Source organism: Erinaceus europaeus, chromosome 14 (genome assembly GCF_950295315.1).
Source record: "Erinaceus europaeus chromosome 14, mEriEur2.1, whole genome shotgun sequence".
In the NCBI taxonomy this organism is placed as follows: domain Eukaryota; kingdom Metazoa; phylum Chordata; class Mammalia; order Eulipotyphla; family Erinaceidae; genus Erinaceus; species Erinaceus europaeus.
This window is the reverse complement of record NC_080175.1, coordinates 34,851,236-35,139,593: the sequence shown is the minus strand read 5'-3', so window position 1 is coordinate 35,139,593 and position 288,358 is coordinate 34,851,236. Positions and strand designations below refer to the sequence as shown.

The 288,358-nt window shown below is 37.3% G+C and overlaps 1 protein-coding gene across 1 annotated transcript; it reads left to right on the top strand.

Moving 5' to 3' along the window:
* The first annotated feature begins 226,203 nt into the window (after positions 1 to 226,203).
* LOC103125239 (profilin-1-like) lies at positions 226,204 to 231,556 on the top strand. The gene is made up of 2 exons (XM_060172238.1): positions 226,204 to 226,327; positions 231,119 to 231,556. The coding sequence occupies exons 1-2, from the start codon at positions 226,204 to 226,206 to the stop codon at positions 231,550 to 231,552; spliced, it is 558 nt and encodes a 185-aa protein (XP_060028221.1). The 3' UTR covers positions 231,553 to 231,556.
* Positions 231,557 to 288,358: the final 56,802 nt, after the last annotated feature.

Genomic DNA, 288,358 nt, shown 5'->3' with positions numbered 1-288,358 from the left:
AATGTTCTTTAAGATTTATTTATATTTATTTTTTAAGTTATTAATTACTGGATAGACACAGAGAGAAATTCAGAGGGGATGGGGCCATAGAGAGGGAGAGAAACAGACAGATACCCACAGATACAGCTTTCCCATGATAGGACCAGGGACTTGAATCCGGGTCCTTACAGAATGTAATGTGAGCACTTAACCAGGTGCACCACCACCTGACCCCTTGAACAAATTCTATACCCAATTTTATTTTAGTACTCATCCCCCCACTCAAATACTTTATCACATTTATTCAACCACTTCACCTATATAACCATCTATTTTTTTCACTCCTATCTGTTGAGAGATTTATCAAAGCTAGTAATAAAGAGCCTATAGTCTTAAAGCTCTATAAAAAGTTCCCATACAAAGGATGAGAAAAATGTAGTCTTGAAGAAACTTGAAGTTTTAAAATAAAAAAGAAATCTTTTTAACTGAAGGAATGCAGTGCATGTGATAGTCTTCTCAAATCAATTATACATGTTGAAGAAATCCATTAATGTTGGCATTACCAAGAAAATATTCCTCAGAAAGTAGATTATTTTCAAAATGATAATAATAAGTTTAGGAGAAGCAAAAGTCGATTTATAAAGCCCTAATAGAATCCATTGTATTATAACAATGGAATTTCCTGAAGAATAATCAACATAAATTAACCAACAAAGCTGGAGGAGGGAGAGTGGCCAGACTGTCTTTTCTTCACACAGACTCCCACTTTTAGTCAGGATCCAGGCACTGGGACAATGATCAACTCCCATCTCCAAACAGAATTGGGGGTGGAGATATACTGTGAGTCTGAAGTGGAGATTCCCTCCATTTCACTAGCAAATGGAAATACAGGCCCCATTCAAAGTTCCTCAGTATATCCAGTGAGACACTATAAATGTACAAGTGATTTAGACTCATGTTACTGAACTAATAATGATATTTTGGTCATTTTCTGCAGAAAATTAAAATAGAAGGTATCATGACCTCCATTTCCAACGATCTGAAGGATTTCCTCAAAATACAGGGCTTTTCACCTTTTCTTATAATTCCATCCTGCTCAACTGTCTTGCTCAGTGGTCATTAAATTGATATTCTTTGTCCAAATTGAATTCTTTGACATGTCTTAAATAATCTTTACCCAATCAATCACTGAGAACCTGGACTGTTGAACCAATTTAAGATGGATGAAGATACCATTCAACTACTGTGCAACTACTGTTGTCTGCAGCAACAGCATCAGACTAAGTAAGCAACAGGGAGACAGGTAAATGGAGCAGTGAATAGTCTGTCTAGCATGCCAGGCTGTGGCACACCTGGTTAAATGCTCACATTATAGTGTATAAGAACCAGGGTTCAAGCCCTTATTCTCCACCTGCAGGAGAAAAGCTTCAAGAGCGGCGAAGCAGGACTGCATGTGTTTCTCTGTCTCTGCCTATCTCTTCCCCTCTCAATTTCTTGGTTCAAAAATAAATAAATAAAAAGTCTTTAAAAACAGAAAAAATAAAAAAAACTTTATTAATCATTAATGGAAATATTTAGGGGAGAAAAAGGGCTTCATGTTTTGTAAGTAGGAGCTAGATTCATAGCAAACATTTACAAGGTCATTTTGGCAGTATGCTCAGAATTGCTGAAGATATTTATATCTTTTTACTTCAGTGATTCAACATCTGTGATTTTCAAAGAGAGGCACAAATTTTTAAGATAACTGTATGCACAATGCTATATTATTTTATTGCAGGAAAAATTTTTGAATTGCCCAAATACTGCCAAATAAGTAATGGTGTTTGTATATGCCCAAATTAATTGTGCACATTATAGCAGATACTGTGTGCATGCCCTGAATATAAATTGAGCCTAAATCAATGGGGTTTGCAGTCAACAATATTTATACACTTTTCCCATATTTGGGAGCTACTCTCTTCCCTGATCTAGCTTTCTAGCCCTTTTTCCCAATCATGACATCATCTCCCCAGACAATAACCTGGGTACACCTGCATAGCATATGTCAGGCTCGGGCAAAAACTAATAAAGTCATGGGCCCTTTGGAAAATACCTGAAATAGACCTACTAGCTATTTCCAAAGCAGAGACCTCAAACCTTCATCTGCAATATTCCAGCCTTTAAGTTCATGATTAATTAACAATTTGTAGGGCTTTACTCTTTTTCAGCCATCAGATTCCAGATGCTACCATAATGCCTCTCATTTGGGAGTCTCCACTCCTGATTCACTGTTATTTCTTATCTTTAGAGACAATATGAGAACTGAAAGATAAACCATTTCCCACTGATGTCAAGCCATTATTTTTTATTTTCAATAAGACTGATCAAGAAGTTTCAAAATGATAATAAATTTGAGACAGATATTTATATGAGAGTGTTTCTTTTCTGTTTATATATGCATTACTATATAACTACAGTAGAGTATACAGAACAAAAATAGGTTGAAGACTATATCTCAATAACTATGAGAGCTATGTAAAAACAGAATATTGACAAAGCCAAGGTCTTTTTTATAACGACTTAGTCTAACTCAACAAGAAACCGCTTCCTGCCATTCTGTCTTAATTATTTTCTCTCTAAAGGATTGAGTATGTGTTCATTCTTTCCCTATGGCACTAGAGAACCAAACTCTGTTCCCAAACAAGATTACCTCTGTAATTTTTAGCTATTCTAGAGGCCAGTCAATGTGTTTGATTTAGCATTTCCCTGATTACAGCTGAGACTGAACACTTTGTCAAATAGTTATTGATCCTTGAACTGTAGTTTTCTGTGTGTGAATTTTCTATTTTAAGTCATATGCCTTTTCCCCCCTCTGCTGAGTACTTTTTCTTTAGTTATTGATTTGTAGGACTTTTCTATTAGCCCTGTATTTATTTCATGAGCTCCTGTTATTTTCTTATACTCTGTGCTTGATCTTAATGAACAGACACTAAGTTTGACATAGATTTATTAGTGTTTTCTATTCTGGTCAAAGATATTTGTATTCTATTTTCTCTTCTCTTTATCGAGACACTAATGTATTACACTATGGTTGACACAAAGGTACAATCTCTCATCTCCCTGTGAAAGTTCTCTAAGGGTTCCAGGTGATGGTATACCTAGTTAAGCACAGATGCTACAGTGTGCAATGACCCAAGTTCAAGCCCCTAGTTCCCATCTACAGGGGGAAAGTTTCACAAATTCTTCAGGTGTCCCACTGTCTTTCCCTCTCTATACCCCCATTCAATTTCTCTCTATGTTCATTAATAAATTATATATATATCAAAAATCAAAATATTCTTACTCCTAACTCCCAACTTAAGTCATTTTCCAACATCTTTAGGGTGTGTGTGTGTGTGTGTGTGTGTGTGTGTGTGTATGTGTGAGAGAGAGAGAGAGAAGAGGAAGAAGAAGAAGAAGAAGAAGAAGAAGAAGAAGAAGAAGAGAAGAAGGAGAAGGAGAAGGAGGAGAAGGAGAAGGAGAAGAAGAAGAAGAAGAAGAGGGAGAAAATAGCACTTCTCTACCACTTATGAAGTTTCCCCTGAGAAAGTGCACCCTTGCATTAGCCAGGGCCTTATTACAGAATCATCAAGCATGGTAAAGTATATGCTCTATAGGGGTGAACTATATTGAACTTTTTCCAAATTATAAATTTATCTTCATACTAATTTTTGATGCTTTATAATTTTGCCCATATATAAAGTGGTTATATCCTTCAAATTGTACATAAATGTGTGTATACACACATATATCATGTGATTATTGATATACTAGCAAATTATCACAACCTCTGTGACTTAAAACAACAATCATTTATTATCTTATTGTTTTGTATATTAGAAGTTTAGTTGCAATGGGATTCAGTTGTGTTCTCTTCACAGAGTCTTCCATTATTGAACTGACTTACTATTAAGAAGTTCCCTTCCAAGTCAGTTGGTTACCTATTGCCTTAAGCCACATAGTAGGAAGAGAAAGGACTTAGGGATCCCAGTTTGAGTCCCTGGTTCCACACCTGTGGGGTTGGGGAGTTCCCTGCATAAGCAGTGAAACATGTCTACAGGTGTTTTCCTGTATCTCTCCATTTCTATCTCCCCCTCCCACTCTCAATTTCTTTCTTTCCTATATAAAAAAAAAAGTCTCCAGGAGCAAAGGATTCAAAGTACTGGCACTGATCCCCAGCGATAATCTTGGAAACATAAAAATTGTTGGTTGGGGGGAGGGTGGACGATAGCGCAGCAGGTTAAGCACACATGGCGCAAAGCACACGGACTGGAATCATGATCCCTGTTCGAGCTCCTGTATTTCCACCTGCAGGGGGTTCGCTTTACAGGCAGTGAAACTGGTCTGCCAGTGTCTGTCTTTCTCTCCTTCTCTCTGTCTTCCCCTCCTGTCTTGATTTCTTTCTGTCCTATCCAATAACAACCCCTATGACAACAATAACAACTGTAACAAAAGCAACAACAAGGACAACAAAACAGGAAAAATGGCCTCCAGGAGCAGTGGATTCATAGTGCAGGCACTGAGCCACAGTGATAACCCTATAGGCATCATCATCATCATCATGATCATCATCATGAAATTTCCTTCCAGGCGTCTCTAAGAATGCATTCACTTTCATAATCACACAGTTAATTGGCCAAAATCAGTTTTATATAGTTGCTAGAGAGAGGTGCATGTAAAACTGTTCATTATCCAATGCCATTTTGTCCAGAGAATCTGCTCATATTTCCTTATATGCTTTCAATGTGATCTGCACTTAGGAGAGATGGTCATTTGCTTACTTTACAACTTTTATGGAGGCAAGGAAAGGTTTCTGTTTTTAAGAATGCATGTGCTGGCACATCTAGTTGAGCACACAGACATTACCGTGCACAAGAACTGGGTTCAAGCCCCCAGTCCCCATCTGCAGGAGAGAAGCTTCATAAGTGGTGAAGCACTTTTATGTTTCTTAATTTTTCTTCCTCTCTGTCTCCCCCTTTCCTATTTTTTTCTGTCTCTATACAAATATATAAGCATGTTTTTAAAAAGGAATGCATGCGGTAGGGTCTAGAAAACTGAAGAAAATCTGAATTAGTGTCCTTTTATTCTCTGTTGGTATGTCTCTGAAATTTTCTATTGTATATAATCTGAAAAGATAAGTAATTCATACATGCATTTTGATACCCTACAAAATTAGACTAATAGTTGCTTGTGTTTGCCAGTCCATATTCAGATCACAATATTAATAATATTCTGATAAAAATGGTTATAATTATTCTAATTATCACACCTCGAAAAATTAATCTCTATTTTTATTTACTATTTGTTTTAAGGATTTACCCATTAACCTTTCATTCTCAAAATTTTACTTTAAGCAGTATGACTGTTTAAAAATCCACATTGTTTGAATTTCTCAGTCTCTCTCATCCAAATTGTGCTCTATAACATATTTATAAAACCGAAAGTACTAGGCCTGGAGTAACTAATGGGACCACAGAGGAAGGGCATAGCAAGAGATTGATAAATTAATAAAACTCTACACCAATAATTGTTTAGGAAACAAAAGACAATATCAGCAACAACCAAGAGGGGGTGGGGTGGGAATCAGGGTCCTGTGGTTAGAAGTTGAAGGAGTTGGGTTGAAGTAGAGGCAAGGACTCTAGGTTACAGTAACTTCTAATTGCATACTGTACAATTTAGAAGGCTTTTTTCCTTTTTGCCAAAGGCTGCTGTATAGAAATTGGTTTCTGTGGTACCAGGTGGCAAACCTTCATGTCCTATATCACTATCCATTAAGTTTTAATTTAATATCTTTATGTCTTTTTAATTTCATGACTTCTAGATTTCTATTAAAATTCTCTATTTTCCTTCATTTTTTTGTCCATAGAAATCATGCTTATTTCAGACACTTATCTGATGATTCCATTACTTACAATTTCCAGTTTCTTGTTTCTTTTATCTTGTTTTCTTTCTCTCTCCCTCCCTATTTTACTTCCCCTCTCAATTTCTCTCTGGCTCTATCCAATAACAAACAAACAAACATATTTAAATAAATAGCAGGAAGTCAATTGATGTGAGGTGTAGACTAAGAGGGCACAGAACATCTGTGATGAGTGTGGTGTGGAAATATACACCTGTCATCTTACAGTCTTGAAAACCACTACTATATATATATATATATATATATATATATATATATTATCACAAATACACATACACACATACTTTTTCTATCTTTCATTAAGTATCTAAATTTTATTCTAATACTGGTGAGAATCATTCACTTTTGAAAGAGAAAAAAATTTATATAACTGTATTGATGTCTTTCAAAATGTAAGTCTGCCTGGATTGGAATTAGTATTTAAGGCTTTGAGCAGAGAACAAAGAACTGTTAGAAGATGCCTGGAAGCTATATAGCATTTCATAGAAAACTGCTGCTGTCTTTACCTTCAGAAAAAAAAAAATAGCTTATTTTCTTCTAAACTTCTATAAATACACTTTGTAATATTCACACATTATTCAAATAAGGCATGAAAGTGCTCTTATACTCCACCAAGACATGTTCCTATGAATGTATTTTAGGATTTCATTCATTGATTATAATATAAAATACTATATTTTCTTAAATAACATTTGCTCAATTTATTCATTGCCATATTATATGATAATGCCCCTTATTTTTATTCAAGTTTCACTTATACCCTCTTTTCTTAAACTTCTAATATAAAAAGCCTCAAAAGATACAATATTAATTATACAATATTACTTTTAAGTCTTTAGAAATATAACAAAGGAGCTATTGAAAACCAATTTTTTCAGTTATCTTTTAAAATGTTTATTTATAAAAAGAAAACACTGACAAAACCATAGGATAAGAGGGGTACAACTCTACACAATTCCTACTATCAGAACTCCATATCCCATCACCTCCCCTGATAGCTTTCCGATTTTTAACCCTCTGGGAGTATGGACCCAGGGTCATTATGGGATACAGAAGGTGGAAGGTCTGGCTTCTGTAATTGCTTCCCCACTGAACATGAATGTCGATATGTTGATCCATACTCTCAACCTCTCTCTCTCCTCTCTCTCTATTTCCCTAATGAGGTGAATCTCTGGGGAAGCTGAGCTCCAGGACACATTCATTGGTGGGGTCATCTGCTCAGGGAATTCTGGTTGGCATCAGGGTAGCATCTGGAAACTGGTGGCCAAAATAAGAGTTACCATATAAAGACAAACAAATTGTTGACTAATCATGAACTTAAAGGCTGGAGTAATGCAGATGAAAAGTTGGGGGTCTCTGTTTTGTAGATAGTTAGGAGGCCTATTTTAGTTAAATTACAAAGGGCCCATGACTATACTATTTTTTCTTAAATGAGCCTGACATCTGATATGCAGGTGGACCCAAGTTATTCTCTGAGGAGATGATGCCATGGCTGGAAAGAGGACCAGAAAGCTGGATCAGGGAAGAGAGTAGCTCCTAAATATGAGAAAGTTGTATAAATATTGTTGATTGTGAACCCCATCAATTTGATGTGACTGCGGCCCATATTCAGCTTAGGAGCCTATATGACCTATACATCCTTGTATATCTGAACTTACATTCTGTAGTCATGAGTAGGAACATTCCAAACTGCCCCAATTTTAGAACCTATCTTCCTCAGGTGGAACATAAAGTATGTTGTCCAGCCTCCCTTCAGAAATGGAACATTCTCTACTGCGGTTGATCCATGTTGAGGGCAAAGTTCTATGGGGGTCCACAAAGGGGTCTATTGCATTGTTCCTGATAGAGATGACTGGTAACAATGGTGATAGGGTTTTATATTAGATCTAGGCCCATCATGTGAAGACTAACTTTATCTCACTTTCCCCAATGCAAAATGAACTATAGTCATTCATCAACTATATAACATTGTCAGATATGCTGCCTGTATACATAATGGAGTATATTATTACAAAATAAAATATATGACTTCAGTAATACTTATGCCATTTTGAATTAAAAAGGAAGATAGCAAGACTGTAAAAGAAAAAAAAACCTAGAATTAGTGGTAATGCTACTTTCTCTGTCCAAGCCCTGAAAAATTAAGTACTGCCAGAGAAAAATAATTCAGTTGTAGAAAAAAAAGCAATACAGCTCTGAAGAGGGAGGAAAACTCAAGAACCAAAGACCAATCATTAGTACTATACTGAACATTTTAGATTATAGTTCCCAAAGATTATTTGGCCTACCAAATATTTTATGGAGAATAGTGAAAAATAAATGCATCAAAAGAAGTAAATATGTAGGCTTGATATGTTACTTTTCCTTGTATGAATGATGAAAGAGATAACATTTTAAAAATTTTTTATTAATAAAAAGGAAACACTGACAAAACCATAGGATAAGAGGGGTACAACTCCACACAATTCCCACCACCAGAACTCTGTATCCCATCCCTTCCCTTGATGACTTTCCTATTCTTTATCCCTCTGGGAGTATGGACCGAGGGTCATTAAGGTGTGCAAAAGGTGGAAGGTCTGGCTACTGTAATTGCTTCCCCACTCAACATGGACATTGGCAGCCTGAAGAGACATTTCTTAACTCAATTGTTGTGTCTCTCTTTTCCAGTTTGCAACTGCCAGTCAAAAAAGTGCATTCCTGGAAAAAACTCCTAATTGATATTTTAGGGAAATAAACAGATAAATTGATTACACACACTATATATTTATCATAAAATAAATTCATATGTTAGAAGATGATAACCTGAATGTGTTGAAATTTATGAGGGAATTGAAAGACTTCAGATTTACCAGGGATTGAGAAGGAGAAGATCATATAACACCCCCTGAGTAATCTTACACGTAAGCATAGGCATGACATACTTCCACATTATTATTATCAACAGCATGTTGGGTAGTTGGGTACCTTCTTTGAAATCTTATTCATTACGTGCATAAGTATTTTTTCAGACTCTATCATTTGCTTCATTGTACTATTCAAGGGAACAAAGTTGTGCCTTGATCAGCATTATATCCTAGATATAATACATATTTTTTCAAGGACTTGACACACATTTTAATAAATGAAATTATGATGCATAAATTCATAAAGTATACTTTCAATAACCATTACAATAAATAACCTGTTTTAAATGTTTAGGGGACAACTTGAGTCTTTAACCATTATATCTGCACAGAATGTCTAAAACAACTTGTTCAATAGTAGCCAAGTGTATTACAAATGATGTATCTACTATGTAAATTATAATGTTCTATCCTCATGACCTCACTTCAAAACAAATATGAAAAACCACAGTCTTGAGAAAATACATTTCAGATTGAACTTTCAAACTGATTACAACATACATTTAACCAAGGCCTGCTTTGCCTTGATCATTCATTTTGACAACATAGATTTTGTTTTATATGTCAACATCAATAACTTAACCACAGTTGGAACAAGGATTGATTAAACAATTACTAATATGTCAGTATATATTTAAAATACACATTATTCCCTCACTATATTATGAAAGAAACCTGATGAGATCAGAAAAATGAGATGACAAGAGACAAATATGAATAATACTGGGGAGAAAAAAACTTCATAACCCTTGGAGCTCCACTTCCCCAGAGATCCACCCTACTATGTAAAGAGAGAGGCAGACTGGGAGTATGGGTCGACCAGTCAACGCCCATGTTCAGCGAGGAAGCAATTACAGAAGCCTGACCTCCCACCTTCTGCAACCCACAATGACCCTGGGTCCATGCTCCCAGAGGGATAGAGAATGGGAAAGCTATTGGGGAGGGGATGGGATATGAAGATTGGGTGGCAGGAATTGTGTGGGGTTGTACCCTCCCATCCTATGATTCTGTTAATGTCTCCTTTCTTAAATAAATAATAATGATAGTAATTTTAAAAAAGAGAAAAATTGGCGGTTGCCGGAAGATGGTGGACTGAGAAGCTGCTAGTGGCTTGAGCTCTGACCACATCTCCTGGAAACGGTAGAATTTTCTGCCTTTAGTAGGCCAGTCAATAAGGGGTCCTAGCGGTGACACCAAAGAGGTGACTATAACTTAATTTGGAAACAGAGTAGAAAAAACAGGGCATAAACAGAGTAGAAAAAAAGGGCACAAAGAAACAGAGTAGAAAAACAGAGTAGAAAAAACAGAAACAGAGTGGAAAAAAAGGGCACAATTTTTTTTTCCTTTTAATTATTAAGCACACCGCCTCCCCCCTCCCCCCCATAACTAGTCCCTGGGAACCTGCTCCTAGCAGGCTCCCCTGCTGAGCTTCTGTCTTTACCAAATTCCTGTCCCATCAGGGAGTATCATTCATTCTAAGTCTATACCCTTCTGAAACCTCTGGCCTTTTTTCTTTCTAAGTAGCCAACCCTCCCACCTCACCCCGCATAGCTAATAAAATAATTAAAAATAAATAAATAAATAAATAAATAAAAACTATTTCACCGCTCTTTTATGAATGTTCTTTTTCTTATCTTTTTCTTTTTCTTCTCTCTATTTTTTTATTCTTTTTCTCATTCTTGTCATCCTTTCTTCCTTAATCCTACAGCTTCCAAAGCCACAGGCCCCAGCTCCCACACCACCAAACAGTGTGCTTTTTTGAATTCACTGATACACATTTGGGAATTATTTTGGGGAAGAATTCTGACTCAGTGTGGACTCCCACTGCAAGTGTCTCTGCTCAACTTCCCCTCCTTTAGCCACCCCTAGAATATACAGTGGATAGTAGATTTGCAAAACTGTCTATTTCAGCTATCCTTGTCTAATCCTGAGGGTTTTTTTTTTTGTTTTTTTCTCATTCTTAACAATCAGCTTCCTCTGATCACAAGGTTTCAGGTAATTTGGGACAGGGTTTTTTTTTTTCCCTGCTCTATTTTATTATTACTATTGTATAAAGGCATATATCTTCCCCCCCAGGTTGATCAGAATTAACTCTTAGGGTATCTTTCATTGCTAGGGTAGTGGGCATCTTATCTACCATGGGAGGAACTTATCTCCTTACTCCTACCTCCTCTACAGACTCTCCCCTCCCTCCTCCTCCTAGCTAATTAAAAAATTTAAATTAAATTAAAAATAAAGTAATAAAAAAAAAACCTTTCCTTTCACTTCTCTTTAATTACAGCTCTTTTTCTTATCTTTTCCCTTTTCTCTCACTTGTCTCTTTTTTCTTTTTTTTTTTTTTTATATCTTGTATACACTTCTTCCTTCCTTCTTCTTTGCCTTTCTGAATTTGTGAATTATTTTGGGGAAGAAATCTGACTCAGAGTGGACTCTCTAGGTGTGTATCTCTGCTCTAGTTCCCTTTCCCCTCTTGTTACCCCGAGAATATACAGTGGATAGTAGATTTGCATAACTGTCTACTCTTGCTATCCCTTCTTTCTTTTCTCTTTCTTCTTCACTGGGATTTGGTTACTATTCTTTCACAGAATGGAGAAATTGTTTGGCTAACTGGTAACGATTAAACTGCTTCAATACTTTCTTCAGTTGCTACTGTAATTCCTGAGGTTGGTGAGTGCAATTGTCATAAAGGTATTTACTACAGTGTTGCTGGTACTCAAGACACAACAGCTGAGGAAAAACAGACCATCAAAAAGAAACAAATAAATAAAAAAATGGGTAGATCAAAAACAAATAAAACTACGAATGAACACAAGAGCCCAGAAGAAACTACAAATGAGCCAGAAGTAACCATAGATAAGAAAAGTATGCAAGCAATAATAAACTTATTAATCACAGAAATGAAAACAACATTGGAGGAAAGGAATGGCAGTATTAGGGAAGCAACAGTTGAGCCCCCCAAGGAAAATACTGATTATCTTGAGGCAATTAGAGAATTGAAAGCTGAAACAGCTGTAATGAAGAAAGAATCTGAGGCAAGGGAAAGCAGACTAACAGAAGCAGAAAACAGAGTTAGTCAGACATAGGATGAGTTATAGAAAACTAATAAAGAGGTAAGGAGCTTAAAAAGGGATTGAGAGACACTGAAAACAACAACAGAGACATATGGGATGACCTCAAAAGACGTAACATTCGTATAATTGGCCTGCCAGAGGAAGAAAGAGAGGAAGGGGAAGCAAACACTCTAGAGGAAATTATAGAAGAAAACTTCCCACACCTGAATAACAGAAACAACATCAAGATTCAAGAGGCTCAGACAGTTCCAAACAGAATCAAACCAGACCTGAAGACACATCATAGTCACAATGATAAGAAGTAAAGATAAAGAAAGGATCCTAAAGGCTGCAAAAGAGAAACAAAATGTCACATACAGGGGAAAACCCATAAGATTATCTTCCGACTTCTCCACTCAAACTCTAAAATCCAGAAGAGAATGGCAAGATATCTATGGAGCCCTGAATGAAAAAGGGTTTCAACCAAGGATAATATATCCTGCTAGACTTTCATTCAAATTAGATGGAGGGATCAAAACCTTCTTAGATAAACAACAGTTAAAGGAGGAGGCAACCATCACCAAACCTGACCTGAAAGAGGTTCTAAAAGACTTCTTATAAACAAGAACGTCACTATAATACTGGCAAAATAGCTGAGCAAACAAAAAAAATTTTTTTGAATAATGGCACTACAAAACATTAAATCCATAATATCAATAAATGTCAATGGCTTAACCTCACCCATCAAAAGGCACAGGGTGGGGGGATGGATCAGAAAACATAATCCAACCATATGCTGCTTGCAAGAATCCCATTTGTCACAAGATAAACACAGACTTAAAGTGAAAGAATGGAAAACTATCATACAGGCTAACGGACCACAAAAAAGGGCAGGAACAGCCATTCTCATCTCAGACACAATAGATTTTAAATTAAATAAAGTAATAAAAGATGGCAAGGACATTACATAATGATTAGAGGATCAACCATCCAAGAAGACTTAACAATCATTAACATCTATGCACCCAATGAGGGACCATCTAAATACGTCAAGTACTTACTGAAAGAATTTCAAAAATACATCAATAGTAATACAATAATAGAGGAGACTTCAATACCCCACTCTCACAGATCAACAAAGCAGAAACCAACAAAGATACAAGAGATTTGAATGAAGAGATTGACAGACTAGACCTCTTGGACTTTTCAGAGTCCTTCACCCCCAAAAACTGGAATACACCTTCATCCACATAACACATACTCAAGGAGAGACCACATGTTAGGCCAGAAAGACAGCATCAATAAATTCAAGAACATTGAAATCATCCCAGGTATCTTCTCAGAACAGTGTGGAGTAAAACTAACATTTAACAACAAAAAGAAGATTATTAAAGTCACAGAATTTGGAAACTAAACAACATATGCCTTAAGAACCACTGGATCAGAGAGTCAGTCAAGCGGGAAATTCAATTGTTCCTGGAAACAAATTAAAATGCAGACACAACCTATCAAAATAGTTGGGACATAGGTAAAGCAGTACTGAGAGGGAAACTTATAGCCATACAATCACATATTAAACACCAAGAAGAAGCTCAATGAACGACCTTACTGCACACCTCAAGGACTTAGAGGAAGAGGAACAAAGGAACTCTAAAGCAACGAGAAGGACAAAGTCACTAAAATTAGAGCAGAAATAAACAACATCGAAAATAAGAGAAACATACAAAAGATCAATGAAACCAAATGTTGGTTCTTTGAAAGGTTAAACAAAATTGACAAACCCCTAGCCAGACCCACAAAACAAAAAAGAGAGAAGACTCAAATTAACAGAATTGTAAACGATGGAGGAAATATCATAACTGACACCACAGAAATCCAGAGAATCATGCGAAATTTCTATGAAGAACTATACACCAACAAGCTAGAGAATCTGGAAGAAATGGAATAATTCCTAGAAGCATATGCCCTTCCAAAACTGGACCAAGAATAACTACAAAACCTAAATGCACCAATCAATCACAGACAAAGAAATTGAAACCATTATTAAGAACCCCCCCAACAACAAAAGACCTGGACCAGATGGCTTCACAAATGAATTCTATAAAACTTTCAGGAAACAGTTAGTACCCATACTTCTTAAGCTATTCCATAAGATTGAAGAAACAGGAATACTTCCTTCCATCTTTTATGAAGCCAACATCACCCTGACACCAAAAGCTGATAGGGACAGAACAAAAAAGGAAAACTACAGACCAATATCTCTGATGAACATAGATGCCAAAATATTAAACAAGATCTTGGCCAACCGGATACAGCAACATATCAAAAAGATTGTTCATCACGACCAATTGGGATTCATCCCAGGAATGCAAAGCTGATTCAACATCCATAAGTCAATCAATGTCATTCACCACATCAATAAACGCAAACCCAAAAACCACATGATTATCTCAATAGATACAGAGAAAGCCTTTGACAAATCCAACAACCATTCATGCTCAAAACTCTACCAAAATGGGAATAGATGCGAAATTCCTCAAGATAGTGGAGTCTATATATACAGCAAACCTACAGCCAACATCATACTCAATGGACAGAAGCTGAAAGCAGCCCCCTCAGATCGGGGATTAGACAGGGCTGTCCACTGTCACCGTTACTCTTCAACATAGTATTGGAAGTTCTTGAAATAGCAATCAGGCAAGAGAAAGGAATCAAAGGAATGCAGATTGGAAGGGAAGAAGTCAAGCTCTCACTATTTGCAGATGATATGATAGTATACATAGAAAAACCTAAAGAATCCAGCAGAAAACTACTGGAAGTTATTAGGCAATATAGCAAGGTATCAGGCTACAAAATCAATGTACAAAAATCAGTGCCATTTTTTTATGCAAACACTAAATCTGAAGAGGATATCCAGAAATCACTCCCATTTACTGTTTCAGCAAAATCAATCAAATACCTAGGAATAAAGTTGACCAAATAAGTGAAATACTTATATACTGAAAACTATGAGTTGCTACTCAATGAAATAGAAACTAATAGCAAGAAATGGAAAGATATCCCATGCTCATGGATTGGAAGAATAAATATCATCAAAATGAATATTCTCCCCAGAGCCATATACAAATTTAATGCAATGCTCATCAAAGTTCCACCAACATTCTATAAGAGAATAGAACAAACACTACAATCATATATCTGGAACATGAAAACACCTAGAATTGCCAAATCATCTTAAGGAAAAGAAACAAATGGAGGCATCACACTCCAAGACCTTAAACTATATTATAAAGCCATCATCATCAAAACAGCATGGTACTGGAACAAAAATAGGCACACAGACCAGTGGAACAGAATTGAAAGCCCAGAAATAAATCCCCACAGCAATGGACATCTAATCTTTGATAAGGGGGCCCAATGGATTAAATGGAAAAAGGAGGCACTCTTCAATAAATGGTGCTGGGAAAACTGGGTTATAACATGCAGAATAATGAAATTAAACCACTTTATCTCACCAGAAACAAAAACCAACTCCAAATGGATCAAAGACCTAGATTTCAGACAAAAACAATCAAATACTTAGAGGAAAACATTGGTAAAACAGTTTACCACCTACACCTCAAGGACATCTTTGATGAATCAAACCCAATTGCAAGGAAAATTAAAACAGAAACAAACCAATCGGACTACATCAAATAGAAAAGCTTCTGCACATTAAAAGAAACTATTAAACAAACAAAGAGACTCCTCACAGAATGGGAGAAGATCTTCACATGCCATACATCAGACAAGAAACTAATCACCATAATATATAAAGAACTCAGCAAACTTAGCACCAAAAAAAGCAAATGACCCCATCCAAAAATGGGCAGAGGATATGAACAAAACATTCACTACAGAGGAGACCCAAAAGGTTAACAAACATATGAAAAACTGCTCTAGGTCATTGATTGTCAGATAAATGCAAATTAAGACAACATTAAGATACCACCTCACTCATGTAAGAATGGCATACATCAAAAAGGACAGCAGCAACAAATGCTGGAAAGGTTGTGGGGGCAGAGGAACCCTTTTCCATTGCTGGTTTGAATGTAAATTGGTACAGCCTCTGGGGAGAGCAGTCAGGAAAACTCTCAGAAGGCTAGACATGGACCTTCCTTATGATCCAGTAATTCCTCTCCTGGGGTTATACCCCAAGGACTCCATAACACCCAACCAAAAAGAGGTGTGTACTCCTATGTTCATAGCAGCACAATTCATAATAGCTAAATCCTGGAAGCAACCCAGGTGCCCAATAACAGATGAGTGGTTGAGAAAGCTGTGGTATATATACACAACGGAATACTATGCAGCTATCAAGAACAATGAACCCACCTTCTCTGACCCATCTTGGACAGAGCTAGACGGAATTATGTTAAGTGAGCTAAGCCAAAGGATAAAGATGAGTATGGGTTGATCCCACTCATCAACAGAAGTTGAGTAAGAAGATCTGAAAGGGAAAAAAAGCAGGACCTGACCAAATTCTAAGTAGGGCACCAAAGTAAAAACCCTGTGGTGAGGGGTAGACATGTAGCTTCCTGGACCAGTGGGGCGATGAGTGGGTGGGAGGGATGGGTCACAGTCTTTTGGTGGTGGGAATGGTGTATATGTACACTCCTTGTAAAATGTAGTCATATAAATCACTAGTTAATTAATATGAGAGGGGGAAAATTAATAGTATGTCTCGAGGTTTTTCAAAAGACAAACTGAAACTTTTCAATATATAGGCTGTGTAATTGATATGCAGACTCTCTCAAAAGCCTAGACCAAGTAGATCAGAAGCAACCAATAGCACAGCTATATACAAGATACTGGGTACTATACAGCAAACCCTAACAAGAGGAATTTTCAAAGTTAACCCAATTACCAAATAATGTGATGATAACATTAACTATCGATTGTCGTTTTGAACCCTAAGACAGCAGGAACCTCACATCTCCAGTATAGAGCCTCTACATCCCCCATTCATGGAACCCTTGGATAGAGCCCACTTCCTGTATGCCACTCCCAATCCATATCTAATAATATTGCATCTGTCGATCACAACCTAAACAACGCAACGATTGGCACCTCAACATGCTTCACTTCAGACTGTGTCCAGAGACTTCACGTGTCGAATGACAACCCTTCAGCTTCATTACTCGGGTGAGACCTTTCCTTTCATAGTATATTCTAATTCAATCTCAGGTCGTTCACTTTCTAATGAAGTCCCAAAACCTAGATATACACCAGTTTCTGTGAGAGAGAGCATATGTTCACACGTATCCGTAAACTACTGCAAAATATATACCTGAAAGCAGAAGTACACTACAGTTTGCAGTGGGTACCCCCCCTAACACTAACCCTAACCCTAACCCTAACCCTAACCCTAACCCTAACCCTAACCCTAACCCTAACCCTAACCCTAACCCTAACCCTAACCCTAACCCTAACCCTAACCCACTATTCCAAGCTTTGGGTCCATGATTGCTCAACAATTTGTTTGGCTTTGTATGTTAATTTTCTTTTCAGTCACCAGGTTCCAGATGTCATCAGGATGCCGGCCAGGCTTCCCTAGACTGAAACCCCACCAATGTGTCCTGGAGCTCCGCTTCCCCATATACTCACCCTACTAGGGAAAGAGAGAGGCAGACTGGTAGTATGGACTGACCAGTTAATGCCCATGTTCAACGGGGAAGCAATTACAGGTTCCAGACCTTCTACCTTCTGCAACCCGCAATGACCCTGGATCCATGCTCCCAGAGGGATAGAGAATGGGAAAGCTATCAGGGGAGGGGGTGGGATATGGAGATTGGGTGGTCGGAATTGTGTGGATTTGTACCCCTCCTATCCTATGGTTTTGTTAATTAATCCTTTCTTTAATAAAAAAAAATTAAAAATTAAAAAAAAGAACTCCTGACTTCATAAATGCAAAAAAAAAAAAAAAGAAAAAATTTGCACATTGATTTCTTTGTATATGGATTGTGCTCTTGTGGTGGCTACAGATAGCCAGTCTGAGCTACATAGAAAAATTTGTGTGTTTGGTCATTAATGGAATATTATATATCCTATATTTTCTACAGGAAAAGAGGACTCATCTTTGTTATGTATTTGAGTAAATCAGCAAGAAAGACAAATCCAAATAATATGGCAATGGAAAGAACAGAAATAGTGAGTATTGGCAATGTAAGATAAATGGGGTATTTAATTAGGACCAAATTAAGTAAGTTGCTCTTCCACAACTATGATTTATGCCATAGGTTAAAATGTGCTTCACAAAACTCCTTCTCCCTCACAAGGACAAAATTGTGTGGATCAATGGTCCTTGAACACACTATATGGCAATGGACATTGACCATAAGTGTAGCATTGACAGTCAGCCTCAAACAAAGATCTTGTCTAAAATAGATAGGAGTTAATGAACCCAAAGTTATATCTTTTGATTTTCTAAGCTATGTTGTTCTTACCAAACAATGATTAGAATGAAAATATTTTAACAGAAGTTATAAAGTAAAATCAGTGGTGTTTCTATATCAGATCCTTATTTTCATTTGAAATATAAATTGAAGAGAGGAGGCAAAGGTCATTGAAGATTTTGACTTCCTCATCCACAAAAAGTGCTGGATTTTTATTCACCTCTTATATGAGCTTGCTTCTGAATGTCTTTCTCTAACTCCTTGTTTCTCTAAATTCGAAGTAAATTCCCTAAATTCCAATTACCAATTGCAATATAATGTTAGTCTATGGCCATACCATCCTGAATGTGCCTGATGTCATCTTATTTTGCTATCTAAGCAGGGTTGAGCCTGGTTTGTACTTATACGGGAATATAAAGTGAGCTATAAATGTAGTTAAACTGTTCTAATGTTCACATCAAAAACAAAAGGTAAACAAGAGAAATGCTCAATGGATTGAGTTCAAGATTTGTATTTGTGAAGCCCTTGGTTTGAAATGTGTAACTGCACATAGAAGAATGGTGCTCTGATCTCTATCATGGACTTGGGTGGGTGGTAGGAAATGGATGCAGACACCTGCCATGACCAAATAAGAGGTTGTGCCTATATGTCAACTACTATGCTAGAAACCATTATTTTTTTCCCAATAAAACTGTTCAAAAAGTGAGTCAGTAAATTAAAAAATAGTGCAGATATTTGGTAGTACATTACTGTATTTAACCCAATACACTAATATGTTCAAATTGTTAATATTATAAAATGTCTTTTTCTTGTATTTATATACTGTTGTCCATTGTGCACTTATTAAATAAATAAATTTAGAGATGTGACTATGAACAACAGTGAAGAACAAAGAATCAGTGAACAACAAAGAATATCCCCCAAAATAACACATATTGATAACCATTGGATCCACAAATCTCACTAAATTGCAGCTGGGAAATCTGTAGACACCAAGGCCTCATACATAAATGTGGTGAGAGAGAGCACAGGACTGAAGCCAAGCACCCAGAGGTTGGGAGCTCCAGAAACAAATAGTGCCATTTTGCCTCTGAGCAACAGTCAAGGCTGTGCAGGGTGTTGACTGTGAGAGGGTGTAACCTCTGAGCTTTGGCCCATAGCTTTGGGAATAAGAGTCTGCTGGACTAGTGTCCTGGCCACACCACAGTAGCAGGGGAATTTCCAAACAAGACTAGTCTGCCTCCTGAACCTAAGGCAATTAGGAAGGCAATATGTGGAAGTTGGTGACGAAAAGACAACAGGTAGCAGCTGATGGCCAATAGTAAACTGAACCCTGCGTCTTCAGACACAACTGCTACCTAGTAGAAAATCCCTTTAGCTTGAATTCAGACTGAAATTCTACATAGAAGCTATATATACACACTAAATAGTCTATAAAACAGCTTAAGGGAATAACAAGAAACATAACCCCACCCCCACTACCTAATATAAACAAAGTGCAATCTAGTAATTATAATAATAAGGGTGTCAGGCAGTGGTGCACTAGGTTAAGCATTCATAGGACTCACAGTACACAGGACCTACACAAGGATCCTAGCTTGAGGCCCTGGCTCCACACCTACAGGGGCTTTGGTTCACAAGTGTTGAAACAGTCTACAGGTGTCTATCTCTCTTTCCTCCTCTCAATCTTCCCTTCTTTTCTTAATTTCTCTCTGTCCTATCCAATAAAACAGAAAAAAATGGCCTCCAGGAGCAGTGGATTATAGTGCAGGCACTGAGCCCCAGTGAGAAAACAGGAAGTAGCAGTAGCAATAATAATAATAGTAGTAATAATAAAATATTACCATATCATTACTATTATTATAGCAGCACCTTTTGGTTCAATATTAACCAGCACAAGAAACAAAGAAACTGACACAAAAAGCCAACATTATAACATGACAACTTAAACAGACAGAAAGAAAACAGAAGGCCTCCAAGAAATTTTAGATATAGAAGGGCTATCAGAGAAAGACTATAGAAAATGCATTATAAAGTTTCTTTAAGAGTCTCAGCGCAGTATCGAGAAGCATATTTCCGAGTTGAAAGAATATTTCATTAAGGAGTTAGAAAACACAAAGAACTCCAGAGTTCTCCAAGCAATTAGAAATCACAAGAGAAGTCCTTGAAACAGAATTCACCAAGCAGTTAGGAAGCATGAAGGAAAAACTTGAGGTAGAATTGCAGGGTGTGAAAGACACTTTAAGTGCACTACAAGTTAAGTATCAGGTCTCTCAAGTAGACTTATTCAGGCAGAGGAAAGACTACCTAAGCTGGAAGGTGCAATTAGCTCACTATATTCCCAGCAGAAAGAAATGAGGCTGATATATATATATATTTGTATAATTAGAGATGACTGTCTTCATTTCTAGGGTAAACAGCTTTCCAACTTTTCCTGGATTGAGTGAATTCTAAGTACAAGAATATTTTGGTGCTAAAATAGATAAAATGTTGGTCAAAGAGGGATGGGTTGATATTTTAGCTCTTAAAAACTATATAGCATTTATATTTATTTTTTTCTTACTGTTTATTTGCTTGCATCTTTATCATAGTTTTCTTGTACCCCAATGTCAGGCATGTTATCTTGAGGAAAAAGGATATATTTTATGAACAAGTCACATAGCTAATCTATGATAGACTTTTCCCATCTCTGAGCAATTCATTTTCTATTTGTGTCAGTCAGTTCTTTTCCTTGTTACAAGCAGCAGTGCTCCTAAGAAAATGTGCTATGAGCCAAAGGGATAATTAATAATCAAGAAATCCTCCTGTAAGCAGATCCAATATTGTTTTGGTGGAAAAGCAATATCATGAGAGTATCCTCTCCTCTCAGCAATGTTTGCTTTAGTTCTTCCTCTGGGTAACCAAATAAACACTCAGCTTTTATTTCACCTAGAATTATTCTGAGTAGGAACAAAACAATGGATAACAATGGTGTTCTTGTAGAACACCGATTTAAGGAAGCAAAAACATTCCCATGATACTCCACAGATTTCCTACTAGATTTTTTTGTCAATTCATTTTTCCCCAGTGATGTACCAATGGAAAGAAGACCAAGAAACACAGTGGTTTGGACTAGAGCTTCTCACCAGATGTTTTACTATTACTGCCAAACAGCTTTTCCTATAGTTGTTTCTTTTTTCTATTTCCCCACCATGAAATGTTACAGCATTGTCCACAATTATGTGTATTTATGCAGTATGTATGTATTTGTGGTCTGCAAGTAAGAATAGTAAGCTTCCCCCTCAAGCATCAGCTACTGTTCCTTTGGGATGAGTACTGCCCTCCTATAAATACACGGCTTAAGGTTAGTAGCGGTTTTCTTTCTGTGCAATGTGCTTGATGATAACAGTTAGCAATTCATTAAAATAATTAGCAAGAAGACGTCCTATATTCTCCACTGGAATGGTGTATCTGTTTCAGTCTACATTTTGAGACACCCTTTTTTCAATTCATTATTCATTTCATATTAAACACTGTTGATTACCTAATGTGTATCAAGTCCTTAATAGATATAGTGGAAGTAAGCCAGAAAAAGAGTAAAGTAAGTCATTGTCTTCTACTGAACAGATTGACAATTCAAAACCCTACATTTTTTGTTACTTTATTGGGGGTTAATGTTTCATGGTACAATTATTAATACATGGGCACAATTTCTCATCTCCCCTTGATAGGTATCTGCAAAATACTCTTATTTAAATCTTTTCCCACCATGATGCAAGAGATTGGCCATACCCCTCCTACATTTTCCTTCCTCTCCTTCCCCAGAGTCCTTTGCCTTGGTTCAGTACACTACAAGTATTAAATTGTGTTTTCACTTTCTGTCCTTGTTTTCTTAATTTCCACTAGAACCATAATGCTGCCCTGGATTTGCATGAGAATTTGATCAATTTAGTGCAGTATTTCTCTCCTTTTTCTGCCTATACACATAAAGTATGCCATGGAGTTAGACAGAAGGTGAGTTTTCAAAACTTTCCTGGGTTAGAACAGGAATACAAATGTGTAACCTATAATGTTACCAGAGCATTAACTTAGACAGCCAACATTAGCCTCTCCCTTTTCTTTTATATTGCTAAAATTGGTACAGACATAATGAATCTTCATTTGAGTTTTGAGAGTTGGTAGTTTTCTTCCTGTATATCCTAATTAGTCATCTGGTGATATCAGAAAACCAGCAAATCAAGAAACGTTAGATTCACCACTAGAAGAAAAACACTGTGAATACTGGACATTTGAGTAACCAATAAGACGATACTTAATTTACATTTTAGCCTGAAAATATGTAAAACTTTAGTAATTATGTTTTCTCATACAACTTTCTTAGAATTATGTGAGACATTTCAAAAGGACCATTAAAAATACCTCGCTGAAGGGTTTCATTAGATAACTATATATATATATATATATATATATATATATATATATATATATATGTGTGTGTGTGTGTGTGTACATATATATATATATATATATATTGCCTAATCAAAAGAAAAGTGTTCCACTTTTATCGTTTCCTTTATAATACTTTATATTCTCTGTTTTGCTTACAGAGCTTTTGAATGAAGGTAGAGTTTGTGATGATCAATACATTCATTAGCAGTTTTTACCTAGTTTTCCATTTTCCGGCCTTCACATTGGGGTAGAACATAACTTGAAATCATTTGTTAATTTTGTGATAGTGACAGTGTGTGAAATAGGAAGGAAAAGAGAGAGGTCAGGGTCATAGAGAGGGAAAGTCAAAACCTAATACATGCATTTATTAAATAAATCCTCTGAAAATAAAAGAAATACGCTTGAAAACATGAGAGAAAAGACACAGGACTGGGTTCCTGTGAGCTTTTGATTTGGGGAAAATTGAGATTGGCGGATCCGCATATCAGCCAGTCTGGTTGAATCCCATGGGTCTATTCTGCTTTGCAGTGTTGACACAGCCAGACTTGCACAAATGTCAGAACCAGTGCTTCCCTTGGTTTTCACAGGGGCCAAGAACAGGTTGGAGGTGGCTGACAATATGGCTCTGACTCTTTGGCGAAGCTCCTTCTCTGTCCTGCGTTTTGTTCTGTTTTCAGAAAGCTGAACATCTACACAGGCAAGGGTCCTCACAACTAGATCAGTAATATTTTATCCACAACTGCCATGCTTCATAATGCTCTTGCTTCCCTGAACAAGTTTCAAGTAGTTCTGAAAGTCCTTTGCACATTTTAGTGTTTGTAGCTGTAAAGAAAAAAAATAGATTCATGAAAATCTAAGGCTTCTTGGTGCTTTCCTAATAGAAAAGACTGATGTGGGGGTCATTGTGGTTTACCCAGAATATCCTATTTTCTCCTGTGTGCCTAGAAGACTAGAATGTTCCATTATGTATTTTAAGAGATTTTTTTTATCTCAAATCTGCAGACACTCATCACCATATTCAGGAACTTCAAAAGTAATCATATTCAAAGGAGTAATAATATTCAAAATATTGAATTTCTCTATTCAGAAGCTAAATATAAAATATGTCTAAAATATCTTGACTGGCTTAGCAGTAAGTTTGAATTAACTTAAGTTTTACTTAGTTTTAAGTATGAAGTCCCCATATTGTAATATCTTATTGCTGAGTAATCATATAATAAAAATAAAGAAATAAATGAAATGAAATGTGAGTTAAAATAGATAGAGTATTCATTAGGAATCATACCTTTATTTTAAAGGGAAAAATTCAATGTAGAGTTCTTTCATATATAATCAATATGGTTACAATAATAAATTTTTAGATTACAATGCCCCTCTTTCAGTGAATAAAAACTTTCCAGTATAGTAAAAGGCATTCATTGTGCTATATTTAACTACAGATAGAAATGAATGAGAGAAACAGAAAATTGTATGTTGAGAGATAGAGTCTGGTTTGCTTTTATATTTCTTGTAGTAGCTCCTTAGAAGAGAAAGTCAGAAAAGAAAAGCTTCTTTAAGTATAATGACATATTTGATTTGACAATAAACCATAGTGAGGCAGTAGGATAGGTTTGAGAGTTGTTGAGTGCTGAAAAGATGTATTGAGAAACATGTCTAAGTCTCTATGTTGGTGTCATTAAATACATACTGTTCAGTGACTTGTATAGTTGGAAACATATGGGAAGTTCAACTATACTATATTTTATTTGTTTGTATTTTATTATCATTGCAGAATTGTCTACTACAAATTCTCTTTGGACCCAAAGTTCATATTCTTCCCATCATGCTATACTGCCTCCAAAAAAATGTCAAACCTTTGATGGATTCTCCACTGTTCTTACTAATTTTGTTATTTAGAATTTAGTTCCACCCTGGGTTAGTGCTTCTGTCAATTTTCAAATGCAGGTGGTGAACTCTTAGGAGGCAAAACCTTTAAGAGGTGCTTAGGTCATGAGGAGAGAACGGTTATGTTGGAGTTATAGCCCTCATGACATAGACCTCAAAAAAGCTTGCTCATGTGTATACCACATAGCACAGTGAGAAAGTGCTGGTCATGACCAGGGAAAGGGTCTTCTCCTGAACTGGACAGACTGACACCTTGCCTTTGCACTTACTGATCTTCTGAACTGCTTATATGATGTTCTTTATAAGCTACCCTATCAGAGACTTTTTTTTCCCTAGCAGTACAAGTGAACTGATACACTTATGATCCTACTAAACAATGGGATTAAATCAGAGCAGGTTGCATAATTCTTCTGTGAAATTGCACTGATACAAAGCCTCTCACATTAGTTGTACACACAGTTCTGTTGTATTTAGTTATAGGAAAGTAATTTTTTTAAATAATGTATTTCTTTATTGGGGAATTAATGTTTTACATTCAACAGTAAATACAAGTTTGTACATGCATAACATTCCCCAGATTCCCATTTAACAATACAACCCCCACTATGTCATTCATCATCTTTCATGGACCTGTATTCTACCCACCCCAGAGTCTTTTACTTTGGTGTAATACTCCAATTCCATTTCAGGTTCGACTTGTGTTTTCTTTTCTAATCTTGTTTTTCAACTTCGGCCTGAGAGTGAGATCATCCCATATTCATCCTTCTGTTTCTGAAAGTAATTTTATAGAATTTGGAAAATAATATCCTTGTCTTTTGAATGCTAACCTGAATGCTTCAAAGCAGTTTCCAGAAATTCTTGTTGCAACATGTGTTTGTTTCTTCAATGATTAATCATCATGAAATTCACAATTACTTCCTATGGTGAAATGCCAATAAAGAAAAAATATATATATAAAGAAAAAGAAGAGAGACAGTGAAGAAAAAATGGGTATGCCATTGTGCCATTTTGGGGTGTTATATTTCCAAGCAGACAATTTTGAAGCAACACCAGAGAAATTTCTTGTGTTTTCATATTTGTTAACATTTACTCTCTTCCCCCCTCCACTCTCCCTCTCTCTCCCTCTCTGTCTTTATCTTAAAAATTTATCTTAGAGAAGACCAGACAGTGGTGTACTCATTTTAGTGCACATTACAATGTATAAGAATCCAGGCACAAGCCCTTGCTCCCCACTTGCTGGAGGGAGTTTAGTGAATGGTGAAACAGTATTATAAGTGTTTCTCTTTCTCTATCTCCTCCCATCTCAATTTTTCTTTATCTCTATATAATTAAAAAAAAAGTCAGCCTAGAGCACTGAAGCCCTTGAGATGACAAAAAACAAAGTAAGGTATTTAAGTATATAAAGGAAAGAAGAAAGTGCTAGGAAAAAAAAAAACTTAGGAAGAGTTTTACTGTTCTTTCTAAAGCACAAAATCAATGGATTTGATTTTACTATCAAATACTTTTACTATAAAAATAGAATTCCTTATAGGTCTGAGTCAAATGAAGTTTAACAGATGGTTTTAGAAACTTTTTATTTTTGGGGGTATGCATGATTTTTAAATACCCAGCTCTTTCTTTTTATTTTTATTAGTAATTTAATACTTATTCACAAAATTATAAGATAATAGGGGTATAATTCCATGCCATCCCTACTACCAAAGTTCTGTGTCCTTATTGTAGTTCTTCCAAGATCACAGATATGAGCTGACTTTATGTCTATATCTCTATCAAACTCAATCATATATATATTACCCATTTTTCTATGTTCTCACTTTCATTTCTACGTCATACCTACATCTATACTACTTCCAAGTAAACATTGTTTTTTCTCTTCTTTAGTAAGGATAACAGTGCCTTGTTTCTTCTGGTGTTTTCCAGGTTTGCTACCTTTACAATGATAGCACAAAACCAAGATTCCTGGTGACAAATTCTCTGAGTTCCAGTAAAATTAAGGCTCAGAACTATTTGTTCTTATTTTTTTTTTACTTCTCTGAGAATATGGATCAAAGATTCTTCTTTGAGTGCAGAAGGTAGAATTCTGGTTCGGCTTCTGTAATAGTTTCTCTGATGGACATGGACACTGGAAAGTCAATCCATATCCCCAGATTTTTTCTTTATTTCCCTAGTGGGGTAGGGCTTTAGAGAGGTGAGGCTCTGGAACACATTGGTGAGGTCCTCTGCCCATGGAGTATCATAGTAGTATCTGCAATTTGGTGGATGAAAGGCAGTAAGATATAAAGCAGGAAAAACAATTAATAAACATAAGTCAAAACTTAGGAGTAGAGGAGATAAGAACAGGGATCTTAAGGTGGAAAGAAGCTATAAAGTCTAGCTTAGGTATGCTTGTATTAAACCATGTCTTTAGCAATCATTGTTTGAGCTTGATAGTTAAGATGGAGGCAGACTAGAAAAACTTGATGATCCACATAGCAGAACAACACACTGCTCAAATTAGCTATTTTACCAATTTATTTACTACATGTTTTTAACAAAGGATATATTCTTGATTCTGTTAATGGATTTGAATTTATTTTCTTGAAAAACTGTAAATGTTTTAGTAGATGTTGATTATACTTTGTTAAAATAATGTTGACATTTAAATAAATATTTTCTAATTATAATCAAATAGCTAGATTTTAAAAATATTTTTTTCTGGGACAGTGTATAAGAGTTGAGAACAGAACTTGTAAGCTGGATCAGGGAACAAAGTAGCTCCCAAACTTGAAGAAAATATATAAATACAATTAACTATTTACCACATGGATCTGACACAGGCCTTGCATCTGTAGTACAGGAGCCATTATAATCTCCAAATCCCTGTAAGACTGAGCTCACAGTCCCTGGTCACAGATGGGAACATTGTAGCTTGCATTAATCTCAGAATAAGTCTTCAGAGAGTGAGGCAGTCTTGAGGCAAGATCCTACAGAGACCCACAAAAGATCTCATAATAACATTTCTGGTGGAAGTGACCAATGGTGGTGGAGAGAAAGCTCTATTAGATGTCTAGGCCTAGAATATCTATGAGAGAAACCAGAGCCCCAAGTGATGAAATAGAGTGGCAGTGACCAAAAAGACCATCATCCAATAAGCTAGTCTTTTGCCCTTTTCCTGCTTTTGTAGGTTCTTATCTGAGGAGCTTATACTTTCTCCTAATTTTCAAAACACTGAGTATCATTTGTTGTATTCAAACCAGTATTAGGTGGATGGGTTCTGGCTTCAAATTAGGGATGAAATACACCTAGTATTTTAGTAGGGTCTTAGTTAACCTCAAGTTTCTCTGGAATTACTTGTTTTATTATTCTCATAAATTTTGTCATAGGGACAATATACTTCCTTTACTTGATATATAGTTGTTGCCAGTACATCTCTTGTACAATTGCATACAATTCTTCTAATGATAATCAACTGGTTACTATTATGCTGATGCTCTATCAGGAGAATTTAAAAGATGGAAGAGTTTATCATGCTTCCTTCCTTTTGTACAGCTGAGTAGATAGAGTGATTGAGGTAAGTGAAGTAGGTGGCAGAAGAGGGTGTCTAGGTCTAAGTAATAAATATTTGATTATAGATTTATGTTGCCTTCTTTAGACCACTCTACTAGATTGCCAAGATTATTAGGTCTAAATCTAATCATGGAGGGCTATTAAGCACCTCTACTCTTAGGCATATAATTATTCTTTACTTATGGACACATGTACACATTTACTCAGTACTCAAAGCTCTGGCCTGTGTCAAGAAACTGTACCATAAAATTAGAAGTCCTTATAGGTTTGAATAAATGTAAGATTATCAGATAATTTTAGAAACATTTTTGAGGGGTAGATAATTTTTACCACATTGGGTATTAATGGTTTGTAGTACAGTTGTTGGCATATGGGGAATTTTCTCATTTCACCACAATAGGTGTGTCTACAAAATACTGTCACCCCAACTCAGGTCCTTTTCCACCATCATGCAGCAGGATCCCAATCCTTCCATAAACCCTCTCTATCCTCCTTCCTCTGATTTATTTTGCTATGTTACAATACACCAAAGCCAGTCCATCTTTTAATTTGTCTTCTCCTTTCTGTCCTTGTTTCATAAGTTATGTCTATGAGTGAAATCATTCCATATCCATCCTTCTCTTTCTGGCTTATCTCAACATGATTCCTTCAATCTCTGTCCAAGATCAGGTGAAGAAGATGACTTCATCATTCTTAAAAGCTGAGTAGTATTCCACTGAGTATATATACAACACAATTTTCCTAACCAGTCACCTCTTGTTGGATAAATAGATTACTTCTAAGTTTGGGCTATTATAGATTGTGCTGCTATAAGCATAGACACACACAGATTTCCTTGGATGTGTGTGTGTGTGTGTGTGTATGTGTGTGTGTGTGTGTGTGTGTGTGTGTGTGTGTGTCTGTTTCCCCTTTTGGATATGTTTCAAAAAAAGGAAATGCTGAGTCATAGGGTATGTCTATTTCTAGCCTTCTGAGAGTTTTCCAGACTGCTCTATACAGGGTTGAAATTAATTTACATTTCCAGCAGCACAGGGCAGTTCCTTATTGTTCTATCTAATGTATGATGTACTCACAGGAATGAAGTGTTAACTAATTTTTTGTTGTTGTTCTTGTTGTTTGCATTTCTCTCATAATCAGTGACCTAGCATTTTTTTTCATGTCTATTGGCACTATAGATATCTTCTTTGGTGAATTTTCTGTCTATACAATGACAGAAAATTCCATGATTTTGAATATGATAATTTTGTTTGTTGCAGTTATTAGCAACAAACATATTGGGTGGTGGTTTCTTTTGCTGAATAGAAGCTTTTAAATTTGAAATGGTCTCCTTGATTTATTTTTGTTTTTGTTCCCTTAGTATTGAACTTGAGTTATTGAAAATGCTTTTAATCCTTATATCAAAGTAATTCTGCTAATATTCTCCTCTAAATATTTTATAGTTTCTGATATAACATTCAAATTCTTAGTCCATCTGGAATTTACTTTGGTGTGTAGGGAAGTGTAGTAGTTGAACTTTTTTGTCTGTTCCCCCTTGTAAAATAATTTTTGTTCAAAAATTGACCAAATTATAATCTTAGTAAAAAGTTACTACTAAAAACCATGTATCAGAAAGCTATAATGATGAAGTATGTTATGTTACCATTGAAAGTTTAGGTAAATTTGTCTATGGTATTATTGCTTTTATAAACATTTTATACACCAAAGCAGAGTGAAGGAAACTTTAAATTGGACACTATCCCCTTATGAAAATGCCTGTCCTAAAGTCACAAGCAAAGTCAGTTTATTAATCTTATTGTTGATTTACAATTAAATGCAGATGGATTCTAAAAATCCTGTCAACCATGAATGAAAATTTGCATGAATCATTTTGTATGTATTAGAGAAACTGTCATATAGGCTTCTAAAAGTTTCTGGAGTTTTCTTTCTAAAAAGTATCTCTCTCTCTCTCTCTCTATATATATATATATATATATATATGATATCAATATAGATGACAAAGGCAGAGAGAGAGAGAGAGAGAGCTACCTTCCTCAACATTTGTGTATTAAAATTTTATTCCAGCATAGCTATTAAGAATGCTGACATGGCATGACTTCATCAATTTAGTCAAAACCTGTATTGAATACTAAAATGATGAATATTATGGAGGTTAAGTATATCATAATAAAATATAAAACAAGTGTAAAAAAAGGAACTAAGTAGAGATTCCTTGGGAATTTATTGTTCATATATAGCAGCTTCTCTGAAAGTCTGCTGAAGCCAGCATGTGTACAGATTAGTGATCTTGGGATAGTCAGTTTGGGATAACCGTGTTACTCCAAGAATCCACTATGTAGCTAGATACTACATTTCTAAATCTTAAGTGAGAAACCAAATTATTCACAAAGGATTTGGGCAGCAAATAGTACAAATGGTAGGACTCAAAGTACTTATAGTTAACAAACTAAAATTTGTTTTTGCTTCTGAAAATATTGTCATTTGGCATTGAGTATGGTATACAGACTTCTATCACAGGAAGATAACAATGGACACAGGAGACATTCCTATAAACATTATTTCCCCGAGCAATATGATTTAATGAATAAAATTACAATCAAAACAGATCCTGTGTCAAACAGTAATTATTGTCAAATAAAAATGAGATCTAGTCATAATGTCATTGTAGTATTCATTATATAATTAAATGATTTATAAGCATCAAGAAAATCAAACAATTAATAAAGAAAAGCAACCAATTTCATAACAATTGCCCTTCACTAACAAGTTTTCATGAAACTTCAAAACACAAATAAGTTTTCCCCTTATCCTCCTAATTCTCAAAAATGTGATCAGAAAGCAGTGTATTGACATAAAAACCATTTTTGTTGAGCAGTTCTAGACACTGTGCAATCTGTCTTTTTGCTACTGAGTAAATCAGTGTGAATTCACTTTTCTACATTGCATATATTGGATACTATCAGCATAAGAAATTTCAGCAAGTAATAAAACCAGATATTCATATAACATGATTATGATCAGGAAATTAAATGAACTATCTTCTCACCAGACCATATGAAAATTAAGAAAATATTCATCAAAATCTTTCTGGGAGGACAGGTCAGTTTATGTTATACATGTCATGAAAAATTATGAGTTTTGTCTACCAAGCTCTCAACTCTCGGAAAAGTCAAAGTAGTAGTAAATTCTTACATTGTGAAGTTACAGAAAGGGCGGGCAGGGGGGCAGGAGGAGTGGTACATATGGTTGAACACCCATGTTGCAATACACAAAGATCTAGTTTCAAACCCCCCATACTCCAACTTGCCAGGGGAAGCTTCAGGAGTGGTGAATCAGTGCTGTGGGTGTTTCTTTCTCTCTCCCACTCTCTCTCCCTTTCCCTCCTGATTTCTCTCTATTTCTATCCAATGAATGAATGAATGAATGAGTGAGTGAGTGAGTGAGTGAGTGAGTGAGTGAGTGAGTGAGTGAGTGAATGAATGAATGACATTGAAAATATTGAGTGGGCAAGAAGACAGTACCTTGATAGCAACTGATCACATTCAAGTACTGACAAGACCCACCTTTGTAGAGCTTTCAAAATTAGAAGAGACCAGTGGATTCTGGGCAATATGTACATAGAATCTGGCGACAACTTTGCTAGTAATTACTGTTGCCACATACTAGCTGAATTGGCCAAAGCATGTGATTCTCTTACAAGAACTGCATCAGAAAGTGACAGTGTATATCATCATAGAAACAAACTATTGTCAAGACTTGAATCTATGAGGTAAGTATGTGAGATTACAACAATTCAGTAATGTTATTTAATAATATTAATAACTAGAATAATTTATGTGATTTTTCTAAATCATTTCTTTGTACTAGAACTTCATTTTTGATTGTGCTCTATCTTCTAAGCTTTGGCTCCAAGCAACCTGGGATTATAATTTATTGCAATTCAACAGTTTGGGAAAATATGCACTGAATACATCGCTATCCTCAAATATAAGCTTCTCAAGTATGTCCTCTTTTTTGATTTATGCAGAGATGTATTTTTCTAAACTTTAATGTAATTTTTGTGAAAAGGATTTTATTAATATATGGTATATCTCCTCTGTTTTTTGTCTGATTACTGTGAACAAAAAGTTAAGAAAACGACCACTTCTAGGCCCAATATTTTACAGAAAAGTTGCCAAGATGATGCTTTACTTTAGAGTGGCTGTACAATCAATGACAAACACACTTGCATCTGCTTGCAAAGTTGGCACATTACATAGTAGGAGATAATAGAAAACCAACTTGGATTTAGCATATAACCTCATAGTAAATCTATTTTCAGTACGATTCTCCATATTTATTCAACTTTTCATTATTCACATTCAGTATCATACCCACACCCTGCTCTGGCTTCAGATTCACTTCTTCAAATGGAACAACAATCACTATTACTTCCACCATTTTCCCCCCATTAAAATGCAAGCCTTTTCACACACCTGCTTAGATGAATAAAGACAAACACACATCTGCACTAAGATGCTGTTGAGGCTTTATATTTTATCTTGCTTCTACTCAGTCTGTTTCACATTTGACAATTGCTTTAGTAAAATAGCAGCAGCTCACTTTTGAACTATAATATATAATATGTTTCTAACCATCTGATTAAATACTTTCTTTAATTAATTCATGGTTCAGATTGCCCAATCCATCAAGCATACAGCCTCTGAGGTGGAAATTTTCAATATATAATGAAATTCCTGTAGATGAATATATAAGAAACAAAACTTTCACAGCATGCCCATTTCAACGATGGCTTTACTATGTGTATTTTTATCTGATGAATGATATAAAGAGTAAATGTAATTTATATAGTTTTGTTTATTTAACTTTATTTCTGAATGTTGAATGATTAAGACATATGGTCTTAAATCTTCATATTCAGTGCAGCATCAGATACAAGAAGTAATGCCATATATATTTTCAGGCTAGAAATTGAATTGTCGCTAAAAAAAAAAAGAAATTTTCATGATTTCCCTCTATTAAATAAAAATTACAAAATGAGATTATATCACTTCCAAAGGCTTAAGAAGTATTGCGTTTTGGTATTTGTCTTCCCAGAGGTCACCTCCAGTGGAAAAAAATAAGTACTGTATCATGAGTACAAGACCTGTGCTTAGCCAAAAATCCATATAATGAGAAACAGAAACCTCTGGCCAAAAACTGTGTGTGTGAAGCATTTACAAAAAGGATGTGCATCACAAATCCAGCCAAGTATTCAGGTAACTGTGTCCCTAGATACCACTTTACTGCATTCTAATTAGTGATTCTGAGCCAGAAACACTAGGGACATTCCAATTCTGCTGCCATTCAGAAGCTCTGTGTATCTCAAATGTTTGTATCTTCAAGCTGTTTCTCTTGGGGACAATTTTTACATGCCAATAGAAAACTAGCACACATAATCACTTGATATGGGTGAATTATTCTCTTAATATATTCTTGGATTCAGTTTGCTAAGATCTTTGTGAGGTATTGCATCAGTATTTATCAGATATATGAGGCAAATTACAACAACAAGATGGCTTCATTCACGTAAGGAATCTAGAGAATTAAAACTCTTGAACTCAAAAAAATAAAGCCAAAGAGACTGTAAGAACTGTAGTGGTTATAGTTGGGAGGGTAGTGGGCATAGCACTTTGGTGTTTGGGGTGATATGGAACTATATCTTATAATTTTACAATCATTTAAGCCTTATTAAATCACTAGCACAATATGAAAAAAACATTAGAACATGATCAGCTCTGATTTATAGTAGTGTGGGGGACTGAATCTGGGACTTTGGAGTCTCAGTCATGGCAGTCTGTTTGCATAACCATTATGCTTTCTACCCCTGCTATCTATATATATTCATCACTATTCATCACTCTCTCTCATTTTATTATTGGGGTTATCTCTGGGACTTGGTTCTGATGCTACAAATCCAAGACTCCTGGTGGCTATTTTTTCTTTTTTTTCCCTTCCACTTTATTTTATAGGACAGATAATTTGGGGGAGAGGCAAGAGAGAGAGAGAAAAAGAGACACTTGCAGATCTGCTTCGTCACTCATAAAGAGTACCTCCTATGGATGGGGAACAGGGTTCAAACATAGGTCCGTGGCATGGCAACGTGCATGTCCAGTGGGGGTACACCACTGTTTGTACCCTCTCACTGACTTCTAAACTGTTTTCAATTAGATAAATAAGTGATAGTTATCTTCAACTGGTTTTCAGAGAAAAAATTCAAATGTTACATTCAATTGGACGCCCAAAAGACATATATTTACCCTTCATCTCTTAGATCTTGGAAGTCATGTATTGAAATGACAAATAAGAAGATGGAGTTATCCAAATGTTTGAGTCATTGTTTAAGAAGAGTTATTTTTATGTAGTGGACTATAATTATGGGACATATAGTTTTTTTTCTTTTTTCCTTGCTTTCTACTTTTTCTTAATTAAACTGCTTCTACCTATTCCTTTTCTTATTGCATTGTGTAATTTAACATGACAACAGAAAACAGTTCAAGTGGAAATGGGGCCTGTGTCACACAAACCCAAAGATGAGCTCCACAGTAAGGTAGGGATATGGCTGTCAAAGTGGGAATGTAAAAGCCAGGTACTAGCACTGTCATTCTGGCACAGTTTGGGATTTTGTCAGAGAGCTATTATTGGTTTTTTTTTTTTAACCATCTTTATTTATTGGATAGAGAAAACCAGAAATAGAGAAGGAAGAGGGTGATAGAAAGGGAGAGAGACAGATATACCTACAGCACTGCTTCACTACTTGCAAAGTTGTCCCTCTACAGGTGGGGACCTGGGATTGAACTTGAGTCCTTGTACACTGTAACATGTGCACTTAACCAGGTGTGCCACCCGACCCCCAAGGAGCTGTTTTTTTTTTTTTTTTTATGAGTTTTTTTGTTAAACCTTAAGTGAAAACACTAGTGAAAATTGCATTATCTGAGGAAGCAGACACTTTCCCAATGGGATTGTCTCCTAATTAGATTTAGTGATGACTAGCATTTTCCATTAAATGGCCCAAAGAGATAGAAATTATATGTGAGCCACCAACCAAGTAAATGATATTTTATTGCATTTTTCCCTCAATTCTCTTTCTACACTGAGTTTCCATATTAGTCCATATCTAGCACAGAACATAAAAGTCCTGAGAAAGGACCATGACAACTCATCTAAGGAACCACTGGAGTACACCCAAAATTTCCACATACATTTCTTGTGAGATGGCTTTGTTTATGATCTGTGTTTCTTCTAAGTTGTAGCATCAAAGCCTGTAGTTGCTGCTGAAATGAACTATACACCCACAAATGAAATCCTTCTTCCTCAAAGTAGCAAAATCCTGAGTCACAGACTAGGGAGACAGCATAATGAGTATGCAAAAGATTTTCATACCCCAGCCTATAGGTCTCAGCTTCGACCTCCAGTACAATAACACAGAGCTAAGTGTCCTATTCCCCAATTTTTTCTGGGTCTTGCTGGTGGAATATCATCTTTTCCTTCTCCCTCTCCCTCTCCCTCTCCCTCTCCCTCTCCCTCTCCCTCTCCCTCTCCCTCTCCCTCTCCCTCTCCCTCTCCCTCTCCCTCTCCCTCTCCCTCTCCCTTCCCCCTCCCCTTCTCTTTCTCCTTCTCCTTCTCTTCCCCCCTTCCCCTTCCTTCTTCTTCTTCTTCTTCTTCTTCTTCTTCTTCTTCTTCTTCTTCTTCTTCTTCTTCTTCTTCTTCTTCTTCTTCTTCTTCTTCTTCTTCTTCTTCTTCTTCTTCTTCTTCTTCTTCTTCTTTCTGATTCTTCTTCCTCCTCCTCCTCCTCCTCCTCCTCCTCCTCCTCCTTCTTCTTCTTCTTCTTCTTCTTCTTCTACTTCCTTCCTTCCTTCTCCTTCTCCTTCTCCTTCTCCTTCTCCTTCTCCTTCTCCTTCCCCTTCCCCTTCCCCTTCCCCTTCCCCTTCCCCTTCCCCTTCCCCTTCCCCTTCCCCTTCCTCTTCCTCTTCTTCTTCTTCTTCTTCTTCTTCTTCTTCTTCTTCTGCTTCTGCTTCTGCTTCTGCTTCTTCTTCTTCTCCTCCTACTTCTTTCTCTCTCTTCTCTCTATCTCTCTTCCCTCTTCTTCTGTAGAATAAATAGATTTTTACAATTAATACTGTTTCAAAATGCTACCCCATTTGTATGGAATAACTTCATATTTATATTACTAAAAAGCAAATGTTAGTTTCTAGAGTTCAACTTTATATGATGGTAATAATTTAAATCCAAGTCTTATATTATTGAGGTTAAATACAAGTTTCCAGACACTAGATGTTGGAAAACTTCAGGTTTGAGAATTATCTTGAGTCAGTGGAACACGGGTATGATGGAATTCTCTCAGGTTCCTTCCAAATGGATGTGGTTGTCTCTTTTGTGACTTTAGGATTATTTTCAGAGAAAAAAAATGGGAAAATTCGTGTGACTAGATCCATTTTATTTAGGAAATGCTAAAAGGAGTCCCTTCCTCCTTTCCGGCTCTTATTCCTTTATAATCATGGAGGCAGAAAAGGTAGTGGTCAGTTTCTTCATTTAGATCACCTGATCTTTCTGTCACAGTACTAGGAGAGCTGTATAGGAAGTTCCCACAAGGAAAATGTCCCTCTGTCCTCTACACTTGGTAACTTTTCAAACAAACAGCAGAATGGAATCTGAACACAATACATGTTAGATGTATGTGTCTTCCATTGTCCTTCCTTGCTTTCAGCAAGAAGAATGAAGAAGCTAAGGTGAGGGAATACCAGGAAAATCCTATACATCCTTATTACTCTTGTCCATGATAAAGAAGGGACTGAATATCTCTAGTTTTTTAATTATTATTATTACACTTGCAGTTTTGTTTTTATTATTTTAAAATTAGTGTTACTTATTTTTTCTTTTTTAAAATAGTTATTAATGATGTACAAGACCATAAGCTTAGAGTAGTACAATTCCATACAATTGCCATCACCAGAGTCCCATATCCCACCTCCTCCATTGGAAGTTTTCTTATTCTTTATCTTTTTGGGAGTATAGACCCCAGTTCATTATGGGGTGAAGAAGGTAGAAGGTCTGGCTTCTTTAATTGCTTCTCCACTGCATATGGGTGTTGGGAAGTTGATCCATATCCCCTGTTTCTGTCTTTCCTTAGACAGGTAAAGCTCTGGGGAAGTGGGGTTCCAGGACACATTGGCGAAGTCATCTGCCCAGAGAAGTCAGATTGGCATCATGGTAACATCTGCAACTTAGTGGTGAAAGCATTAAGGTATAAAGCAGAACAAATTGTTTAATAATCAGGAATCTAAAGGTAAGTTTCTAACAGATAAGATTTGGGGTCTCCATTTTGGAAAAGGTCTATTTTAGGTATATTCCAAGGGGCTCATGACTTTATTAATTTTGCCTGAGTCCACAGCTAACATGTAGGTGTGCTAAAGGTATTGTCTGGGGAGATGGTGTCAGAACTGGAAATAGGACTAGAAAACTGTATCAGGGATGAAAGTAGCTCCCAAATATGGAAAAAGTATATAAATGTTAACTGTAAACCCCATCGATCTGAGCTAGGGCCTATATTCAGCACAGGAGCATGTATAACCTCTGCATCCCTGTAGGCTTGAGCTCGCATTCTGTAGTCATAGCTAGGAGCATTCTAGGCTGCATCCATTGCAGGACTCATCTTTCTTGAGTGGCAGAGTATGTTGACCCAACCTCCCTATGAACAATGGGGCAGTCTTTACCAATGTTGAACCACACTGACGACAAGGACCTGTAGAGGTACACAAGAGGGTATGCTATAGTCAGTATTTTTTAATGGACATAGTGCTTTCATCTTATTAGGCATAACTGTTCTATCATAGCTGAGTCTTAAGGGAAATTAAGGTTAGGAGAACTTAGAATGTTCCCTAGATATCACTGAGAGCTAACTGGATCTTCTATTGGACTCAACAGTCACTATTAATTTGGATTGTATTAGAAACTTATTTTTTTAGATAAGCCAAATTGGAAAGGATGAATATCGATTATCTCACTCACGTGTGGAACTTAATAAGCAAGGGCTTGGTGTGTTGGACCACTGCTAAGTAATCCATGAAAGTAGAGAAAAGGCAGGAGCTTAGAGGATTATGGGGTCAAGGTGTGTGATTATGGAGAAGGACTAAAGTTAAGGGGGGTTGGGTAACAGTGTTTTGAAGACAACTATCAAAGACAAGTGAGAGATTTCAAAACTGTGTCAACAATTGTACTATAATCAGTTAAAAATCTAGTAAACAAACAACAACAAAAAGACTTCAATATTTACCAGATGCCTTATACCTCAAATAAATATTGCAAAAAAAAAGATGTTAAAAAGCAATATTTTGCTTTCTAACAGTGCTTTTATTTTCTTTGTGTTTTTCCAGTGTTTATATATATATATATATGTATATATATATATATATATATATACATATATATTTTTTTTTTACCACTGTTGAAGCTTGATGCCCACTGCATGACAACTCCATTGATCCTGGAAATCATTATTTTAAATTTTATTTATTGATTATAATACAGACAGAGAGAGATATAGAGGGAGAGAAGAGATAGACTGATATCTACCGCACTACTCCATCACTCATGTAGCTTCTCCCCTTTAGGTGTGGAATGAAGACTTGAACCAGGTCTTTGTACATGGTACTATGTATGTTCTAACAGGCATATAACTAACCATAATTCTTGTTTAATTTTTTATTTCTATAGATATGAAGTCTCAGCTTTAGGTTTTTATAAAAAATGACAAAAACCTATGACCAAAGAAGACAATCAAGACATAAAAACAAGTATAGTCAATAAAATCAGATTACCAAAGATCAATGAACAGAGTTGTCATGGGGATTGCCATACATATATTGTAATCAAACATTTTTCCCAGAGTATGTGGAAGAGATAGCTGAGGTGTGGATAGTTGCTGAGAGTTTCCCAACACAGCCATCCAGGCATGACTAAGTGTTCAAGCCTTGGAATCCTTCACAAGTGCATGCAGTCACCAATGTGAATGTGCAAACACCAGATACATTTTGTACAATAAAATTTTTTGTGTGTAGCCTCTAAGAAAATAAACTTAGAAAAATAATTTGTGAAATGCTTTTCTTTAAAAAAAATTCTGAAAATCCAATATAATCTAATAATTGACTAATTCAATCTCTTGTAGCTTTGTAGAGAAAGTTATGATAATTGAAAAGGCACTGAACAAAATTGTAAGCAGAGAGAGTGATGAATAAAGCCCAACTTCTTTGTCTGATGACAGTTTCCAAACATAAATAAAACCAAAGGCAATAGTGGAAATATAACGCATGATGCTGAAAAAAATAAAACGAATTGTCTCTCAAGGATAATCATATACTGTGCATTGAAAAGGGGGGATAATAAAAAATAATAACTATCTAGGATAAAAGAAAATGATATTTATACACTTTTCCTTGAATACATCTCTTTCTTTCTGCTTTAGTGGTCTGTTACAGAAATAATTACCCCATAATGTCTCAAAGCAGTGGAGGAAAAAACTAGTGACTATGGAGCCACTAATAGATTTGAGTAATGTGGTTCAATCTTTTCTAAAACTCCATACTAAGAATTATTTATGTAGTCTGTCAAAAAAAAAAAAAAAACAGAAAACTGGTCATGAAGAAAGTGTATGCTGTGTTGCAAATGATCTCAATCATAGGTGAGCAAGTTGAACATCTTGTCTTCAGGTCCATATTGCCATGCAGGTGATTGAGAAATCCATTCAGGTGTTGTTTCATATAACAAACCCAATCAATCAGTCACCACATTGTCTGAGAGGAGGGTTTGCAATTAGCCTTTGCTATGAGAGTGTTTATATTATGAACAGCCATCAACAAATATAGCAAAAGGGCAAGCACCTTCTCCATTTTTCTCTTCCTGTCTCTGTAAATCTTTTTGTGTGTAAGAACACTTGCTGAGATCTCTTTCCAAAAGCACTTCATTGTTCTTTAAAGAAAGAATAAATTTTCTGTATGTTCGTTTCTGTAATAAGCTCAGGATGAATTGTTGCCATTAGTCATAGGGCTCTATGTAAAACTCTCAATCTTGCTAAAGATATTTTTGAGTTAAATTCCAAGAAATGGTCTTTCTTTGACTTGGATGTTTATGGAAAAGGGAAAGCAACTGACTTTTTGTCCTTGGAAGAGGTAACTGAACTGGGGACATTTGAATCCACTGAATGATTTATTAATCATGGGAGTGATTCAGATGCAGAAGGAGAATGCATTCTGTGTCAGTGCAGGAAGTTGTTCAAAATAGGAAAAAAAATCTTGAGTAAACTATGTCTAAAATACTGTTCTTTCTCCACAGGCCACTGAACTCCTTCAAGCCCCTCTTATTCATAAGTGTTCCGCCCCATTAGCTTGTCTTGCTTCTAGCATGACAGATCTTTGTATAACCACATGCTATCACCCTTGTCTTGCTTCTAGTAGATTGCAGCCCATCAGGGTTCAGCAGTGTTCAGTAGTAATGATGAACCCTCATCCTCAAATAATATAAAATTAAGTTAAAAGTCACTAGTGTATTGAGCAACAGTCACTTATTATATATTCATATTTTTTTGTACTGTAAGTACCATCTTCTATTATTACAATGATCCTGCAGCTGGATTCTCTTACTGGCCTTGCGATGACTGAGGGTTGGTGTGGGTACCAGCTGGCCCTAGGATGCAAGCTTCGGCTCAGCAGTCTCTGAAAAGTAGGCCATTTTTCTTCTTGTTGTCAACAGTCTGGTGTTGGTTGAGCTCTGTTTGCTAACCATTTGTTCTGATCTGCTAAGGATTCTGCCTATTTCCCTTGTTATACATTTGAGCACTGGTGGTACTCAGCTACTATTATCAGTGCCTTTACCTATTTACTTTTATTTTATTATTTTATTTACTTTTCACTTTGTAGTTATTCAGAAACTGACAACTAAAAATATCATATGACCTAAAAAAAAAGAATGCTTTCTCACTAATTTGATTTTACTTTCCAATCTTTAGATATCCTTGGCAGAAGAGATTTGTTGACTTATGACTTCTGAAGAAAGATTTGAGAGGTTTCCTATAATTATGTTATTAGAGAAAGTCTGGTGGCTGAATGGTGGCACACCTGGTTGAGTGCACGTGGTACAATGCACAAGGAACCAGATTATAGCCCCTGGACCCTACCCATAAGGGCAAAGATTTGCAAGTGGTGAAGCAGTACTGCAGGTGTTTCTCTGTCTCTCTTCCTCTTTATCTCTCACTTCCCTCTTGATTTCTGACTGTCTCTATCCAATAAATAAATAAAGCTAATAATAATAAAAAGAGAAAGTCTGCCTGCTTTGAGTCTATGATTCATAGTAACACACACTTCTTAATCTCTGCTTGTTTCTGTGTCCCCATTTATCAAAAGAGAATGATCAATTAATTTCATGAGCTTGTCATTTATAATATGATGTGTCACTTGGATGGATACTTGATACATAATAAATACTCAACAAATGGGGACATGTTTCATACCATGTATTCTCTCATAATGAACACATATCACCCAGGACTCTGGGAAGTATGAAGCTACTGCATCTCCACAATGTTAATTGTGAATATTTTCTTTTTTTCCAGTGCAGATGAGCGTAACTGGAAATATTTAGGAGCATTCACAAATGAGTTCTTCTTTTCATTGTCTTTGATGAGCTTTTTTTCATTTAAAAGCTATTCACTTATCTTCACTTTTTATCTGTATATGATATTTTTATATTTCTATTAAAAATTCAATCTGGAAATAGTTTATTTTAAGCAATTAACAGTCATCTTAACACTGCAAATAATTCAGCCACTTCATTCTAGCCTCTATTGTAACACGGGTGGTTGTATGGTTTTTGAATCAAAGCCTATTATTTATGATATATTATTTTCAGTCATTTTAATGTTTTTATCAATTTTTAGTTTTTATAAGTATAAAGAAGTTATTGTCTTTGTAAAGAGTTCTTTTATCTTACTCATTATGTTTATACTCAGATGTTATAACACTTCATCAAATTTTAGGCATTCTTTTTTTTCTTTTTTTATTTATTCTCTTTCGTTGCCCTTGTTGTTTTATTGTTGTAGTTATGATTGATGTCATTGTTGTTGGATAGGACAGAGAGAAATTGAGAGAGGAGGGGAAGATGGAGAGGGGGAGAGAAAGATAGACACCTGCAGACCTGCTTCACTGCTTTTGAAGAGACTCCCTTGCAGATAGGGGGACAGGGCTCAGACCAGGATCCATATGCCTGTCCTTGCTCTTTGCGCCACTTGCTCTTAACTAGCCGCACTACCGCCCGACTCTCTTTAGGCATTATTTATCATTATTTTTTCAAATATTATTATAGCTTTTTTATCTTTTCGGGTAATTTCAGAGAATTGAATGAAACAAACATCGCAGGGGGCAGGTGGTGGTTCACCTGGTTGAGCACACATTTTACAGTGTTCAGGGACTCGGGTTCTAGCCCCTGATCCCCACCTGCAGGGGAAAAGCTTCACAAGTGGTAAAGAAGTGTTGCAGGTGTCTTTCTGTATCTCTTCTTCTCTATTTTCCCCATAACTCTCTGTTTATGGCTGTCTGTCCATTAAATAAATATAGTACAAAAATTGAAAAATTACATTTACTAGAAAATAAACATCACATATTATCCTTATCTTTGAGGTTTGTACATTTTTAAATTTTTTATTTTTATTTAAGAAAGGATTAATTAACAAAACCATAGTGTAGGAGGGGTACAATTCCATACAATTCCCACCACCCAATCTCCATTTCCCACCCCCTCCCCTGATAGTTTTCCCATTCTCTATCCCTCTGGGAGCATGGACCCAGGGTCATTGTGGGTTGCAGAAGGTAGAGGGTCTGGCTTCTGTAATTGTATGTCTCGAAGTTTTTCAAAACACAAACTTAATCTTTTCAATATATAGGCTGTGTAATTGATATGCGGACTCTCTCAAAAGCCTAGACCAAGTAGATCAGAAGCAATCAATAGCACAGCTATATACAAGATACTGGGAACTGTACAGCAAACCCTAACAAAAGGACTTTTCAGAGTTAACCCAATTACCAAACAATGTGATGATAACATTAACTATAGATTGTCTCTTTGAACCCTAAGACAGCAGGAACCTCACATCTCTACTATAGAGCCTATACTTCCCCCAGTCCTGGAACCCTTGGATAGGGCCCACTTTCCCATATGCCTCTCCCAATCCATATCAAATAATATTGCATCTGCCAATCACAACCTAACCAACACAACAATTGCCACCTCAACATGCTTCACTTCAGACTGTGTCCAGAGACTTCACGTGTGGAATGACAACCCTTCAACTTCATTACTCGGGTGAGACCTTTCCTTTCACAGTATACTCTAATTTCATCTCAGGTGTTTTACTTTCTAACAAAGTCCCAAAACCTAGATATACACCAGTTTCTGTGAGAGAGAGCATATGTTCACACGTATCCGTAAACTACTGCAAAATATATTCCTGAAAGCAGAAGTGCACTAGAGTTTGCAGTGAGTACCCCCCTAACATTTCCTCTCCACTATTCCAAGCTTTGGGTCCATGATTGCTCAACAATTTGTTTGGCTTAGTATGTTACCTCTCTTTTCAATCACCAGGTTCCAGATGTCATCAGGATGCGGGTCAGGCTTCCCTAGACTGAAGACCCTACCAATGTGTCCTGGAGCTCTGTATCCCCATATACCCACCCTACTAGGGAAAGAGAGAGGCAGACTGGGAGTATGGACCGACCAGTCAACGCCCATGTTCAGCTTTTTATACATTTTTGTTAATTTTCTTTCTGTAATCCAGAATGGATAAATTACTATTTTAAACTCACTGATTTAATAGTTACTGGGTAGCCTATTGAATAGAGTGAGCATTTTATTGCTGGGGTTCAATGCTTGCATGGCAAATCTACCTCTCTGGGTGACCATTTTTCACTTTTTCTTTATTTGATAGGACAGAAATAAACTGAGGAGGGGGAGGAGATAGAAATGGAGAGAGAGAGAGAGAGAGAGAGGAGAGAGAGAGAATGAGACTTGCACCTGCAGTACTTGCTTCAGAGCTTATGAAACTTTCCTCCAGTTGGTGGGGACTGGGGACTTGAACCCGGGTCTTGCACATTGTAATCTGTGCACTTAACCAGGTGTGCTACTGCCTGGCCCTCTATTATATATTTTATTTGCTTTCAAGAAATAGAGTTGGAGTGAAGGCAGGGCAAAGGAGTTTGAGTTGGCCTTAGGGACCCCATACACTATGCTGAAGGAGCATGTAGGTTGGGATGGGAATTGGGTGTAGTCACCTATCACAGAAAGATGAAAAATTCCCATGAGACTAGAACTGCCTTGGGAGTCTGGTGGTATCTCAATGGGTTAAGCGCAGGTAGTGCAAAGCACAAGGATCCTGGTTCGAGCCCTTGGCTCCCCACCTGCAGGGGAGTCCCTTCACAGGAGATGAAGTAGGTCTGAGGGTGTCTTTCTCTCCTCCTCTTTGTCTTCCCCTCCTCCCTCCAGTTCTCTCTGTCCTATCCAACAATAATGACATCAATAAGAACAACAATAATAAAAACAATAAACAATAGTAACAAAAGGAAAAAATAATCTCCCGGAATAGTAGATTCATAGTTTAGGCACTGAGCCCCAGCAATAACCATGGAGGCAAAATAAATAAATAAATAACAAAAGTTAAAAATAAATAGCAATAATTTTAAATAGTAATACTTGATTTCCCAAAGTCATTAAATATTTTAATTTCCTAATAATATTTTGAGGTTTAACAATTATGAAATACCACTATCCATTCCAGTATTTTTGTTTTGCTACTTTAAAATTAATGGTATAAAATTAAATACAATAAAAAGTCTTATAATACCACAGCTAGTCAACACATGCTTCTCATACTTGGATGATTTCTCACATTGTCCAAGTTGCTGACAATTATAGTGAAATAATGGTGAATTATTTGAAGTATCTTCAATGTAGCATTCACATACTGGACGAAAAGGTTCGTTGAATTGTTTTAGGTTTACTAAACATATTGTCAATATATTATAATGGCTTTCCTAATGTATCATTTGTTGCTCTGTTTCACCTGAAATCTGATTATTTATATGCCAAGTATATATTCTGCTTTGTATAGAGTTCATATAAACATATGTGAGCCCCTATAAGCCTGGCATATAACATTAGCCTCCATCTAGTGTTAGAACATTAAGCGTTCCTTCTCTGTGTACAAATATGTGTTGTGGACAAGACAGTTTTATGGCGAGAGACTAGAACATGATATAGACAGGCATGAAAACTAGAATGCAACTATAGAATTAAAAAAGACACATAGTTTTGCGTATTGTTCTTTCATGTTCTTTTCTGACTGCAACTCATCAGGATCACTCAAAATATGTTAATTTTTCTTAGATATTGGCATTCTTACACAACTGAAAGTTTAATTATTTGTGACAGATGGAACTGTCAGTGAACATCAATATAGACTCATATGTACATCATACACATGTAGTAGTGATAAATGATCCATAATATTTTAATGAATTTTAGGGAGAAAAATAATATCGATTTTATTTACTCAGTAGGGTGATTTCTGTCCAAGCACTGCCAATCATTATATCACACTACTTATAGACTAAGGTTGTACAAAATAAACTAATTAATCCAAAAAACTGATGAATATATTTGACTTAGAAGATGGTTTAATCTCACAACATCCTCCAGTGAACTAAGACACTTTAAAGTTAATGAAAACATAAGAAAGTAATGACAAAATGGAGAACTATGCCTTTGGCTATATATTGAATTAGGAATACATTTGATTCCTTAAATAATTTTCTTTCTGTTTTGGATTCTTGATTCTTTGACCTACTCTTATTCTGAAGCACATATGTCTCTATTGTCTTGACACACATTTTGATCTCAGATGAACACAGGTTGAAAAGACAGAGAAAAAAATTCTTCCTTTAAACTTACTCATGGAAATATATAGCCCATTTTACTTATGGTGGCTTTAAATAACATGGAAGTAAAACTCTTACTCTAGCAGATAGCTGTTGGAGGATGGATAAAGGCATATGTAAAGAAGTGAATATCTAAAATAATAGATTAGAAATAAATAGATTTCCTTAAAGTTTTCTCCTAAGTGTTATGGACCTGTTTTATGTGAAAGTTATCCTACTGGAAATGTTGCCATCTATTTCTTTTTATCAATGAAGTTAAAAAATGGCAAGAAACAATGCAACAAACAGAATAATTATGGACCTAAAGACTAATAACCAAGAGTTATCACTTAACAACTGGCTGTCACAGCCCTGCGCATATTGTATGGAGGGGACAGACATGAGCGAATTTAGCAGAATGTGATGGACAAATGATGTCTGTATTATACAGTGAATGTTGAAAAACTGCTAACCATGCTTTGATGACTCAAAGCAGGAAATGAAAAAAAAATGTGCTTCAATTACTGTTAAAGTAATTTTTCAGTCACAACATACCATTGGTGATTTAGTGGTGCTGTTTTTCAGAATAATCAGTTAAAACATATTTCTTTTTCAGAGGCTGTGTGACAGTGCAACTGGTTGAGTACACACATGTTACAATCCAGGAGGACTTGAGTTCAAGCCCCCAGTATCCACCTGCAGGGGAAGTGTTTCTTTTTCTCTCTCCCTCTGTATCCCCAGCCCCCTTACCTCTCAATCTGTATACAATCAATAAAATAAGTAAATTAAAAAAGTAAAATGATAGAAATTACATTTATTTTTGAGATAGGTCCTGGTAAAGAGTGGATGAGCAGTACTTAAGGTTGAGCATAGAGTAGAAAGAATAAGCAAATATTGAGAATGGGGAATTGAATAAGTTTTAACCTATGGTCTTGGGATCTCTAGATGAAAGGAATGAAGAAAAGACATAAAATGAGAGATTAGAAAACAGCATGATATCTAATTAAAATAATCCTCATATCTAAGGAATATCTTACGTTCAATTCCTGGCATGACTATAAGCCACAACTTAATAATAGTCTTCCACCATCTATCTATCTATCTATCTATCTATCTATCTATCTATCTATCTATCTATCTATCTGTCATCTGTCTGTCATCTATCTATCTATCTATCTCACTCTAATTAAAATATAAAAACAATATTTACTTAAAAGGAAAACACAATAAGGTACACAGATTTTAAATAGAAAATCTGTTATTCCTAAAGAAAGATACCATTTTTGATCGTGTTTTTCTTTACTGTGTTTCACAAATACAGCAGTTTTCTTATGAATTGAAGATTTATGGCTGGATTAAGCAGGTTAAGTAGTGGCATATTATCGCTTCCTATCCCTGAATCAGATTTTGATAATTCTGAAACTCTTTTAAGCTATTTATTTATTTGTCATTGGTGTTATTTTATTGCCATTGGTGCTTGTATGATGAGTCAGCTACTTCTGGTGGACATATTATTTCTTCTTTTTGGATACAGAGAGAAATTTTGGATGGACAGAGAGAAAAAGAGAGATACCTACACTAATATGTCACAGCTTTTGAAATTTCCCTTAACCCCAGAGGTGAGGGCTGGGTATTTGAACCCAGATCCTTGTGCATGGCAAACACACTAACAAGTATGCCACTGTTTGGTTCCTAAAGTTTTTATATATATCATAGTTGTGGTTGTCTATAATCACTGAGCTTCAATATTCTAATTGTAAATGTTTGGAGGTACCATAAACCAGACAAAATACTTAGTTGATAAATGTAACATATGTTCTGACTGCCTTTCCTGTTGCCTATTCCCTCATCCTCTTTCTTTTGCCCTCCCTACTTCCTGAGATACAATAATAAAATTGTGTGAATGAATTAGTCTCAATGTACTTTGGGTGTTCCAGTGAAAGAGAGAGGTTTATGTCCCTTACATTCAATCATAAACTAGAAATGATTAAGTGTAATGAGGAAAGTATGTTGAAAATAAAAATAAGTTGAAAGTTTGACTCCTGTCATAAAAGTCAATTTGTGAATGCAGTAAAAGTTATTTAGTATAGTTAAAAGTTCAATTTTGATAAATATATGAATTATGAAAAAGTAAAATAATCTATTGCTTTAACTTTACATATCTGGATGAAGACCAAGCATGTTACAATCTAAACTAAAACTTAGTTCAGAGCCAGGTTGTAATTCTCACCAGTTTGATGAAGGCCAAGACAGGTTAAGAAGCTACAGAGATTCTGGAGTTGGATCATGGGGTCAAGGTGAAAAAAATGTGTCTATAATATAAAGGTGTGAGATGAAATAGGAAGCATTACTATAGAAAGTGCAGCAAGTTCATGAGAAGATATGGATAAGATTATTGATGATGAGTATACTAAACAACAGATTTTCAATATATATATGAAACATTCTTCACTTGGAAAAAAGATGCCATCAAAAACTTGGGCTATTTGCAGTGAGTACCCCCCTACACTTCATCTCCACTATTCCAACCTTTGGGTCCATGATTCTTCAACAAATTGTTTGGCTTTGTATGTTAACTCTCTTTTCAGGTTCCAGATGCCATCAGGATGCCAGCCAGGCTTCCCTGGACTGAAGACCCCAACAATGCGTCCTGGAATTGTGTGGAGTTGTACCCCCTATCCTATGATTTTGTTAATGTCTCCTTTCTTAAATAAATAAATAAATAAATTAAACCAAATAAAATAAAATAAACTTGGGCTAAGAAAATAAATCAAATCTGCCTTCACTGAGTCTAAGGACAAACGGAGTTTCTTGTTTCAGCCTCTGAAAATTCCAGTGTCCTTGGAGGTAAGTATATATTCTGTTTGCACTCTAGAAAAGGAATAACAAAGGATTCTTGATACAACATTTACTTAAAACATGCTTAACTATATATTTTAAACCCACCCTTAGGTTTAATCAGAAAAAAACTCAAATATATATATATATATATATATATATATATATATATATATATGAAATTTATGTTTAGGTATGTGAATTATATAGAGAGAATAATTCCTATTATAATATTTCTTTACAGTAAGTTAAGATATAGTCATAGCTAATAATTCAATTAAAAATTCCCCATCATCTCTGTGACAAGTTCAGGGTGAGTAGATTTCCCAGAAACACAAAATTTTCTTTCACTCTTCTACAGGTACATTCCCTGGGGTGTATAACATAATGGTCTATTTAAATACTTGAACTGGGTTTGAAGCACATTTGCATTCCAGTAGCAGTGAGGAAAAAATTTTAAAAAATAGGAAAATGGTCTTATGAAAACATGAACCAGTAGGTTAATGTACTAGTGGAAGTGTTCACAAGCAAACCATCAGAACATAGATACTGGGCAACAAAGCAGCACAGAACACTGGAGAGTTTGCAAATGTGGTTCCATCTTTGGATAAGGAAAGGAGAAATAGAATCAATCCATAGATGAAACTAATATAATGCACATGTTGAGTTCTATTACTATGTCTATAAACTGGAGCTATCTCATCTTGTTTTCTCTCTGAGAAGCGTTCATATTTTCTGACTAGTATAGCATTGTGACTTTTGCTGCATAATGGTAGCTTCATGCTGCCCTTGACCATTTCATTCACATATGGGAAGATGACATCATCTCCCCAGAAAATAACTTGAGTCCAACTGCATATCAGATGTCAGGCTCAGGCAAAAACTAATAAAGTCATGGGACCTTTGGAATATACCTGAAATACTTACTAGCTATTTCCAAAACAGAGACTTTGCATCTTCATCTGCAATAAAACAGCCTTTAGGTTCATGGTTAGTCAACAATTTGTTTGGCTTTATATGTTAACCCTTTGTCAACCATAAACTTCCGGATGCTACTATGATGCCAACCAGACTTCCCTAGACAGATGACCCCACCAATGTGTCCTGGAACTGCACTTCCCCAGAGCTTTTCCCCACTAAGGAAAGAGAGAGACAGGCTTGGAGTATGGATCTACCTGTCAATGCCCATATTCAGGGGGGAAGCAATTACAGAATCCAGACCTTCCACCTTCTGCACCCCATAATGACCCTGGGTCCATACTCCCAGAGGGCTGAAGAATAGGAAAGCTATCAGGGGAGGTGATGGGATATGCAGTTCTGGTGGTGGGAATTGTAACCTTCTTATCCTATAGTCTTGCCAGTGTTTCCATTTTATAAATAAAAATTTAAAGAGAGAGAAAGAGAGAGAGAGAGAGAGAGAGAGAGAGAGAGAGAGAGAGAAGAGGAGAGAGAGAGAGAGAGAGAGAGAGAGAGAGAGAGAGAGAGAGAGAGAGAGAAACACTTCTGTGGTCCAGGAAGTGGCACAGTGAATAAAGCATTGGACTCTGAAGCATGAGGTCCCAGGTTCAATCCCCGGCAGCACATGTACCAGAGGGATGTCTGATTCTTTCTCTCTTTCCTCTTATCTTTCTCACAAATGAATACAATCTTTTGAAAAGGTGACTTAAAAAATTTAAAAAGTATGGGAAAATGAAACAGATAGAAGAGTACCCAAGACAGGATAGCAATTCTGGAAAAAGAAATGTTTATGTAAAAAATATATAAAATGGAAATATTGACAAGACTATAGGCTAAGAGGGTTCATTTCCAAACAGTTCCCAACCCCTGAACTCCATATCCAATCCTCTCCCCTGATAGCTTTCCTATTTTTTATCCTTCTGGGAATATGGACTCAGGATCATTATGGGGTGTAGAAGGTGGAAGGTCTGGCTTCTGTAACTACTTCCCTACTGAATATGGGCTTCCACAGGTCGAACCATACTCCCAGTCTGTCTCTCTTTTTCTCTAGTGGGGCAGGGATCTGGGAAGGTGGGGCTCCAGGACACATGGTGGGATCATCTGGAACCTGGTGTCTGAAAAAAGGTTAAGATATAAAGCAAAACAAATTGTTGACTAATCATGAACCTAAAGGCAAGAATATTGCAGGTGAAGATATGAGGTCTCTGTTTTAAAGATAGGTAGTTAGCCTATTTTAGGCATACTCCAAAGGGCCTGTGACTATACTAGTTTTTGCCTACGCCAGACATATAATATGCAGGTGGACCCAGGTTATTGTCTGGGGAGATGGTGTCATAGTTGGAGAAAGGATCAGAAAGCTGCATCAGGAAAGAGAGTAGCTACCAAATATGAGGAAAACTATTTAAATATTATTAACTTTCAAGCCCCCGGCTCCCCACCTGCAGAGGAGTCGCTTCACAAGTGGTGAAGCAGGTCTGCGGATGTCTATCTTTCTCTCCCCCTCCCTGTCTTCCCCTCCTCTCTCCATTTCTCTCTGTCCTATCCAACAGTGACAACAACAACAACAACAGCAGCAATAATAACTACAACAACAATGAAAAATATATTGTTAACTGTAAACTCCATTGATTTATTTGATCTGGTGCCCATAGTCAGCACAGGAGCCTATGTAACGTCTGCATTGAACCACCTTGGTATGGTTGAACCTGGGACCTTATGCATTATAATAGGTGCACTCAACCAGGTGTGTCACCACACGACCCCTAGAAGATATAATATTTCAAAGAATATGCCATTATTAGAAATGTATTAACAATTTGATCCCACTGTTAAAATTTATTCTGATTACAGTTTTAAGTGTTTAGATTGAAGGAACATATACTCAGAGCTATGGTTTATACATCAAAAAGTTTGAGACATTCAATCCATTTTTCCCCTCTTGTATTAATTATAGGAGTGTATATTAACACCATTACCACCACCAAAAGTCTGTGTCCCTCCCTCTCCTCCCAGAGATTTTTACTTTGGTGCCCTATTCCAAACTTAGATTTTCCTTGGAGTTCCCCCTTTCTGTTCTTATTCCTCAACTTCTCTTTATGAGTGGAATCATTCCATACTCATCTTTGTCTTTCTGACTTGGCTCACTTAACATAATTCCTTCTAGCTCCTTCCAAGGTGGCTCATAGAAGGTGGGTTCATTGTTCTTAATAGCTGTGTAATATTCCATTGTATAAATATACCACAGCATTCTCAGCCATTCATCTATCATTGGGCACCTGGTTTGCTTATGGGTTTTAGCTATTATGAATTGTACTGCTATGAACTTTGGTGTACACATATCTTTTTGGTTGGGTGTTTATGAAGTCCATAGGACATATTCCTAGGGTAGAAATTACTGGGTCATATGGGAGGACTATTTATAACTTTGTTAGAGTTCTCCAGACTGTTCTCCACAGAGGCTGGGCCCACTAACATTCCCACCAGCATTTCAGGAGGGTTCTTTTGTCCCCACCATCTCTCCAGCATTTGTTGTTTCTGTCCTTTTTGATGTATGCCATCAAAAAAGGGGTGAGATGATATTCAGCATTGTCTTTATTGGAATTTCTATGACAATCTGTAACCTGAGGTTATTTTTCATATGTTTGTTAGCCTTTTGGATCTCTTCTGCAGTGAATATTCTGTTCAAATCCTCTGCCGTTTTTTGGATGGTATCAATAAATGTTCATTTGTATAGCTAGAAAAGAGTAAAGTAGTAGATTCAGCTACAATGGAGTAGACACGTTAATTTTGATAGTTCACTAGGTTAATTTCAAACAATTCTATTCAGAAAAATTGCATAAAATTCACAGAACAAATGGTTCATTTTAAAAGGAAAATATCACATAAGAAATAAAAAGAAACTTTGTTCCCTTTTAAATACTTTTACTTATTTATTTTTACTTCATTTTATAGTAACCATATAGGCATACTGGATGCAGGACAGGAGACTTTCTACTGTCAATATTTAAACTTTTTATCATCTTACAGTTTGCTGGCAATGGAATTACTTAATGAATATAACCATTTAACATATGCTTTCAAGTCAGTAGGCAATTGACTGTTGCAGTTCTCACTTTCCATTTACTTTTAAAAGCATTTAGAACTCTATTTTCCTATAAATTCTTATTACCTTCTAAAACACAGAGCCAGCATTTATTACTCCTTTGGTAGCATAAGTTGAAAATAAAATATTGAATTTAGAGCTATTTAAAAATTTAGGAGTGATGGAAGATGCTTCATGTCCATAAACTGATATTTCTTTTAAACTAAGAACATGTCTATAAATTTCTTTTATTTCATACCTCCTTATCTTCTACTCCTCCTCAAGTTTGTTAGTTTGTTACAGGATTCTTAACTCTCCTTAAACCCCAAATGTTTGAGAAGGCATCACTTTACTCTGGGAAAAATTGAGTATATCCATCATTTTCCATGGTTAATCTATTAGGCTGTACTAGTGTATAAAAACAGAAAATAAAAACTCATATTTTGTTATTTTGTAAATATTTTATTTGATCATTAATAAGATAGATAAAACAAAAATAGAAGAGAGATAGATGATGATGGGTAGATATTTGACAAGTAAATAGATAAGTAAATGATAGATATAGATAGACATAATAGCTAGCTAGCTACATACATACATACATACATACATACATACATACATACATACCAGAACACTACTTACCTCTGGCTTATAGTGTTTCTGCAAATTGAACCTTGGATCTCAGAGTCTCAAGTCTGAAAATATCAACCTGGAAGAAAAAAAAAGAAAAACTCAGAGAAGTAGGAAATTATAGGCATAGCCCTAGTCTCAGTCATTACAGAGTTGTGCTTGATACACTAAATAAATGTATTAAAATACAAAGAAGCAACAGTGAAATAGATGTTTCATACAAACGAAAGCAATCTCAGAGAAAATAGGTCAGAAAACACTATCAAAATTTGTTCAGTTCTTTCATTAGGAAGTGTCAGATAAATATTCCTTACAATATTTCTGTTTGCTTCGGCTGCTATGATAGAGTAAGTTTCATCTCTTTGTGCATTGGTTTTCTCCTTGGATTTAAAGTTGAATCTAACCAGTGATCTACATTTTGCACTAAGCTCCAGAACTGAGAAATTACAGACACAGTACTAAGATATGTCCAGATGGAGGTTTAAATAATTCACAAGTTTGTGTTTTGCATAGTCTCACAGGGAAGAATCAACTGGGAAGGCATCACGGTGAGCTACATGATTAATTATTGTTGAAATGCAGCATTCAAAGGCCTTTTCTTTACAACGTGGTATTTGTGCCCAGACTAAGTAGGTGGTATATCCTAGAGTCTACATACATATAATGACCAAAATGGCCTCATTCTTTGTAGGTCTTGATTCTTTCACTCACACACACACACAAAAAAACATAAACAAATAAAAGAAGAAAAGTCAACAGTGAGAGACCTCTGCAGTGAGTGGACCTTCGGCATAGAAATATGTCCCAAATCAATGTCTATATTTGCAGATATAGAATATTCAACAGGTAAGCTATAGAAAAATAGATAAATATAGATAAATCATTTTGCTCTATGATATTTTCTACTTAAACTCTGCATGATTAATAAACATTAAGAGTTTTTCTCCTGGACTTAATCACTTAAAACTGTATTGCTAAAAGGTCAAATTTTCATATTTTAAATGTTTTTCATAATTTTACTCTTCCCAACAGCTGTGTGTCATAGTATATTTAAACATTTTTTTTTGTATAGACTCCTTAACTTAAAAAAAAAAAGAACTTGAAGAAGGATATATCACATAAATTAGTTCCTTTGTTACTAGCTTTCTGCTGTAATATATAGTGGGGTTTATATTTTAAGGAACACTTTTTAAACCTTTAAAATAGTTTTCACCTGGTAAAGCAAACATTAAGATCTGCATGCCCCCAGGTTCAAGCTCCAGGTCCTCATCTGCAGAGAATGGAAGCTTCACTAATGGTGAAGCAGTATTGTAGATCTCTTGATCTCTCTCTCTCTCTTTCTCTCTCTCTGTCTCTCTCTCTCTCTCTCTCTCTCCTGCTGTTTCCCCTTCTTTTATTTATTTAAGAAAGTATTAATTAACAAAACCATAGGGTAAGAGGGGTACAATTCCACACAATTCCCACCACCCATTCTCCATATCCCATCCCCTCCCCTTATAGCTTTCCCATTCTCTATCCCTCTGGGAGCATGGACCCAGGGTCATTGTGGGTAGCAGAAGGTAGAAGATCTGGATTCTGTAATTGCTTCCCTGCTGAACATGGGCGTTGACTGGTCGGTCCATACTCCCAGTCTGCCTCTCTCTTTCCCTAGTAGGGTGGGTCTCTGGGGAAGCAGAGTTCCAGGACATATTGGTGGGATCTTCAGTCCAGGGAAGCCTGGCCAGCATCCTGATGACATCTGGAACCTGGTGACTGAAAAGAGAGTTAACATACGAAGCCAAACAAGTTGTTGAGCAATCATGGATTCCAATTACCAAATAACGTGATGATAACATTAACTATCAATTGTCTTTTTGAACCCTAAGACAGCAGGAACCTCACATCTCCACTATAGAGTCTCTACTTCCCCCAGTCCTGGAACCCTTGGATAGGGCCCACTTTCCCATATGCCTCTCCCAATCCATATCAAATAATATTGCATCTGCCGATCACAACCTAACCAACACAACAATTGCCACCTCAACATGCTTCACTTCAGACTGTGTCCAGAAACTACACATGTGGAATGACAACCCTTCAGCTTCATTACTGCCGACTGGGCTTCAGCAAATGACCTCTCTCTATTATACGATCCCAAACAGCCAGGCTCTTTTCACAGTGCTAGATGGAATAAAGACTCGTCACCCGACCTGTGCTGGATTAGCCATTCCCGCTATGAGACAAGTTCTCAAGATCTTCCTGCACAGTCATCACCGCCCAGCTATGATCCACATTGGTCTCCAGCTCCCACTGATTCTCTGCTCGGAGAAACTAAGATGGAACTTTCAGAAAGCAAACTAGAGTCTGTTCAGTGATCTTACCAACAAATTTATTCCTGCAATTCCAATTAACTCTATCCCCTCTGAAGATTCCTACAGGCGCTTCCGCCAAGCCATCTTCAAATCAGCTTCCCAAGCTATTCCTCAGGGGAGACGTGTTAACTATACACCTTGTCTTGATGCTGAATGCGAGCAACTATTAAAGCAGTATGATGAGTCGGGCGACCCAGATGTGGCTGACCATCTCACTGCCTCCCTGGATGCAGCCTGCCAAGCCCGCTGGCAACAACTCACGGAAAGTCTGAACTTCACCCACTCAAGTAGGAAGGCCTGGAAACTTCTTCACAGACTGGGTGCCTGTAGCCAACCCTCTCCCGTCTCCCATCCTCCTGTATCTCCAAACTCAGTGGCCAGTCACCTAACTCAAGTTGGACGTGCTAAGATCGACCCAGTCTGGAAAAGAGAAATTTCCCATGAGTGGTCATCCCACTTCCCTTTATCTTGTCCATCTCCCTTTACACTGTCTGAACTGGAAGACGCTTTGAAGAGGGTTAAACCGGGAACAGCTGCTGGCTATGATAACATCACACCAGAACTCATTCTTAACCTGGGTCACGCGGCAAAGAAGTGGCTAGCTTCATTCCTGTCCCACATCTTGGAATCTGAGTCTATGCCCAAAGTTTGGCATCGTGCGAAGATTATAGCAGTTTTGAAACCAAAGAAAGACCCAACACTGGCCGCCATCTATAGACCAATTTCTCTCCTCTCCGTGTGTTACAAACTCCTTGAGAGGCTGCTTCTGTCACGAATTCTCCTCTTACAGAGAAATTCCTATCACCCGCCCAAGCTGGTTTCCGCCCAGGAAGATCTACCTGCGAACAAGTCCTGGCCCTCTCAACTTACATTGAAAATGGATTCCAGAAGAATTTAAAGATGGGTGCTTTCTTTGTTGATCTCACAGCAGCCTATGACACGGTCTGGCACCATGGTCTCCTAGTCAAGATCTCAAGATGCCTGCCTTCATGGGTGCCCAACACTATATCGTTTCTTCTCCAAAACAGAAGATTCCGGGTGCATCTGGGTGACAAGTCTAGCAGATGGAGACTTGTCTCAAGTGGCCTCCCCCAGGGCTCTGTTCTGGCTCCTACGCTATTTAATATTTACATCAATGACCTCCCGGAAACTTCTTCAAGGAAGTTCATCTACGCCGATGACATCTGCTGTGCTACTCAGGTATCCAAGTTCGACATCCTCGAGGAAACACTCACGAAAGACATGTCTCTGATATCTGATTACTGTAAAAACTGGCGACTAATCCCTAGCACTGCAAAAACGGTATCATCTGTTTTCCATCTACATCATGCCTCGGCCTTGCGTGAGCTTAATGTGCAGCTTGGCGATAGGAAAATCCGGCATGAAGCCCAGCCAGTCTATCTTGGCATTACTCTCGATTGCACTCTGTCATTTCACAAACATCTCATAAAAACTGCAGCAAAGGTGGGCACGAGGAATAACATCATTGCAAGACTGGCCAGCTCCTCAGGGGGCACAAGCGCTTCCACACTAAGATCATCATCTCTGGCATTATGCTATTCCACTGCAGAATACTGTGCCCCAGTATGGTTCCGTAGCCCCCATGTCCACTTGGTCGATTCCAAATTATATTCCTCCATGAGGATAATTTCTGGAACCATCTGTTCCCCCCCGGTTCCATGGCTGCCAGTTCTTAGTAACATTGCCCCGCCAGATATTTGTCAGGATACGGCATCATCTAAGTTCATTTCCCACGTCTACGCTCGACCGGACCTGCCAATATACACGGATATCTTCACCCACCCTGTCCAATGCTTGACGTCTTGTCACCCAATCTGGTCCCTATGCCTACACTGAACTTCTCTGTTCCAGTCTCTTGGAAACAGAGTTGGCAGTCAGCTGAGGTAAAGAACAATCACCTCATCACAGACCCCTGCAAGCGTCAACCCGGCTTTGACCTAGCACGTTATGATTGGGCCCTCCTCAATCGCTATCGAACAGGCCATGGCCGGTGCGCCGCTGTGTTTCATCTCTGGGGAGCCAGAGACGACCCGAACTGCCCCTGCGGCTACAGACAGACTATGACCCACATAGTCAAAGACTGCCACCTCTCCAGATTCAAAGGAGGTCTCAAAACTTTACATCAGGCTCAACCTGACGCTGTTGACTGGCTACGGAAGAAGGGCAAACGCTAGAAGAAGAAGAAGAAGCTTCATTACTCAGGTGAGACCTTTCCTTTTATAGTATACTCTAATTCCATCTCAGGTGGTTCACTTTCTAACAAAGTCCCAAAACCTAGATATACACCAGTTTCCGTGAGAGAGAGCATATGTTCACACGTATCCATAAACTACTGCAAAATATATACCTGAAAGCAGAAGTACACTAGAGTTTGCAGTGAGTATCCCTCTAACACTTCCTCTCCACTATTCTAAGCTTTGGGTCCATGATTGCTCAACAACTTGTTTGGCTTCGTATGTTAACTGATTCCCCTTCTATATCCCCTCTTGTCTCTTAATTTTTCTATGGCTCAATCCAATAAATTAAAAAATAATAATAATACAACATTTAAAACATATAATAAAAATAAAACAAAAACAGTTATCAGAATTGAGAGCTTTTAAGAAAGTGAAATCATGTTGTATGATACAATGACGGAAGCATTTTTTCTATATTTATCAAAACTTGCAGAAGTTTAGAGCCAGGAAAGGAAAAAAATTTAAAATAAGCTATGGGTATTGATGAGAATGAATTACTATGGGTTTATAAATTCTAACAAATGTTACAAAATGGCTACAACTTTTTTCATAAAGAGTTTCCCCTGACAACTTGCATTTCTAGTTAGTTGTTATTTTTTGTTATATATGTGTGTGTGTATATGTACATATATATATTTATATTTATGTTGATTTATTGATTTAATAGTGATTGACCTGACCATAGGATAAAAGGGGTACAATTCCACACAGTTCTTACTACCAGAGTTTTGCATCCCATCCCCTCCATTGGAGACTTTCCTATTCTTTATCCCTGTAGGACTATGGACCCAGGATCATTATGGGGTGTAGATAGTGGAAGGTCTGGCTTCTGTAATTGTTTCTCCATTGGATATGGACATTGGTAATTTGACCTATTCTCCTACCTGTCTCCCTAGTGGGGCAGGGCTCTGGAGAGGTAGGGTTCCAGGGTACATTGGTGAAGTCCTCTGCCAGGGAAGTCAGGTTGGCATCATGGTAGCATCTGCAACTTGGTGGCAGAAAGAGCATCAAGATATAAGGCAGAACAGATTGTTTAATAATCAGAAACCTCTTTAGGTTCTGTTTAAGAATATAGTATATTAGATTTGGGGTCTCCATTATGGAAAAAGCTAGGAAGTCTATTTTAGGAATATTCTAAGGTGCCCATGATTTTACTAATTGTAGCCTAAGTCCACAGCTAACATGTAGGTGGGCTAAAGGTATTGTCTGTGAAGATGGTGTCAAAGTTGGAAATGGGACTAGAAAGCTGGATCAGGGCAAAAAGTTAGCTCACAAATATGGGAAAAGTATATAAATTTTGTTAACTGGGAAGCCTATGAATCTGATTTGGGGTCCATATTCAGCACAGCAGTCTGTAACTTCTGCATCCCTGTCAGTCTGAGCTTGCATTTCATAGTCAGAGCTAGGACCATTCTAGGCTGCACTCATTGCAAGACCTATCTTCCTGGAGTGGTAGAGTATGTTGACTCAACCTCCCTTCAGAAGAGTGGGGCAGTCCCTACCATTGCTGTTCCACAAGATGATCCATGATGCTGTTCCTGATGGAGATGACCAGAAACAGTGGAGAGAATAATCTATTTGAGGTCTAAGAACATCATGTCTATGAGGGAATCCCATGATTCACTGATGAGGGCCCTGAATGCTGAGGTGGCATGGTAGTGATCAAAAGAGCCATCATTAAAACATGCAGTTTCTCGCTCTTATTAAGCTTTTGCATTCCTTACTTGGTCTTACAAGCTTAGACTTAGAATGATTGAGGGAAGGGAAATTGAAAGTAGTGAGGAAGGTATCTAGGTCTAAGTAGAAAATATTTAAGTACTTTATGGTGTCTTTTTTAAGTCTTCCTTATGCAGTTAGGGATATCAGAATGTTTTACTATTTTCTTTTTTTTAAGTATTTTTTTGTAATTTTATCTATTTATCTTCCCTTTTGTTGCCCTTGTTGTCTTTTTTTTTTATTGTTGTTGTAGTTATTGTTGTTGTAGTTGATGTCGTCGTTGTTGGATAGGACAGAGAGAAATGGAGAGAGGAGGGGAAGACAGAGAGGAGGAGAGAGAGACAGACACCTGCAAGATCTGCTTCACCACCTGTGAAGTGACTCCCCTGCAGGTGGGGAGCCGGGGGCTCAAACTGGGATCCTCATGCTGGTCCTTGCGTTTAGAGCCACCTGCGCTTAACCTGCTGCGCTACCGCCCAGCTCCCTATTTTCTTTTTTTTAAGTTAGGGAAGTGTAATAGGAAGTAGGTGAGGAGGGTATCTAAGTCTAAGCAGACATCATTTCATTAGGAACTTTATACTGACTCACTGTAGACTATTATGTACTTTTGCATTCATATATATATATATATATATATTGCCCTAATTTATGGATACATGTGAATATATGCTATATCTCATGGGACCTGGTCTATAACTAGGTTTTGGGACTTTGTTGGGAAGTGAACCACCTGAAATGTAATTAGAGAATCCTATGAAAGGAAAGGTCTCACCAGAGTAATGAGGCTGAAGGGTTGTCATTCAAAGACTGACATCTCTGGACATAGTCTGAAGTGAAGCATGCTGAGGTGGTACTGATTATGTTGATTATGTTGGGATCAGCAGGTGCAATATCATTTGATATGAATTGAGAGAAGCATGCAGGAAAGTGCCCCCCCCCAGAGGTTCCAGGATGGGGAAAATATAGACTCTATAGAGGAAGCGGGAGGTTCCTGCTATTTTAGGGCTTAAGAAGGCCATAGATAGTAATTGTTATTGCTGGGCTAGCATGGGGATGCCTCTTCCTGGGCATGTACTCTTTGGGTTAAAGAGAATGTGACTGGAGTCAACCTGGGCTGCTACTCACTCAGCCATGTGAAGGAGATGACTCAGGAACCAAGCTCTGATCTTTAGTGATCAGAGAGCCAAGGCTTTAAAAGGGCAGACCTGGAAGTGGAAAAAGAAATGGTTAGGAAAGGGGTGGAGAAAGGTAAAAAGGGACTGGAAAGGTAGGAACTTCCTTAGCAACTGTTGCAAGGGTTTTAACTGGTAGGATTAATAATACCCTGCAGGCAGGGAGGGTCTTGAGGGTAGAAAGGAGGTAGATAAAAAGAATGGAATTGGTGGAGATCTTTCAGGCAAAACAATGATTATGTAGACAGGCCATAGTATCAGGAATGCAGGATGTAGCAGGGGGAGCTGGCTTAATGTTTTAAAGAATTCCTGGCTCCTGGAGGCAGAAAAATTCAGGGTGCTTTGTGAGGCTTCTCACAATTTCACGACAGTTATAATCACATTATTTGGCACTCGGGTTAACTCAGAAATATCCTTTTGTTAGAATTTGCTATATCATACATATTACCATAGTTTATCTCTTTTGACGTTATTTGTATATGGTTGTACCACCGATTGCTTCTGTTCTCCCTGGTCTAAGCTTTTAAGAGAGTCAACATATCAAGGAGTCAGCCTATGGTCTGTGCATTAAAATTTTTGAGACATTCAATGCATTTTCCCTCTCATATTAAATAGTGATTTATATGACCACAAATTAATAGGAGTGTACATAAACACCATTCCCACCACCAAAAGACTGTATTCCATCTGATTCCTCTCCCAATGAAGCCAAACTTCCAACCTCGTCCTTGCCCTCAACACAGAGATTTTTACTTTAGTGCTCTACTCCAAATTCAGTCAAATCCTGGTTTGAGTTTACCTTTCTGTTCTTTTGTTTCATTCTTTATTTAGCTTTTGGAATTATGGAACTCAACTTAGCCTACTTTTAGTTTCATTTATTTTCCAGAACTAACATCTGAACATTTTGTCTTCTTGCTTATGAAAATTAAACACTTGCTTCTTCCCTCATTTTGATGCAATGGTCACCATTTTCACATTGTAAATGATACATATACATTTTATGAAGGTGAAAATATCACCAGCTCTAAACTTAAGGAATCACAAATTTAATTTCAGTCTACAGTTTGTCACTTAAACATGCTGGAAATATATTTTAAATCATTTGTTGTATCCCCACCCTTCAGGCAGGCCTTCATGCTATTATGAATGTTTCTGCTAATAAATTTACATGTACCTTACACATAGTTGTCAGTAAATCATAGTTATAAAGATTTTATAACAGTGTTCAAGCAGGCATGGCAGTGGCCACCTCCAAAAATTCTGTCTAACTTCATCATAAGAATTGATGTACTCACCCTGTGAGGATTGCACCATTTGATAATGCTCTGTCATGTAGGCTACTCTTGTCAGTTTGTCAACATCTCACAAAAGTTCCTAAATGAATGATGAATGAACTTCTTCTGCTGATTCAAAGAGAAAAAAACTACAATTCAAGGAATTAGATAGTTTTGTGCCATCCTGAAGACACAGCTTTGTCAGCAGAGAGGAATCTCAATGAACACAGCAATCAAAAATTGACAAAGCTATATTCTCAAATGACATTTTCCTGTTCATGTATCTGCAAGCATTAATTTAAGGTAAAATATATTAATTTAAGGGAAAAGTGAAATTTAACCAAACCCATTCCAGGGACTTTCACATAGGAATCTTGAAGAGCAACAAAGCCATGGAAAACATGGGGACTACAAACAGTTGTAAGAGGTGTGTGAGAATTTAAGCTATATTAGTCAAACTATAATGAAGTTCAATAAATAAACCAAAAATAATAGCATATAATAGCAGTAGTAGGATGAAATTAATAGTGGTAGGATTTTAGTTCCACACCATACCCACCATCAAAGTTCTGTATCCCCATCCTTTCATCTCCTTAAAATAACCACCATAGCTATAAGTCTTACAGTTTGCTTATTTTTGGCAAGTTAATGTGAATCATATCTCTATATTCAACATACTTTCACTTCAGACTTTTTTTTTTGCATTAGACTTGTAGGAGTTGGTTTCTTTATGATAAACCCATTGTTTCCATTATCCACTTTTCTTTCATTTGTGCATTCATTCATCCTTTCTTTATATTATATGATGCTAGTGACAAAGAATTAAGAGAATGGGAGAGAGAAGGAAACAGGAAAAGAGACACCTGCAGGCTTCTTCACCACTTCCAAATCTTATCCCTCCAGATGAGGACCAGGGGCTTGAACCTGGGTTGCCGGCACCTTCAGAAATAATTTAAGATAAAAATATAGTAAATAAATATGTTAACGTTGCCATTAGAATTACTAATACAGCTTGCAATTGTTCAAAGGAGCAGAATATGTCTTAAAAATGAAAGGAAAAATAGTTATCTGAATGTATACTATGAAGAAAACTGGTGTGAGGGGAATCTGGGAAGATTTTTTAAGGTATATTCCATATTGCCTATGAGTTCAGTAATTTTTGCCTGAGCCTGACAATTAGGATGTGAGTGGACTAAAAGTATTGTCTGGGGAAATGGTGTCAGAGTTGAGAATAGAACTAGAACACTGGGGTATGGCAGAGAGTAGCTTCCAAATATGAAAAGAGTATATACATATTGTTAACTGTTAACCCTATTAATCTGATCTAGGGCCCATGCGCCTGTCAGTCAAGGCTCATAGTCCATGGGCACAGCTAGGAACATCTAGGCTGCACTCATTTCAGTACCAATCTTCCTCTAGTGGCATAGTAGATTAACCCATTCTCCCTATGGAGAGTGGGACAGTCCCTACCATTGTTGTTCTGCAGTGAGGACAAGGTCCTAGAGAGGCCCATTAGAAGGCTTAGGATGACATTCTTGATTGAAATAATCAGTGATGGTGAAGAGAGAGATCTACTAGAGGTCTAGGCCCATCATTTCAATGTGGGAATCCCAGGATTCCCTGACTGGTGCCCCAAATGATGATGTGGCTAGGATTTGACCAAAAAGAGCATTGCTAAACTATGCCAGTCTCTTGCCCTTCTCAAACACTGAAATATTTTGAAACTTAATTGTAACTATGGTGAGGAAGTGAGTTATTCATTTCTCATACACCATACAGTGAAAACTGGTTTAAAATTTAATCACAAAGTTATTATGTGTTGTCACATTACATAGTCGTAGAACAAGATATATAAGTGGGGACAGGGACAGATAGCATAATAGTTATGCAGATAGAGTATCATGCCTGACGCTCTGAAGTTTCAGGTTCAATCCCATGCACCACTCAGAGCTGATCAGTGCCCTAGTTTAAAAAAAGTATGAGTAAATTAAAATAGAAATATCTATAAGATAAACATTATCTGAGTAGTAACAGAGAATCCAATATTAAGAGAAAAAAATATCAGAGAATTTTGAGGCACCTCATATTAAATATTAAAATATTTTTATATTAGAAAATATTTAGCAGAGGGTAGATAGCATAATGGTTATGCAAACAGACTCTCATGCCTGAGGCTCCAAAGTCCCAGGTTCAATCCCCGCACCACCATAAGCCAGAACTGAACAGTGCTCTGGTTAAAAGAAAAGAAAATATTTAAAACCATTTTAACTCTAACCAGATTTCTAAAAACACAAATAACATTTGCAGAAAACACCATTATCAATGTTTTATAACCTGATTTCAGAAATTTATTACATGGCACACTAACTGATTTTTTTGAGTTTGAGAACAAAGGCAGACATAAGAACAAAAATCAAACATGAAACATATGTTGGAATTTGCAGGCTGAGAAATTAAAGCAGCTGTGATTATTTATGCTGAGTTTTTAGGGAAAAGTTAAAAATGAAAAAAAAAATCTAAGTAAGTTGATGAAAACTCTCATAGTTTAAAACAAATTCCAGAAATGAAAATGTAACAAATAAATAGTAACATTAGTAGTCTAGACAATGTTCAACAGTTAATCAGTGAGCTTAAAGAAATGTCAATGGAAACTTCCAAAATTGAAAAGCAAAAATAATAAATAACTATATAATTAATAGCTAATAGCTTTGGGAATACAAATAACTTCACACATACAAAATGTGAAAGCAGAAGACAGAAAAGGGAAGTACTTGGATGAGTAAGGTCTGAAAATTTCTCCAAATGAATGATAAACATTTAATTAGAGTTTCATTATAAGTGAAATAAGATCAAATGACAACTGAAATACACAAACTCAAAACCAGAGGTTTCCCTAAGAAATTTTATCAAACATTCAGAGAAAAAATAATACCTATCCTTCTCAGACCCCTCTGTAAAATTGAAGAAAATAAATTAAAATTCTAAGCATATTCTACGAAGTCAAAATTACCCTAGTAATTTATAAACTAGAAAAAGACAACACAAAAAAGAAGACAATAGGCAAATATTTTGTTGGATCATAAGTGCTAAATCCCTGGGCAAATTGTGAGGGAACATAATTTAACAATACATCAGAGGGACTCAGGAGACCTTGCTTTTTTTCCTGTGTCCTGTCAAATAAACATCCGTCATCTACTATCTGGTTCATCTCTGCAATTGACTTTTTATAATGAGTAAGAAATCAATTACGCAATAAACCAGTTGAAGAAAAACAACACCATATGATTTCACCTATATGTTACATAGAAAGAAAACAAATGAATCATGAAATAAAAATTTGCACTGGAAGACAAATCCTAAAAGAGTGAAAATATGGATTATATAAATTCTGACAAAATTATGATTAAGGTTAAAATTTAGACTTTCAGTGGAGACCTTAATACAGTATATACCACATGTTGATTTCCAGTGGTGCAATTCTGGAACTTTTATAAATGTATAACACAATGATATTTTAATATTAAAAGAGAAATAAAAGGTATGTCTACCTGAAACCAATAAATGTAGCATTTTGGTTTTTCACACATACCACAGAATGAATGCAAAATTGCCAAGCTATATGTTAACTATTATTTTTACTCTCTAGTATTACTCACTTTTTTCGAGTTAATGAGGCTTTTAAAAAAATATTAGTAATTTAATATTGATTTAAAAAATTAAGAAATAACAAGAGTATACCTAACAATATTTTTCCTCCCAGAACATTGCTCAGCTCTGGTGGGGTGGGGGTTAGGGAGAATCTGGAACCTGGGGGCCTCAGGTATGAAAGCCGATTTGCATAACCATTATAGTATCTCTCCCACCCAACAGGGGTATACTTCCATACCATTCCCACCACCAGAGTTCTGTGTCCCCATTCCCTCCAGTGGAAAATGTAGTAGTTCTCCCAAGGTCACAGATATGGGTTGACTACTGCTTCTAAAATTATTTTTATATATGACATTTTTCTCCTATGGTCCCATTTTCCCTTTCTCTTTTTTAATTTATATATTTTTAATTTATAAAATGGAAATATTGACAAGGCCATAGGATAAGAGGCGTGCATACTCCCAGAGGGATAAAGAATAGGAAAGCGATCACGGAAGGGGATGGCATACAGAGTTCTAGTAGTGGGAATTGTGTGGAAATGTGCCCCTCTTATCCTATGGTCTTGTCAATATTATTTACCTTTTAATAATATTTTTTACATTTTGTGGCCCTGAGTAATCTAGGAAGCACTGACTCTCTTTGCACTTATTCATTAATTTCTAGATAAATGAGCAGATTTCCTGGAAACATGCATTGCATGTACAGACTAAATAACAAGGGCCCCTTATTCTAAGTCACTTCTGCGTAGCCCAAAGAGCCAGAGTGTCCTTCCTATTATTGATGTCTAAGCATGACACATTCTTACTTCAGTAGATTTGACTTCTGCTATGTTTTCTGTAATTTTAACATAAATTATTAAAAACACAGGTATAGTGGGCAGGGGAGATAGCATGATAATAATGCAAAAAGACTTCCACTGGGCTACATGGTGGCACACCTGGTTAAGTGCACATGTTACAATGCATTAGGACCCTGGTTTGAGCCCTTGGTCCCTACCTGCAGGGGGAAAGCTTTGTGAATAGCGAAGCAGTGTTGCAGGTGTCTGTTTGTATCTCTCTTTCTCTCCCTTCCCTCTCGATTTCTGTCTGTTTATCCAATTAATAAAGATAGTAAAAAAATTAAAAGGACCAAAAAAGGTCCTTCATACCTGAGACTCCCAGGTCTCAAGTTTATTAGCCAGATCTGAACAGGATTTTAATCGCTCTCTCTCTTCATGTATATATTATACAATGTATATATATATATATATATATTCTATTTTTAATATTCTTTTAAAAATATTTATTTATTATGTATTCCCTTTTGTTGTCCTTGTTGTTTTTATTGTTATAGTTATGACTGATGTTTTTGTTGCTGGATAGGATAGAGAGAAATGGAGAGAGAAGGGGAAGACAGAGAGGTGAGAGAAAGATAGATACCTGCAGACCTGCTTCACCACTTGTGAAGCGACTCCCCTGCACGTGGGGAGCCAGGGGCTTGAACCTGGATCCTTATACTGGTTCTTGTGGCTTTGCACCACCTGCGCTTAACCCAATGCGCTACTGCCTGACTCCCTTTATAGAGACAGAGAGAAACTGAGAGGGGAGGGGCAGATGGTGGCTCACCTGGTTGAGCGTGCATGTTACAACGATATCAAGTAAATAAAAAATATAATTTAAAAAGAGAGAGATACCTGAAGCCCTGCTTCCCTGTCCTTGAAGCTTTCTCCCTGAATGTGGAGACCAGAGGCTTGAACTTGGCTACTTATGAACTTTAATGTGAGCACTTAACCAAGTGTGCAACCACCTGGTCACTATATCGTTATTTCTGCATCTCTCTTTATCATCAAAATACAATATATAAAAATGACATGTGTATTAAATATCATACATCATGGTTGATATGAGAAATCAAGAATTTTTAAAAATCTGATTTTTTCCATTTGAATTGCAAACAAAAAGTACTATGTAAAGAGACCATAATTTAATAAAGTGTAACTTTTGGGATGGATGTTTATGAAAGTTTTTTTTATTTTAAGTTGTAGTCACTGTAGACTTTTTTTTGTATTTTATTTACTTATTGAACAAAAATAGAAAAATAGAGAAGGAAAGGGGAAGCAGAGAGAGAGGGAGAGAGACCCCTGCAGCCTTACTTCACTGCTTGAAAAGCTTCCTTCCTGCAGGCAGGGTCTGTAAGCTTTTAGCAACTATTTTATCAAACAACTTCAAACATTGTATAATTATTTAATACAAGATAACAATTATTTGTTATTATCCACCTAAAAGACAATATAATATAGATAATTTAATTATTAAGCATTTATGTATTTATAATACTAAGGGTGAGGTGTTCAATCATTCATCAGTGAAAAGGCAGGTAAAACATACCCATTCTTATTTATTTATTTATTCCCTTTTGTTGCCCTTGTATTTTATTATTGTAGTTATTATTGTTATTGATGCTGTCATTGTTGGGTAGAACAGAGAGAAATAGAGAGAGGAAGAGAAGACAGAGAGGGGGAGAGAAAGACAGACATCTGCAGACCTGCTTCACCGCCTGTGAAGCGACTCCGCTGCAGATCGCGGCGAGCCTGGGGCTCAAACTGGGATCCTGAGGCTGGTCTTTAAGCTTTGCGCAGCATGTGATTAACCCGTTGCGTTACCTCCTGACTCCCAAAACATAACAATTCTAATGAGAGAATTGATAACTTAAAAGTCATGTAACTGCTAAGTATAACAAAGATAGCTATAGTAAGATCTACAGTGCAAAATATATTAACTTAAAATTAATTAAATTTATTTTTATCTGATAATATATTCAGTAATCCACAGGGCACTAGTTCCAGAATGGGATGACTTCCCATCCATTAATTTTTCTTTTTTTAAAAAATTTTTATTTAAGAAAGGATTAATGAACAAAAACATAAGGTAGGAGGGGTACAACTCCACGCAATTCCCACCACCCAATCCCCGTAACCCACCCCCTTCCATGGTAGCTTTCCTATTCTCTAGCCCTCTGGGAGCATGGACCCAGGGTCGTTGAGGGTTGCAGAAGGTAGAAGGTCTGGCTTCTGTAATTGCTTCCCCGCTGAACATGGGCGTTGACTGGTCGGTCCATACTCCCAGTCTGCCTCTCTCTTTCCCTAGTAAGGTGTGTCTCTGGGGAAGCTGAGCTCCAGGACACATTGGTGGGGTCTTCAATCCAGGGAAGCCTAGCAAGCATCCTGGTGGCATCTGGAACCTGGTGATTGAAAAGAGAGTTAACATATGAAGCCAAACAATTTGTTGAGCAATCATGGATCCCAAGCTTGGAATAGTGGAGAGGAAGTGTTAGGGAGGTACCCACTGCAAACTCTAGTATACTTCTGCTTTCAGATATATATTTTGCAGTAGTTTATGGATACGTGTGCACATAAGCTCTCTCTCACAGAAACTGGTGTATATCTAGATTATGGGACTTTGGTAGAAAGTGAACTACCTGAGATGAAATTAGAGTGTACTATAAAAGGAAAGGTCTCACCCGAGTAAAGAAGTTGAAGGGTTGTCATTCCACATGTGAAGTCTCTGGATACAGTCTGAGGTGAAGCATGTTGAGGTGGCAATCGTTGCTTTGGTTAGGTTGTGATCGGCGGATGCAATATTATTTGGTTTGGATTGGGAGATGCATACGGGAAAGTGGGCCCTATCCAAAGGTTCCAGGACTGGGGGAAGTCGGGGCTCTATAGTGAAGATGTGAGATTCCTGCTGTCTTAGGGTTCAAAAAGACAATCGATAGTTAATATTATCATCACATTATTTGTTAATTGGGTTAACTTTGAAAAGTCCCTTTGTTATGGTTTGCTGTACAGTACCCAGTATCTTGTATAGCTGTGCTATTGGATGCTTCTAATCTACTTGGTCTAGGCTTTTGAGAGAGTCCGCATATCAAATACATAGCCTATATATTAAAAAGATTCAGTTTGTCTTTTGAGAAACTTTGAGACATACAATTGATTTCCCCCTCTCATATTAATTAACCAGTGATTTATATGTCTACATTTTGCTAGGAGTGTACATAAACACCATTCCCACCACCAAAGGACTGTGACCCATCCCTCCCACCCACTCCCACCCCCGACTGGCCCAGGAAGCTACATGTCTACCCCTCACCACTGGGTTTTTACTTTGGTGCCCTACTTACAATTTGATCAGGTCCTGCTTTTAGTTTCCCTTTCAGATCATCTTGGTCAGCTTCTGTTGATGAGTGGGATCATCCCATACTCATCTTTATCTTTCTGACTTAGTTCACTTAACATAATTCCTTCTAGCTCTGTCCAAGATGGGTCAGAGAAGGTGGGTTCATTGTTCTTGATAGCTGCATAGTATTCCATTGTGTATATATACCACAGCTTTCTCAGCCACTCATCTGGTGTTGGGCACCTGGGTTGCTTCCAGGTTTTAGCTATTATGAATTGTGCTGCTATGAACATAGGACTACACACCTCTTTTTAGTTGGGTGTTATGGAGTCCTTGGGGTATAACCCCAGGAGAGGAATTACTGGGTCATATGGAAGGTCCATGTCTAGCCTTCTGAGAGTTATCCAGACTGCTCTCCACAGAGGCTGTACCAATTTTCATTCCCACCAGCAATGTAAAAGGGTTCCTCTGTTCCCACATCCACTCCAGCATTTGTTGCTGCTGTCCTTTTTGATGTATGCCATTCTTACAGGAGTGAGGTGGTATCTTAGTGTTGTCTTAATTTGCATTTCTCTGACAATCAGTGACCTAGAGCAGTTTTTCATATGGTTGTTAGCCTTTTGGATCTCCTCTGTGGTGAATGTTTTGTTCATTTCCTCTGCCCATTTTTGGATGGGGTCATTTGCTTTTTTGGTGCTAAGTTTGCTGACCTCTTTATATATTTTGGTGATTAGTTTCTTGTCTGATGTCTGGCATGTGAAGATCTTCTCCCATTCTGTGAGGGGTCTCTCTGTTTGTTTAATAGTTTCTTTGGATGTGCAGAAGCTTTTCAATTTGATGTAGTCCCATTGGTTTGTTTCTGCTTTAGTCTTCCTTGCAATTGGGTTTTATTCATCAAAGATGTCCTTGAGGTGTAAGTGGGAAAGTGTTTTACCAATGTTTTCCTCTAAGTATTTGATTGTTTCTGGTCTGACATGTAGGTCTTTGATCCATTTGGAATTGTTTTTTTTTTTCTGGTGAGATAAAGTGGTTCAATTTCATTCTTCTGCATGTTTCAACCCAGTTTTCCCAGCACCATTTATTGAAGAGAGCCTCCTTTTTCCATTTAATCCTTTGGGCCCCCTTATCAAAGATTAGATGCCCATAGGTGTTGGGATTTACTTCTGGGCTTTCAATTCTGTTCCACTGCTCTGTGTGCCTATTTTTGTTCCAGTACCATGCTGTTTTGATGATGATGGCTTTATAATATTGTTTAAGGTCTGGGAGTGTGATGCCTCCATTTCTGTTTCTTTTCCTTAAGATGGTTTTGGCAATTCTAGGTGTTTTCAGGTTCCAGATAAATGATTGTAGTGTTAGTTCTAGTCTCTTAAAGAAGCTTGGTGGAACTTTGATGGGTATTGCATTAAATTTGTATATGGCTCTGGGGAGAATATTCATTTTGATGATATTTATTTTTCCAATCCATGATCATGGGATATCTTTCCATTTCTTGGTATCAGTTTCTATCTCCTTGAGTAGCGACTCATAGTTTTCAGTATACAAGTCTTTCACTTCTTTGTTCAACTTTATTCCCAGGTATTTGATTGATTTTGCTGAAACAGTAAATGGGAGTGTTTTCTGGATGTCTTCTTCTTCAGATTTAGTGTTTGCATAAAGAAATGCCACTGATTTTTGTACATTGATTTTGTAGCCTTATACCTTGCTATATTGCCTAATAACTTCCAGTAATTTTCTACTGGATTCTTTAGGTCTTTCTATGTATACTATCATATCATCTGCAAATAGTGAGAGCTTGACTTCTTCCCTTCCAATCTGTATTCCTTTGATTTCTTTCTCTTGCCTGATTGCTATGGCAAGAACTTCCAATACTATGTTGAAGAGTAATGGTGACAGTGGACAGCCCTGTCTAGTCCCTGATCTGAGGGGGAATGCTTTTAGCTTCTGTCCATTGAGTATGATGTTGGCTGTAGGTTTGCTATATATAGACTCCACTATCTTGAGGAATTTCCCATCTATTCCCATTTTTTGTAGAGTTTTGAACATGAATGGGTGTTGGATTTTGTCAAAGGCTTTCTCTGCATCTATTGAGATAATCATGTGGTTTTTGGGTTTGCTTTTATTGATGTGGTGAATGACATTGATTGACTTACGGATGTTGAACCAGCCTTGCATTCCTGGGATGAATCCCACTTGGTCATGATGAACAATCTTTTTGATGTGTTGCTGTATCTGGTTGGCCAAGATCTTGTTTAATATTTTGGCATCTATGTTCATCAGAGATATTGGTCTGTAGTTTTCCTTTTTTGTTCTGTCCCTATCAGCTTTTGGTATCAGGGTGATGTTGGCTACATAAAAGGTGGAAAGGAGTATTCCTGTTTCTTCAATCTTATGGAATAGCTTAAGAAGCATAGGTATTAACTGTTTCCTGAAAGTTTTGTAGAATTCGTTTGTGAAGCCATCTGGTCCAGGACTTTTGTTGTTGGGGAGACTCTTAATAACGGTTTCAATTTCTTTGTCTGTGATTGGTGCATTTAGATTTTGTAGTTCTTCTTGGTTCAGTTTTGGAAGTGCATAGGTTTCTAGGAATTGTTCCATTTCTTCCAGATTCTCTAGCTTGGTGGCATATAGTTATTTATAGAAGTTTTGCAGGATTCTCTGGATTTCTGTGGTGTCAGATGTGATATCTCCTGCATCGTTTACAATTCTATTAATTTGAATCTTCTCTCTTTTTTGTTTGGTGAGTCTGGCTAGGGGTTTGTCAATTTTGTTTAATCTTTCAAAGAACCAACATTTGGCTTCATTGATCTTTTGTATGGTTCTTTTATTTTCGATGTTGTTTATTTCTGCTCTAACTTTAGTGATTTCTGTCCTTCTGGTTGCTTTAGGGTTCCTTTGTTCCTCTTCCTCTAAGTCCTTGAGGTGTGCAGTAAGGTCGTTCATTTGGGCTTCTTCTTGGTGTTTAATATGTTATTGTATGGCTATAAGTTTCCCTCTCAGTACTGCTTTAGCTGTGTCCCAAATATTTTGATAGGTTGTGTCTTCATTTTCATTAGTTTCCAGGAACATTTGAATTTCCTGTTTGAGTGAGTCTCTGACCCAGTGGTTCTTAAGGAGCATGTTGTTTAGTTTCCAAATTCTATGTCTTTTTTTTATAATTTTCCATTTGTTGTTAAATGTTAGTTTTACTCCACTGTGGTCTGAGAAGATACTTGGGATGATTTTAATGCTATTGAATTTATGATGCTGTCTTTGTGGCCTAACATGTGGTCTATCCTTGAGTATGTGTTATGTGGATTTGAAAAGAAGGGTGGAGGAGTCTGAAAATGTCCAAGAGGTCTAGTTTGTCAATCTCTTCATTCAATTCTCTTGTATCTTTATTGGTTCTCTGCTTTGTTGATATGTCTAAGTGTGAGAGTGGGGTATTGAAGTCTCCCACTATTATTGTATTACTATTGATGTATTTTTGAAATTCTTTCAGTAAGTGCTTAATGTATTTAGATGGTCCCTCGTTGGGTACATAGATGTTAGTAATTGTTAAGTCTTCTTGGGTGATTGATCCTCTAATCATTATGTAATGTCCTTGCCTATCTTTTATTACTTTATTTAATTTAAAATCTATCGTGTCTGAGATGAGAATGGCTGTTCCTTCCCTTTTTTGTGGACCATTAGCCTGTATGATAGTTTTCCCTCCTTTCACTTTAAGTCTGTGTTTATCTTGTTGTGACAGATGGGATTCTTGCAAGCAGCATATGGTTGGGTTATGTTTTCTGATCCATCCCCCCACCCTGTGCCTTTTGATCGGTGAGTTTAAGCCATTGACATTTATTGATATTATGGATTTAATGTATTGTAGTGCCATTGTTCTAAAAAACAATTTGTTTACTCTGATATATTGCAAGTATTATAGTGATGTTCTTGTTTATAAGAGGTCTTTTAGTACCTCTTTCAGGGCTGGCTTGGTGATGGTTGCCCCCCCCCCCCAACTGTTGTTTGTCTCAGAAGGTTTTGATCCCTCCATCTAGCTTGAATGAAAGTCTAGCAGGATATATTATCCTTGATTGAAACCCTTTTTCATTCAGGGCCCGATAGATATCTTGCCACTCCCTTCTGGCTTTTAGAGTTTGAGTGGAGAAATATGCAGATAATCTTATGGGTTTTCCCCTGTATGTGACTTTTTGTTTCTCTCTTGCAGCCTTTAGGATCCTTTCTTTATCCTTACTTCTTCTCATTGTGACTCTGATGTGTCTTGGTGTCTTCAGGTCTGGGTTGATTCTGTTTGGTACTCTCTGAACCTCTTGAACCTTGATATCCTTTCTGTTATTCAGGTCTGTGAAGTTTTCTTGTATTATTTCCTCTAGAATGTTTGCTTCCCCTTCCTCTCTTTCTTCCTCTGGTAGGCCAATTATACGAATGTTACTTCTTTTGATGTCATCCCATATGTCTCTGTTGTTGTTTTCAGTGTCTCTCAATCTCTTTTTAAGCTCTTTCACCTCTTTCTTAGTTTTCTCTAACTCATCCTCTGTCTGACTAATTCTGTTTTCTGCTTCTGCTAGTCTGCTTTCCCTTGCCTCAGCTTCTTTCTTCATTACAGCTATTTCAGCTTTCAGTTCTCTAATTGTCTCAAGATAATCAGTATTTTCCTTGGGGGTCTCAACTGTTGTTTCCCTAATACTGCCATTCCTTTCCTCCAATGTTGTTTTCATTTCTGTGATTAATAAGTTTATTATTGCTTGCATACTTTTCTTATCTATGGTTACTTCTGACTGATTTGTAGTTTCTTCTGGGCTCTTGTCTTCATTGGGGTAGCAGTTTTATTTGTTTTTAATCTACCCATTTTTTTATTTATGTGTTTCTCTCTTTTTTTATGCTCTGTTGTTCCTCAGTTGTTGTGTCTTGAGTACAAGTAACACTGTGTTAAATACCTTTATGACAATTGCACTCACCAACCTCCAGAATTACAGTAGCAACTGAAGTAAGTATTGAAGTAATTTAATCGTTACCAGTTAGCCAAACAATTTCTCCAGTCCGTGAAAAAATAGTAACCAAATCCCAGTGAAGAAAGAGAAAAGAAAGAGAGGATAGCAAGAATAGACAGTTATGCAAATCTACTATCCAATGTATATTCTAGGGGTAACAAGAGGGGAAAGGGAACTAGAGCAGAGATACACCCATAGAGAGTCCACTCTGAGTCAGGTTTCTTCCCCAAAGCAATTCACAAATTCAGAAAGGCAAAGAAGAAAGAAGTGTATGAAAAAATTAAAAAAAAAAAAAGAGAGAGAGAGATAAGAGAGAGAAAAGGGAGAAGATAAGAAGAAGAGTTGTAATTAAAGAGCAGTGCAAGGAACTTCCCAAATGTGTATCAGTGAATTAAAAAAAAAAAAAAAAAAACACCCTGTTTGGTTGTATGGGGTATCCTGCTAGGAGCTGGTCCCAGGGACTGCTTATGGGGGTGGGGCGGCAGGAAGGATGTATGCTTGAAAATTAAAAGGAAGAAAAAAGAATTTTTTTCCCTACTCTAATTCTTAACCCAAATTAAGTTATAGTCACCTCCTTGGTGTCTAAGGACACCTTATTGGCTGGCCTGCTAAAGGCAGAAAATCCTATTGTCTCCAGGGGAGTGTGTTCGGAGCTCAGAGGCTAGCAGCTTCACCATCTGCCATCTTCCGGGAAACCCCCCCCTCCAGACTTTTTTAAAGGATTTCTCGAAAATGAAAACTAGCTCCAAGTCCTTTGATCCAATGAGAGCTATACTCAAGAAGTCTTTGGATGTGATCAGAGCACTCGCTGTTAGCAGCTTCTCAGTCCGCCATCTTCCTTAATTTTTCTTTCATTGCAAATTACAGACATGTATCCCAAGACCTGAGGTTTCAATCTTCTACACTTCTTTTTAAAAATATTTTTAAATTTATTTTCCCTTTTGTTGCCCTTGTTGTTTAACATTATTGTGGTTATTATTGTTGTTGGCTGGGACAGAGAGAAATGGAGAGAGGAGGGGAAGACAGAGAAGGGGAGAGAAAGACACCTGCAGACCTGCTTCATTGCTTGGAAAGGACTCCCCTGCAGGTGGAGTTCAAACCGGATTCCTTAAACTGGTCCTTGATCTTTGCGCCACGTGCACTTAATCGGCTGTGCCACCACCAGACTCCCTCTTCTCCACTTCTTTCACTTAACATTTACTGTCTTATGGCTTTCACACCCTGCCACTTGGAAAGTAAAAATAAAATTTAGATAACAACGTAGAGATCTTTTTTAAGATAATATTTTGCCACATTCGAAATGTAGCATTTCTTCAATTTGACCCTGGCCCATATTGATCTTAACATAATATTTGGCTAATTATAATAAAGGCCTCAGAGGATTTAGAATACTTAATTTCTTCCTATTGTTTATAGACAAATATATGAAACAACCTGATAGCTCAATTTTATGATTTTTAATTATCTCACAACTTCACAGACTTAAACATGCAGAAAAGGAGCATTTAAGAAAAGTGCTATTTAAGAAAATTTTCATTTTCAACAAAGTATGATAAATGCGCAGAGACTTAAGTATATTTTAGTAAGTTAGCTGATTAAATTATTTAATATATCTAAATTAAATACTGACTTAAATTAGAGAGACTGGGTTGCTCAGAAGTTTGAGTCACCTCTGTGATCACAGAGAAGCAGAACTATCCGAATAGAACATATAAAAAGATAAAGATGTTATAATTCACTAAGCAGTACATATATATGTGTTATTTTACTGCGTTGTCAGATGCATGTTCACATAGAAAGATATATCACAACTTTTCTGAAAAGCTAATACTTTTATGTCTAGATAGTTTGCCAGAAGTCATAGAATTAAGATGAATAAGGATCAGCTAAATACTAGTTTTGTGAACAAGGCACAGAATACCCAGTAAAGTTCTTCACTTTGAAATTGCATAACAGTGAGACAAAAGCCTTAGAGTATCAGAGGATTCATTATTTTAAATTATTTTATAAAATATTTATTTATTTATTGGATAGAGTCAGCCAGAAATCAAGAGGGAAGGGTGTTAGAGTGGAGGAGAGACAGAGAGACACCTGTAGCCCTGCTTCACCACTTGCGAAGCATTCTCCCAGCAGGTGGGGACCGGGGGCTCGAATCTGGATCCTTGAGCATTGTAGCATGTGAACTCAACCAGGTGCACTGCCACCTGGCCCCGAGAATTCATAATTCATTCTTAAAGCATAACAAACCTGGGCCTCCATTACAAGTGTGTGTGTGTGTGTGTGTGTGTGTGTGTGTTGTGTGTTTACCCTTGTCTTATTATTGCTGTCCTTGACTTTATTTTCAACAAAAAATACAAGTTTTCAATATATTTTGGGTAATGACAAAATCACAAAATCACAAAATCACAAAATGACAAAATCACTTCTTTCATGTAGCTACTGCTTGTCTATTGTTAGAATGTACAGTTGGGAAATAAAAGTGTGCTGGTAGTTTTGCCAATAAGAATTTATGATGGACTGATTTAAAAGGCTTTCTTTGATGCTACATTCTAAATATAGTCCATATATCTCTAGATCCATTAGTAGGTTGAGCTATGTGTCTTTGTTGGGTATTTTGGAGCAGATAGTCCCTATGGATCCATGATAATATGACATCTGCTGTTTTTCTGCAGTTCTGCAGAGGTACTATCTATGCATCTGAAAGAATGCTTTTTATTTTGTCATCCTGAGATATCAAATTATTATCAATTTCACTCAAACATAACTGAAGACATATAAGCCTTGAGTCTTTTACCATCTATTTTTTATTCAAATATTCTGCATGCAAACTAAAACTTGCTTTCAGTAGGTAAGGCTTGAATATGCTAGATTATTTAATCATTATCACAATTATCATCAACATCATAAAAAAAAAAACAGGTGTATGCCATTTAGTAGGTTCCAGGCACTGGAATGAAGAATTTATGTGTTTTAATTCATGATTTTTAAAATGGTTCTATGAAGTGAATACTAGGTGGATATTTTCACTTTCCCCATTTTACCTGTCAAAAACTGAAGACACAGGTGTTTTAGTAACTGGCTCAAGATCCCGTGTGCAAGTTCCAACATACAGAAGCCAAACATTAGAGGTCATGGGGCTTCTCAGGTGTGAAACACGAACCACTATGGAAAGCAAGGGCTAAGCTCTGCTGTGAATGTTTGACTTGAATGTTATGAAAAAAAAGTCAGCGATAACTAATAAATGTTAATTGATGGCTTGAAGAACCTTTCACTACTTGGTTTTACTTTGATTTCTACCAAGTAAAATCATACTCACAGGTGGCTAAGACTGAAGTGAGCAGTTCTCTTGACTTAGCAGAAGTGAAAGAAAAAGATAATGTTTCTGTAATAGTGCTGAGACTAGGAAAAATAACTTGAAAAGGAATCATCAATCTGCATATTATAAAAAATGGATGATTTATTTTCATTAGTGATTTAATATTAATTTATAAAATTCTGAGATAATAGTGGTATAATTTCATATGGTTCCTACCATCAGAGTTCTGTGTCCCCATTCCTTCCATTGGAAACTGCAATATTTCCCCTACAGTTATAGATAGGGACTACCTATCCAAACCTATATCTAATCTATTGTATAAAATAGGTATTATATATTACATATACAATATGTGCATAATACACACGTGCAGGCGCGCGCGCGCGCACACACACACACACACACACACACACACACACTTTTTTTTTCTTGTTTTCATGGTCTGAGTGAGAATTAGCCATCAAGATGCAACACAGCACAGAATAGGAATTCTATTTTGGGGACCTCATGGTGGAGCATGTTGTTGAGTGCCCACATTACCATGTAAAAGGACCTCAATTCTAGCCCTCCAGCAGCAGGATAGAGAACCTCATGAGCAGTGAAACAATATTGCGGGTGTTTCTCTTACCCCTCTTCATCTTTTTCCCTATCAATGTCTCTCTGACCTATTAAATAAAGAAAAGAAAAGGAAAAAGGGTCACCAGGAGCAGTGAAATACCGAATAAGCAACAAGCCTCAGTCATAAGCCTGAATTCAACAAAGAGTATTTGTGGGCTGTAGGTAGATTTCAAGACCATTAACCAATAACTTAATTACTATGCCCACACAAATATATGGGCCTATAGATTTATTCATATATATATATATATATATATATATATATATATATGTGTGTGTGTGTGTGTGTGTGTGTGTGTGTGTGTGTATGTGTGTGTGTGTGTGTATTACATATAGATCACATATACTTATAATAAATGGACCAATACATTACCCCCAGGATAAACCATGTCATTGTTTTTGAGAGACATATTTTTCTGACTCTGAGAAGGAGTAGTTGAGGAAGTTTCAGAAGGGGATAATAAACAGGAGGAGAAATTCAAATGAGGAAAATAATACTTAGTTCTTTTTTTTCTCCAAGTGCAAAATAAATGCAATTCTTTAAGTTTTAGAACCATAATCTCGTTTGGAAATTAACGTTGATTTTGACTCTGTTTTTGCTTTTCTGCTCTTTTTTTTTCTTGGTAAAGGGAGTTGGGCAGTAGTGCAGCAGGCTAAGCGCATGTGGTGCAAAGCACAAGGACCAGCGTGAAGATCCTGGTTCAAGCCCCTGGCTCTCCACCTGCAGGGGAGTTGCTTCGCAGGCAGTGAAGCAGTTCTGCAGGTGTCTGGTTCTCTCCCCCTCTCTGTCTTCTCTTCCTCTCTTCATTTCTCTCTGTCCTATGTAACAATGACAACATCAATAACAACAACAATAATAACTACAACAATGAAAACCAGCAGGGGCAACAAAAGGGAAAATAAATAAATAAATAAATTTTTTAAAGTCTTTATAAAATGGAAACATTGACAAGACCATAGGATAAGAGGAATACATTTCCACACAATTCCTGTCACCTCTTCCCTGATACTTTTCTTATTCTTTCACCCTCTGGGAGCATGGACCCAGGGTCATTATGGGGTGCAGAAGATAGAAGGAATGGCTTCTGTAATGCTTCCACACTGACCATCATGGGCATTGACAGATTGATCCATACTCCCAGTCTCTCTCTTTCCCTGGTGGGCGGGTATCTGGGAGGTGAGGCTCCAGCACACATGGTGGGATTGTCTCCCCAGGGAAGTCCAGTTGATACTATGGTAGCATCTGGAACCTGGTACAAGACACCCCACACCAGCCACAGGAGTGCAAGCGCTGTTATATCAACATCCCCTTTCTTTCTGAAAAAGGTAAAAAAAAAATGTACATTTTAAACTTTCCTTTTTTAACATTTATTTATTTCCTTTTGTTGCCTGTGTTGTTTTATTGTTGTAGTTCTTATTGTTGTTGTTACTGATGTCTTTGCTGTATAGGACAGAGAGAAATGGATAGAGGAGGGGAAGACAGATAGGGGGAAAGAAAGATAGACACCTGAACACCTGCTTCACAACCTGTGATGCGACTCCCCTGCAGGTGGGGAGCTGGGGGGCTTCATCCCTTGTTGGTCCTTGCGCTTTACACCAAGTGCGCTTAACCCACTGTGCTTCCGCCTGACTCCCACATTTCATAACTTTTCATTGTGTTTTAGAGGTATTTGAATGCTGGTGCATGGATGATGACACTACTGGAAACATTACTGGGGTTGTAACTTAACTGAAGACCACTGCGTAAATGCTTATATGATATTTACTCAGTGACAATTATCTTTGTGGGGTATTACAAAAATAATTTAATCTCTACGAAAATTCTAATCTGTGGATACTATGTACTTTATGGTTAACAGAATCAAGTCCTTGGGAGGTTAAACAATTTCGCCTAAGTCAGAGGTTAGCTAGTCAAATTGAAAAAGACTGATCTTCTTATTTTGGTTTTACATAATTAGATATATCACCCTGTTTAAAATTCAAATTGCCTGAGATAGATATATTAGATTTTAACCACTGTCTGTTTTATATTTTCCTCAGCTTTTTTATGTGCATAGACAAATGCATCTTGACTGTTATCTCAAGAATCTAACTACATTTTTTGGTCTGTACTACAACATATTAACATTCCTTTAAAATTTTATTTTATTAATTTTTATTTATAAAACAGAAACACTGTTATATTCAGCCACAGATATCCTTGCCCTCATTTATACAATGATCTCTATTTAGTCCTTTTAGGAACAAAAAAATGAGAAAAAATTCAATTATGATTTCCACACGCTCTGTTTTCTTTTCTCATTTCTTACTAATAACAGAGCAGTTAGTTCAAAGATTAATCATTCATTCACCAGAATAATAAAACCATTTGAAAACTACACACACACACACACAACACTCACTCAAGATTTTTAATTTCTTTATGTCCAATTACATTACACAAGCCAATGATCTAAGAATTTGACAGGTATTAGCACTGCTGTTAATTTGTATACATCCTTTAATTTTATGATTTGAGATCATGATTTGTTTATCTAAGTTTTTTTTTTTTTTGCTGAATATATCTGCTAAACTGAAGTTGTTTCACTGTGTAGTCTGCTTTTGGTTTTCAATCTTCATTTAGTGCCTTTGCTCAGGTGGACTAACTTGGTAAGAAAAATGCTTTTAGCATTTCTATCAAGATTTAGTAAATCTGGATTCCTGCTAGCCCACCACTCACAACTAAACATTTAGGCAGACTGTGACTGCACTCTCATTGTGGCAGATAAGTATACACTGATGAGAAAAGAAATAGTCCTAGGGCAAGTTAGAGCACCAAATGCATCATGATTCTGAGGCAGATATTTGTACTGGAAGAAAAGATATAGTTTAATAAGTAAAAAACCCAGGGGAAAAAAATGAGAAAAAGCTTTAAATAGTGATGATCCTGCAGGATCTCAAATCAATATAGGTAAAGGTAAATAATGTTTTTAATATGTTGGTAGTTCACTAAAAAAAAAATAATAATAACTTGATTCTGAAACAAAGGTAAGAAATCACATTAAGACTCTGATTGAAAGTCAGGAGACATTTATCTCAGTAAAGTATACAAGTTACCACATGTGAAGGGCTGGGTTTGAGCCCCAAACTGCCACAAGGCAACGCCATGCACAGGGGAAGCTTCATAAATGTTGAACTGGGCTGTGATGTCTTGTCTCCGTGTGTTCATCTCTTTCTCTCTGTCTCTCACTCTGTCTAGAAAAAAAAATAGTCTGCCACAAGCATGGAGCCCCAGTCACAACCATGGTGATAAAAAAAAACACAAACAACATGATAATCTCAATTCTGAATCATTACTTTCTTTTCCATATTTAACATTGTTGTGCCTGTATTAACAGCAAATTAAATATTGGTCAATCACAAAATATGACCATTGGAAATTAAGTGCCATATGACTTTGTAGTACTAGTGAACTGAAATAACTGGGTGATGATTCTCTTCTGGCAAATAAAAGTAAGGCAACGGTTCTTCTTCTTCTTCTAGCGTTTGCCCTTCTTCCGTAGCCAGTCAACAGCGTCAGATTGAGCCTGATGTAAAGTTTCGAGACCTCCTTTGAATCTGGAGAGGTGGCAGTCATTGACTATGTGGGTCATAGTCTGTCTGTAGCCGCATGGGGCAGTTCGGGTCGTCTCTGGCTCCCCAGCGATGGAACATAGCGGCACACCGGCCATGGTCTGTTTGATAGCGATTGAGGAGGGCCCAATCATAACGTGCTAGGTCAAAGCCAGGTTGACGCTTGCAGGGGTCTGTGATGAGGTGTTTGTTCTTTACCTCAGCTGACTGCCAACTCTGTTTCCAAGAGTCTGGAACAGAGAAGTTCAGTGTAAGCGTAGGAGACCAGATTGGATGACGAGACGTCAAGTGTTGAATAGGGTGGGAGAAGATATCCACATATATTGGCATGTACGGTCGAGCGTAGACGTGGGAAATGAACTTAGATGATGCCTCATCCCGACGAATATCTGGCGGGGCAATGTTGCTAAGAACTGGCAGCCATGGAACTGGGGGCGAACAGATCGTTCCAGAAATTATCCTCATGGAGGAATATAATTTGGAATCAACCAAGTGGACATGGGGCTACGGAACCATAATGGGGCACAGTATTCTGCAGTGGAATAGCATAATGCCAGAGATGACAATTGTAGTGTGGAAGCACTCGCGTCCCATGAGGAGCTGGCCAGTCTTGCAATGATGTTATTCCTCGCGCCCACCTTTGCTGCAGTTTTTATGAGATGTTTGTGAAATGACAGGGTGTGATCGAGAGTAATGCCAAGATAGACTGGCTGGGCTTCATGCCGGATTCTCGTATCCTCAAGCTGCACATTAAGCTCACACGAGGCCGAGGCATGGTGTAGATGGAAAACAGATGATATCGTTTTTGCAGTGCTAGGGATTAGTCGCCATTTTTTACAGTAATCAGATATCAGAGACATGTCTTTCGTGAGTGTTTCCTCGAGGATGTAAAACTTGGATGCCTGAGTAGCACAGCAGATGTCATCGGCGTAGATGAACTTCCTTGAAGAAGTTTCTGGGAGGTCATTGATGTAAATATTAAATAGCGTAGGAGCCAGAACAGAGCCCTGGGGGAGGCCACTTGAGACAAGTTTCCATCTGCTAGACTTGTCACCCAGATGCACCCGGAATCTTCTGTTTTGGAGAAGAAACGATATAGTGTTGGCCACCCATGGAGGCAGGCATCTTGAGATCTTGATAGGAGACCACGGTGCCAGACTGTGTCATAGGCTGCTGTGAGATCAACAAAGAAAGCACCCATCTTTAAATTCTTCTGGAATCCATTTTCAATGTAAGTTGAGAGGGCCAGGACTTGTTCGCAGGTAGATCTTCCTGGGCGGAAACCAGCTTGGGCAGGTGATAGGAATTTCTCTGTAAGAGGAGAAATTCGTGACAGAAGCAGCCTCTCAAGGAGTTTGTAACACACGGAGAGGAGAGAAATTGGTCTATAGATGGCGGCCAGTGTTGGGTCTTTCTTTGGTTTCAGAACTGCTATTATCTTCACACAATGCCATATTTTGAGCATAGATTCGGATTCCAAGATGTGGGACAGGAATGTAGTGAGCCACTTCTTTGCCGCGGGGCCCAAGTTAAGAATGAGTTCTGGGGTGATGTTATCATAGCCAGCAGCTGTTCCCGGTTTAACCCTCTTCAAAGCGTCTTCCAGTTCAGACAGTGAAGCTGCTCAATTCACCATCAGTGGATTCGATTTAATATGCTATAATCTCCATCCTAAACACGGCCGAGCCATCTACACCAAATCGTATCTTGCGGACGTTTACCATATGGCCTCTTCGACCTTCTACAACTCCGTTACTATTGGAACTATTCAGCTTGTCAACGTATATAAGCCTCCCAGTGCCTCATGGGATAATGAGGTCCTGCCTAGCCTGAAACACCCAGCCATTTACGTTGGAGACTTTAATAGTCATCACCAAGACTGGGGATATTCCTCCACTCGTGCAGACGGCTCTATCTTAGCCGAATGGGCTTCAGCGAATGACCTCTCCCTATTATAGGATCCCAAACAGCCAGGCTCTTTTCACAGTGCTAGATGGAATAAAGACTCGTCACCCGACCTGTGCTGGATTAGCACAGTCAACAGCCAAGCCTTTCCCGCTACAAGACACGTTCTCAAGATCTTCCCGCACAGTCATCACCGCCCAGCTATCATCCACATTGGTCTCCAGCTCCCACTGATTCTGTGCTCGGAGAAACTAAGATGGAACTTTCGGAAAGCAAACTGGCGTCTGTTCAGTGATCTTACCAACAAATCTATTCCTGCAATTCCAATTAACTCTATCCCCTCTGAAGATTCCTACAGGCGTTTCTGCCGGGCCATCTTCAAAGCAGCTTCCCAAGCCATTCCTCGTGGGAGACATGCTAACTATACGCCTTGTCTTGATGCTGAATGCGAGCAACTACTAAAGCAGTATGATAAGTCGGGCGACCCAGATGTGGCTGACCATCTCACTGCCTCCCTGGATGCAGCACGCCAAGCCCGCTGGCAACAACTTACGGAAAGTCTGAACTTCACCCACTCAATTAGGAAGGCCTGGAAGCTTCTTCACAGACTGGGTGCCAGTAGCCAACCCTCTCCCGTCTCCCATCCTCCTGTATCTCCAAACTCAGTGGCCAGTCACCTAACTCAAGTTGGATGTGCTCAGATCGACCCAGTCTGGAAAAGAGAAATTTCCCATGAGTGGTCATCCCACTTCCGTTTATCTTGTCCATCTCCAAAACTCTCTCCCTTTACACTGTCTGAACTGGAAGGCAACAGTTATTACATTACATCTGGATCTTACTAATTAAAAGGCAATCTTGGAAAGGAGAGATGAGAGACTGAATCATTTTCTTCAGAAATCTCATAAGCAAGAAAGAGATAATTAAATTGAATCCAAGTCACAGGGAGTTTCTAGGAATCTGGTGTTTTGTTTGTTCGTTTGTTTTGGGGGGAGCAATTTTTTCTACTAATCCACTGTTCGCGGTGGCCATTTCCCCTTTATTGTTATTTTTTTTTCCTTTTCTTTTTATTTTGCTTGATAGGACAGAGAGAAATTGGGAGGAGAGGAGATAGAGATGGAGAGAGACAGACACATGCAAACCACACCTGAAGTTTCCCCATATAGGTGAGGAGTGGGGTGCCTGAACCAGATTCCTTGCACATGGTAATATGTCTGCTTAGACAAGTGTACCACCATCCAAATCCCTGAGCCTGTTATTTAGGATTGTTTTACGTAAAGTATTAAAAAATGTTTTCAAAATAAAATATGTTTGGAAAACTGTAACAAGCAAATATAAGGTTTGAATAGCACTTTTATATGCTAAGATATGTATTTTAAAATGTCTTAGAATATCAGTGTGCATGAAGAAATTCTGATAGAGGGTGGCAGAATTCCAAGCTGCTTCTTATTTGTGCATTAAACTATATTCTTGTAATTTATCCTTTTTTTAAATCATATCTGCTACTATAAAAGTCAAATAGAAACATTTACCACTTTTGAAAACTAACTGCAACCAATATATGAGAAAGGCCTTGATATTACAGTTTTAAAGAACAAACGTCCCATGAAATCTGGAACATAAGGGTTATTTTATCTCCTATCTAAACAGAAGAGCAGGTAAAAAGCATTATTCAATTTTGTACAATAGCTTTGTGTAGAAACACATTACTTTTCCTTTATTTTTTTTCCAAAATCAATGTTACTAAGCTTTATATCACAAAATAAAATACAAAATTCAAAAATCCACCAAGCATATTTATACATTACCACAAAGATATATGTATCTTTAATTTCATAAGTTCTTGTTTGCTTTTTCATTTAACAATTCTAATTTTTTTTCCTAAACCAAAAATCAAAGTATTATTCCTGCTTAAAACTCATTTTCTCTAATATTGTTGTTCCTCTATAATCAATATCCATCCTATTGTTTTATGTGTCCTAGCTAAATCTTACCAATCATTCAAGGTTCTACCAAGAATTCAGACTGATAAATTTGCTGACAAAAATAAACACCACACACTCACGTTTCTGGATCTCTCTTAAAATCCAGGATGTCTAACTTTATCTGGGCCCTGAGGGCTGTCCCACCACCCTGTGTAATTTTTTACAGCTTTCTGAGTTATGTGAGGTTGATTTTGCACATATGATTCTAAATCAGATCCGGAGACCTTTGCTTCAATTTTGTTTCTGTGAATATCTTTATTATATTGGTAAGAGATATATGGTACAACCAGCACTTTCTGTTATGTTTATTATCCTCTTAACTTGCAAAGATTTTAAGGAAACATCCTTTTATATATCTTATAGCATTCCTAGCACATAAGGAAACTAGACGTTCATTTTGAAAGGATTTCAAAGGTTTTAACTGACATGAGCATGTTACATGATAGTCAGTGTTTTATATTACTCTTCTTTCTTCAAACCACTTCTTACCTTATCTTTCACTTTTATAAAATTGATTAGAGGGGCCAGGTGGTGGCACACCTGGTTTAGCTCACATGTTAAAATTTTCAAGGACCCAGATTGCAGCCACTAGTCCCCACCTGCAGGCCGAAAACTTCACTAGTATATGAAGCAGTGCTGCAAATGCCTCTCTGTCTTTCTCACTCCCTATTACACGCATCCCTCTAGATTTCTTGCTGTCTCTATCCAATACATAAGTAAATATGATAAAAATAACAATGTCTCTAGGTCTTGACAGTTTTTTCTTAATTTTTAAAGGACATGATTTTATGTATTTATTTTTATATTTATTTATTTATTTTCCCTTGTTTTTTGCCCTTGTTTTTTATTGTTATTGTAGTTATTGTTGTTGTTATTGATGTCATCATTGTTGGATAGGACAGAGAGAAATGGAGAGAGGAGGGGAAGAGAGACAGGGAGAAAGAAAGATAGACACCTCCTGACCTGCTTCACCACCTGTGAAGTGACTCCCCTGCAGGTGGGGAGCCAGGGGTTCCATCCAGGATCCTTATGTGGGTCCTCGAGCTTTGCTGCCGCGTGCGCTTAACCTGCTGTGCTGCCGCGGGGCTCCCAGTTTCTTCTTATTTTTATGGATTCTGTCAGTTTGCCAACCCAAAAGCATGGCTGTTGCCAAATACTTTTCTAATGTTCAAGTTGTTTTTTTGTTTGTTTGTTAGGTTTTTTTTTTGCTTATTTTTAGTTACTCTCAGTAATTGAGGGTGTGTTGGACCTGCCCAAGAAAGACTAGGAGCCATTGTATTAGGAACTGGACCCTCAAGCATCCTTAACTGAGGCAAAAAACAATTATGTCCCATTCCTTGGAGAAACTAGCAGATGATTGTCTTTGCTGCTCCTCCTTCTTCTGCTACTTCTTCCTTCTCTTTCTTTTTCTTCTATTTCCCATTCTTTCTCCTTCTGCTCCTCCTCCTTCTCCTTCTTCTTCTCCCTCTTTTACTCCACCTTCTCATCCTTGTCCTTCTTCTTCTCTTTCTCCTTCCTCCCCTTCCTTATCCTTCCTCCACCTTGTCTTCCTCACTCCTCCTTTTCTTCCTCCTCCTCTTCCTCCTCTCCTTTCTTCTTCCCTCTTATCCCAGCGGTCTCAGAAGTGCAGCCCTTGGTAGAAGACTGGTATATTTTGGTTGTACTTACTGAGAATAACTTTTTTGATGACTATAATCCTATGGGAATAATAAATTCAAGGCCCATTCATATGAGATTCAATCCAAGTGTTTATCTCTCAGGTGGGAGTTGAAGAGCTAGAGTGGCTTGTGTATATATACACTTTCTTTAATGAGATACTGGTTTTATTATAATAAAGCAGACTATATGGAAGAAGTGAAAGTGACATGGAGCTTCCCAAATCTCTGGGGAAGATGGGAGTCAGTCATAAGGTCTGTGCTAGTGATAGAACCTTATTTTCAGGTAGTGAGTCATAAAGAATGGAGATAATTAACTTTTAGAAAAAATAGAAATAACTGTTTCTTTAAGTTCCCTTAATTCCAAGACTTGGAGAGGACATGCAGTAATAAAGAATTACTTCAGTATTTGCTTTGCTTTTCTGTAAGATCTCTGAACAGAATCTTCAGAACAAGTGTTTATGGTTTATCTCTTAGCAATATTCTCAAAGCTAAGGCACAGAAAGATATATAATTCCCGTGTAGGAAGACCCTGACAACTTGAAATGACCATGATGGAGGTGTCCTGGGTGCCTACTGATTTATCTGTTGTATGGTGCAGAGCAGAGTCAGGCCCTAATATTTGTTAAATTAGTAATCTGGTTCTCCAGAAACTTATCTTAATTTAGCATGGTAAATAACTTTCAGTGGAAGATTGAAAGGTATTTTTTTAAGCTCCCTCAGTGCTAAGCCTTGGAGAAAAGTCAATGAATGTTCACAAAACAATACAGAGCTGCTTCCTCCTATGTTAGTGTTGTTATTGCCTATGACGATTTCCCTTGGGAGACTTAAGTCATGGCCTATCAGTCACATGATCCAAGAAAATTACTCCTCAAGGAAAATATAAGATTTGGGGACTTTTTTTTTCTGATAATATCACTGTATATAGAATGAAAAAAATTTTCTGAAAGTGTATCTTACTCCTTCATATGCTTTTATTTGTAATGTTTTTGTCCATCACGTTATTGTTGGAGCTCCATACTTGAAAGATATTTCAGGTCCCAGTGAACTCTATTTTTTTTAATAAAGAGTTACTGAGAGGGAGAGAGAAGAGGAGGAAGAAGAAGAAGAAGAGAAGAAGTAGAAGAAGAAGGAGGAGGAGGAGGAAGAGGAGGAGGAAAATAAGGAGGAGGAGGAGAAAGAAAATAAGGAGGAGGAGGAGGAGGAGGAGGAAGAGGAGGAGGAGGAGGAAGAGGAGGAGGAGGAGGAGGAGGAGAAGGAGAACCTCAGCACCACACCTAAATCTTCTCTCATGTAGATCCTTTCATGTGCATTTTGATGTGGGTGTTTTTTTGTTTGCTCAATTTGTAGGAGTTGTGCAGCTCATTTCTAGAGCTTGTGCAAATGGAATTTCTTCCTATGTAGCTGCAGCTTTTTCAGAAGTCTTCTAATTACCATTAAGGGCCAGGAATTGGCTCACTCAGTTAAGTGCACACATTAAAGTGAGCAAGGACCTAAATTCAAGCCCTGGGTTCCCACCTGCAATGGGGAAGCTTCACAAGTGATGAAGCAGGGCTGCAGGTGACTCTCTGTCTTATTCCCTCTCTATCTTTCCCTCCCCTCTCAATTTGTCTCTATCTAATAATAAATAAATAAAATAATAATAATAATTACCATTTTGATCAATTATGGCTATTTTTAATTTTTATATATTTATTTATTTTCTCTTTTGTTGCCCTTGTTGGTTTTTATTGTTGTCATAGTTATTGTTGTCATTGTTATTATTATTGTTGGTGTCATAGTTATTGTTGTTATTGATGATGTCATTGTTGGATAGGACAGAGAGAAATAGAAAGAGGAGGGTAAGACAATGAAGGGGAGAGAGAGATAAGCACCTGCAGACCTGCTTCATCGCTTGTGAATCGACTTCCCTGCAGGTGGGGCCCAGGGGCTTGAACCAGGATCCTTATTTTGTTCCTTGTGCTTTGTGCTACGTGCACTTAACCTGCTGCTCTACCATACGACTCCCCTATAGCTGTTTTTTTTTTATAAAGTATGTGTTATAACACCTTGAGATTTTATTCATGTAAATCATGAGGATTAATAACAGAGGGGATGAACAAGGTTTTAATTTACAAAATGAAAAAACACACTTATCCTTTCTACCCAAAGTGGTGGTGCTTAAAGACTATTTTTAATACATTCACACATCATTTAGGAATATTTACTCTGATTCTCTTATGTTTAAAAAGCGACTTTGTGTTAAATCATACATTTTATAGATGTGTCTGGGCTTGTTACTACTGGAAGGAGTCTAATAAATAGGCAGAATTACAATACAACAGGCAGACTAGGTTCCTTCCTTATGTGTTATCTCCTGGAGAGTGAGTGCAGACTGATGAATGCCCTCTATTCTCACTTATCCCTTGCACACTTTCACACTGCTCATGCCAGAAACCTAATCTCACCTATTTTTATCCTGGTGTGGTTCTTGTCACTTCATTTTAAACTTGTTTTTATATTTTTACTTACTTAAAGTTCAAGAAAACAAATAAAACTGAAGTATGTTAAGAATTCTGTTTATGTAATACATGTATAGTTTGAAGAACATATAAAAATATACTCAGGAGACTTCCAGAGGCAGGGCCAGAGAGTAGCAGTAGCTTTATTTCTCTCTTCTCTTCTCTTGGTCAACTAGGAATATCAAAGATCACCTGAAACCACAACAAGATGAGAATAGGACTATTTTGGGGACCCACTGAGTCACTGGTGAGTGTAAACATGTGTGCCCCGTGCACTGAAAGGAGCCTAAGGAGAGATTCCTAGGAGCTAAAGCCAGTATCTACTCCCAAGCAACTGGAAACAGCCCTGCAGTTGGCCCACTGAGGTGCCATTTCCAGTCTATTTTACTAGCAAACAAAAACTGCAGTATATTAAAAAGACTGAACATCAAAATTCCAGGTGGAGTTGTGTTATATGGTATGTGGTATATATAATACTGCTTACTACTCTTGTATTAAAAATGGTGCTTTTATGGTTTTCAGTCCATCTTGGATTGAATAAATCAAGTTAAGTGAAATAAGTTTGAAATAGCGGGATGAATATGGGATGACCTCAGTCACAGGCAGAAGTTGAAAAACAAGACTTGTTCCACCTGAGGAAGATGGGTCCTGAAATTTGGGTAGCTTGGAGCTTTCCTACTCATGACCACAGAATTTGAGCTCCGATCTACAGGAATGTAGAGATCACAAAGGCTCCTAAGCCGAATATGGGCTCCAGATCAGATCAAATAAATGTGGGTTACAGTCAACAATGTTTGTATACCTTTCCCATATTTGGGAGCTATTTTATTCCTTGATCCAGCTTTCTGGTCCTTTTCCCAGCCATGAAATCATCTCCCTAGACAATAAATTGAATCCTCCTGCATATCAGATGTCAGGCTCATAAAAATAAATAAATAAATAAACCTAGTATAGTCATGGGCCCTTTGGAATATAATTAGATAACTAGAATAGGCCTACCAACTATTTACAAAATGGAGGACCCCCCAAAAAAAAATCTTTCTCTGCAATGTTATAACCTTTTAAGTTCATGATTAGTCAACAATTTGTTTGGCTTTATATGTTAACTCTTTTTTCAGCCACCAGGTTCCAGATGCTAACATGATGCCAACCAGACTTCCCAGGACAGAGGACCCCACCAATGTGTCCTGGAACCCTGCTTACCCAGAGGCCCATCCCAATCCTGCAATAAATAAATTCAAATTAAAATTTACTTAGAATTAATTGTATTAGATATTTCCTTTATATGTGAGAATATTTTTTTTTCTGGGACCGGGTGGTGGCATACCTGGTTGAGTGTACAAGTTACATATATTAATAGATAGAAATATAGATAGATGATAGATAGACAGCTAATTAGGAGCTGACAGAGAGGTAGATTACACATGGTAGGATACGTTCTGTCACAAAATACCATGTGACAAAATCTTTATGGTTGAGTAACTGGATAAGTTGGTCATTCATTTATTTTAGTTTCAGAAAACTATCTTTTTTATTTATAAAAAGGAAACATTGACAAAACCATAGGGTAAGAGGGGTACAATTACACACAATTCCCACCACCAGAACTCCTTATCCTATCCCCTCCCCTGATAGCTTTCCTTTTCTTTAACCCTCTGGGAGTATGGACCCAAGGTCATTGTGGGATGCAGAAGGTGGAATGTCTGGCTACTGCAATTGCTTCCCTGCTGAACATGCACATTGACAGGTCGATCCATACTCCCAGCTTGCCTCTCTCTTTACCTAGGAGGGTTGCGCTCTGGGGAATCAGAGCTCCATGACATATTGGTGGGGCTGTCTGTCCAGGGAAGTCTGGTCGGCATCATGCTAGCATCTGGAACCTGGTGGCTGAAAAGAGAGGTAGCATATAAAGCCAAACAAATTGTTAAACAATCATGAACCTAAAGGCTAGAATAGTGCAGATGAATAGCTGTAGGGGGGGGTCCTCCATTTTTTAGATAGCTTGTAGGCATATTTTAGTTATATTCCAAAGGGCCTGTGGCTATACTAGTTTTGTTTGTTTGTTTGTTTTCCCCGAGCCTGAAATCTGATATACAGGTAGATCCAAGTTATTGTCTGGGGAGATGATGTCATGGCTGGAAATGGAACAGAAAGCTGGATCAGGGAAGAGAGTAGCTCCATAATATGGGAAAGGGATATAAATATTGTTGACTGTAAACTCCATCGATTTGATTTGAATATATCTCTTTTCAATATTGAACTTGAGAATTTCATCTAGGATATTTTCATTTGATGACATGTAGACAGAAAATTCACTTATCTGACTAAATTTACCATCACCATTATTATTTTAGATCCTGCTTTCCTTTGAGTTTTTATATTGATTCAATAATGAACTAGCAATTTATCAGCTTAAGGGAAATGTTTTAAAAACACACACGTTCTCAAATATATTCCATTTGTGCACTTAAAAAATGAGTGTACAACAATTTTTTGGCTCTATAAGTTAACTCTTTTTTCAACCACCAGGTTCTAGATGCTAACTGGACTTCCCTGGGAAGATGACTCCACCAATGTGTCCTGGAGCCCACTTCCCCAGAGTCCCACCTCACTATGGAAAGAGACAGGCAGGATGGGAGTATGGATCAACCTGTCAATGCCTATGTTCATAGGGGAAGCAATTACAGAAGCCAGACCTTCCACCTTCTCCACCCCATAATGGCCCTGGGTCCATACTCCCAGAGGGATAAAGAATAGGAAAGCTATCAAGGGAGAGGATGGGATACAGAGTTCTGGTGGTGGGAACTGTGTGGAGTTGTACTCCTTTTATCCTGTGGTTTTTGTCAGTGTTTCCTTTTTACAAATAAAAATGAAAAAATAATAAAATCCCACTACACAGGAAAAAAAAAATGACTGTATAGAGCAATAGGTTACACTTCGCTTGCCATGTGTGCAGAATAATTTTGAGTGCCACAAAGCTAGGGACAGTTCCAGTACTGTGTGTGTGTGTGTGTGTGTGTGTGTGTGTGTGTGTGTGTGTTCTCTTTCTCTCTGTCTCTCTTTATCTGGATAGAAAAAAACATGAGCCTGGGATTGATGAAATCATGAATTCTTGTGTCCTTAACTAGGAAAAAGATATAAAGATTATGCTTCCAGACTTATTTTATAACCTTGTAAGATAATAAAATACTTTGAATAATCCAATTAAAATATGTAAGATGATGTAATACCAGTGATATATTTTATCATTGCATCATTCTAGGTGATTCAATTATACTTTGAGTCTCTTTTATACTATTTTGGGAATAGTTCATGAATCATGATAACGTAATCTATAGAATGATGAAATATTAAATGTGTCAAGTTACATGGGACAAAATCATCACAATCCTACATTAGACTTATAAAAGTATCTAATGAACTCATAGTAAAATACTTTTCTTAAAGTAAAAAAAATTGAACGCTAAATACATATACAAATCTCTTCATGCTATTTTTAACCTGTTACATTTTATGTTAAATATATGATAATATTTGTTTGCTTATTTTAGGAAGTTCATTAAAACTAAGTTGCAGCATGTGAATCAACATAAAAAAACTATGCTATATAATAAACTCAAAATCTAGTTTGTATTGAAAGGGATAATTCACTCTGAGATAATAACCATGATAACAATTGTGGCTATCTTTGATTTAAGTCTAACACAAAGATTTCCTTTGTATTTTTCAGTATGGTAATAAATTCACTTGTACACCTAGCTCATTATAGGTTAAACACTTCTGTGTACTCATATAAATTGAACTTTACCAACATCCTAAAACTCCCTTTGTGTCCTTTTCAGTCACCATGCCATACTTAGAAGCCCTTCCTGGGATTTCTATCATTATACTCTATAAATGGTTTTGTTTATTTATAGTAAAGTCAAGGTCCTCTTGTAATATACCTAAAATAGACTTTCTAGCTTCTTCCAACATGAAGACTCCAAATCTTATCTGCTATATTCTCATCTTTAGGTTCCTGCTTTTAAACAATTTGTTCTGGTTTATATCTTGAAGTTCTTCAGCCACCAAGATGTGGATGCTAACATGATGCCAATCTGACTTCATGGGCAGACAATCTCACCAATGTGTCCTAGAATCCCACCTCACCAGAGACCTACCCCACTAGGGAAAGATAGAAACAGACAGAGAATATGGATTGAGTAGTTAAAGCGTGTGTCCAGTGGAGAAACAATTACAGAAGCCAGACCTACTACCTCTGAACCCCCAAAAATCTTTACTCCATACTCCCAGAGAGATAAAGGATAGGGTAGCTTCCAATGGAGGGGAGAGGATGTGGAACTCTGAGGTGGGAATTGTGTGGAATTGTACACCTCTTATCAACAATCTTGTCAATCACTATCAAATCACTAATCAATTTTAAAAGCAAATTTACATAAATCAATTAATTCAATATGAATGCTCTTTAATCAATATTACTTTCTTGAGAGCATTGTTATAAATTTAGTTTGTTTTTAGTATTTCTCAGTAGTTATATATTTTGACTGTAATACAATACACTTATAGATTCCTATGATATTATAGTTTTCAGTTTCCATTGCTGCAAAAATACTATGAAATCATTTTTACTTGTCTTTTGATGAACATATGCAGGTATCTTCATTGATTTTATAATCATAATTCAATTTTATTTGGTATTCCCAGTCTTCAAAGCATGTGTATCAACTTGCCTATCAATAGCAAATGAGACCTTCATATAAATTCTTTCCAATATTTCATATTGAAAAATTTTAACCTTGATGGTATGCTCAGATTTTGACATGTGTTGAGACACATTTTTCTTTACTTTTTCCTCAAATTATTTTATAGGATAAATAATGATTTACAGGACAGCTGTTGAAACATGCAGCTTCTCATCTCTTCTTGGTGAGTATCTGCACACCATTCCCACCACCCACACAAGTCTTTCTCTATCCTTGATCCAATGCCCTCTTGCCTTCACCTCAGAGTCCTTCACTTTGCTATAAAACATGACACTGCTGCCATCTTTTGCCTTATGTTTTCCCTTTCATTACTTAGTTTCCCCACATGAGTGATATCAATTAGCATTGGTCCTTCTTCTGCTTTAACAAGTCAGAACAAAGTGCATTCAAGTCATTGGGTTCTTTGCTAATCTGGTAGAGGGGACCAGAGGCAGGTAGGAAGACTAAGTGTCAGTCCCCTGAGCCAATTAGGTAGCTATGTCTCAGGCAGATTTGTGGCTTCATCTACTCACATCTGAAGCAGAGATTTGCATGTAAGTACTTTAGGAACTTGGAGAAGTTTCATTAATTTAGAATTAATTCTAATTGGTTTGCAAGAGAATCTGCCTGGTGCTTATCTCTCTCAAGGCTGTTACACAGTGTCACAGTTGTGTGTGTGTCCAAAGTAGCACTAGGGAAACCTTGTCAGTTGTCTTTGGAACATAAATATTGAATATCTTATTTTTTTCTTGTTATTTAGTATAATTTTTAGTACTAATGATGAACAAGATTGTGAGATAAAAGGGATCCAATTCTATACAATTTTCACCACCTCCACTGGAAGTGTCCATAGTCTTTATCCCCCTGTGAGTATGGGCCAAAATTCTTTATGGGATGCAGAAGGTGGGAAGTCTGACTTCTGTGATTGCTTATCCACTGTACATGGGCTTTGACAGTTTGATCCATATTCCAAGTCTGTTTCTCTTTCCCAAGTGGGGTAAGGCTCTGGGAAGGTTAGGTTCCAGGACTGATTGGTGAGTCATATGCCCAGGGAAGTCAGGTTGGCTTCATTGTATCATCTCCAACTTGGTGGCTGAAAATCATTCAGATATAAAGAAAAAAATTATATAAACATATAAAATTGTTTAATAATCAGGAATCAAAACATGAGAATATAGCAGATGAGAGTTGGGGTCTTAATATTAAAAGAAGCTAAGAAGTCTATTTTAAGTATATTTCAAAGGGCCCATGACTTTTACTAATTTTTACATGAGCCTTTTTCTTTCTCCTTACATCCACCTTCCCTCTGTTTCTATCAAATATATAAATAAATAAAATATTTAAAAATAGTCTAAGAGACACTGAGATATTTTTGACTATTATTTAGTTTGCAAGTTCTTTTCCATCAAATTTATTTTTATGAACATATGCATTTATTACTATGTTTATTATTATTTTAACTGAAATATTTCATTTTATTTATAAAAAGGAAACATTGACAAAACCATAGGATAAGATTAGTACAATTCCATACAATTCTCACAACCAGGAATCCATATCCCATCCCCTCCCTGGATAGCTCTATTCTTTAACCCCCTGGGAGTTTGGACCCAAGGTCATTGTGGGGTGTAGAAGGTGGAAGGTCTGGCTTCTGTAATTGCTTGTAATCATAAATTATGTTGTTCCTTATAGAGATGACTGGCAAAATTGGAGAGAGGGATTTATTCAAGATCTAGGCCCATCATGTCTGTTTAGCACTGTCTCAGGACTCCCTGATTAGGGTGCCAGCTGATGGGGTAGCCTAATAGTAACTAAAGAGTTATCATTAAAGTAAGTCATTTTCTTGCCCTTATTCATTTTTTAGTCCTTGCTTTGCTAAGGTTAGCTTTGGAGTGAGTGAGGGAAGTGTAATAGGAAGTAGGTGAAGAGAGTATCTAAGTCTAAGTAGACACTATTTCATTAGAACTTTATATTGACTCACTGCAGACTATTGTGTACTTTTGCTTTCTGGTATATATTTTGCCCTAATTTATAGGTACATGTGAATATATGCTCTATCTCATGGGACCTGTTCTATATCTAGGTTTTGGGACTTTGTTAGGAAGTGAACCACTTGGAATGGAGTTAGAGAATCCTATCTTCTTCTAGCTTTGCCCTTCTTCCATAGCCAGTCAACAGCGTCAGGTTAAGCCTGATGTAAAGTTTCGAGACCTCTTTTGAATCTGGAGAGGTGGCAGTCACTGACTATGTGGGTCATAGTCTGTCTGTAGCCACAGGGGCAGTTCGGGTCATCTCTGGCTCCCAGCGATGGAACATAGCGGCGCACTGGCCATGGCCTGTTTGATAGCGATTGAGGAGGGCCCAATCATAACGTGCTAGGTCAAAGCCAGGTTGACGCTTGCAGGGGTCTGTGATGAGGTGTTTGTTCTTTACCTCAGCTGACTGCCAACTCTGTTTCCAAGAGTCTGGAACAGAGAAGTTCAGTGTAGGCGTAGGGGACCAGATTGGGTGATGAGATGTCAAGCGTTGGACAGGGTGGGCGAAGATATCCGCATATATTGGCAGGTCCGGTCGAGCGTAGACGTGGGAAATGAACTTAGATGATGCCGCATCCCGATGAATATCTGGCGGGGAGAATATCTGGAGACGAATATCTGGTGATGAATATCTGGCGGGGAGAATCCTATGAAAGGAAGAGTCTCACCCATGTAATGAGGCTGAAGGGTTGACATTCCATGTCTGATGTCTCTGGACACAGTCTGAAGTGAAGCATGCTGAGGTGGTACTGATTGCACTGATTATGTTGTGATTGGCAGATGCAATGTCATTTGGTATGAATTAAGAGAAGCATGCAGGAAAGTGGGCCCCACCCTAGAAGTTCCAGCACTGGGGAAAATAAAGGCTCCTCTTCAGAGAATCCCAGGTTGAGTGCTGCTTTTTTTTTTTTTTTTTTGAGCTCACACCAGGTTTTTTTTCAAGTTGCCAGCTTGACTCTGCACCACTATGTTTATTATTTAAATACTATAAGACAGAGTTTTATATAAGAATAACAGAGAGCACCACTCTGGTATGTGAGGTAAGGGACAGTGAATTAGGAGTCCTGAGCTTTACCTGCTTAGCTATTTCCTGGGTTCCAGAATCAGATGTTTTAAAATGATAATTTTCTTAATAAATGTTGAATCTCAGATACATGTATTTCTTAAAACATTTTGCCTAAAGTTATTTAGGAAAAATTATTTTAATAAAGTAATTATTTTTAACTTAAAACTAGTTTAAAGTCGGCAATGTTTATGCAAATACATAACACTTTCAAGCACACTTTTATAAAAATATCTAGATTTAATTCATATTATTGTAAATATATAATGTGCCATTCTGTATAACAAGAGATAATAAATTATTGCCAGATTATAACAAACCTCAGTAACGTATTCCAAATATGCTATCTACATTATTCTAACAGTAAAAACCAATGTGACTTCAAATCTATTATCCACCAAACTAAACTATGTCTCCCATCATTTAGTCCACTTTATCAGTTTGGGTTCACATAGAACAAGGAGCCAGCAGACTCTAGAGAATACAGGAACTCTATTGGGAGAGACATATGTGATGGATAAGGCTAAGAGTGTCAATGATAGAACACCTTCCTGCCCTGCTGTCTGCCTGGTATCAGTGAAGGAGGTGAGAAAGAGGAGACTGAGGGATGCATACAGACTATAGAACATCTATAAGAATGATTCAGCCAGGCTCATAGAAAACTTCAACTCAATATTACTCATTAAGAGCTAGGGAGGCCAGCCTTCCTATGTCATGTTTATATCTTAGCTAAGAACAGTCTGGGGGGAGTGTATTCATGAGTATTCATCCAATAGCAGATAGAGACAGATGCAGCTCTTACTTTCACTTTGCAACCATTATTCACAGAAGCATTTCCTCTTCTATATTTATTGACTCTGGGATACTATATCTCAGAGAAGATGGGGTTATTGTTCACTCTAGAGTCCCAGTTTATGAACTTTGGAATTTTATCTAGAGCTACTCACCTTTCACACTGGACCTTGAATCCATTCTTCTATTTATCCTGCTGACTTAGATTCAAGTATAAAGTTATTTGGTTGGTTGCACTATTTAAATGTCTCTGAATTGATTGTAAATTTATGTCTTAATATGCAATTTTTACTTCCTCTCAAACAAAAAGAATTATCCTCTGCTCTTTTGAAGACTTTAATTTGTATTCAACATATACATTTGTGTGATTTACTTTAACTAATCTATCTCTAGATTTTCCATCCATCCATACCACCAATTTTAGATTTCACATCTGAAATGGTTAGTGACACCTCTACTATTCTCACTGTCCACAAAGTTACTTATTTGAAATCAGATCAAGCCACCCTCATATACTTCCTCAGATACTCCAATTTATTCCCAAAAATGAATAAGACATCATATCCCATCAATCACACAATTTTCTCCACATTTTTTAATTTGGTGAGTTTTCTTTTAGTTTTACCTCTCTACATTCTTTATATCCACTCTACACTCATCTGTGAGCAGACATCCATCCTTTGAAAAAAGAGAGACACCATACACAAGTGAACAAGGATTATTAAGTGGTTGTATTAAATGTAAATCTGCATTTGTAGGATTAATTTTCAATTTATAAAAATTATTTGACAAACTGTACACTTCTATGTGCCAATGTGACAGGGAGCTCAGCTTTCTACCAAGATACCAAACACTGTTGTGAGTCCTAGAATCAACAGTTAAGAAATCAAAGAAACTGATAGGGAAAGCGAATTTGGGGAACCCATGAAAATTTTGTAAACTTAACAAGTGAAGGGATCTCAGGAAGGAATGAAGTAGCCTAACACTGAGCTGAGAGATCAGATACAGAAGAAACTGAATTAAGTCTGATGTTTTCTTTCCCCAGTATTACAATGATAAAAATCTTTGTTTATTCTCCTTTTTTGGAATCTGTTGCAGGAGTTAAACTCTGAGGTGCTTGTATCCTCTGGGAAACATCAGAGCTCCAACCAAGATTCATAAATTTGGACTATGTTGATAAAAGAGGCCTGGGGGTTGGAGACAAGATGACGACTTGGAAGCAGCTGCTGGCATGATCTCCAACAACAATTGTTGGAAAGGGCAGGATACCTGGCCTTCAGCAGGATGGGGAATAAGGGGTTCTAAGTGTGACAGCAAGGAGGTGACTATAGCTCAATTTGGGTTAGAAAATAGAGAAAAAAGAAAGGATATATTTTTTAATATTTCTGAAGTGCACCCCCCCATAACCAGACCTAAGGGGCTAGAGAGCTGCTACTAGCAGGATTCCTGCTGAGTTTTTTCTTTACCAAGTTTCCTGGCTCATCAGAGGTCAGAGGTGTCATTCCAATCCTGTTTTTTTCTGAATCCCTTTTCTCTCTCTCTCTCTCTGTCTCTCTCGCTTTTTCTGTATACTTCACTTTGGCCCAATTGGAGCTACAAATATCTGACCAAGCAGAGCCTCACACCACCTGGGAAAGACTGCCTGGAGGTTTTCTTGTTTTTTTTTTTTTTTTTTTTTTTTTTTAACAATTGGCTGCCTCTGGTCAGGGTGACTGAGCCAATTGGGAGCCATCCAAGCTGCAGACCGACCTTTATAGAGTTTTTTACTCTGTTCTATTTCATTATTACTACTATATATAGTGTGTCCCCTTGCCCCCCCTCCTTCAGGTAAACCAAATTAACTCTTAGTGTATTTACCATTGGTAGGTGACTGGGTGTCTTTTCCACTGTCAGACTAACTTTTTTCACACTTCCTAAATCCTCTATCCACCCTCCCCCTTCTTCCTCCTCCTAGCTAATTAAAATAAAAAAATAAATAAAACTCTTTCCTTTCACTGCTCTTTTTTTTTACTATTTTTTTAATTTCTCTCTCTTTTTTTTCTCATTCTTGTCTTCCTTTCTTCCTTCGTCCTTCTTCTGCTTTCTGAATCCACTGATACTTGTTTGTGAATTATTTTGTGGAAGAAATCTGACTGAGAGTGAATTCTCTTTGTGTGTGTGTCCCTGCTCTACTTCCCTTTCTCCTCTTGCTACTCATAGAATTTACAGTGGACAGTAGATTTGCATAATTGACTATTCTTGCTGTCCCTTTCTTCCTTTCTCTTTCCATTTGGATTTGGTGGATACTTTTTCTTGGACTAGAGGCATTGTTTAGCTAATTGTTATAGGTTAAACTGCTTTAATCCATGCTTTAGTTACTACTGTAATTTCTGAGGTTGGTGAATGCAAAGGTATTTAATATAGCACTAGCATGTACTCAAAATACAACAACTGAGGAACAACAGAACATAAAAATAAAAAACACATCAATAAAAAAAATGGTTAAACCAAGAGCAAAAAAAATTGCTACTACAATGAATGAAGACAAGAGCCCAGAAAACTACAAATCAGTCAGAAATAACCATAGATAAAAAAAGTATGCAAGCAATAATAAACTTATTAATCACAGAAATGAATACAACTTTGGAGGAAAGGGCTAGCAGAATTAGGAAACAACAGATGAGACCCTCAAGCAAAATACCTCGAGGTTAGTAGAGAAATGAAAGCTGAAATAGCTGAACTGAAGAAAGAAGTTGAGTGAAGGAAAACAAACAGAAGCAGAAAACAGAATTAGCCATACAGAGAATTAACTAGAGAAAACTAAGAAAGAGGTGAAAGAGCTCAAAAAGAGATTGAGAGAAACTGAAAACAACAACAGAGAAATATGGGATGATCTCAAAAGAAGTAATATTCATATAATTGGCCTGCCAGAGGAAGAGAGGAAGGTGAAGTAAAAATTCTAGAGGAAATTATAGAAGAAAACTTACGAGACCTGAACAACAGAAAGGACATTAAGATTAAAGAGGCACAGAGAGTCCCAAACAGAATCAACCCAGACCTGAAGACACCAAGACACATCATAGTTAACAATGAAAAGAAATAAAGATAAAGAAAGGATCCTAAAAGCTGCAAGAGAAAAACAAAAAGTCACATACAGGGGAAAACCCAAAAGTCTGTCAGCAGACTTCTCCACTCATACTCTAAAAGCCAGAAGAGAATGGCAAGATATCTACAGAGCCCTGAATGAAAAGGGGTTTCAACCCAGGATACTATATCCTGCTAGACTTTCATTCATACTAGATGGAGGAATTAAATTCTTCTTAGTCAGACAATAATTAAAGGAGGCAACCATCACCAAGCCTGCCCTGAAAGAGGTTCTAAACAACCTCTTCTAAACAAGAACATCACTATAATACTTGCAATATATCAGAGAAAACAAAAAATGACTGAATAATGACACTACAATATATTAAATCTGTAATATCAATAAGTTTCAATGGCTTAAACTCACCCATCAAAAGGCACAGAGTGGGAAGATGGATCAGAAAAGATAACCCAACCATATGCTGCTTGCAAGAATCCCATCTCACCCAACAAGTTAAATACAGACTTAAAGTGAAAGGACAGAAAATTTCATAAAGGCTAGTGGACCACAAAAAAGTCAGGAACAGCCATTCTCATCTCTGACACAATAGATTTTAAATTAAATAAAGTAATAAAAATAGGTGAGGGCACTACATAATGGTGAGAGGATCAATCAGCCAAGAAGACTTAACAATTATTAACATCAAATATATCAGGCATTTACTGAAAGAAATTCAAAAGTACATCAATAGTAATACAATAATAGTGGGAGACTTTAACACCCCACTCTCACACTTAGACAGATCAACAAAGCAGAGAATCAACAAAGAAACGAGATAATTAAATGAAGAGATGGACAGACTAGACCTCCTGGACATTTTCAGAATTATTCATCACAACTTAGTGTGATTTATCCCAGGAATGCAAGGCTGGTTCAACATATGTAAGTCAATCAATGTCATTCACCACATCAATAAAAGTAAAGCCAAAAACCACATGATTATCTCAATAGATGCAGAGCTTTTGAGAAAATCCAACACTCATTCATGTTCAAAACTCTACATATAATGAGAATAGACAGGAAAATCCTCAAGATAGTGGAATCCATATATAGCAAAACTACAACCAACATCATTCTCAATGGACAGAAGCTGAAAGCATTCTCTCTCAGTTTGGGGACTAGACAGGGCTGTCCACTATCACCATTACTCTTCAACATAGTATTGGAAATTCTTGTCATAACAATCAGGCAAGAGAAGTAAATCATGGAATACAGATTGGAAGGGAAGAAGTCAAGCAGTCACTATGTGCAGATGATATGATAGCATACACAGGAAAACCTAAAGAATCTAGCAAAAAAAAAATACTGGAAGTTATTAGGCACTATAGCAACATGCCAGGTTACAAAATCAATGTACAAAAATTAGTAGCATTTCTTTATGCAAACACTAAATCTGAAGAAGACATCCAGAAATAACTCTGATTCACTGTTGCAACAAAATCAATAAAATACCTAGGAATAAAGCTGATCAAAGAAGTGAAAGACTTGTATACTGAACACTATGAGTCACTACTCAAGGAAATAGAAACTGATACCAAGAAATGGAAAAACATCGCATGCTCATGTACTGGAAGAATAAATATCATCAAGATGAGTATTCTCCCCAGAGCTATATACAAGTTTAATGTGATGTCCATCAAAGTTCTACCAAGCTTCTTTTAGAGAATAGAACAAAAACTACAATCATTTATCTGGAACCAGAAAACACCTAGAATTGCCAAACCATCTAGAGGAAAAGAAACAGAAATGGAGGCATCACACTCCCAGATCACAAACTGTATTATAAGGCCATCATCATCAAAACAACCTGCTACTGGAACAAAAATAGGCACACAGACCAGTGGAACAGAATTGAAAGCCCAGAACTAAACCCCCACACCTATGGACATCTAATCTTTGATAAGGGGCCCCAAAGTATTAAATGGAGGAAGGAGGCTCTCTTCAATAAATGATGCTGGGAAAAATGAGTTATAACATGCAGAAGAATGAAATTGAACCACCTTATCTCACCAGAAACAAAACTCAACTCCAAATGGATCAAGAAGATGGATGTTAGACCAGAAACAATCAAATACTTAGAAGAAAATATTGGTAAAACACTTTCCCACCTAAACCTCAAGGACATCTTTGACAAAACAAATCCAACTGCAAGGAATTCTAAAGCAGAAACAAACCAATGGGACTACATCAAATTGAAAAGCTTCTGCACAGCCAAAGAAACTATCACACAAACAAAGAGACCCCTCACAGAATGGAAGAAGATCTTCACATGCCATATATCAGAAAAGAGTCTAATAACCAAAATATAGCACCAAAATATAGTACCAAATATAGCACCAAAAAAGCAAATGACCCCATCCAAAAATAGGCAGAGGATATGAACAAAACATTCATTTAAGAGGAGATCCAAAAAAGCTGCCAAACATATGAAAAATTGCTCCATGTCACTGATTGTCAGAGAAATGCAAATAGACATCATTGAGATACCACCTCACTCCTATGAGAATGGTATGCATCAAAAAGGACAGCAACAACAAATGCTGGAGAGGCTGTGGGGACAGAGGAACCCTTATGCACACTAGTGGGAATGTAAATTCGTCCAGCCTCTCTGGAGAGCAGTCTGGAGAACTCTCAAAAGGCTAGACATGGACCTTCCATATGACCTAGTAATACCTCTACTGGGGATATACCCCAAGGATTCCATAATGCCCAATCAAAAAGATATGTGTACTCCGATGTTCATAGCACCACAATTCATAATAGTTAAAACCTGGAAGCAACCCAGGTGCCCAACAAAAGATGAGTGGCTGAGAAAGCTGTGGTATATATACACAATGGAATATTATGCAGCTATTAAGAACAATGAGCCCACCTTATCTGACCCACCTTATATGGAGCTAAAAGGAATTATGTTAAGTGAGCTAAGCCAGAAAGAAAAAGATGAGTATGGGATGATCCCACTCATCAACAGAAGTTGAGAAAGAAGAACAGAAAGGGAAACTAAATCTGGCTAAATCAAGAGTAGGGCAACAAAGTAAAAACCCTGTGGTGAGAGGGAGGGTGGACATTGGTTCCCGGGACAGCAGAAGGGGTGGGGGTGGGGTGGGTGGGTAGGTAGATTGTTACACAATCTTTTGGTGGTGGGAATGGTGTTTATGTACACTCCTATTAAAGTGTAGTCATATAAATCACTATTTAATTAATGTGAGAGGGGAAAATTGATTGTATGTCTCAAACTTCTTAAAACATAGACTGAGTCTTTTTCATAAATAGACTGAGTCTTTAATATGTGGCCTCTCTCAGAAGCCTAGACCACGTAGAACAGAAGCAATTGGTGGAACACCTATATACAAGACACTTAGTGTTATACAGCAAACCCTAACAAAGGGACTTTTCAAAGTTAACCCAATTACCAAATAGTGTTATGATAACAATAACTATCCATTGTCTTCTTGAAGCCTAAGACAGCAGGAACGTCACATTTCCACTATCGAGCCTGTGTTTCCCCCAGTCCTGGAACCTTATGGTGGGGTGCACTTTCCTGCATGCTTCTCTCAATGCATATCAAATAACATTGCATCTGTTGATTGCAACCTAATCAACACAACGAGTGCCACCCCAGCATGCTTCACTTCAGACTGTGTCCAGAGACTTCAGGTGTGTAATGACAACCCTTCAGTTTTATTACTTGGGTGAGACCTTTCCTTTCATAGTATTCTCTAATCACATTCCAGGTGGTTCACTTCTAAACAAAGTCCAAAAACTTAGATATATACCAGGTACCCTGAGATAGAGCATATGTTCACACGTATCCATAAACTAGGGCAAAATATATACCGGAAAGCAGAAGTACACAAGAGTCTGCAGTGAGTTCCCCCAACACTTCATCTGCACTATTCCAGCCTTCAGGTCCATAATTGTTCAACAGTTTGTTTGGCTTTGTATGTTAACTCTATTTTCAGCCACCAGGGTCCAGAGTCCAGCAGGATGCTGACCAGACTTCCTGGACTGATGACCCCACCAGTGTGTCATGCAGCTCCGCTTCCCCAGAGACCCTCCTTACTAGGGAAAGAGAGAGGCAGACTGGGAGTATGGATCAACCAGTCCACACCCATGTTCAGCGGGGAAGCAATTACAGAAGCCAGACCTTCCACCTTCTGCAACCCACGATGACCCTGAGTCCATACTTTCAGAGGGATAGAGAATGGGAAAGCTATCAGGGAAGGGGATGGGATATGGAGATCTGGTGGTGGTAATTGTGTGGAGTTGTACCACTCCTACCCTATGGTTTTGTTAATGTCTTCTTTCTTAAATAAATAATTTAAAAAAAAAGGTCTGATTTGACTGCTATATTCAAAACTCACCCAAACCACTAAATAACTGATTTAGCATACAAGGAAATATATTCTAGATAATTTTCTTTCTTTTTTTAAACTTTATTTATTTTATTTGATAAAACTGAGTGAAATTGAGAAAGGCGGGATAGGGAAAGAGAGGCAGAGACACCTGCAGCACTGCTTCACACCTCATGAAGCTTTCCCCCTGCAGGTGGGGACCAGGGGCTTGAACATGAGTTGTTGTGTATAGTGACACATACACTTAACCAGGTGTGCCACTACCCAGCCCCCTTCTGGCCCATTTTCTATGTTAAAAATATATAATAATTTCTTGCTTGAGTGCTTCTCTGACCCAGGGGTTCTTATGCAACATGTTGTTGAGTTTTCAAATTCTGTGACTTTTAGTAATTTTCTGTTTCTTATTGAATGTTAGCTTTACTGTAGTCTGAGAAGGTACTTGGGATGATTTTTATGCTCTTGAATTTGTTGATACTGTATTTGTGGCATAACACAGCATTATACCAACCAGACTTCCCTGGACAGACAGTCCCACCAATGTGTCCTGGAGCTCCAATTCTCCAGAACCCCTCCCCACTAGGAAAAGAGAGAGACAGGCTGGTAGTGTGGATTGACCAGTCAATACCCATGTTCAGCGGGGAAGCAATTACAGAAGCCAAACCTTGCACCTTCTGTACCACGCAATGACCTTGGGTCCATACTCCCATAGGGTTAAAGACTAAGAAAGCTATCAGGGGAAGATATGGGATATGGAGATCCGTTGGTTGAAATTGTGTGGAGTTATACCCCTCTTGTCCTATGGTTTTGTCAATATTTCCTTTTTATAAATAAAAAGTTTAAAAAATAAATAAATAAATTTGCTTATCACATAAAAAATATAAGAAAAAAATAGGGGTACTTTAACTAGAGAAATTACCTGACAGAGTAATCCAGAGACAAATAATCGTATTTTTTTCTGAAAATGACTGACTAGAATTAAGCTAAATCCAGATCCTTGCCCTTTACCAAAAATATATTACTTAATATGGTATGATACACCCAAATCCTAGGTATTAACACACCAAAATAGATAAGTAATTCAGAAACAAGACTGCATTTATATATTTTTCTATTTTGATTGATAGGGCAGAGAGAAATTTAGAGGAAAAGGGGAGAGAGAAAGGGAGAAAGGAAGAAAGAGAGACATCTGCAGACCTGATTCACCACTAGTAAAGTGTCCCCTGAGCAGTTGGGAAGTAGGGGCTTGAACCCTGGTCCTTTGGCATGACAGTGTGTACACTACTGGGTCTGCCACTTCCTGGCCCCCCAAACTACTTTATTCTCATCAAATATAGTTAGTATAAAATATATTAATGAAAATCTATAAAAATGAAAGATTAGTTAAAAAAATTCCACTTTGTGGTTCAGGGATGAGGTCAGTGGCTTACAGTATATTTGTTAACATATATGCACAGCCTCTCATCTCTCCATGATAAGTGCCTACAGGACACTCTGAGGATTAAAAAGTATCAAAGTGACATAAGTAAGGAGCTAAGAGAACATTTTAGAAATGTAAACAAAATCAAGTTCATTAAAAAAACTATTCATTTTGCATGTAAACCAAAACAAGTAGATAAATGCATAAGCCTACACATATAACTGACATGAGTTAGTGAGGACTAGATGAATCTCACTTAGAAGGCAACACAAAGTGATTAAAATGAGACAATATAAAAGATATATTGGCATTTCCACACATGAAGATTATAAACAGATATAAAATATCAGAATATCAAAAAAGTACCTTTTTACATTATGAAGTCCCCAAAGGAAGTAATAAAATAGAACAAGGAATAACTGAGTAGTTAAGAGGGAATTTTCAGAAATGTATTAGAAATCAACTAGAGATTTCGAAAGATCAAAGTATTCAGGGAACTGAGTGAATGTATATATATATATATATATATATATATATATATATATATATATATATATATATGATGGTTCACGTGTATATGATGCTTCGTGTATGAGTTATATTGTTAAGGTGGTGAAGTTAACCTGTGGTTCAACATCAGTCAGAAGACTGACCAAGAAAAAGATAATGGTGAATGAGATGCAGGAGTCAGAGAAATAGACTGGATGGACGTGAAAAGAGAATGCCTTCGGCTCTCATGCTTGTTCCTTAGCCATGCCAGACCCTGTACCATCGCTGGGATAATGCATGTGCATCCCTGCTTCCCTGCTATGCACTCTGACCATGTCAGCCTTCCACTAGCTGCTTCTGTCTAAATTTTTCTTCTATGGCAACTGAGTCTCTATATGAGCTCTTTGTTCCAAATGTCTGCTTTATACATTGAGTCCACATTTATTGCTAGCTTACACCTGTGGCAGTCTTAGTCTGTTTGAATGTGTTTCCTTCTTTAGAATGAGAAATATAAAAGAAAATAGCATGTCTTACTCAATTTTTATCTCTAATATCTGGTACAACGCCTGCATTGTATGTGATGAAAAGCAAATGCTTTAAAAAAAGAGAGATGGGGGGGGAGGTAATATGGCGACGGCCTGAGAAGTCGCTAACAGCGAGTGCTCTGATAGCATCGTCGGCAAAGGTAGGATTTTCTGCCTTTAGCAGGCCAGTCAATAAGGGGGGGGGCACCAAAGAAGTTATTACAGTTTAATTTGGGTTAACAATTAGAGCAAAGGTGACACGGACTAGCGGGGCGCCAGAATTCCCAGGCGGCGCCAGGCAAGGCGAGTGCGCCGGGCATTGTCCTCCGCCCGCCCGGGAAGGCGGCTCCTCCGCCGGTTGCAGAGCTCGGCGGGCAGAGGACCCGGAGAGAGCACTTTAGCTCGGGGGCTGCCTCTTGGGAGTTGCCAGGGTCCACCGCGACCCTGAGGGTGGATCCAAAGACTTCTTGAGTATAGCTCTCATTGGATCAAAGGACTTGGAGCTAGTTTTCATTTTTGAGAAATCCTTTAAAAAAGTCTGGAGGGCGGGGTTTCCCGGAAAATGGCGCCCGGAGAAGCAGAAGCGGCCAGCCTTTGAGCTCCGGACACATCTCGTGTAAACAATAGGATTTTCTGCCTTTAGCAGGCCATCAAATAAGGGGCCATAACGGTCATACCAAGGATGTTTCTATAACTTAATTTGGGTTAAGAATTAGAGTAGGGGGAAAAAATTCTTTTTTCTTCCTTTTAATTTTCAAGCATACATCCTTCCCGCCGCCCCCCCTCCCCCCATAAGCAGTGCCTGGGACCAGCTACTAGCAGGATACCCCATACCACCAAACAGGGTTTTTTTTTTTTTTTTTTTTTTTTTTGTTAATTCACTGATACACATTTGGGAAGTTCCTCGCACTGCTCTTTAATTACAACTCTTCTTCCTATCTTCTCCCTTTTCTCTCTCTTATCTCTCTCAATCTCTCTCTCTTTTTTTTTTTTTTTTTTTTTAATCTTGTCATACACTTCTTTCTTCTTTGACTTTCTGAATTTGTGAATTACTTTGGGGAAGAAATCTGACCCAGAGTGGACTCTCTATGTGTGTATCTCTGCTCTAGTTCCCTTTACACTCTTGTTACCCTTAGAATATACACTGGATAGTAAATTTGCATAACTGTCTATTCTTGCTATCCTCTCTTCCTTTTCTCTTTCTTCACTGGGATTTGGTTACTATTTTTTCACGGACTGGAGAAATTGTTTGGCTAACTGGTAACGATTAAACTCCTTCAATACTTACTTCAGTTGCTACGGTTATTCCGGAGGTTGGTGAGTGCAATTGTCATAAAGGTATTTAGTACAGTGTTACTTGTGCTCAAAACACAACAACTGAGGAACAACAGAACATTAAAAAAAAAAAAAAGAGAGAAACACATAAATTAAAAAAAAAATGGGTAGATTAAAAACAAATAAAACTGCTACCCCAATGAATGAAGACAAGAGCCCAGAAGAAACCACAAATCAGTCAGAAGTAACCATAGATAAGAAAAGTATGCAAGCAATAATAAACTTATTAATCACAGAAATGAAAACAACATTGGAGGAAAGAAATGGCAGTATTAGGGAAACAACAGTTGAGACCCCCAAGGAAAATACTGATTATCTTGAGACAATTAGAGAACTGAAAGCTGAAATAGCTGTAATGAAGAAAGAAGCTGAGGCAAGGGAAAGCAGACTAACAGAAGCAGAAAACAGAATTAGTCAGACAGAGGATGAGTTAGAGAAAACTAAGAAAGAGGTGAAAGAGCTTAAAAAGAGATTGAGAGACACTGAAAACAACAACAGAGACATATGGGATGATCTCAAAAGAAGTATCATTCGTATAATTGGCCTGCCAGAGGAAGAAAGAGAGGAAGGGGAAGCAAACATCCTAGAGGAAATAATACAAGAAAATTTCCCAGACCTGAATAACAGAAAGGATATCAAGGTGCAAGAGGCCCAGAGAGTACCAAACAGAATCAACCCAGACCTGAAAACACCAAGACACATCATAGTCACAATGAGAAGAAGTAAGGATAAAGAAAGGATCCTAAAGGCTGCAAGAGAGAAACAAAAAGTCACATACAGGGGAAAACCCATAAGACTTTCTGCAGATTTTTCAACTCAAACTCTAAAAGCCAGAAGGGAGTGGCAAGATATCTATCGAGCCCTGAATGAAAAAGGGTTTCAACCAAGGATTATATATCCTGCTAGACTTTCATTCAAGCTAGATGGAGGGATCAAAACCTTCTTAGACAAACAACAGTTAAAGGAGGCAACTATCACCAAGCCGGCCCTGAAAGAGGTATTAAAAGACCTCTTATAAACAAGAACATCACTATAATACTTGTAATATATCAGAGCAAACAAATTGTTTTTTAGAACAATGGCACTACAATACATTAAATCCATAATATCAATAAATGTCAATGGCTTAAACTCACCCATCAAAAGGCACAGGGTGGGGGGATGGATCAGAAAACATAACCCAACCATATGCTGCTTGCAAGAATCCCATCTGTCACAACAAGATAAACACAGACTTAAAGTGAAAGGATGGAAAACTATCATACAGGCTAACGGTCCACAAAAAAGGGCAGGAACAGCCATTCTCATCTCAGACACGATAGATTTTAAATTAAATAAAGTAATAAAAGATAGGCAAGGACATTACATAATGATTAGAGGATCAATCAGCCAAGAAGACTTAACAATTATTAACATCTATGCACCCAACGAGGGACCATCTAAATACATTAAACACCTATTGAAAGAATTTCAAAAATACATCAATAGTAATACAATAATAGTGGGAGACTTCAATACCCCACTCTCACACTTAGACAGATCAACAAAGAAGAGAACCAATAAAGATATAAGAGAATTGAATGAAGAGATTGACAGACTAGACCTCTTGGACATTTTCAGACTCCTCCACCCCCAAAAACTGGAATACACCTTCTTTTCAAATCCACACAACACATACTCAAGGATAGACCACATGTTAGGTCACAAAGACAGCATCAATAAATTCAAGAGCATTGAAATCATCCCAAGTATCTTCTCAGACCACAGTGGAGTAAAACTAACTTTTAACAACAAACAGAAAATTATTAAAAGACATAGAATTTGGAAACTAAACAACATGCTCCTTAAGAACCACTGGGTCAGACACTCACTCAAACAGGAAATTCAAATGTTCCTGGAAACTAATGAAAATGAAGACACAACCTATCAAAATATTTGGGACACAGCTAAAGCAGTACTGAGAGGGAAACTTATAGCTATACAATCACATATTAAACACCAAGAAGAAGCCCAAATGAACGAACTTACTACACACCTCAAGGACTTAGAGGAAGAGGAACAAAGGAACCCTAAAGCAACCAGAAGGACAGAAATCACTAAAGTTAGAGCAGAAATAAACAACATCGAAAATAAAAGAACCATACAAAAGATCAATGAAGCCAAATGTTGGTTCTTTGAAAGATTTAACAAAATTGAAAAACCCCTAGCCAGACTCACCAAACAAAAAAGAGAGAAGACTCAAATTAATAGAATTGTCAACGATACAGGAGATATCACAACTGACACCACAGAAATCCAGAGAATTCTGCGAAACTTCTATAAAGAACTATATGCCACCAAGCTAGAGAATCTGGAAGAAATGGAACAATTCCTAGAAACCTATGCACTTCCAAAACTGAACCAAGAAGAACTACAAAATCTAAATGCACCAATCACAGACAAAGAAATTGAAACCGTTATTAAGAATCTCCCCAACAACAAAAGTCCTGGACCAGATGGCTTCACAAACGAATTCTACAAAACTTTCAGGAAACAGTTAATACCCATACTTCTTAAGCTATTCCATAAGATTGAAGAAACAGGAATACTCCCTTCCACCTTTTATGAAGCCAACATCACCCTGATACCAAAAGCTGATAGGGACAGAACAAAAAAGGAAAACTACAGACCAATATCTCTGATGAACATAGATGCCAAAATATTAAACAAGATCTTGGCCAACCGGATACAGCAACACATCAAAAAGATTGTTCATCATGACCAAGTGGGATTCATGCCAGGAATGCAAGGCTGGTTCAACATCCGTAAATCAATCAATGTCATTCATCACATCAATAAAAGCAAAGCCAAAAACCACATGATTATCTCAATAGATGCAGAGAAAGCCTTTGACAAAATCCAACACCCATTCATGCTCAAAACTCTACAAAAAATGGGAATAGATGGGAAATTCCTCAAGATAGTGGAGTCTATATATAGCAAACCTACAGCCAACATCATACTCAATGGAGAGAAGCTGAAAGCATTCCCCCTCAGATCAGGGACTAGACAGGGCTGCCCACTGTCACCGTTACTCTTCAACATAGTATTGGAAGTTCTTGCCATAGCAATCAGGCAAGAGAAAGAAATCAAAGGGATACAGATTGGAAGGGAAGAAGTCAAGCTCTCACTATTTGCAGATGATATGATAGTATACATAGAAAGACCTAAAGAATCCAGTAGAAAATTACTGGATGTTGTTAGGCAATATAGCAAGGTATCAGGCTACAAAATCAATGTACAAAAATCAGTGGCATTTCTTTATGCAAACACTAAATCTGAAGAAGAAGACATCCAGAAATCACTCCCATTCACTGTTTCAGCAAAATCAATCAAATACCTAGGAATAAAGTTGACCAAAGAAGTGAAAGACTTGTATGCTGAAAACTATGAGTCGCTACTCAAGGAGATAGAAACTGATACCAAGAAATGGAAAGATATCCCATGCTCATGGATTGGAAGAATAAATATCATCAAAATGAACATTCTCCCCAGAGCCATATACAAATTTAATGCAATACCCATCAAAGTTCCACCAAGCTTCTTTAAGAGAATAGAACAAACACTACAATCATTTATCTGGAACCTGAAAACACCTAGAATTGCCAAAACCATCTTGAGGAAAAGAAACAGAAATGGAGGCATCACACTCCCAGACCTTAAACTATATTATAAAGCCATCATCATCAAAACAGCATGGTACTGGAACAAAAATAGGCACACAGACCAGTGGAACAGAATTGAAAGCCCAGAAGTAAATCCCAACACCTATGGGCATCTAATCTTTGATAAGGGGGCCCAAAGGATTAAATGGAAGAAGGAGGCTCTCTTCAATAAATGGTGCTGGGAAAACTGGGTTGAAACATGCAGAAGAATGAAATTGAACCACTTTATCTCACCAGAAACAAAAATCAACTCCAAATGGATCAAAGACCTAGATGTCAGACCAGAAACAATCAAATACTTAGAGGAAAACATTGGTAAAACACTTTCCCATCTACACCTCAAGGATATCTTTGATGAATCAAACCCAATTGCAAGGAAGACCAAAGTAGAAACAAACCAATGGGACTACATCAAATTGAAAAGCTTCTGCACATCCAAAGAAACAATTAAACAAACAGAGAGACCCCTCACAGAATGGGAGAAGATCTTCACATGCCAGACATCAGACAAGAAACTAATCACCAAAATATATAAAGAGCTCAGCAAACTTAGCCGCAAAAAAGCAAATGACCCCATCCAAAAATGGGCAGAGGAAATGAACAAAACACTCACCACAGAGGAGATCCAAAAGGCTAACAAACATATGAAAAACTGCTCTAGGTCACTGATTGTCAGAGAAATGCAAATTAAGACAACACTAAGATACCACCTCACTCCTGTAAGAATGGCATACATCAAAAAGGACAGCAGCAACAAATGCTGGAGAGGATGTGGGGACAGAGGAACCCTTTTACATTGCTGGTGGGAATGTAAATTGGTACAGCCTCTGTGGAGAGCAGTCTGGAAAACCCTCAGAAGGCTAGACATGGACCTTCCATATGACCCAATAATTCCTCTCCTGGGGTTATACCCCAAGGACTCCATAACACCCAACCAAAAAGAGGTGTGTACTCCTATGTTCATAGCAGCACAATTCATAATAGCTAAAACCTGGAAGCAACCCAGGTGCCCAACAACAGATGAATGGCTGAGAAAGCTGTGGTATATATACACAATGGAATACTATGCAGCTATCAAGAACAATGAACCCACCTTCTCTGACCCATCTTGGACAGAGCTAGAAGGAATTATGTTAAGTGAACTGAGTCAGAAAGTTAAAGATGAGTATGGGATGATCCCACTCATCAACAGAAGCTGACTTAGAAGATCTGAAAGGGAAACTAAAAGCAGGACCTGATCAAATTGTAAGTAGGGCACCAAAGAAAAAACCCAGTGGTGAGGGGTAGACATGTAGCTTTCTAGGCCAGTGGGGGGTGGGAATGGGCGGGAGGGATGGGTCACGGTCCTTTGGTGATGGGAATGGTGTTTATGTACACTCCTAGCAAAATGTAGACATATAAATCAGTAGTTAATTAATATGAGAGGGGGAAATCAATTGTATGTCTCAAAGGTTCTCAGGAGACAAACTGAATCTTTTTAATAGATAGGCTACGTATTTGATATGCGGACTCTCTCAAAAGCCTAGACCAAGTAGATTGGAGGCTTCCAATAGCACAGCTATATACAAGATACTGGGTACTGTACAGCAAACCATAACAAAGGGACTTTTCAAAGTTAACCCAATTAACAAATAATGTGATGATAATATTAACTATTGATTGTCTTTTTGAACCCTAAGACAGCAGGAACCTCACATCCTCACTATAGAGCCCCTACTTCCCCCAGTCCTGGCACCCATGGATAGGGCTCACTTTCCCGTATGCTTCTCCCAATCCATACCAAATAGTATTGCATCCGCCGATCACAACCTAACCAAAGCAACGATTGCCATCTCAACATGCTTCACCTCAGAGTGTATCCAGAGACTTCACGTGTGGAATGACAACCCTTCAGCTTCATTGCTCGGGTGAGACCTTTCCTTTTATAGTACACTCTAATTTCATCTCGGGTGGTTCACTTTCTAACAAAGTCCCATAGCCTAGACGTACACCAGTTTCTGTGAGAGAGAGCGTATGCGCACACGTGTCCATAAACTACTGCAGAATATATACCTGAAAGCAGGATTACACTGGAGTTTGCAGTGAGTACCTCCCCAACACTTCCTCTCCACTATTCCAATCTTGGGATCCATGTTTGCTCAACAAATTGTTTGGCTTTGTATGTTAACTCTCTTTTCAATCACCAGGTTCCAGATGCCACCAGGATGCTGGCTAGGCTTCCCTGGATTGAAGACCCCACCAATGTGTCCTGGAGCTCAGCTTCCCCAGAGACACACCTTACTAGGGAAAGAGAGAGGCAGACTGGGAGTATGGACCGACCAGTCAACGCCCATGTTCAGCGGGGAAGCAATTACAGAAGCCAGACCCTCTACCTTCTGCAACCCTCAACGACCCTGGGTCCATGCTCCCAGAGGGCTAGAGAATGGGAAGGCTATCATGGGAGAGGGTGGGTTATGGGGATTGGGTGGTGGGAATTGTGTGGAGTTGTACCCCTCCTACCTTATGCTTTTGTTCACTAATCCTTTCTTAAATTAAAAATTTAAATAAAAAAAAAAAAAGAGAGATAGAAGTTGTTAATGTTAGATACAAATTTTAATCTCTAATTTTGAATTGTTAAGCCATGTATTTTCTTCTACAATGTGTGATCTGAGAATGAAATGATAGGAATTGAAACAAAGTCTCAGTTTATTTTTTCCCCTTTTGTTGTTGCATCTATTTTTATAAAACTTGTGCCACACCTGTGTTTGGAAAAGCAAATGAAGTTATAGAAACAAATATATACAGGTATGGATATATGTGCTCAAATACCAACCAGTACAGACCAATCACTACATTTAAATAATTGTAACATTTAAATAAATCAACACTTTCATTTTAGGGAATAGTATTTATTACATAGCAAACTTGATACAATTAATATAGGGCATAATAAGATGTTTTCATAATGATTTTATACTTTTACTTGAAAACAGTCTGAGTAAACATTAATTTTAGTTCTAGATAGTTTTGATTCTCTATTTGTATTTTCTGTCACTGTTTAATATAACTTCTCTTTCTTTTTTTTAATTTGTTATCTCAATTTTACAAAATTACATGTCAACAGTAGTTTAAATCCACATCATTCCCACCACCAGAGTTCTGAATCTTTAGTCTCCCCACTACAACAAGCCATAGTTCCCCTAAGGTTGTAGACATGGGCCAACCATCATCTCTACAACTATCTGTCCATATTTACACATAAATCCCCACCCTTTTTTTCTGATTCAATCCTCTCTTCCCCTCCATTCACTTATGACAACAGAACTACCTCCATATGCCCCTCTCCTTTTCCCTCTCTCTCTCTCTCTGGATGCTGATGGAGCTGGAGTTCAGAGCCCTCTTATCTTCATCCTATCACTTCTCCTCTGCTGGGAGTAGGGATCAAGGTTGTTTTGGTGTTGCAGAAATAGGAGTTCTGGCTTCTGTAATTGCTTCTCCACTGAACATGGACATTGACAGGTTGATCCATACCCCCAGCCTTTTTCTATCTTTCCCCTAGTGGACCAGAGCTCTAGAGGTGTGAGGATCCAGGACACATTAGTGAGTGAGGTCGTCTGCCCAGAGAAGTCAGGATGGAATCATTGTAAGTATCTATAACAATGTGTTTGGAAGGTGGCATGATGTAAGTTGAGACAAAATGGTTAATGAACAAGAACTGAAAAGTAGGATTAAAGGAAGTGACAATATTTTAACTCCTCTTTCTTAATCAATTTCTGAAATGTTCATAGTTTAGTTAAATTTGAATGAGAAAATTTGTATCTTGTGTTTGTGGTTATTCTGTGACAGGTTTTTACATTTTAACTACACTCTATTTTCCCAGTGTCTCCTTTATTATAAATTAAAGATGTCAAATTATATTGCCTTTTTTTCTTTTTGCCTCCAACATTATCCCTGGGGCTGGGGCTGGGGCTGGGCCTGCACTATGAATTGAATCCACTGCTCCTGGAAGCCATTTTTCCCATTTTGTTGCCCTTATTATTGTTATTGTTGTTGCTGATGTTGTTGAAGAGGACAGAGAAATATAGAGAGGAAGGAAAAACAGAAGAGGAAAGAAAGATAGACACCTACAGACCTGCTTCACTACTTGTGAACTGATCTCTGAGGACCTGAGCAGGGATTCTTATGCCAGTCCTTGTGCTTTGCACTATGAGCACATAACCCAGTAGCAACCACTTATTTTTTATAACCTTAGTTAAATTGATTCAAGTAATTTACTTTTCCTCAAATCACTCTTTAAAAATGTGTCATTGAGGCGGAGCCAAGATGGCGACTAGAAAGTAGCAGCACCCATGGGCTCTGACAACAATTGCTATAAAGCCTTGAAATACTGGCCTTCAGCTGGACAAGCAAGGAGGCATCCCAAAGGTGGACCAAGGAGGTGATTATGATTTAATTTGGGTTAAAAATTAGAGTAAAAAGAAAGGAAATTTCTTGATTATTTCTCTCAGCCCCCCTTTCCCCATAACCAGACCCAGACCTGCTGCTAGCAGGCTCCCCACTGAGCTCCTTTCTTTACCAAGATTCCTGGCCTACAAGGGTGCCATTAAACCCTGCTTCCAATTTTCTAGGCTATTTTTGTTTTTCCTCTGAGTAAGGGACTTAGACCCATTCTGAGCAACAATTAGCTAATCAAGCAAGCCCCCTCAGCCTGGGAAAGACTGCTTGAAAGTGGTTTTTTTAAATTTTTTCTTGTTTGTTTTGTATTGTGTTTTCTTTCTTAATCAGTTGTCTAGATTCAATGTGCATAGGCTAACTGGAAGCTGTCCAAGCTGCAGACCCACTGCTTGAGCTTTTTACTCTGTTCTATTTTACAAATACTATTATATATACAAGCATTCCCCCCCTTAAGGTTGACCAAAATTAACTCTTAGTATACTTTCCATTGCTAGGCAACAAGAATTATCAACCACTGTGAGAGAAACTTGTCTTACTTTTCATACCTCCTCTATACACTATCACTCATCTCCCACCTCCAAGCCAATTAAAAAAAAAATACAACTGCTTTTTTTTCTATTTCCTTCTTTTCTTTTTTCTTTTCTCTCTTTTATTCCCTGTCTTCCTGTCTCCCTTCCTCCTCCCTCTGCCTTCTGAATTCACTGATACATATTTGTGAACTATTTCAGGGATGAAGTCTGACTCAGAGCAGACTCTCTTTGTGTGTGTCTCTGATCTACTTCCCCTTCCCCTCTTGCTACTGCTATAATCTACAGTGCACAGTAGATTTGCATAATTATCTATTCCTGCTATCCCTTTTTTCCTTTCTCTTTCTTTTTCATTTAGATTTGGTTGCTATTTTTTCTTGAACTGGAGACAACTGGTATTGGTTAAACTGTTTCAGTCATTATTTAGTTATTATTGTAATTTCTGAGGCTAGTGATTGCATGTGCCATAAAGGTATTTTGTATAGCGTGGCTTGTACATAAAACACAACAACTGAGGAACAACAGAACATAAAAATATAAAAAAATAAAAACATTAAAAATGGGTAGATCAAGAGCAAACAAAACTGCTAATACAATGAATGAAGACAAGAGCCTAGAAGAAAGTACAAATGAGCCAGAAGTAACCATAGATAAGAAAAGGATGCAAGAAATAATAAATTTATTAATCACAGAAATGAAAACAACTTTGGAGGAAAGGAATAGCAGTATTAGCGAAACAACAGATGAGACCCTCAAGGAAAATACTAACTACCTTGAGGCAATTAAAGAACTGAAACATGAAATAGCCATAATGAAGAAAGCAGATGAGAGAAGGGAAAGCAGACTAGCAGAAGCAGAAAACAGAATTAGTCAGACAGAGGATGAGCTAGAGAAAACTAAGAAAGAGGTGAAAGAGCTCAAAAAGAGACTGAGAGACACTGAAAACAACAGCAGGGACTTATGGGATGATCTCAAAAGAAGTAACATTCGTATAATTGGCCTATTAGAGGAAGAAAGAGAATAAGGGGAAGAAAGCATTCTAGAGGAAATTATAGAAGAAAACTTCCCAGACCTGAACAACAGAAAGAACATTAAGATCCAAGAGGCTCAGAAAGTCCCAAACAGAATCAACCCAGATCTGAAGACACCAAGACACATCATAGTTACAAAGAAAAGAAGTAAGGATAAAGAAAGGATCCTAAAGGCTGCAAGAGAAAAACAAAAAAGCATATACAGGGGAAAACCCATAAGACTATCAGCAGACTTCGCCACCCAAACTCTAAAGGCCAGAAAAATGGCAAGATATCTATCAAGCCCTGAATGAAAAAGAGTTTCAACCAAGGATAATATATCCCACTAGACTTTCATTCAAACTAGATGGAGTCATCAAAACCTTCTCAGACAAACAACAGTTAAAGGAAGCAACCATCACCAAACTGGCCCTGTAAGAGGTTCTAAAAGACCTCTTATAAACAAGTACATCACTATAATACTTGCAACATATCAAATAAAAACTTGTTGAACAATGGCATTACAAAACATAATATCAGTAAATTTCAGTGGCTTAAACTCACCTATCAAAAGGCACAGAGTGGGAGGATGGATCAAAAAACAAAACCTAAGCATATGCTTCTTGTAAGAATTCCATCTGACACAAAAAGATAAACACAGACTTAAAGTGAAAGGATGGAAAACTATCCTGCAGGCTAATGGACCACAAAAAAAGGCAGGAACAGCCATTCTCATCTCCGACACAATATATTTTAAATTAAATAAATTAGTAAAAGATAGGCAAGGTCATTACATAATGATTAAAGGATAAATCAGCCAAGAAGATATAACAATTATTAACATCTATGAACCCAATGAGGGACAACCTAAATACATCAAGCACCTTCTCAAAGAACTTCAAAAATACATCAATAGTAATACAATAATAGTGGGAGACTTTAACACCCCACTCTCACACTTCTTCTTCTAGCATTTGCCCTTCTGTAGCCAGTCAACAGCGTCAGGTTGAGCCTGATGTAAAGTTTCGAGACCTCCTTTGAGAGGTGGCAGTCGTTGACTATGTGGGTCATAGTCTGTCTGTAGCCTCAGGGGAAGTTCGGGTCGTCACTGGCTCCCCAGCGATGGAACATAACGGCACACTGGCCATGGACTGTTTGATAGCGATTGAGGAGGGCCCAATCATAACATGCTAGGTCAAAGCCGGGTTGACGCCTGCAGGGGTCTGTGATGAGGTGTTTGTTCTTTACCTCAGCTGACTGCCAACTCTGTTTCCAAGTGGAACAGAGAAGTTCAGTGTAGGCGTAGGGGACCAGATTGGGTGACGAGACGTCAAGCGTTGGACAGGGTGGGCGAAGATATCCGTGTATATTGTCAGGTCCGGTCGAGCATAGACGTGAGAAATGAACTTAGATGATGCCGCATCCTGACGAATATCTGGTGGGGCGATGTTGCTAAGAACTGGCAGCCATGGAACCGGGGGGAATGGATGGTTCCAGAAAATATCCTCATGGAGGAATATAATTTGGAATCGACCAATTGGACATGGGGGCTACGGAACCATACTCTCACACTTATACAGATCAACAAAACACAGAATCAAAAATGAAACAAGAGAATTAAATGAAGAGATGGACAGACTAGACCTCAAAATGATCGTTCATATCAAAAAGATTGTTCATCACGACCAAGTGGGATTCATCCCAGGAATGCAAGGCTGGTTCAACATACGTAAGTCTATCAATGTCATTCGCCACATCAATAAAAGCAAAGCCAAAAACCACATGATTATTTCAATAGATGCAGAGAAAGCCTTTGACAAAATCCAACACCCACTCATGCTCAAAACTCCATAAAATGGAAATAGATGGGAAATTCCTCAAGATAGTGGAATCCATATATAGCAAACCTACAGCCAACATCATACTCAATGGACAGAAGTTGAAAGCATTTCCCCTCAGTCAGGGCCTAGACAGTGCTGCCCACCATCACCATTACTCTTCAACATAGTATTGCAAGTTCTTACCACAGCAATCAGGAAAGAGAAAGAAATCAAAGGAATACAGATTGGAAGGGAAGAAGTCAAGCTCTCACTATTTGCAGATGACATGATAGTATACATAGAAAAACCTAAAGAATCCAGTAGAAAACTACTGTAAGTTATTAGGCAATATAGGAAGGTATCATGCTACAAAATCAATGTACAAAAATCAGTGGCATTTCTCTATGCAAACACTAAAGTTGAAGAAGAAGACATCCAGAAATCACCCCCATTCACTGTTGCAACAAAATCAATAAAATACCTAGGAGTAAAGCTGACCAAAGAAGTGAAAGACCTGTATACTGAAAACTATGAGTCACTCTTCAAGGAAATAGAAACTCATACCAAGAAAAGGAAAGACATCCCATGCTCATGGATTGGAAGAATTAATATCATCAAAATGAATATTCTCCCCAGGGCCATATACAAATTTAAAGCAGTGCCCATCAAAGTTCCACCAAGCTTCTTTAAGAAAATAGAACAAACACTACAATCATTTATCTGGAACCAGAAAACACCTAGAATTGCCAAAACCATCTTGAGGAAAAGAAACATAAATGGAGGCATCACACTCACAGATCTCAAACTGTATTATGAGGCCATCATCATCAAAACAGTCTGGTACTAGAACAAAAATAGGCACACAGACCAGTGGAACAGAATTGAAAGCCCATATCTAAACCCCCACACCTATGGACATCTAATCTTTGATAAGGGGGCCCAAAGTATTAAATGGAAGAAAGAAGCTCTCTTCAATAAATGGTGCTGAAAAAACTGGGTTATAACACGCAGAAGAATGAAACTGAACCACCTTATCTCACCAGAAACAAAAATCAAATCCAAATGGATCAAAGACCTGGATGTAAGTACAGAAACTATCAAATACTAGAGGAAAACATTGGTGAAACACTTTCCCACCTAAACCTCAAGGACAACTTTGCGGAAACAAACCCAATTGCAAGGAAGACTAAAGCAGAAACAAACCAATGGGACTACATCATATTGAAAAGCTTCTGCACAGCCAAAGAAACTATCACACAAACAAAGAGACCCCTCACAGAATGGGAGAAGATCTTCACATGCCAAACATCAGTCAAGAGACTAATCAACAAAGTATACAAAGAACTCAGCAAACTAAGCAGCAAAAAAGCAAATGACCCCATCCAAAAATGTGCAGAGGATATGAAGAAAACATTCACTTCAGAGGAGATCCAAAAGGCTAACAAACATATAAAACACTGTTCCGGGTCGCTGATTGTCAGAGAAATGCAAATTAAGACAACACTGAGATACCACCTCACTCCTGTGAGAATGGCATACATCAAAAAGGACAGCAGCAACAAATATTGGAGAGGCTGTGGGGACAGAGGAACCCTTCTACACTGCTAGTGGGAATGTACATCGATTCAGCCTCTCTGGAGAGCAGTCTGGAGAACTCTTGTGTACTTCTGCTTTCAGGTATATATTTTCCCCTAGTTTATGGGCACCAGTGAACCTATGCTATATCTCAGGTGACCTTGACTATATCTAGGTTTTGGGACTTTATTGGGGAGTGGAACACCTAGAATGGAATTAGAGAATACTATGAAAGGAAAGGTCTCTCCTGAGTGATGAAGCTGAAGGGTTGTCATTCCACACCTGAAGTCTCTGGTCACAGTCTGAAGTGAAGCATGCTGGGTTGGCACTCATTGTGTTGATTAGGTTGCAATCTGTGGATGCAATATTATTTGATTTGAATTGAAAACAGCAAGAAGAAAAGTGGGCCCCACCCTAAGGTTCCAGAACTGGGGGAAATATAGGCTCTATAGTGGAAATGTGAGTTTCCTGTTGTCTTAGGATTCAAGAAGACAATCAATAGTTATTGTTATCATCACATTATTTGGTGATAGGGTTAACTTTGGAAAGTCCCTTTGATAGGGTTTGGGGTATAATACCCAGCATCTTGCATATATCGCTGTGCTACCGGTTGCTTCTGGTCTCCCTGGTCTAGGCTTTTGGGAGAGACAACATATCAAAGACAGCCTATGTATTAAAAAGACTCAGTCTGTGTTTTAAGAAGTCTAAACATATCATCATTTTTTCGCCTCTCATATTAATTAAATAGTGGTTTATATGTTTACACTTTCATTGGATTGTACATAAACACCACTCCCACCACCAAAAGACTATGTCCCATCCCCACCACCCACCCCACCCCCCCACCCCCCCACCCCCTGCCATGCCAGCATGCTCAATGGCCACCCTCCCCTTCACCACAGGGTTTTTACATCGGTACCCCTCTTATTCTATGTTTTTGTTAATGTCTCCTTTCTTAAATAAAAAAAAATTTTAAATGTGTCATTATCTGTATGATTCCTCTTTTCACCACCATTTTCTACACTTGAAAATGTTGGATCAGTTTCAGTATGTGTGAGCTTTCTATGGGAGACATTGGAAATAGAAAAGTAAGACATTTTCATGTACACTAATTACTGTGAGTGGAAGCTTCTTACGTACTTTCATTTGTCCATGGGTACTAAGTTGCTTTCAAAAATATCTGAGTCTATGGGCATTTTTGATAATTATTTACACACATAGGTAGGCTTGTCCAGAGAGATTGAACTTCCTGTCTCAATGCCACAACTCTGAGTTCTGCACAATTTTACTATAATTTTAGACCTAAAATTTAAAGAGGTAGCTTCCTTTGGTGAAAAACAATAATTGAAAAACAGTGTAAGCAATAAATGTTTGAAATGAAACAGCCTAATTACTTGCTTAATCTCTCCAAACATTATTTTTCCTTAAAACTGAGTAATACTGATTGTTCCATACACATAATCAAGTAGGTGTTGGAGCAGATCTTTGATGTACAAGGTAACTTTTCTGTTTTCTTCTTTTTTTTTTTTCCACCAAAACTCAACTATACTTTGGAATTATGTTGGTGCATTTGAAATTACATGAACATGTTTATGCCTAAGTATTTAGGATATATTCAAAATGTATACCCTTCACATGCAAATATCTTCCATAGAATAAAACAAATTGAAATCAAACTGCTCTAATGAGAGTTATATAAGACCAGAACCTAACGCCACTTGAATATTATATCCATTATTATGTTTGTTCTCATTTGCTTGTCTGTTTACCAGCCCTTTATAGAAATGCAGAGAAAGGTGGCCCAGTAATAGCTGAGTGCACACAGTACAGAGTGCAAGAACTTGGGTTCAAGACCCCAGCCCCCACAAGCAGGTAAAATACTTAACAAGCAGTAAAGCATGCTACAAGTGTCTCTCATTCATTATACCCCTTTCCATTCCCTCTGAATTTTCTTGTCTCTGTCTAGAACACATTTTTAAAAATAAAGTATATTTTAAAAATAAATTCATAAGAAAAACACAGTAAAATTTACAATGGTTTTATGGTATGATTGATACAGTGAAGGGTGGTTTTAAGGTCCACAGTTTCATTTGCTGCCATATCAGATTTTAAAAGATACTTATGAATCTTTTATTTTTTCATTTTTTTTATAAAAAGGAATCACTGACAAAACCATAGGATAAGAGGGGAACAACTCCACACAATTCCTACCTCCAGAAATCTGTATCCCATCTCTCCCCTGATAGCTTTCCTATTCTTTAACCCTCTGGGAGTATGGACCCAAGGTCACTATGGGATGTAGAAGGTGGAAGATCTGGCTTCTGTAATTGCTTCCCTACAGAACATGGGCATTGACAGGTCTACCCATACTCCCAGCCTCTCTCTCTCTTTCCCTAGTGGGGTGGGGGGCACTGGGGAATCAGAGCTCCAGAACACATTGGTAGGATTGTCTGTCCAGGGAAGTCTGACTGGCATTATGCTAGCATCTGGAACCTGGTGTCTGAAAATAGAGTTAACATATAAAGCCAAACTTAAAGGCTGGAATAGTGCAAATGAAGAGTTGGAGGATGTGTGTCTTTGTTTTGTAGATAGCTAGTAGGCGTATTTTAGTTATATTCCAAAGGGCCTGTAGCTATACTAGTAGTTTGTTTTTCTTTGTTTTTTCTTTTTTCCTCTGAGCCTGAAATCTGTTATGCAAGTGGATCCTAGTTATTGTCTGGGGAGATGATGTCATGGCTGGAAATGGACCAGAAAGCTGGATCAAGGAGGAGAATACTCCCAAATATGGGAAAGGTGTATAAATATTGTACACTGTAAATTCCATCAATTTTATGTGATCTGGTGCCTATATTCAGCTAAGGAGCCTATGTGACCTCCGCATCCCTGTATATCTGAGCTCACATTCTGTGGTCATGAGTAGGAATGTTCCAAGCTGCCCCAGTTTCAAGACCCACCTTCCTCAGGTATAGCATAAAGTATGCTGCCCAGCCTCCCTTCAGAGGATGGAACTTTTTCTATGGTAGTTGATCCAAGTTGAGGACAAAGTCCTATGGGGGCCCACAAAGGGGTCTATTTTGTTGTTCCTGATAGACATGACCAATAACAATGGAGAGAGGGATTTATTCCAGGTCTAGGCCCATCATGCCTGTTTGGTGATCTCAGGACTCCCCGACTAGTGCCCCAGCTGACGGGATGGGCAGATAGAGACTAAAGAGTCATCATTAAATTATGCCAGTCTCTTGCCCTTAGTGATCTTTTTTTAAAGCAATTTGTTTATTTACTCATGAGAAAGATAGGAGGAGAGAAATAACCAGGCATCACTCTGGTACATATATCCTGGGATCTAATTCAGGACCTCATGATTAAAAATCCAGTTTGCCACCTCAGGGGCCACGGTATTTGTGGGTTTTTATTGCATAATCTCAAAAGTAACTTGAGACATAACAATTGAGGATTTCAAAGTCAGTGTGAAAATAGATTTGCAATGTAAAATTTGTGCTCAGGTCATATTTAATATTTACATATAAAAGAAGAAGGGAGAACAGGTAAACCACGATGTTTATAACATATTTCTTTAAGCAGTGGCTAAGAGCAAACAACACAGTGGATAAGCAGAACATTATATTTATCACAACACTTGAGGAATTGATTGAACAGAAAATACCAACACCAACATTGTATATACATATCACTCATGGCAGACAAGCACTACCACACTGTGGTGTATTTTCTTTTTTTTTTTTTTTTTACACTATTTATGGTCACTAGTGATTTCCTGTTGTAGACAAAGGAAACATCTGGTACTGGCTTATCATAGTTTTGAAAGGAACTGTCAACACATTTTATCTGGAGATTCTGTTCTATTTTGTTCCTCGCCATCCATTTACCTGGCCATGTCATTTTTTTTTGCCATAAAGATACTGATAATATATCTTTTGTTTACTTCACTATGCTCCAAAATATACTTAACATTAAGACAGGAGGGCAGTGGGAAAGCTGCTGGTCTCTGAGATAGGCTCCTTGAAGAACCATCTTTAACAGTCAATATGCTTGCTCCAAAAAGAACAAAGTACCTTGGGTCATGTTCTCATGTACTTCTGGTTTTAGTGGATCCCTTATATCTCATCAGGTCTTAGGGAATTTCAATGGTACAAAAACACACCTCATTCAACATATGCTAATCTTCATGAGAGAGGAAAAGAAAGGGCAACCTGACACTGGTGGTATCTGCTGCCATTTTCTATAGTAATGAGGGCAGAAGGCATAATACCAAAACAAAACAAACAAACAAAAAAAACCCTTAAATAATGCTTCTAAGGATATGAAAAATTGAGGAGTAATTAAAACAGTATTCTGCTACACAAACAAATTAGGCAAGAGACACATTTATTTATCCTAAAATAGTAAACATGTTCACACAAAGTTTAATATTTATGTTACCTTTTTCCTTTATTCTGTATAAATGAAAACAATTGAAATTCCCTTCAAATGATCAACACTGAAATTTCAGAGTACAAATGCAATGAAATATTACACAGGATTTAAAAAGAACAAACCATTAAATCACCCTGATCAAAACTGAATTGGTATACTAATTATTTTCTCTAATATTGTGTCCCTCCACTGAACTGACTTGTTATTATGTATATTGCACTCTAGAAACCATGAATACCAAACTTTAATGTGACTTTGAGTTTAAAAAATAATGTTTAGTGGGCCTGGCAGTGGGACGCATGGTGTAGTTCACAGGTCACCATGCTCTAGGACTCTGATTCACCTAGCTGCAGTGGGGGGAAATTGATTAGCAGTGAATCAGTGCTGCAAGTGTCTGTCTCACTTCCTATCACCCTGTTACATTAATGATTACATTAATGATATACATTAATGATGACTCCTTAGTCACTACCAGGCTGCCCCATTATCTGAGGCCCTAGTCAGGGAGTCCTGAGATTCCCACAGGAACATGATGGGCCTAGACATCAAATAGATCCCTCTCTCCATTATCACTGGTCATCTCTATCAGGAACAACATAGTGGACCTCTTTATGGGGATATTATAGGACATTGCCTTCAATGTGGATCAACAGTGGTAGAGAATGTTCCATTCTCTGAAGGGAGGTTGGATAATATACTATGCAGGCCATTCTGGGTCTGTCCATCCTGGCCGTTGGGAGATGGAGGTCAAGAGTGGCCCTCCCGGGAAGGGGGAGGGAGTTCATGGGGTAGCTCTGCATGTTGAGGGCGAAGTGTGCAGGGAGACAAGCAGTCAGCTCTGGAAGAGCCTCAGTGGGGCAACTCGTCTATTGAAAGAGAAAGCAAGTACATATACCCATTGCCTAGGTAGAAGGTCAAAATAATCATTAACTTAAGCACAGAGCAACACAATGCATAGCCACATGTTGACCTACAAACTATTTGATCACAAATGAAGAATTACCATACAAGATTTGATCTCAAGCTTTACAATGCATATTTTGCCAGGAGTAAATTAGAGGCACATTAGGGTAAATTACAGGCATTTACAGAAGGGGAAGGAGGAGGGGACAATTGAGCAAGAACATATGCGGTGGCTTTCAAGTTAGGCCAAACACAATGTAAAGTAATTCATGGCCTTTGTTTTAAGGGGAGAAAAGAGGCATGTACAGAAAGGTAGCCCTATTCCAGAGAAGCTATCCATCATTAGTTCAGAAGATGAGGGGAATCTGCCCTCCTCTCCAACTAAAGGGAAAGTTGGGAGTCAACCTGCTTGGACCTCATGGAAACAACAGCCTGGACTTCCTGGGACTGTGGGCCCCATCCTCCAACAATATTCTATCTTCCACCTGAGGAAGATGGGTGCTGAAATTGGTGCAACTTGGAACATTCCTATTCATGTCCACAGAATGTGAACTCAGACCTACAGGGATGCAAAGGTTACACAGGCTCCTAGGCTGAATAAGGACCCCAGATCAAATTGATGGAGTTTACAGTAAACAGTATTTATACACCTTTCCCATATTTGGGAGCTATTATTTTCCTTTATCCAACTTTCTGGACCCTTTTTCAGCCATCACATCATATACCCAGACAATAACTTGGGTTCACTTACATATCAAATGTGAGGCACAGGCAAAAGCTAGTAAACTCATGGGCCCTTTGAAATATACCTAAAGTAGACTTACTTGCTATTTCCAAAATGAAAAACCCAAATATTAATCTGCAGTATTCCAGTCTTTAGGTTCATAATTAGTCAATAATTTGTTCAGATTTATATGTTAACTCATTTTTAGCCACCAGGTTCTAGATGCTACTCTGATGCTAGCCAAACTTTCCTGGGCAGAAGACCCCACCAAAATGTCCTGGAACCACACTTCCCCAGAAATCTGACCCACTAGGGAAAGAGAGAGAGAGGCTGGAAGTATGGCTAGACCTGCCAACACCCATGATCAATAGGGAAGCAATTATAGAATCCAGATCATCCACCTTCTGCACCTCATAATGGCCCTGGGTCCATACTCCCAGAGGATTAAATAATATCAAAGCTATTAGGGGAGGTGACAGGATATGGAGTTCTGGTGGTTGGAATTGTGTGGAATTGCACCCCTCTTATCCTTTGGTTTTGTCAGTGTTCCATTTTATAAATAAAAATTTTAAAAAGAAAAGAAAACCTTAATAGCTGGATAGTATACTACTGTGTATATATACCACAACATTCTTAGCTATTGTTCTATCTTTGGATCCCTGGTTGCTTCCAAGTTTGTAGTACAAACTGTGTTGTTATGAACATACATGTGTATAGATCTCTTTGGGTGGTTGTGTTTATTTCCTCTGGATATATACCCAGAGCTTGAAGGAAATCTGTTAAGTGAGATAATCCAGAGGAAGAAGGCTGAATATGGGATCATCTCACTCATGGACATAACTTAAGAAACAAGAACAGAAGGAGAAACACAAAGTAAAACTTGGATGATTTTGGTGTATTGCACCGAAGCAAAGGATCTAGGGAAGGAGGAACAAGGAGAAGACAAGAAGGAGGACAAGGAAAGGGGATATGGTATTGGGGAATGGGTGATATCATTCTTTTGATCTTGGGCAAGTATGAGAGAGGGATGAGAATAGAAACTTTCAGATGTGGGCAGAGATAGATAGCATAATGGTTATGCAAAGAGGTTCTCATGCTTAAGACCCCAGAGTCCCGGGTTTAATCCCCCACACTATCATATACCAGAGCTGAGCAGTGATCTGGTAAAAAAAAAAAATCAGATGTTTCCATTCACACACTGGAAGAGTTTTCACTCCAGGAGAAAAATAGATTTCAGGGAAGTGAGGAAGAGGATCCTCCCAGTTTGCCCATGCTTACATTGCCTTCTGATACATAACAATGAAAGAGTTTATTTTCAAGTCCCTGAATATATGCTGTTGCTCATATATTAAAATTTTGATTAACTAGAAGAAAGTTACATTCATTTTAAGTTTTAATTTCCTCACAAGAGTGAATACAATATTGAATGATTGAAACACTTCATCATGGGGAAAACCAGTTATTCTGTTAAGATACTAATTTATACATTCCTTGTTGGTTAAGTTGCAACATGGATTTGGATTAAGGTTCTTTTGGTAGAAACAATTGTAAACTTATTGTTATGTTTATATTTCATGTCACAACTATTTTTATAATGGTCATTAAATAATAAAGATATTTATTGTTTTATTAGATATAAGCATTATTTTAAAAGCACAAAATGTGCATTGTGTTCTTTAAAGTATAAATTAAAATACATTGACTTTAGGCTTACTAGAAATGCACATTATTACTGGAATACAGAACCTATGCCAACAGTGAGTGGGTTGTGCAGCAAAGTTATCTTTTCCTGACTTGGTAGATTTTCTAATGCCTAAAGGGCTTCTAGATATTTCCAATCTCACAAATTGACTTCCAGTTCATTTTGAACATGATCACCCTCATTCACAGAATAGAAGGCTTCAGAAAAACAGCTGAATTGGCTTTTCTATTATTAAATAAATGCTAGCTAATATTCCTTTACTGAAATTACTTAATTCTGTCTCAAGAATGTGATGTCTTTCATAGATAAGGACTAGTAATTATACTTTGAGACCTGGTCTAAAAATGTTTTGGGTCATGTAATCAATGCCAGTTATGTATTGGCTTGGCTAAAAAAATAATCATCATAGATTAAAGAAATGGAATTAAGGAGTGTTAGATCAGTGACTATGAAAGGGGGTAAAAAATGAGGAAGAGCTAAAGACAAATTCAATCTACTTTATGGTTTTACATTGGAATAGTATACCAAGACAGTAAATTTTAAATCTAGAGTAAAGCTATAAATAACATTGACAAAGGGATCCTTATTTTTTTTATCTATGCTAAGAGACAAATTATAAGTAGCAGGCTCACATTATTTCAGAGGGGTCATCTCTCCATCTCTCATTTCTTTCTATTTTTATTTCCTTAAATTTATTCAACTTGTCATGACTTTCCAGTGCTCAGGCAGTAGATAGACAATATTTAAAATTGCCTGTCAAAGTACTTATTAAGTGAAACATTAGCAACATGCAAGTCACTTCACAGTACCTATACAGATCTTCCTAAGTACTAGACATGTCTTTGAACATTTATTTATAGTATTTAAAAATATTTAGATACTTTTGTGTCAGTTTAATACCTCAAACGTAGGCACTCTGGCTTGGTAAATTGTGCACTCTACCCCTCAGTGCTCAAGTTTAACATTTAAAAAAAATTCAAAGCAGCTCAATTACGTTAAGGAGCCTAATAAATCTAGATGAAATGTTATATCAAATCTATTATCACATTGGGAAATGTTTAACTATCTGCTTATCTAATAATCATCAACCTTTGTGACAAAAACTGATAAATTGTGTTACCAGAGAGTATGGTAAAGGGTAAAAAAAAATAGTGAGATCAAATAGTAAGCCGAATGACACAGGTAACTGTGTCTAAACAAGTCTACCATTCCAAGTGGCCATGGTTTTATACAGGTTTAGAGACAGATAGAGGGGTGAAGATGAGGAGAAATACCAGCAGCAAGGCTTGTGATGCTTCTCCCCTGCAGGTGGAGACGAGACTTTGTGCTCAGATCCCCCTGCTTCACCCAGGGTCACACCACCATACCCTTCAACTTCTACTTTTTTTAAATAATGGAATGTTGTCTCTTATATTCTTTGTTCTTTCTTTGTTTCTGATATTTGAAAGTATAGTCTTACAGATGTCTGAGAGCACATTTTGTATTAAATAAAACTCCACACATATCACATAAGCATATATATGAAAATGATGCCTTAAACAAGATCTCGAGTGAGAAAAACATTACATCATCCATATACATATTTCATTTGCTTGTCACAATATATTCCAATCATATGGGAATTTGAAATGATTTTAGGGAAACATTATACTTAAAATTTTTAAATTACTGATGACATTGTTGACAACAAGTAGTAGGGAGAAGGTTTTAATGCCTTGATGACTTCATACTGTCATAAAGGACTCAGTAAGAAGATGTTAGAGGTGCTTGGGAGGTATAGCTCAGCATTATAACATAGGCTATATATGCTTGAAGTCTCCGAGTTTCCAGGTTCAGTGCCTGACACTGTTGTATGCCAGCATTGAATGGCATTCTGATATAGTTCTCTCTGTCTCTCACATTCTTTCTGTCTCCTAAAAATAAAATCTTAAATCTCTAAAATGAAAACCTCAAAACATTACTCTTTAAAGACTAGATGCCCACTGTGTGCTACAACTAAGTGCTGTCTCCTCAAGATTCCTATATTGCATGCCTTACCCCATGCCAATAGGTCTTGTTAGTTTAGATAGTAACTACATCTAAGAGATCATAAAAGTGAGGTCCATGACCACTGAGAGAGATCAAAAACAGTCCAATAAATATAAAACTAAATAGTTTATTTCTAGCATAGTTTAGATACTTACTATTTAAGAATTTAAACAAGCATGTTAAGATAATATGTAAATAACACAGATTTTATGTTTTCCACAAATAAATTTTATTTTACCTAAGTGAACAAAGTGGATGTCATCTCTTGCTGACATACCCCAGCTGAAGTATCACAAATTCTGCCACTGCTAGTACAATTTTTCTTGGGATTTCTGACAATATTTTTCCAATAAGCAGACAATCAATCCAAATATGTGTGGATATTACTTCTAGTAGTAGAGAACTTTAAATTTAAAAGAAAAGTATTGGCTGGAAAAAATTTTTAAAGAATGTGTTTAAAATGTCTGTGGTTACCACGAGCACTAGAAATAGCTCAAATCCCCACGTTAGAGTAACAAAAATTAACTGCTATGCTTTAAATGTCTTAACTGTACAATGTGAATGTTGAATGTGCAAGGAATAATAGTATTTTATGTCATTTTTATGTGCAGTGGAGAAAATCTAAGAAAGGGTGGAAATATACATAGTTGGAACTTCAAGATTTTATGTAAATTTCTTATGAGCACATAAAATCTACCTGTTATAATAACTATAAATTATATCTGTGTATATAGATCATGATATATGGCAGATTGAGAGCTATCAGTCAACATTTAGAATTAAACCATAAGGACATTCTAATCTCTATGCTATGATGGAAAAATGTATTCTAATTTGTGACTGTGGGATAAAAGCAATATTTTTTCAACATTCCCAACATTTCTTAGATTGTGTTTATAAAATAGGAGGCAATCAAGCAAAGAATAATGAAAACACGGATGGCAGTGACTATACATACTCTTCTGAATTGTGACCCCACATATACACAAATCACAGCCTGGGACTTTCAAGCCCTTACATGTTTGCTTTTGTTTACGAACTATATTGAGTGCTTATTTTCTACTCTTTATGATGGCAACAACCAACCTTTCCCACCATATTTATGGTACTTTTCTTTCTTTTTGTGAAACAGATTATTTTACACTTGGCAGTTTCTAAGTGTTGTGTCTGGAATTTAAATAGCAGAAGCTGTGCTTCCGCTATAGCTAACTAAAAGATGCCAAGCTTACTGTTTAACTGAGGATGATTATCGTTAGAAGTATGAAATGAAAAGGTAGGGTCATAGAATACTATTATGACTTAGGTATATTTCGCTTTCCATCTCAACATGCCCACAAATGATTCTGTGAGGTGGGAATTACAGCACCCAGTTTCCACTTTAGTAATGGTTTCAATTTTGACTTGCTTGTATTTTAATCCAATGAAGGGATTTTACTATAGTGACATGTATAAAGATGATACAGTCAAACTATTATTAAGTTAAATCTTGGAGAAGCATTATCTTTAAAAAATTCCATTAAGAACAACAACAACAAGAAAAATATATAACAAGTGCCATTTCATTTATATCTGTATTTATGCCTGGGTCTGTTCATTTTTCATATGCAATAAAACATTTTGTGGTAATTTATTATAAAATGTATTTAAATCTAATTTTAATTGTAAAATTTCAAAAGCATCATTGTTAAAGAGACTTTATAAATTAACAGCTTTTATCCACATGTAGTACATGATACAATAGAATATTTGCCAATGAAATATAATATTTTATGTTTCCTTAATTCCCTAAATAGGGATATATGTTTTTGATAGTTTCTACATAGTTTTCTGAAATTTTACATTTTATTTATTTAAAAATGGTCTATCAGTAAATACTTATTCAAAGTCAAAGAGCTAGATCAGTGGGAAAGTGCTGTATCTTATCACATGAGTTAACCCTTGCACATCTGAATGGTGCTATACGGTGGGAATAACTTTAATCTTGTGGTGTCTTGACCTCTGTGTCTCCATCTGAATGATAAGTCTTCTACGACCACTAGAATCATGTGTACATGACCCCCCCCCATATTCCCAGAACAAAAGTAAGCAAAACTCAAGTACTTGTTCATACTTAAGGTTTTGTAATCAATATATTCTTTCAATATTTTATTACCACCAGGGTTACTACTAGGGTTTGGTGCTGACACTAGAAATCTACTGCTCCCTGAAGCCATCTTTTTTTTCTTTCTTTCTTTCTTTCTATTTTACTTGATAGGAGAGATAAATTGAAAGAACAGAAGATGAGAGAAAGATAGATGCCTGCAGACCTTCCCTGCAGGTGGGGAGCAGGGGTTCAAACTAAGGTTCTTGTGCACGATAATGTGAGCACTCAACAGGGTGCATGGACCCCAACAACTCATATTTTTAATCAGTTGTATTAAAGTCTTTCTGGGACTCTTTCATGTCAAAGTAAAGCAAACACAATTGGACTGTACTGCCCACTTGAAGAAATAAAGTAAATTATCTAAATATAATAGGTTAAAATGATACAGTGTATGTCCTCTGAACATAGTGGAATAATATTAGAAAGATACAACATTGTGGCTTGCAGCTGAAGTTAACAGAATAAAAATTATACTATTAAGTGTACATATTAAAAAAGCAGCAGTTTTAAAATAAAGAACTCAGTTTCCACCTTAAAGAAGTAGAAACCTGCTCCCCAACCTGAAGGGGAGAAAGTTTCATTAATGGCGAAGCTAGTCTGCTGTGTCTATCTTCTTTCTCCCTTCTCTCTACCTCTACTCCCCTCTCAGTTTTTCTCTGTCCTATTGGGGGGGGGGGGAGAGAGAGAGAGAGAAGCAGGCAGACAGGCACTGAGTACAAGTGGAAACCCTGGCAGCAGAAAAAAAAAAAATGAAGAAAATTAAAACTATGTTGAGTACCAGAGGAAAAGTTTAGGTATTAAGGTAGCTAAAATCAACTAAAAATAAACAAACATAATAGACAAACGAAATCAAACAAAAACCTGTATTTGGGGAAAAATGAATTGTTACTACAATTACTCTAGTTGCTAAGGAAAATAAGGAAGAAAGACACAATTGTTCTCATAGCAGGGAAGAGGTGACATGCATATGCGATTTCACTGCGCTCTGGTCACTTTTACATCCACAGAGACAAAGAGAGGAAGAGAGCCTGGCTCAGACTCATGATAAGGCAACTGTTCTACCTGGTGAGATATTTTTCTGGCTCCTGTAAAACTAATTTTCAGCAAAAGTAGTTCAACAGGAAAGTAATGAGATTATTAACAAATGGTACACTGTATCTAGAAGAATTCCTAAGAGACAAAAACATACCTTTGAAAATAATTTTTCTCCAATATTGATTATTATGATGGACTGTCAAAAAAGTGCTGATTTTTCCATGTTTTTCTATGCAAAATTGCCTCATGATTTTTCCAACAACCCAGTATGTTTGTTGAAGTTCCTGAATTTACCCATTTCCATTCTGTGCACATATGTCTATAATAGATAGATTAATAAATCTCGAAACATTTCTTCAACTTAATATTATAATAACTTAGACAAAAGACTTACATTATGGTTGGAAAAGATTGGTAATTTTAATTTTATTTAAAATTGAATTAAACACAATAAAACACGATCTCATTTGCAAATCAGAAACCAGGACATAGAGCTGAAATCATTAAAGAAATCTACCAAGACAGGAGTCATATTTTCAGGTGTTAATAAATGAAGGTGGTAATATTCCAGTCATGGACTTGCATAAATTACAGTAAAAAAGGTTACTGACTACCAAAGTTTTGTAAAGAAAGCTCTTGTTTTGAATGACTTGTCATGAATTAATCAAATTGATAGAATGGTGATTCAGGGACAACAGAGAGAATAAGTGCCTTTGAAAATTAAAAATCCCAAATACTTTCTTTGTGAGGAGAGTGTCCAGATAACTTTTAAACAGGGATAAAAACAAATACACAGACAAACAAAACCGGGGAGTTCTTGTCTTTTGCAATGATTTTAATTAGATCATACCTTCATTAAATTTTTGCCTTTCATTTGCAGATACATGCACACTTCGTTTTAGTTTAGTGAAAAATGATTCACCACTTTCTAATTATTTCTAAATGTCAGAGTAATTCTTTCCTCTATCCTGCTTTGCTGCGTCTTAGAATATTGGGGTATGTCAGCAGTTTTCTGCAACTCAACTTCGCTTTTGCGCAGGTCAAATAATGAATTAAGTGATAATTTCAACTTCTTAAAGCAAATTTATTGTGAAGCATAAAGATCTTTTAAAATAAGTGCCTCTTAAAATGTTTACTTAATGAATACATTGTAGAGCAGGAACTGAGACACACAAGGAAGGGTAGACAAAGAACCATTCTATTTATAACTGCAAGGCGGTGATCCACTGTTGAAAATGTAGTTGAATGTATTTTTCTAGTCATGTGATTTTCTTTATATCCCAGTAGAGACGATTGCTTTCTTCTTTTTTTCTGTTTTCTTTCCCTTCCTGGGATAAGTGCTCATCTCTGAGAGGCAGTGAGATATTACACACGGGGACATTTATAATCTTGGAAGCACAGAAGCCTGGAAAAATATATATGCTTCAGTTCTATTAATTATAATCCATAAAGGATAGGCTTTCTTAAGTCTCTTTTTAATTTTATTATCCCATTTTAATGGAATAACAATACTATCTTTTATGCTACAGAAGAATATATGACTGTCTATAAGGGGGATATGCTCAATTGTGGTTGAAGCAAATTGTAAATTGCTTCTCCTGCCACCCACATCTGTGTTCAGTTATTCCCCCACTTCCTAGGAACATGGGTCTGTGACAGTGGGTTCATTCTTCAGACATTAGAATAATTTGATTTACTAAAGAAAATGTATCTTATCTCCAAATTTGAGAGACTAATATAATACACTGCATCTTGTTTCTGGATTAGAAATGCATACCATATTACTTTTGATTTTTTGTTTTTACAGTTTTCTAAGTCAGTGTTTTCCCTTGTACTCAGTGTGTATGCTACATAAAAATTTTAAAAAATACATGTGTAAAATGAAAACAGTACACATAATATCACTTATAATACCCAGAAGACGTAGTGTCTAATACTCACTTTTTGAAAATCCTCATTTCTTAATCAGAATTCATGATGTAAAAGTTCCCTTTGATGTAGGAATAGTGAGCTCAATCTCAGAACTGCTTGTGACTAGGTTGGCATAAGCTAAATGTTAAAAGAGTCAGCTCAGACTATATATATGAAGAAGACAAATTGAAGACTAGAAGAGAATACTTCCTTTCCCTTCCCTTCCATTTTCATTTCCTTTCCCTTCTTCTCTATTCTCTCCCTCTCTCACATGAAAAAAAATAAATATTAAAAATAAGTAAAATGATTACTTAGAGAAGATAGAGGTGGGAAAGTCATGTATAAGATTCCTAAGCCATATCATCAGAGAATTATAAAATAGACATCATTGAGGGGCTGGGTTGTGGCACACCTGGCTGAGAGCACTGTTACAATGCATAAGGACCCTGGTTTAAGCCCCAAGTCTCCACTTGTAGGGGAAAATCTTTGAAAGCTATGAAGCAGGTCTGCAGGTGTCTCTCTCCTTCTCTGTCTCCCCCTTCCTCTCGATTCCTGGCTTTCTCTATCCAATAAATAAAGAACAAAAATTAAAAAATAAACATGTTGGCGATGTTTATAGATATACTACTGTATATCTACTTAACTGGTGAACATCTGGGACACTAACAGCACCAAAGTCTAGTGAGTGTATTTGGAGCAACTGAAAATATCATCCTTTACTGGTGGGTATGCAAAATGATGGAATAATCTGGAAGAGAATTTTTTATTTTTTATGTTTTTACAAAACTATGCATACTCCTAACATGCAATCTAATCACCACATAGTTTTTGTTGTTGTTGTTTCTTTTTTTTCAGGATGAGATGAAAACTATACAAAATTATCAAGATATTTATAGCAGTTTCATTCATGAGTGTCAAAACTTGGAAACAACTGCATTGTGCTTAGATAGGTAAACAAATATACTTTAGAGCATGCATACAATGATTGTTATTCAACCTTGAAATAAAAAAGAAATTAATTCACACATATGAAAAATAAAACATTTAGGACTCTTAAATGAATGTTAGTAGCTGAGGTGGAAAATACTATTTTGAAAGTCTCTGTTGTGGTTTCATGGGAAAAGTGAAACTATGGATACAGTAGAAATATTAGGGTTGGGATGGGGAAAGTTATGAATAAATACAGCCAATTGTTTTTAGGACAATGAAAAGCCATTCTATTATATATCAGTGATGGATATATGTCATTATGTAATTGTGCTAATTCATAGAATATACAACCTTTAAGAGTGAGCCTTACTATTAACTCTGAACTTTGGAATGATATTATGTTCCAAAATATATTCATCAGTTGAAAGAATAATACCATCGTGGTGATAGTTAATGCCAGTATTCTCATGTGTAGTAATAGCATGTAAGAAAAATATCTGTACTATCTTCTAAATTGTGCTGTGAAACTAAAACTTGTCTAAAATATAGTACTTACAATTATCACAGACAGTCGTTACTAAGGTCACATTTTATAGATGAATCTAAGGAAATGGAGCCTGAATGTTCATCTGGAGAAGAACTGACTAAAATAAATCAAAGAAAGGGAGAATATTAATTGGTATGAATATCAATGAGATTTCTGTTCTTATTCTTTCTTTTCCTTTTCTTTCTTTTTTTAGGTAGAGATAGATAGATAGATGAGAGAGAGAGAGAGAGAGAGAGAGAGAGAGAGAGAGAGAGAATGAGAGGGACAAAGAAACCACAGCATTGGGTTACACACAGGGCAAAGTAACATAGTATCTAATGGGATTAGATCACCAGTCCCCTGTCAGGCTTACTTCTAAAATTATTCTTTTGAATTTAGATATGTATTTTAAATGTTTCCTTGAAATTCTATGGAATAATTAGATGTTTTCCATTTTAATGGTCAAGTACCATCTGCACAGATACACAGGCATTCAGATGATTCTAGTTGTTGAATTTTCTTACATATATTTCTATCTTTCTCTGAACTTTTGAGAATTAGAGAGCACCTTTTAAGTAATAAGTTATATATTCAAAGTATTCACTGTATACCTCAAAATTACTTAGAAAATCATAAACACTGATGTTTATCCATTGAAAATCATTTTCTAAACTGATGTTCAATTTAAACCATTCTTACTGAATACATATGGTCATAAATCCCTAGCCATCAATCAGAATAGAATTAGACTTACTCTCTAACAATGAATAATTGCTTTATTTTCTTTTCTTTTTTTCTTTTCTTTTTTTTTTTTACTGATTAGTCACAAACTTAAATTAGTTCTATAAAATCCAGAGTTAGGTGTTGTTAAAGTGGCCAATCATGTCAAAATTCCTTTTGAATGTTTAGTGCTATGCAAGTGTAATGTTTACATGGACAGAGATTAGAGTATTCTAATTTGCTAAGCCCTGTGAAGGGAGTTAGTCTAGAAAATTTATGTAAAGTCTGTGATTTAAACTATCACAGATTTCTTATCATTTAACTCAGCATTCAAATCTGTTTGCAAAAAAATAAGAGGTAGGAAACATTTAGAGAATAGAAAATGAAGATAGTTTATTTTAGAAAACACAATATTGGAGTTATAGAAATATTTTGGAAGCACTTTGACAATTTCATACCACTTATGTCACATTCACTAGTGACAGGAGACAATCATATCATGAAAGTATATTTGTGCTACTTCGAAGATATTGAAACATGAAAGAATTAACCAAAATTAGGTAATACTCCACACAGAACACCTTTTAAAAACAATTTGGTAGAAAATAATTTTTGATTCTTTATATATGTATATTTATTTTCCCTTTTGTTGTCCTTGTTTAACATTGTTCTGGTTATTATTGTTGTTATTGATTGCCAGGCTAGTGTGAGGGTATTTCTTCCCAGGCACGTGCTCTCTGGGTTGGAGAGAACTCTACTGGAGCCAGCCTGGGCTGCTGCTTACTCAGTAACGCAGGAGAGACACCAGGAACTCGTGGCAGAGTGGGAATGCAATGCAATGCTTTTATTGATCAGAGACAATGCCTATAAATATATCTTTAACCAGAAGTGGCAAGTGGGAAAAGGAAATGGCTAGGAGAAGAGGTGGAGAAAAGAAAAGAGCAAGAAGGTAGAAAGCTTCCATAGCAGCTGTTGTGAAGGTTCTAAGCAGTGGGATTAACCAAAACTCATCAGCCAGTGCTGGTCTCAGGCAAAACAGTGATTATATAAATAGACCATACTATCAGCAATATAGTATGGAGCCAGGGGGCTGCCCAACAATTGATGTCATTGTTGTTGGATAGGACAGAGAGAAATGGAGAGAGGAGGGGAAGACAGAGACGGGGAGAGAAAGACAGACACCTGAGGACCTGCTTCACCGTGAAGCGACTCCCCTGCAGGTGGGGAGCCTGGGGCTCAAACCAGGATCCTTAAACCTGTCCTTGTGCTTTGTGCCACATGTGCTTAACCTGCTGCTCCACCGCCCAACTCCCAAAATATTTGATTCTTAAAGAGACTTAAGATGTCAAGGGTAAACAGTACATAAAATAATTGATGCAGGCAAAATCTACATTCTGGGCCTGGTAAAACAGCTCACTTGGGAGGGTGTCTGCTTTGCCCATGTGGAAAAGGTGCAATCTCAATGTAGAGCACTGATGATAAGTAAATAAATGAATGCATGAATAAATAAATAAAATAATATTAAAAACTCAACTCTCAGGTTAGTGAATTCAGGCCTTATTCTTTTTCATACTGCCAGCTAGATGAGGGACTTCCAATATGAATTGCTCTTTTGCCAACTCATTTTATTTAATTAGAGATAGATAGATAGATAGATAGATAGATAAATAGATGGATAGATGATATATATATATATATATATATATATATATATATATATAGAGAGAGAGAGAGAGAGAGAGAGACAGGACAAAAAGAGAGTTGCCTTAGCAATAGGGCTTGCACCAAAGACCTTCTGTCCTCACATGGTACCAGAGCCCTGTGTTGGGCAAAGCAGGTGCCCCAGTGAATGGGCTATTTCACAGTCCCTCAGACCTTGCTGATTTTGAGGCCTTTCAGTTTCCTATGTCTACCAAAAAAAAAAAAAAAATCTTAGCAAGAATGTACTCCCTTGAGAAATAAACCAAAGTGACCTAAAGTTCAAAGCTTTACAGAATAAAGAAACTTTTTTGGTGTTGCTTTACTGTCTCATTACCAGTGTGATCTAGGTCTGGCATCTTTTTTGTGTCTCTTGAGATTATTACCATAGCATTTTAATGGTGTCATGACACTGCATTTTTCTACCTGAAACTATTAATGGTTAAGCAAAGCTTCCCTACACGCTGTTAAACCTCATCATCACAATTCTGTTCATATCACTCCACTGCTCAATAAAGACTTAATCCTCAGTTTCTGTCAAAGGAAATGTGACCTTTAGTTTGTCTTTCAGGTTTCATATAAAAAACACATCCAGATTTTTCAGTCAAGTTTAGTGATGCCTGACCAGGAATGGTCCCATTTTGTGCTCCTGACCTTCTAACTTTTTACAGGTTTATTGCAATTGTCCTCTCTTCTTCTGATTTGTTGTTACCAAAGTCTAGTAAAGATTCCAGGAGTCCTAGAATGATCTCTAAGCAGCTTTCCTTCTGTTATATTTCTCTGTTCTCATAAAGAATATCTTACTGGGATTCTGGCAGCGGTTGCACAATGGGTTAAGGGCAGGTGGCACAAAGTGCAATGACCAGTGCAAGGATCCTGGTTCGAGTATCTGGCTCCCCAACTGCAGGGGAGTCACTTCACAGGCAGTAAAGCAGGTCTGCAGGTGTCTGTCTTTCTCTCCCCCTCTTTGTCTTCCCCTCCTCTCTCCATTTCTCTCTGTCTTTACCTAACAACGATGACATCAATAACAACAACAATAAAACAAGGGCAACAAAAGGAAATAAATAAATAAATAAATAAATATTTAAAATATATATCTTACTGCTCTGAGTATGCTAAAATAAATATTATGTTTCACTTGCAAAATCTTATCATAACAATCTTTGTGGTACCCTACTTCCCTTAGTAAATGGTGAGCTCTGTGAGGAGTAGACTGACTAGGCCAGTTTCTGCCCTTTTCTCTGGAATGGAGGTCCATGAACAGCAGGTGTCTATGAGGCTGAAACTGACACAGAAGGTGCTGTTTGCTAGGATGCAAGTATGAACAAAGCCCTGTTACTTTTCTAAACTGAATGGTATCAATTCACTGAACAAAGGTTACATTGAAATAGATGCTTGGTAATCTATGATATATTTGAATGAAATAAAGAGACAAAATTAGCAGGATGTTTGACTCTCATGTGGAAAACAGAGTTTTAATATTGGAAGTGTGGACAGCCAACAAAATTGAGAGAGAAAACTCAAAGTAATGGGAAATCCACTCTCACCGGTACGCAAGAAACAAATATTATATAATGCAGAGAGAGAGGAGATATTAGAACAAACCGATAAGTGACAGGTAGTTTGTATTATTTTTTAACCAAATAATACATAGTTCGGACTATTTTAATTCCAGTCATATAGATCAAACACAAACTGAGATATAGTGAAGGGTTTCATACTATTTAGGAGACAACTGAGATATTTAAGTAGCTAGATGAACACACTAGCATGGGACAAATTATATATTAAAAGTAATATTATAGGTCCTCACTCTGTTAAATAAGCTTTTCTTTTACAAATAAAGTTTTGTGTCTTTGCTGACAAATTGTAATTTTCTCTATGTAAATTCATAATCATTAACACAAACTACATTTATTGTCTTCATTGTGTTTTGAAATTGAGATTTCAAGTATAATTCACCAGCTATAATAGTAGGGACATAAAAATAAAGATGTTTCTGTGAATCACACCCCTCATATTAAAGCTGGTATACCTTCTCTGCACCAGTGAATTGAAGACATGGATTTTATGTCAAGATCTGTTGGGTAGATTAATTTATGTTGAGGTTGATTTTTTAAAATCAGATTAGATTATGCCTTTCACAAATGTTTTCTTTTTCTTTTTTTAAATTTATTTAAGCAAGGAGACATTAACAAAATCATAAGATGGGGGGTTACAACTCCACACAATTCCCACCACCCCATCTCCATATCCCATACCCTCCCCAGTAGCTTCCCCATTCTCTATCCCTCTGGGAGCATGGACTCAGGGTTGCTGTGGGTTGCAGAAGGTGGGAGGTCAGGCTTCTGTAATTGCTTCCCCGCTGAACATGGGTGTTGACTGGTTGATCCATACTCCCATTCTGCCTCTCTCTTTCTCTAGTAGGGTGAGTCTCTGGGGAAACGGAGCTCCAGGACACATTGGTGGGATCTTTAGTCCAGGGAAGCCTGGCTGGCATCCTGATGGTATCTGGAACCTGGTGACTGAAAAGAGAGTTAACATACAAAGCCAAACAAATTGTTGAAGAATCATGGACCCAAAGGCTGGAATAGTGGAGATGAAGTGTTGGGGGTACTCACTGCAAACTCTAGTGTACTATTGCTTTCAGGTATATATTTGCCCTAGTTTATGAATACATGAGAACATATGCTCTATCTCCTGGAACCTGGTCTATATCTAGGTTTTGGGACTTTGTTAGGAAGTGAACCACTTGGGATGGAATTAGAGAATACTATGAAAGGAAAGGTCTCACCTGAGTGATGAATCTGAAGGGTTGTCGTTCCACACCTGAAGTCTCTGGACACCATCTTAAGTGAAGCATGCTGGGGTGGCATTCGGTGAGTTGATTAGGTTGCGATCAGCGGATGCAATATTATTTTATTTGAATTGGGAGAAGCATACGGGAAAGTAGACACAGGCAGGCCTGCTTCACAGGTTGTTAAGAGACTCCCCTACCGGTGGGGAGCCAGGGGCTTGAACTTGGATCTTTATGCAGGCTGTTGTGTTTTGTGTCATGTACACTTAACCCACTGTGCTACCACCGAACTCCCTATTTACTTTCTTTTAATGGAGGTTGTTGACTTATCATAGTTTACCAACTTTTTTTCTATTCTTTTTCATATGAATCCCTGTAATTTATTTTTTCAGTGTCTTTGTTCTGTTATTTTTCTGTTTGTTCAATTTTACTTAATTTCTCAAATTTTATTTTATCAAATTATTAGCAAGTAATACATCTATATATTTTTTGAGAAACAGGGATTTATACAAGCATGCTTTTACTATGCTTGATATACTCTTCCATTCAAACACAAAGACACTTACATTAGTATTATTGTTGTTTTTCCTTTATAAATCTCTATTTATTTATTATTGGACAGAGAGAGATATTGAGAAGCGATGGGAAGATTGAAAATGAGAAAGAGAGAGAGACACAGAGAGAGAGAGAGAGCTCTATTTCATCACCAATGAAGCTTTCCTTCTGCAAGTGTAGACCAGAGTCTTGAATCCACATCCTTGAACACTGTAGTGTATGTGTCTAACTAAGTGTGTCTCTGAGTGGTACTTAGAATATTTTATACTTTATAGAGGAAGCAGGGGATTCATGCTGCTTTAGGGTTTAAGAAGACAATAGATGGTGAGTCCGGCAGTAGTGCAGGGGGTTAGCTGCATGTGGCGCAAAGCGCAAGGATCAGCATTAGGATCCTGGTTTGAGCCTCGGGCTCCCCACCTGCAGGGGAGTCACTTCACAAGTGGTGAAGCAGGTCTGCAGGTGTTTATCTTTCTCTCCCCCTCTCTGTCTTCCCCTCCTCTCTCCATTTCTCTCTGTCCTATCCAACAACAACGATGTCAATAATAACTACAACAATAAAACAAGTGCAACAAAAGGGAAAATATAAATAAGTATAAAAAAAGAAGACAATAGATAGTTATTTCTATAATCAAATTATTTGGCAATTGGGTTGACTTTGAAAATTCCATTGTTAGGATTTGCTGTATCATATACAACCTTACCATAAAATATATATCTTCTAAAGTAATGCTACTGATTGCTTCAGCCTATGGTCTGTACATTAAAAAGTTTGACACATTTATAAAGCCCAAATTTTCCCCAGTACTGGAACCTCTAGGGTGGGGCTCACTTTCCTGCTTGCTCCTCTCAATTCATACCAACTGATACTGCACATGCTAATCCCAACCTAGTCAGTGCAGTGAGTACCACCTAGCATGCTTCATCTTGGATGTGTCCAGAGACATCAAGCATGGAATGTCAACCCTTCACCTCATTTACTTGGGTGAGACATTTCCTTTCTCATAGGACTCCTTAATTCCATTTTAGGTGGTCCACTTCCTAACAAAACCTCAAAACTTAGATATAGACCAGGTCTCATGAGACAGGGCAGATATATACATGTATCCATAAATTATGGCAAAATATATACCTTAAAGCAAGTTTGCAGTGAGTCTATAAATTAAACAAGCAAGTAGAAAGACCTAAAAAGACACCTTAAAGTACTTAATGGAATAGTTTCTACTTAGAACTAGATACCCCCCTCACCTACTTCCTATTACACTTCCCTCAATCACTACAAATCTAACCTTATCAAAGTAAGGACTACAAAAGCTGAATAAGGGCAAGAGACTGGCATAATTTAATGATGACTCTTTAGCCATTATCAGGCAACCCCATTAGCTGGGGCCCTAGTCTGGGAGTCCTGAGATTCCCACACAGACAATATGAGCCTAGACCTCGAATATAACTCTCTTTCCAATATCACTGGTTATCTACATCAGGAACAACATAATGGACCCCTTTGGGTACACCCATAGGAACTTGCCCTCAATGTGGAACAACAGTGGTAGAGAATGTTCCATCCTCTGAAGACGGATTGGATAAAATACTCTATCTACCACCTGAGGAAGGTGGGTACTGAAATTGGTGCAACTTGAAATGTTCCTACTCATGGCCACAGAATGTGAACTGTGACCAACAGGGATATAGAGGTTTCAGAGACTCCAATGCTAAATATGAGCCCCAGATAAAATTGATGGGGTTTACAATCAACAATATTTATAGACTTACCCCATATTTGGGAGCTACTCTCTTCCCTGATACAGCTTTCTAGCCCCCTTTCCAGCCATGACATCATATGCCCAGACAATAACTTGTATCCACCTGCATATCAGTTACCAGGCTCAGGCAAAAACTAATAAAGTCATGGACCCTTTGGAATACACCTAAAATAGATCTACTAGCTACTTCCAAACAGAGACCAGAAATCTTCACCTAAAATATCCCTGCCTTTAGGTTCATGATTAATCAACAATTTGTATGGTTTTATATGTTAAGTTTTTTTCAGCTACCAGGTTTCATATGCTACCATGATGCCAACTAGACTTCCTTGGACAGAGGACCCCACCAATGTGTCCTGGAACCCCACTTTCCCAGAGCCTCACCCCACAAGGGAAAGAGAGAGACAGGCTGGGAGTATGGGTCAACCTGTGGACACTCATGTTCATTGGGGAAGTAATTACAGAAGCCAGACCTTCCATTTTCTGCACCCCATGGTGACCCTGGGACCATACTCCCAGAGGGTTAAAAAATAGGAAAGCTATCAGGGGAGGGTATGGGGAGCTCTGGTGGTAGAAATTGTACCCCTCTTATTCTATGGTCTTCTCAATGTTTCCATTTTATAAATAAATACATTTAAAAAATTAAAAAGTGAATATTATCCATTCCTCTTTAGTCTGCTAAACTAAACTGAAGTGGGAAATTAAGGAAGATACCAATGTAGACCTGTGCCCCAAAGCCTAGGAAGGAAGGACTATCACCAACTCTATTTCTATGTGTATGGGTTTGATTTTATCATGTCTCATTTTTGTCATGTTTCTTACATCTTGTTTCAACTAACTCTCAAGATCTTCTATATCCCCTAGTTTAGATACTTCAAAATAGTGTTACAATTTATCTTTGTGAGAGGGATTTAAATTCAAATACTGCCTGATACTGAGTAACAGGCCATTTTTTGTTGTTTAATGATCTTCCTAGCAGATATAGGCAAGCAGTAATGTGAGATTCTGAATGCCTGATTAAAAAAAAATTCCTCATAACTTCCTGTCTATGTGACAAAAGAAAAATCGTTTTCAGCAGATATTGATCTCAAACAAACTTTTTTCTAACTTAAAAGATCTGGTGGAAATATTATGACATACAGGTAGTCAATAGAAAGCAAAAATTTCTGTCCTTTTATAAATTCAATGCACTATCCATAAATTAGGGCAAAATATATACCAGAAAGCAAAAGTACATAATAGTCTACAGTGAGTCAGTATGAAGTTCATAATGAAAGTGTCTACTTAGACTTAGATACCCTCCTCACCTAATTCCTATTATATTTCCCTCACTCACTCCCAAGTTATCTTTATCAAAGCTAGGACTGCAAAAACTGAATAAGGGCAAGAGACTGGCATACTTTAATGATGACTCTTTAGTCACTATCAAGCCACTCCATCAGCTGGGGCCCTAGTCAGAGAGTCCTGAGATTCCCAAACAGACATGATGGGCCTAGACCTCGAATAAATCCCTCTCTCCATTGTTACTGGTCATTTATATCAGGAACAACAAAACAAACCCTTTTGAAGGACCTTGCCTTCAACTTGGATCAACAACGGTATAGAATGTTCCATCCTCTGAAAGAAGGCTGGGCACCATACTCTATGCTATACCTGAGGAAGATGGGTCCTGATATTGGGGAGCTTTGAATGTTGCTACTGATGACCACAGAATGTGAGCTCAGATCTATAGGGATGCAGATGTCACATAGGCTCCTAAGCTGAATATGGGCCCCAGATCAGATCAAATCGATGGGGTGTACAGTCAACAATATTTGTATATCATTCCCATATTTGGAAGCTACTCTCTTCCCTGATCCAGTTTTATGGTCCTTTTTCCAACCATGACATAATCTCCCCAGACAATAACTTGGATCTACCTGCATATCAGATTTCAGACCCAGGGGAAAAAAACAAACAAACAAACAAAAAAAAACTAGTATAACCACAGGCCCTTTGGAATATGACTAAAATATGCCTACTAGCTATCTACAGAATGGAGACCCCTCCCCCCAACTCTTCTTCTGCACTGCTCTAGCCTTTAGGTTCATGATTAGTCAAAAACTTGTTTGGCTTTATATGCTAACTCTCTTTTCAGCCACCAGGTTCCAGATGCTAGCATGATGCCAACCAGACTTCCTTGGACAGACAACCCCCCAATGTGTCCTGGAGTTCTGCCTCCCTAGAACCTCACCCCACTAGGGAAAGAGAGAGACATGCTGGGAGTATGGATCAACCTGTCAATGTCCATGTTCAGCAGGGAAGCAATTACAGAAGCCAGACCTTCCACCTTCTGCATCCCACAATGACCTTGGGTCAATACTCCAAAAGGATTAAAGAACAGGAAAGCTATCAGGGAGGACATGGGATATGGAGTCCTGGTGTTGGGAATTGTGTGGAATTGTACACCTCTTATCATATGGTTTTGTCAATGTTTCCTTTTTATAATTAAAAAAACAAAAGAATTCACATGGCAAAATTAACTAATTAATTAATTAAATGCAAAAATTGAAAAACTATAATTGAGAATTGCAACAAGTGCAAAAAATGTCAGAATATTGTTTTCTACTAATGTACAGTGCAAGGCACAAATATAAATTAAGACAGAAAGCATCAGGATCAATAAGGTAAGGACAGATTATAAGGGATCCAGTATCTTCCAGAGTTAAGTCAAACTGCTGGGTCAGATAAACTACATTCCTACTCATATATATGGGTCAATAATGGCAACAGTAACATTTCTTAAGAACTATAAAGAGGCTAGATGACGGTGCCTCTGGTTAAAAGTGCACACATTACAGTGCACAAAAATACAAGTTTAAATACCCAGACCCCTCTTGCAAGGGGGGAGGTGAAGCACATCTGCAGGTGACTCTCTGTTGTTATCTCCCTCTCCCCATCAATTTCTCTATGTTTCTATCCAATAATAAATAAACAAAACATTTAAAAAAATAATTATAGAAAAGGGGTTTGTGCCTTCGTACACCCAGTTTCATTCAAGGACAGGAATTCGAGCCCCTGCTCCCCACCTGCAGGGGGGGATGCTTTACAAGTGGAGAAGCATGTCAGCAGGTGACTCTCTCTCTCTCTCTCTCTCTCATCATCCTTTCCCACATCTTCATTTCTCTGTGTCCTATCTAATAAAAATAGAAAGGAAAAATGCCAACTGGGGGATGATGGATTCATGGTAATGTCACCAAGCCCTAGCAATAACCCTGGTGGCAAATAAAGAAGGAGGAGGAGGGAAAGGAAGAACAGAAGGATTATTTTAATCATTATTTATTTTAATAATTAATTATAATAAAGTATTGGGGAACTTTAAAATGATGCAATTATATCTTAAAATTACCTTTTTATATTGGAAGGGAAGCAGTCGGTTGCAATTTTTTAACTTTATGAATAAGGTTGCTATTGGGTTTACTGACTTGTCTCTGTAAGAGTTGCTTTTGGATACATGTGCCTTGGAACATAAGATGCATGTTTATGTCTAATTTTATAATATTAACTGATTTTCCAACTACTAATATCAATGCAGAAAGTTGTTCCAGATTATCAGCCCACTCCAACATTATTTCTTTAATTTTAGATATCCTATACAGTCTGCAGTGTTATTTCAGAGCATTTTTTGGGTCAGTACCTCATGACCCAGGCCAGCTTTCTCAAAGAGGTTCTGTGCAGTGGCACAGACTGTGGAGGGTAAACATTAACAAACATGAAGGTGGGCGTTTGGGCCCTATGTCCCCACATGCAGGGCAAGGGGATCTTCACTAGCTATGAAACGGTACTAAAGGTGTCAATCTTTCTCACTCCCTCTCTATCTCTCCAACTCCTCTCAATTTATTTCTATCCTGTATAATAAAAAGAAAATGAGAAGGAGGGATAAAGGGAGAGAGAGAGAGAGAGAACTTAAGCTTCTAGGTTCAAACCTGGGTTGCATGCATGATAAACCAGGCATATTCTCTTTCATGAGATCTCCGTTGAAATCTCTTGCCATAATTTTCTCTTCAATTGACATTTTATTCAAAACTATTACTTTTTCTTTAGAAGATCTATGCTAACTTTATTATGTTGATAACACCTGTCCTACTACAATTCACTGTTTTCCTCTTTTCTTACTTACAAGTGTTTTCATGAACAGAAGATATTTTAAATAGACTCTAGATTATCCTTTAGTTTCACCATTAGTACTTTGAAGACTTTAGAAAAATGTACCTTCCTCAAGGTTATAAATATTATTGTAGTTTTAAAAACTGTCACTATTTGCCTTTCATCTTTAATTTTTTAATGCACCTATAAATCACTTTTAGCATATGGAATGAAATATGAGCAAAAGTGAATGTTGGCCCACCCAGTTAAATTCACATATTAGGAAGGACACATATTAGGAGGATCCAGATTGGAGCCCCCCTCCCCACCTGCAGGGCAAAGCTTCATGAAGAGAAAGCAGGTCTTCAGGTGTCTAGTTTTCTCTCCCTCTCTCTATCTCCCCTTCCTATTTCAATTTATCTCTGTCCTATCCAATAAAGTGGAAAAAATGGCTGCCAAGAGTCATAGATTCATGCTGCCAGTGCTAAGTCCTAAAGATTACCCAAGAGGCAAAAAAGAAAAAAAAAAAAAAAAAAGGAGAGATGATCTATGTAAGTTGTTCCTGTGGCTAGCCAACTGATCCCACACTATGCTCTCAGATCTGTAATGCTACATTTTCACCTATCAAAATGACCACATATATATGTATATCTACTTCTGAGTTCTATAGCTCTTAAATTATTCATTTTATCTACATATAATCAGTCTTAAATACTCAGTTTCATAGGTACTGATATCTAATATAAAGGACATAATTATTGAGTTACACTAAAACTCATATAGGAGAAACGGTGTGTAATTCTGATGACTAATAAAAATGTTAGTTTTTATGGCAAAAAATATTATACCTGTTTTGTGCATGACAGTGCAGGTACCCCACCAATTAAACTCTTTCTCTAGCCTAACAATTTACTGTTATTCATAGTTTATACAATGAATAGTTTTAGGGTATAAAATATGTTTAGAAACTTCAATTATCTTTGTTTTTTTCTAGGGTCTGCTGATTTATTTCCTGAGGTTCTTGGTTTTCATCCTGTGTCTGCTTGTCTTGAATAGTTTCTCTATATAAATGAAGCACTTAGTGAATGAATTTTGGCTAAGAACTGGAGGGGCACTGCTATGTTGGGACAATTCTGTCTGCAGACAGACAGCTATTACAATGAAAGAGATGCACTTTGGGCTGATGAGTAGGACAGCTGTTGTTGATAGTGTGTCTGCTGGAACCTAGAACTGCAGCTGAATGTACAGCTTGCTCTGGTTCACAGGGTGTTACTCATCACTCACTCTAAATAGTCTCCCTCGTTTGGCTTCACGAAACCAGCTAAAGAGAACACAGGCTTGGAGAGACACAAGAGGATATCTTAGCCTGGATGCTGGGACCTCTGAGCACTCTCCCTGCTTGCTTACTGGTGTTCCTTATGACCTCTGTGCACTTATTTTTTCCTCCTGCCTCTCCTTCCTTTAGTTCAGCTATCCCTGTCTTGTACCTATTAATTCAATGATGGTGGGTGTTTTCAAACACTTTTTCTCATATACTGCTTTTCCCCCACTTTATTGAGGGGTGTGTGTGTGTGTGTGTGTGTGTGTGTGTGTGTGATGGTTTATAGTACAATAATTAACACATATGTACACCTCTCATCTCCCCATGATAGATGTTGGCAAGATGCTCCCTCTCCCAACCTAGATCCTTTTCCCGTATCATGCACTAAGGCCTCAGAGCCTGTAAAGTTCATCCCTCTGTTCCTTCCCCAGAGTCCTTTGCTTTGTTGCAATGTACCACACGTAGTTCAAGCTTCACTTGATACTTTTCTTTATTGTCTTTGCTTCTATAATTCCACCTATGAGAAAGATTATTTGCCATTTGTCTTTTTTAGGGCTTATCTCACTCAATAAGATACTTGTCCAAGATATGGCAAAGGACATGAATTCATTAATTTTAATGCCTGCATAGTATTCCATATTTTATGTATACCACACTTTTATTAGCTATTCATTTGTTGGAAGACACTTAGGTTGTTTCCAAATTTGGGCTATTAAAAATGGTGCCACTATGGACATAACTGTGCAAAGGTCTACAGATCTCTTTAGATTGGTGTCTTTGTTATTTTTTTTGTTTGTATTTTTTGGACATAGCCCCAGGTGATGAATTGCTAGGTGATAAGGTAGGTAGGTGTATTAGTAGATTTCTGATGAGTCTCCAAGTTCTCAGATGTCTTATTATATCTGCAGAATTAACAGGTCAAGTTTATGGATTATCTGCAATACATTTATCATAAAAATGGGTGAATACAAGTTAGAATTGACATCACGACTAGATTATTGGTTAGAGAGTGAAGCCTTGGCCTTCTTGCTCCAGAACTCAGCCATGTTCTCTTCTCTGTCATAACAGAAGGGGATTTGAGACTCAGAAAGGTAAAGAAATGTTGCAGAACTATCAAGGCAATAACTATGGAAGGAGAAACACGAAGACTCATTAATACCCATCTAAAACCCTGCCCAAGAGCATAGTGTCATATTAAGCATTAAGCTGGTTGTTACTACACTAGGAAAAAAAAAAATCTCTATTGCATAGTCTTAATTCTAACCAAGGAGGTATTATCATCTCCTTATCCAGAATAACTTACTTATCTCACCCAAATCTAACTATGTGCTAAAGAAATGTAGGAGGTAAGGTTTACCCTCCATAATTCAGCTTTTGTTTGTATTGGGGTTTGCGTTCTTTTCTACTAAACAGCTTTAGACTGACAAGTCACAGCTTGGGAGCATGGCTCTCATCCTAGTGCTAGTTATTTATGAGGTTATTTGCATATAATTTACATAAATCTGCATAATCACATTCCTTTGAGGGTCCAGAAATGGATTTCTTTAATCAGGAAACAGCTTCCAGGATCTCTCTGTTAGTGATATCATGTCAACCTATACCCTCTGTGAAATCGCTTTTTAAAAGAAAAACATTTTTTTGGCAGTTTGAAGCAAAGAGCTAAAATAGAAGCTTCATCATACCAGGACCAGAGGTGTTCTAGGAAAACTAACAGTGGTATAATAGCTAGAAAAATCTCATCACCCTCCTTATCCAAGTCTCTTATGTTGTGAAATATCCTTTAGCTAAACACACTATAACTAGATTATTTGATGATTGCAAACTTGATGTATACTTAGTATCTAACCCAGCATCTGGAGGATTCTGCAGACTCCTCAAACATGAAAGCATCTCTGTACAAAGGCACCTGGGATGCAATGGCGCCTGGATAAGGTTGACACCAGTATGGATGTGGAGAATCAGTAACTTGCTGAGACTAAGACAGTAGTAATTTAGATGTTAGACTTAGATTTGGGATGCCCAGAGATTTTATTCCAGCTTCCTGCATCCTAAAATTGTTTACTCAAGTACTCCACTGTTTTCCCTGCTTCCTGCTGAACCAACTACTTTGAAATCTGGAATTCTTCATATAAAACTTGCTATAAAAAGGTCTTGCCATGTGGTCTTGAACGTGGTGCAGTGGATAAAGCATTGGACTCTGAAGCGTGAGGTCCTGAGTTCAATCCCTGGCAGCACATGTACCAGAGTGATGTCTGGTTCTTTCTCTCTCTCCTATCCCTCTCATTAGTAAATAAAATATTTTTTAAAAAATGATCTTGCCATTAAGAAGGTGCTCCATAGTTCATCACCCCTCCAATAAGGGTGCAAATTCCATGAACACAACTTGTGGTCCCTCAGTAGAACATGTAACTAATGTCTCTGAGCAATCTTTTGGGATCATGTCTTACTGGTTCCTCAAGGTGGACAATGCAACACGTTAAGGATATCTACTCAGTCCTCACCTATATAATTCTGTTCAGGATCCTGGCCATAAAACATGGACCATTTATGAAATGTTCTATGTGAAATAGTTTGAGTGACTCTGCATTAAACAAGTCAGTCCTATCTACCTATCTGCCCAGTCTAACAAGAGGTGTTTTGTCCTGGTCTTCCATCTTAGCTCCTTCCACTTGTTCATCTAAGCATACCAAAAACCAGTTTACAAAAGAGTGAATATGGATGCTTAAGTAATTGTGGTGAAAGGTGAATTATCTGGAGCTAGGTGGTAGCTTGTAGGGTACACACGCTACAATGTTTGAGGGCCCAGGTTCTAACCCCTAGTCCCCAGTTGCAGGGGAGAACCTTCATGAGTTGTGCAGCAGTAGTTCTCTCATTTTTGTTTTTATTTTCCTCTCTCTATCTCTCTCAACATCTAGGAAAAGAAAAGAAAAAAAAGGCTGCCCAAAGTGGTAGAGGGGTTGTAAAAATACTGCTCCCCAGAGATAATTCTTATGACAGAAGGAGATAGAAAAAGGGGGTGGGGTAGGGAGACAGCGGGTTAAGTGCATGTGGTGCAAAACACAAAGAACTGTGTAAGGATCAGGGTTCGAGCCCCTGGCTCCCCACTTTCATGGGAGTCACTTCACAAGCGGTGAAGCAGGTGTGTAGGTGTCTCTCTTTCTCTCCCCCTCTGTCTTCCCCTCCTCTCTCCATTTCTCTCTGTCCTATCCAACAATGACAACATCAATAATAACTACAACAATAAAACAACAAGGACCACAAAAAAGAATAAAATAAATTGGGCATTATGGAATCCTTGGGATATATACCCAGGAGAGAAATTACTGGGTCATATGGAAGGTCTATGTCTAGCCTTGTAAGAGTTCTCCAGACTGCTGTCCAGAGAGGCTGGACCAATTTACATTCCCACCAACAGTGTAAAAGGGTTCCTCTGTCCCCATAGCCTCTCCAACATTTGTTGCTGCTGTCCTTTTTGATGTATGACATTCTCACAGGAGTGAGGTGGTATTGCAATGTTGTCTTTATTTGTATCTCTCTGAGAATCAGCGACCTGGAACAGTTTTTCATATGTTTGTTAGACTTTTGGATCTCCTCTGAAGTGAATGTCTTGTTCATATACTCTGTCCATTTTTGGATGGGGTCATTTGCTTTTTTGGTGCTAAGTTTGCTGAGTTCTCTGTATATTTTGGTGATTACTCTCTTGTCTGATGTTTGGCATGTGAAGATCTTCTCCCATTCTGTGAGGGGTCTCTTTGTTTGTGTGATAGTTTCTTTGGCTGTGCAGAAGCTTTTCAACTTGATGTAGTCCCATTGCTTTGTTTCTGCTTTAGTCTTCCTTGCAATTGGGTTTGTTTCATCAAAGATGTCCTTGAGGTTTAGGTTGGTAAGTGTTTCACCAATGTTTTCCTCTAAGTATTTGATAGTTTCTGGTCTGACATCCAGGTCTTTGATGCATTTGGAGTTAATTTTTGTTTATGGTGAGATAAGGTGGTTCAGTTTCATTCTTCTACATGTTACAACCTAGTTTTCCCAGCACCATTTATTGAAGAGAGCCTCCTTCTTCCATTTAATACTTTTGGCCCCCTTATCAAAGATTAGATGTCCATAGGTGTGGGGGTTTAGATATGGGCTTTCAATTCTGTTCCACTGGTCTGTGTGCCTATTTTTGTTCCAGTAGCAGGCTGTTTTGATGATGATGACATTACAATATAGTTTGAGATGTGGGAGTGTGATGCCTCCATTTCTGTTTATTTTCCTCAAGATAGTTTTGGCAATTCTAGGTTTTTTCTGGTTCCAGATAAATGAATGTAGTTTTTGTTCTATTTTCTTAAAGAAGCTTGGTGGAACTTTTATGGGTATCACATTAAATTTGTATATGGCTCTGGGGAAAATATTCATTTTGATGATATTTATTCTTCTGATCCATGAGCATGGGATGTCTTTACATTTCTTGGTATCAGTTTCTATTTCCTTGAAGAGTGACCCATAGTTTTCAGTATACAGGTCTTTCACTTCTTTGGTCAGCTTTACTCCTAGGTATTTTATTGATTTTGTTGCAACAGTGAATGGGAGTAATTTCTGGATGTCTTCTTCTTCAGTTTTAGTGTTTGCATAGAGAAATGCCACTGGTTTTTGTACATTGATTTTGTAGCATGATACCTTCCTATATTGCCTAATAACTTACAGTAGTTTTCTACTGGATTCTTTAGGTTTTTCTATGGATACTATCATGTCATCTGCAAATAGTGAGAGTTTGACTTCTTCCCTTCCAATCTGTATTCCTGTGATTTCTTTCTCTTGCCTGACTGCTATGGCAAGAACTTCTAATACTATGCTGAAGAGTAATGGTGATAGTGGGCAATGCCCAACCAAAAAGATGTGTGTACATCTGTGTTCATAGCAGCACAATTCATAATAGCTAAAACCTGGAAGGAACCCAGGTGCCCAACAGCAGATGAGTGGCTGAGAAAGCTGTGGTACATATACACAATGGAATACTATACAGGTATTAAGAACAATGAGCCCACCTTATCTGACCCATCTTGGACAGAGCTAGAAGGAATTATGTTCAGTCAGCTAAGTCAGAAAGATAAAGATGAGTATGGGATGTCCCCACACATCAACAGAAGTTGATAAAGAAGAACAGAAAGGGAAACTAAAAGCAGGATCTGATTAAATCGAGAGCAGAGCACCAATGTAAAAACACTGTGGTGAACGGGAGGGTGGCCATTGGGCTTCCAGGCATGGTGGAGGGTGGGGGAGGGCAGGGGTGGGTGGTGAGGATTGGACACAGTCTTTTGGTGGTGGGAGTGGTGTTTATGTACAATCCTATTAACGTGTACACATTACATAAACCACTATTTAATTAATATGAGAGGCAAAAAACTGATGATGTGTCTAGAATGTCTTAAAACACAGACTGAGTCTTTTTAATACATAGGCTGTCTTTGATATGTTCTCTCCCAAAAGCCTAGACCAGGGAGAACAGAAGCAACCGACAGCACAGCTATATACAAGATGCTGGGTACTATACCTCAAACCCTATCAAAGGGACTTTCCAAAGTTAACCCTACCACCAAATAATGTGATGATAACAATAACTATCCATTGTCTTCTTGAACCCTAAGACAACAGGAACCTCACATTTCCACTATAGAGCCTATATTTCCCCCAGTCTGGAACCTTAGGGTGGGGCCCACTTTTCTTCTTGCTGCTCTCAATTCAAATCAAATAATATTACATCCGTGGATCGCAACCTAATCAACACAACGAGTGCCAACCCAGCATGCTTCACTTCAGACTGTGACCAGAGACTTCAGGTGTGGAATGACAACCCTTCACCTTCATCATTCGGGTCAGACCTTTCCTTTCATAGTATTCTTTAATTCCATTCCAGGTGTTCCACTCCCCAATAAAGTCCCCAAACCTAGATATAGTCCAGGTCCCCTGAGATATAGCATAGGTTCACCCATGCCCATAAACTAGGGGAAAAATATATACCTGAAAGCAGAACTACACAAGACCATGCAGGGAATACCCCCAACACTTCATCTGCACTACTACAGTCTTTAGGTCCATGACTGTTCAACAATTTGTTTGGCTTTGTATGTTAACTCTCTTTTCAGCCACCAGGTTCCGGATGCTGACCAGACTTCCCTGGACAGAAGACCCCATCAATGTGTACTGGAGCTCCACTTCCTCAGAGCCCCACCCTACTAGGGAAAGAGAGAGAGAGACTGGGAGTATGGATCTATGGTTTTGTTAATGTCTCCTTTCTTAAATAAATAAAAAAACCCAAAAAATATAAAATAAATTTTAAAAAAAGAGAAGAGAGAGAGAGACACACAGAGAGAGAGAGAAGAGGAGAGAAGAGAAGAGGAGAGAAGAGAAGAGAAGAGAAGAGAAGAGAGAAGAGAAGAGAAGAGAAGAGAAGAGAAGAGAAGAGAAGAGAAGAGAAGAGAAGAGAGAGAGATTGAACAAAAGCCAACTATTAAGTTTGTCAAGACTCCCTACTGAAAAGGAGGCATGTTTGCATGGGGTGAGGGTTGGTGAGATACATGCTTTAACACATGAGACACTTTACATTTAATTTCCCACACTGTATGGTAGCACATGGACAACGCTAAAACGGGTTCCGTAGATTATGGAAAACAGCTTTGGTGTCCCTCTTTTTCTCTATCTCTTTCAAAATATAAAATAATAATAATAATAAAATCCTGTATAGGGGATTCAGTGGTGTCTGACAAGCAAAAGACTTTGGGTTCATCCCCAACCACTGAATTCCTAAAAGAAAGCAAGGAAACCAGTAAAGCAGCTTAGTTGTTTTTTTCCCCCTTTTTTGTTGCCCTTGTTGTTTATAGTCATTTTTGTTATTATTGTTGTTGTTATTGCTGTCAGTTGTTGGATAGGATAGAGAGAAATGGTGAGAGGAGGGGAAGACAGAGACAGGGAGAGAAAGATAGACATCTGCAGAACTGCTTCACCACCTGTAAAAGGAACTCCCTGTAGGTGGGGAGCCAGGGGCTCCAACCAGGATCCTGATGCCATTCCCTGCACTTTGCGCCATGTGTGCTTAACTTGCTGTGCCACCGCCCGGCTCCTGAAGCAGCTTACTTGTATAGCATGCTGTTTTTGCCATGTATGTAGAAGTTGGTCCGGTTTGATAAAACCCAGAAATTACATAACATACAGATGTCTGAGGTGTACTCTAGTTTCTTCTCTCCATCCAACTCTGTAACACAAGGGTCAAGTTTACTTCTCCAGGTCTGCCACAAGCTGGTAGCTAGATTGTCACTGTGTTCAGCCTGAAAGGCTCTCCTAAAATGGTCTTATATTGCAAGGTTGTCAATTTCTTCAAAATCAGCTTTTAATGCCTTTTTTTATGTTTCCAGTCAGAAGGTCTAAACAGTCTTTGATACTGTATCTTAAACAGAAAAATTACAGCCTGCAATTTACTCCAAGCAGCTAGGAATAGTTTAGGAGAAATATTTCTTAGATAATTTGAAAATACTTTAATTTATCATTTAAATTTGTTTTTATGGAATTATAGTTTAGGTCATTTCATTTTAAATACAATTATGCTTAGATTTTAAATGCTTTGAATCATTACTGGAAATATCATAGAAACTATGTAAATGTTTTGATTATAATTGCATAATTGGTGGAAATGTTCCAGACAAGAATGTAAATCTTGTGGATTAAAGATAAAATAAGATGTTTTGGGAGTATATTTGATTTAATTATTACTCATTTTGTCATTGTCAGCTGTTTCAATGTTCACATCTAGGCAACAATAAACTTATTTTTAATCTTTCTTTTCTCCATTTTCAATCACAAAATAACTGTAGCTGAATAGACATTATTTAATTTTGGCACTGAGAAATATTTCTAGAGAATCAAAAGTTGTGGCAGATGATATTTGATTTATCAGTGCATAACCTTGATTTATATCAATGATATTAGCACATTCAGCTCAGTATATCCTCAAAGTATCAATGCGTTTACTTATTCTTTTGAATTAAAATTGCCTTGGAGAGCAGAGAAGAGATCTTACTGGTTCTGCAGAAGACTTTTATGCCTGAGACTCTACAGTTCCAGATTCAATCCCTGGCACCATTATAAGCCACAGCTCAGCAAGGCTCTAGTCTCTCCCTGTGTATGACTTTCTCTCTGTATCTCTGCCTTATTAAAATAAAATGTTAAAAAGATGCTTGGCAAAAACTGAATGGTGGAATTCTACTCAAACCCTTCTGTCTTCTTTCAAAGCATGAAATAAATTCCCCATGTGAAGATTACCCTTTATGTAACAGGAGGAAAGGAAGTATTTATATCCTTGCCTGCAAGGAATGAATGGATGATCTGTCTTGTCTAAGTTCCACTCTCTTTACTGAATGAGCATCATTGCATAGACTTTCTTTGCCCTGTCAGTTTACCATAAACATATTGTTTCTTTACCTAAAGTATATAAAAGCAGCTCATTTTGTCAACTTCTTTTTTTAATATTTATTTATTCCCTTTTGTTGCCCTTGTTGTTTTATTGTTGTTGTTATTGATGTGTTGGATAGGATAGAGAGAAATGGTGAGAGGAGGGGAAGACAGAGAAGGGGAGAAAGACACCGTTGACCTGCTTTACCACTTGTGAAGCGACTCCCCTGCAGGTGGGGAGTTTGGGGCTCGAACAGGGATACTTAGGCTGGTCCTTGCACTACAGGCCACTTGTGCTTAACCCACTGTGCTATGGCCCGACTCCCCACTTTTTTTAACTTGTTTTTTTCCTCCAGGGTTATTGCTGGGCTCGGTGCCTGCACCATGAATCCACCACTCCTGGAGGCCACCCTCCCCCTTTTTGTTGTCCTTGTTGTTGTAGCCTCGTTGTGGTTATTATTATTGCCATTGTTGATGTTGTTCATTGCTGGATAGGACAGAGAGAAATGGAGAGAGGAGGGGAAGACAGAGAGGGGGTGAGAAAGATAGACACCTGCAGACCCATTTCACCGCCTGCAAGTGACTCTCCTGCAGGGGGGGAGCCAGGAGCTAGAACTGGGAGCCTTGTGTGGGTCCCCGTGTTTGGTGCCACATGCGCTCAAGCCACTGCACCACCGCCCGACGCCCCCCCACAACTCCCCATTTTGTCAATTTCTTTTGAAATCCTGTAACATTTTTTTTCTTCTACTAGTCTGTTATATGTATAATTGTCTCAGTTAAGCATTCTAAAGAGGGTACTGGGTGGTAGCACACCTGGTTAAGCACACATGTTACAATGTTCAAAGACCCAGGGTTCCAGCCTTTAATCACCACCTGCAGGGGAAAGCTTCACATGTGGTGAAGCAGTGCTCCAAGTGTCTATTTCTCTCCCTATCTCCCCTTTCACCATTCCTGGTTGTCTCCATCCAATAAGTGAATAAAGATAATTTAAAAATGAATTTAAAAGCAGGAAAGAACTCCAAAGGACTTTTTTGTTTCTTCTATGGCAAGCATTGTATGATCTCCTTGTGTTCCTGCTCTGTGAGGCCATAAAAGGAAACAACTGCTTTGTTCTTCCTTCTCGTGTATCCATCATGGGTCCTCAATACTCAGCAGTGCATTTAATGAAAAAGTCTGGAGAAAGACATAATAAAAAATTATGTAGAACAGCATGGGTGTACATGGTGTATATAAAGAAGTCAGTATGTCTCCTCATCTTCAAAACTAAACAATGAAGTTGCAGGTGCTACCATTATACTAACCTTACTTCCTTGGACAGACAACCTCACCAATGTCTTGGAACCCCACCTACCCAGAGCCCTACCCCACTAGGGAAAGATAGAAATAGGCTTGGGATATGGATCCACCTGCCAATGTTCATATCCAGTGGAGACGCAATTACGGAAGCCAGAACTCCCACCTTCTGCACTCCATAAAGATCGCTGGGAGTCCACACTCCCAGAGGGATGAAGAAGGGAATCTTCCAATAGAGGGGATGGGGTGTGGAACTCTTATGGTGGAAATTGTATGGAATTTTACCCCCCTTATCCCACAATGCAGTTTTCATAGCACTCCTTATATAATTTTTCTGGATTCTCTATTTTCTGTCCTTACCCAGTGCCATCACCAGGCCAACACCACTTTTTATGTCATTTCCTCAATCACATTATCATTCAAATTTTTCAAATTTGTCTTGATTTTATTTGCGTTTACCAAAACTGTGCAGAGAATGAGAGCAGAGTTGCCAGGTAAAATACAGTACAACCTGGATTATATATCTGAAACAGATACAATGCATGTATTTTTTTTTAAGTATGAACATTGACTACTCTTCCAATCTACCATCCTTCTGTTTCTCCAACTTAAATTCATTCCTGATATAGGGCACTTGAAATTGAATTTTCCACAGTCTACCATGTCCTTCTTCTCAAGAATGTTCCATAGGTTATTTCAGCCTCCTTACTCAGACTTCTCTTCAAAATCATCTGACCAGAAAAACACTTCATAACTTACTAACAATTTTTTATGATTAAATTGTTTTTTGTCACAACAAATTATTTTGTGGCATTATATACACTTTATTTGTATTACCCATCCCAACAGCCTCCTTGAAGTCAGGGATTTTGTCTTTCCAGTCTAGAAATCTATCTTCCACTCTGAATCCTTACCTGAAGACATGGACCAGTAACAGGCTCACACTGTTCAATCAGTTTCTGGAGTCACTAAATGTTGGGTTTTTTTTTGTTTGTTTGTTTGTTTTTCCACTAGGCTTAATGCTGAAGTTTAGTGCCTGCCTAACTCTGCTACTCTTGGTAGATGTTTTTCTTCTTCTTTTTTCCTGTAGATAGGTGAGAGACAAAGAAAGACAGAGGCAAAGTTAGATGTTATGGAAGTGGTTCACTACTTATTACCCACTCTCACCCTCACTCAAGTACTCCCAAGTGGTGATCTGCAGCTTCAACTTAGGTCCTCACACATGGTAATATGTGTGCTCTAGTGGAGAAATTCCCTCCCAGCAACCTGTTGTAGAATCTTAATTAGAGCTTGTGAAAGAGCATAAAGAAATACCGAGTAAAATGAGACCAAAAGAAAAATATATCATCATGAGTAGCTATGGTTGGGTAACAGTAATTGAAAAATTAGATAAAACTGGAACTAAGGCATGCCCACCAGAACAAAATTGCAATCAAATTTGTTCAGAATATAAAGATCATAATTTACAAGAATTAACTCATGTAAATAAAAGTGGAAAACACAGAGATGAAGCTTATCTCATAGACTTCTAAGAAAAGCAATATCCACATAGAGTTGACATTTTTACCCTCCTGACCATAATTGCTTTCTCTGTAATTAGGAAAATGCACCAGTGTCTAGAACTCATGTGAAACAAGTGACTGCTCTGGTTGGAGTAAAGAGTTTGAGAGGGACAGTCATACAGTGAAATTCTGAAAGGAAAATGTAGATCCCTACTTTTCTGTCAGATCAAAGAGAAATTTCTAAGAATGGGAATTTCTAAGAAAGTTCTAAGAATGGGAAATATATGGGAGGTACAAACAAGGATAAATTTAGCAGAGTGCTTCTTATGTGCTAAGTCACTTGATGCATAAAAGTATCAGCGACAGTGAATTCTTACTGGTATCTTTAAAACAATAGCTTGAAGGTGCAATTTAAAATAATTCATGTTCAAGACAAAGGAAAGAGTAATAAAAAGCTAACTTTGTGCATGGTAAAATAATTGAGCATTTTTCCTAAAATTGTTACATGAACAAATTATGAAATTTGAAGCACTGAGAATAGAAATAAATTACAAACTTTATGTTTCCTTGTTGCTATTACAAGGAGGTTCTGTAAAACTATATATTTAAAATAAAAGTTATTCTAGAGCTGTGGAAATAAAGAGAACCTAAAAGAGTAGAACCTTGACCATCATCACTATCAGTCCTTTCTATCTTTTAATTTCAGGACTCTAGACTGATGCAGTTTATAATGAGAGGTCTTTGAAAAATAACAGAGAGAAAGAGAGCCCTTATAATTCATTTATTCATCTATTCATTTATATGAAAGACTAGAAAGGCAAACAAAACATTGCTCAGTCTTGGGTATAGCACTGAAGAGATCAAAGATAATCTTAGACTTTCAAGTCCTAAACATTACATTTCACTGGACTATCTTGCCTTGACCAGACCTCCCAATTTGTTGTAACTTAACTTAAAAAGGGGTTTGCAAGGTGGGGGGTAGATAGCAAATGGTTATGCAAACAGACTCTTATGCCTGAGGCTATGTCAGGTGTCCAGTCCCCAGGAGAGGGAGTGAGGACAAGGACAAGAGGGAGAGGGAATGAGGAAAAGAGATGCAAGAGAAATGAGACAAGTCAGGATTCTGATCAAGTCTGTTTATTAGCACCAAAGGTGCTGTTTTTAAGGCCTGGGCAAGGGGGAGTTAGCAGTTGGGGACTGTTGATTGAAGTGGCATGTTGTCATGGTGATCAGCCATTATCTGGAAGGTCCTGGGTGATTCATTAGGGAAGTGGAGTTGGGAGACAGAAACTTATCTTTTAAGCAAGGCCTTCTGTGAACAATGGTTATGTGGCCATGCCAATAACAACCTTGAGGGCACATGTGGCTCCTCACAGTCAGGTCCCAGGTTCAATCCCCTGGACCACCATAAGCCAGAGCTGAGAAGTGCTCTGGTAAAAAAAAAATATATATATATATATAATATATATTTATATATAAATTATATAAATATATAATATATATATAATATGTATATTTATATATATATATATATACATACAAGAATAAGATATATATATACATACAAGAATAAAAAGGGGGGTTAGGGCAGGCTGCTGCTACTTGTAAATATATTCACAGCGGGGAGCTGGGACCTGGTTTAAATACTACAAGGTTTATTAGGGTGAAACAGGCAAAAGATAAAATAAGCAATTATCATCAAGGGTTAACAGTATGCTAGGTCTAAAGTCTGAGGATAGTTATCAAAAGTTTAGTCCCATAAGATAAACAATTATCAGCTCTGGTAAAGGTTGCTCATGACTGTAGAGAGGTCTAAAAGTTTACGAGCTAGCAGAGTCACAGGTGTTCAGTTCCCAGGAGAAGCTGCCATGGCGGATACCTGGCACACCTCCAGTGAGATGCTTCTTTTTTTTTTTTTAATTTTTTTATTTAAGAAAGGATTAATGAACAAAAACATAAGGTAGGAGGGGTACAACTCCACACAATTCCCACCACCCAATCTCCATAACCCACCCCCTCCCATGATAGCTTTCCCATTCTCTAGCCCTCTGGGAGCATGGACCCAGGGTCGTTGAGGGTTACAGAAGGTAGAAGGTCTGGCTTCTGTAATTGCTTCCCCGCTGAACATGCTTCTGACCATGAGAAGAAGCAGCAGCCAAAGAGAGAGACCTGCTCAAAGTCCCTTGCTTTTATACATTCCTTTCTCTGAAAGCACCTCCTCAGGGTGACATCATTTGTATGCTAATAGTCCCAAACTCCTGTTGGTGTAGTTTGAAAAGGAAGTCCAGCACCACAGTCACCAGTGACTTAGTATGACAGCATCATCCACTGGGAGCATTTCTGTTTTTCCAGGGTGAGAATAAAAGACATCCAGAGCAGGGTGATAGTACTCTCAATACAATGTGCAAGGACCTGTGTTTAAGCCCCCAGTCCCCACCTGAAAAGAGGAAGCTTCTTAAGTGGTGAAACAATGCTGCTGGGAAATGTCTTTCTCACTCACACACACCACATCACTCCCCAAAACCATTTTTGACTTTGTATTTCAGATTAAGATCTGAGGAGACAATCTATAATAAAGTTTATTTGTTTATTCCTATGCTGCTACCATTCTTGGGTGACTTTATAAAGGACCTTCTTTAATTGTATAACAGTGTTTTGTTTCTACCTGTTCTCCTTAATTTTGTATTAGCCTTGTTTGCTCATAGCATTACCTTTTTGTTCCTGCATATTATGTACCTTTCCAAATGAGTCTTAACATATGAGTCAGATTTACATTAAGTGCTCTTTTCCAAACTGCCATATATCTGAATTTGGGTCAAATTCTTGCTTTGTTCTTTGGCACAGTGTGATTTATTTATTTTTTTTTGTTTTTGTTTTTAATATTTTTATCAAAGTTGAACAATGTGAATAACATGTAAGGGGATCTTACCCAGCAAAGCAGCTAAATACTTCATAGAATACATGTTTAATTGTATTTCTGGACTTGCACATAGTTAATAGGTATCTTCGAAAGACATAAACACCATCTGAGCTAAAATTAGAGCTCCTGAAAGGAAACATCAGCTTGAAAGTTGTAAACAAGTGACTAAGCCTGACACTGGAGTGAGCTAATAGGAGCCTGCTTGAGGTGTTTTCACTCAGTCAGCTAAAATGGTTCCACATTGGAAATAGCCTCAGATTCCAGATAAGCAAATGCAGATGCTCCAAAAGCAAAACAGCCACAATGTGTGTCAGGATATTCACATTTGTCTACCTACATGACTACAAATAAAGTATGCCAAGTACAGGATACGCATTCATTCTAAGAAAGCTCCAAAAATAACTCACTTACTGAGTGACTGGGTGCAGAATACATGCTACATATAGTTAAAAATATTAAAAATACATAACACAAATATAGAAATGTACAAAATGTCAGACTTATATACTGTATGTAACATTAAAGACACAAAACTCATGAGAGAAGTAGAGCTTTGGGGGGCTGAGTGGTCTCTCATCCATACAGCCCACATGTTACCAGCATGGAGATATGGGCTCAAGGCCTTGGTTCCCCACTTGCAGAGAAAAAGCTTCACAGGTAGTGAAATAGTATTGCAAGTATTTCTATTCATGTGTGTCTTTCTCAGTATCTGTTACTTTCTCTCTCTCTCTGAATCAAAATAAATTTAAATAGAAGGAAAGATAGAAAGGAAGAAAGGAAGGAAGGAAGGAAGGAAGGAAGGAAGGAAGGAAGGAAGGAAGGAAGGAAGGAAGGAAGGAAAAAAGGAAGTCTGGTGACTAGAGAACCAGGAAAACAAAGAAGTGAAAGAATGGAGTTGATCAGATGAATGGCAAACAATTTTCTAGAAATAATTTAAAATGATATAGTATACAGGCACTCAAAGAAAGGACAAGTGAAAAAAATAATTAAAAGAAGGAAACAAAAACACTTTCCTAGGCATTCTACTAAAACTAGAGACAGCAAAAGAAAAGCAACATTTAATTACATTAAACTGAGAGGTAATAAATCACTTTACAAAGAAAAGACAATTTGATTTGCAACAAATTAACATCAGCACGAAAAAAACGTATGGCTCTAAAACATCCTCAAGGGGTATCTAGGGAATATACATGAATCTAAAATAGTAGGTCCATCAAAACTTCTGACTAAGAAACCAAATAAAATCTCTTATTTATACTCCAGATGAATACAAATTAATACATATATCACTTACTCATAAAGAATTTAGACTGAACTTTGGGAAAAATATAAAAAAATCCCTAAACAAAAGCAAAATATTCATATATCTAAGTAAATATTGTGTATTAACAATAAATGATAACAATTTAAATATAAAAATAAGGAAGATTAGACCATTAGTTTACAGTAGTATGCAAACAGTATGCAATTAGAATATTATTAATATTTTTGTTAAATTCAAAATTAAGCACTATATCAATATAAGTAAAGAATGGAGTAAGATGATTCCAGACTCATTTCTATTACTCATTTTTAAAATAGAAATATTGACAAGACCATAGTATAAGAGGGATATAATTCCACACATTTTCCACCACCAGACCTCTGTATCCCGTCTCCTCCCTTGATAGCTTCCTATTCTTTATGTCTCTGGGATCATGGACCCAAATCTTTATGGGGTACACAAGGTGGAAGGTCTAGTTTCTATAATTGCCTGTTCGCTGAACATGGACATTGGCCGGTCAATCCATACTCCCAGTCTGTTTCTATTTTTCCCTAGTGGGGCATAGCTATGGGGAGGTGGGGTTCCAGGACTCACTGGTGAGGTCTTCTGCCCAGGGAAGTCATGTTGTCATCGTGGTATAGTATCTGCAACTTAGTGGCAAAGTAATGAAACTGGAGGGGATTTTCCAAGCTTTCTCAAAGAAAAGACGCAGTAAGAAAACAAATTTTATAATAATTGTTTTTTAAAGGTTTAAAACTTAATTCATAATAAATTGATTGAAACATATCAAATCAAAAATAAAATTATAGATATATACATATATCTATAATAATATATCATTTCTATATTATATTTATTATACAGATCTGTCATTGACAATACAAATGGTATGAACTTGAAATTAAAATGGATTTTCAATAAGTCAGACAGTGAAAGACATTTACAGGATGATTTCTCTTTTATGTGGAATACAAATAAATAAAGCAAGCATGCAAACAAATCACAATAAAAATACTCTCTAGGCTGCGTGAAAAAGGAGATAGTTCTCAGAGCAGAAGGGTAGAGCTATGAAAAGAGAGATTAGATTTGGTCAATTAATAATGAGAATGTATTAAAAGTTTGGTGTCGGTTGAGGGCGACTTTCACATATATAGAATTGTGAAGTTTTACTCCTGAAATTTATGTAGTATTTGGAAAGCAATATAAATTTAGATATATTTTTATATACAAAAATGTAGGTTTTCAATTAGGGGCAAATAACGCTTAGCTGATATTTCTTAGTGAAATGTGAACACAAGGACCCTCCAATGCTATGTACAAGAATATTCACAGCAAGACTGGCAAAATAACTTGTTTGGATAGTGCTTTCCTTTGCCATGTGCAGTAAACAGTTTTGAGCTTGGCCTTTCACTTCACTGATGGAAACCACTGGTGCAATGGTTTCTTTCCTTGGCCCTGTCTTCCATATATATATAGTTTAAGGGCCTGGGTGGTAGAGCACAAATTACAGCGTGCAAGGACTGGGGTTCGAGCTCCTAGTCCCCACCTGCAGAGGAAATCTTTGTGAGTGTTGAAGCAGTATTGTATCTCTCTCTTCCCCTTCCTCTTCTCCCTCTCCCCCCTCCTTTCTTGATTTCTGATGGTCTCTATTCAATGAGTTAATAAATGAAAGTATTTTAAAAAGAAATATCTTCAAAAAGCATTGTTTATTTAATTTGGTGAAAGAGATGTAAGGAAAGAGTTGGAAAGAGAAATGTAGAGATCAGGAGGCTGCTCAGCTCTGGCTGATATTGGTGCAGATTTATTGGTGCAGATTTAATCCCCTGGGATTAAATCTGGAACCTCAGTGCTTCAGGCATAAAAGTCTTTTTGCATAACCATTGTGCTATCTTCCCAGCCCTCTGTCTTTAAAAGTCAGCCTATTGTCCAGACATAACTAAAAATTAAAAAGAATATTTATGTCAGTTCTGTGTTAAATAGTCCAAACTAGAAGTTGTATAAACTCTCATTTTCTTAGAATGGATAAATACATTAAGGTATAACCACAAAAAGGACTGCTATTCTTTAATCAAAATATCTAGTGCAGAGTGGGGGAGATTACATACTGGTTATTCAAAGAGACATATATGCCAGATGCCCCAAAGTCTCAGATTCAATCCCCCACATCTGAGCAGTGTTCTGGTAATCAGTATAATAATAATAATAATAACAACAACAACAACAACACATATTGAGAAACTCAGAAAACATGAGATTGAGTTAAATCCCCACGTGCATCAGAAAATAAAAAAGATGCAATACATGATTCCATCTACATAAATTTGATTTGCAAGAATAGGTTAACGATGGTCCGGGAGGTGGTGCAGTGGATAAAGTGTTGGACTATCAATCATGAGGTTCTGAGTTCAATTCCCGGCAACACATGTACTGGAGTGATGTCTGGATCTTTCTCTCTCTCCTCCTATCCCTCTCATTCATAAATAAATAAAATAATTTAAAAAATAATGGGTTAACGATGCTTATTTCTAACAATTGGTATATATGAGTCTGGAATGAAAAGATAGATTTGAGAAATCAACTCCAACTCCCTTCCTTATTATATCCTAGAGTCAACGCTCCATGACTGAAAGTTAGAAATAATCCCAGACTTTTCACCCTTCCCCATCACCTCTGGCAGCAACAAGGTTGGAGGGGAAAGGGGATGAGAGGCAGGAAAATTCCCTAGCCCTCCCTCACCTCCATAATATAAAGAAGTCATTCCTGAGAAAGTTTAGGCAGAGTTAAATAAAATAAATAATAATATTAAAACCTCCCATTTTCATGTTTCATACTGAACAGTTTAAAAACAGAAGTTTCCCTTTTTGAAACTTTTTATTCCCTTTTATGTGAATGGCAGTAATTGGCTTATTTGGCACTGAGAAGAAATGACCTTTTTTGATCCTACATCATTCTGTGATTTAAATTTGCATGTTAGTTCTGTTCAGTTTGTAAAAATGTGTTAATATTTAAATCTGGTTATATATGTTATATTCCAATAAGACATTTTTGCAAAGGAATGCAAGAAATCAACATACATGTGTAACGAATTTAAAACAATGGAAGTCAGAAAATATCCATTAATGTTAGCTTTGTATTATATCTGTATTTGAAAGAAAAGCAAGAAAAATCCAGCAATGTGAGATAGCTGCACTAAATATCTAAAATACAGAGCTACTGAGAGATGGGCGGTAGGTAGCACAGTGGGTTAAGCTCATGTGGCGCAAAGCACAAGGTCTGGTGTAAGGATCCCGGTTCAAGCCCCCTGCTCCCCACCTACAGGGGAATCACTTCACAGGCTGTGAAGTAGGTCTGCAGGTGCTGTCTGTCTTTCTCTCCCTCCCTCTGTCTTCCCCTCCTCTCTCCATTTCTCTCTGTCCTATCCAACAAGGACATCAATAACAACAATAATAGCTACAACAATAAAACAACAAGGGCAACAAGAGAATAAATAAATAAAATACTTAAGCAGAAATCTAATAAAGTAAAAAAAAAACAAACAGATAATACTTAAAAATAGGTGATTCCAGAGACAATTAAAGTCACTAGGAAAAATTAAAAGAAGTGTTAGGCAAAACCCCCAAATCAAAAACCTAAACAGCTTTAGAGCAAAGATTACTAGGAAAAATGGCAAACTGCACTGGGGCAGGTTGAGGGGAGAGGAAAAACCTCCCTGTTTACAGAATAACATAGTAACATATTCTTTACTGCAGAAGAAATTCAAATTAAATATGCCATTATTTAAAATAATGCCTCTGTTTAAATTTAACTTACATAAAGTTTACACTGGAAATTCAGATTTATTGATGAGATTAACAATGTTTGTTCATCAACACAGAATAATATTCTAGTGGTACATGTAAAACATATGCCAACATGTACACACAGCCAACATAAGTTAGCACTTGTGTATATGGTATAAACAGAAAAACTCTCATATATCAAATATTATGCTTCAGACCTCTCAATATAGCTATTTAATCACCTCATTTATTACTAAAGTATTTTATAAACATCAAGAAAATAATTGAAAAGTAGAGAGTAAGATACTTCACATAAGGACAATCATTATCATACTTGTATAGATGTGATTCGTTCTGCAATTATAATTTATTTGCATGACCAAGGAGCAGCCACAGCTGAAAGATGATGCCAAGATAAAAAGAGATAACCAGATAAAAAAATGAAGAACACCTGTAACCTCACATCATAAACTACCAATTTTGAGTACCAGGTGATTGGTGTGGAAAGTGGAAGGGGAGACCATTGTAGAGCAAAGATAACTTGAATCCCAAGATATTCTAGCAGCTGGGGAAAAGTAGAGTCTCCCTGAAGCACAGACACAGAATGGCAGTGTAGGAATGTCCCAGACTGGAAGCAGGATAGCCAGAGATCAACGTGTAGTCTGAAAAAGGCAGACATAGCTGGGTCCCAAGCCATGGTCAATTATACTTACACCACACATATAGGATCATGGACTGAGAAAGTAACCATGGGAAATAAATGGAGCCATATTGAAACACTCATCAACTATAGAGGGTTTACTCTAACCAGACTTGATTAATTCAGAAGGCTTTACCTATCCCTCCACACCATCACTCAAAACAATATAACTATAGCACCACCTGCCCACTAATACCACACCCAACTGAAACATGGAAAGAAAATAAAATGGGGGGGGGGTCAACATCACAAGGATTTGGAAGATACGTCTGAATTTGAATTCAGAAAGCTAATCATGAAAGCAATTCAAGATTACAACCATAACACACAAATATAAGTTAAGGAATCCAGAGATCTCTTCACCAAAGAGCTAAAAGTTTCACAAAGACAAATTCAAAAGGAAATCCTGGAAAAAAAGGACAAGGAAGAAATATTGCAGGCTTCAAGAGAAAAGAAGCTGGAGTTGCTATATTGCACCAAAGTAAAACACTCTGGGGTGGAGGAGAGTGTTTAGGTCCTGGAACATGATAACAGAGGAGGACCTAGTGGGGGGTTGAATTGTTATGTGGAAAACTGATAATGGTACACATGTACAAACTAATGCATTTTACTCTTAGCTGTAAAATATGAATCACCCAATAAAAATAAAAATAAAATCTCTCCAAAAATTTCTAATAAATAGCCAAATTTAAGGAGCAAAAAGAAAAGAAGCTTCACAGAGACAGAACCATTATGTTCTCACCAGACTTCTCAACACAAACATAAGAAGCAAGAAAGGAATGATAATTTTTTATTATATTAAGATATAAGAATTATTAGTCACAGGCACACTATCCTGCCAAACTATCCTTCAGGTATGAAAGAGAAAACCAAAAGGTCCCCAAACATACAGACGCTGAAGGAATTCATCACCAACAACTCTGTCTTGCAAGAATTCTTGAAAGAAGTTCTACAAGAAAAGAAGTAATGGACCTGTAACTCCAAATGAGGTAATCTGTAGTGGAATATAAGTATAAACTCAAGAAATGGGGAAACAAAGGAGCAAACATATAGGGAAAGAGAAAGGAGAAAGCACAGAGTGACATGACCAGTATTGTTGAACCAAGGCCAAGTGTCAAAGACCTAGACATCAGAACAGAACTCTAAAATCACACTCTTGGCCTCATCTTTGTTGGAAGCAGAAGCAAAAGTGTTGGGTGGTATAATTCAAAAAGAGAGGAATGAATACATAATAATTCCACATGTAGATGGAACTTGGGAGACAGAGTTAGAAAGGGAGAACACAGAGTGAAACTTGGACTATGGGTGGTGTAATGCACCAAAACAAGGAACTCGTGAGAGGGAATGAAATATAAATCATATTTACATATAAACAAAGGCTCTGTAATTCATTACCAATAATTATAATAATAATTTCTATTGACATTATATTCAAGATATAAAGGTATATGTTTTATATACTGCTGTCCAGTCATTTGTAGAGGATAACATTAAAACAGGAGTAGTTTAAAGCATTAAACTTACTTTTTCCTTTCTGCAAAAATGAAATTACACTTTTGAAAATATTGCAATGGTATAGCCAACTGACTTTTTTATTTTTAGACATCCCATTTTGTTTTACTTATTATTTTAAAAAATGTATTAGTGATTTTAGATTGATTTTCAAAATTACAAGGTAACAGGGGTACAACTCTACAAGGTTCCCAACAGCAGAATTCTGTATCCCCATCCCCTCCATTGTAAACTACAGCAATTCTCTTAAGGTTGAAGATAAGTATTAAGTATCATTTCTACAGCTACCAGTTTATATTTGCCTTTTTTTCCTCTTATGGTCACATTTTCTCTTCCTTTCAAAGTCACACATACACACATTACTAAATCCAAATATACCTCCCTTTTTGCTCTCCTCTCTCTAAGTCTTGATTAAATTGGATTTCAGAGTCCTCTGGTCATCTTCCCTCTATCATTTATATTCCACTGGGAGTATAAACCAAAATTATTTTTGGGGTACAAAAGTGGGAATTCTGGCTTCTGTGATTACTTTTCTGCTGGACATAGACACTGGCAGGTTGATCCATATCCAAGCCTATTTCTATTTTTCCCTAGTTGGGTAGGACTCTGAAAATTTGAGATTCCAGGACACACTGGTGATAGTGGCTGCAATATGGTGGCCGAAAAGTGGTAAGATATATAGAGGTACAAAACAATTAATGAACAGGAACCAAAAAGTAGGAATAGAGAAGATGGGAATAGGAATGTTAGGGTGGAAAAAAGGAAGTCTATTTTAGTTATGTTCCTAAGGACATACGCTTATTGTAGTTTTTGCTTGATTTTGGTAGCTAACATGGAATTGGACAAAAATATTCAGACATTCCATTTTTAATATTTTTATTATTTATTTTTCCTTTTGTTGCCCTTGTTTTATTGTTGTTGTAGCTATTATTGTTGTTGTTGGATAGGAAAGAGAGAAATGGAGAGAGGAGGGGAAGACATAGAGGGGGAGAGAAAGAGAGACATCTGCAGACCTGCTTCATGTCTTGTGATGTTCCCCTGCAGGTGGGGAGTCAGGGATCAAACTAAGATCTTTGTGCTTTGTGCCATGTGCACTTAACCTGCTGCACTACTGTCTGACCCCCAACACCCCATTTTTTAATAAAAATCTCTGAGTGTGTACCTTGTAATTTATTAAATAAAATCCAATGACCATGCCAGGAAGCAGTAAGGAGTCAAATCAGTGAAAGTTTGTTTTATATATATTTTAAATAAAATACATTTCCCCTTTAAAATATATAACACATGGGTATACAGCAGAGTTATTACTTTATATATGTGAGGAAGAAGAGCGATTAAACTAATATGTGAAATGATAAGCAGAATTTTGTCAGTATTGTTTACATAAATTTTTTTCCATAAATAAAATTCAAGTTTTACATCCTACAATTTCTTAGAAAATTATCTCAGTTTTACTATGGTATTAAATTCTGTGCTGGTAGTTAATGATGTGCCTAAGTAGATTTTCTTCCTTAGTCAAGAAAATAAGTCAACTAAAATCCAAAAGTGAAGAATTACAACTCTAAATGATGTTCCTAAGACACTCTACAAAAAGTAGACTGAAAAATGTCTGTCCCTTTTCAGATGTGTAAGCTAAAACCAAGATATTGTATGAAGGTCACTTAGAGGACTTGTATTGAGCTCAACTCTCTGACACTATAAATACCCACAGACTGGATTTATGTTAAAATCTCTCATCATTTATCACCAGGAGATATTAAAAAAATGTTAATGATTTATGTATCCCAAATATCCTTGGCAGGAAAAAAGTAATAAAAGAACAGAAATAACACAGGAAATTCATGCAACATAAGTAAATATGTTCAATAGAGGAGGAAGAGGAACAAATATATCTGAAACCTTAGCCTCAGACCTAAAAACTTGTTTTATACTCTATATATTTTTCTTTACTGAGTCTCAAACAGAATGTTATATTTGTCTTCAAATACTCATATGCTAAATAACTGGGGAAAAAGCATTCATTCACTTGATTAAAGCAGCATTTTGATGCTTTTTGTTTGTTTGTTTATTTGTTTTGTATAACCAGAGCACTGTTCAGCTCTGACTTATGGTGGTGCGGGAGATTGAACCTGCGACTATGGTGCCTCAGGAATAAGAGTCTGTTTGCCTGTTTGCATAACCATTATGCTTTCTACCCTCCACCTGCATTTTGATGCTACGTACTCAGTTGGATAAAAGAATAAAATTATGTCATTCATTCAATCAACCATATTTTATTTAGTACAATTTAAATATCAGACACTTTATGTTGTCTTTTATAGGTTTTTATACTTGCTTGATGCATGTATTGGGTCACTGGAAACTATTGTATACTCTTGCTTTAAGGTATCTACTTCTCCCTAACTTATGTGTATACATGTGTACATGTATATATGCGCTCTATCTCTTGGGCCCTGGTTCATATATAGGTGTCCAGGCTTTGTTAGGAAGTGCACTGTATGAAATGGAATTATGAGTCCTATGAACTAGGAAAGGTCTCACTAGAGTACTGGAGCTGAAACGTGGACATTGAAGGCTTGTCCTCTTTGGACACGGTCCAAAGTGAAACATATAGAGGTGGTACTGGTTGCATTGATTAGTTTGAGATCAGCAGATGCAGTATCAATTGATATGGGTCTAAAGAAGCCTATTGAAAAACAAGCCATGCCCAAGAGGTTCCAATACTGAGAGAAATATGGGATTTATAGAGGATGGGAAGTGTCCCTGCTGTCTTAGGGTTTAAGAAGGCAATAGATAGTTATTATTATAACCAGATTATTTGGAAATTCGGTTGACTTTGAAAGTCCCATTGTTTGGATTTTCTATATCACACAAGACCTCAACAGGATTTATTTAGTTTAATGCTATTTATGTATAGCTCTATCTAATATAGTGACTCAGCTAGTTGTTTCTGGTCTCTCTGGTCTAAGATCATAGTTGACTTAATATTTCAAAAAAAAAGTCATTATTGGAAATGTATTAACACTTTAAACCCACAATTAAAATTCAATAAGGTTAACAATTTGAAGCATTAAGTGCTTAAAGGAATATATACTCAGAGTTATGGTCTATGCATCAAAAAGCTTGAGACATTCAATCTATTTTCCCCTCCTTATATTTGCTAAATAGTGAATTATAAGACTATATATTAATAGGCATGTGTATTAATATCATTCACACTACCAAAGGTCTGTGTCCCTACCCTCAACCCCCAGCTCACTCCAGTGAAATTGAAAACCTACCCTGACACACACTTAGAGATTTTTACTTTGGTGCAGTGCTCCAAACTCAGTCAAATTCTGCTCTGCATGTCCTTTTCTGTTCTTTCTCAACTTCTGAGTGGGATCATTCCATACTCATCTTTGTCTTTCTGACTTATCTCAACACAATTCCTTCTATCTCTATTCAAGATGGGTCATAGAAGGTGGGTTCATTATTCTTAATAGTTGAGTGTTATTCCATTGTGTATATATACCACAACTTTCTCAAACAACATAAAGTTCTTAATCAGATAGTTTCAACTTAGATCTATATATTCTTCTCACCTACTTCTTATTAACTTTCTTCAATCACTCCAAAGGTAACCTTATCAGACAAAGTAAGGACAACAAAAACTGGATAAAGGCAAGAGACTAGCATACTTTAACAAAGTCTCTTTGGATTACTACAAGGCCACCTTATCTCTCGGGGCTCTAGTCAGGGAATCCTGGGATTCACACACAGACATGATGGACCTGGACTTCTAATATATCCCTCTATCCACTGCCACTGGTCATCTCCAACAGGAATGTAATGGAACCCTATGTAGGCCCCATAGGACCTTACCCTCAATGTGGAACAACAGTCGTAGGAACTGGCCCATTATCTGAAGGGAGGTTGGGCCAAAATCCATCACTCAAGGAAGATGGGTTTGAAAATAAGTGCAATCTAGAATGTTCCTACCTATGATCACAGAATGTGAACTCAGACCTAGAGGGGTACAGAGGTTACAAAGACTCCTGCTCTGAATATAGGCCTCAGAAAAATCTATGGGGTTTATAGTTCGTGATATATATATATATATATTTTTTTTTTTTCTCTATATTTGGGAGCTGCTCTCTTCCCTGATCCAACTTTCAAGTCCTATTTCTAGCCCTGACACCAAATCCCCAGATATACCTTTGGCCCACTTGTATGTTAGCTGTCAGGCTTAGACAAAAATTAGTAAAGTCATGGGTCCCTTCGAATATACCTAAAGTAAACCTACTAACTTTTTCCAAAATCGAAACCCTAAATCTCATTTACTATATTCTTGCCTTTAGGTTCCATATTATTAAACAATTTGTTCATCTTTATATCTTAATGCTTTTTCAGACACCAAGTTGCAGATGCTACCAGAAGCCAACCCGACTCCCCCCGGATAGACAACTTGATCAATGTAGCCTGGAACCCCATCTCTCTGGAGCCAAGTCCCACTAGAAAAAGATAGGGACTGGCTGACAGTAGGGATCAACCTGCCAATGTTCATGTTCAATGAAGAAGCAGTTACAGAAGCCAGACTTCCACCTTCTGCACCCAATCATGATCCTGGCTCCATACTCCCTGCGATATAAAAAATAGGAAATCTTCTAGTGGAGGGGATGGGATATGGAACTCTGGTGGTGGGATATGTGTAGAATTTTACCTCTCTTATCCTATGGTTTGCTGATATTTTCTATTTTGTATTATATAAATAAATTAACTTAAATTAAAAAATCCAGAAAAATTTTATAAAGTACAATTCATGACTTCTGGCTAATATTTCTTTCTCATTTAAAGTTGTCATTTGTATCTTCTATCTACCACAAATAAAATAATAAAACTTACATATATATATATATAAACTTACATATATATATATATATATATATATATATATATATATATATATGGAACTATTGACTATAAAGTTTAGAGCTTAGTTAAAGAAGCAGTTGATGGATGATCACAATGAAGTGTGATGCAACATTTGCCAGATATATTAAGACAAGACAAAGAAAAATTTGGTTTAAGATAGTGTGCAAAGGACTGCAAAATATTTTGAGATGAAGGCAGGAGGAAAAAAAAAACAAAACAAGCCCATTATGCTCCTATTATTTATATATGTCAATTTGCCTGTGATGAGAGATATTTTCAGAATAATAGTAATTATAAATTTATTTAGTAATTATTTCTTGTTTGTGAGAATCTTTGGGGGGGTGACTTTTAGCATCTGTTCCAGGAATAATAAAATATTACTGAAGACTTTAGTTTGCTCTTAAGAGGCCAAGTTTGAAACATACACAATTTCCTGAAGATGAACCTAGAAGCAGTGTATCACAATGGGGCTTCCTTATCATTCATTAGTTTGTTATAAAGATCACCCAAAGGGCATATATGAAATTTCATATCAGCAGAACAGTTTGGTAAGTGGGAATAGCTGGGAGAAGAAATCTGAATATGGTAGAGCCACTGATAAAGAAAGACTTTTCTAAGTAGTAGCCTTCAGGATCTAATCTAAATTGCATTCAAGGTCTATTCTAAATTGCATTGTGAAGGGGATCTCAGTAGACTTTATGGCTGAAGTCACCAGGAAAATTAAGTACCCACTCATTCACACCAAGCACCAATTGGTGGTAGCCAGGTTCCTTAACTCAATTAACGTGTATCTGTACTCAAGGAGTTACAACTCTTTGCTGACCATAAAGAATTTTTTTAAATTTTTTATTTAAGAAAGAATTAATTAACAAAACCATAGGGTAGGAGGGGTACAATTCCACACAATTCCCACCACCGAATCTCCATATCCCACCCCCTCCCCTGATAGCTTTCCCATTCTCTATCCCTCTGGGAGCATGGACCCAGGGTCATTGTGGGTTGCCACCCTATTAGGGAAAGAGAGAGGCAGACTGGGAGTATGGGTCGACCAGTCAACACCCATGTTCAGCGGGGAAGCAATTACAGAAGCCAGACCTTCTACCTTCTGCAACCCATAAAGAATTTTTAAGCCATGGGTTTTAAAAGCCTGTGACCAGTAGAGGCCTGAAATGCTCAGATATCTTTCTTGGATGTTACCTCTCAATGTTTCAGAGATATATGTATTTTAAACAGAAGACCTATTACAGAATTCCTTCACTTAAGCAAATGAGCATCATCAAATCTGTTCAGTTCATGAACACAACAGAAAGACAAAGACAAATGTCTTCAGTGTCTAGATTGGAATATACTTCTACGCTACACTTGCATACCAGACTACTTGGTATGTGGTCATCCTACTACGTGTAGGACTGAAATTAATATCATAAGCTTCCTGGGTCTGGGGGATTCATGATTGATTTAGAACTTCATTAACAGATTTCTGAGGTATCCAACGTTCAGACAATAGGTTATAGAACTTCCATAATCATAGGAATCAGTCCTTTATTGTTAATTATTTTCAATATATCTCTATCCCTGTACATCACTTCTATTTTCTCTGGAAAATTCAAACTAATATGGAAAGAATCAATGAAGGGCTACAAGAAGGGGATATTACTGGAAGAAAGTAACTTAGAAAAAATAAAGAGAGCTGGAGAAGATCACTGAGTGTGATAAGCTACAAGAGAAAAGCATTATGCCATTTAGGAGGCTAAACAGGGAGGAGGGAAAACTTCAGAAATTTTATTTGGCTAAGATCTTGGAAAATTATAAGAGTCAGGGAGAATGGTTACAAACCATGGATATCATGAGGATTTGTGATGAGCATGAAAGGAATGTACTAGGTTTTTTTTATTTAATGTGCAGACAGGATAATAATAATAATTAAAAAAAACTGGAGTGGCCTGTAGTACAATTAAGATGGACTGTGTGAAGGGAGGACAGTTGATAACTTATACTTTCTGTGCATGTATCACGACTATTTATACCTTTTTGGAGAAACATAATCAATAGAGTGTTTGTCTATAGAGAGAAATACATTATTTATAAGGAATCCATGCATATATCTATAGAAGCAGGCTGGTTCAAATATAAAGTGTAGGCCATCAGACTGATGCCCAAGAGAGATTGTGGTGTAGATGAAACACAAAGGCAGTCTACCAGAGTATTTTACCTTGCTTGGTGTGGCCATCATTTTTGTGTTATTTAGGTCTGTCATTAATTAGATGATGTTCACACACATTGTAGACAGCCACCTTCTGAAAGCCAAACAGTTTAGATATGCAATCCAAATTACCCTCCAAGATAATGCAGGAAATTAGCCATTTCAAGTTAACCAGCAAACTATGTCAACCTGGTACCCATACATTCTTCTTAAACCATATTTAACTGCCAAAGTTATACTTTCACTTAACATGATAGAAATACCCTATGTCGAACTAAATTCACTCCAACTGATTTTCAGAAGATGGAAAGTTCTTGAATGATGCTTGTCCTTTCTTTTCAATTCAGTACCTTAAATATTAGAAGATAAAGTTTGCAATGCTTAAATCGTGTGATTTATAATCAGTACAAACTGGAACAGCAAGCTAGCTCTCTCACTTGTGCCTCCCAGGTTTGAGTCAGGTGTCCACCACACTAGGGGAAGCTTTAGTATTACAGTGATTTCCTCTCTCTCTCCCTCAATTTTTCTATCTTTGCCTCACATCTCTTCCTATCTGGAGTTTTTGACCTAGAGTGGTAAAATTCTGCCAAAAACAAACAAACAAAAATTTTATGTTGCATGATAACAAGATAATGAAGTAAGACAACTAAACAATTTTCTTAAGACACATATATCTCTAACAAAATTACCAGGAGATGATTACGTTTATAGTCCTCATTTATATAAATGTTCATGTAGTAATGGCTAGTATTTATAACTACTTTTTCTAAGTATGTGTTCTATGCTCCTTTTGTAAGCACCTCAGATGACAAGCCATTGATTCTGAAGAGTCTGGGGTCATTTTCAGTCCTATGTAACTGTGTTTCTTATATTTTTATATTGATTTTAGTCAGAGGGCATGATATTACTGAGACCTTTAGTATTATAACTATGCTCATTCTTACTTCCATTGTGGAGTAGCAATTAAATTTCCCTTTGATAATCTGAGTCAGTCATCTCAGCCAACATAATAATTCCCTTCTCTGACTGGTGATTCAGATGTATGAAGAAAGCAAAGTTATTGGATGGCAGTCTTCACTTCCAGGTCACTGGATTCTTTATTATGCTTCTGGTGGGAACATTCCTCCTTTTGGAATTAAGAACTTTACGGCAGCAGTGTAATGATAATTCATGAGGACAGGAAGCAAATATTCTTCTAGTGGGTCACTAGAAATAATAATGAGTGATGTCACTCCCATTTATACTGCTTGATTCTTGGCCCATGAATCTTAATTATGGGGGGAAAACATCACATATGAATGACTGTTTTAATTGTGCAGTTTTGGGGAGACCCACCCCAACACTTGATGGAATTGCCATCTAGTTGTCATTGACAATGAATCTCCAAAAGGCTATTTCTTAGTCTGCAAACATGTAGCTTCAGGATCATGGAAGACATGTGAAAACCAGTGAATTTCATTGGAAAACACCCACTGCAAACCGTCATTTGCTGAGAAATGATAAGAAGAAATGCTTTGTGGACTAGTCCAATTGTGGGCAAAACAGTCTGTATGTTCAAAGAGGGCTATTTTGGTAGACATATTATGTTCAAGAAAGAAAATCCAAATCCAGAGTGCCTAAGCATTAAGAATAAAGGCTTGATTCTTTCCTTATTGGCACACAATGGTATTAATTTCAATATTGAAATAAAACCCCTGCTATAAAATGGCTGATTTATTACCTGGAAAATGGTGTAATATGACATGTAAGTGTGTTATAGTGATGACAAGATCCTCTTGGAGAGACCCACAAGAAAATTTATGATGATGTTCCTGGTGGAATTGACTAGTTAACAGTGGAGAGAGGGATCTATTAAAGGTCTTGGGCCATCATATATTATGGGAATGCCAGGATTCCCTGACTAGGACTCCAGATAATGGTGTGGCCTGAGGGACATAATTAAAGGATATAGTTGACCAAGAGGGACATTATTAAAGGATATAGTCTCTTGACCTTATCCAACTTTTGTAGTGCTTTCTTTATTTGATGATCTAAGACTTTCTCGTAGTTGGTAGTTGTTACAGTGTTGAGTGTCATCTGCTGTATCCAAGCCAGTATTAGGTTTGTTTGGGACTGGTCTTAAGTTAGGGAGGAAATGCAAATTGGGTTTTCATGGAGTGTAAGTGAACCTTAAGTTTTACTGCAATCCTTATTTGATGATTCTAATGAAGGTTGCCATAGGGATAGTAATTGTCCTTTAGTTATTATATATTTTTGCCAGTATATCTCTTAGCCAATTGTATACACTGTTTTTTCTAAAGATTATAGAGTGGTGACAGTAATGCTGATGCTGTTGGAATAGATTAGGAGATATAACTTACTTGCTTTATTTAGTATAGTTATTTGAGTAGATAGAGTGACTCAGGGGAGTGAAATAGGGGGTATGAGAGGAGGGTATCTAGGCCTAAGTAGTAAATATTGGATTATATCATTTATGGTGCCTACTTCAGGCCTTCCTACTTGCTTTCTGAGTGTATTGGGTCAAAGTATAATCATAGTGAACTATTAAACAGGTTTAATTTGAGATAAATTATGGATACAGACATACATGTACCCAATAACCAAGGCCCTAGCCTGTACCTATAACTTTGTTAATGTGCAGTTTGAAATATAACCAGGTAGTCTCATGTGTTATTAAGCTCTCACAAACTATTGGAGTTGGGAGGTTGACATTTCAGGTTTGATGTGTCTGAATACAATTCGAAGTTAAAAGGCAGAGTCAGAATAGCATGGCATGGTGACACTGACTGCACTGCTAATTTAATTGAAGTCAGTGGAGGGAGTGTAACAGGGTAAGGGATTGAGAGGAGAGGCATCAAGAAATAGAAGCAGAGTCCCAGAGGTTCCAGGACTGGGAGAAGTATGGATTTTAAAGAGAGTGGAGGATATTTACAGTTTTAGAGTTTAAGAAGGCAAGAGATCATTATACCCAAATTACTTGGAAATTTGGTTTACTTTGGAAATCTCACGGTTAGGATTTACCATAATATACTTGGTCTCACCATGATTTGTGTAATTTAATGCTATCTATTGATAACTATATCTTAGATACTGACATGACCAGATGTTTCTAATCTATGTGGTCTAAGGTCGTAGATAACTTAATATTTGGGGAAAAAAGTTATTTTTAGAAATACTTTAACAGTTTAAGTAAAGTGTAAGAATTCTATCAGTTTATGAATTTGAAAGATTAAGTTAATAGAGATAGAGATTCTTAGAGATTCTGGGTGGTGGTGCACCTGGCTGAATGCACATGTTATAATGCACAAGGACCCAGGTTCAAGCCTTGTTCCCCACTTGTAGAACTCTCTCTCTCTTCCTCCCTCTCTCTCTCTCTCTCTCTCTGTCTCACTCTTGCTCTCTTCCTCTACCTCTCTCTTTATTTTCTTTCAATTTTGCCTCCAGGGTTATTGCTGGGGATCAGTGACTGCAATATGAACCCACTGTTCCTGTGACCATATGTTGTTTTTTTTTGATAGGACAGAGAGAACTTGAGAGAGGAGGGAAAGATAGAGAAGGAGAGATAAGGATAAACACCTACAGACCTGCTTTGCCACTTGTGAAGCAACTTCTCTGTAGGTGGGGAGCCCAGGCCTGGAACCAGGATCCTTGTGCTACATACTGTGTGCTCTTAATGTCACTCTGTCTCTATCTCCCTCCTCCCTGTGGATTTCTGACTACCTCTATACAATAAATAAATAAAATAAGAGAGACATTATATAAACTGCATTATATTTAAGCATCAAAAATTCATAAGATAACATAAAAATAAAAATATTTTTTTGAATTTTATAGGTAAAACATATATATCTGATGTTTTCCTCTAATTTTGAAGTTAAGTGTTGAATGTTCTTAAAAAGGATGTTTTGTACTTATATTTGCACATTGTTTGTATTTAATTATAAATTCATCCTCACATTTATCTCAGCTGATATTACTGCCATGATTTAATTTTATATAGATCACAATGTAGTTTCTTGATCTTGATGTCACTTCAAAAAAGAGTCAGAAAAGGCTTCTTGTACATATTTTTAGAAAGATTGCTTCAGAAGCTCAGCATTTTTTTCCTCTCTAGTGGAGCTGCTCGATGAAAAGCAGAGTTGTCATACTCCAGCATTTATAGGGCTTTGTTATTTTCCTTCTTCTAATAGATGAATTATTGTCCATGGGCATATTTTCAAGCATTATTCTTCCAGCAATATATTGACTTATTTTTATAACAACCTCTTTTCTCTTGGACAACATTAAGAGTAATAACAAATGTTATTCCTTTTAGCAGAAGCTTCTCCTCTACTGCCTGAGGAATGTAAATTATTACTAATGCAACGTTCTCACCAGAATAAGAATTGCCTTGGGTACATGAAAGATCATGACTTGAAAAAATTAAAAGCCACAAAAAATATACTAGAGTTAACTAAGGGTCCAGACTTGAGTCAAGAAAGAATAGTATTTAATCAGTACTTTTAAATTTTTTAACTCTTGCTTCCTTTAATAATATCATGTCTGAAATCAAACAGAAAATCATGTGCATACACATTACCACTGAGCCAGTGATGTCACAAGCCTAACATTTCTTTTTAAATTTAATTAATTTTTTGAATGAGAAACAACAAAATACCTTCACCTTCACCATACATGATGCTTTAGTTGCTGTTTCCAAGTGATATCAGGGATAAAATCTAGAGTTCATGAGTTTAAAGCATGATCTCTCAACTCCCTAGCACTCAATTATTCATAGTCCTTAAAAACAAAACAAAAACTCCATGAAGCTTATAGGATACTGGAGATTAAGCAATGAAATAGGAAGGTCTATTATGAACTTTAATCACAATACTGTCAGTCTAGGTAGAGATCTATAACATATTTTGAATCTAGATTAATTGTAATTCTATTACTAGAAACACAACTCACCACATAAAATGTATGCCATTCACAAACTTGATAAACAATAGATTGGTACTTTTTTTTTCTGTCTGCTGTTAAGGTGTATTTGTTTTACCAATAAAAGGATTGCTAAAAGGAGTATAGTACTCCCCTAAGACTCACCAAATGCAACTGTGAGTCTCCATTGGTATTGCATCAGAGGCTGGAGCAGCCAGGGGGAGGCCCTGTGCTGACATGTGGGAACAGAGAACTGACCAGGAAACTCAGGAGAAGATCTACACCTCAGTGGCCAAGCAGTGGGACTGTATAGTGGGATCCCTTACACATTGCTTTCCTGATGAGAACATGATGAATAATTGCCTTAGAACCTACAGACTATAAATGGGACTTGTTTAGAAACTCACAGGGCCCAGCAGTGCTGTCCAGTTTGGCTGATAAGCTGAACTGAGCATGGAGCTTTGGATTCTTGGGGTGTGAGAGTGTCTTTGCATAACCAATGTATTATTCCTCCCTCACCTTGATTTATCTCTTGGTCAGGAGTGACTTATTAAGCTAAGAAGCCTACTTATAGTATAAAAGCCCTCAGGCTCCCATAGCCTACAGGGAAGAAAAAGATCAAAAGAAGTTTTTTTTTTTTTATTTAAGAAAGGATTAATTAACAAAACCATAGGGTAGGAGGGGTACAACTCCACACAATTCCTACCACCCAATCCCCATATCCCACCCCCTCCCCCGATAGCTTTCCCATTCTCTATCCCTCTGGGAGCATGGACCCAGGGTCATTGAGGGTTGCAGAAGGTAGAAGGTCTGGCTTCTGTAATTGCTTCCTCGCTGAACATGGGCGTTGACTGGTCGGTCCATACTCCCAGTCTGCCTCTCTCTTTCCCTAGTAGGATGGGTCTCTGGGGAAGCTGAGCTCCAGGACACATTGGTGGTGTCTTCAATCCAGGGAAGTCTGGCCGGCATCCTGATGACACCTGGAACCTGGTGACTGAAAAGAGAGTTAACATACAAAGCCAAACAAATTGTTGAGCAATCATGGACCCAAAGCTTGAAAAAGTGGAGAGGAAGTATTAGGGAGGTACTCACTGCTAACTCTAGTATACTTCTGCTTTCTTACTTTGGTGCCATACTCCAAACTCAGTCAATTTCTGCTTTGCGTTTCTACTTCTTTTTTTTTTTTTTTTTACATGCATAACATTCCCCAGATTCCCATTTAGCAATACAACCCCCACAAAAGAAGTTTTAATAGCCTCTGTGCTCCAACTCAGGGATTTAAATAATATTGAAACAACTGTTAATTTACACAATTGTGAACTTTTTAAGTACCTTACTTAGACACAAGTCAATCCAGATAAGAGTGATGAGTAATTTGAAAAGTACTGAGAGGGACTTCATAATATACTGTATAGAATGGTTAAACCAACAAGAAGACATACTGGAGAAATGAACCAGGACAAGAGTCCAGCTAAAAGCCCCCAAAGGTTGAAGCACAAAATAATGAGGTCAACATCCAAACCCTAGTTAAGGAAATAGTCACAGGAGTAAATAAAGAGTTTGAAAGAATTGCCATCAGAAATGCAGAAACAACAAATGAGACTCTGTGAGAAAACACTAATTATCTCAAAATTATCAGAGAAATAAAAGCTGAAATAGCTGAGCTAAGAACACAACTAGCTGAACAAGCTAAAACAGTATCAGAACACGGTAAGAAAACAGATGAATTAAAATAGACAATAGATTAAGTGATACTGAAAACAACAACAGAGACCTATGGGATGACTTCAAAAGAAATAATATATGCATTATTGGCTTACTAGAGGAAGAAAGAGCGTGAGGGGAAGAAAGCCTTCTTCAGTAAATAATAGCTAAGAACTTCTCTAGTCTAGACAACATCAAAGCCATAAGGTTCAAGAAGCCCAGAGGGTCCCAAAAAAAATTAACTCAGACTTAAAGACATCAAGACACATCATATTTAGAATGGAAAGGAATAAGGATAAAGAAAGGATCCTGAAGGCTGCAAGATAAAAGCAAAGAGTCACCTACAGAGGAAAACCCATAATATTAGCAGCAGACTTCTCTATACAAACACTACAGACCAGAAGATAATGGCAAGCTATCTATCAAGTGCTCAATGAGAAAGGCTTTATATGCCATACATCAGGCAAGAGTTTACTAACCAAAATATATAAAGAGCTTTCAATCTCAAATGACTTCATTGAAAAACGGATAGAGGACATGGACAGAAAATTCACCACAAAAAAAAGTTCCAAAAGGTCAAGAAACACATGAGAAAATTCTCCAAGGCTTTGTCAGAGAATGTAAATAAAGACAACAGTGAGACACCACTTCACTCCTGTAAGAATGCCATATATCCGAAAAGTTAGCAGCAACAAATGCTGGAGAGGTTGTGGACACAAAAGAAACTGCCTTCACTGCTGGTAGGAATGTAACTTGGTCCAGCCTCTGTAGAGAAAAGTCTGGAGAACTCTCAGAAGGCTAGAAATGGACCTACCCTATGACCCTGCAATTCCTCTCCTGGGGATATATCCTAAGGAACCCCACACACACATCCAAAAAGATTTGTATATACCTATGTTCACAACACCACAATTTGCCATAGCCAAAAGCTGGAAGCAAGCCAGGTGTCCAACAACACATGAGTGGCTGAGCATGTTGTGGTATATATATATAATGAAATACTACTTAGCTATTAAAAATGGTGATTTCACTGTTTTCAGCCCATCTTGGAAGGAACTTGAAGAAATTATGTTAAGTTAAATAAGTCAGAAACAGAAGTATGAATATGGGATGATCTCATTCTCAGGCAGTAGCTGAAAAACAAGATCAGAAGAGAAAACACAAGTAGAACCTAAACAGGAGTTAGTGAATTGCACCAAAGTAAAAGACTGGGGGGAAGGGGAGACTCAGGTCCAAAGAGCATGAAACCTAGCAGGGATTGTGTTGTTATGTGGAAAACTGAGAAATATTATGCATTGTACAAACTATTGTATTTTATTTCAAATGTAAAATGTTAATCCCCAGGAGAGGAATTGCATTTCTCTGACACATGGCAAAGAGTACAGCCCACTGGGTGAGCTTTCACATTCTGCATCTATCAAGATGGTTGCTGCTCAGAAAGACCCATCCCACCCTGGATATTCAAATAGAAATGTGGACTGAGGTATCCTTGAAGAAGTCTGTGAATAAAGAAACTCTTTCTTCTCTCTGCAAATAGGAGGCTGCCTAGCAACCATTTTCTTGCACACTGAGGAGAGACTATAGTACACATTTTCATTTCTGTGCCTATGACAAAATCTAATAAAAATCTGGAATTACATCTCTTATTAGCTAGGAATAATTTTGTTACTATCAGGTCTTTATAGAGTTACAGGGGAAAATAGACTTAAGGAGAAACACATACATTACATTACCTGCAGTGTGTAAACATTACCCATCTTTCTAATTGGCTTAATAATTTGTAAATAATGTGGGTAAAATCAATACCAACTAGTAAACTGGGGATGTAAGGCATACCTTGTTTGGAAGCTGAAGTTGAGTGTATTCCATTACGCTTTATCACATTGTGTTTTACTGTTATCATTTCCACTTGAGAAAATATCCTCGATTTGGACTTAAGCATGCTGTCCTTTGCCTGTCAGAAAATTTGCATTTCTGTGATCAAAATGAAAGATGTGTTGAAGATTTATTGGAAAAGTGGGTGTAGAAAAGGTTCTAAGTGCTTCTGAAATCATTTCTCTTTTATGAAGATTTGTAAAGAGCTATGGAGACAAGGTATAAAGCTATGAGAGTGTCAGGAGAACAGCTCTGGTTCTGCTACCTAAGAGATTCCTCCCCAATTAGTACTCAATCCATTAACTCTTTACCAGGAATGAGTCCCAGCTGCTTTTCTTTGCTATGAAACTGAAAAGATATACCAAGAGCAAAGATCTTTTCTTCTCTCCTTGAACTCTAGGCAGCTGACAACTAATAATAATTCATGAAATAAATAACTTTAGCTCCTTTTTCCATCTATAAAAAACAGTAGCAAGACGTATCAAATAGAGCTCCTTACTTCTCCTTACTCATTCCCCAGCAACTGAAATAAAGCAGATGGGAATGAGTTCAAAGTGAAAATGTTAAAAGCTTTGTCATTTGCTTATTCTAAATCTCTAGGTAGAACTTTGGTCTCAAAGCAACCAGACTTTTAGGACAGAGATAGGCAAAGAAGATGACACCTTTTTGAGAGTTCTGCATGATTTTTTTAAATATTTATTTATTGCATAGAGACAGCCAGAACTTGAGAGGGAAGAGGGACATGGAAAGGGAGAGAGGTTTCTTTATTTTTATTGAATACAATATCACTCTGCCTTTAGAGAATGATCAGGTTTGGGAAAATGCTAATTCCTATGCTACAAATCTAAGTTATAAATCCATCTTAAGTCCCTTATTCTTACCCTAGAGTTTGTTTTGTAAGCCCTTTGTGAGAATGAATTGAAATTCTATTCAATAGTTTGGACTGTGTAGAAATTGCAGCCACTGTTAATGACAACATGATGGCTTGGACTCTAAAAATCCTAATTATCTCTTCTCAAACTTAAGGTCATTTGTGATGCCAGTCCATTAGACCCTCTGATTAAAAAATCATTTCAGCAAATCAGTGTTGTTATTGTGGAGATGTCATCTTTTGCCAGAAAAAAGGGGGGTGTGTGAGATGGGGGATGAAAATTAGACTGCAACTCCTATTCCAGGTGAATAGCATCCCATGAGGAGGAGACAAAAGGATATTCAGGGATATTTAGGACTTAGATTATACTTTTTACTCGTAATAATTGTATCTGATTAAGTTCACTATGGCAGAAATAACAATTTTGAGATGGATATTGCTAAAGGTTCTGTCCTCCTGAGATGTTCCCATACTTCTGTGAAGAGACATGTTAAACTGTAATTCCCTAGTATGTGAAGAGTGAGTTCCTACCATAGTTCCATTTTTCCCTACCCTAAAGCTTGTTCACCTCAGTGGGGATCTGCTATAATAAATCAGTTTGTGACCTGGACCGCCAAGGGACAAATAAATCACAGTGATTCTCCAACTGTTCAGCGAGTTCTCCATTCTGAAGAGATTTGTAATCCGGGTGGAGAGGGGAGGGTGGTAATGAGGTCTATAAATTAAGTAAAGCAGGGTAATTATGTCCTATGGTGTAATAAAGGTTGGGGTTGCTAATAGTATTAAGGCACACTAAACACATTCTTTGAATGTGAAGATAAATTGCAAAAATGGCACTGTAAACAACAGACTCCTTTGATACAATACTCAGGAACTATGGTAGACACTCAAACACCCCACAGGTTTAACTGGAAACTCTCAATCTGTGGTTATGAGATGAATAGGAATGGGTGCTTTTCCCACTGTGGACTTGCCAATACTGCATTAGGTTTTCATGAGCAGCCTCTGCTAATAACTGAATTCTGTTCAAGGAGTTTGCATACTTTCTTCTTCCTCTTGCTCAGTCTTTCTGATAATATTTCTTTGAAATTATCATATTTACTATTAAAATTTCTTCTAGGATCTTCATGAGCAAAAGAAACACATATGCCAAAATGATAATGCTAATGAGGTGAACTTAGCATGAGTCTCGAGATGTACCTTTAAGAGAGGGAGAGAGAGACACACACAGAGAGAAAGAACAGACCACAGAACTACACTAAATCTTCTTTCAGTGCACTTGGGGCCTGTGTGGAACCTGGATCATACACATGGCAAAGGAGAACACTGTCTAGATGAGTTATCAGTCCCTCTAGGGATATTCTTGAACTTAATTGTTTAGAAAATAAACTTTCCCCCACTCCTCACTTGCAGAAGGAATGCTTCATGAGCAGTGAAGTAGATCTGTAGTCTTCTCTCTCTCCCTCTCCCTCCCCCTTTCCCCTCCCCCCTCCCCCTCCCTCTCCCTATCCCTCTCTTTATCTCCCCTTATCAATTTCTCTCTGCTCTATCCAATAAAATAGAAAGAAAAATAGTCTATGAATGAAATGGTAGATTCATAGTGCTGACACCAAGCCTCAACATTAATCCTGGTGGCAATAAAAAGAAAAAAAGAAAGAGAGAAAAGGAATCTACATTCAGCATAACACATATAACTGTAGAATTTATATATAAAACTAATTATATGTACATATGACACTGGATTTTATATGAAGTCACCAAACAAAAATGAACAAAAATTAATACAAGTGTGAACTAAGGTAATAATAATTAAAACACACACACACATACTCCATCACCTTCCAAAAGTCACATTCATGGAGATAGGCAATTTAAAAGTACTAACTGTTTATTAGTTCCAAAGTCACATGTAAAGATAAGCTAAACATGCAAGGATACTGCAGCTCAATTGAAAGTCAACCAGGGGAATTGGAAAATGTGCAGAAGTGATAAAAGACTACTAGTAGATTTAACCCTAAGTCAAGAAGCAGCATGCAGAAAAAAAAAAAAAACAGAATTTTTAAAACATTCATAGGTATTGATAACATAAGGGATATAAATTTTTAGGTTCCATAAGTTGAATTTGCATCAATATCTAAATGGTCCTATCTAAGACAATCAGATGTGCTGACCAACCTTTAAGTGGCACAGAAAATGCATTTGGGCACTGTGGTGGAGAGGAAGGACATATGCTAAAAGACAGACACCTCTTTTGAAACCAGATTCACAGGGCTCCCTATTCCACTATCAGGGCTGCGGTCAGCTGGAAGCCCTGCAGACCATACCAGGAACAGACACTTTGCTTCATTTTCCTATTCTCTCCACTGTGCCATCAGTTCTACTGTGAGCAAATTTTTTGTTTGTTTGTTTACTTTTATAGTCTAGAACCTGGAATCAAGTTTAGCAAGTACAGAATGGCCTATAAATTAAAATAAATAAAAGCAGTTAATACTCCATAGCACTCTTCCCGAATCTGCCTATAGATATCACCTCAAATCTTTTCAATTCATTCTACTGACATTGTGCTGAAAGATTATCACAGACCTGGATAGACTCTTCTTCCTTCCAACCTTCCTAATAAACGCCTGGGCTTTCTAAGCTTTGTTGTTCTACCTGGATTAATCGCCTATTCTAATCGTCTGTCTACCTCCTCAAGTGTGTCAGTTGATAGTGACCCCTTCCTGAGTGTGGACAAGACCAGAGTTATGGCCAACTGTGGAATGAATGAGGCAAGGATAGAACTCTTTTGATTCATTAAACACATATTATTTCACAATGTATATACTCACAAATCATTTTTAGGCTTCTTTGACTTTTCAAGATTGTCAAAATTAAAGGTCAACTGGTCTTAATTATAAAATAATCCATAGTGGTCCAGGAGGTCACACAGCAGATAAAGCACAAGATTCTCAACCATGAGGTCCTGACTTCAGTCCCCAGAACCACATGTACCAGAGTGATGTGTAGTTTTTTCTCCCTCTCTGCCAGTCTTTCTCATGAATAATTAAATAAATTCTAGAAAAAGAAAAGTAATCATGTTCCTCTTCATCATGAAGCCTTTTTCTGACTCTGTTTCTCAAACCTTGTGCAGCAAGACTAGGTATAATCTTAATTTTATGCCTAATCCCCCCACCCACCCCAACCTCTCTTAATATCTTAACTGGGCATCCTTGTGTATCTTATTGTGCAGATTTCGCATAAGGTAATTTAATCAGTGTCTATTGAGTTCCATTTCCGGTAGCCAACTGTTATTTTAATTCTTAATGCACTCAGGCTTTAAAGTCTCAGGGAATCTGAGTTTAACACTGCAATGTTCCTTACAAACAGTGCACTTCAGACTCCATATGCAATTCAAGAGACCCTGTTAGCAAATGTGTTTTCACTTTAAAACACATGAGAATAGAATGTGTTAAAACAAATAGCAGCATGAGACAGATCACCAGTCCCTATTTGCAGGGAGGCAAAATGAACATCCACACACTGATCTCTTATTGCCTCTTCTTAAGTTTGATTTGCTGATTACCTGAGGCAAGATACTCTCTGATGTTTTTATTACTCACTTCAACCAACAACCTGTTTTATCACATATTATATGTGTCTCAAAGGGTATCTGGATTCTGGAGCTGTAAAGGAAACGTTTTTGGCTACAACAGGACCTCTGTTGCCTGGAGCGCTCCTTCCTCTGGCATGGGTGGGTTTAGCAGGACCACCAGTCTTCCAAGGTTTTCCTGGGATGTTGCTCATTCTTGGAAAAGTTTGTGAAGACTTTTGAGGATGCTCTGGGAGCAATTAGATTGACACTGGCCTGCACCTCTTATCCCTTCCTTCTAGAAATAAACAGCCTACGCTCAGGGAGGTCACTGAATAGCTCAGTGAATGCACCCATGCTCAGAGAGACCATAGGCAAGAGGTTCTTCTCAAGTCTTGTGTGAAATTCAGGGGGACTTTACGTACTGCAAACACATGCTGCTTTTATTGAATCCAATCTCTATGATTGCATTTGCAATTTAATTAAGGCAGGCTTATTTTTAGAGTTAGTATTAAAAGCCTGGGAGAAAAAGAGGCATGTTTTTTCCTCTCACCACTGGAAGATAAACAACAAATCAAAGTTGGAAAATTACTAAGAGAAAAGCAGACAGGCAACGAATCTGAGGGTTAAATATAGCAACACCCTTTGCTCTGATCTTCATTATTTAAAGGGAGGACCATATAACATTTTTCATTTTTGTTTTCTTTTATCTCCCTCTAGAAGTAGTAGTTTACATTTTGTTCACACCAGAAAACACAGAGAGGCTTGAACAAAGCTTTGTTGCTTTTTCTAAGAGTTCTCTCTCCTCTTTTAGATGTCAGAACCTTGCCAAATGTCTACTCTCCTTTTGATTGAATAAATCTTCTCAAGATTCCAGTATTTTTTTTGCATCCATTTATTTTCATTTTAAATAATGCTGTTCATAAAAATATTTTGCCCTAGGGAGTTGGGCGCAGTGGGTTAATTGCATGTGGCACAAAGTGCAAGGATTGGCTAAGGATCCCAGTTCCAGCCCCCGGCTCCTCACTTGCAGGGGAGTTGCTTCACAGGTGGTGAAGCAGGTCTGCAGGTGTCTGTCTTTTTCTCCCCCTCTGTCTTCCCCTCCTCTCTCCATTTCTCTCTGTCCTATCCAACAATGAGGATGACAGTAACTACATCAATAAAATAAGGGCAACAAAAGGGAATAAATAAATAAAGTCAAGTGACCATTAAAAAAAGTACTTTTTCCTTTCTGTAGAGGTAATTTAGCAAGCCAGAAAAAAAAAAGACATAGACAGAGAACTTCTGTTATTCAGATAATTAAAAAAAATATCAGCAGCTTCAACCTCTTCGGATTAATTGAGGGAATGGTGATTTGTGATGCAGTCAGGGAAAAATCTAATTAAATGTAGAGCAAAGGTGACACTGAGAAGCTGTAATGTCTAAATCATAGGAAAAATCATTTGATTGAAAAAAAGAAAAAGAAAACAGCAAATAATCTGACTGAAGAATGTCAATCTGTATGGTAAGCAAGTTTACATATACTTTTTCCCAACTGTGACATCCCACATTGAAGAAAAGTTGTTGATTCAAATTCAAGTTAATGTATTATAATTTTGGTTTCCTTGTTCCTACCCACTCTGTTAATAGGGATATAGGTGATATCACAACTGGCTTTTAAATGGTGAAATTAAAAACCAACACTGAACACCTATATTTTCTGTTTAGTTTCTAAAGAGTGCTATTATATATTGTACAAAATATCTGGGGCACTACAAGTCAAACTTTTCCATCAGAGGTGATTTTGATTCTTAAAATACTGTCCCTCATACTGACACATTCAACCAAACAGATCCAACGGAAAGAGTGTTTTCTTTTTCTGTTATTTCTCTCTCTCTCTCTAAATGCAATCATATCCAGAAGTCGTGGCAGGGATTAGGCAGAATATGATTAATTCTGTATGTAAGTTTTGGTCTACAGTGTGTGGTGCACTTAGACTCAAAATATAGACCTGAAAACAAAGTCAATTTACGCACTGAAGGACATTCCTAGGTGCTTATTGACTTCTGAGTAGGTAATTGGAAAAAAACTCATCCTAAGCCAAAGTGAAACTTAAAGTCTAACGATCAAAACCATAATCCCAAAATATATAGCATTCAGACAGGGAAAAACAAAGGCACTGGCTTTTGTCTTCAATTTTGCTCCATTTCTCTGAGTGATACTGTTACACAGTAGATAGATAAGCCAGGAATATATATTTCTTAGATGTCTTCTGACTTTTTAAATCCATCTTGAATAGACATAATAAATGTGTGCCTTTTTTGTCAATCTGTTTATTGCGACAAAAATTTTATTAAGGTTTTATAAACTGCAATTGTTATTAGTAAAACATTCACACACGGAAGATTGGTGTTTCTATAGGCAATGGTAATGTACCCCATAATTGATCATGACTCAACTGATGATCTTTATTTTGTGCATGTGAACAAAAACCACAGGATACTTAAAATATTCTGAAATGATTTCTATAATATTTTTCATAAAATAAGACTGATGAGATTGATGGAGTTTCATGAATAGAAAAATGATAGGACTAGTGTACAGATCCTGGTTTGAGCCCCCAGCTCCCCACCTGCAGGGGAGTCGCTTCATAAGTGGTAAAGCAAGTCTGCAGGTGTCTATCTCTCCCCCTCTCTGCTTTCCCCTCCTCTCTCCATTTCTCTCTTTCCTATCCAACAATGACAACATCAATAACAAAAATAATAACTTCAACAATAAAATGACAAGTGCAACAAAAGGGAATAAATAAATAAATATTTTTTTACAAAAAGAAAACTGATAGATATCATATACTTCCATTGAAAAATCTTTTTTGGGGACCAGGAGGTGACACATCCTCTAGAGTGCATACATTATTATGGACAAATACCAGGGTTCAAGCCCCAAGACCCCACCTACATGAGGGAGACTTCATGGAGAGTATGGTCTTGCAGCAAGTTTCTCTCCCACTCTATTATCATTTCCTTCTCAATTTCTCTCGTTTATGTGTATAAATACATAAAATGTCATAGAAAAGATTATAAAGACAACTATAAGTTTACAGATTAAATGGTCACATTATAGGATTGTACTTGTATTTTGAAATACATCATTATTTTCCTTGGTATTTCACTTGGTATTTCAGCTTGATATTTCACTTACCACTTCCACTGTTTTGTGTTTGCCAGAATTTCTTTAAAATCTCTTATTTCAGTACAATATATCTTTGTGAAATACTGTCTTCTCTGTTATAATTTTCATTCAGACAAAACACAAAACCATTATATAAAAATTACTCCTGGAGGGTAGCATTGTTACAAAGTCAATGCAATTAAGTTACCTAGAAAGATTAAATGTTTATGTAAGTGTTGCTCATTCACTCAAGATGTGTGCTATAGGAGTTTAATGTGGTGATCACTAGTTTCTTCATAAATGTTTGTTTATTTATGGTTGTACAATGAACAATAGAATCTTTAAGTAGAGGGAATAATTCTCTGAACTATACATTTACATATAAAGCAATAATGAAAATGTGTAAGTTTTGAAATATTTTCTGCGTTCATACATTGTTTATTTTGATTATATATATATATTGTAGTGGAATTTATATCTCTTGAATCTAAAAAAATTAATTGTGTAATCTATATTATCTCTTTTAATGTTTTTATTCCCACTGGTGATATTGCTGGGGCTTGCAAAGTACCTGCACCATGAATCTACTGCTCCAGGAGGCCATTTTTTCCTCCTTTTGTTTTTTCATTTCTATATTGTTTGATAGGACAGAGAGAGATTGTGAGGGGTGGGGAGATAGAGATAGAGAGGGGGAGAGAAAGAGAGACACCTTCAGACCTGCTTCACCACTTTTTTTTTTTTTTTTTTTCCCTCTAGGGTTATTTGCTGGGCTCCGTGCCTGCACCATGAATCCACCACCACTCCTGGAGGTCATCCCCCCCCCCCTTTTTGTTGCCCTTGTTGTTGTAGCCACGTTGTGGTTATTATTTTTGCCACTGTTGATGTTGTTCGCTGTTGGATAGCACAGAGAGAAATGGAGAGAGGAGGGGAAGACAAAGAGAGGGAGAGAAAGATAAACACCTGCAGACCTGCTTCACAACCTGTGAAGCGACTCCCCTGCAGGTGGGGAGCTGGGGGCTCCAACCAGGATCCTAGTTGATTCATGGTGAATCCGTATTTTTCTTAGCACTTTGTACCATATTTGGGCCAGAGTATTAATTTATAAACTTAGCTTTAGTCTTTCTTCTGTTATAAATAATGTTACGTTTTATTAATAGTTTGTTAGAATGTTTTACGATTATAATGGATAGTTCCATGCCACACACACCACCCAAGTTCTGTATCCTCACCCTCCCACCTCCCAGTTTACTTATTTCTGTTTTGTTTGGATTTTTTTTTGTTTATTTGTTCTTGGCAAGTTTATGTAAATCAGCTCTCTAGATTCCACATGAGTGAAATCATCTGGTAGTTGTCTTTCACCTCTTTACATTATTTTGCTATTGGTTTTCATTTTATCAAACTCTTTCTAAAGAGTATTTAAACAAAAATATAACAAGGTTACCTGCTTCACCTCATCTTGAGTGTAGCATCAAAGAACCATATCGGTGAGATAAGCCAGAAAGAGAAGGATGAATTTGGGATGATCTCATTCATGGGCAGAACTTGAGAAATAAGAACAGAAAATGGAAACTTAGTCTGGGTCTGTAGTCTTTTACCACCCCTCCCACACACACTAAAAAATAACACAAAAGTTTTGTTTCATGCTAACAATCTCAATCTTTTTTGTGAGTTACACTTTTGATGTTATATCTAAGTCTCATAACAAATGCAAGGTGATCATCTTTCTAGAAATTGTATACTTTTACATATTACATTTAGTCTTTAATACATTTTAGCAATTTTGTGTGTTATGTAAATTCTGTGTTCATTTTGGAATATTGATGTATTTTTCTAGAACCATTTTCTATAAGAATAATATTTCTCAGTTTTATTAATTTCTTCTTTTCTTATTGTCACCGGGATTATCACTGGGACTCAGGCCTGTGTATGCACCACTATGGGCTCTAACAGACTATTTTGGGGGGTGTGTTCTTTTTGTTTGTTTGTTTTCTTTCTTATATTTTTTTAAAAAAAGAGAGAGAAATAGAGAAGGGATAGTCAGAGGTGGAGACATGGAGACACCTGCATCACTGGTCCTGAGGCTCCTCGGCTACATGTGGGGAGCTGGGGAATTAAAACTATGTTCTGCATGGTACTGATGTGCCCTCAGAAAGGTACACCACCACCATGTCTCCCTTTTCTTTCTTTGATATTTCAAAACATTTATCTAAAGACATAAAAGATACCTTATTTTGCTTCAGGTGCTTCCTTCTTAAAATTTGTCCAATGTGGGTAATCAAATAAGCTCATGTAGTTGCACATATGACAATATTACCAAATAATAGTACACATAATTTTTAAATAGCTTCAATGTAATTTCTTTTATGATATTTTGAGAAAAATTAGCATATATTAAAACTGTAAATAGTATCCAATACATAGTAGGAATAATATTTTTTAAGTAGAAATTTATGTTCAGTGTGTGTGCATGTGCGCACCAGTACGTGCGTATGCACATGAGTGCTCTATCCACTGCATGCATGCGTCTATTTACTTAAAAATATATGATGGTGAGGGAGTCAGGTGACAGCGCAGTGAGTTAAGCTCAGGTGACACAAAGTGAAAGGACCGGCGTAAGGATCCTGGTTCGATCCCCTATCTCCCCACCTGTAGTGGGGTCGCTTCACTAAGTGGTGAAGCAGGTCTGCAGGTGTCTATCTTTCTCTCCCTCTCTCTGTCTTCCCTTCCTCTCTCCATTTCTCTATGTCCTGTCCAAAAACGACGACATCAATAACAACAACAATAATAACTACAACAATAAAACAACAAGGGCAACAAAAAGGAATAAATAAATAAATAAATATGATGGCAAATATTTGTGTAATACATACAAGAACAAAAAGAAGCAAAGGGATTCATACAGAAACATTGATTCATACAGAAAGAAATTCACCGGAATGTCTAGGTTGTTACATTGTTTTTCTTCAACTTTGTTTTCAGGTGACTACATTATTGTGTAGTTAAAAATTGGAGGGACATACTATGTTATTAACAAAGAAACAGTATGAGTTTTTTTTTTCGAGTGAATAAAAAAATGCTTGTTATCTTCTCTGAAAGTAAAGCTAGTTAAACAAAAAGAAAGTGTATTTCCTTTTCTTCCACTTCTTACTAGCAGTTACTTAATGTTGAACTTTAAACCAATTTATCTAAATGCATTGTATTTTATTCAATAGCTTTTATGATTTAAATTTATGTCTTAAACATAAAAGTAGGCCAAATTCTTCATTTAATGGCTTTAATACTAAGCATCTATCCTTTAAAATTATTATTCTTTTTTTTTTCCTTTACACACTTTGAAGTATTGAAAAGACTAATGGTAAATGCACTTGCTCTGAGTTTATGTAAAAACCACTGAAATAAATTTTTCCTCCCCAAAAGTAATTAAGAAAAGTTCATATTTGTGAAACTATTCTCTAATATATGGAATAATGCAACAATAGGAACAAGACATATTGGCAGGGGGTTATTTTTTAGAGAAAATTATTTTAATCCTTTAACTGCACTATGAATTCAGATTAATTTGAGTAAACAGTGACTCCTGTGGGAAAAAAGGAAAGAATGTGAAAATTATAATGGAAAGTTGCTGTGTTAAAATAAAGAGAGAGAGAGAGAAAGAGAGAGATATATTAAAAGCAATTACAGGTTCAGATTTGATACAGTGGGAAACAGAAACAAGATCTATCAAGATCTATTGTGTATGATTATTACCAGTATCTTGGAAAACACAGGAGAGATATACACCTAACAGATGAGAGAAGAAAATAAGTGGAAAAAAAAAAAAAAAACTAAGTAACTATGGAGAAAAAGATTGATAACTGGATGCCCAAAAGAGAAAGTAAAACAGGATGGAGTATGGTAAAAGTGTCCAGCCTCTTCTGCAAGTAAACACAAGGACTTTGTCTATGAATTGAACATACATGCTAATAACACCATCAGAACCCTCCAGAAACCTCTCTTGAGTGAGCTTGTGTTTACATATATGTAAAAGTAATTTCATTTCATCTCCACAACCTGATAATTGATGTGCTCCTAAGTTGAGTTGAAATTTAGCCTCTTAATCTTAAAGTGAATATGTATAGTTAATTAGATGAACACCAAGATAAAGCTTTATCAACTTAAAAATGGATACACACCTGCATTAAGAATATCAGTATGGGGGTAGATAGCATAATGGTTATGCAAACAGATTCTCATGCCTGAAGCTTCATCAAGTTCCAGGTTCAATCCCCTGCACCACCATAAGCCAGAGCTGAGTAGCTCTGGTAAAAATAAAAGAACTTATATATATTTTTTTTTTCTAAGAACATCAGTATATATATTTTTACAGTGATCAATTACTTTTCAAACTAGACAGGAACAGTTGACAGCATCAGGTCACTGGTCCTTTAGGGCTCTAAAAGATGGTGGATAACAGCTGACCCACTTCCAATTACCACTCAAAGCTGTGCTTTTGATCATTTCCACTTAGGGGAAGTTCATTCTAGAAGAAACTGCCTATAGTTTTAAAATAATTGGAAGGTTGGCATTTTAAAAAGCAGCATCAAAGTTTGCTTTCTCAAGCTTGTATTCATATTTCATTTTGGAGAGTGACATAGAAGATGTGAAGGCATTTTTTTTTTTACTTTAGTATATATTTTTTTAATTTAAGAAAGGAGACATTAACAAAACCATAGAATAAGAGGGGTACAATTCCGCACAATTCCCATGACCCGATCTCCATATCCCATCCCCTCCCCTGATAACCTTCCCATTCTCTATCTCTCTGGGAGTGTGGATCCAGGGTTGTTGTGGGTTGCAGAGGGTGGAAGGTCTGGCTTCTGTAATTGCTTCCTCACTGAACATGGGCGTTGACTGGCATTTTTAGCCTATGTTTCAAACTTTCAGTGATCTGTGTTCATCTTATATTCAAAGTGCACTATTTATCTCTCTGTCTCCTGCAACTTATACATAATACACATGTATACATAGAGACAGATGATAGATATGCTATGATATGTAGATACAGATGATGATGAAAGATAGTTGATAAATATATAGGTAGATGACAGATGAAGAAATATGTTTTGAAGGAAAGTTAAGGCTAGCCAGAGGGACTAACACGAAACTACCATTTTCAGAGTTTCTTTTTTCCTCTCACGATAATATATCAATGTCAAGATTATTTGCTTTGTGACCCACTTATTCAATTCAAATTTAGAAAGAGTTATGTGAACTGGAGAAACAGCATGATTATTATTGCAAAGGATCTTTAACCCTGAAGCTTCAAGGTTACAAGTTCAATCCTTTTCACCACCATAATCAAGAGTTGAGCAGTGCTCTGGTATTAAAAATAAATAAATAAAAGAAAGGAAAGAGAAAGAAAAAGAAAAAGGAAGGAAAGAAGAGAGTCAGGTGCTAATATTAATGAGGAATAATCACTTCTAAATAGTTAACCACCTGCCCAGACAATGGACTTGGATAGGTAAACAAGGAGTAGATAATAGTGGGTGTAAAAATATATTAGTAGATTATAGTAATCAGAAGTTTCCAAAAACTTGATTTCATGTAACAAGAAAGACACAGCAAAAATGATCTAAGAAATTCTCAGTTGTAGGAAGTAGGGCGGTTACGTGCAGATGGTGCAAAGCTCAAGGAACAGCGGAAGGCTCCCGGTTCGAGCCCCCGGGTCCCCATCCACAGGGGAGTCACTTGACAAGTGGTGAAGCAGGTCTGCAGGTGTCTATCTCGCTCTGCCCTTTTCTGTCTTTCCCTCCTCTCTCCATTTCTCTCTGTCCTACCCAACAACAATAATTACAAAAATAAAATAAGGGCAACAAAAAGGAATAAATTATTTAAAAAATAAGTGAACACATGAATAAAGAAGATTTTAAAAAATGAAATTCTCAGTTGTAAATTAGTATTTACATACTCTTGCTATAAAATCTGTGTCATGTATATAAATCCCCCTGACAAAATAAAATTGGGGGGAGTCGGGTGGTAGCACAGAGGGTTAAGCGCAGATGGTGCAAAGCTGAAGGACAGGCATAAGAATCTCGGTTGGAGCCCCAGGCTCCCTCCTGCAGGGGAGTAAGTTCACAGGCGGTGAAGCAGGTCTGCAGGTGTCTATCTTTCCCCCTCTTTGTCTTCCCATCCTATCTCCATTTTTCTCTGTCCTGTCCAACAGCGACGACATCAATATAAACAACAATAATAACTACAACAACAATGAAAAACAAGGGCAACAAAAAGGAAAGTAAATAAATAAATACAAAAAATCTTAAAAGTAAATAAATAAAATTTGTAACACAGAGTTCTAGATAGCTTCACATGATCTAACATTCCATGTGCACTTTAAAGGAAGTTAATTTAACAAAAAATAATAATATAAAAAATTGTATAAAAATGAATTATTTAGGTCCAGAGAGACAGCATAATGGTCATGCAAAAGTCTTTCTTGCCTAAGGCATAGAGATTCCAGGTTCAATACGCAACACCACCATAGTAATAGCTGACCAGTGCCCTTGTCTTTCTATCCTTATCTTTCTCTGTATCTATTTATCTCTCATTAAAATAAAATATTCTAAAAATTAATTATTTGCTTTAAAAGTCAGTTGATGCATAACAATGAAAATTAAATAGAAAATAAAGGGAAATATCATCAACCAAATAGGGCACAAATTTTGATATCATCATTATCAGCTCATGTACATATTTTTTAAATGTCTGCTAATATTTTAATGAAATATTTAATATATATTATTTACTTGAAGTGTTGGGGATACAGGGACAGTCTCTGTTATATAGAAGATGTCAGCTTTATTTTGTGAAATAAAGTAATTTGATTAGCTTTAGTTTGTGAAATAAAGTGATTTTAACATTTTCAGATAAAAAATATGTTCACCAGAGAAAACTGCTTTCATAGCATAAATTAAAAAAAAATTCCTTTTTATCTACTTAAAGTCAACAATATCCTAAAACAATGGGTATCTTGCAACTAAAATTATTTTAACATAAAACAATTCTGATACTTTTGCGTAAGTGAATAATGTGCAATTTTGGTATGCTTTTAAAAAATATTTTATTCATTTTTAATGAAAGAGAAATAGAGTAAAGAATACAGAGAGATGTAAAGAGAGAAAGAGGGAGGGGGAGAGAAAGAGAGAGGGAGAGAGACAGAAAGACAGAGAGAGAGAGAAAGGCCAAAGCACTGCTCAGCTTTGGCTTGTGTTGGTCTAAGGACTGGGACCTGGGACCTAGGACCTTAAAGCCTCAGGCATGAAAGTCTTTTGAACAACCATTATGGCTGACATCTGCTGTGCAACTCAGGCATCCAAGTTTGACATCCTCTAGGAAACACTCACGAAAGACATGTCTCTGATATCTGATTACTGTAAAAAATGGTGACTAATCCCTATCACTGCAAAAACGGTATCATCTGTTTTCTATCTACACCATGCCTCGGCCTCGCTTGATCTTAATGTGCAGCTTGACAAAATGAGAATCTGGCAAGAAGCCCAGCCAGTCAATTTTGGCGTTACTCTCGATCACACCCTGTCATTTCACGAACATCTCATAAAAACTGCAGGAAAGGTGGGCATGAGGAATAACATCATTGCAAGACTGGCCAGCTCCTCATGGGGCGCCAGTGCTTCCACACTACGATCATCATCTCTGGCATTATGCTATTCCATTGCAGAATACTGTGCCCCAGTATGGTTCCGTAGCCCCCATGTCCACTTGGTCAATTCCAAATTATATTCTTCCATGAGGATAATTTCTGGAACCATCCATTCCACCCCGGTTCCATGGCTGCAAGTTTTTAGCAACATCGCCCCGCCAGATATTCGTTGGGATGCAGCATCATGTAAGTTCATTTCCCACGTCTACCCTCGAATGGACCTGCCAATAAAAGCGGATATCTTCGCCCACCCTGTTCAATGCTTCACGTCTCGTCATCCAATCTGGTCTCCTACACCTACACTAATCTTCTCTGTTCCAGACTCTTGGAAACAGAGTTGGCAGTCAGCTGAGGTAAAGAACAAACACCTCATCACAGATCCCTGCAGGCGTCAACCTGGCTTTGACCTAGCATGTTAGGATTGGGCCCTCCTCAATCGCTATCGAACAGGCCATGGCCAGTGTGCCACTATGTTCCATCGCTGGGAAGTCAGAGACGACCCAAACTGGCCCTGCGGCTACAGACAGACTATAACCCACATAGTCAACAACTGTGACCTCTCCAGATTCAAAGAAGGTCTCGAAACTTTGCATCAGGCACAACCTGACACTGTTGACTGGCTACGGAAGAAGGGCAAACGCTAGAAGAAGAAGAAATGCTCTTTCCCCAGGCCCCCATGCATTACATTTTCTTTTTATTTTTTTAAATTTAATAAACGATTAATTAACAAAACTATAGGGTAGGAGGGGTACAACTCCACACAATTCCCACCACCCAATCTTCATAACCCACCCCCTCCCCTGATAGCTTTCCCATTCTCTATCCCTCTGGGAGCACGGATCCTGGGTCATTGTGGGTTGCAGAAGGTAGAAGGTCTGGCTTCTGTAATTGCTTCCCCACTGAACATGGGCGTTGACTGGTTGGTCCATACTCCCAGTCTGCCTCTCTCTTTCCCTAGTAGGGGATGTCTCTGGGGAAGCTGAGCTCCAGGACACATTGGTGGGTTCTTCAATCCAGGGAAGCCTGGCCAGCATCCTGATGATATCTGGAACCTGGTGACTGAAAAGAGAGTTAACATACGAAGCCAAACAAATTGTTGAGCAATCATGCACCCAAAGCTTGGAATAGTGGAGAGGAAGTGTTAGGGAGGTACTCACTGCAAACTCTAGTGTACTTTTGCTTTCAGGTATATATTTTGCAGTACTTTATGGATATGTGTGAACATATGCTCTCTCTCACAAAAACTGGTGTATATCTAGTTTTTGGGACTTTGTTAGAAAGTGAACCACCTGAGATGAAATTAGAGTATACTATGAAAGGAAAGGTCTCACCCAAATAATGAAGCTGAAGGGTTGTCATTCCACACGTGAAATCTCTGGACACAGTCTGAAGTGAAGCATGTTGAGGTGGCAATCGTTGCGTTGGTTAGGTTGTGATCGGCAGATGCAATATAATTTGATATGGATTGGGAGAGGCATACGGGAAAGTGGGCCCTATCCAAGGGTTCTAGAACTGGGGGAAGTAGGGGCTCTATAGTGGAGATGTGAGGTTCCTGCTGTCTTAGGGTTCAAAAAGAAATTGATAGTTAATTTTATCATCACATTATTTGGTAATTGGGTTAACTTTGAAAAGTCCATTTGTTATGGTTTGCTGTACAGTACCCAGTATCTTGTATATAGCTGTGCTATTGGATGCTTCTGATCTACTTGGTCTAGGCTTTTGAGAGAGTCCACATATCAAATATACAGCCTATATATTAAAAGGATTCAGTTTGTGTTTTGAGAAAGTTTGAGACATACAATTGATTTTCCCCCTCTCATATTAATTAACTAGTGATTTATATGTCTACATTTTGCTAGGAGTGTACATAAACATCACTCCCACCACCAAAAGTCTGTGACCCAACCCTCCCACCCACTCCCACCCCCACTGGCCCAGGGAGCTGCATATCTACCCCTCACCACAGGGTTTTTACTTTGGTGCCCTACTTACAATTTGGTCAGGTCCTGCTTTTAGTTTCCCTTTCAGATCTTCTTACTCAACTTCTGTTGATGAGTGGGATCATCCTATACGCATCTTTATCTTTCTGACTTAGCTCACTTAACATAATTCCTTCTAGCTCTGTCCAAGATGGGTCAGAGAAGGTGGGTTCATTGTTCTTGATAGCTGCATAGTATTCCATTGTGTATATATACCACAGCTTTCTCAGCCACTCATCTGTTGTTGGGCACCTGGGTTGCTTCCAGGTTTTATCTATTATTAATTGTGCTGCTATGAACATAGGAGTACACACCTCTTTCTGGCTGGGTGTTATGGAGTCCTTGGGGTATAACCCCAGGAGAGGAATTACTGGATCATATGGAAGGTCCATGTCTAGCCTTCTGAGAGTTTTCCAGACTGCTCTCCACAGAGGCTATACCAATTTACATTCCCACCAGCAATGTAAAAGGGTTCCTCTGTCCCCACAACCTTTCCAGCATTTGTTGCTGCTGTCCTTTTTGATGTATGCCATTCTTACAGGAGTGAGGTGGTATCTTAGTGTTCGTCTTAATTTGCATTTCTCTGACAATCTGTGACCTAGAGCAGTTTTTCATATGTTTGCTAGCCTTTTGGTCTCTGTAGTGAATGTTTTTTTCATATCCTCTGCCCATTTTTGGATGGGGTCATTTGCTTTTTTGGTGCTAAGTTTGCTGAGTTATTTATATATTTTGGTGATTAGTTTCTTGTCTGCTATATGGCATGTGAAGATCTTCTCCCATTCTGTGAGGGGTCTCTTTGTTTGTTTAATAGTTTCTATGGATGTGCAGAACCTTTTCAATTTTATGTAGTCCCATTGGTTTGTTTCTGCTTTAGTATTCCTTGCAATCGGGTTTGATTCATCAAAGATGTCCTTGAGGTGTATGTGGGAAAGTGTTTTACCAATGTTTTCCTCTAAGTTTTTAATTGTTTCTGGTCTGACATCTAGGTCTTTGATACATTAGGAGTTGATTTTTGTTTCTGGTGAGATAAAGTGGTTCAATTTCATTCTTCTGCATGTTTCAACCCAGTTTTCCCAGCACCATTTATTGAAGAGAGCCTCCTTTTTGCATTTAATCCTTTGCGCCCTCTTATCAAAGATTAGATGTCCATACGTGTGGGGATTTATTTCTGGGCTTTCAATTCTCTTACACTGGTCTGTGTGCAAATTTTTGTTCCAGTACCATGCTGTTTTGATGATGATGATGGCCTTATAATATAGTTTAAGGTCTGGGAGTGTGATGCCTCCATTTCTGTTTCTTTTCCTCAAGATGGTTTTGGCAATTCTAGGTGTTTTCAGGTCCAGATAAATGATTGTAGTGTTTGTTGTATTCTCTTAAGGAAGCTTGGTGGAACTTTCATGGGTATTTCATTAAATTTGTATATGGCTCTATGGAGAATATTCATTTTTTTATTTTTTATTTATTTTTTATTTTTTATTTTTTTATTTAAGAAAGGATTAATTAACAAAACCATAGGGTAGGAGGGGTACAACTCCACACAATTCCCACGACCTAATCTCCATACCCACCCCCTCCCCTGATAGCTTTCCCATTCTCTATCCCTCTGGGAGCATGGACCCAGGGTTATTGTGGGTTGCAGAAGGTAGAAGGTCTGGCTTCTGTAATTGCTTCCCTGCTGAACATGGGCGTTGACTGGTCGGTCCATACTCCCAGTCTGCCTCTCTCTTTCCCTAGTACGGTGGGTCTCTGGGGAAGCTGAGCTCCAGGACATATTGGTGGGGTCTTCAATCCAGGGAAGTCTGGCCGGCATCCTGATGACACCTGGAACCTGGTGATGCAAACTCTAGTATACTTCTGCTTTCTTACTTTGGTGCCATACTCCAAACTCAGTCAATTTCTGCTTTGCGTTTCTACTTCTTCTTCCTTTTTTTTTTTTTTTTACATGCATAACATTCCCCAGAAGTCAAACTCTCCTTATTTGCAGATGACAGGATAGTATACATGGAAAAACCTAAGGAATCCAGCAAGAAGCTTTTGGAAATCATCAGGCAATACAGTAAGGTGTCAGGCTATAAAATTAACATTCAAAAGTCAGTGGCATTCCTCTATGCAAACACTAAGTTAGAAGAAATTGAAATCCAGAAATCAGTTCCTTTTTCTATAGCAACAAAAACAATAAAATATCTAGGAATAAGCCTAACCAAAGAAGTGAAAGACTTGTATACTGAAAATTATGAGTCACTACTCAAAGAAATTGAAAAAGACACAAAGAAGTGGAAAGATATTCCATGTTCATGGGTTGGAAGAATTAACATCATCAAAATGAATATATTACCCAGAGCCATCTACAAATTTAATGCTATCCCCATCAAGATCCCAAGCACATTTTTTAGGAGAATAGAACAAATGCTACAAATGTTTATCTGGAACCAGAAAAGACCTAGAATTGCCAAAACAATCTTGAGAAAAAAGAACAGAACCGGAGGCATCACACTGCCAGATCTCAAACTGTATTATAGGGCCATTGTCATCAAAACTGCTTGGTACTGGAATATGAACAGACACACTGACCAGTGGAATAGAATTGAGAGCCCAGAAATGAGGCCCCACACGTATGGACATCTAATCTTTGACAAAGGGGCCCAGACTATTATATGGGGGAAGCAGAGTCTCTTCAACAAATGGTGTTGGAAACAATGGGTTGAAACATGCAGAAGAATGAGAATATTCATTTTGATGATACTTATTCTTCCAATCCATGAGCATAGGATATCTTCCCATTACTTGGTATCAGTTTCTATTTCCTTGAGTAGCGACTCATAGTTTTCAGCATACAAGTCTTTCACTTCTTTGGTCAAATTTATTCCTAGGTATTTGATTGATTTTGTTGAATCACTCCCAGTAAATGGGAGTGAATTCTGGATGTCTTCTTCTTCTGATTTAGTGTTTGCATAAAGAAATGCCACTGATTTTTGTACATTGATTTTGTAGCCTGATACCTTGCTATATTGCCTAATAACTTCCAGTAATTTTCTACTGGATTCTTTAGGTTTTTCTATGTATACTATCATATCATCTGGAGAGCTTGACTTCTTTCCTTCCAATCTGTATTCCTTTGATTTCTTTCTCTTGCCTGATTGTTATGGCAAGAACTTCCAATACTATGTTGAAGAGTAGTGGTGACAGTGGACAGCCCTGTCTAGTCCCCAATCTGAGGGGGAATGCTTTCAGTTTCTGTCCATTGAGTATGATGTTGGCTGTAGGTTTGCTATGTATAGACTCCACTATCTTGAGGAATTTCCCACTTATTCCCATTTTTTGTAGAGTTTTGAGCATGTATGGGTGTTGGATTTTGTCAAAGGCTTTCTCTGCATCTATTGAAATAATCATGTGGTTTTTGACTCTGTTTTTATTGATGTGGTGAATGACATTGATTGACTTACGGATGTTGAACCAGCCTTGCATTCCTGGGATGAATGCCACTTAGTCATGATGAACAATCTTTTTGATATGTTGCTGTATCCAGTTGGCCAAGATCTTGTTTAATATTTTGGTATCTATGTTCATCAGAGATATTGGTCTGCAGTTTTTCTTTTTTGTTCTGTCCCTATCAGCTTTTGGTATCAGGTTGATGTTGGCTTCATAGAAGGTGGAAGGGAGTATTCCAGTGTCTTCAATCTTATGGAAAGCTTAAGAAGTATGGGTATTAACTGTTTCCTGAAAGTTTTGTAGAATTCATTTGTGAAGCCATCTGGTCCAGGACTTTTGTTGTTGGGGAGGTTCTTAATAACGATTTCACTTTCTTTGTCTGTGATTGGTGCATTTAGATTTTGTAGTTCTTCTTGGTTCAGTTTTGGAAGGGCATATGCTTCTAGGAATTGTTCCATTTCTTCCAGATTCTCTAGCTTGGTGGTGTATAGTTCTTTATAGAAGTTTCGCAGGATTCTCTGGATTTCTGTGGTGTCAGTTGTGATATCTCCTCCATCGTTTACAATTCTATTAATTTGAGTCTTCTCTCTTTGTTTCTCTCTTGCAGCCTTTAGGATCCCTTCTTTATCCTTACTTCTTCTCATTATGACTATGATGTGTCTTGGTGTCTTCAGGTCTGGGTTGATTCTGTTTGGTACTCTCTGCACCTCTTGATTCTTGATGTCCTTTATTTTATTCAGGTCTGGGAACTTTTCTTCTATTATTTCCTCTAGAATGTTTGCTTCCCCTTCCTCTCTTTCTTCCTCTGTCAGGCCAATTATGCGAATGTTACTTCTTTTGAGATCATCCCATATGTCTCTGTTGTTGTTTTCAGTGTCTCTCAATCTCTTTTTAAGCTCTTTCACCTCTTTCTTTAATTCAAATAATTCACAAATTCAGAAAGGCAAAGAAGTGTATGACAATATTAAAAAAAAGAAAAAGAAAAAGAAAGAAGGGACAAGAAAGAGAAAAGAGAAAAGATAAGAAAAAGAGTTGTAATTAAAGATTAGTTAAAGGAAAAGTTTTTATTACTTTATTTTTAATTAAATTAAATTAAATTAATTTTTTTTTGATTAGCTAGGAGGGGGAGGGAGGAGAGAGTCTGTAGAGGATGTGGATTAAGGAGAAAATTTACTCCCACAATAGATAAGATGTTCACTACCCTAGGGCTGAAATATATGCTAAGAGTTAATTCTGATCAACTTAAAGGGGGGGGAAGATATATGGCTTTATATAATATTAATAGTAAGATAGATCAGGGTAAAATAAAATAAAATACAATAAAAACCCCATCCCAGATTACCTCAAACCTTGTGATCAGAGGCAGCTGATTGTTAAGAATGAGAAAGAAAAAAAAAAAAAAACCTCAGGACTAGACAAGGATAGCTGAAATAGACAGTTATGCAAATCTACTGCCCACTGTATGTTCTAGGGTTGGCTAAAGGAGGAAGGGAAGTTGAGCAGAGACACTCGCAGTGAGAGTCCATACTGAGTTAGAATTCTTCCCCCAAATGATTCTCAAATGTGTATCAGTGAATTTTAAAAAGCACACTGTTTGGTGGTGTGGGGGCTGGGGGCTGTGGCTTTGGAAGCTGTAGGATTAAGGAAGAAAGGATGACAAGTATGAGAAAAAGGAAAAAAAAGAAAGAGAGAGAGAGAGAAAAAGATAAGAAAAAGAACAGTCATAAAAGAGCAGTGAATGAGGGGTTCCTGGAAGATGGTGGACTGAGAAGCTGCTAGTGGCTTGAGCTCTGATCACATCTTCTGTAAATGGTAGGATTTTCTGCCTTTAGCAGGCCAGTCAATAAAGGGTCCTAGCGGTAACACCAAGGAGGTGACTATAACTTAATTTGGGTTAAGATTTAGAGTAGAGGTGGCGTGGACTAGTGTGTGGGCTGCTCCAGACTTCCGAGGCTGTGGCAGGCAAGGCGGGTGCGCCAGGCATTATCCTCAGCCTGGGAAGGCGGCTCCTCCGCCGGTTGCAGAGCGCTGCCTGGTGGCCGGCAGAGGACCGGGAGGGAGCACTGTAGCTCGGGGGCTTTATCTTGGGAGTCTCCGGGGACCACCGCGACCCTGATGGCGGATCCGAGGACATCCTTGAGTACAGCTCTCATTGGATCAAAAGGACTTGGAGCTAGTTTTCATCTTTGAGAAATCCTTTAAAAAAACTTCAAGGGGTGGGGGTTCCGAAAAAGTTGGCGGGCTGAGAAGCTGCTAGTGGCTGAGCTCTGACCACATCTCCTGGAAACAGTAGGATTTTCTGCCTTTAGCAGGCCAGCCAAGCCTAGCGGCAACTCCAAGGAGGTGACTATAACTTAATTTGGCTTAAGAATTAGAATAGGGAAAAAAGGGAGAAAAAAAGGGAAAAAAAGTTCTTTTTTCTTCCTTTTAATTTTCAAGCATACCTCCTTCCCCGCCCCCCCCCCCATAAGCAGTCCTTTTCTTTACCAAATTCCTGTCCCACCAGGGATTATCATTAATTCTAAGTCTATACCCTTCTGAAACCTCTGGCCTTTTTTCTTTCTAAGTAGCCACCCCCCCACTTCACCCCACATAGCTAATTAAATAATTAAAAATAAATACATTAAAAAAACTTTCCTTTCACTGCCCATTTATGACTGTTCTTTTTCTTTGTCTCTCTCTCTCTTTCTTTTTTTTCTTTTTCTCATTCTTGTCATCCCTTCTTCCTTAATCCTACAGCTTCCAAAGTCACAGCCCCCAGCCCCCACACCAACAAACAGTGTGCTTTTTTAATTCACTGATATACATTTGGGAATTTCCTTTCACTGCTAATTAATTACAGCTCTTTTTCTTATCTTTTCCCTTTTCTCTCTCTTGTCTCTCTCTATCACTCTTTTTTTTTTAATCTTGTCATACACTTCTTCCTTCTTCTTTGCGTTACTGAATTTGTGAATTATTTGGGGGAAGAAATCTGACTCAGAGTGGACTCTATGTGTGTATCTCTGCTCTAGTTCCCTTTCCCCTCTTGTTACCCCTAGAATATACAGTGGATAGTAGATTTGCATAACTGTCTATTCTTGCTATCCTTTCTTTCTTTTCTCTTTCTTCACTGGGATTCGGTCACTATTTTTTCACGGACTGGAGAAATTTTTTGGCTAACTGGTAACGATAAAACTACTTCAATACTTGCTTCAGTTGCTATTCCTGAGGTTGGTGAATGCAATTGTCATAAAGGTGTTTAGTACAGTGTTACTTGTACTCAAGACACAACAACTGAGGAACAACAGAGCATAGAAAAGAAACATATAAATCAAAAAAATGGGTAGATCAAAAACAAATAAAACTGTTACTCCAATGAATGAAAACAAGAGCCCAGAAGAAACTACAAATCAGCCAGAAGTAACATAGATAAGAAAAGTATGCAAGCAATAATAAACTTATCAATCCCAGAAATGAAAACAACATTGGAGGTAAGGAATGGCAGTGTTAGGGAAACAATAGTTGAGACCCCCAAGGAAAATACTGATTATCTTGAGGCAATTAGAGGACTGAAAGCTGAAATAGCTGTAATAAAGAAAGAAGCTGAGGCAAGGGAAAGCACACTAACAGAAGCAGAAAACAGAATTATTAAGACAGAGGATGAGTTAGAGAAAACTAAGAAAGAGGTGAAAGAGCTTAAAAAGAGATTGAGAGACACTGAAAACAACAACAGAGACATATGGGATGATCTCAAAAGAAGTAACATTCGCATAATTGGCCTGCCAGAGGAAGAAAGAGAGGAAGAGGAAGCAAACATTCTAGAGGAAATAATACAAGAAAACTTCCCAGACCGAAATACATAAAGGACATCAAGATTCAAGAGGTCCAGAGAGTACCAAACAGAATCAACCCAGACCTGAAGACACCAAGGCACATCATAGTCACAATGAGAAGAAGTAAGGATAAAGAAAGGATCCTAAAGGCTGCAAGAGAGAAACAAAAAGTCACATACAAGGGAAAACCCATAAGATTATCTGCAGACTTCTCCACTCAAACTCTAAAAGCCAGAATGGAATGGCAAGATATCTATCAAGCCCTGAATGAAAAAAGGTTTCAACCAAGGATAATATATCCTGCTAGACTTTAATTCAAACTAGATGGAGGGATCAAAATCTTCTCAGATAAACAACATTTAAAGGAGGCAACCATCACCAAGCCGTCCCTGAAAGAGGTTCGAAAAGACCTCTTATAAACAAGAACATCACTATAATACTGGCGATATATCAGAGGAAACAAAAAAAAATTTTTTTGAACAATGGCACTACAATACATTAAATCCATAATATCAATAAACGTCAATGGAAGTCACCCATCAAAAGGCACAGGGTGGGGGGATGGATCATAAAACACAATCCAGCCATATGCTGCTTGCAAGAATCCCATCTGTCACCACAAGATAAACACAGACCTAAAGTGAAAGGATGGAAAACTATCATACAGGCTAACGGACCACAAAAAAGGGCAGGAACAGCCATTCTCATCTCAGACACGATAGATTTTAAATTAAATAAAGTAATAAAAGATAGGCAAGGACATTACATAATGATTAGAGGATCAATCAGCCTAGAAGACTTAACAATTATTAACATCTATGCATCCAATGAGGGACCATCTAAATACATTAAGCACCTACTGAAAGAATTTCAAAAATACATCAATAGTAATACAATAATAGTGGGAGACTTCAATATCCCACTCTCACACTTAGACAGATCAACAAAGCAGAGAACCAATAAAGGATACAATAAAATTGAATGAAGAGATTGACAGACTAGATCTCTTGGACATTTTCAGACTCCTCCACCCCCCAAAACTGGAATACACCTTCTTTTCAAATCCACATAACACATACTCAATGATAGACCACATGTTTGGCCACAAAGACAACATCAATAAATTCAAGAGCATTAAAATCATCCCAAGTATCTTCTTAGACCACAGTGGAGTAAAACTAACATTTAACAACAAATAGAAAATTATTAAAAGTCACAGAATTTGGAAACTAAGCAACATACTCCTTAAGAACCACTGGGTCAGAGACTCACTCAAGCAGGAAATTCAAATGTTCCTGGAAACTAATGAAAATGAAGACACAACCTATCAAAATATTTGGGACACAGTTAAAGCAGTACTGAGAGGGAAATTTATAGCCATACAATCACATATTAAACACCAAGAAGAAGCTCAAATTAATGACCTTACTGCACACCTCAAGGACTTAGAGGAAGAGGAACAAAGGAACCCTAAAGCAACCAGAAGGACAGAAATCACGAAAGTTAGAGCAGAAATAAACAACATCGAAAATAAAAGAACCATACAAAAGATCAATGAAGCCAAATGTTGGTTCTTTGAAAGATTTAACAAAATTGAAAAACCCCTAGCCAGACTCACCAAACAAAAAAGAGAGAAGACTCCAATTAATAGAATTGTAAACGATGGAGCAGATATCACAACTGACACCACAGAAATCCAGAGAATCCTGCGAAACTTCTATAAAGAACTATATGCCACCAAGCTAGAGAATCTGGAAGAAATGGAACAATACCTAGAAACATATGCCCTTCCAAAACTGAACCAAGAAGAACTACAAAATCTAAATGCACCAATCACAGACAAAGAAATTGAAACCGTTATTAAGAATCTCCCCAACAACAAAAGTCCTGGACCAGATGGCTTCACAAACGAATTCTACAAAACTTTCAGGAAACAGTTAATACCCATACTTCTTAAGCTATTCCATAAGATTGAAGAAACAGGAATACTCCCTTCCACCTTTTATGAAGCCAACATCACCCTGATACCAAAAGCTGATAGGGACAGAACAAAAAAGGAAAACTACAGACCTATATCTCTGATGAACATAGATACCAAAATATTAAACAAGATCTTGGCCAACCGGATACAGCAACATATCAAAAAGATTGTTCATCATGACCAAGTGGGATTCACAAAAATATGCACACAGACCAGTGGAACAGAATTGAAAGCCCAGAAATAAATCCCCACACCTATGGACAGCTAATCTTTGATAAGAGGGCACAAAGGATTAAATGCAAAAAGGAGGCTCTCTTCAATAAATGGTGCTGGGAAAACTGTGTTGTAACATGCAGAAGAATGAAATTGAACCACTTTATCTCATCAGAAACAAAAATCAACTCCAAATGGATCAAAGACCTAGATGTCAGACCAGTCCAAGTTCAGCTTAGAATTTTCCCTTCTGATCTTGTTTTTCAACTTCTGTCTATGAGTGAAATAATCCCATATCCACCCTTTTGTTGCTGATTTGTCTCACTTAACATGATATCTTTGAGCTCCCTCCAAGATAGGGTAAAGAAGAAAAATTCACCATGAACCTGAGACTTCAGAGCTTCAGGAATAAGAGTTTCTTTGCATAACCATTATGCATGTTCACATTTCTCAGTTTTACACATAACAATGCAATGCCCCTCTAGGTCCTCTTTTGTCATCATACTCCAGGACCTGAACCCTCCTTCCCTACACTTCAACTTTTGCTTATCTGAGAAGGTTTGTATGCCTCCATCTAGTTTGAATGACAGTCAAGCAGGATACAGTAATCTTGGTTGAAAGTCTTTCTCACTGAGTACTCAATATATATCTTGCCATTGTCTTCTAGCTTGTAGTGTTTGTGTGGAAAAATCTGCTGCTTATCTTATCATTTTTTTTCTCTGTAGGTGACTCTTTGTTTTTTCTCTTGCAGCCTTCAAGATCTTTTCTTTATCCTTATTCGTTTTCATTCTAAATATTCTGTGTCTTGGTGTCTTTAAGTCTGGGTTAATTCTGTTTGGGACCCTCTGAGCTTCTTAAACGTTTATGGCTTTTATCTTGTCTAGACAAGGGAAGTACTCAGCTTATTATGTCTCATAGAATGTTTCTTCCCTCCCTCTCTTTCTTCCTCTGGTAGGCCTATAATGTGTATATTATTTCTTTTGAAGTCATCCCATATGTCTCTGTTGTTGTTTTCAGTATCTCTTTATCTTTTTGAGATCTCTTATTTCTTTCTTGCTTTTCTCTAATTCATCCTCAATCTTGCTAGTTCTGTTTCCTGCCTCATTTATTCTATTCTTCCTCCCCTCTGTTGTTTTCTATAGCTCAGATATTTTGTTACCCTGTTCCAATACTTTATTATCTATTCAGCTAGCTGTGCTCTTAGCTCAGATATTAGATCTCTACCTCCGGAGAGTTAGTGTTTACTTTCAGAGTTCCATTTGCTTTTTCCTCATTTATGATGCTATTAATTTCAAACTCTTTCCTCACTCCTGTGACTAATTAATGTTTGGATCTTGTCCTCAAAATCCTTTAGGGGTTTTATCTAGACATTTATCCTGTCCAATGTTTCTTCTTGGTTTAACCATTGTATACAGTGTGTTATGATGTCCCTCTCTCAGTACTATTTAATCTACTAATCACATTTGCCTGGATTGTCTAAGTAAGGTACTCAAAGAGTTTACAGTTATGTAATCTTGTCTTGCTCTGTTCTCAGTTGATTTTGTTATTCTTAGTTCACTGGGGAGAGTAGATAGATGCAGCTGCTTCTACTCTGTGCTGTTTATTGATGACCAGCAGGTGATTCTGTTGTGATTTCTAGGCTTCTCTTGTTTTATGATCCATGGTGGGTGGGATAGAGTGGGGGGGTGGTTGCTTTGCAATGTCTTGTGATCACAAATGTTCTGTCTTATGTTGTGTCTTTGACTTAAATTCAGAAGACTAAAAAACCCTTTGAGTCAAACAAAGATTGAGAGGTTTTAAGTACTTTTCTCTCTTGTTTAGGCACTCAGAACAACCATCACTCTTTGCTGTGATTAAAGTGACATCGCCAGAAAGGTACAGATCAGCACTGTGCTGCCAGGAGCTCTAGTTTGGCTTTGCTATTCTTAAAGCCATGCCCCTTTTTGCCCCACCTACACACAAGCACCCACCTGAGGCTGCTGATATTTTGGCTGTATGATTTACAGTGGGGTCTCTTGAATTTATTTGTTGTTTTGGGAGGAGAGGCAATTCAATTTCAGTTATCCCATGGCCATGCCTCCTGGAAGTCCCTTGGATGAGCTATATTTAGGCCCTTTTCTTAATATATGTAGAAAGTAAATATGGTATTTGAAATATCTAACAACTTATAAGGCAAGGCCCCTTTAGTCAAAAGGTTAAAATCTAGGTACCCTAAACAAGGTGCCGTATAAGCTATATTTAGCCCTTATTCTTTATATATATAGAAAGTAAACACAGTATTTGAAATATCTAACAGTGCATAAGGCAAGGTCCCTTTAGTCAAAAGATTAAAATCTAGGTACCCTAAACCAGGTGCCAGCTACTCACACTTTATTTGTCAGGGAAGCAAGTATTAAGTGATCTTAGCCAACAGGAATGACAGAACCAATTAGACAGATCCTATTTAATAGACTAAATGCTGATATACCTATCAGTTTGGTTAATAAATAAATTCTTATTTATTACATTTTAAAGATGTGAAAGGTACTGAGTTACGGATATTATATTCCCTCAGATATATCAGATCTAGGAAGCACTGAATTTGTGATCTGAAAATACTTTCTGATTCACAAGTCTACCCTCTCAATAATTTTTCTACATTTGATATAAAAAATTGAGCAATGTCTTATAGGATTACAGAGAGCAGAAAAATATCCTGTGTCACAGAAGAGAGTACAGGGAATTGTAGAAAAGGACAAACTCATTTGAACTGTGAAAGAGGGATTGGGTTTCAGCATATTTTCTTTTCCTTTCTTTTCTTTCACTCTTTCTTTTTTTCACTAGAATACTGTTGAGTTCTATCTTATGGTGCTTCCAAAGAAGATCTGGAATGAAGAAACCTCAGGCAGGAGAGGTGTTTCTATGTTCATCATACCATTTCCCAGGCCTAAAGGGTAATTCATGAAAGATATGTCAATACACTTAAGATTCCACAGATTCAGTCAACTAAAGCTTAATGAGTCATGATTTCTGCATTTATTTATTATACTATAATAACTTTTCATTAGTAATTAAATATGAATAAATGCTCATAAACTCTGTTTCTTAATTTTCCTTCCATCTTTATTTTATTTATTTATATGTATGTATTTTTATTACTACCAGGGTTATCTCAGGGGCTTGGTGCAATCATGACAGATCCACAGCTCCCAGTAGCTATTTTTTCTTTTTTCCTTCTATTTATATTGGATAAGATAGAGAGAAATTGAGAGATGAGGGGGAGATAGGGAGGGAGAGAGAAAGATAGACACTTGCAGGCCTGCCTTACCACATATGAAATTTCCCCCTGCAGGTGGGGAGTGGGTGTTGAAACCCTGGTTCTTGCTTGTAATATGTACACTCAACTGGGTCCCTGGTTCTTGCCTATAATATGTGCACTCAACTGAGTCCACCACCATCCACACACCAGTTTCTCAGTTTTCAAGTGGGAATTAAGGTGATACTTCGGCTTAAATCCCTTTAGTGCATTAGCATTAATCTTTACCACTTGAAGAAGCAATGCCTTGTGTATTCACCAATAATTATGGTCTTATACAGATCTTCCTGGTACTGTTACTGTTGCTAAGGATTTCCAAAAATAGCTAGGACATATTTTGTCCCATTTATTTACTCTCACATGCTTGTAATAACAAAAATGAGGAAACTACATGTAATTATCAAAATGAACATTCGAAGTACAAACACCAATGCACTCGGTTAATACAAATTCATTCGTTCAGAGAGATTATTCAGGACCATAACAAATGAAAAATAATCTACTAGTGAAAATCACTGGTTTGGGAACCATTCAAAACTTACCTGTGAAATGGATGATCTACCTATGTGACTATTCTGAAGATGAAAATAATTGTCTTTCTGTATGCTAAGCCCACAGCAGCTTTGGAAAAGTATCAATTGATAGAAACTTTAATTTCAACAAATCAAAACAGAAAGCTTAGGAATTACATTGTTGATTGTGAGGTATAAAGGAAAATTCAATTGCAGATATGCTTATACATATTTAAAATACATTTTAAATATTTATTTATTTATTCCCTTTTGTTGCCATTGTTGTTGTATTGTTGCAGTTATTATTGATGTCATCATTGTTGGATAGGACAGAGAGAAATGGAGAGAGGAGGGGAAGAGAGAGAGGGGGAGAGAAAGATAGACACCTGCAGACCTGCTTCACATCTTGTGAGGCGACTCCCCTGCAGGTGGGGAGCCGGGGGCTCGAACCGGGCTCCTTAAGCCAGTCCTTGCACTTTGCACCACATGTACTTAACCCACTGCGCTACCGCCTGACTCCCCTAAGATACATTTTAAAAAAGTGTACTATCCTCTATATTTTGTTATTCATGTTCCTATGGCCACATTCTTTCTTCCTCCTACATTAGATACTGAATGTCATGATGGAATATGGTGAGTAGAATCTGGTACAACTAGACACATAGTCATTTCATTTCTTTCCACTCACTTATTTTGTGGTAATTTTTGATCTGTGGATTGTTTATTCTTTCTTTCCCATGCATATTTAATTAATATTATTCTCCAGCCAACTTCATTTTTTCTGTCCCCAGTCTCTAGTTTTTCCTGTTTTTGTTGGCATCTTCTCTTAGTATATTGATTATAAAAATAGTATCAGTTCAATTTGGATTATAACTATTGAATGTTATATACATATTAAGGACTAGAAATTAATCCTATGATGTAAAGACAAAATAAGATCTAATTTTTGGCACCAATGATTTTCCAAGCATAACACTCATGTTTCTAAGGAAGTAAGGGAGGGAGGAAAGAAAGTTAAACATGGTCACCAGGGAGCAATGAATTCATTAGCAACAGCATACACAAGGCAGTCATCTTTTTGTAAGAATTATAGCGATGCCCTAATTTGATAGCAACTGGAAACCAAATCTGTCTAAATTTGCCAGATTCTTTACTTAATAAAACAGAATAGAACTTACAAATAAACTTTAGAGATTATCCAGTGAGCAGTACTTGATTCCATTCATTTCTTTAAAGTAGACACCAGAGGATTTGTTGCTTGCCTAATGAGGCAAAATCGACTGTCAGAGAATTAAAATGGATAAATCCCTAAAAAGTTCTTCTTTCTTCTCCTCCTCCTCCTCCTTCTTCTTCTTCCTTTTGTATTATTATTATTATTATTATTATTATTATTATTATTGTTATTGCCTCTCATAATCTAGGGCTTCAGGAAATTGTGCAAAGAAGCAAAGATACAGAAACAAATAGGTCTGGATCAGACCAGGCCCCTTAACTTGAAGCTACCCTATTTCAGCTTTTTATGATATGCTGTTAAATGATATGAATGAATCACTTCACAATCTTTCCAAAGCTGTATTGTAGAGCCTTGACTTATACATTCTGAGAAGACTTATACCTTTATTAGTTAAAGCACAAAAATGCAATCTGTTTCTTTGTTCAAGGCATAAAAGTGAACTTTCTGCCTCCACTGAAAGCTATTACCATATAACTATGATAATTAACTTAACACTTGTTAATAAAGTGATATATATATATATATATATATATATATATATATATATATATATATATGTTGGATACAATCTATTATACATTATACATAGATGATTGTTTCTTTCTAGATCACACACTTGCTTTTTATCCGAATCTCTGGATATGAGGTTGTAGTATATGATGTAAACTATGAAAACTGCTTTGGCTTCTAAAAACTGCATTTTCGTCCTACAGATACCCATAAATCAAGTCCTATGTCAGTATCTTAGCAATTACATTAATTGAATATTGACCTTTAAAGTAAATTATTTTAGTGATTCTACCCATTCATTTATAAGAGTTTTTCTGGTGAAGTTTGATCTTTCTGGAAAGGCACAATACTGAAAAATATTGCCACTGTTTAGCAGGTCTTTCTTTCTATATATACAATGATAATTCCATTTTTAGCTAGTTTTACTTAAAGATGTAGAAATTTTTCCTTAATATCCTGTTCTCTCAGGTGTGTTTTTCTTTTCTGGTGTGGTGCGTTATTTTTGTATGATTTAATATGTACTTTTGGGAAATGACCTTTTGTTTGTAGCTGAAGATGTCTATTTTTTTCTTGGTGTAATTATTTTATCCTGTAGGGTAGAATTATATACTTGAATACGGATGTGATGTAATACTGAATGGTCCTTACGATATGTGGAGACTTCTAATTATAGTTGATTTCTATAAAATGATTAGAAGAAACAGTTAACGTATCTTAGGAAAATAAACATAAGCTGTTTCAGTGCAGATACAACCTCTATAAATGGTATTCTTGCTTGAATATGTGTAATCTCAAATATACTTGCCATTAAATGAAATGTATGCTATTCTAAAATCATTCTAAAGTTTTTGACTACTACTTACTTCCCCATTTAAAGCAAACTATGCTTAAAATGCTGTAGAGTCTGATACAATGCAGCTCTGTGGCTGTAATTCTCCTACTAATCAGTTTCACCTTGGAGAAAAAAGGTCACCTTTCTGTTTCACTTTCTTCATAGGTGATCTACACTGATTGCTGTAGAAAATCTCTACTTTATATTTTTAGATTAGAAATACCTAGCACCAGATAAAATAAATAAAGACCCATTTAATAGGGAAACATATTTCAATTATTTAGTATTTATTTAAAAGCACAACTCCCCCTACAGGTATTTCAATTCACCAAGTATTTCCATTGTAATTGTCTCATTATTTGTCCCCAAGATTACAGTTTTATCACCTGTCATTAATTTTCTTTGTATGTTCTTGCAATTATTACTGTTTAATTTCCCTTTTGACATAATATCATTCATCTGTTTACAAGTCACTTTTTCTGGCTCTGCTCTAGGCCCAGTTTTCATTTTGTTTATTTTTCTTCATGGAGTTCAACTCTAGTGTTTTGGGATTTAGACAAAATGATTTAAATGACTTAATTCCCTTTTTTTACATTATAAAATTAATATTGATAAAAAGGAAAAGTAATATCAGAAAAAATGAGTGTTTGTGGAACACAGAACAAGACTAAGACCCCAAGATCTAAATATCTCTCTCTTGCATAGCAAAGCCACAGGTCTTAGGTAATTGACAGTTATTTGCTTTAAATATTATACTTCTGGATTCTATGAAATTTCTATAATTTATTTATATATAATGAGGTACATTGAAAAAACACACATAAGATATAATAAAGGAGATTTACAATAAATGTGGCAAGAAATCATAATGATTCTATTAAGAAATCAAAATGTAACCCACCTTGTAAAGCACACACTTTACCATACACAAGGACCTGAGTTGGAGCCCCTAGTCACCACATGAAGACATCATGCAAAGGGGAATCTTAACGAATAGCAGAACAGCGCTATGGATTCTCTCCTTCTCTTTCTGTATCTTACTATATAATTCAGTATCATTATCATCATCGTATGTTGGGAGCTATAGAGTAGTGCATATTTGAAAGCCTCATAAAATCCCGAGTGGACACACACATACACACACACTGAGTATATTAGGTTCATGATCGGTCAACAATTTGTTTGGCTTTGAATGTTAACTCTCTTTTCAGCCACCAGGTTCCAAATGTTAGCATAATGCTAACCAGACTTCCCTGGACAGACAACCCCACCAATGTATCCTGGAGCTCCGAATCCCCAGAGCCCTACCCCACTAGAGAAAGAGAGAGACAGGCTGGGAGTATAGATCAGCCTGTCAATGCCCATGTTCAGCAGAAAAGCAATTACAGAAGCCAGACCTTCCACCTTCTGCATCCCACAATGATCTTGGGTCCACACTCCCAGAGGGATAAAGAACAGGAAAGCTATCAGGGGAGGGGATGAGATACAGAGTTCAGGTGGTGGGAATTGTGTGGAGTTGTACACCTCTTATATCTATGGTTTTGTCAATGTTTCCTTTTTATAAATACATTAAAAAAAGAATATATATCATTTGAGGTAAATGCATTAGTATGGAAACATGCATTATTTTAATTGTGCCATATATTTTCAAATTTTATTTCTTCATGGTTTTTAAGTAAAAGAGCACAAAATAACTACCAACCTATGTTAATGAGTACATAGTATGGGAAGGTATGAATCATCATCAATCACATCAAAAGGAGTGGGCAGAACTGTGAAAATAGAGTTTTGTGTGTATTTTTGTGTTTAATATAAATCTGCTTTTGACCATTGTGCCAGGACTGGAAAAAACTAGAGTCAGGTTCTACAGAGCTACCTCAGTCACTCACATCACAGGTAGAATTCACCATGGTCTTTGCTATATACACTGCTTTCACCACTGTATCAAATACTGGTGTAAGTAAAAGCTGCAGATCAACCAGAGTTCCCTTTTTACCATGCGACACTGGAACCACGACTAACATTACTCTGAGTGTTTTCGGTGATGTTATAATTCCTACAACAACACTGCCTGTTCTCTGCCTTTCAGCTGGCCACAATATTAATTTATACTCCTAGATAAGGATATGTGATGTGTTATTTATCCCAACAAGGTAATAAGGCAAGAAGTAAAATAAATAAATAAATAAATGATTGTTGCTCACTAAAATCTTAATATATACTAAATGTTCACAGGAATACCATTTTTTTTGTGATTCTATCATTGGCAAAAAAAAAGGTTTGTCCTAAGATGCTGGAAATATACTATTTTATAGTAAATGTTGTTGGTATTCTTCCTTAAGAGAAAATGAAGAAGGTGGTTATATGACATATTCAAGGTTGTGTGTCTCAAGAATTTGAATAGAAGCAATAATTCAGATTTTATCTTTACAAAGGTGAACTACATTAAAATTGCTTTTGTCACTGTGTTAATCTACCTTGTACAGTGGAGATGTATAACATTCTTCTTCTTCAGTGATATCTGGAAACCTAAACCTATTCTCAAGAATTTCAGAAGTAATAATTCTGTATTATTTAAGATGATTTAATTAAATCCAACTAAACCAGCCAGTTAACTTATAAGAATTCTTCATGGTAAAAACATAGGAAATGTAAAGGGGAGGCTTGGTTTATGGAGTAGCTCGGTCTGACCTCTGCTCTCCCTGAAACAACTATTGAATGCAACAAGAGATTGAGTTGGACACATAATCTACAGATGAAAAAATCTACAGCCTCAAGTGGGTGCCCACATGTGCAGTTGGGAAAAGTAGGGGAGTAGGTAGGAAGACAAGGTCAAATCCATTGCTCCAGGGAAGCTGAAGCTCCATGCTGACCCGCACCATCTTGGACAGTAATATAGTTATCAGACCCCGCTCAGAAGAAAAGAAATCAGAGCTTAAAATCTCTCAATCTTTGACTCAGTTTTTTTTTTCTCTCAATCTGAATTTGAGACAGACACAAAAATGAAATAACCCACAAGATAGCCCAAAACACCCCTCCCTCATGCACCACCATGGATAATTCAAAACAAGACAATCCCAAAGATCACAACAGCATCACCTGTTGGCAAACAAACACCAACAGCATACATGCAGAAACAGGCAAACAGCTAAATAAGCTGCAACAAATAGAGAGAAGTACATCGGGAAATTCAAGAAATTTCAAATGCAGAAAGTCTATCAGAGACAAGCTATAGAAAGCTTATGAGAACTCTACAAGAACTTAAGCAAGAACTAAGTGTTTTACTTTGGAATTAAGACAGGCAAAAGAGGAACTCAGAACAGAATTTGATAAGAAGCTACAAAGTTTGAAAAAAGAACTTCAAGCAGGGTTCACTAAGCAGTTAGGATGCTTGAAAGAAAAATTTTAAACAGAACTGCAAGGACTGAAAGACACCTTTAGTGCAGTTCAAACTCAAGTAGAAGGTTTAGGAAATAGACTCATACATGCAGAAAAAAGAATTTCCAGTCTAAAAGACACCATTAGCCCCCACTCTTTCAATTCAAAGATGAGGGAGAGGAAAGGTTTAGAAAGAATGGACCTGTCCGTGAAATTGTAGACTCCATAAAAAGGTGGAATATATGAGTTATAGGGATACCTGAGGAGGCAGATAGGGTCAAAGGTCCAAAGGCAATTTTTCAGAGAAATTTTAGCTGAAAATTTCCTTCACCTAGTCAATCCTCAAAAACATACTTATTTTGGAGGCAGACTGATCACTTCAGTTCATAAGTCCAAAATAATCAACACCAAGGCACATTATTGTAAAATTAACTAAACTCTACGACAAGGAAAAAAAAAAGCAGACTGCTAGGGAAAAGGAAAGAAGTTACATAGAAAGGAATAACTATCAGAATCTCATCAGATTTTTAAACACCACTAGAGACAAGGAGAGAAAGGAATGACATATTCAAGGCACTAAAAGAGAGGAAATTTCATTCATTAGTTTTGTATCCTGCAAAATTATTTTTCTTTTTTTAAATTTATTTTTTATTTAAGAAAGGATAAATTAACAAAACCATAGGGTAGGAGGGGTACAACTCCATATCTTTCAAGTATGAGGCAGAAATAAAGGTATCGCCAATATTCAAAAACTAAAGGGGTTTACCACAATCAACCTCACCTACAAGAAATACTGAGGGGTTGGGCAGTAGCCCAATGGGTTAAGTGCACATGGCATAAAGCTTAAGGACCAGCGTAAGGATCCTGGTTCAAGTTTCCCACCTGCAGGAAAACAGGTCTGCAGATGTTTATCTTTCTCTCCCCCTCTCTGTCTCCCTTCCTCTCTCAATTTCTCTTTGTCCTATCCAACAAAAGCAATATCAATGGTAATAACAATAATGACAACAGCAAGGGCAACAAACTGGAAAAAAAATGGCCTCCAGGAGAAGTAGATTCATGGTGCAGGCAGGGAGACTTAAGATAACCCTGGGTGAGGGGAGAAAGAAATACTGAATAGAGTCTAACAGAAAAGGAGGAAGCAAAGGAACATACATTCTCAGCGAGGTGCACAGCAGTAGACTAGAAACAAGAACACAATAAAATAGGAAAGAACAACAAGCAAATAGGAGAAGGAATTAAAAGACAAAGAAGCCCTATCAAATTTTTGTCTTTCAAGATCAACTTAAAAAAAGCTCTTCTACTGCCGAATGTAAAACACTAATTCCTCAATAAAGAAATTAAAAAAAAAAAAACTTCTCTAGATACACATTGCTAGTTATTACTCACATGGTAAACACAAAACAAAACATGGAACAGAGACTTATAGAAAGCACAAGAAAAAATCAGTGAGAAATTCACCACAGAAACTCATCCACACAAAAGGTCATATAGAAAAAATGGGGGAAAAGTCAACAATTTAAGATAAACTCAAACAAAAATCAAAATGAGCATAAGTAAACAACATATATCAATAATCACCCTAAGTCTAAATGGCCAAAATTCACCTATCAAAATAATCAGAGTAGCTAAATGGATTAAAGGACAGGATCCATCCATTACATGTCTTCAAGAAACACACATCCAAAGAAAAGACAAGTGGAAACTGAATATAAGAGGTTGGAGCAAGATGTCCTGAGATAATAACTCAAAAAAAAAAAAAAATCAGGGACAGCTATCCTGTTCTCTGATAAAATAGACTTTCAGGCAAAGAAAGTAATCAAAGATAGAGAAGGATATTACATAATAGTTAAAGGATCAATCCGACAAGTTATAACCATCATAAATATATATGGCCCAAAGTTATAAAACCAAAATATATAAAACAAACTCTTACTGAACTGAGATATTGAGAGCAACACAATAATAGTAGGAGATTTAAACACACCACTCACAGCAAAAGACAGAACATTTGGACAAAAAAAATCAATAGAGAAATAGTGAACTTAAATAAAACCATAACAGAAATTGACCTAATAGATATATACAGAACTTTCCATCCTAGAAGTAGCACATCCCTCTCACTGTCAAGGACACATGGAACATTTACAAGAATTGACCATATGCTGGGCCACAAAGGCACTCTAAATAAATATGTAAATATTAAAATAAAAAAATACATCTTCTCAGACCATGAAGGCATGAAACTATAAATCAACCAAGAAAGGAAAATACATTTCCCCAAAGCCTGGAGACAAAGCAGTATATTGCTATACAATAAATGTGTCACCAAAGAGATGAAAAAATAAATTAATAATTACTTCAATACCATTGCAAATGAAGAAACCAGTTATCAGACCCTATGGGTTGGAGTAAAAGCAGTACAGAGAGGGAAGTTCATAGTAATACAGGTCCACATTAATAAACAGGAGAAATTACTAGTAAACCACCTAACAACACACCTCAATCAACTAGAAGTGGAGTAACAAAAAGAACCAGCAGTTAGCAGGAGACTGGAAATAGGTAAAATCAGAGCAGAAATCAATGAAATAGAAAACAAGATGACCATTAGGAAGATTAATGAATCCAAGAGTTGGTTCTTTGAAAGAATAAATAAAGTAGATAAGCCACTACCTACACTCACCAAGCAAAAAAGAGAGAATGCTATGATAAAATCACTCAAAAATTAAAGAGGCAATACTACAACAGATGAGGCAGAAATTCAAAATATTATGCAGGAATATTACAGGTATCTATATGGAACTGAATTTGACAACTTAGAAGAAATGGGCACATTCTTAAAGTCATGCCAACTGCCAACCTTAACACAAGAGGAAGTAGAGAAACTAAATGGACACATCACTAGTAAAGAAATTGAGACAATAATTAAAAGCCTAACCAGGAACAAAATCCCAGGCCCTGATGACTATACCAATAAATTTTACAAAAAATTCAAAGAAGAGCTAGTAGTCACCCTCCTCAAACTCTTCCATAAAATAAAAGAAGAGGGAACACTCCCAAATACATTCTATGAGGCTACCAAACTCAGGCAAAACTACTATAGTTGTGTGCCCCCAGGTACATGCCTAAAATGGTTTCCCTAGCTTTATTCTATCCTAAAATCCCTAATCTCATATGCTCTAATCCTACTTTTTGGTCCCTGTTCACTAGCCATTTTGTCTCAATTTAGGTCATGCCACCTTCCAGACATCAAGCTACAGATGCTATCATGACTCCATCCCAACTTCTCTATGCAGAGAGAGGACCTCACCAATGTGTCTTGCACCCTCACATCTCGAGAGCTATGGTCCACTAGGGAGAGATAGAAACAGGCTGGGGGAATGGATCGACCTGTCGACATCCCCCAAGATCAGCGGAGAAGCAATAACAGAAATCAGAATGCCTACCTTTGTACCCCCCCAAAAAAAAAAAAAAAAAACAAACCTTGATCAATACTCCTAGCAGAAGAAAAGTGATAGGATGAAGATAAGAGGGTTCTGCTCTCAATCTCCATCAATACTGAGAGACAGAAGGAAAAGGAGAGGGACATAAGGAGGTAATCATGTTGTCATGAGTGGTTTGGAGGGGAAGACAGAATTGAGTCAGGAAAGAAAGGATCAACTATCTATGAATGTGGACAGATAGTTGTAGAGATGATGGTTGGCCCATATCTACAACCTTAGGGGAACTGTGGTAGATTGCAGTAGGGAGAGTAAAGATTTAGAATTTTGGTGGTGGTAATTGTGTAGATTCACCCTCCTGTCAATAAGTAATTCTGTGATATAAACATCAATAAATTTAAAAAAATAAATAAATATAGACAATGAGTAATAGGTGACATTGTCAGAAAGTGAATAGGCTTGGGGAGCTTTAACTACAGGCTTTAAAGAACATCAAATAACTTCTGGTAAAATATTTTCTATTGCTCAAGACTAAATGCACAAGGAAGGAACTCCAGCCATCGTGACTTGTCCCCTTAGAGAAGTAGTCAACCTTGGAGTAGTAGTAACCCAACACTAGCTGTATAGACAGGTAAACACTGGTAAACACACTGATTTCTCAGTGCAAAAAGACCAAGGTCTGGCTGAAGCTACCAAAAGGGTGTGTGTGTGTGTGCGCGTGTGTGCGTGTGTGTTATATAAAACCTTAGTGTTCACAGCTTCTCAGATTGGTATTACTGGGGATAATAAATGAAGCTGAACAAACAAAAAGCTCAACATTAAGCATAAATTCCTTATAGTAGCTATCCTCTTGGCATTTTTGTTCTTAAATTTACCGTTTCTAAAAAGATACATTTAGTCAAGAATGTCCTTGGTAGGTTTCTTCTGACTAAGATATTTAAAATATTAATATGTCGAGGAAGTGGCGGTGAAGGCTGCTGCACAGCTAGCGTAGCGGGGGTCCACACAGCAGCAAGTGCCCCAAGCTCTCTGACTCTCCCCTTCCACCAGGCCGAGGCAGCCAATCCCAGCCTATGGCCCCAGCAGCAGCAGCAGCAGCAGCAGCAGCAGCAGCAGCAGCAGCAGCAGCAGCACAGAAAACAACCCCAGCAGCAGCAACATGGTGGAACTCCTACATCAACAACCTAATGGGGGACTGGACCTTTCAGGACATGGCCATCATGGGCTATAATGACTCGTCCTCTGTCTGGGCCTCTGTTACAGGGAAAACATTCGTCAACATTACACTAGCTGAGGCTGGTGTTCTGGTTGGTAAAGACGGGTCAATTTTTGTTTTTCTTTTTGTGAATGGGCTGATGCTTAAGGGCCAGAAATGTTCTGTGATCTGGGACTCACTGCTGCAGGATGGAGAATTTACCATGGGCTTTCTTGCCAAGAGCACCTGTGGAGACCCTGTCTTCAACATCACTGTCACCATGACTGCCAAGGCGCTAGTCCTGCTGATGGACAAAGAAGGTGTCCACGGTGGCATGATCAACAAGAAATATTATGAAATGGCCTCCCACCTGCGTCATGCTCAGTACTGACCTCATCCTTTCCTTCCTCTCACTGCTTTCGCACCATTCCCTCCCATACACACACACTGTTTTTATTTTTTGAGCCATTTTCACACACCCCTTATTGCTGCCAAAACCACATGGTCTGGAGGCTGGATGGACAGATACCTACCCCTACCCATACCCCTCCTGTGTGTGATTGGAAATTTTTTTTCAGAATAATAAAAGACTGTACTAAAAAATTAACATGTCATTAAGGCTACTTATTACAGCCTTAAGTCTCTTCAGATAAAGAAATAAACTCCATAATATTCTGCTTTTATAGTTCATACTATAGTTTATTCCTTGCTTTTTATTTTTTATAAAATGTCATGCTGATTTATGTATTTTTGGAGGCAGAAACAGAGAAATTGAGATGGGAGTGGAAAATAGAGACAGAGAGTTCTGTTTAACTGCTTGTGAAGTTTCCACCTGCAGAGGAGAACTGAGAACTTGAACTTACATCCTTATGCACTGTAACATGTATACTCAACTGGGTGTGCTATGACCCGGTCCCTATTCTTTGCTTTTATCCTAATATTTTGCCTTTTTTTTGTTACTAGAAGGCAGAATTAGTATTATTTTGAATGAACACTTTTTGGCAACAATCAAGCACATTCAATTGTATCAGGAAAGATAATCATACACATAACATTTAGCAGGCAAAATATTAACCAAATGACAAAAAATTGTGTATTAAAATCATCTCCATTATAACCTTATTCTACAACCTATCTTACCAGTACCCCTGCTGTTAATGTAGTTATTATTCTTGTACCCTAAAGGCATATTTTCTAGAGGGTATATCATAATTCATTAATATTCCTATTTTATATAACCCTGAGTCCAAAAGAATAGAAACAACTATTAGAATTCTAATTGCTTTGAAGCCATAATTCCAAATGAGATCATAACACTCATAGTAATACTTTGCCTTCTAGTGCCATCATCAACTTGGTCACAGAATCAGTGAACTCAGAATGCAAATGCAAGTGTTACAATGCATATCAACCAAAATATTTACTTGTGTTTATTTTTCAATATTTAAATGAATGCACACATTTATTATTTGCATTATCAACTAGTGGTTTCATATTCACTGAAATTTAAGCTCTAATACGATTAAGTTAAGGAATAGTCTTCGTTTATATTTTAAGAAAACACAAGAAAAAGCAAATATGTGACTATTACTATTTATACAGTAAGTGAAATTTATGGAGAGCTCAATATACAAATATGAATTAAATAGAAATATTTTCACTAAATAGAATTAAATTATGACTGACTACGAAAACAAAAAAAATGCAATATATTGGTAACTTTTAAATTTTAAGCCCTTAAATTTTTACAACAGTTTAGGATCAATTACTGTATACTTTGTCAGTACAATTTTGGTTTTGACTAATTTGAATTAGAAATGAAATTAGAGGAGCTTCAAAAAGTTAGCACTAATGAGTTAATACATGATGTTCTGCAGAATTCCTCCTAACCAATTTAAATAAAAAGGCAATATTGAAAAAGAAAAATGTATATATATTTCAGTGTGTTCTGAAAATGTGTTATTTCTAGGGGTTGCCAATTATTCTGAATTTGGAAACATTTTTGTTGAAGAACTTGTGTCTGCATGTTTAGTGTGTGTGTGTCTGCTTTTAACTGTGTTCAAGATGTTCAAGAGGATTAATAGAAATTAGCACATTCATTGAAACAGACTCCTAAATATAGCCAAAGTGAGAGGGGCAAAGTAAGATCCTGAAAAGATAAAGGCTGGGTCATCCCATCAATGCTGCTGTCCAGCCACATCAAATCATCTTCCAGTTCAAGCTGAGATGAAAAAGCCTTCAGTAGTCAGAAGTGAAATCTGCTCCATAAACAGGGAGACTAGAGCTTGTTTATGAAAGAAATTTCAGGAATTGACTTTGCATATTCCTGGCCTTGGGTAATAGAGTAATTCCAAAATTTCACCTTCTAGACAAGGTTTTGCAGTACAGTGCCATTTACTTTCTCAATGACTATGATTATAGTTCTTATGAAACTATATGGTAAATGGAGGTTACCGCAGTTAGAAAGGCTAGGGTCAGAAAGAACAGATAAAAGCAAGATGTAAATTGATGTACCCTATTAGCTAGGCATTAGATTTGGAGATTTATAGGGAAAAGTGAAAGCAACCATTGCATATGCTTTCTCATCAAATCCATTATTTTACCACAATTATTCTCCTTCCATTGTGCATGACTAATGGTGACATCATACACTAACTCATCAGATTTGCAAATCTAGGTGCTCTAATGAACTTCTGTTTCTTCTGATTCATCAGTTCTATTTAGTCCTTAAATCTTGTTAACTATATTAGCTTGAGACCTGTAACGTTTTACTACTCTATCCCCTCTATCTTACTTGTCAAAAAAACACAACCTGTGTTGTCATTAGAAGGTTACTGGTACTCTCAGTGGTATGTTGTTTCATTCATGTATGACTTAAATGATATCTCACTAAGATATTGAACATTAGGGTTGACACTAGAATGACTTAAGATCATTGGAAAATGCTGGGGTAGATTTTTTTTTTTTCATTTGAGAGCAGCATGCCTTTTGAGAGCCAGAGATAAAATGTTATGCATTGTGTCTTCCCAAAATTCAAATGTTGAATACTTAATCCTCAAAGTAACTATACTTCATTATTGGGCCTATAGTGAATTAAGTAAAATGAGTATATATGAGTGGAATGTTGGCTTAATATGATTAGTGTTCTTGTAAGAAAGGTCATTAAACTATTGTATTGGCAAAAAAATGCTTGGGCAAGGTGGGGAAGATAACATCATGCATACGTCTCAGGTTCATTCCCTGGCACCACCATAAGTTAGAGATAAGAAGTGTTCTGGAAAAAAAAAGTTATGCAAGAACATGGTAAAAAAGTTCTCATTTGAACATCTGTAGTATAGGTCCTAGAGCATTGGTATTCTAAGTGTCCAAAACAATGAGAACACATATTTCTCTTATTTAGGCTGTCTAATCTGTCTATCCTGTCATGAAATTCTAACTCGATTAATGTAGATTTTACAGTACATTAATTTCAGGAGTCGGGCGGTAGCACAGCGGGTTAAGCGCACATGGCGTGAAGTGCAAGGACCTGCGCAAGGATCCGGGTTAGAACTCCCAGCTCCCTACCTGCAGGGGAGTCAATTCACAAGCAATGAAGCAGGTCTGCAGGTGTCTATCTTTCTCTTCCCTTCGCTGTCTTCTCCTCCTATCTCCATTTCCCTCCGTCCTATCCAACAATGATGACATCAGTAACAGTAATAATAATAAATACAACAATAAAACAAGGACAATAAAAGGGAATAAATAAATAAATATCTAAAAAAGAATACATTAATTTCCTTTGTCCCTGTCCCTGTCTATCCCATGTCCCTGTAATAATGGCATTTTTCATCAAACTAAATTGTTTACAGATATTCAAATAAGTTTATTTTTCCCAGAACTTTATGACTTATATTACTATTTTTTCATTTGGAATTTGTTATTTCTTTTTATTATTTTTTAAAATTCTCTTTATAGATATTTTTATATGACAAGACTACAATAAAGGCACTTCTCACATTATTAAGCTTATTTTTTTTACCTGCAGGGTTATTGCTAGGGCTCGGTGCCAGCACTACAAATCCATTGCTCTTGAAGGCTATTTTTCCCATTTTTGTTGCCCTTGTTGCTACACTTGTTGTTGTTATTATTCTTGTTGTCATTGCTGTTGTTGTTGTTGGATAGGACAAAGAGAGAGAGAGAGGAGGGGAGACAGAAAGGGGGATAAAAAGGCACCTATAGACCTGCTTCACTGCCAGTGAAGCAACACCACTGCAGGTGGGGAGCTGGAGACTCTAGTAGGTCCTTGGGCTTTGCACTTTACCCTCTTAACTGCTGCCCAACCCCTTATTATTAAGCACAATTTTTTCTTTTACCTTGTACTTTTTACATAAATCGTGATTAAAGTTCTCTTTTCTTTAGTCTGAGCATAGCATGTTTCAGAATTGAGCAAACTTTTGTTAAAACCCTGAATCCATACTGACTCATCCTTTAAGTTAAACTGTCTAAGTAAACTATCAATAAACATAACTAATTATGTCAATAAACTTTAACAGATAATATATTCTTTTGTTAGCATATTTATGGCATTATTGTTATCATGCTTCACTTATTAATGAAATGTTGTTTAGCATCTATTAAGTTTATTGCAAAATTGTTTACAGTGAATATGAACAAATAAATAATTAAATCAAGGAATAACTTGAAAAAGTGATAGTAACAGTTATAAAAAAGGAACTCACTATAAATAAGAAATGAAATTGACTCTAAGCAGTAACAGCAGATATAGTTTCAAAAGTTTTGATAGTCACTATTTGAACCTTTTAAATTATTGCTTATTTGTTATCTTTACTATTTATTTTAAAAACATATTGTTGATTTAGTAGTAACTTACAGTATTATAATGGTAGTATAGTTTGGTGGTATAGAATAGTCACCACCAAAGACCTATTTGAGCTGTGAAGTGACTTTTCATAAAATGAAATTTTGTTTTTCCAAAAGTCAAATGTAAATGGTAGGTTTTACAGTAAGTCTTTTTTATTTTTTTAAATGACACATGTATTTAAAAAAAATATTTTATTTGTTATTAGATAGAGACAGAGATAAATTGAGAGAGAAGGGGGAGATAGAGAGGAAGAGAGAGAGAAAGACACCTGCAGACCTTCTTCACCGTCTTTGAAGTGACTCCCCTGTAGGTGGGTAGCCGGGGGCTTGAACTACAGTTAAGTCTTATAACTTCTTATTACATATCATGTCCCTCCCAAACATATACCATATCTTTCTGAGCCTCATGTTCCTTCACTAATTTTATTAAAGATAATCAAAGTTCCAAAAGGTGCAGCAAATGGATCATGTTTAAAAACTGGTAAATCAACAATAAAACATCAGATAGAACTGATTTTCATACCTGAAAAAAATTCCATTTTAATTTAAACAATGAGCATACAAACTGAGCTGTAATTCCATGGGTAATAGGTCATAACTTCATTTAGTTGAAGTATTTTTTTTCTTTTTCATCATTTAAGAAGTAGACAGGATTGCCTTATTTCTACCTTATTTGTCCTTGTGCTCTTATTTTTAACTGTAGCATTTATAAAACTATATCATTAAAAATAATTGGTATTACTTTTTTCTTTGGAGAAATATATTTTGAGAAGGCACAACAGTGTCCTGTCTCCTGTCTTTTTCTTTGTTGCTCTAATGTGGTGCTCAGGACCTCACTGAGGGAACACATTCACTATATTGTTCAGTTTATTCCCAAGCCCTAGTTTTATGTGATAAAATAAGGATTTTTCAGAGGACTTTGAAAGCATGGCTATGGAGTAGGGAGTAGCAGCAGCATTTTATTGTTCTCCCTATAAACTAGGAAAAACAATAAAAATCACCTGAAAACTCAACAAAATATGACCAGTCTCTACAAAAACCCACCAAGCTGCAGGTGAGTACAGACAGGTGAAGTTTATGTACTAAAATAAGGTGAGGGAAAGATTCCCAAGACTAATAGGCCATATTCAGGAAGAGCAGTGCCAGATTAGGATTTTAGAAGCTGAGGTTCACCACTTCTGGGTCCAACTTAATGAAACAACTGTTTAAAATAAATGAAAGAAAGAAGGAATAAGGAAAGAGAGAGAGGCAGAAAGAAAGAAAGAAAGAAAGAAAGAGAATACCACCTCAGCCACAGATGAATACAGACAAATATTTACCCCATTCTCTATAGTCTTGTCAGTGTTTTTATTTTATTTTATTTTATTTTATTTTATTTTATTTTAATTTTCCCGTTTGTTGTCCTTGTTTTTTTTGTTTACTGTTGTAGTTATTATTATTGTTGTTATTGTTGTTATTGATGGATTGAGGGGAATACAGAGAGGAAGAGAGAAAGATAGACACCTGCTGATCTGCTTCACCATCAGTGAAGTGACTCACCTACAGGTGGGGAGCCAGGGGCTTGAACTGGGATCCTTAACCAATCCTTGTGTTTAATGCCACGCATGCTTAACCTGATGCGCTATCACCCAACTACCAGTGTTTTCATTTTATAAATAAAAATGAAAACAAACAAGACAAAAAACCTTTGATGCTATGGCTTCTTTCACACTCTCTTTATCTCTGCCTCTTTTTCTATTACAGACAGAGGGCACAGTATCAAAGCATCTTTCCAATGAAGTGGGGACTAGACCTGAGCCATGATTGTATACATGCAAAGGCAAAAATAGTGAGCTGTATACTGCAAAAATAGTGAGCTATTATTCCAGTCCAGTTTTATTTCTCTTCCTATCTGAAAATAAAAGTTGATCTGAAGCAATACCCAGGTAAAGATGAGATATATAGATGATTGACAGATATGATGATAGGAAGAGAGAGAGGGAGAAGAAGAAGAAGGAGGAGGAAGAGGAGGAGGAGGAGAAGAAGAAGAAGAAGAAGAAAGAAGAAGAAAGAAGGAGAAGAAGAAGAGAAAAGGGGAACAGAGTGGTGGGAGAGGAGATTAGAGAAAGGGAGAAGAGAGGAGAGGGAAGGGAAGGGGAGGGGAGAGAAGGGGAAGAGAGAGGATGGAAGAAGGATCCCCTCTAGGTCTTCAACCTAGTTTTGAAGGCATTGAAATTCACCAAATTGATAAAGTCAGCTCTTTTCCATAACAGATAATCCTGGGGGTGGGTGGGCAGGCTTGGGGAGTTTTTCCTAAGGTTGCTGCCTTGTGTGCTGATAGGTTTCTGAAGGAGTTGGTTTCAAGGACACCCTGTACCACCTCCTTGGTGCGTAGTCCCTTCAAGGACAGAAATGATTAGGTTTCATTCTCTGTAAGAGTATTTCATATTTCTATATACTCTGGGCAGAAAGACTATGATAGCTTTGGCTGTAGGCCTAGATGTTCAATTAAAAAATTTCCTTTTCTTCATAGTATATATATTTATTTTATTTCTGCATTTAACTTTTTTAATTATGCAAGAAAGTGCCACTTCACTTAGCTATTAACATTAAGTTTTCTCTTTTTTTTTTTTTTTTTTGCCTTTCTCTTTTTTATTTATGTGTAAGTAGACTTGCTTCTAAGAGTGGTGCGGAAGTATTTAAACCATAAAGTTCACCCAACAGGTGGGAGTGAATCTTCCTCTGGGTTTGTGTAAGAGAATTAGTCTTCAGGGTCATTCATATATCAATAGCAGGTTATTCATCATCCGATGTTATCTGATATATAGGTGTTTTTGAGAACTTTCTCAAAACAATGTTCATATTTTCCTAGAATAGTTCCTTAATACACATGTTTTCTTGCCAGTGCAAGTGTTTGTTAGAGTTGTAGTACTACTATGCATCCAATAGGAAAACATTATTCCCTTACCACCTCCCTCCAGAAAAAAAAAGTCACAAAGTTAGTGAAATAGGAACACTTGACTTCTGAGTCATTCAGTGATAAACACCACCTCCTCACTCCCAACTCCCTCAACCCTTACTTTGCGATTTGAGATATATGAGTTAAGAACTCTTGCTGTCACCCTTCTTGTGATTGTGTTGTTGTACTTACAACTGAACACACCTTTATAAGGCAGGTGTGTGTGTGTGTGTGTGTGTGTGTGTGTGTGTGTGTGTGTGTGTGTGTGTGTTGAGAAGCAAGGAAAGGAATTGTATTCTTAAACAGATAACTAACTTTGTCCATTTATTGAATTTCACTGAGAATACAAGTTAGACACAGTTAACAAGGAAAATATATGACATTTATAAAACTTTTAAAAACTTCACCTTACATTCACTCTAAATCTCATATGAAAGTGAGCACATGTGAACACTGATGATAGATGTTAGAATTGTGGATCAGAAACAAATAGTATGAGAAGGGGCCAGGCAGTAGCATACCTGCTTGAGCACATACATTACAATATACAAAGTCCTAGGTTCAAGCCCCGATCCCTACCTGCAGAGGGAACTCTTCAGGAGTGGAGAAACAGTGTCACAGGTGTCTCTCTGTCTTTTTCCCTCTCTGTCTTCCCCTATTCTCTTGATTTCTGGTTGTTTCTACACAATTAATAAATAAAGGTAATAAAAATTATAAAAATAAATAGTTTGATGAACAAATCATGAGTCTAATAAGGAATACCTCAGCAGCAAAGGCAGAGAAAGTATTCACAAACATGGGTTGCTTTCTGTGTGACAGGTCGCATATAAAGCCTGTAACAGTGTCCACAGAGATAGGAATAGCTTAGCATACTGAGGATGTGTGAAACATCCATTTTTCAGAATCAACATTAAAAAGGTATAATGAGTTAAACACCCATAAAGGGAGGAGTCACACCAGTCTATGCATAAAGAAACAATGTCTCATGCTATACCAGAGAAATATCCAATCATTTAACTAGAGCTTAGCACTTAGGTTTTAGAATATGCTTGAACTAGAGAGGTTAACTAGAGCACGGTAGCAAAACATCTCTAAAAGCTATGGGGAGAGGACACCAAACACTGGTGGATACAATTTCTATTCTTTCACTTTGGTTAAACGACTCAGGTGTGTATAACAGCATACCATGAACAACAATGGCTTTAGGATAAATTTGTGTCAATACATACATACTTAAATACCTCATACTCAAAACTTTCTTAGAGACTAGAAGGTTAAAGACAAGTTACACAGTTAAGCAAGCTATTAAGATTCATGCCTGTAGTAAGTGACTATCACTTACCCAATAGTTCTCATAGCTTTGCGGGCTGGAGGGCCAGGACCCTGCTTTTTGTAATCTGGCAGAGAATTATCTCCTGCATAAATTTTGGATGGACAGTGGATTGCCCAGTGAAAGCCTTTTTCACAGCATGGACATTTAGTAGATGGGGGTTTTGAATATCTATCATTTTTATTTAATCTATAGTTACACTGCAGGAAATTAGCTTTGCATTCTCTTTGGATATGACCCTCATTGTTGCACTTAAAGCAAATCAGCCTAGCCTGAGCTGAGCAGGCAACAAATGTGGCATGATTTACTGCCGCCATGACCTGTGCCTTATGGGTTTGCGTCCCAATTGCACTACACGCCTTTATCATTTGAGCGATATTTAAATTTTGACCCTTAAGTGCTCCAAGGATGCCCTTATAGTCTTGATTTGCATTATAATAAGCCAATTGCTTGATAAGGATTTCTGTGGCTTCTTTGTTATCAATTTGTCTATCAATCGTCTCCTGTAATCTATCAATAAAATCCATGTAGGATTTTGTAGCATACTGGAAGATAGCACTGAAGGAACCAGCTGGAGAGCTTGGATCAAGAATTTTATTCCAAGCTTTAACTGCTGCCTGGGCAGCAAGCCACATCCCGTTTCATCCAAGGTTCATCTGTTCACTAGAAGAGGCAAAGTTACCCTCACCCACTAATTGATTGGGGGGGGGGGTTTGTTCTCTATAGCTAAAGCTGTTGTGAGCTCCTTATTATATTCATGAAACCACAGAGCACTCACAGAATTTGGCATTACAGTTTCCACCAGTTGTTTCCAATCATATGGGAGAAGACAGTGTCTGCAATGTATGTGACACAGCCCCTAGTAAAAGGAGCCTGTAAGCCATTCTGCTTAACTGACTGTTTAAGATCTTTATAAACCTGACAGAGCAAGGCTTCATATTTCATCTCATCCCCTTCCCCTGTAGTGAGGACAGGAAAAGCATTAAGTTCAGACAAACCTTTTTTCTTAAGTCCTTCTTCTAAACATCTCCCTAATGCAGTTTTGAAAGGGAATTTTCTGTTTTCATAACTGGTAGCAGGCAAATCCAAGTCTATAACATGTGAAGAGAAGGAATAATGAGGAGGAATTAGGAAGGGGTTGAGTGAGTCACATGGCACAGCAGGAAGAGGTGGTAGTTGTAATGATGGGTTAAATGGTGTGGTGTCACAGAGGTAGCCTGTTGAAGTGTGTGTGGAAGGGAGGGTGGTGAGCACACTGGAAGAGGGGGTGGAGGTGGAGGCTCAAGAGGCTGCATGGATGAAACAGGGGGGTCTTGGCTAAGGAAAGGATTTCCATGGATTAAAGATTGTGGTGGCAGGGTGGTGTATGGAATAGGAAGACAGTATAGATAAGGTCCATATAAAGGTTAGCTGGTTTAGGCTCAGTAGAAAAATGTGAGAATGTTTGGGTTTCAGGTGTGACAGAACCAATTTGTGTCTAAGAAGAGGAGGAAGGAGAACTGTAATTGGAAGTTTTAGGATTCAGGGAATAGTCCTGCAAAGAAGCCTGTAATTGATTTAGAGCAGAAAGGCAGCACTTATAAGTCCAAAGTTGTTTTGCTGTGAGTATACCAATATTTTGTAGTAAATAATCTCCAATTTGCATCCATATCTCAACTAATATAGCTGTATTCTTGGGAAGAGGTCCAGAGACCACCTCTATAACATTCGACAACTTTCTTAATTCTTGGCTGGAACACTGGATTTTACATATCTTTAAAGTTTCTTTCAACTGTTTGAGGTGAAAACTGTCTTCTTTAGAATGTAATATACCCATTTAATCAAAAATTAGCTTAAAAATTAGCTTAAAATTGTCGGTCACTTACCAAGAATTAGCATATGATTGTTGGGTCCCTGATCAGCTTAAAGTAAAGTGGTAAAGGACATGGGGGTAAAAAGAAAATTTAACACATGTGGTAAATAAGAGTCAAGGAAAAAAACTGCCTTGAGCAGAAAAACTAACAACAACAACAACAAAAGTGGGTAACCATAGAAACACATTGGAGCAAATTAAATTCAGAGCCACATGGAGGTGGGGTTAAAACTTTGAAACACTTTTTGGGACCCACGGCAGAAAAAATCAAAGTGGACCATAGTAACTCAACATGTGGGAGATAAAGTTAAACCTCATAGAGCAAAAAATGGGTAGGGTGAAATTAAAGTCAAACAACTAAAATAGGGGTGTGACAAAAATTGCAACATGTTGAGGTGCCATTTGTTGTAAATTAACTGAAAAATTGGTTTTGTGGGGGAGAGGAGCTACTGCTGCTTGCGACACATAGAAGGATTCACAGCGGGAGCTGGGAACTGGTTTAAACAATACACTATTTATTAGGGTGAAACACGTAAAAGGCAAAATAAGCACTTATCATCAAGGGTTAAGCGTACGCTCGGTCTATAAAGTCTGGGTATAGTCATTGAAAGTTTAGTCCCATAAGATAAACAATTATCAGCTCTGGTAAAGTTTGCTCATGGCTGTAGAAGGGTCTAAAAGTTTACCAGCTAGCAGAGTCACAAGTGTTCAGTTCTCAGGAGAAATAGACATGGTGGATGGATGCCTGGAGCACCTCCACCGAAATGCCTCTGACCAGGAGAAGAAGCCGCAGGCAAAGAAAGCCAGAGTTAAGGCTGCTGTCCTTTTAAGTCTACTCAGCCTACCCACAATGCTTTGCACACCAGCACAATCTGGATTCACCTACAGTCCACTATGCGCCTGAGCAGATCAATGCATACATACTGTCAGCCTTCTGTCACCAAGGCTGACATCACCACTGTGTCAGGGCTTCTGTCCATGGTCACTGGCATATTGTGTCACCACGCCCAGAGGTTAGAGAATAGAAAAGCTATCAGGGGAGGGGATGAGTTGCAGAGTTCTGGTGGTGGAAATTGTATGGAGTTATATCCCTCTTATTCTATGGTTTAGTCAATGTTTCCTTTTTATAAATAAAAAATAAAAAAGGAAAAAAAAGAACATAGTAAGCCATTATCAAAACAATCTCATATCCTTATTTCAAAATCATTACCTTATTTTCTATAAATTCTCTTGTTCACTTATTTTGCCTGTAAAGTGATTGACATCTATATTAAATTAAAATTTTAAAAAGTTCTCAAACTGAGAGATGCTTTTTAGAAGTAGTTTTTTGTTTCTTTTTTTAAGCTTTTGTTCAGACATTTATGTTTTGAAATATGTAATTAATCTTTCTGCTAGCTTTTTTTCTTCTCCACTTGCCTTTTCCATGTATATACCCAGTCTTATTTTCATTTATTTTATTTTAACTCTAAAACAATTTACTTTAGAAATCTTTATGACAGGGAGCTCAGGCAACATCACACTCAATTAATTGCACATGTTCCTATGCCCATAGATTGTAGTTCAAGTCCCAGTCCACACCTGCAGCAGGTAAATTTTGCTGAAGATGAAAAAGTACTGCAGGTGTCTCTTTTTCCCTTACTCACTATCTCCTCCTCTCCTCTCAACTTCTCTCTGTCTCTATCTAATACATAAGTAAATATTAAAAATAACTCACCTACAAGTATATAAACCCTTACATTAACTTTAGTTACTATTTACTTTTTGATTATTTGGTCCTTCAATAGACACCTTTGTAGAATCTGTTTACAGGAATATAGAGCTACAAAACTGTGTTTTCTTTGTTTATGTGCTTCCAGAAACAGAAATTCCCCAGACAGGTGGTTGGTTTTGAAGTGACCTAGTGTATCATATTTAAGAATATATATATATGGGATATGAGGGTGATCTGGCTGCGATATCTGTCACCCCATTGATCGCCAGGGTTGATTCAGCTGATCTGGCTGGCTAGGCGGGTGTCCCCTTCCTCCCTCACCGCTCCATGTGTGTCCCTCCTGAAGCTGCGCGCTCGTTGAAGAGGACGGCCTTCCCCAAATAGAGACGGACTGGTCTTCGGTCGAGGGTATACAAGTAGCTGCGCTCCCCTGCTAGAACCTCCAAACAAGCTCTCAAGAATATATATATGACAGACTTTGAAACTAAACTTATCTCCACTTGAACCAGAAGATTTAAAATCAGATCAATATTCATTCTGAGGAAGAATTTTTTCCCTTTCTTTTTTATTGAATTGATTCTTTGTCCTAGGGAACAATTCTTATAAATCATATTTGTAGTTCTTCACACTTAAAACCATGTAGTTGTTGATACTACTTGAATCCTATACAGAAAGCATTACCCTACAGGGGGACTGATTTTTTTTTTCTTTCTGTATTTGCTGTTATGTATGTTTTTCAATCAATCAAAATTCTATAACTAACATGCAGGGCAGTAATGTTATATTTTTCATTTGCAAAATATTTTATATGTCTGTCACTTCAATTTTTTAATTTCATTTTCAAGAATTCAATCACAAATTTGTTGTTCTTTTAGTAATTTCTCAGCAATTAAGTGCTGGTACTTTGGTATGGTTCAAGATGAAAGACATATATTTACCATACACCATATACTCATATACCAGAGTACATGGTTGAAGAATAAAAAAGCATAGGGGGTTTCTTATAGAGACAGGATTTGTTTCTGTTCTTAAAAGTATTGATCGACTGATTGATTGATTTGATTTGAAAGAGATAGGGCAGGAAGAAGAAGTACTAAAGTCTCACTCTGACATGTGCAATGCTGAGGCATGAATTTGGGACTTCATACTTTTTAGTTTCAGAGTTCTAGTCATTATACCACTTCCTGAGTCAAAATCCACATTCCTAGTTTTTACTCCAGAGTGGCTGGTAACAGTCTGGCAGCCCACAGGCCAAGGCACCACCTCCAGTCTCTTCCACCAACAAAAACACTGCTGAAGGCAGGAAAGGCCTCCCTCAAGGCTCACTAAATGCAACTGTGAGTCTCCATTGCTATTTCCCTCAGAGGCTAGAGCAGCTAGGGGAGGCCCTGTGCTGACATCAGGACGCAAGAGAACTGACCAAGAAACTCAGAAGAAGATCCACTCCCTGGTGGTCTAGAAAGAGAAGGGACACTTGAGTACTGGGAATTCTCCAGATGACATGAGACTCCCATGTGATGCTGGGTTTTCACAGGTATGTTATATTCTTTTCATACACAAAGACATTAGAAACCGTTAGAGAGAAAGAACACACCATGAATGGCATTGCCAAGCTCCTTTCCTGGAGATTGTTTCTTCAGACTGTGTAACTACTATGTTAATCCTGCTTAACTACAGTGAACACCACATCTGAATTGGGTAAGGATTTAAAAGAAGCTTCTGGAAGACATACTCTTTGGATGTTACACAAATATAATACTGGTGAAGACAGATGTACAATAGCAATGTCATCATCAGGTGTGGCATAATGGTGGTTTTCATGGATTATAATTTTATTGATATGTTTCTATACATGTGGATCCCTTAGAGGAAGCCCATTCTCTAGGATTCTTTGAACTAAAGGAAGTAGATTAATTTACTAAAAGTCTTGCATATGAGAGTGATATAAATCAATCTCTTGTACTTAAAAAAAAAAGAAAATCCATATTCCTTTAACTAATATCTACTACCTCAGAAGTCCCTAATATATTTTTTTTGGTAGCAGATTTTTTTATTTAGTCATTTTTAGCAGGTCTTTTTAAAAGTTAGGATTGTTTAAGATTAAAGTTTGGCATGATGCTGAACACTCAGTGGGACTCATTTAATTTCTAAATGAAATTGTATTGCAGTATAGTTCACACAGAGGGAAGAATGAGCTCACTGAGGCAAAGAGGTGGAGTTATAATTATTGTCCCATGAACCTTAGAACTTAACTGTGATCTTTGTGAGCTCTGTGTGTTTGAACTATTGAAAATAAGTAGAATTTCCACATGTGCACCACTGGAAATAAAGCAAAAGGATGCAATTCATTTGTGGTCATGCACCTGGCTTTTTATTTTAATGGAAAATGAAATCTCTTTTATTTTATCCCTTTACCTCTGAGCAGCCCAGATTTCTCCAATAAGGCTGCTTTATGAAAGTTCAGAAATATCCACATTAAAGAAAATTCCCAAATGTAGCACACAGCAGCAGTGTTATGTGTAGTAAGACCCAGAAGACTGAATAATTAGTTGTAGTCAGACTCTGAAATTAAAAACTAAGCAACTTGTTTCTCAGCACCACAAATATCAGAGATCCTTTGACAGTATATACCATTTTGCAGGTGTTGGTCTGCTTTTCAATTCTGCTTCTAAGACTTCTTCTGTTTCATTGGTTTAATTCCCCCTGCTTAACACTGTATTATATTTACATAACCACTGTTAACTAAGCACCACCCTGCCTCCAGGGCATTGGTTTAATCCTCATTGTTTTTCATACTTTTTCCTTCTCCCCACCCCCTATCCTATGTACATCCTCTTTGGAACTGACACTTCCGCCTCAGGATATATAAGGACAGGATTGTGATTAGAGATAGCTTAGATTGTACTGTGTTCCACATGAATAAAGACTGAACTGCGTACCATGCAGCCATGAGTCCTTGGTGGTCTCTCCCACCCACAAAGCTAGCCTGGCATAATGGCGCCCTGAACAGGGACTGGCAGCAGGGGATGAAATGCCTTTTCAGGTCTAATGATGACCCCTCAAAAATATTTTCTGTTTCTTGAACAAATGATTTCCACTTGCTAAACACTGCTTATGCAAAAGTATTACCACTGGGGGTGTTGGGGGTGTGTGTGTCCCAAAGGATTCATCAGCATTTTGGTTCTCTCAATAACAATTCCAGCCTGTGGGGGTCCGGCAGTAGCACAGAGGGTTAAGCACACATGCACAAAGCACAAGAACCAGCATAAGGATACTATTTTGAGCCCCTGGCTCCCCACCTGCAGGGGGGGTCGCTTCACAAGCAGTGAAGTAGGTCTTCAGGTGTCTTTTTCTAGCCCTCTCTGTCTCCCCTACTCTCTCTAGAAAAAAAAAAGAGAGAGAGAGACAGATAATTCCAGCCAGCAAAATAACTGATTGCAAAACTTTTGTGTTGGTATGCTTCTTATTCTGCTTCTAAAAACCCCTTCTGTTTCATTTGGTTTAATCCCCCCTGCTTAACACTGTATTCTATTTACATAACCTTTGTTAACTAAGCACCACCCTCCCTCCAGGGCATTGGTGGTTCAGTGGTAGAATTCTCCCCTGCTCCGCCCCCTCTCCTTGTCACACTCTGATTTTCATCAGTCACTTTTCTCTCCACCCTCTCTACATCACATCCTGTTTATACTCTACTTGGCACGTATATTAGTTTTAGTTTAGTTTAGCTTGGCTTGGATTGCACTGTGTTCTGCATGAATAAAGAGATACTGTGTACAGCTCAGCTGTGAGTCCCTGGTCATCTGTCTCCACCCCTGAAGCCAGCCTGACACTTTTGTATTCATTTGAATTTGATACTTTACTGGGAAAAACATCACTGTTTTAGAAAACAACAAAACTATTTACAGTATCACTTGATATACTCCTACATACAGAGATGCTATCCTTTGAGTTTCATTTTATAAAATAAACTTAATAACTAAAATCACAGACATAATTTTGAATTTAATAATGTAAGATTATAATTTCGTAATACTAAAAGTATTGACAGGTAAGATTGTGTCTGTGCACTATATCAAATCTATTGGTTTCAGAAGAGCCCATAAAATTTAAATTTAGTAAGAAGAGCTCTGATATAAAGGCATATGTATATACTTTTGGTGGAGGGCACTTTCCAGTATATTTTATGGTTCACTCACACAATTTCTGGCCAGATTACATTCAGTTTACCACTCATTTTCACCTTTTCCCTGACCCATCATTTGCTATCATGCATTAGTACAAAAACAATATCTAAGGTAAAACATCACATATTAACAAAAATGCAAGGGCAACAAAATGGGGAAAATAAGTTAGTAAAGTATTTAAAAATATTATTAGAGGAATTGCAAAACTAATATAGAAGATATGAAGTTTAAGTAAAAGGGAGATTGTTATTATATATTTGATGGGGCTTCCCAAATCTGGGACAGAGTGGCTGAGATAAAATTAGTTGTATAGTTCACCCCAGAGTTTTGTTTTATTTTAGTTCTTATCCCCTTTTCTTCAGCTTTAATCTTCTCCTTATGACACTGTGAAAGAAGTTACTGCATGCTGCCAGCCTTAAGCTCAAGTGCTGAAGATTTCTACATTACTTCTCCCAGAGGTGAACTGGGTGTTTAACTATTTGCATTTCAAAAGGTGAGTGTGCTTTATAGATATTTATTTGCAAACAAGATCAATGACCAATCACACAGATCAGGTGGAAGGGATGCTACATACCAAGTCATTGCTCAAAATCAGTTCAGAATAGCTAAAATACTTCTTCAAGTGATGTGATTTTCTTCCATAGATGATGACTGGTAGTTAAGATTTCGCAGTGAAATCAAGTACAACTTTCCTCAACATCTATGACATTTGTCTCCATGGAAAGTCCAATTGATTACAATGATACAGGATGATTTTGTTTATATGGGAAGCAGAGAGTTACTTCTGCATATGGGTAATTATAAACAGGAACTCTCTCTACAGTGTTGCCTAGCTGCACAACCCCTTTGATATAGGAGCAAATTCTTCAAATAAAAACTAAAGAAGAGAATCCTTGAAACATACAAACAAAGCTTGCTCAAGAAATTTTTTTCCCCAAACTAACTTGACCTGGGAGATCTCTAGTTTATACCTCTTTAATATCTAAACACAGCAAATTTTTCCAAGGTTAATATAAACATTGACAATTTATTATCATTTAGGAAGACTCCTGATCGTCACTATGATGAATGAGAAGTCTATCTCCTTGCTTTACGGTCCAAGAGTCCTTTGATAGTTTGAATTTTCTTTGAGTCTTGACATTGTGTAAACTGTCTTTCAGTGTTACACAATACACTTTCACTAATTACTGCTTTGCTGATTCCTTGGTTTTTCACTGAGCTATGTCTACACTTCTTGACAAAGTAATACCTTGCTGTGTGGAAAACTCTCTGCAGTTCACAGTGTATTGGTCTTGTTTACAATACACTAGCAGCATGTTGCCATTTCAAATACTGAAACAAACTAAAATAAACATGGAGGTTTTCAAGCTGTTCTAAGAGGTAGGTAAACCTCACTTGTGGACTATAGTGTTGGAAGTAGGACTTGAAGGCATGCAAACAGGGTGAAGAAAAAAAAAATGGTAATACGTGGTAGAAGCCAAGAAGGTGATGGACTAGGGAAAAAACAATTCAAAGCCGTGGATAGATAGCATAATGTTTATGCAGAGAAACTCTCATGCCTCTCTCCAAAGTCCCAGATTCAATTTTTCACATCACCATAAGTCTTGAAGATATTTATAGACCAAAGATAGATAAATTAATGTATTTTTTCCTGAACTTAAACTTTAAATTATGTCAAATGTCATGTTCTTGGTGTCCGTGAATAATGTCCAGTTGATAGATTCTATAATACAGGAAAAATACCCTACTCAGGGGCTTCAATAAAGTTTAATTTCCAGGGGCCAGGTCATGGCACAACTGGATGAGTGCACAACTCACAATGTTCAAGCCCCTGATCCCTTCCTGCAGGGACAAAGCTTTGCAAGTGGTGAAGCAGTACTGCAGTTGTCTCCCTGTCTCTATCTCTACTTCCCGCTTCCCTCTTGATTTCTTACTATCTCTATCCAATAAGTAAATAAAGATAATGATGAAAATTGAAAATAAAAATGTTTAATTTCATGTCTTTCTACATGTGATGATAACTGTAGAAACATTATTGTGAAAAGTAAATAGCCCTAATTTTGGTCATTGATAGAGTAGAAGATGACAGTGTTAATTTTTTTCCAGTTTTACTAGAGAAAGAGAGAGAGAGAGAGAGAGAGAGAGAGAGAGAGAGAGAGACCATGGAGGACTCATATTTGTGAGTATAAGACTTTTTCTACTGTGTAAGATCCTAGGCCATATTAATGCTAAATTTAGAATTAACATAGAAACGGTTGCTACCAAACGTTATTCTTAGTTAGCCAGTCCCTTAGAACTAATTGTTACTAGGTTTCAGCAGGGTAGATATAGACCCTGTTAACTCCAGGAGAAGGTGGTAAGTAACTTTTGTCAGACCAGAACTATCTCCCGTTGAACTTTCACTCATGAGGGTCACACACAGAAGCAAAACATAATAGAAAATAGATTATTTTGACACAACTCATGTCAGGGAAGGAGGATTTGTTTTGTTTTGGTTCACAGTATAGTAAAAATCAAGGAGTTGCTAACAGAGCCTTAATAGAAGGAAGGAAGCCCCATTGATGTATAAACCAGTCCCACACTGTGTACACTGACAGGACCTCTTCTTGCCCACCACCCTTGCACTGATGACAGCCTCCTCAATCTTCACCTTCTGAGATTTCCTGCGGACTAGATTCTTTGACTGTATTCACATGGGCTCTCTATGTCTGATGGGCTTGTTAAGGAGAGACAACTATGTAGGGTTTTTTTTGTTTTGTTTTGTTTGTTTTCATAAAATGCTGAGAATTGCAGGTGCAGCAGATGGTGAAGGGGGATCTGATCAATTAGCAGACTTATTTGATGTAAAGATGAGAAGTCTGGTGACTGAGACAGAATTCAATTTTGGCATTAGAGTATTTGAAAAAAATAAATTAAAAGTCCAACCTGCAAAATGTCGTTCACTAAGCAGAGCAAAATCAAGTTGTTTGAGACTCTACTTGTGACCTTCATTCAAGGACTGTAGAAATTATAAGTTTGTAGGGTCCTGTATTGTCTTACATGAGAATCTTGCTCTATTTATATGTCAGTGCATATAAAAAGATAAAGAACCCATTTACTTTCAAAAATATATATTTTAGGAGCAACAGTGATTGCTATCCAGAAATCTTTAGGATAGAGTCGAGAGGATTGTTTTATAAGAGGGATTTTAATGTTGGATTATTTAAGTAAATATACAATAAAATTCAATTTTATGTGCATAGTTTTACAATTTACAAAACAACTCATGAAGTGTCCCCCCACACCATGATGGTCATTTAGACAGAAAAGTTGTGGGCAGGGGTAGAAAACATAATGGTTATACAAAGAGACTCTTAAACCTGAGGCTCTAAAATTCCAGGTGCAACACCACCATAAGCCAGAGCTGAACAGTGCTCTGGTTAACAAAAAAAATGTAGACAGAAAAGTAGTTCAACAGGTAGAACATAGTTTTTGGAAGCACAAATCCTCAAGCCATGCTCTAGTCTCAGTCTCTCTCTCTCTCTCTCACTCTCTCTCTCTCTCATAAACATAAGCAATGATAAATCTTTAAAAATGAAGTTATGCCATGATAAGAACAACATTCCTTGCCCTAGATTTTTTTTTCCTTTAGTGAACTCCTTGTGGCACACCTAATTGAGCATACACATCATAGTGTGCAAAGATCCAGGTTCAAACCCCTGACACCCACCTTAAGGGGAGAAGCTTTATAAGCATTAAAGCAATGTTGCAGCTCTCTCTCTCTCTCTCTCTCTGTCTGTCTCCACATCTCCTCATTCTCTCTCAATTTCTGAGGGTCTCTATTCAAAATAAATACATACTTAAGAATCATTTTCTTTACCAGAGCTCTGGTTTACAGTGGTTCTGGGGACTGAACCAGAAACATCAGTGCCTTAGGCATGAATGTCTTTTTAGAGAGACATTATACTATCAATTCAGCTCATTTCCATTCCCAGATTTTATCTAACTATTTTATAATGGAACTCTTTCCCTCTACAATGTTCTCTGAGTTATATAAGACGTTAAACTTTCCCTATAAGCTCCTATTATTCATATAATGCCTTTGAAATTGTTTAGGTTTCTAGAATGTCAATATTCTCTTCCTTTTTTTACTGTGAGTGATCTTTTGTTCCATTATATGAATGTGCTACAATTATTTCTGCATTTTTCTGTTAAAAGTGATTGGATATTTTTTTCAAGTTTGGAGGCAATTATGAAATTGAGTTTTTGTTTTAATATTCATGAAGATAGTTTTCTGTGAAGATAGTTTTTATTGTCTCAGTATAAATATGAAGGATATGATGATGAAGTCTCCTGGAAAGTGACTGTATAAATGTGCATAGAATTCCCAAACTGTTTTTCAGAGTGACTGCCCTTTTTTTTTTTCCATTTCTATCAGTAATGTGCATGTTTTGTTGTGTCTCACCTTCATCAGTGGAGTTTTCAGTGTTTATTTTATATATTTACTTTATTTTTTGATATGATGATTAATTCTGGGGCTCAGAGTCTACCTGATTCTACTACGTCTGGCAACCATTCTTTTTTCTTTCCTTGAGATAGTGAAAAACAGAGAAAGATACACAAGGAGAGAGACATGAGAAAGAAGGAGAGATACTACAGCAACAGTTACTCTCTAGTGAAGTTTCCTCCTTGAAGGTGCTTCTTTGTGGTGACCAGGAATTTAACTCCAGTCTTCATGCGCAGTAGCATATAAGCTCTGTCATGTGAGCCATTTTCCAGATGATTATTTATTTTTTAATGAATGTATAGAAATTAACTATTGTCTTGAATAATCCACATATACTATTTAATAAAGAGTATATTCAACACTTTCACTCATTATGATAGTTTGCTGTTGCTTCTTGACTTTGAGTTCTGAATATTTTTTAATGTATTTCATGTGTAAGAAATTTATTGAATATAAAATTTCAGATTTCTTCCCTTCCCATTTATAGATCTGCCTTACAATTTCTCAACACGAATGTCAAAAATCACAGCTTTAGCTTTGATAAAATCTGTTATTATTGGTTTGAATACATAGTCCTTTATATTCATGTCTTATATGATATTATTATTTTTATTGCCACAAAGGTAATCACTGGGGTTCAGTACCTGTATGTGGAACCTATAGCACTAGTTGGATTTTCTTTTTTCTTCTTCTTTATTCCTTTCTTTCTTTTTAGATAAGACAGAGAAAAATTGAGAGGAGATGGGGAAGATAGAGAGGAAGAAAGAGAGGCACTCATAGCACTGCTTCACCTTCATGAAGCTGTCCCCATCTGACCGGGGGCCTGATCCAGGGCCCATGAGCATGGGAACCTATATGTCTCATACTTTTTACTTGAAGCAAGACAATATTAACTTCATTTCCTTCTAAACACATGACAGTTTTGATTTTACCTTTAAATGCATGACTATGAGTTAGGCTTTATATACTTCCTGTGGCTTAGGTAAAAGTTGCTTTTGTGCATGTGAATAATTGCAAAAGTGAGTGAACACCATTTGTTAAAGAGATTAGCCTTTTCTACTGAATTACCTCTGCTTCTTTGTGGAAATCAAATGCTATATTTCTGTGAATATGTTTATCAACATTCTGTTCTGTTCCAGTAATCAATGTGTTTACTTTTCATTAATAGCATATTGTCTTTATTATTATAACTACATAATAATTCTTAAAGCCAAATGAATGCTTGCATTATTTTTTGATTGCTCAGAATAATTTTGAGCATAGTGGCTTCTTTTGTTGTTGTTTTTGTATAAATTTTAAAATCAGATTGTTTATGTCTATATAATTTCATCCTCATTATATTTTGAATTACAATAAATCTATTATTCAATGTAAGATGTTTGATATCTATATGATGTCTACTTCACTTAAATAATATGTCGATTTATACACACGCTAAGCATTTTATCAGCATTTCATAGTTTTCAGCATATAGATCATGTTAATATTTTGGAATACTTAGACTTAAGTATTATTTACATAATTACTATAAATAGTAATATCTTTAATTTTTTCCACATTTTTAATTTGGTTTTTAAATTTCTTTAAATGTAAAGATATATTTTGTGATTATCTTGTATCCTGTTACTTTGATAAAATTATTTAGATGGTATTTTGTATGTACCCAAGAGTTCTTTTTTTTTTTTTCTTTTTGCCTCCAGATGCTGGAACTACAAATTTACCACTTCTAAGATAGGCAGAAATAAAAGACACTTGCAGACCTGCTTCATTGCTTGTGAAGTGATCCCCCTGCAGATGGGGAACCAGTGACTCGAACCAGGATCCAGATGTTCTTGTGATTTGTACTTTGTGCTCTTAACCTGTCAGGTGAGCCACAGCCTGGTGCACTACCACCCAACTCCTCTGGGATTTCTTTCTTTAACATAAATAATTATGTCATCTGTGAAGAAAATCAGTTACATTTCTTTAGTCCTGATATGTAGAAATTTTATTATTCAAGTTTTATATAAGAAATTGAATTTCAACATAATATTGAGCAAAAATATTGGTAGTGAACATCATTGCTTAGTTACTAATCATAGAAGAAAATGTTGTCTGTTTCACCAAGTAGGAATTTGTTGTGTATTCTATTGATGCCCTTTACTATGGTGATCGAATTTCTCATTTTCTGAGAATTTTTTTCATAAAAGTATATTTATGAAATATATTATTTTATATAATTTTATATAATTATTTATATAATTATTTTTTCTTATGTACTTTTTATTTAAAGTATAAAATGTAGATTATCTTGATTTTTTTTGTTATATCTTGTGTTTAGTCACTCTGAGCTGACTTTTTTCAGATAAACAGAGAGATATGGTATAGGGATTATGCAAAAGATGTTTATACCAGAACTTCCAAGGCATCAATAGCCAGAGTTGGGCAGTGCTCTCTCTCTCTTTCTCTCAATGAAAAAAGAAATTATATATTATTGAAGGAGAAACAGGAGGAGGGAAAGAGGTTGGGGAGGGACACACACACACACACACACACTGAATATCATGGTTTCAAAGCTTCCTTCAATGTTTATCCAGGCTCAAACCTGAGTTGTGTACATAACAAAACAGCACACCATCAAAATGAGCTTTTTCACCAGTCTTCCTTGGTTCTAAAAGTTGTATTGACTGAATTCCATCTATTTGCTGATTGTCACATGGAGGATTTCTCCAGCTCAACCATGAGTCCCTGGTCGTCTGTCACCTGCCGGTGAAGCCAGCCCATTGAAAACAACATAACCTGTCAAAAACAACACACTCCTAGAGACAAACCCCTTGCCATATGTTTATTTCCAATTTGAGGATGAGTTACAGGCAAGATCTCCATCCATAAATCTTTCTAACTCTCTTATTAACCTTTGAACTCTCTTATTAACCTTTCTACAACTATACATATAAAATTCTGAGCTTTAAAATGGACCATGTAATTAGATCGTGTGCACTTAGATAATTTCCTTAACTCAAGACAAATTGATTTAGAATCTTAATTAAACTTTGCATGGTCCCACAGAGTAATCTGGTGATCTAGCATACACCATTCACTATCTAGTAACCTAGTGCACACCACTTGAACCCAAAGCTCTGTTCCTACTTTAAAATATGCCATTTACTTCCAAACTGCAGCTCTTTAATTTGAACAAGAAGTTTGCAATATTTTTCAGCTGCAATGTCTACAGTACAATCCATCACTCCTGGTAGAAATTGTATTCTTTTAAGGGTGAGTTAACACAATGGTTATACAAAGACATGAGCAGTGCTCTGGTTGAAAAAAAATTTTTTTTAAGGTTTAAGATTTCTGAAAAGTTGTAAAAACAATAAACAAGAAAGTGTGACAGTTTGTGAGGATCATTTATCTTGTGAAAGTACTATTGGTGTACTGAAGTGCTTGTCTCCTGCACAGCAAAAGAAAGGGTGTGTGTTCACAGCAGAGAAGCCCATGTTCAGCAGAGAATCAATTACAGAAGCCAGACTTTTAACCTTCTGCATCCCATAAGGTCCTTGGGTCCATACTCCCAAAGGGATAAAGAATAGGAGAGCTATCAGGGAGAGGTGATGGGATACAGAGTTCTGGTAGTGGGAATTATGCCAAGTTGTACCCCTCTTATCTTATCGTTTAGTTAATGTTTCCTTTTTATAAATAAAAAAAAATAAAAGAAGAAGAAGCTAGGGAACCTGTATTCCACAGCTTCATCAAATCTTAGTTGATATATTTAAGTTTTTTAGTTAAAAAGCATAGTTTCTCAATAATAATTCTAGTTGTCTGATATAAAACAAACCTTATCTGAAGATATTTATAAAGACTATTGAAATTCTCTTGAAAATCATGATGCCACTGTTAAAAGCTGAGCTGGTCAGAGTCTGACTTTGTACAGGAATAGATAACTCTTTATATATATATTATTGTTGTAGTTGTTGTTATTGATGACGTCTTTGTTAGCTAGGACAGAGAGAAATTGAGAGAGGAGGGGGAGAAGGGGGAGAGAAAGATAGACACCTGCAGACTTGCTTCACTGCTTGTGAAGGCACTCCCCTGCAGGTGGGAAGTCTGGAGTTCAAACCAGGATCCTTATGCCTGTCCTTGTGCTTAGCACCACATGTGCTTAACTTGCTGTACTACTGACCTCCTAGGAATAGATAACCAAGAAAGATTGCATGTCAAGAAAAGAGATTTAATAAGGATGAAAGTTCCTTAGGTAGGGTGCTAAAGTTTACATAGAGACCAGGAGGTAGTTCACACAGCAAAGAGTACATTTTACCACCAAAGAAGACCTGGCTTCAAGATGCCAGTCATCATATGGGAGTGTCAGGCAAAAGGGAAGCTTCACAATCTGTGAAGCAGTCCTGTGGTATCTCTCCTCTTTCTCTCTACTTCTCTTTCCCAATTCCTCTCTCTCTATGTCTTACTCCTTCTGAAAAAATAAGATAAAATATCCACTGGGAGCCTGGAAATCATGCAGGTGTGAAATACAAATATATATATATTTAAAAGTGCAAAGGACCTTATTTAGGAAATCCCTTAGCCCCTTCCAAACACAATTTGCTCACATATGTAGAATTAACCCAGATAAGCATCCAGCTATTATTAGACCAATAAAATGGATTTACTAAGTAGCACCAAATAAGTCATAATTGCAGACTTATGGAAACACACACACTTTCCCAAAACAAGGAAGGAGTATTTATAAGTCATTTTGAAAAGAGCTGTTGTCAGAGAAGAGTCCAATAGAAGAAAGATGAGGAGAAATATATTAACCGATATACTAGTATGCAGCAAATTTCACTGCTTATTCTCTGGAGACATGTGTGATGGAATGTAAGTATATTTATTGATATATTTACTAGGGTTATGTTACATCAATATCAGCAATAGAATTTTCTGCCAGCCATATTTTCCTCTGCAATTATGAGCAATAAATAATCTTCAGGAATAAACAGGTGAGGAGGTCTTTAAGTCAGAGTGAAATAGGCAGCAGGATATTTCCAGGAACAAGTCAGTCATAGCCACAGTGATGTGTATCACTCACAGGAATCAGACATATAGGAGACATTTAATCATTGGTCTTGAATAATTCAAGGAAAATTCTTGGTCTTTTAGTGTTATCAAAATACATTTCTGGATGAAAGCTGTGTGTCTTTCTTTTCTAATTTAATGTGTTTTTTTTTTTTTCTTTCTGAACTGTCTATGTTGTGCCTCAGTGGCATCAACAGAGATGAATCTGCCTTTTCTATAAGTTGAAAGAGAATATGACACTTGCTGATATGGAAACAGAATGAGTTTGTTGCTCCTCATCTGATTCTAGAAAGCACTTCAAGGGCTGATAATACAGTTCATTTAGTGCACTGCTTTGCCATGTGCATAACCCAGGTTAGAGCCTGGTCCCCACCACATGAAATAAAGTGTTCATGTTGTAGTTTCCCTTATGTGGCCTCTCTTTCTCTGCTTCTTTAACTCTCTGTCTCTAAGAAAAAATGAATAAAGTGCTTCTATTTGAGAATAGACTACTTTCTTTTCCTTAAAATAATAATTTACAGAGTGACTTCCATTATGTCACCTAAAACATATGATATATTATTCCCAAAATAGCTTCATAGGAAAAAAGTTTGCTTAGGTTAAATGTTAACATTTCTCTTAGTATTATCTTTGTTACTTTATTTAGAGGGTTGTTTTATTCTGTTTTGTTTGTGATGAATCTAAATCTCTGGCTTTCTCACAGAGAATAAACATGTTGATAATCCTGTGTGAATATGTTAAAGGTAACAGTAAAAACACATACCTTGTATCAACCTGTCAATGTTCATGTTCAGTGGAGAAGCAATACAGAAGCCAGACCTCCCACCTTCTGCACCTCATAGAGATCTTTCTTCCATACTCCCAGAGGGATAACGAATTGGGAAGCTTCCAGTGGAGGAGGTGGGATATGGGACTCTGGTGGGGGGAACTGTATGGGATTATACCTTTCTTACCCCACAGTCTTGATGATCATTATTAGTCACTAATACTTTTTTTAAATTTTATTTATTTATTCCCTTTTGTTGCCCTTGTTGTTTTATTGTTGTAGTTATTATTGTTGTTGTCGTTGTTGGATAGGACAGAGAGAAATGGAGAGAGGAGGGAAGACAGAGAGGAGGAGAGAAAGATAAGACACCTGCAGACCTGCTTCACCGCCTGTGAAGCGACTCCCCTGCAGGTGGGGAGCCGGGTTCGAACCAGGATCCTTATGCTGGTCCCTGTGCTTTGCGCCACCTGCGCTTAACCCGCTGCGCTACAGCCCGACTCCCCACTAATACTTTTTTAAAAGTGTTTTTACTTAGAGATAAAAAGGGAAGGGAGAGAGTGAAAGAGATGACAGCACCAGATTCCTTCAATCTTCAATGAGGCAAAGGTCATACGACAGAACTGTGAACTATCCAAGTGAATTACTTTATGAGCCCTAAAATTTAGTTGTAATCAATGACTATTTTTAAAATCCTACATCAGAAATTTTTTTTGTAATAGAGTTATCATTGACATTTGGTAGCTTCATGACTTCAGAGTTCCTGGTGGCCATTTCTTTTCTTCTTTTCCTCCTTTTTCTCTAGAAATGTGGGAAACACCCACAGTACTGCACTACCACTGATGAAGCTTTGCCATGTAGATTGGGACTGGCGACTTGAACCCAGGTCCTTGTGCTCTTGGTAACCATGTGCTCTGCTTTACTAATTGAACCACAGAAGCAGACACCTACAGAATGTCTCAGCATAAGATACTTGTTTCAGTTGATATTCCAAATACAGTTATTCCATACCAACAGTGCAATTTAATATGAGGAATGTATGAAAACAAGCATAAATACATAGTATGAATTTTGTTACTTTGAAATGTAAGTCCAGTGGGTGTGAGTGGGATGCCTCCTGAAGAATTTTCTGACCAGGCATTGATCTTCACCAGTAAGTTGTGGATAGGTCTGAGTACAGAAGTTGACTGAAAAGAGCAAATGCGAAGACTGGGATGGTAGGCAATATACACAGAAGCTGGAGAGGCTCATGCCAAGGGACCACCTTTGTCCAGGATATCTAGAAATAAAATTAGAGATCCAGTTTTGTAGAGACTGCATGTAAAATTCTACTGAGGGTCCTTTCATAGAAGACTGCAAAATAATAGATTATGTTCAAAATAAGAGCTTTCAATGCTTTATTATTAATGATCTCTATGACTTGATCTGTGATTTTAATTTGATTTCATGTCCAAACCCAACAAGGTCTTTATATAAAACATGGGTCAGCAAACTACGGATGTAGAGTCAAATTCATCCCACTGCCTTAATTTGTAAATGGAGTTTTATTGGAACACAACCATGGCCATCTGTTTACAGATTGCCTGAGCCTCCTTTGTACTAAAATGACAAAACTGAGTAGCTGTAATAAAGACTATATATGATCTGCACAATTTGGATACTTACTGTCTGGCGTTTTATAAATGAAGTCTTCCAATCTGATATGGAAGATAAAACTCCTAAATGGGACAGAAGATTGTATATGTATATGTATATGTATATGTATATGTATATGTATATGTATATGTATATGTATATGTATATGTATATGTATATGTATATGTATATGTATGTATCTTTAAAAAGGGATAACAAGGCAATTTTCTTGTATTACATACTATATTTAGCATTTATATAAATTGTTAGCAAATAATTCCTTGCATAAAATAGAAAATAGAATCTACAAATAGATATATGTATATAGAAACTTGCTAAGTCATAAAGGGGATATTATACCTCTGTGATTAATATTCTGTATAAAAATAGTGTGGAAACGGAATTTCTGAATGAATATAAAATAAGTTGGATTATTATTTTAAAAAAAGCAATACATCAGTTTCAGTGGATAGAAGATGTAACTATGACAAACTTACTTATTTCAGAGGCAGGTAGAAAGAGTTGAAGGAATAGAACAGTGAGAAAAATGGAAAAACACCTCCAAGTCAATTAACCATCCATAGAATTCCTCTAGTTTTAACTCTTGTACCTTCATGTGGTGCTGGGGTTCTAGTCCAGGGCCTCAACAATGTAGGCTGTGCATAGCATTGGGTGTTATATGGAAAGCTTCTAAATATATTATTGTTTTTTTACTGCAGAAAACAATTTGGTACAATAAGGAAAAATATTATAACAACTCCATGCATAAATAAATACACACCAACAGGTGGAATTAAACCATGTGGAAACAGTTTCCAGTGGAGAGAAAGTAAGTAGGGAGGTAGTAGATGATATTGTTGTTAAAAGTATGACTCAATTGTCAGATGGTTTTTCTGAGCCAAAAAAAAATCTAAATAAATTAATAAGGACATGGGGAGAGAAAACAATGGTTTTGCAAAAGATTTCCATATCTGAGGTCCTCAGGTTTTAGGCACAATATCCCCAGCAACACTATAAGCTAGAGTTGAGCAAAACTCTCCAGGGGAAAACAATAAAAGAAAGGGGGGTGCTGGGTTATGGCACACCTTTTTAAGAACACATAGTTCTGAGTGCAAGGACTCTTGCAAGGATTCAGGTTCGAGCTCCGGCTCCTCAACTGCAAGGAGGGATGCTTTACAAGTTGTGAAGTAGGTCTGCAGATATCTTTCTTTCTCCCTCTCTAATACCCCCTCTCTCTGTTCTATCCATTAAAATGGGAACAAAAATAAATGGCCACCAGAAACAATGGATTTTTAGTGCTGGCACCAAGCCCTAACAATAACCCTTTAGGCAAAAAAATGATTAAGAAATGAAAAAGTTCATACTCCCAGAGGGATAGAGAATGGGAAAGCTATTGGGGAGGGGATGGGATATGGAGATTGGGTGGTGGGAATTGTGTGGAGTTGTACCCCTCCTATCCTATGGTTTTGTTAATGCCTCCTTTCTTAAATAAAATATAAAAAAAGAAATGAAAAATTGGCGCAAAACAAAAGAACAGGCATAAGGATCGTGGTTTGAGCTCCTAGCCCCCCACCTGCAGGGGAGTCACTTTGCAAGCAGTGAAGCATGTCTGTAGGTGTCTATCTTTTTCTCCCACTCTCTGTCTTCCTCTCCTCTCTCCATTTCTCTCTGTCCTATCCAACAATGACAACATCAATAACAACTACAATAATAAGTACAGCAATAAAAAACACCAAGGGCAACAAAAAGGGAATAAATAAATAAATAAATAACAATGAAATGAAAATGGGGGAGATAAGATGGGAAGGAAGAAAAGAACAGTAAAAAATTTGATTTTTTCTCCTCTCAGCTAGTAAGAGTTCATTTTTAAATGCTTTATGTTTTACTAGCATTTCATTTTTAGAACTAATCAAACATTTCCATTTTGGGCCAGAATACATATAAACAGGACACAAAAAGGAGGGACTTCCAAGGCATGTTCTGCAGCAACAATTAACCTATGAAGCTAAGTAGTTCCAGGGCATAAATCCAGGGTCTCAGGCAGGTGTGATACCACTACTCTGTGTCTGAAGTTCCTGCTGTGTTCCCACCTGCTTTGTTCTGTTATACTTTGAGGTCAGTGCCTCAGTGAAAACCAAAGTGGTACCTCATTTGCTTGTTGTTTGCTTTGTTTTTGTCATTGTTCCTTGTGTATCACTTCCCCTGTACTGACAAAGTTAGTTTGATGCCTGGATCCTGGGCCCAAGTGTCTGCTCACTGACATCTGACTACTCCCACACTACAGATAACACCAATGAAGATTTGTGGAAACATTTATTTTCTATTAACTGCTAGTAAAAATTCTGGAACAATCAAACCTCTTGAAAGATTTAATAGTAGTCTCCAGCTTTTCTTTAAACATTGTAAATGTTGTGTCTGGAGTGAATTGTGGCGTGAACTCTGGAGAAATCAATATTCCCCTGCTATTTGCAATCAAGGGATGAATACTAATGTCCTTGACCTGTAAATCAGCCAGCTCTTATGTACCAAGTGCCAGACACAACAGGTGATATCTTTCTCAATGGCAAAGAAAAAGTGAATCTTGGAGACACCCTGGCTTGAGACCCATCAGCTGTAAATATAAGTTTATTGGATAGCTTGCAAATATGGGAGAAAGTTAAAACAGTTGCTTATATTTGAAGAAATATTTTGGCCTCTTGTTCCATGCTGCACATGCTGAAGAAAGGTTTCTGTTCTCTTCCTTTACAACAATAGCCTGAGTTCTACCATCAGTAGTCCTGCATTTCAAGAATTACTGAAAGTAGCCAGTGGAAGGGGTGTCAGTTTATTTTAAGTTCCAAAATATCTATAAACAGCATAGAAATAAATACTGAATCATATTCACTCTGGTATAATAGTTTCATATTTGTCATTAGGAAAGAATGTTCAACTTACTACTTGGGCATATTCAAAATTAAGTGAGAGACAGCAGAATATATCTAGACTCTAAAATTGAAGAGACAAAACATATACTACCCCCCAATTTTAGGTAAGAGTGAAATGTGCAGTGATTTATATCTTCATGTGATCTCACTGAAATGGCAATACCTGTATGAAACAAGGAAAATAGAAATAATTTAGAGATCACCTAATCATTACCAGTATAATGTTCATGCATTATTCCAAATGTTTTCTATATCTACCCCATAGATTGTCACAGATTTCCTGTTCTTAATCTTATTATATAAAACGATAGGCACAAAGAGATAGATTTGATAAGATATAAGAAAATATAGAAACATAAAGATTAAACATTTATTTATTTGTTCATTTATTTATTTGTTCATTTGTTCATTTACTGGTTCACAATAAATGCTGTTGTTGGTGGTGCATGTTTAAAAATTCTCAGTATTCTGCAAAGCACTTTTACCCCAGTCTAGATCCTCCTCCACCATTATGCCCCAGGACCTGAAAATCCCCCTTTATTTTGATGAAATACACCAAACCCAGTCCAATTTCTGCTTTGTGTTTCTCTTTTTATTTTCACTTCTTAACTTCTATCAGTGGGATCATTCCATATTCATCCTTCTCTTTCTTATTTTTCTCACGTAATATGATAAACGATTTTAATAAGTATTCTTTTGATCAAAACTTAAGTTAAATTCCTTCACAGAGAAGCATTAACCTGGAGATATGTGGTTAGATGAGACCTCTTAATTAAGAAGAGGATAAAACGATTTGGAATTGGCATACAGCTAGACTCCAGTGCAATGGGAAAACCACATAAAAGCATGGAGTAAAATATATTGGGAATGCCTTTGAAAAAATATTCTTTCTGTTTATTTAAATTTTTTTGAATGGCTGGGTTCTATTGCATGTGCTGTTTTATCTCTGCTAGACTAATTCTTTCCTTTTTTTTTTTTGTTCATTCAGATGGAAATAGATAGACAAATAAAGATGAAAGTGAAAAGACAATGCAAATCTGGAGCTTTTCCAGGACTGCTGAAACTTGAACTGAAATACATGCATAGCAAAACAGAAACCCTACCTGGTGAATCTCACCTGCACAATAGTATTTCATAATCATTTTTTCAACACTTTGAGTTGATAGACTCTTCCTATGATGTTGCATTTTACTTGATGACAAACTCAGTCAATTCTAAATTAAATTAAAAAACATTTTAGAAGAAAGCAATTAACATTAGCCTTGTTCTCCATAGATATATATAAATCATTTATAACAATTATAAAAATATATATAAAGTGCTCAGGGTCCAGGTGGTGTCAAGCCCAGGTAAGAACACATATTATAGTGCTTAAGGACATGATTTCAAACTTCTGGTCCCCATCTGTAGGAAGGAAGCTTCAGATGTGGTAAAGGAGGTCTGCAGGTGTCTCTCTTTCACTCCATCTCCATCTACCTCTCCCCTTTCAACTTATTTCTATCTTTATTAAAATTAATAAATAAATTAAAATTACCATGTTTTCTCCATGAACTAAATATGAACATATATCATATTTATATTTGCACTACTTAGGTTCAAAACCAAAGCAGTATTTAACTCAATATTTGTTATAAATTTACAGTAATTAAGACAGTGTGGAATTGGTTGGATAGGAGAAAAATCTGGACAAAATAGAACCCAGAAAAAGAACAATGTAAATAAAAGAAAAAAACTGTAATAATGCAGTGAAACTAATAAAGAAAAGGAGTTACCATTAAATGGATAATATTGGAAAAATTAGACATCCACCTGCTATAAAAACAAGAGAAATGTAAAGGTAGGTCATCTTTCACATAAAATCTGTTATTAAATAAATGTGTTTACTGTATATTTTTAAAATAATGTATTAATATCTGTGAAAGCATAAGAAAGTTTAAGACAGTGAAATAGTACTGTTTAATAATTAATGGTGAATACATAATATAATGTATTTGTCAAAAATACATAGCACTTTGATGAAGACTATGCACTTTAGTTAATAACAATGTATTAATAATGGTTCATCCATTGCAGTAAATGTACCACATTAACACAACTGTTTAGAATAATAGTACAGACAGTGTGTGGGAGAAGGAAAAGGATGGAGAAAGTAGAAAGTCCCTGTAATTTCTACATAGTTATTTTGCAAAATCAGAGTTAACCAACCGTATAATGTGTATTAAAAATAAATAAGTCGGGGGTAGGGAGTAGTGCAGCAGGTTAAGCACACATGGTGCGAAGCACAAGGACTGCATAAGGATCCGGGTTGAGCTCCTGGCTCCCCACCTGTAAGTGGGTCACTTCACAGGCAGTGAAGCAGGTCTGCAGGAGTCTATGATTTTCTTCTCCTTTCTGTCTTCCCCTTCTTTCTCAATTTCTCCTTGTTCTATCCAACAACAACAACATTAGCAACAATAACAGCAACAACAAGGGCAACAAAGTGGGAAAAATGGCCTCTGGGAACAGTAGATTCCTAGAGCAGGCACCCAGCCCCAGTGATAACTTGGAGGCAATAAATAAATAAATAAATAAATCATTGGTAAGCTACACGGGGAAATCATTTGGAGAAAATTAGTAAGCTTATTGTTATATTTTGAGAATTCATTTTTTTAAGTTTTTTAAATTTTTATTTATTTAATTCCTTTTGTTGAATTTGTTTTATTGTTGTAGTTATTATTATTGTTGTTACTGGATAGGACAGAGAGAAATGGAGAGAGGAGGGGAAGACAGAGAGGGGGAGAGAAAGATAGACATCTGCAGACCTGCTTCACCACCTGTGAAGAGACTCCCCTGCAGGTGGAGAGCTGGGGTCTCGAACCGGGATTCTTACGCTGATCCTTGCACTTTGTGCCATGTCAGTTTAACCCGCTGCGCTACCACCCGACTCCCTGAGAATTCATTTTTAAAGATAACAACATTTTTAACATATTTTCAGTCTCTTTGTGTATCTTTAGTAGGCTTGTTAAGCACAGAAAAAGTGTAAAGAAATTATTCAGGTTTAATATCAATGCAACCAAAAAGAAATATATTAGATAAATTAAGATACTCAAAAGTTAATGAAATGGTGGTGAACAAGATATAAATTTAAATATGCGAGAATGGAGGAAAAAATGAGTGAATCAATATATTGTAGAAACTAATTCATCAAACTAATTCATTGTATTAAAATGATATTCCAATCAACTGAAATAAAGTGGCATAATGATTATGCAGAGACTCTCATGCCTGAGACTCCAAAGTCCCAGGTTCAATCTTCAGCACCACCATCAGCCAGAACTGAGCAGTGCTCTGGTATAGAAAAAAAAAAAAAGAAAAAGAAAGGGGTGGTGTAGGTGGTGGGGCACCTGGTTGAGTCACATATTACAAAGCACAAGGGCCCTGGTTTCTAGCCTTTGGTCCCTACCTGCAGGGACAAACTTCACAAGTGGTGAAGCAGGGCTCAGGTGTCTCTCTGTCTGTTTCCCTCTCTATCTCCCACTTTCTGTAGATTTCTGGCTGTCTCTATCCAATAAATAAATAAAGATATATATTTTTTAAAATAAAGCTAACAACTCTAAGTATAAAAAATACACAAGTCCCTTATATTTTAAATACATATGGATAAACATGCATATATACATGGATACCTACATGGTAGAGAATGCTTAATTCCCTTCTACAAAAAAAAATGACTTACTTGAAATAGATCATAATATCCACAAATCAAGCTGGATCTAGTTACTCATTTCCAAAGAACACAGCATTGAAAGAAAGAAAAATGAGGAGGAGGAGGGAGGGGAGGAGGAAGAGAGGGGAACATTTCTAGGGACTGGGTAGTGGCACACATGTTACAATGTGCAAGGATTTGGGTTCAAGCCCCTGGTCCTCACCTGCAGGGGAGTAGCTTTGCAAGTTGTGAAGCAGTGCATCAGGTGTCTGCTTCTCTCCCCCTCTATTTTCCTGTCCTCTCTCAATTTCTATGTCTCTCTCTTTCTCTCTCTCTCTCTCTCTCTCTCTCTCTCTCTATATATATATATATATATATATATATATATATATATCCAAGATTAAGGCTAACTGTACCACTGCTGCCATATGAGTGACATATGCTCACTGAGATGATGTGATGAAGGCATCGCATCTACATCAGTCTTTCCAAAACTTCATACATCCTGTACAACCATGAGGAAAGTCTTGATTACACACATAAGAAACTTCTGTAAGGACATTTAAAGCAAAAAACAAGGAAAACTAAGACCAGAAGAGTCTAAAAAGATAGAAGGATAAAATGATGCAGTCCAGTACCTAGATTAGATTCTAGAGTATTAATGGAAATATTGATAGAAATAAAATTCGAAATTTAGGGGAATCAAGCGGTAGCAGAGCAGGTTAAGCACATGTGCCGCAAAGTGCAAAGATTGGCGAAAAGATTCTGGTTTGAGCCTCAGTCTCCCCACCTGCAGGGGAGTCTTTTCACAAGTTGTGAAGCAGGTCAACAGGTATAGTCTTTCTCTCCCCCCTCTGTCTTCCACTCCTCTCTCCATTTCTCTTGGTTCTATCCAACAACAATGAAAACAGTAACAACAACAACAATAATAACTAAACCAATAAAACAACAAGGGCAACAAAAAAGGAATGAATAAATAAATAAATAAATAAATATTTAAAAATATTTAGAGAGTTAGGTAACAAATAAGAGAAAAAGCCATTATTTGGAACACGGAGCGATTTGGGATTTCTGCCCTGTTATCAGGTAAAAGTGATTTTTTAATTGTATTTATTTATTTATTTGTTTATTCCCTTTTGTTGCCCTTGTTTTATTGTTGTAGTTATTATTGTTGTTGTTATTGATGTCATCATTGTTGGATAGAACAGAGAGAAATGGAGGGAGGTGGGGAAGACAGAAAGGAGGAGAGAAAGATAGACACTTGCAGACCTACTTCATTGCCTGTGAAGCAACTCCCCTACAGGTGGGGGGCTGGGGGCTCCAACCTGGATCCTTAAGCTGGTTCTTGAGCTTTGTGCCATCTGCGCTTAATCCGCTGTACTAATGCCGCACTCCAGATAAATGTGATTTTTAAGAATGGTCCTCGGCAGAGAAAACAGCAAAAGACATCCAGAGAGTTGGGCAGTAGCTCAGCGGGTTAAAAGCAGGTGGCACAAAGTGCAAGGACCGGCATAAGGATCCCGGTTTAAGCCCCTGGATCCCCACCTCCAGGGGAGTCATTTCACAAGCAGTGAAGCAGGTCTGCAGGTGTCTTTCTATCCCCCTCTCTGTCTTCCCCTTTGCTCTCCATTTCTCTCTGTCCTATCCAACAACTACAGAATGAATAACAACAACAATAAACTACAGCAATAAAACAGCAAGGGCAACAAAAATGAATAAATAAATATTTTTAAAAAACTTCAAAAAAAGATGCCCATGCCTGAGGCTCCAAGTTTAAATTCCCAGCATTATAATAGTCAGAACTGAGTGATATTCTGGTTTCTCTCTGTGTATATCTTTCTGTGTCTCCCTGTTTTTTTAAAAAAATGTAAGTATGGTCTAGTTTGTTTGATAACAAAAAAGGTCAAGTCCTAAATCAGATAGTTATTTTGTTCACTATTCTCACAAACAAATGTTGAGGCCTTGATGTACAATGAAATATTATATTGCACATGGCAGAAAACTTATGAAAGATAAGGATACATGACCTGTTCTTTGTAAGAAGAACTAGAATGGCACTGAACACTCTTTTTTCTGAGGATGGAGGAATAATTTAGCAGCAGAAATGTGCTTCCGAAGATAGCAAGGCAGTTTTGACCAACTAATCCACTTTTTAATCGATAGAGGTTTTAGAATAGTAATTACAAATAGGATGGTAGGGATTGCTAACATTTGAGAAGTTTTCAGTGGAAATGATGACTAGACAAGAACAGGGAAGAAAAGTAGGGGGAGAAATAATAGCAAAAGAAGTGGCTCAGTTACAAAGTGCATGCCTCCACTGCATGGAGACTTGTTTATTCTCCTCAGTGTGATAAAAGCGTGCCTGCCATATTCACAATAGCCCACACAATACTTGCCTGCTAGTGTTTGATCCATTAGGTAATCCCTTACTACAGGTAATAGGGCTGACTTGTGTTATCAATAAAATATGTGCAGGATTAAGCCTGGAAAACTGTGGCTCCTTCCTTTTCAAATCTCAAGTTACTCACTTTCAAGAAAGCCAGCAATGGTATCATGAGCATGAGGGGTCTAAGTGGTGAAGAAAAAAAAAAGAAAATTCTTCTAAAGTTGGCACCAGCCTTGAAAAAAGCATACAACATACATGAATATATTCATTCCTCTTTTCTGCTTTAATACTGGATTCCTGGACTTCACAGTCAATCATATGCCTATTTTGTAAAGCTGTGCATTACTCTTTCTCATGTAGGATATGAAAATAGTTCTAAATTAGAATGTTCTTCTTGACTAGTATATGTTAACCAGAATTCCTTTCTAAAATCCAAGTGTTTAAAGGTCAAAGTATTATTCATTTCTTAGTACTAATAGATATAATTTAAAATCCCTTCATTAATAATAATGGACAATGATAGATGTAATAGTTTCTATTTTAACAATAGTGGATGTTAGCTAAATTTTTTTTCTTTTCTCTTTCTTTTTTTAAAAATATTTATTTTATTTATTTATTCCCTTTTGTTGCCCTTGTTGTTTTATTGTTGTAGTTATTATTGTTGTTGTCGTTGTTCGATAGGACAGAGAGAAATGGAGAGAGGAGGGGAGGACAGAGAGGAGGAGAGAAAGATAGACACCTGCAGACCTGCTTCACTGCCTGTGAAGCGACTCCCCTGCAGGTGGGGAGCCGGGGTTCGAACCGGGATCCTTTTGCCAGTCCTTGTGCTTTGCGCTACCTGCGCTTAACCCGCTGCACTTTCTTTCTTTCCTCCTTTCTTTCTTTCTTTCTTTCTTTCTTTCTTTCTTTCTTTCTTTCTTTCTTTCTTTCTCTTTTAAATTTCTACTAGTTCCCTTACAATTCCAACACCTGCTACCACACAAACAAACCTCCAGAAAGCAGAACTTCATGCCAGTCAAGTCCTTAGTTTATGGCAGACCTGGCCTTGCACCCTGACCGTAACTCCATGAAAACCATCTATGTAAGTTTCTTTCACAGGAACTGGATGAGGTAATAAGTGATCATTGCTCTTCCAAGTTGATGCAAGGAGATACTTGTGTTATAGAAACCAATGATAGATAAAAAGTGTGGGAGATTGTGCTTACTATGGACTGACAGGACATGAACAAGGATTCAAGAGGTGGGCAAGTACCAGAGTTGAATTTCTTGAGTGACAAAGGCAAGTGATTGTTGCAGTCACATGAAATTTTCTTTTCAATTCTAACATCTTGTGATTTAATTTTCTTTCACTGGATGTGAAATGCATTTAACTCTGGTATTTACTGTACCAGAAATTCCCCTTTGACAATAGGGTTGATGCTAAGATTGATAATAAAGCTGTACTTAGCTTCAGTTTTTTGAGTCAACAAAACTCACGGAATGCTTTTGTTTTCTTTCTTTACTTTGTGCCTTATTGTAATTTAAATCAGCTATCATCTTACACTGCAGGAACATTGTTCAGTTGTGTTTTCTATGGCAACTAAAACTCAATCCTTAGATAAGTGATAATATTTATTACCACTCTGGATATGTAAGTCAGAATTCAGGTGAGGTTGAAAAAGTGAAGAGATTTAGCATAGAAAGGCTTTTAACCTAAGTGATTAGAGAAGTTATAAAAGAAAGACTATATTGTTTTCTAATGTATTTGTATTTTCATTTCAGCAGCAACTAGACTCTCAAAGATTTTTAGGGTCTCAAGACAATTTTTGTTCTATTCATCTCTCTACCTTTAACAGATTAGGGAAGATTGGACTTATTTAAGTGAAAATAGAGGTTTGAAAAGGTGATGACAATTCAAATCCGGTTTGATTTTTAAACCGTTTCAAATTCAGTTATGTCATCCAGAGATTAAAATAATGAGAAGACAAAATAGAATCCAGATCCTTATAATCATTAAGATTTCAGATATTGGGAGCTGGGAGGTAGCGCAGCGGGTTAAACTCACGTGGCGCAAAGCTTAAGGACTGGGCCTGGTTGGTGCCCCCAGCTCCCCATCTGCAGGGACATGGAAGCGGTGAAGCAGGTCTGCAGGTGCCACACCTGTCTGGCCAGATAGGCAGGCCACGACCGCGGTGTGACAAAACAGTGTGGGTGACCTGGTTAGGGAACCGGACAGGGGCCTTACAAGCTCCTGTACGGAAGACCGTACCCAAGATAGGTGGTGGACAGAAGCCTGGATATTTGTGTGGACGGATCCCTGGGTCTCCCGGTTGGCGGAAAGGCCTTGGAGGGCTAGGTGGACTTGGTTTCGCTTCTGAAAGCTTACTGTTGTTGTTTATCATGCTTTATGCAGGCCACCCAGGGAATGTCCAGGAGACTCCGGAGACGCTTACAGTGCAACCCCCCAAGTCTAGTCTGGACATTCCAGATGGGACCCCACTGGATGAAAAGCCCCTTACAACAGTAAATCCCAGCACTTCAAGCCCCAATGACTTGGCTATCCAGGTTGAGCAAGAACTGAGCACTATTCTCAGAAATATTACATTCAATCATACAGACAATGGTCCTTTAGCTTTCCCAGGAAACATGTTACATAGCAACCCTGAAATGCACCTGCATATTGTTTTAAGTAGATTACAGGAAAGGGAGCTTGGCATAAGGATCAGAGCAAGACGCCGTGTTCCCACTAGTGCCCCCCCATTCTGGGTATTAAGGTCCAGTGCTTGGAAGGAGAAAGAATAGCCCTTTGGATAAATGAGAGCAGTGAAAGCATTTAGTTCTTACTGATAAATTGACTTTTGTTTGAAACCAAAGGGATGTGGTTAATAACCCATGAAAGAACAGTATGGCTGTGCTTTCGTTTTGATGGTAGTTGTATGCCTTCAGTTCCTCCTGTCTGTGTTACTTATAAAAAATGTACCCTGCGTACTTTGTGGTCAACTGACTTGGCCAGCTTTTGATTTATGCTTCTTTGTTATGCTATTATAAAAAGAATCTCTATATCAGTAAAAGATTGCAGCAGCATTGAAACTCATGTGTCTCAGTGTTGTCTGTCGTGCCGAATCCACCTCCCACCTATAAGTCTCATTCTCCCTGGATTGGCCTGCTGAGCCCCCAGTTGGGTGGTCGGCGGCATGCAGGTGTCTATCTTTCTCTCCCCCTCTCTGTCTTCCCCTCCTCTCTCCATTTCTCTCTGTCCTTTCCAACAACAATGACATCACTAACAATAATTATTATTATGAATTATTATTGTAGTTATTACTACAACAATAAAACAACAAGGGCAGCAAAACATAAAAAAAATTAAATATTTCAGATGTTTATACAAGCTACTTGTTTAAGGTGGAGAATTGAAATGTAAATAGAGAATGGAATATATAAACATGAAAACAAAATATCAACATATTTTCCAGACTGTAGGAAAAATGAAGGAACTATGGAGGTGGGATTGGGGACACAGATGTTTGGTGATAGGAGTGTTGAAAAAAAGAAAAAGATAAAAATTATGAAAAGTAAATAAAGCAATTTCCTTTTTAAAAACAATGATAATAAGGTGAGGGAGACAGCACAATAGTTGTACAATAGACTTCTATGTCCATGGCTTTCAAGTTCCAGGTTCAGTCATTGGCATCATCATAAACCAGAGCTGACCAGTGCTTGGGGTTAGGGTTGGGAGGAAAATAGGGGGAAAATTACTCATTTATATGGCATTCTTCTATTGGCATTATCAGACTAAATAGATTCTATTGGCATTATCAGACTAAATAGATTCTATTGGCACTATCAGACTAAATAGATTCTTCTATTGGCATTATCAGACTAAAGGTTTGAAGCCTGAGTAAGAGTTAAAAATACAAAATAAATTACTAAATACATAAATAATAAATACATAAAGACAAAATTATATTAATTCAGGACAAGGGTACAGCCATAGTCCTTGTGGTTGGAGACCAATATGTGAAGACATGGGTGTCTAGGTCATATCACATATCCAGCTTTTTACAAAGAACTCAGATCAGTAAAGAAAAATGTTGTACAAAGAGAGAAAGAAAGTCATTCAAAAAGGCCCTTTTTAGTTCATGAAAAGCCTTGAATAAACCATAAACTTAGATTTTTTAGAAAATTTATTGGAGGCACATGGTTTATAGTATAGCCTTTAACACAAACCACAACTTCCCATCTTCCCTTGATTGATGTCTAGGAGGAGACACAATAGGACCCTAATATCCATTCACCCTCACCCTCCCTCCTTCCCCAGAGTCCTTTGTTTTAGTTCTATACACCACTCCCAGTCTCAGTTTCAACTTATGTTTTCTCTTACTGTTCTTAATTTTTCAGTTCTGCCTATAAGTGAGATCATTACAACCAGTAAAGTACTTAAAAGTATAAAATTGCCTAATGAGGTTTATAATCAACAGTTTGGAAATAATTGCAGAGGGTGGATTTAATGAGTGTGACATATACGATCTTAAAACACAGTTTATGTGTAGGGATAAGAGCTAGAAGAAATTATGTTAAGTGAGCTAAGTCAGAAAGATAAAGATGCCTATGGGATGATCCCACTCATCAACAGAAGTTGAGTAAGAAGATCTGAAAGGGAAACTAAAAGCAGGTCACAAATTGTAAGTAGGGCACCAAAGTAAAAACGCTGTGGTGAGGGGTAGACATGCAGCTTTCTGGGCCAGTGGGGTGTGGGAGTGGGAGGGATGGGTCACAATCTTTTGGTGGTGGGAATGGTGTTTATGTACACTCCTAGTAAAATGTAGTCATATAAATCACTAGTTAATTAATACGAGAGGAGGGAAATTAATTGTATGTCTCGAAGTTTTTCAAAACACAAACTGAATCTTTTCAATATATAGGCTGTGTAATTGATATGCAGACTCTCTCAAAAGCCTAGACCAAGTAGATCAGAAGCAACCAATAGCACAGCTATATACAAGATACTGGGTACTATACAGCAAACCCTGACAAAAGGACTTTTCAAAGTTAACCCAATTACCAAATAATGTGATGATAACATTAACTATCGATTGTCTTTTTGAACCCTAAGACAGCAGGAACCTCACATCTCCACTATAGAGCCTCTACTTACCCAGTCCTGGAACCATTGGGTAGGGCCCACTTTCCCGTATGCCTCTCCCAATCCATATCAAATTATATTGCATCTGCCGATCACAACCTAACCAACGCAACGATTACCACCTCAATATGCTTCACTTCAGACTGTGTCCAGAGACTTCACGTGTGGAATGACAACCCTTCAGCTTCATTACTCAGGTGAGACCTTTCCTTTCATAGTATACTCTAATTCCATCTCAGGTGGTTCACTTTCTAACAAAGTCCCAAAACCTACATATACACCAGTTTCTGTGAGAGGGAGCATATGTTGACAGGTATCCGTAAACTACTGCAAAATATATACCTGAAAGCAGAAGTACACTAGAGTTTGCAGTGAGTACCCCCCTAACACTTCCTCTCCACTATTCCAAGCTTTGGGTCCATGATTGCTTAACAATTTGTTTGACTTTGTATGTTAATTCTCTTTTCAGTCACCAGGTCCAGATGTCATCAGGATGCCGGCCAGGCTTCCCTAGACTGAAGATCCTACCAATGTGTCCTGGAGCTCAGCTTCCCCAGAGACCCACCCTACTAGGGAAAGAGAGAGGCAGACTGGGAGTATGGACCGACCAGTCAACACCCATGTTCAGTGGGGAAGCAATTACAGAAGCCAGACCTTCTACCTTCTGCAACCCACAATGACCCCGGGTCCATGCTCCCAGAGGGATAGAGAATGGGAAAGCTATCAGGGGAGAGGGTGGGATATGGAGATTGGGTGGTGGGAATTATGTGGAGTTGTACCCCTCCTACCCTATGGTTTTGTTAATTGATACTTTCTTAAATAAAAAAAATAATAATAAAGAACTTGGGGAGAAGGAACAAGAGTTCAAACACAATGCATTTCAGAGAGCTTATTTAGCAGATGCCTAAGCATTGGAGGGTGAGGAGGGGAGCTAAGGGAGCAGGGCAAAGGGCATAGAGATCCCCTTTAAGCTCCACTGGTACAGTCTTAGACGAAAATCATAGGGAATAATCCCATGAAACTCTATCAGCTTCAGGGAAACAAGAATTTATTAGAGCAAAGCAGCTATAGAAAGGAGAGTAGAAGATACGCACACAGAGATATGTAGGCTTTCAAGAGTGAGAAAGAGAACTCTAACTTCCCTGGTCTTCTTACATTTAAGTGGGTTCTGGTAATGTTGAGGTAGACCATGAGGAGATTAGCCATTGTCTCCAGGTGCTCCCATTTGCATTCATCTGCATCCATATAGACTTAACCCATTGGGAAGAGAGATATCATGTTGGATGTAGACATCTTGGCTTCTTTACTCTCTTTCTGGCTTCCTGTAATGTACAGGGGGATGACTTCCTTGTCCATATATTTCCAGCACCTTCCAGGAGTGTTTCCTTTGGCTGTCCCCTAACATTGCTAGTCATCACCTGCTCTCTATTCCTTCTTGATCCTTCTCTACAAGTACTATGTACAGTGGAGGGTTGTGTACTTTATCGGGTTTAGGCTTTTCCTCTAAATCTATGATAGCAGTACTGTGTATCATCATAAATTAATAAAATCCTGAACTACATCAGGTGCTTCCATTTAGCAAGATGTGCTTAACAACCCTAAGAATAAACATCATCATCATGACTTGCACTGGCTGCCTCCTCAGATCCTGAACTAACCACTGTATACTTTGAGAGATATTAGTTGTTTCCCCTTGCCATGTTCTTGTGGATAGAGAATTTTCTGAGATGTCCTCCGGGTCAGTTTGCACTCATTAAAATCCAACGTGGTCTAATTTGAACGTCATAAGAAAACTTCAGTTTAAGATTTATCGTTCCTTTTCTCTACTTGAGGATTTTCTCTGAAATTCTTAGTGAGGTTGTGGTTAGATCACCTGTCCTGGGTAACTTTTTTTTTTCCCCAATAGGCCCACAGTCCCTATTTATGTGACTTTCACAGAATATGTTACATTAAGGAATTTTATAAGAAAAATGTGTGGCACTGTTCTAATTTCAGGTGTCAAAGCACTGAGATTCAACCATTGAACTAGAAACAATGAGTGGAATTCTTTTGAAAGTATTAGTAAAGCAAATTTTAAGAATTAGAGAAAACAGACAAACATTTTAGTAAAACAAAAAAATAAAATGCTATGCAGTTGTGCTGGTGTTAGAAAAGAACATTTTAGGTTCAATAGACAGATGTTTCTGAAAAGACCCACTTTTGTTTTTGTTGCCTTTGTTGTTTATTGCTGTTATTATTATTGTTGTTATTGATGTCATTGTTGGATAGAACAGAGAAAAATTGAGAGAGAAGTGAAGACAGAGAAGAGGAGAGAAAGACAGACACCTGCAGACCTGCTGCACCTCCCATGAAATGACCTCTCTGAAGGTGGGGAGCCTTGGGATTGGAGCCTGGATCTTTATGCTTGTCCTTGCGCTTTATGCTATGTGTGCTTAACCCAATGTGGTACTGCCCCCCGCACACTTAAACTTAATACCTAGCCTAACTATGGTCTCACCTTTCTCTAGAAATGTTGTACGGATCTTAATGGTATCTTCTGGTTAGGGGAAGTTTACATTTTCTAAAATAATACTTTTTTTTTGTTTATGCTAACAGTCTTGCCCCATTCTTCTTTTGAGTACAGACCCTTCAACTTTGTATAACCCCTCACACCATATTTTTGCTTTCTGGATATAAAATTAGACTATTTCATAAAACAAATCAGATTTTTTTGAGAAACATTAGTGTCAAAACTTGGTTTTGAGCTGGAGTGATAGCATAATGGTTCTACAAAAAACTTTCATGCCTGAGACTCTCTGGTCCTAAGTTTAAATCCCAGCACCACCATAAACCAGAGCTGGCAGTGTTCTAGTCTCTTTCATTCTCTCTTTCTTGCTGTATCTCTCTTTCATAAATAATATATAAGTAAATTAATATTTAAAAAATAATTATAGAAGAAAAATTAGTATGAAGCAGTGGAGCTCAGGCACCAAACAAAATTTAAACTTGTTTGAATTCTTATTACTTAACAATAAAATAATGTTTCCCAAAGATATTCCACTAATTCCAAGAATCTCCACACATATAATGACAATGCAAGGGAAATATCTGCCATCAGTGTGTGTGTGTGTGTGTGTGTGTGTGTGTGTGTGTGTGTGTGTGTGTGTTAGTCTTCTGAGTTCTTGTGGAAAAATATTTTAGTCTGGTTGCTTAAATCTTAAATAACAAAGCATTTGTTTCATACTGTTCTGAAGGATGAAAGCTGAAAATCAAGGTACCATTAGAATTGTTTCCAAATGAGACCTCTCTCCTTGGTCTATAGATGTTGGTCTTCGCATTGTCTCTTCACAAGATCTCTCTACTCTGTGTATTCCTTTTTAATGATTTATTTATTTCATATAAGATAGAATATAACATGATAGAAAGTAAAAAAAAGAGGGAGAGAGAGAGAGAGAGAGAGAGAGAAGAGAGAGAGAGGGAGAGAGAGATTCCAAAGTAGCTTCTGGTGTGCGTAACACTGGGGTTTTTACCAGTTCATTAGGAGCCTCAGTCAGGCAAGCCCTGTGATTGAGCAGTTGAGCTACTCCCAGATCACTCTGTTCCTTTTTTTTTTTTTTTTTTGTAAAAACCACTAGCTTTACAGTACTTGTGGTTCATCATTATTATCTTAGTTAACCTTAATTACTCTGTTAATGTTCCAATGTCCACTAAACTGCAGTCACATGAGGGAAAAAGAGAAAGTAAATTAAAAAATTGAGCCTTGAAACCACAGTTAGTCTACAATACATTAATAGGGCAGGGGAGATAGCATAATGGTTATGCAAACACTCACATGCCTGAGGTTCCCAGATCCCAGGGTCAATCACCCACACCACTTAAGCTGAGCCGTGCTCTGGTGGAAAAAAAATGACTGAGTTAGGAAGAATAGATTTATTTATTAAACTATCTTTTATAATAAATTATGATTAGGGAAAACTATATAATGTCTTAGTATCAAGGAAATAAACTTCTTTCTGCATATAAGTACAAGATTAGGTTATGATTTCCTTCAGACACTGAGTACTGGCTGACTATTGAAGAAAATATGGCTGATTATCGTTTATTTAAATGAATGTGTCAAGTGGCTGCACTGTAACATACCTGGTTAAATGCACATATTATAATGCATGAGGAGTAGGTTTGAGTCCCCTCTCCCCCCTACTTGCAGGGAGGAAGAAGCTTCACCAGTGGTGAACTAAGCATGAAGGTGTCTTTATTTCTCCCTCTCTAGCTCCACCAACCCAATTTCTCTCTGTCCTATCAAGTATAATAGAAAGGAAAAAATAAAGAAAAAGAAAAAAAAATATGAAAAAAATGGCCACCCAGAGCAGTGAATCCTAGCCTTAGTCATAACCCTGGTGACAATAAAAATTAAAAATATAAAAGAAAAAAATATGAATTTGTTGTCATAATTTTCACAAGAGTGGGAACGAGTAAATAAAGGGAATAGAAGTGGGCCAGGCAGTGGCTCACCTGATTAAGTGCACACATTATAGTGCACAAGGACTCAGGCTCGAGCCTCTGGTCCCCACCTACAGGGGGGAAGCTTCACAAATGGTAATGCAAGTCTGCAGGTGTCTCTCTGCCTCTTACCCTCTCTATCTTCCCCACCCCACTTAAGTTCTCTAAGTCTCTATCCAGTAATATATAAATAAATAAATAAAGGGAATAGAGAAAACTTTACAATGCAGCTGAAGTCAACCAAAGCTGATTTCAGTCATACTGAATGATCATTCATGTGTCAGGACCTCGTGCCATTACTAAAGTGATCTCAATAGAAAAAACAAATGCAGGAGTCAGGCTTTTTAGTGCAGCGGGTTAAGCGCAGGTGGCACAAAGCGCAAGCACATACATAAGGATCCCGACTCCAGCCCCCACCTGCAGGGGAATTGCTTCACAGGCAGTTAAGCAGGTCTGCGGGTGTCTGTCTTTTTCTCCCCCCACCTCTGTCTTCCACTCCTCTCTCCATTTCTCTCTGTCCTATCCAACAATGACGACATCATCAACAACAACTACAGCAACAATAAAAAACAAGCATGGCAACAAAAGGGAAAATAAACAAATAAATATAAAAAAATAAAACACAAATGCAACAGCTTAGAGGTCTGTTGAATAAGGGAGGGATGATGAGAGTTTGCAAAGGTGGACAGAGGTCATCACTGAATTCTTGAAATAGTGTAAAGCCATTCTGACTTTGCTCTATTGTTCTAATTAGACTTTCCATTCATTCATATTCATTCATTCATTCATTCATTCATTCATTCATTCATTCACTCATTCACTCATTCATTCACTTGCTAGGGAAAGAAAAGTCATCTAAGCACAGAAAGAAAGAGACCATAGCACTGAAGCCTCCTTCTATGAGGTAGGGGCTTGACTACAGCATGGGTAGCACACACAATCCAAATGAGTTAAACTACCAATCCTTGTAAACCTTTTTTTTTTTTATAGCCAAGTTATGTTTCAGCCAAGAAAATTGCCCTTGTTCAAAATAATGTATTTTCCCAACCTGTAAAGTCATCATGTTAAGCTTGCACCATCAAGTGAGAAATAGTGAAATATACTGAGAGGAAATCTAATAAAGGTTGCACTACCAGTTTATTTTGAAATATTAAAGTATTTACAATGTTTATCACTTCCATGTATAAGATAAGCAGTCTACACTGAAAGATTTTGAGTCTACGTCTGTGGGTGACCTGGGGAAGAACTTAGGAGGTATTATGAGATACCAACTATTTTCCGCAAGGGAATAAATTATACCTCACTAATCAAAATAATTACCAGGGATGAATTATTTTCTCCAAGTTTTATAGTCTTGCAGGTATTATCCAAGTTAGAAGGCTATCATAATAAGAGCTAATATATATATATACTTTGTTTCTCCTCCCAGAATAGTGTGTTATGGGTTCTGACTTTATCTGACCTTTTGTCTCACCTTGTGAAAATATATATGTGATCTTAGGGACTCAACAGTAAAAGTCAAAGTTTATTTAGTTCTTGGCATCTGAGAACAGCTAACATCATTATTCTCTCTAGTTCTCATCAAGGGTGTGCACATTGTGGGATAAAAATGTCAGCACAAATGAAGCTACAGCTATATCTCTAATTGGCTGCAGAAGGGGGGAAATCAGCTCTTTATGACATTTGTTCTGTTTGTGTCTATGGTTTCCTTTTAATTGCATTTTCAACAGATATTTTCCAATATATCTAATAAACATGCAAGTCTTGGGCTTTTGTAATTTACGTATTGTTTTCAATAAATACTATGAAAGTAAATTTGTAATAAAATAATGAGCCTTTTGTCACTAATAAAGATGCAAAATATATGGAAATATCGATAACAGCACAATGTTCTGCCTACATGTTATAGTTACATGCTTTAATAATGGAATATAAGTAGAACTCTTGTTACATTAAATAAGAATCCACAACAGTTCTATTGCTATAACCTCTCTTTAATATGACGGTACTTTTCATAGTTAGATGTATAACTTTTTCTATGAATATTGATTTCACCAGCAATTATCAAGGGTTATGTTTATGATGACAGAAGATCACAGACTACAAAAATACTGTAATTGTCAGCATGCTTATTTAATTCCTAGTGATTAATGATGTTGGCATTTGGTTCATGATATAATTCTGCTACTTTGCATTTCTGCAGAAATATTTTTTCTATAAACATCAAAATGCTTTTTTTTCTTGTACCCATAAGCAGTTGTAAGCAAATATAATTATCTCAGTTTTATAATGTTAAAGTCATTAGTCACTTTTTTAGAAAAAATATGTATTATTTTTAGTAATCAAAAATGAAACACAAAGCAAGTTGCTTGAGTGTTGACAATTAATTTGTAGTGTCACCACTAACATTTATGAACCTATATTTGTTATGTTGAACCTCTTTATGTGTAAGCTTTGTTAAACTGTCAGCTGCAAATATTCTTTAGATGAACTTACTTATAGTCTCCCTTAGAAAGCTAAAATATGAGAGTTATTTGGCTTTAAGTATCAACCCTGCATGATGTTTTTCTACATTTGACACAACCCTAGCACAAATTTATAGTCGTTTACATAAAGCAGTTCATTTTTATATATGTTGTGACTTTATGTTTTTATCCTAAAAAAAAATCTTTTACAATGTAAAAGAGAAAATACATCTTAAAGTAGCTTGAATTAAATTTTGAGATTTATTTCTGAGATGTGTGTGACAGACTTAAAAGAATATATAGTGAATTATCCGCAGATCAGATCATTTGAGTGAAATAAAAATAGTAATTAGAAAAGTACAAATTACAAAAAATACCAATTACAACTAATAGACAGACATTTAATAATACATAATCTATGTATAAGGCTTATTGAAACAAACTGTACTAGTTAACTCAAGAACATAGTTAGATCTATCTGGGTACTGGCTTAAAGAACAGACAGTATATATCAACTAATGTCATTGATTAAAATTAATTGATTAAAATTGTTAAGGACCAGGCAATCTTTTTCAGAGTACTACCACTACTATGGCAGCAAAACTAAGACCTAGGTAGAATCATGGAAAGGAATAAAGAATTTAACACTTTGGGTTGTAACTGATTGAGAAGAGGAATGGAATGTTCTATATGACATCGCTTTTCCATCAATTTAAATAATCTCATCATAATACCAGACACAAAGCAAACAAATATGTGTTCACTGGTTTGAAGGTAGATGCATATTATTGATATAATGTTAGTATCTGTTTTGAAAGTAGATACTGATAATGCCATTACCTGCTGGCAATATCCTACTTTCTGCAACCCAAAAAGAATTATTTTGTTTCATACTCCTAAAGGGAGAGAAATGTTAGGAAAAGATGATCAGAGGGTTGTCAACTCCAATTCCATTAGGACCCGGAGAAAAAATAATAATAATAAAATGTCACTCATGCCCACCTGTGTATTATCTGTGGGGCTCAGGCAAAAATTACTGACATCATGGGCTTCTTAGAATATACTTAAAATAGACTTCCTAGCTTATTCCAACATGAATATGCCAAATATCATCTGCTATATTTTTATCTTTAGGTTACTGATTATTAAAAAATGTTTCTGCTTTATATCTTAATGCTTTTTAGCCAATAAGTTGCAGATGCTACCATGAACCAACCTGACTTCCCTGGGCAGACAACTTGACTAATTTGTTTTGAAACCCCACCTCACCAGAGTCCTGCCACACTTGGGACAGATAGAAACAGACTGAGAATATGGATCTATCTGCCAATACCCATGTCCAGCAGAGAAGCAATTTACAGAAGTCAGACCTCCTACCTTCTGAACTCGATAAAAACTCCCGAAATAAAGAATAGAAAATCTTCCAATGGAAAGGAGGGTATATAGAACTCTGGTGGTGGGAATTGTACCCATATTATCCCATATTCTTACTGATCATTATTAAATCACTAATAAAATTTAAAAAATAATATCTTTCCAATAATAATAATAGTTTATTAAATTTTTATATTGTTCATTAGATATTATATTTTCTAATTAAGCAATAACTAGTATACAGTTCTGAAACATTTTAGACATTGTATATTGTTGTATGCTTTACATTGGGTTGTTCTAGCCCTCCCCCGCCAAGAAAATTGGATCAGTCCTGCTAATTTCGCGGGCCCGCTTGGCCCCGCCCCAAGGAACCCCGAGAGGGTTCCAGAGTTCCAGAGTTGGAGAGTTCGAGAGTTGAAGAATTAGAGAGTGCTTGGCGCTGTTGCAGGGGAAAGAGGCAACAGAGTTCTGTTTGGTGATTAGTTTGGGTTAGTTTATGAATCGTTTTTCCTGAATAAAGAAATACAGCTTCCCTGCCCAGCCGTATGTCTCTGGTCGTCTCTGTTACCCACCCATGAAGCTAGCCCGGCCAGCTGGAGCCTCCGAATTTTAACAACAAATGGCGCCCACGTGGACCTGACCTGCGCATCTCTCAGATAAGTAAAGATAATTTGGCTACCTATGTACTATGGCCTTCTCTTCTGCTTGTGAAGAGATCTCCAATGGCCTCTGCTCTTTCTTCACGAGACTGTTTAGCTGTTTCTGGAACATTTATCTCTGGACCACTCTTTGGTTTCCACTAGCTCGGACGAACTCAGAACAGCCAGCGGGAATAGCCAGTGGGTGGGAGGCGAGGCACGGAGCTGCTGTTTCCACCTGGTTAAACAGCCAGCCAGCCGGCTGCGCCCAGACAACCCCGTGCACCACGCCCGCAGCCCCGCAGCCCTCAGGAGGCCGACGCCAGCACGCAGGAGCCCGATGCCACCACACAGGAGCCCGATGCCACCACGCAGGAGCCCAATGTCACCACGCAGGAGCCTGATGCCAACACGCTGGAGCCCGATGCCAACATGCAGGAGCCTGATGCCACCACGCAGGCCAGCCCACAGGAGCTGGCTCTACACCACGTGGCGCAGGGCACTGGACGTGTGATCCCTCCATGCTGCTCAGCCACTGTGAGCAGGCCAGCAGACATGACAGGGCCATGGGGCAGGGCCGTGGCGGCCTATCATGGCTGCCACCCCTGGGCACCTAGGCCCACGCCATCTACAAGGCTGGCCTGCCCGCCCTCATGCTATGAATTCTGGAACGATCCCGGACCTCCCGGACCCCCGGGCTCCCTGCCGAAACTGGACACACTGGCCAAACTGGACAACCTGGCAGAGATCCTCAGCTGCGGTCTGAAGGCAGACCAGCTGGAGTACACAGAGATTTTTACAGAGATCGCAACCTGCAATTCCTAGAAGTGAAGCTGCCCAAGAGACCACCGCTGGACAATGCACCCCCCCAACAACTAAGGCAGTACATATCTAAATTCGTGTTTAAAATGACATGTCTTTGTAACAAAGGTTTCTCTCCTTGTGCATTAATTACCATGTTTATGTGTATGTTTAAAGTTTGGTAAACAGTAACTTGTAGGCTAAATTCTTACTAGTTAAAGTTAAATGAAAAAGGTTTTCAACGTAATTCTCATAAAGATAAAATTAACTTACATTTAAAGCCTGAGGTAAAAATTAGTTAACAATCAATATATTTTAACTAAGTTGGTCTAAACAAAAGGTTAAATAGACTTGTTGATATGTAAAACTCTCGATTACCTTCTCTATTAGAAATGGTAGATTGCACAATGGCTATGCTAATTATTCTCATGCCTGAGGTTTCCTTTCCTGTGCACACCTAGGGTGTAACTCCGTCTTGAATGGGTGTAACAAAAGGTTAAAAGACGTTGTTGATATGTAAAAGTCTCAAATTCTTTCTCTATTAAAAACGTTAGATTGCGCTATGGTTATGCTAACAAGTTTTGTTTCATAGTAAGTAAATTGCAGCCAGCTGCCTTTGGTACTCTAGGCTGTTCCCCACCCCCATGCAAATGCCTGTCGAGGCAAGTACGCCCCCCCAGAGGCAAGAAATGTTTTTTTTTTAAGCTGATAAAGTTTTGCCCACAGAGACAAAACATGGCCCCCTCAGGCCTTCCCTTGGCAGCACACTGGTTCTTGTTACTTGCTTACATGTTTCTCCATGTTTGTGCCAGTTTCTTTTTTTAAAAAAATGCCTGTACGATATAGGTTTCTGTTCACCCCACACCCTTGATACTGTAGTCATTTAGTTAAAAAGAAAAGGGGGAATGATTGTATGCTTTACATTGGGTTGTTCTAGCTCTCTCCCGCCAAGAAAATTGGATCAGTCCTGCTAATTCCTTGGGCCCACTTGGCCCCTCCCTAAGGAACCCCGAGAGGGTTCCAGAGTTCCAGAGTTGGAGAGTTCGAGAGTTGAAGAGTTAGAGAGTACTTGGCGCCGTCGCGGGGGAAAGAGGCAACAGAGTTCTGTTTGGTGATTAGTTTGGGTTAGTTTATGAATCGTTGTTCCTGAATAAAGAAATACAGCTTCCCTGCCCAGCCGTATATCTCTGGTCATCTCTGTTACCCGCCCATGAAGCTAGCCCGGCCAGCTAGAGCATCTGAATTTTAACAACAGTATATATTAGGAGTTATAACTAAAACAGGAAAAAAATTGCAAGGGCCAGGAGCTAACTAACAAAGAACACAACACGCATGTGAAGTTTGAGATCTTAACTACATGGAAGCACCAATATACTAGTAAGAAATACTAGGAGAGTACTACACTGTGGCTATACTCCCTTTCCATCTCTTTTCCTCTGTGGGTTTACCTAAAATAAAAAATAGAAAAACAATGTCTAGGAGTGGCGGAATATGATCCAATGCCGAAAAAAAAAAAAGAGCAATTTGTTAGTATTTCTTAAAGTTTGAAAATTATAGGTAGTAGACCACAAATCAGAGCAATCACAAGTGTAATACATATGCATGTTATTATTCATATTTTTAAAAGCCTATTTTTTATTTTTGATTTTTGGTCATTGCTGGGACTTAGCCTCTGGGCAAACATTTCCACAGGGAAAGAGAGCAGGAGATAGAGACAGAGAAAAAGAATGAGGAACCATGTGGTGGTGTACCTGGTTAAGTGCAGATGCTACAGTGTGCAAGGACCCAGGTTCAAGCCCCTGTTTCCCAACTGCAAGGGGAAAGCTTCACAAGTGGTGAAGTAGGGCTATAGGTGTCTATTTCTCTCTCTCTTCCTCATTCTCTCTCTCTCTCTCTCTCTCATTCTCTCTCTCTCGCTGTCTGTCTCCCACTCCCCTCTCAATTTCTCTTTGTCTCTATCCAGAGAGAAATAATAAGAAAATATAAATAAATAAGAAAATGAGGGGGGGGAGAGGAAGATGGCAGACTGAGAAGTTGCTAAAGCGAGCGCTCTGATTGCATCGTCGGCAATGGTAGGATTTTCTGCCTTTAGCAGGCCAGTCAATAAGGGGTGACACCAAAAAGTGAGTACAATTTAATTTGGATTAAGAATTAGAGTAAAGGTGACACGGACTAGCGGGGCTCCAGAATTCCCAGGGCGCCGGGCAAGGCGAGTGCGCCGGGCATTGTCCTCCGCCCGCCCAGGAAGGCGGCTCCTCCGCCGGTTGCAGAGCGCGGCGGGCATAGGACCCAGAGAGAGCACTTTAGCTCGGGGGCTTTCTCTTGGGAGTCTCCAGGGTCCACCGCGACCCTGAGAGCGGATCCAAAGACTTCTTGAGTATAGCTCTAATTGGATCAAAGGATTTGGAGCTAGTTTTCATTTTTGAGAAATCCTTTAAAAAAGTCTGGAGGGGGGGTTTCCCGGAAGATGTCGGACTGAGAAGCGGCTAGCCTTTTAGCTCCGGACACATCTCGTGTAAACAATAGGATTTTCTGCCTTTAGCAGGCCAGCCAATAAGGGGCCATAGCGGTGACACCAAGGAAGTGTCTATAACTTAATTTGGGTTAAGAATTAGAATAGGGGAAAAAAATTCTTTTTTCTTCCTTTTAATTTTCAAGCATACATCCTTCCTGCCACCCCCTCCCCCCATAAGCAGAGCCTGGGACCAGCTACTAGCAGGATACCCCATACCACCAAACAGGGTGTTTTTTGTTTTTTTTTTTTAACTCACTGATACACATTTGGGAAGTTCCTCACACTGCTCTTTAATTACAACCCTTCTTCTTATCTTCTCCCTTATCTCTCACTATCTCTTTTTTTATTATTATTTTTTATCTTGTCATACACTTCTTTCTTCTTTGCCTTTCTGAATTTGTGAATTACTTTGGGGAAGAAATCTGACCCAGAGTGGACTCTCTATGTGTGTATCTCTGCTCTAGTTCCCTTTACAGTCTTGTTACCCCTAGAATATACACTGGATAGTAGATTTGCATAACTGTCTATTCTTGCTATCCTCTCTTTCTTTTCTCTTTCTTCACTGGGATTTGGTTACTATTTTTTCACGGACTGGAGAAATTTTTTGGCTAACTGGTAACGATTAAACTCCTCCAATACTTACTTCAGTTGCTACTGTAATTCCAGAGGTTGGTGAGTGCAATTGTCATAAAGGTATTTAGTACAGTGTTACTTGTGCTCAAAACACAACAACTGAGGAACAACAGAGCATTAAAAAAAAGAGAGAGAGAAACACATAAATAAAAAAATGGGTAAATTAAAAACAAATAAAACTGCTACCCCAATGAATGAAGACAATAGCCCAGAAGAAACCACAAATCAGTCAGAAGTAACCATAGATAAGAAAAGTATGCAAGCAATAATAAACTTATTAATCACAGAAATGAAAACAACATTGGAGGAAAGGAATGGCAGTATTAGGGAAACAACAGTTGAGACCCCCAAGGAAAATACTGATTATCTTGAGACAATTAGAGAACTGAAAGCTGAAATAGCTGTAATGAAGAAAGAAGCTGAGGCAAGGGAAAGCAGACTAACAGAAGCAGAAAACAGAATTAGTCAGACAGAGGATGAGTTAGAGAAAACTAAGAAAGAGGTGAAAGAGCTTAAAAAGAGATTGAGAGACACTGAAAACAACAACAGAGACATATGGGATGATCTCAAAAGAAGTATCATTCGTAAAATTGGCCTGCCAGAGGAAGAAAGAGAGGAAGGGGAAGCAAACATTCTAGAGGAAATAATACAAGAAAATTTCCCAGACCTGAATAACAGAAAGGATATCAAGGTGCAAGAGGCCCAGAGAGTACCAAACAGAATCAACCCAGACCTGAAAACACCAAGACACATCATAGTCACAATTAGAAGAAGTAAGGATAAAGAAAGGATCCTAAAGGCTGCAAGAGAGAAACAAAAAGTCACATACAGGGGAAAACCCATAAGACTTTCTGCAGATTTCTCAACTCAAACTCTAAAAGCCAGAAGGGAGTGGCAAGATATCTATCGAGCCCTGAATGAAAAAGGGTTTCAACCAAGGATAATATATCCTGCTAGACTTTCATTCAAGCTAGATGGAGGGATCAAAACCTTCTTAGACAAACAACAGTTAAAGAAGGCAACTATCACCAAGCCGGCCCTGAAAGAGGTACTAAAAGACCTCTTATAAACAAGAACATCACTATAATACTTGTAATATATCAGAGTAAACAAATTGTTTTTTAGAACAATGGCACTACAATACATTAAATCCATAATATCAATAAATGTCAATGGCTTAAACTCACACATCAAAAGGCACAGGGTGGGGGGATGGATCAGAAAACATAACCCAACCATATGCTGCTTGCAAGAATCCCATCTGTCACAACAAGATAAACACAGACTTAAAGTGAAAGGATGGAAAACTATCATACAGGCTAAGGGTCCACAAAAAAGGGCAGGAACAGCCATTCTCATCTCAGACA

Excerpts from the sequence above, each read along its gene's own strand:
- LOC103125239 (XM_060172238.1), top strand. The coding sequence starts at position 226,204 with ATGGATAATTCAAAACAAGACAATCCCAAAGATCACAACAGCATCACC. Across the intron at positions 226,328-231,118 it reads GCTGCAACAAATAGAGAGAA|CAGCAACATGGTGGAACTCC; the intron begins GTACATCGGGAA and ends CAACCCCAGCAG.